This window comes from Erpetoichthys calabaricus, chromosome 11 (assembly GCF_900747795.2).
Source record: "Erpetoichthys calabaricus chromosome 11, fErpCal1.3, whole genome shotgun sequence".
NCBI classification, from domain to species: domain Eukaryota; kingdom Metazoa; phylum Chordata; class Cladistia; order Polypteriformes; family Polypteridae; genus Erpetoichthys; species Erpetoichthys calabaricus.
In genome coordinates, this window is record NC_041404.2 from 45421967 (window position 1) to 45710324 (window position 288358).

Consider the following 288358-nt stretch of genomic DNA (forward strand, 5'->3'; position numbering starts at 1 on the left):
TTCTACTTCGCGGATTTTCTTATTTCGCGGGTGGCTCTGGAACGCAACCCCCGCGATGGATGTATAAGCCGATATTCTATTTTTTTATTTTCACAACTTTTTTCCTTAGATAAGCCGCGGCTTATAGACAAGAACTTAGGGTAATTTTGCTCATTTGATTTCTTATGCAGGCTGCTTATATCTACAAATCAATGGCGCTTCAAATCACAACAAAACGCTTTTACAAAAGAACAAAAGGGATTCTTGTGCAATAAAGTGGTTTGCCTTACTAAATGGCGAGGAGGCAAAATTTATTAGCAGAAATATAAATTTAATCAGCATATAAAAAAGGTACAAATGATTGTATAGGGCTAATGTTTTTGGCCAGTTCTTTCAGTGTTAATTCCTGTAAATAGCTTTTTTATATTAAAAATAAGTCATTCTAAGCAAAAGAGAAGTATTTTCAGAAGATCGGTAAATGTGTCCTGTTCAGGTGCATTAAAGGGATGCAGGTTGTCTCCTGAATGACAGTTTTTGTTTGTCTCATGGAGTCTTTAGTACATTTTTATCTATATTTATCTTAATCTCTTTCTTAATAAACCAAAGCAAAATGTTTAATAAGAGTACAATAATCTATGCACATATATGGTACCTTATATTCGAATGCTGTCTGGTAATCCACCTTCTTAAAACTGATCAAAGAAATGTTTTCTAAGTAATTAGCACTTGGTTTTGGTGGTTTTGCTAAGTAGAAGAAAGTTTTGTCTGCTGCAAATGCAAAATAAAATGATAAAGGTTCTTACAGCAGAGAGAGATGTTGGGAGCACACGCTGATTTTACAGCACATTGCTGCACCCACCACATGACAGACCACCCGGATAGGGACCCAAGCACCACTTATAGCAGGTGATTAATAAAGTCGATAGTGCCCACAGTTTGGGTGCCATCCAGTGTAATCAATTAAATGGTACGTCTTTTAGTTTTATATAAAATTATCAATGGGGTAGTAGAGGGGGTCCACACAACAATGAAATCTGAACATTCCTCTCGTGTGCCAGACTGGACAATGGAATCTTAATCTTTGCTTGCCAATATAAGTTGTTTGTGATGCTTAATGCTAAAATCTGTCACTCCCATGACTGAGCTCAAGAACCTCTCAATTCTGCCCTGATACAGAAGTTGCCTTAAATAAACTCAAGGCCATCAAGGCCCCTCACTCTTAAAAGTGCCAGAGCGGTTTTTCAGAGCGATGCCATAGAGCAGAGGTGCCCAACTCCGATCCTGGAGGGCCACAGTGGCTATAGGTTTTCATTAATAACCATTTTCTTAATTAGTGATTAGTTTTTGCTGCTAATTAACTTCATTTAATTGATTTGTTATTCAAGACTCAGCTCTTTTAAATCAGGGGTGAGCCACGTCGGTTCTGTCTGCAGGGTTTTGTTCCCAACCAGTTGCTTCATGAGAAGTCAATTATTAATGACAATAAGTGACATTTTTCTGCTTCACTTTAGTTGTCTCGCTTGTTAAGATTGTGAACCCTTAATTGCTTATTTTGTCTTACTTAAACTGCCTCATTCACTGTTTTACTTCTTCTTCTTTTGGCTGCTCCCATTAGGGGTTGCCACAGCGGATCATCTTCTTCCATATCTTTCTGTCCTCTGCATCTTATCCTGTTACACCCATCACCTGCATGTCCTCTCTCACCACATCCATAAACCTTCTCTTAGGCCTTCCTCTTTTCCTCTTCCCTGGCATCTCTATCCTTAGTATCCTTCTCCCGGTATACCCAGCATCTCTCCTCTGCACATGTCCAAACCAACGGAATCTCGCATCTCTGACTTTGTCTCCCAACCGCCCAACTTGAGCGGACCTTCTAATGTCCTCATTTCTAATCTTATCCATCCTCGTCACACCCAATGCAAATCTTACTATCTTTAACTCTGCTACCTCCAGTGCTGTCTTCTGCTTTCTGGTCAGTGCCACCATCTCCAGCCCATATAACATAGCCGGTCTCACTGCCGTCCTGTAGACCTTCCCTTTCACTCTTGCTGATACCCGTCTGTCACAAATCACTCCTGACACTCTTCTCCACCCATTCCACCCTGCCTGCACTCTCTTTTTCACCTCTCTTCCACAATCCCCATTACTCTGTACTGTTGATCCCAAGTATTTAAACTCATCCGCCTTCGCCAACTCTACTCCTTGGCCATTCCACTGACCTCCCTCTCATTTACACGCATGTACTCTGTCTTGTTCCTACTGACCTTCATTCCTCTCCTCTCTAGAGCATATCTCCAGCTCTCCAGGGTCTCCTCAACCTGCTCCCTACTCTCGCTACAGATCACAATGTCATCAGCTAACATCATAGTCCATGGTGACTCCTGTCTAATCTCATCTGTCAACCTGTCCATCATCATTGCAAATAAGAAAGGACTCAGAGCTGATCCTTGATGTAATCCCACCTCCACGTTGAATGCATCCGTCACTCCTACCGCAGACCTCACCACAGTCACACTTCCCTCTTACATATCCTGTACAACTCTTACGTACTTCTCTGCCACTCCCAACTTCCTCATACAATACCACAGCTCCTCTCGAGGCACCCTGTCATATGCTTTCTCCAGGTCCACAAAGAAATGGCTCCTAATTAGCAATAAGATGCAAATGACAAAGGAACAAACTCTTCTCCATATGTATTCAGTATGTACTATTTGGTTTAATAAAGGAAAATGAAGAGAAAAAAATCTAAAGGACTGAAAATGACTCATCTGTTTCAGGCTTCAAATCATTTGGATGATATCCTTAGAAAGGAAATAATAAAATAGTTATGATTTAAGAATGACCTGACAAGTCAGAGTTAAAACACTAACAAGTCGTGAAATGTTATTAGCATAGATTGTTTTCAAATTAGGCAACTGGGTTAGAAACAAAAATCTGCATTTTCTGCTGCCCTCCAGGACCGATAATTATAACCTTTGCTATAGAGGAACCATTTTTTGTTCCCAAAAGAACCATATGAAGGTTCTATAAGGAGCTTTTATTTATCTAAATCGGTAACAGGTTCCATAAATAGGTGGTAACAGATTTGTGAAGCACTAATTGTCCTTGATTTTAAAAGGACTCTCGCTACATACAGTCACGCAGGCTAAGTTCAGGTTTTCTTGATCTGCCAATATCCTGTTAGGTAGTCTACTAGTCTTTAAAGATTTCTGTTTTGTTCACATATTAGACACCATTTCAAAGAATAAAAAGTTTCATATATTGAATGAATGAGATGGTTCTTTGTTAAGCAAAGTTGCTATGTAGAACCACACAACCCAGTAAAGCACCATTAAAGAACTAGGATTTTTAAGAGTGCAGGCACATCAGGGATGTGCTCTGCTTCTGATTCTTGTCTCTATGCTCTGAATCATTGTAAGCAGACCCCACCTTGTAGAGCTCCTTGTAGTAACCTGTAATTATGTTTTAGTGCCACCTTAAATGTATGAAAAGGGAACTGTGCTGTTTGTTTCCAATGCAAGTTTCTGGAAAGGATTTCCATTCATTTATGAGTTACTATTTGATGGTAGGAAGCCATATATCTTTTCTGTGGTCCATATGTCTCCTCTGAAGTCGGTCTCCTCATTGCCAACTTCATTAACAAAAAACATTTCCTGACCACAAACTGAATGAAGGAAAAGACAGGAACATCACCTCCACAGATCAGGGGTTCGTCTTTAGCCCAAGTGCCATCACTGTGAAGCCTGAACATTACTCCTGTGTCCATAGGACTTCACAAAACAGCTACTTTAATTCTAGACGCGCTGAATTCATCACCAGGAATCTTCATCTGAAATGTTGATGGCTGAAGATTTACATCTTAACTCCTGACGACTCATCAATCAAAACACAGTACTAGAGCCCACCTTTTCAACTTTACAGGGTGAAAGTGACAGTTCATTGTGCATTTCATGTTTCATGCAATGTTACTGGTAACAACAAATGAAAAAATAAACAAATACATACATAAAGTAATCAGCAACAAAAAATAGTTTGTGAAACATTTAATCATTTACTGCTCATGTACCAATGTACCACTGTGTTTTTATTTATTTTCTAGCTGTCCTACCCATCTAAGATGGGTTGAAATCAAAGCAATCGATGTAGACCTCAGCGTTAATGTTTGCAGTGCACCATGCAGTGCATTATGTCTTTGTTATATGCCTTTTGGTATGAGATTCCAAAAAGCAGTGTTAATGTTTATGATGTGCCATCTGTTGAAGTGACACGTGCAGTGCTTTTTATTACTAAAAATATCTATGGTCCAGCATCTTTTGGAATGACAGAGGCATAGCATCCGGACCAAAATATTCCTTCATAGTTGCATGATTTGCTTGCTGTAAATGGCTATGGGTGTCTGCCTGAGTGTGTCCTGTGACGGGCTGGCATCCTGTCCAGGCTTAGATGCTCCTTGTAACTCTGCAATGGAAAAGCAGATTCTCAAAATAAATGAGTGATGGTTATCTGAAAACACTCTTTATCATCAAGGGACTGCTTTTATTTAATTTTTTTTTCTCTCATTAAATTATATCCTTCAACATGTAATCATAAAGGATAGCAGTACTACAACTACTGTATACATCATTCTAAATTTCACAGTGATTGTTGTCTATTGCATTATAAGCTTTTAATGTAGTAATGGAAGCAAATGAATGTTTTCTGGAAGGTGAGTATGTAGCAAAGGAAGTTTCACTTCATGTTTTATGTTACAATTGGTTATATTTATTTTACAGTTTACCTGTTTGTTCACTCTAAGTATTGTGTGATTTTCGGTAATCCACATGTATAATGTATTGCCTCTTAACATGAAGCATTGTAACACTGCCGACTTGGGTTTCGAAAGTCCATAATGACTGCAGGTGACTGAGATATATGACCAAAATATAATCTCAAAACTTGTCAAGGTACTCATGTTAGAACATTGTGTATTAAATAAAGTTTGGTTGATTGATTCATTCAGTGATTGGTTGCCTTTTTGCCAGCTCTTCTGCATGTAAGCATTAGACGAAAATCATCACGAAAAAAAGAGAAGGGGGCACAAATATGAAGTGACTACAGGATGAAGAATGAAAACGTCCTGCAGCTGCCCAACTAAACCTTGACGATATTGTTGATCAGCGAAATTCGCCAAAGGCTTTTTCACAGCGAATTTACTGGGTTTGCTGAATGATTCATGAAGTGCTTTACCAAGACTTTATCACTATTAGCCTCACATTCAGTATTTTGGTATTTCATGGGCTTTTACAACTGTTTCACAATCTATTTTGGTGCCCAGAATAATGCAGGAAAAACACTTGAACAATACACATGACAAGGTGAGTGAACCACAGCATGTGAACACAGAAAGCCACCTCAGTGCAGCCTGTGGCAGGCTACCATTGTGGAAGAAAAATTAGACTTAGGGGTCACATAGTCGTTTAGGATAAAGTGGTTTGATATGCTTTCCATATTAAAATATGGCATACATATTAAAGAAATAGCATAAAGGATTAATAAATGTCAGAAACATGGTCAGGCATATCAGGAAACTGGACAAATGTCAAGTGAACAACAAACTGTACTGAAAAATGACAATGAGATGACTAAGATGTCAGCAAATTTCCTGTGCACAACCAGAATGGACAGTTGTTACATACACAGAAATTTCAAAGGTGGTGGCTCAACCCAAAGGGTATAAGACGAACTAGAAAATAACAAAATAGGCTTTTATTTTATACTAGCCATGTGCGGCCAACTACGTTGCGCGTGTTAAAGTTGTCTGTGAAGGGCTCCCTATTTAAACGCGGCTGCCAGTCGTGAGCTGGGCCCTTCGTCGCACAGCATTATGATTTTTTATAAGGGAAACAAAATTACAAAAGAAAACCCTTGGACATTTATTCGATAGGAACGGCCTACTCGGAATCACTGTCCGAATAGTAATTATGTGGTGGTGGAGGAGCATTTCTGCTTCTCTCCGTTCACAGTCCGTCTCGTTTTCACGACGCTGTCGTTTCCTCTCACGATTTCTTCTCAACCTTTCTCCAATCTCGCAGGTTGCTTTGTGGCAATCCAAAGAGTAAGGCAATATACATGGAACAATGGTTATAAAAGGGGGACACATAGGTATCCAGGCTCTTTAAAGCATAAATAGGGACCAAGCCACGGTACAACTGTGAGACGCTCAGCACTCGCCGGCTACAACGTAACAATAATAATTTCCGGAACATGCTGTTACATTGTCATTCATTTTACCCACTGTCTTTCTTTCATTCATATGTTACGTAGGCACGTACCTTTTATCTTCGGCAATCTCATTCTCTAACCAGGCCTCAGGAGCTAACCAGTGTAACACTGTCCACCACCCCTTTCGTTATTCCGGCACATTGTTGACATCCGTGAGTAACAACAACGTACTAAACTGGAAGGTGGTCTACGCATGCATGGAATTCGCGGACAAACAAAGATCAAGATCCAAATGAAGATTATATATAAAGATTAGTTAATTTAAAGCACAACAATTTGTTTAGTTTGAATGTCTGTGTTTTGAGGTGTGCCTGGAGTAATACAGTCTTCAGTAGTATAAACCTGGAGGAGATTCTTAATGCAATGCCTATGTTTTAGCTGTCTCTCTACTGCCATCTAGTGCTTCTTCTTCTAATTAATTCGCGGACAAACAAAGATCAAGATCCAAATGAAGATTATATATAGAGACTAGCTGTGTAAGCCTATGCTGTAAAAAGCCCAGGGTTCTAGAAACTATTGAAATCATCAGAAAAAAAATTGAAATGTAGAGATGTCAGGTAATTGAAAGGAACAACTTTGGGCATCTCTCTCCGAGGAGGTTTTGTTTTGTGGACGTACTCACATCGTTTGTACATTAGTGGTTAAGCGACTGTCTTTCTTCAGAAGTTTTGTTTTACAGACATGCTCACCTCGCTTGTGCATTAGCGGCTAATTAACTGTCTTTCTTTGGTGGTTTTGTTTTGCCGATGTGCTCACCTCATTTGCGTATTAGTGGCGGGAGGAAAAGTAAAAGGGATACCGTTTTGCCAATGTGCTCACCTCGCTTCTGTATTAGCGAGTGACTCTTTCTTCGGAGGTTTCATTTTGTTGATGTTCTAGTCTCGCTTGTGTATCCTCGGAGGCAGAGCCCTTACCCCGACTCCACCGCTCACTTCTGGGATGGGTAGACACACACACTTCCACGCATAGACATTTACTGTATATATAAGATCAATCTTTTGGGTGAAGACTAGCGAACCAACCAGAATAAAATGGATGCATTAATTGATACTGTACGTAAATTCAATTTATAAATGAAACCTCTGTCCTTTGTTTCTCCAACCATTCTGACCATGACCGCAGTGAAAGATGCTCCCTCTTCTGCTTGGTGCCAAGGAGTAATTAAATGACACAAGAACAGTTTTTTCTCCTGCCTAATTATTGACTCAAAAGGTTTTATCAGACTTGGCTTAGTAGAGGATAAATTTCTGCCTTTAATCGATACTTTTGATTTCTACCACACTGTGAGGACAGTGATTGAATGCCACAGCCTCAGCCAGGGAAATAACCGAGACTGGGATTGTGTATCTCCAATGTCCATCCCCACGCCAAATGTTTAATCCCACCTCTTTGCACAGGATGCTGTGAGGTGATTGGAATGACTATATAGATGACCAGGTCTTTGTACCAGCAAAATATGTTTGATTCTTCAAATGCACAATTTTGTAAAGTGATTGTTCTCAAAGTGAAGTAAACCTGTATTTTAATAATAATAATTTTTTACATTTATATAGCGCTTTCCTCACTACTCAATGCAATTTTATATAGTGAGTGGGGACAGAGGCATAGCTAGGGTTTTCAGCGCCCGGGGACAACTGAAGATTTCGCGCCCCCTCCTGTTTGCCAAAATGCAATGTGGAACATCAATTCCAATGCTGCACCCGGGGACAGATGACCCCCCCTTGCCCCCCCTAGCTACGCCACTGAGTGGGGAGCCACTTCAACCACCACTAATGTGTGGCATCCACATAGATGATGGGACAGCAGCCATTTTGCACCAGTATGCTCACCTCAATTAAAAGACAACATCTCATTCTTAAGAATTTAGTTCGGTTGCTTGAGTGACGGATCAGGTGATGGATTGGGAGAGCATGGTGGGGGGTGGGGGGGGGAATCATGAGGTCACTGGAAAGGGGTGTGTGGTGCTTCTGATTTCTGATATCTCTGTAAAAGGATGAGGGTCCAAGTCTTTAGAGTCCTGATGCTTCCTGTCTTGCTATATGGTTGCGAGACATTGACGCTATCCAGAGACCTGAGATGAAGACTGAACTCCTTCGGTACTGTTGTAATGTAAGATTTTGCATTTAACTTAATAAATATTTTGTATGTCTTTATTTGTAATTTAGGCAAAGCAATGTAATTTAGTGTGTTCCCACCCACGACAGAGTCACTTTGAATTTTACGACAGAGTTTTGGGGGGGGAGTGCTTGACACAGGTGTTTCTCTGCTAGAGTCTTTCAACCCCCCTGCAAGGAAGCCAGGCTGCCTAACTGGCAAACTTTAGCTCAACAAATGGTTCTGGGGGGTGGCAGGTATTCTATTTCCCCATTGGTCTGTGGTATGCTTGTTTGGAATTGGCTTGTCTCAGAGGCGTTTAAGTACTATGATGCCCTATTGGCTGTAGGGGTTGGACAGAACATCTATAAATCTGCTTGTTCAACCACATTCTCTCTCTCTTACTAACATCTGAAAGAAGCATCTCTTACTAACCTCTGATGATGAAGACAACACAATGAAGAGCACAGCTTAGCAGCCATATTTGAACAGGCTTGTGGCCTGTTCTGAAGAAAGCTGAGCACCAATGATGCCTTAACTAGAGACATTTTAAATAACTACAAGTCTGTGTGCCGCCTGAAACTGCACATCACCATTTAATCAGGTTGTATGGTTGCCAATATTCAAATGTACTTTGCATATTGTTATTATTTATGAATATTATCAATAATACATTGTTTTATGTGTAACTTAACTCCTACTTGTCTTTTTACTACACCTAATTGCCTGAGGTTATAGATATAGAAGGGAAGGTGGGGATAAGTTATATACTGTAATATCTTATACACAGTGGTAAGTCTGCAGGATTAGGCATTCTGACAAAGGCTACTTATTAATAATACAATAGGGGAAAGTAGAGCAATATATTACAATACCAAGATAAAACAGGTACTGTGTCTCTTCAGAGAATTCTTTTGTACCTCTGGTTTGATTTTGTGTTGTTCATGGAGTCCCGAATGAGGCACATTTACCTGCATTGTGAGGGAGCATCAGTTATGGCACTACGGCCATGTGGCACGATTCCTCAAGGGTAATTCAGCTCGCAGGATCCTCTTTATTGGGGACCCGGATGGCTGGACCAGGCCAAGGGGACGCCCACATAATAGCTGGCTGCAGCACATGGATGGCCATTTCTGGAGGGTAGTACTGTGTCTTCCTGTGGGGTTGCCAACTGGGATCCCGAGCTGTTTCATCATGTGGTGGGTGCAGCAACACTCTGTACCAGTGCATGCTCCCTAACCTGACCTAACCTGCTCTGATCTGATCTGATCTGCTTGAATGCTAAGTCTCTTGTAAGAATCTTTGCTTTAATTAAATTAAAGAACAGATAGTGTTAGATGAGCTTCACCATCTTTTAAAGAACGTTCACCATGATGTCACAGGTCAATTAATAGGTGTATGGTGTTGCTGATGAGAAAACAAATACACGGAAATGTAACACTGCTTTCTGATTGAAATAACGCTGAAAATAAAAACAAACTAAAGGGATTATTTTAAGACTAGTACAGCAAGATGCCCGTATAGTAAGACAGTCACAATCATAAAAAAGGTAAGTCCATCAGTTTTGATCACCTCGTGCATTTAGAAACCTCTGTTCACTGGATATGCCATCCTTTACATCCCTCTTTCTTTGTGCTTCTTTTTTGCCTTTGTTCATCATACTTTCCAGCCCTCTTGTAGACAAATGTTATCTCATGTTTCAAATGGATTCAGAAAGTATTCACAGTTTTTCACTTTCGGCACACTTATTGCATTATAGGTTTAATTTTAAATGGATAATGTATAATTTTTGTCCATCAGTCCACACCCAGTAATTCATAATGATAAGTGAAAAATGTGTTTTCATAAAGGTTTTCAGATTTTTTAAAATCAAATACTGACCCTTCTCATTTCCTTTAAGTTTTTAGACTCTTCATTCAGCACTTTGTACAATCCCCTTTGGCAGCAATTTCAGCTTTGAGTTTTCTTGGGAAAGTCTATACAATCTCTGCCCACCTGGATCTGAGCAGTTTATTTAATGAATCCTGGCACCCCCTCTTAAGATTCATCGGATTGGATGGGAAGCTGCCATGTTCAGGTCTCTCCATAGGTTTTCAATGAGGTTTAAGTCTGAGCCTTGGATGGGCTACTCCAGGACACTCAGTGACTTATCCTAAGTCCTCTCCAGCATTGTCTTGGTTGTATGATTCGGGTCGTTGTCGTGTTGATAAGATGAACTGTCACACCAGTCTGAGGTTGTATACTCTGACGCTCTGTCTGTGTTTTGCTGCATTCATCCTTCAGTCAATTCTTTGCTCCTCAAAGACTCAGCCTTTCATGGATGCCAAATCAGGAATACAATCACCTGTTGACATCACCTGTTTGAAATCACATCATTATTTAATTCTTTAATTAATTTAATTAACTCTTTCTCTCACTTTTCTATAGACCATTCACGGGAAATTCCATCTGGCTGTGATGACATCATTCCTGGTTCCGGCCCCTTTTAACGTCACTTCCGGATGAAGACTGTTCTGGTTCCTGCTCCTTTGATGTCACTTCCTATACTGACCTTTAAATCTGCCACCTTTCCTCCATCTCCTCAGTTCTGTTCTGGACTCCAATCTGTACACATCAGTACAAACCTTTAAAATATTTTGCAGCCAGGGAATAATATACGGGTGGCTGCCCCAAATCTTTCTGTGACTTCTTTGATTTTGTGACAATATAAACAAATGAAAAGAAGCTGACCAGGCAAAACATTAAATATATCGGGTTCACACTATTTGTAATGAAATAGAAGTCAAAGTAAATTTAAGAATCTGTGTTTTTTTTTTTGTTTTGTTTCTTTTAATTTGCATTTTCTGCGGTATCTGGGGTGAACGTCTGTAGGCTGGTGGCAAAGCTGTCCTCCTGGCATTGCAAGCCATCTTTTCTTCCATTTGGAAGATAGGCATCAACCCAACTGACTGGAAAACAGGATTTGTTATTCCTATCTGAAAAGGGAAGGGGGGTCGCCTGGATTGAGGCAGCTACAGGGGGATAATATTGCTCTCTGTGCCGGGTAAGGTCCTTGCTAGAGTTATCCTCAAAAGGATTCATGATCACTTGCTCACCTACCTGTGAATGGAGCAGTCTGGTTTTACGCCTAAGAAGTCTACTATCGACCGCATCCTGGCACTGTGATTCTCATGGAGCGCAAACACTAATATCGCCAGAGTTTCTTTGCAGCCTTTGTCGATTTTCATAAATCTTTCGACTCAGTTAATCGAGCTGCCCTGTGGAACTTCCTGAGACTTCGCAGGAACTCTGAAGTTGCTGGACATCATGGCTGGCCTGTACACTGGTACTGTGAGTGTTGTTCTGAGTGGAGGCAGAACCTATGTGTTTTTCCCAGTTGATTCTGGGGTTCGTCAGGGGTGTGTTTTTATTCCTACTCTGTTCAATGCTTGCATGGACTGGGTGTTGGGCAGAGTCGTGGGGTCCACTGGCTGTTGGGCAGCTGTTGATGTTGAAAGATTCACTGATCTTGACTTTGCTACGTCAATGGAGGCCCTGATCAGGGCGCTCGAGAGACTGAGTGAGGAGTCTGAGTGTCTGGGCTTCTGAGTATCCTGATAAACACCAACATCCAGGCCTTTAATGACCTCTTAGGCACAACCATTAGCAGTGTGTCTGTCTTGTCGGGAGGTTTACTTACCTCGGCAGTGACATTCATGTCTCAGGTGACTTTTCCTACATTGGGAGAGCATGGGGGGTCATGAGGTCGTTGGAAAGGGGTGTGTGAAGGTCCAAATATCTATGCAAAAGGATGAAGGTCCAAGTCATTAGAGTCCTGGTGCTTCCTTCTTGGTATATGGTTGTGAGACATGGATGGTATCCAGTGACCTGAAACAAAGACTGGATTTCTTTGGTACTGTGTCTCTCCAGAGATTCCTATGGTACTGTTGATTTGACTTTATGTCGAATGAGCACTTGCTCATGGATTCCTGAATGAGGCACATTCCCTGCATTATGAGGGAGCATCAGTTACGGCACTACGGCCATGTGGTGTGATTCCCTGAGGGTTATCCGGCTCGCAGGATCCTTAGTGTTGGGGACCCTAGTAGCTGGATCAGACCCAGGGGACACCCACGTAACACCTGGCTGTGGCAGATAAAGAGTCATTTCTGGAGGGTGGAACTGAACCGCATGCCTGCCTGGAGGGTTGCCAACCGGGATCTCGAGCTGTTTCTTCATGTGGTGGGCGCAGGAACGTGCTGAACCAGTGCATGCTCTCCCCAACCTGACCTGACCTGCATTTTCCATACTGTACCAACATTTTCTGATTTGGTGTCATAAATGATGTCCAGTCAATTCAGTTGGCCACAGGTGGATAAGTTCTAGACACATCTGAAAGATCATTAAAGCAAGCAAGATCCATCTGACCATACCTTGCAGTGTTACAGCAAAGAGTCAGAAAACTTCTAGGAATGAGAAATTTGCAGTGCTTTCTGAAAACATGTTGTCACTTTGTCATTATGGGTTGGACAAAAATGATAAATTTATCCATTGTAAGATAAATTTACAATTTTTGTGGAGACATAATGTGGTGGCCCCATATAACTGAAAACGCTGAAAACAATAAAGTATGCACCAAGTCGTTTAGATGGGACCTCAGAATTAAACTTGAGCAAGATGGCGGGTTCCAGGATTATATGGTGACTCGGCAGGAAAGAGCAGGTCCAGGAGGGTGGAATATTGAAGTAACGGTAGTCTTCAGTTCTGCAGAAGGAGGAAGAAAAAAGGCATTAGTCCACAGCTCCAACCCCTGGTTCAGTGGGTAATTACCATCACTAGAGCTCTTAAGCTGCCTCTCAGTTGCACATGTGTGACACCATTTAAATTTAAACCTACAGTGTAAGTAATAAAATATACCAAAAGTGATGAGATCTGAATAATTTAATGCATCCACTTTACACCGTATTATATTAAAATCAGATTTTTCTAAATCTGCATTGGGTTTCTTGCAATTACTTCCCTACAAATGCAAAAAACAAGTGTCACATTTGGAAAGCATTTGTGTTCATTTATCCCACTGTTCTAATGCGTGTCTTTCTTTTTCCTGTGATGGTAAGCAGGGTGTCAGCTGCATTGTGCAAACCACACTGACAGATGTTCAAGTGAATCACATCTCTGTAGACCGGCAGAAGGATTCTCTATGCATTTTTAGTGTTGTCTACCCTCTGGCACAGGCAGCCACTCTGCTGCTTTCTCATATTGCTACTAAACTGAAAAGAGTATCTTGTTTGAAAACTTGGAATTCTTCAAGATGCAAAAATGAGTGATAGCCTTGAGTTAGTATGATAGCCTTCTTGTGGCTGCAACAAAAAATCACTGGGCAACACAGAACAAAAATACAAGGCAACAAACTGGAGATGTCCAGTCCAGGAGGTCTTATTTGTAAAACGTTGTGTGAATTTGATCGTTAAAAAATATACAGTGCATCCGGAAAGTATTTACAGCGCATCACTTTTTCCACATTTTGTTATGTTACAGCCTTATTCCAAAATGGATTAAATTCATTTTTTTCAACAGAATTCTACACATAACACCCCATAATGACAACATGAAAAAAGTTTACTTGAGATTTTTGCAAATTTATTAAAAATAAAAAGATTGAGAAAGCACGTGTACATAAGTATTCACAGCCTTTGCCATGAAGCTCAAAATTGAGCTCAGGTGCATCCTGTTTCCCCTGATCATCCTTGAGATGTTTCTGCAGCTTAATTGGAGTCCAACTGTGGTAAATTCAGTTGATTGGACATGATTTGGAAAGGCACACACCTGTCTATATAAGGTCCCACAGTTGACAGTTCATGTCAGAGCACAAACCAAGCATGAAGTCAAAGGAATTGTCTGTAGACCTCTGAGACAGGATTGTCTCGATGCACAAATCTGGAGAAGGTTACAGAAAAATTTCTGCTGCTTTGAAGGTCCCAATGAGCACAGTAGCCTCCATCATCCGTAAGTGGAAGAAATTTGAAACCACCAGGACTCTTCCTAGAGCTCGCCGGCCATCTAAACTGAGCGATCGGGAGAGAAGGGCCTTAGTCAGGGAGGTGACCAAGAACCTAATGGTCACTCTGTCAGAGCTCCAGAGGTCCTCTGTGGAGAGAGAAGAACCTTCCAGAAGGACAACCATCTCTGCAGCAATCCACCAATCAGGCCTGTATGGTAGAGTGGCCAGACGGAAGCCACTCCTTAGTAAAAGGCACATGGCAGCCCGCCTGGAGTTTGCCAAAAGGCACCTGAAGGACTCTCAGACCATGAGAAAGAAAATTCTCTGGTCTGATGAGACAAAGATTGAACTCTTTGGCGTGAATGCCAGGCGTCACGTTTGGAGGAAACCAGGCACCGCTCATCACCAGGCCAATACCATCCCTACAGTGAAGCATGGTGGTGGCAGCATCATGCTGTGGGGATGTTTTTCAGCGGCAGGGACTGGGAGACTAGTCAGGATAAAGGGAAAGATGACTGCAGCAATGTACAGAGACATCCTGGATGAAAACCTGCTCCAGAGAGCTCTTGACCTCAGACTGGGGTGACGGTTCGTCTTTCAGCAGATCAACGACCCTAAGCACACAGCCAAGATATCAAAGGAGTGGCTTCAGGACAACTCTGTGAATGTCCTTGAGTGGCCCAGCCAGAGCCCAGACTTGAATCCGATTGAACATCTCTGGAGAGATCTTAAAATGGCTGTGCACCGACGCTTCCCATCCCACCTGATGGAGCTTGAGAGGTGCAGCAAAGAGGAATGGGCGAAACTGGCCAGGGATAGGTGTGCCAAGCTTGTGGCATCATATTCAAAAAGACTTGAGGCTGTAATTGCTACCAAAGGTGCATCGACAAAGTATTGAGCAAAGGCTGTGAATACTTATCCATCCATCCATTTTCCAACCCTCTGAATCCAAACACAGGGTCACGGGGGTCTGCTGGAGCCAATCCCAGCCAACACAGGGCACAAGGTAGGAACCAATCCCGGGCAGGCTGCCAACCCACCGCAGGTGAATACTTATGTACATGTGATTTCTCAGTTTTTTTATTTTTAATAAATTTGAAAAAACCTTAAGTAAACTTTTTTCATGTTGTCATTATGGGGTTTTGTGTGTAGAATTCTGAGGAAAAAACCTTTAGAAATCACATTCATCTTTTAAATGTGCAAACAAGAATGCACCTCTGACTCTGCCCAGTTGCCACACTGAAACAACCATATATGGACTATGCTAATCAACCTCATACATATGCAGTAACGATACTGCAGACCTTCATTGGCTGACAGAGATGCTCCCTTCTGACGCATTGTGCTGCGCTCCACAACTGAGTGAGCCCAGAGCATGTGCAGCATTGCAGTGCCACTCCTCTGCACTTTGGACGTCGGAAAGGTGTAAGATGCCAGCATCTAACAGAAACCCCTTAAGACACGACACTGAGTACTGTTACAGTGGATAATGCAGGCCAAATGAAAAACTGAGGGTTTAGCCAGTTATCTTTCTAACAAGAGAGCCATCACATACAGCACCATCAGCAAGTCATCTGGTATAGCTAATTTGCCTCAAAATAAAAGAAACACATTGACCCAGGCCACCAAGTAATGACATGTTTCAGTCTCACCTTTAATTGAATGTCATGGCTGACAGTTAACAAAAGCAGCTTTGCTCTCACTAGGTGCCCTTATTGCAATATGAGTGCAGTAAAGTGCTCCAATTACGTTAGGAAATCCCAATACTGTGGCAAATTGTGTTTTTATGTTGGCCTGTACACCCACATCATATGGAAACTGGATGTAGTGCCTCACTGGTCGGTTGATGGCTTCCAGTAGAGTGGGTATGATGGAGTGAAGCTTGGCCGAGATATTGCTGACTGGTTGTCCATTTCCCTGAGAAGTGACAACAGGTAGTCAATATAAATTCATGAAAAAACTGTTATGATTTATGTATGTACACCCACACTAAACAAAAACTAGATAGATAGATAGATAGATAGATAGATAGATAGATAGATAGATAGATAGATAGATAGATAGATAGATAGATAGATAGATAGATAGATAGATAGATAGATAGATAGATAGATAGATAGATAGATAGATAGATAGATACTTTATTAATCCCAAGGGGAACTTCACAAATTCACCTCGCCAACCTTTCATATTTTTGGCAAAGAGATCACAGCTACATTCTTGCCCCTGATAGCAAAACCAAAAATATTGTATGTCAAGTGGCCCTCAGATACGAAAGCTATCAATATAAATTCTTATCAATACAAATTATTACATTTTCTGTATTATTTTTTCTACTAATTTTTAAACTTTGTCCTGTTTCACTACTACGCGGGTGGGGGGACAGCTAATCTACTAATGATTGGAAGTAATTTCCGTTTTCAATCATGACTGGATAGAAAGAGTTCTAAAGGAAGAGATATTTGAAGAAGGAGGAGATATCTTAAAAGAGAATGCACACTACACTCCGTGTGAATGAGTAAGAATGTGTACAGAAGTCTACATTTCCATGGACTGCCACCTATTCCAGACTTATTAGCTGCCTTGTGCCATATTCTGCTGGAGATCACCAAAGCTGGATATGCACGTTGGAAGATGGATGGATGCAGAGCCGGCTCTAGATTTTTTTGCTGCTCTAAGCAAAAGTGAAAACATTGTTCCTGAACCACGTCGTCTTGGAGGTATTCATTATACACATTATTGCAAGACATAGAGACAGTGGGGTGTAGTAATCCTCTTTGTGGTTTTGAACGAGTCATACATGGATGTCATATCTAAGATCAGGATGTGGGTGAAGAGGCCCCCTTGGCCATTCGACCATGCGGACACTCGATCGTTTCATCAAGCATGTCTCTATTTTGCGGTTTTGACACACTGTCCCTTAGACACTCAATTGGAGCGCCCCGACGGTAGATCCAGAATCAAGGACTACTTGTATTCTGTTTTGTGTGCTGCATTTACCCAATTTTTGACACCCATTGCACATCCAACCTACCTGGAAAGGGTTTTTTTTTTGGGATGTTTTTTTTTTGTCTTCTTACAGAGTCAAGGCTGGGGAGGGATGGTCAAGAAACAGTTAAAGTTAAAGCCCATTGTGGCATTTCTTGTGTGATTTTGGGCAATACAAGAAATTGTTGTTATTGTAGATCTGCCACTGATTACAGTTGACTTAATGGTGCCCCCTTAAAACTTTACCATCTAGGTGACCACCTAGATTACTTATATGGTTGAGCCGGCGCTGGATGGATGGTTGACTCGTTTAAAGCAGCTCGGTTTGGTGATTGTTGGGGAAGGCACGATATAAAGGTTAATCAATTGACTGGAGATGATACTTTGAGGATATGGAAGGCATCTAATAATGAGCATTAAGAAGGAAGTGGTGAACTGTGCTGCCCCGTCCTTGTCGTGTCTTTGAGTATTTATGTCTGTCCCGGTGCACTCTTAAGTAGTCTGTTCAGAACAAAAGAGCCGATTCTTTCAATAATATCCAAATTGAATATCATGAAGAAACTCACTTCAGTGATCAGCTCGATTTTGGCTCTCTGACTCCTTCTGTTAAGTTTGTTTTTTTTCCTATCTAATTAAGCTGAAACTAAGTGGAACAAAGGGACTCATTGAATAACCCAAACCACAGCATTTAGGCAATCAGCAAAACAGTGCGGTGGTGCTAAAGATACAAATCTTGGCCAGTGACTTGTCAAGGGGGTCTTTGTTACTAGAGTCATTTCAGCTTCACACATTAAAACATTCAGAATTGCTTCTCAACACATCTGCTCCATGGTCCAACAGAAAATCAACACTTTGTTTTATTGTGAGCTTTTGATCCCTTAAACGATTAAATATGTACATAACAGTTCAAGTACCATATGACAATCTATGTAGCAGCTGGTCAGATGATTCAAGAAAATGTGCCTTAGCATGTCACTGGAAGAGAGGCCTGATTTGAGTGTGTCTCCCATCTGCTGACATTCGTTTCTCTCTGTAGGCATCACATCCCTTAATTGGACCAAGGAGTCGTAGTGGACTTGTAACTATTAACATCCTGTAAAAGGGTTTAGAAGGCTAACAGGATGTTAAGTTTTACAGCATGATGTGTGGAGGACAAGTCAAAGAAGGTTATCCATATTACTAACCGAGAATGGTAAACCAGATATGGACGCAGGGACCTGCCCGTGGACGCAGTAGACATAGTGCGCAGGCGCCACACAAACCCCCCTCCCCAGAGTGAAACGGGAGAAACTACGAACCGTCTGAAATTCCGCAAACCAGGCAGGCACGGTTCCAAAAAGAAACCGCTCGACTGACCGAGCTACAAACTGAAACAGGAAACACCACGGAGTCCGCAGTGGTCCACAATGCACCGCATGATAGTACGGAAGAAGCTCCATATTAACAATGGGGGGCCCCAGAGTGACACGGGCGGATGCTCCGTATTAAATGTACATCATCCTCACACATCCAAACTATACAGCATACGTGGATCACATTACAGTGATGCATTATTGACAGTACAGTAAAGATCACAGTATTGCAAACAAATGGAAATTAGTACTCGAAAAAGGGAGAATATAATCACCACGGACCAGGTGTCATTGAAACAAAAGCAGGATAAAGCGAGGTCAGAAATAAAAGACAGAGTAGAAAACAAAGTAAAACGTCATAAAGAGGTTAAAGAACGGAGCCAAACACATGGAGAGCAGGTTACAGATGATGAAAACTGGAATGCAACAGCTTCAAAAAAACCTACACATGAAACACATGCACAGCGAGATACAGAATATAAAAGCAGAAAACACGACAGTTAAACGTCCACACCACACAGTGGAGGCAGACCCGGAAGGTGCAGGTGCCTACATCGCACGTCGGAAGGCGCGGGACAGTACGAAAGGCAAAGGCGCCTACACAGCATGGTAAAACCCGACATAATACGGAAGGCGCAGGCGTCACCGCCATATTGTGAGTGGCACTACTGCGTGGTGAAGGCGCAGGCGTCACCGCCATATTGTGCATGGCACTACTGCGGAGTGAAGTTAGGATTAATGTGCTGCTTGGGATTGTACAAAACGCCGAACGCAACCCACCGTCTGAAACTGTGGAGGCAAAGCAGGCACGGGTTCAAACCGAACAAGCTCGACTGACGGATATACGCCCACAACGCGCGTTTCAAACCGCAGAAGCAGGGCAAGCACGGGTTCAAAACAATGCAAGCTCCTACAACGCGCGTCTGAAACTACTGCTGCCCAGCGGGCACAGGTTCAAAACGCCGGGGGTAGGCGAGCGAAGCGAGCAGGGGGCGGAGCCCCCTTGTGCTTTAAGATGTGCAATGCACTGGTTAGGCCACACCTGGAGTAGTGTGTCTAGTTTTGGTCTCTAGGCTACAAAAAAGACATAGAAGGACTAGACAATGTCCAGAGAAGAGCGACTAGGCTGATTCCAAGGCTGCAGGGAACAAGTTATCAATAATAATTGAAGAAGATGAACCTTTTCAGTTTAAGCAAAGTGAGATTAAGAGGTGACCTGGTTGAAGTATCTAAAATTATGAAGGGAACCAGTAACGGTGCACTGCACATTAACCTGCAGTGAATACACTTGACTTATAGTTTTCATCCTCTTTCTCTGTACGTTTAGCATTTGTTTGCTCAGAGGTTGATGTGCTTGCTCCTTCCTGAGCAGCTCTTCTTTTCTCCACCCTTGTGGCCCGCTTCTTCTCTTCTTTTGTTGGCATCTTTTTTGTGTTGCAATTACTTAGCACATTTTTGTTAAATTTTCACTTAAGCTGGCACTTAAGTGTTCAATCTGCCTCAAGAATGATTTAAGATATGAAGAGGTAGGGGAAGTGACGGCGAAGGTGGTAGCGATGATGCCCTCTATCTATCTGCCTCAAGAATGATTTGAGACATGAAGAGATAGGGGAAGTGACGGCGAAGGTGGTATGGATGAGAAAGACGCCCGTACACATGCGCCACACGGGCGCCCTGCTGCCCGCTGCCGAGAGTTGATTCTACAATAAAATAAAATAAAAATAAACAAAGTAATAAAAGTCATCACCCTGACAGCAGATAGTAGAGGTCATGTAGTATATGTGTACCAAATTGCAGGTCAATAGGTCAAACGGTTTGCGTACTACAGGTGATTTAAAATCCTTGACAGAAAAACGGACACACATAGTAAATTGTGCCCACATAGTAATGAAGCAGGACAAACTTTAAAAATTAATAAACTTTGGCTCTATATCTGATCGTGTTCAGCTCTGACGGGAAAGTGTTCCCCGTGTGGGGAGAAGAGCATGTGGCCGTGATATCTCTGGCAATCAGCAGCTACCCTCTAAAACACATGGAGCTCTGAACTCTCTCTCAAAAACGTCAAACGTTACTCCTTAACAATCTGTAGATGATAATGTCAGTTGAACAAACAGGTATCAATAGCTAAACGGAGGCAACACGTGGCGAGACGTAGACCAACTTGAACAGAGGCTGGCGCGTGATTGAGGAAGGCCCTGCCCCCTACTCTTGGCCCACAACCCTCTCTGTTGGATTTTCATAAATACATCGGTACCACAAGCAAACTATGGTACTTAGCGCTAAGAGAGAAGTTGCAAAATCAACCGGAAAGTTCAAGCAAATTATAGAAAACAACCAGATCTAAATCTGTTAAGTAATTCTCTCATGAAAAGCGGACAGACATACAGGCAGAAATCGCTTGGACCACGAAATTTTTAAAACCGTTTCTTAGCGAGCACCTATGGGCCAAGGGTAACCTACATTCCAAATTTCAAGTCCCAAGTTCTCATGGTTTGGGAGATTTTGTGATGAGTGAGTCAGTGGTATTTGGCTTTTATATATATAGATTAGTCCAGAGGATCGAGGCTTTGGCTTTAAAATGAGCTCAATGAGAACACTGGGGACACAGGTGGAGACTTGTTAAGGGTACATTTCACGTAAATGTTAGTAGTACTAGGGTGTTGTACTGTGTTAGCCATTAAAGATGTAATGATAAGTAAAGCAAAATGACACCTTTTATTGGCTAACTAAAAAGATCACTATATGCAAGCTTTTGAGGAAACTGAGGCCTGATTACATCTTGCCTGAAAAGGGGGCCTGAGTTGCCTTGAAAGTTCTTTTTAGTTGCCCAATTAAAGCTGTCATTTTGCTTGACTTCTCATTACATAAATATTAGGAAGTCTTTCATCACACACAGAGCTATAGGCACATGGAATACTGTAAGTGACAAAGTGCTGTGGTGGACAGAAGGACTCTAGGGACTTTTAAAAGTACACTTGATGTTGTTTTGGGCTAAAGCTTCTGTAATGTTTCAGTGTTCAAAATATGAAACACAGTAATGCAGATGGTCCAAGTAGAGTGTCAGTGTCAACATCCACACATCCTGTTTCAAAATCAGAACTGAGAAGTGCTGGGGTGGTGATAACACTTCAAGAGGTGTCACTGAATCACCAAACTAATTAGGAAGACAGGATTCTTTATGTGATGCTCTCTGGAATCACTGGAGGTGGTAATGGAGGAGAGAATGAAGACAAAACTGACCATTATGAACAATGCTACACATCTTCTCTTTAATATACTAGCATTAAGCTCCAGCTCCCCCGTGACCCTGCTCAAGACAGACGGATTTGAAAAATGGGAGAATGGGTAATACTTGTTCATCGATTCAATAGTCAATCTATTTTTTTTAATTACTTATTTCAGTAAGTGGCAGAATGTAGATAACAGCTGGGTGCTCTTGTCTATTCACACTTATTAATGCACTGCGCATTTTACTTTTCACAGTCAATTGCAGTGTATTCAGCTGCTAACACCATGAACATTCTCATATTACAAGGAAAATGATAACACCACTAGCTGTGCTACCCGTCTAAGATGGGTTGAAATCAAAGTAATCAACGTAGACCTCAGCATTAACATTTGTAGTGCACCTTATACCAGAATGTACTTTTCAATGCATATAGTAGTAAAAAACATTGCATATGTCATTCCAAAAAAATGGCATATTTCAAACATTTGTAGTAATAAATATATTACTGCAAATGTTTGTGATATGCCATTTGTTGGAATGATAAATGCAATGCATATGTTTTTGTTATATGCCATTTTGTATGGGATTCTTAAAAGCAGCAGTAATGTTTGCGATGTGCCATCTTTTAGAATGGACAATTCAATGCATATGTCTCTCTTCTATGCGATTTGATATGGAAATTGCAAATGAATTAGTAATGTTAATGATGTTCCATCTGTTGGAATGACAAATGCAAGGTATTTAATTACTACAAGTGGCATTTTATTACTGCAAGGCATTTTATTACATTATCTATTGGAATGGCAGAGTAATAGTAATGAGATTAATACACAGACACTTGTCCACCTTCTCATTTGGTATTGTTTTTTTTAAAACCAGTGATAATATTTGTGACGTGCCATCTATTGGAATGGAAAATGCAATGCATATGTCACTGTAATGTCACTGTTGTATGGGATTTGCAAACGAATTAGTAATGTTAATGATGTGCCATTTTATTACTACAAATTAGTACAGAGCATTTTTTTACTACATATGTTTGTGCTGCACCATCTGTTGGAATGACAGAGCGATAGTAACCATATGAATACACAGACACTAATCCACCCTCTTGTTTGGTACTGGATTTGTAAAACCAGAGTTAATGTTTGGGATGCACCATCTGTTGGAATGATAAACGTGCAATGCATTTTATTAGTACAAATGTTTATGATGTGTCATCTGTTGGAATGTTAAACAAATAGCAACCAGACAGACACACAGGTACCCAGAAAAAAGACACTTGTCCACCTTCCCACTTGGTGTTGGATTTGTTTGAACTGTGTTAATGCTTATAATGTGCAATCTGTTGGAATGGCAAATGTAATGCATTTCATTACTACAAATTTTTGTGATGCACCATCTGTTGAAATGACAGACACATGACAAAAGACAGAAACACTTGTCCACTGTCCCATTTGTACTAGATTTGTAAAAGTAGTTTTAATGCTTGTGATGCGCCACCTGCTGGAATGACAGACACATAAGAACTGGATGGACGCACAGATACACAGACACTTGTCCTTTGATTAAGGTGGGTGTTTAAAAAAAACAATGTTCAGTTTTGAATGTTTTATATTTTCTCAGGTGAGTCACCCTGAAATTCAAACTATGACCATTATACATGAATTATTTAAGAATCACAGACTTTAGCCTCTGTCACTTGTCTATCCAGGTCATGAAATTGTTCTTGAAACAGAAGAAGACGATCCAGACGTCTCTCCTCACTGAGACTAGTCTGCACTATCTGTGTGGAGTTCATTAAAAGGAAATTCACAATTTCACTTCTGTTTTCAGAGCCGGCTGGATGTGCACTTCTGCATTTCGGGCATCAAAAGGAAGTCTGCATCCACTGCAGCAAAGGAAGGGAGGGAGAGCTTAAAATAACTGGGACTTTTTTTGGAATATTCAGTGACTTTAACATCTATTAATGTTTTTTTCTTTCAAACTTTCTAATCTTTTTTTGCTCAACCTTTATGAAGAGTAAACCAATATGTGCCTTCAGCAAAATTGGTCAGAAGGACTTGAAGTTGTCCATGCCACATCAACTCACCCCATGGGTTCACCCCATATTGGAATACAAGAAGTCAGTTATGCCTTTTTACAAAACTTTGAAAAAATGAGGATCCTTAAAATACTGAAGGCATGAAGCGTGATAATGAATATTACATTTTTGAAATTTTCTTCATTACCGGTGCACCTAGACCTCTAAATGCCACATCCAGAAGTTTAAAAATGACAAACTTTAAGCAAGTGAAGTATTTTTTTAATCAATTTCAAGGTCAATGATTACATATTTGATGTTATTTTTAATTTTTGATCCTTTATTAGGGATCTAGCCCTCTATGAACCTCTAGCAGAGGGAGAAAAATAAATTTCCCTTACGATCACAGATACTTAAACTTTAAACATTTGACTTGAAGCACAATTTTTAGTATTTCAAATATTTGATGCCGCTTTTCTTATTTATTATGTACTTCAGTTCTACCTCATTTAGTAATTCTCAACTATTCTAATGAATACCAAAAACATCTATGGCTTACGCTAAGTCAAACTTTTGTTACCAACATTTCCAAACCAGTCCAGCAGCACATACAGTGCATCCAGAAGGTATTCACCGCGCATCACTTTTTCCACATTTTGTTATGTTACAGCCTTATTCCAAAATGGATTAAACTCATTTTTTTCAACAGAATTCTACACACAACACCCCATAATGACAACGTGAAAAAAGTTTACTTGAGGTTTTTGCAAATTTATTAAAAATAAAAAAATTGAGAAAGCACATGTACATAAGTATTCACAGCCTTTGTCGTGAAGCTCGAAATTGAGCTCAGGTGCGTCCTGTTTCCCCTGATCATCCTTGAGATGTTTCTGCAGCTTCATTGGAGTCCACCTGTGGTAAATTCAGTTGACTGGACATGATTTGGAAAGGCACACACCTGTCTATATAAGGTCCCACAGTTGACAGTTCATGTCAGAGCACAAACCAAGCATGAAGTCAAAGGAATTGTCTGTAGACCTCCGAGACAGGATTGTCTCGATGCACAAATCTGGAGAAGGTTACAGAAAAATTTCTGCTGCTTTGAAGGTCCCAATGAGCACAGTGGCCTCCATCATCCGTAAGTGCAAGAAGTTCGAAACCACCAGGTCTCTTCCTAGAGCTGGCCGGCCATCTAAACTGAGCGATCGGGGGAGAAGGGCCTTAGTCAGGGAGGTGACCAAGAACCCGATGGTCACTCTGTCAGAGCTCCAGAGATCCTCTGTGGAGAGAGGAGAACCTTCCAGAAGGACAACCATCTCTGCAGCAATCCACCAATCAGGCCTGTATGGTAGATTGGCCAGATGGAAGCCACTCCTTAGTAAAAGGCACATGGCAGCTCGCCTGGAGTTTGCCAAAAGGCACCTGAAGAACTCTCAGACCATGAAAAAGAAAATTCTCTGGTCTGATGAGACAATGATTGAACTCTTTGGTGTGAATGCCAGGCATCACGTTTGGAGGAAATCTGGTGAAATCCCTGCAGTGAAGCATGGTGGTGGCAGCATCATGCTGTGGGGATGTTTTTCAGCGGCAGGAACTGGGAGACTATTCAGGATAAAGGGAAAGATGACTGCAGCAATGCACAGAGACATCCTGGATGAAAACCTGCTCCAGAGCGCTCTTGACCTTAACCTTAAATTGACCTTAAATTTGATTCCTGCCTTGGTCAAAAGTATAGCTGTTTGGAACTGGCTTGTATCAGAAGCCTTTAAGTACTATGATGTCCTATTGGCTCTAGGGGTTGGACAGAACATCTATAAATTTGCTCACTCCCTCACCTCAGACTGGGGCGACGGTTCATCTTTCAGCAGGACAACGACCCTAAGCACACAGCCAAGATATCAAAGGAGTGGCTGCAGGACAACTCTGTGAATGTCCTTGAGTGGCCCAGCCAGAGCCCAGACTTGAATCCGATTGAGCATCTCTGGAGAGATCTTAAAATGGCTGTGCACCGACGCTTCCCATCCAACCTGATGGAGCTTGAGAGGTGCTGCAAAGAGGAATGGGCGAAACTGGCCAAGGATAGGTGTGCCAAGCTTGTGGCATCATATTCAACAAGACTTGAGGCTGTAATTGCTGCCAAAGGTGCATCGACAAAGTATTGAGCAAAGGCTGTGAATACTTATGTACATGGGATTTCTCAGTTTTTTTATTTTTAATAAATTTGCAAAAACCTCAAGTAAACTTTTTTCACGTTGTCATTATGGAGTGTTGTGTGCAGAATTCTGAGGAAAAAAATGAATTTAATCCATTTTGGAATAAGGCTGTAACATAACAAAATGTGGAAAAAGTGATGTGCTATGAATACTTTCTGGATGCACTGTAAGTAAAGACAGACCCAATGCAAGATTTATAAAAGAGTGACATAATGGCAGGTTTCACAATATAAAGAACTCCGCTTCCTTAAACAATAGAGGTGCTGCTGTCCCTTTTTTGCAATGGATTTCCATGTTTTTCTTGTAACGAATTGGATCCGATATGCTGAAACAGTCCAATAGCTACTGCCCACCTTAATAAACTGTTAAGATGGCTAATAAAAGGATAGGCCAAAGTCACATTCCTCTTCCAATATAATCAGATTTAAAGAGTCAAATAAATAAAAAGAAAATTACACCTAGATTGTAGATCTAGGTGTGTGCATTTCTGTATGTGTGTAAAGTGGCCAGGAAAGAAAAACCAGAGCATACAGATGAAAGGTTGGTGTTCCAGCCAGGTCATCCCTTTTAATTAGAACAAAAACAGCAGGATTTGGTGCCCCTAAGTAAGAAATCAAAGTGGCTTCCTTCTCACGATAACAGAGAAACAAAAGTGTCTGAGCTCTGACCCTCTCGACTGCCAAGTCAATATGTAATGCTACCTTCTGGGAGTAACTCCATTTTAAATTGGCTGAGCCAAAGGGGGCGGAGCCATCTTTGTGGGAGTGACGCATGATTGGCAGTCGTGCACCAGAAAAACGAGGCTGGGTCCACAGACTTTATTTTCAAATCAAAACAAAAAGAGCAAGCACATTTATTGAGATGAGATATACCACTTCACTACACACAGACTGAGCCAATGAGCAGTGACATTATCAGTTGTGCTCCATTGGTTCCCTTCTTTAGATTAGGACCAGATAGTCCTCCTTGTCAGGTCAGTCCTGCAGCTGTGGATCAGTAGCTGGAATTGGTTTGACCTGGAGGTGGGGGAGGCAGAAAAGAAAAAGCTGGCCAGGTCGAGTACTCCCCACATCCATCCTTGGCCAACGAATGTGTTGCATGGTGGGGCTGCGAAGTTGTAGTTGCCTCAGTGTTGCCGCGAACCTGACGTTGCCTTGTGGCAGACAAACAGCCCTCGACGAACGTGTCAGCTGCGTTTTTGCAAGGGGGGTGGAGAGGGGGTCTGAATGGGTCTCACAGTTTAAAGAAGAAACACGCAAAGATGAAAACAGTAGCTAACATTTTCCTCCCCAACACACAATAACCCCTGCAAGTGAGAATAGCCACGGTGTAAAAAAAATAATTTTAAATTTATGGTAAAGTACTGGCAACTGGGTTGCATAGAGAAATAACTTATCCTTAAGTATACAGGTGCATCTCAATAAATTAGAATATCAGTCGAAAAGAATTTATTTCAGTAATTCAGTTCAAAAAGTGAAACTCATATACCTGGGATCGCTTCCCGGGTCCTCCCTGTGTGGAGTTTGCACGTTCTCTCTGTGTCTGTGTGGGTTTCCTCCGGGTACTCCGGTTTCTCCCACAGTCCAAAGACATGTGTGCGTGTGTGTGTGTGTGTGTGTGAACCCTGTGGTAGGCTGGCGCCCTGCCCGGGGTTTGATTCCTGCCTTGCGCCCTGTGTTGGCTGAGATTGGCTGCAGAGGACACCTGTGACCCTGTAGTTAGGATATAGCGGGTTGGATAATGGATGGATTATTGATAATAACAGAAATGGTTTGATGGTTTAAAAAAACCCTCCCTCCACCAGGACGGAGTCTCTTTGAATTTTATGGCAGGATTTGGGGAAGTGCCTGAAACAAGTTTGGTAAATGTTTCTCTGAAGTCTCTCAACTCCCACACAAAGCCAGGCTGCCTAACTGCCAAGCTTTACCTTAATCATATGGTTTTGAGGGATGACAGGTGTTAAGATGTTCTTTGCCCCATTGGTCAAAAGTATAGCTGTTTGGAACTGGCTTGTATCAGAAGCCTTTAAGTACCATGATGTCCTATTGGCTGTAGGGGTTGGACAGAACATCTATAAATTTGCTCACTCCCTCACTCTCTTTCTCTCTCTTACCAACTGATGAAGGAGCAGCTCACACACACCATGAACTGAAAAAGACAACACAATGAAGAGCACAGCTCGGCAGCCATATTGAGACAGGCATGCGGCCTGTTCTGAAGAAAGCTGACCACCAAAAAATGAGGACTTAATTAGAAACATTTTAAATAACTAACAAGTTTGTGTGCTGCCTGAAACTACACATCACCATTTAATCAGGTTGTATGGTTGCCAATATTCAAATGTACTTTGCATATTGTTATTATTTATGAATATTATCAATAATACATTGTTTAAATTGTAACTTAACTCCTGCTTGTCTTTTACTACACCTAATTGCCTGAGGTTATGAATGTAGAAGGGAAAGTGGGGAGAAGTTATATACTATAATACCTTATAAACAGTGGTAAGTCTGGGAGATCTGACAAAGGCTACATATTAATAATACAAAAGGGGAAAGTAGAGTAAAATATTACTCTACCAAGACAAAACATTGTGTCAATTTGATATTTCAGCTTTTTCATTTTTAACACATTTGCAACAATTCCTAAAGCCCTCTTTTCATTTTATCATTTTGTGGTATTGACTGTTGGTTGATGAGGGGAAAAATTAATTGAAGTGAATTTAGCATGAGGCGGCAGCATAAAAAATTGTGAAAAAAGTGACGGGTTCTGAATACTTTCGGAAGACATTGTATGATGGTGCAAGGACAAGAAAGTTTTATCTAGTGAACTTGATAACAGTGTGGAAAGTAACTGAGCACAGGGGTATAGTAAGGGTTTATAAGTGCACAGATGTCACGGTGTGCTAAGAGCAATAGACTCAAAATGATCTTGGAAATCGTTCAGTTATCAACGGAAAAGCCGTATAAAGTAACAAAGTGAAAAGAGGCCTAACCAGTAACTATTAGGTCTTTAGGTGTTTTAGACAATCGAATAAAACAGGCAGCAATGGTGGACTAAATATGGAAGGAAAGAAATGAAAATTGTAAAGGTAACCTGGAACAATAGAATAGTACAATGAAACTAAAAACTCCTGCCATTTGGAGTGGTGAGTCTGAATATCTATCTATCTATCTATCTATCTATCTATCTATCTATCTATCTATCTATCTATCTATCTATCTATCTATCTATCTATCTATCTATCTATCTATCTATCTATCTATCTATCTATCTATCTATCTATCTATCTATCTATCTATCTATCTATCTATAAAAACATCAGGTGTGTGTCACACAGTTCACTTTGTGCTTTACACATCTTATCACCTTTAGCCCAACGGTAATCCCATTTGTAATTTATGTCCCCCTTTCTGCCGCCTCTTTGGGATTGTTGTGGATTGTTATTAACAGACTTTAACAAATCACATGAGCCACTGACACACAGCTTCACAGCCAAGAAACATTCTGCGTCAAGATCCTAAAGAGAATAAAGCCTTTTATTTTTCTGCGTTCCGTCAATAATTTCTTTCCCACATTTAGGATGCCCCAGGATTTTACTAGTCAGTTCCTTGGTTGTGTGCCTGTGTGAAGACAGCCAGGTCAAGAATCCCAGGAAAGTTAATTTCCTGGGTTAAGATCTCCTTCCCAGGAATTTGCTGGTTTGGTGTATGAATGACTGAATCGTGACAGGAAATGGATATACTGTAGATGAAGAATGTAACACATCACAGTGATTTGATTTACTTCCGCTAATGTTTAAATCAGTGAACTACAGTGGATTCAGAAAGTATTCAGACCCTTTCACTTTCTGCACCCTTTACTGTGTTGTACATTATATTTTAAATTGATAAATTTGCTGTTTTTGGCCATAAATCTACACTCAATAAACTGTAGTCATAAATTGAAATTTTGCTTTCTAAAAGGTTTGAAAATGTATTAAAAATCAAAAACTGAAATCTCTCATTCGTGTAAGTATTCAGAATCTTAATTTAGTACTTTGTAGAAGCTCCTTTGGCAACAAATACAGCTTCAAAACTTCTTGGATTTGGACAGTTTATCCCGTTCTTCTTGGCTCCATTACATTTCACGGTAAGCTGCCATCTTCAGGTCTCTCCTTGGATGTTTTATGAGGTTTAAGTCTGGCTTTGACTGGGCCACTCACGGGTAGTCAGTCTTGTCACAATGCCACTCCAGCGTTGTATTGGCTGTACGCTTTGGGTTGTTGTGGTGATGAAAGGTGATCTGTCATCCCAGTCGCAGGTCATGTGCACTCTGGAGCAGGTTACCTACAAGGACCTCTGTGTAGTTGGCTGCATTCATCTTTCCCTCAATTCAGTCAGTGATGTGCAGTGAAGTTCATGGCTGGTGACTCCTTCAGAGTGAGATTTACAAATACGTACTGTATATGAACCCCAAAGAGTAACTTATTCACTATTCAGATGGCAGCCTGCACATTAACTCCTTATTATGTTTCATATCTCATCAGCATTCTTTACACACATGCAGTAGGTAAGATACATATTTGGCTAAGTAAGAATGTATAGCGGTGAGAGAGAGCGCATTTGCTCCTCACCCTCCATGTGTTCTAAATTTGCTGTTGCAATTCCACAATTCACACTCATTCAATACAAATGAAAGTATAGAGTGGTGTACAAAAAAACAGATTTCAGTTTTGACCTTAATTAAAATAGTTAGTTGTTTTTAAAAGCTTTTCATTCTGATGCTTTAATCAACTTTAATACCGACTGTTCAACAAAATGATAACAAGAACAACAAAAGAATATTTTATTTAAGGTCAAAATTTAGCTTTTAAATATAGTTTTTTTCTTAGTCTGATCCCTTTTTTATAAAATTAAAAACCGTTTATTGTCTTACCTTTATTTGTAAATGAAGTCCATGCACCTATCCTTCTCCATGAAAATTACACTTTCTTGTATCAGTCCTCCTTATTTTCTTTTAGTTTTAAAAGTCTCAATCTTCCATTTTGGCAGTCAGTCAGAACAAAAAATAAAAATAAACGGCCCGCTGCAGTACACTTGACTTTCTGATATCACTAACTTATTGGCGCCTCTGCATAGAAGAACAACAGCAACGAGGACCTGTTGGGCTTACATGCGCCTCCTTCAGGATGGCACGGTACTGTCTGCCTCACCTTGTGCCTTTTCACTGAGCTTTTATGTCTGATCAGTAAGACTAAATATGTCACACACATTCATTAAAGATATTATCCAGACTGTGGAATGTCAGGGTGTATAATAAACGTGTCTGCAAACATTAGACAAACAAAGAGAGACAGCAACAGGCACGCGCCAATTGCATGCATCAGCCCCGTGTGTGAGGGAGAGCGCAGTCCGAGGTGAGGTGAGGCTCGTCGCTGCCGCACCTCACGTTTCTCCCATGTATTTGAACAGGAAATGCGCCAATTCAGCGATTTTGACTATAAAAATGATCAAAATTATTGGAATCATACAGAAAACAAATATATAGCACAAACCAGTAGACAAATTTATTTTATGTTATCATTATTAGTTATTTTACTTTTGATGATGACTCCTATAGCATGATTCTGCCACCACCGTGCTTCATCGTAGCGACGGTCTTAGGCAGGCAGTGATCGATACCTGGTCTTCAGCAGACATACTACTTGCAGAGTTCATTTTTTGTCTTATCAGACCACAGATTCTAATTCCTTCTGCTCTGAAAGTCCTTTAAATGCTGTTTTGCAAATTCCAAGCAGGTTGTCATATACATCTGCCTATACAGTGCTGCTGAGATGGTTGTCTTTCTGACAGGTTCTCTTATCTCAGCATAGGAATTTCCAAAGCTCTGTTACAGTGACAGTTGGGTTCTTGGTCACCTCTCTGACAATGGCCCTTCTTTCCCAGTTACTCAGTATGGCCGGATGGACAACTTTTTCTGTTACAAAATTATTGAGGTCACCCGTGCTTCCTGGGAACACCCACAGAATTTGACATAGTTTGATTTGTTTGTCCTGATCTATGCATCCTCATAATTTGTTCTCAGTGGTGTACAGAGAGTTCCTTGCATTATATGGTTTGATTTTTGTCCTGACATACTGAATTGAATTGAATTCATTACATTTTTAGAATGTTTTTCAATATACCCAAAGCACTTTACATAGTGAGTGGAGAGCCACTTCAATTACATCTAATGTTCAGCACCCACTTGTATGATGCAACGGCAGCCATTTCAGTACACTCATCACACATTAGCTATCAGGTGGTGAAGTGGTGAGAGATAGCCAGTCAGGGACAGGGGATGATTAGGGGGCCAGAATGACCAGGCCATAGTGGACAATTGAGCCTGAACATTGGGTTACACCTTTCTTTTTATGAAGGATGCCCAGGGATCTTTTTTGACCACAGAAAGTCAGGACCTTGGTTTTACATCTCATCCAAAAGACAGTGCCATTTTTACAGCACAGTGTACTCATCGCTGCACTGGGGTCCACACACACACCACAGGGTAAGCACCCCCTGCTGGCTTCTCTAACACCTCTTCCAGCGGCAACCCAAGATTTTCCAAGATGGTCTCCCGTCCACACACTGGCTGGGCCCAAACATGCTTAGCCTCAGGTGCTTGACCCCTTCTTAAGTGCATGTGGTTTCGCTGTTGCTGTGGTCAAGTTTTCTTTTTGAAGTACACACTTTTAAGTGGAAAGTAGCATACACACATTTCAGGTTTCTTTTTGTGCATATGCAAGTTTATAAATCTGACCCCTGGTCTGTCCTTTTATACTGAAGCTGGAGGTCATATGACCAGAAGAGGTGGGTCAGGTACATCCTTTCGTGGACCTCACTGGGCAGATCTTTGTCTGTGAAGTTTCCCAGCCTTTCCCTGTACAGACAGACCAGGTGCCTCTCTGTTTGTGCTCCCATGCTCACAAGGAGGTGGAACGTACCATGACAATATTTTTCTTGCAATTGAACCACAGAAGGGTCAAGTAAGAGGCAGATGATGGAACTGGAGAAGCAACCTTGGGGTTTAAAGTTTAATGTCTTATTCACTAGACCATGCTACCATGGAGGAGGTCAAACTACAGACCAAGCTCTGTGAGGCAACAACACAATGCACTGTACCCCAGTGTTTTTATACAGTGTGATATTTCCCTGGACACCACCAGTCGGAAACCACATCTTTATAAAACAAACACATTTATTAAGCACAAATAAACACAGGTTCACCGTCATAAAACACTACACACAATGCACACAGCAGTAATCACCACTATAAGGGCTTCTCTCTCTCAGTCCTTGGCCGCCTTTCTTCTCGTCCCGGGAGCTTTGTCCTACTCCTGCTCCCGACTCAAGCTGTCCGATTGTAGGAAGGCGGCCCCTTTTATTCCCGTTCAGATGTGCTCCAGGTGGCTGATGATGTCCTTCCGGCAGCACTTCCTGGTGTGGCGGAAGAGCTGCCCTTTGCACCGGAAGCACTCCGGGCGTCCCTGGCAGGTTCCTCCGCCATCTTGCAGAGTGTGGCGGAAGTAACTATTTTCGGGTTCCTTGAGGCTTAAGGCGCCCCCTGGTGGTGGCCATGGGTCCCAATGAGTTAGAAATCTTTTTCCTCTTTTCCTGTGGTCCTCTCCTAATCCAGGGTGGTTGCCCCCTTGTGGCCCTGGAAGATATACGTGCCACCTTCCGGTCCTTCCTGGCATCCCGGCCGGGTAAGGACCCCAGCAATCTGTGACAACAGCAATATTTTATTATGGTTACTGACTTCATCATTTGAGATGTTCACTTTGTTCTTTAGATACCACTCTGTTTTCTAGCACTTTTTCCAGGCACTGCACACATGCTTACAGTAGAAAAGTGTCTTTTACTAAATAAAAAAGAAATGAAACCCCTGGATCTCATCTCATCTTCCTATCTGCTTTACCTGGTAAGGGCCGTGGTGAAAAGACGCTAGAATAGCTAGATAATCTTTGCCACATGCAATACCAGAAATAATCTGATGTAATAAAGTAAAAATGAAACAAGACAGATGGATGACTCTGAGCCAGACACCTACATGCGAAGGATTTCTGAATTTTAAGAGACCACTGAAGCAGGTGGTGAGCTTCCTTAGGGTGGAGATGCACCCAGATGCAGTCTTCCTGTTGATCTGGTTGTCATGCATGAAGCATGAGGTCAGGCTGGTAAATCAGATGATCCTCAAGCCGCACGCAGAAGCTGAAGACAAGCTGGCCAAGTGCAGCGCCTGGAGGGCAAACACTGCTTTCCAGATTTTTTTTTTTTTTTTTTATACAAAACTTCTTCATCTTTCGGCTGCTCCCGTTAGGGGTCGTCACGGCAGATCATTTGTTTTGATGTCCTCCTGTCCTCTGCATCTTGCTCTGTCACACCCATCACTTACATGTCCTTCCTCGCCACATCCTCAAACCTTCTCTTAGACCTTCCCTTTTTCCTTTTACCTGGCAGCTCCATCCTTAACATCCTTCTCCCAATATACCCAGGGCACATTCAGATGGGCTGCAACCTTTCTTACTATCTCCACATCAGTACAGGTGCCCCTCAAAGCTATGGACTGCACCCCCTTCTCTATTCCCTGTACACCAATAATTGTACACTGTTAAAAAATAAAAATGTCCGGTGCGGTTCTTCAGAGTGATGCCATGGGGGAACCATTTTTGCTTTGTGAAAGATCCATCCACATGAAGATTCCAGAAAGAACCTTTATTTAGATCTGCAGCTGGCTCCATACAGTAAATGATCACAAAAAGATGGTAACAGATTTGTGAAATATCAATGGCTCATGATTTTAAGAGGACTCTTGCCGCATATAATAACACAGGCTAAGTCCAGGTTTTTCTTTACTCTGTTAGTGTCCTTCTAGGTAGCCCACCATAATATAATTACATTTTTTTGTACATATTAGGACGTTTTTCAAAGCACAAAGAGCCAACTTCATAGGAGGTAAACCCCTTCCTAGAATATAACGGTGCTTGGTCATGCAATGTCGCTACGAGGAAACCCACACAACCCAATAAAGAACCATAAAATGCCATTAAAGAACCAATCTTTTTGAGTGTAAGTCCACTGACTCTTCTGTTAAAATCATTAAGTCTGAAGATGATAGACCCATTAATTGAGTAATTACTAATGGAAATGAAGCACCATACAGAACAGAGGTGACTTGGTGCACTACCCGGTACTCGGTACCCCCAAGACGGCAGAAATGGTAATTAATTTTTGCAACCTCAATTATCTAAAAATGAATGATTCTGCAGTGAATTTGGTGGAATCTTTCACATTTTTAGATACAATTATCTTAAACACTTTCAGCTGGGACATTAACAAACCTTCCATCACTAAGAAGGGTCAGCAGCAGTTGTACTTTTTACCCCACCTAAGAAATTAAATATTTCCTAGCCCATCCTAGTCTAATTTTACAAAGCCACAACTAAAAGTGTCATCACATTCTCCATTGTTGTCTGGTTTTGTTCAGAAATGGTTAACTTCAACAATAAAATCAGTGTCTTTTCAGGTATAATTGTCTGTGCTCTTCCACGTTTTTGCAGACCTGTTTGCATCGAGCGTCACTAACCAAGTCAAAAGTGTCCCACATGTCACCCAGGTCTTCATTTGTTCTAAAAACTCTGCTTTGGTAAACGCTTTAGGTCATTTAAAACTAAGATTAAGGAACAACTAAGCAGGATCTTTCCCAAAGCAATAGTTCTCACAAACCAGTAATTCAGCTCTTCTTGCAGGTTTATTTGTGTGTTCTTTCAAGTACTGTATGATGATGTGTTTGTGAGAACACAAAGTACAGTATATATCCATGTTTGTGAGTGCATGCGTATACATACTATAGGCACACACTGCCATTTGCTCATTTTTGTCATAACTGCACTATTCTGCAACTGTTTAGAATGTATGTTGTTTAACTTTCATTATTTATGTTACTGTATTTGCATTTGATGTGTTATGCTATAAGCAGCTGTAACATCATCAAGTTAATTTCCTGTATACTAAGTACTGGCAGATAAAGTGATTCTGAGAAAATTTAATTAATCACTTCTCAAAAGCTCTGCCTGTTTAAGACTGCCTGCCTACTCCACAGCTGATAAGTGTCCATAATCTTGAGGGGTAACCCTACCATGTTGACCCCTGATTCAGGGGAATAAGAGGCAATGATGTGCAAGAAATATGAGCAGAAAAAATAGCAACAAATATCACAGAGTTCAAACAATCCAGAATCCTTAGACTACAGAGGAGAAATCCCATCATTACTAAATCTTAAGCAAAATGAACCAAAATAATTAAAACTTAAACTGAAGCTGTCTTTGCTCACTGGAGGAGATCTGTGGCCACACAAACACATCAGTTTAACCCTCCAATTATCACTGAACCCATTAATTCCAATTTAGGGTTATGATTCTCCTGTAAATCATGGAGAATCCACTGCATCCACTGAACAGGATCATCTCCAGAAAGAGGAGCAGCTTCAGCGATAGATAGATAGATAGATAGATAGATAGATAGATAGATAGATAGATAGATAGATAGATAGATAGATAGATAGATAGATAGATAGATAGATAGATAGATAGATGTGAAAGGCACTATATGATAGATAGATAGATAGATAGATAGATAGATAGATAGATAGATAGATAGATAGATAGATAGATAGATAGATAGATAGATAGATAGATAGATAGATAGATAGATAGATAGATAGATAGATAGATAGATAGATAGATGTGAAAGGCATTATATGATAGATAGATAGATAGATAGATAGATAGATAGATAGATAGATAGATAGATAGATAGATAGATAGATAGATAGATAGATAGATAGATAGATGTGAAAGGCATTATATGATAGATAGATAGATAGATAGATAGATAGATAGATAGATAGATAGATAGATAGATAGATAGATAGATAGATAGATAGATAGATAGATAGATAGATAGATAGATAGATAGATAGATAGATAGATAGATAGATAGATAGATAGAACTTGTCCTAAAGGGGAAATTGTAAAGAAGATCAAAAAATATTAAAGCAAACAACAATAAGAGCCACAGCCCCCCTCAAACACACACAACAATTTTTAAAAGAAAAAAGAAGCCTCCTGACTCGGCTAAAGATAAGAGCACAGTCTCAGTGAGTCATTATAAAGGCGTATTGTTGTTGGTATGATGCAGCCCCGGTAGCGTTTCTGTACACATTTCTGCTGTGTGATTACTGGATTGAAATTCCTCAGTGCTGCTGTGTTATACAGAGGAAGAGCAGCCTCGTCCACAATGGCTATCAGTTTTGTCTTCACTCCCTCCTGCACTACTGTGCCCGATAACTGAGCCTGCCTTTTTAATCAGCGTAATCACTATCTACATTCAGACAGTGTACAGAAGCGATCAATAAAGCAGATAGTGTGTTTTTTTAAAACACTGTTGAGGCCCCTTCTGAAGTACTCTGTGCAGTTTTGGTTTCCCTATTACAAAAAAGGCATAGCAGTGCAAGTGAATGTCCAGAAGAGAGTGACATGGCTGATTCAGGACTAAGAGGCATGAGCTACAAGGAGAGACTGAAGGAGCTGAACCTTTTCACTATAAGCAAATGGAAATTAAGAGGGGATTTGAGTGTTTATGAAGAGAATTAGTCAAGTGGATCCCAGTGTTACATAAAAATAAATTCTGCAACAAGAACACAGGGTCACAGTTGGGAAATGCTTGAGGGCAGATTTCACACAAAAGTTAGAAAGTTATTCTTCACACAAAGATCCAGATATATGTGGAATAAATTACTAAATTGTGTGCTGGAGAGCAGGACTTCAGGGACCTTCAAATCTTGACTTGATGTAATTCTGGACAATCTAGGTGAATAGGGTGGATGAGCTTGTCGGGCTGAATGGCTTGTTCTTGTCACATCTTTTTTGATGTTCTAATGTTCTACGCTGATTTGGTGGGTCTCTCTTGTTTGGCAATTTTAACCTGTCTCATGTACAGTAAGTCTGTGTGTGTGTGTGTGTCTCTGCGTGTGTGTGTGTGTGTGTGTGAAAGTGTCCTTTGATGGTCTTGGACTCCATTCAAAGATGGTCCTGGTCATGTGCCCAGTATTACCAGGATACACTCTACGACCCTCATGTCCCAGGATTATATTCAGGAGGTTTGTGAATGTTATTTGTTACTAAGCATTATGCCAATCAGGTACTCCATGTACATTGCTTTATTTATAGAGCAGCTTTCATAGTGAGTATTTTACTATTATGGGATATAAGCTCTAATGCCCCGCAGCCTATAATTGCATTAAGCGTATTGGACAATTTATTTATTTATAAAGCAGTTTAAAAACAACATCAAGGCTGAGCACAGTGCTGTATAATAAAACCCAACATATCAGACACGCAATAACCAAAGGGTAAAAGAAACATAAACACATAAGAGCTGAAGAGATTCATAATAAAAATTACACAGATAGTCAACATATCATTCTGGGTTAAAGGCCAGGGAGTAAAAGTGCGTTTTTAAATGAGATTTTAAGACAGCAATTGAAGGAGCCTGACTAACGTGCAACGGCAAATCGTTCCCGAGTTTTGGAACTGCAACTGAAAAAGCCCGATCACCTCGGAGTTTGCATCGTGTCTGAGGAACACGTAAAAGAATCTGGTCTGCTGACCTGAGAGAGCGAGACGGTACATAAGGGTGGAGCAGTTCCGACAAATAAAATGGGGCACAACCATTAAAGGATTTAAAAACAAATACAAGGACAATATTATATTACATTAGGACTAGCTGTGCAACCCACCTAAGATAGGCTGAAATCTAAGTAATCAATGTAGACCTCATGTTTTCTATTTGATGCATGTGTTGTCCATTTGGTCTGGTATAACATCATGTATCTGATCCCCCCCTCACAGTGGTCTTTTCCTCTTTGTATAGAGGTTTCCATTTTTGATGTTTCCTCGAGGTTTTGAATCTTGATGCTCCCACTGTCGCCTGGATCATGAGCTACCTGACCAACAGACAGCAGTTTGTTGGGATAAAGGATTGTGTGTCAGAAATGATGTTGTGCAGCACTGAAGCATCTCAGGGAACTGTCCTGTCTCCCTTGCTATTCGACACAACAGATATCCAGCTAAATACCAGTCCTTGACGTCTACAGAAATTTTCAGATGACTCGTCCATCCTAAGCTGTTTTATTAATGGAGACGAGACAGAGTACAGGAAGGTTGTGGAGGACTTCTCCTTGTGATGTAGGGAGAACCACATGCAACTCAACATCAGCAAGACAAAAGAGCTGGTGGTGGACTTCTGACTTTGCAAAGACCAGTCACCATCCAGAAATGGTTCAAAGCTACAAGTACCTGGGTGCTAAACAAAAAGAGCCAGAGCAGACTGTACTTCCTGAAGAGACTTCCTGAAGAGGTCTTTTGATGTGTACAGCAAGTTACTGATAATGTTCTACCAGTCTATAGCAGCCATTGTGTTGTTCTACACTGCAGTCTCCTGGGGAAGCAACTTGAGCCCAAAAGAAGCCACAATGCCTGAACAAACTTAGCACGAAAGCCTGAGATACACTGGAAGCTGTTGTGGGAAAGAGAATGATGGAAAATTGGACACCATCATGAAAAATACCATCCAGGTGGTGGTCTCATGGAACACATTCAGCCACAGGGTCATTCCACAATGCTGTGCTAAGAAGCATTGCTGGGGTTCTTTTCTGCCCACTGTTATCAGGCAATTTAATGCTTCTACTCGATGTACTTTATCTACTTATTGATTGATTGATTGATTGATTGATTGATTGATTGGCTGCATTATGTGTCCTGATGAGTCTATATCAGGGATTCCCAAACTCAATCTGAGGGACCCCCTGTGGCTGCAGGTTTTTGTTCCAACCAACTTCTGTTTTTCATTGGACTCCTGGGCTAATTAAGTGAGTCGTTATTTCCCAGTTTCTGTGTTTTTGAGTCAATATAGAAATTACAAACTAAGTTTGGTAGATTTTTATTAAAATGTAATAAGCAGTTATATGGGGAATATAAAATTTTTTTAAGTCATTAACAGCATTTTCAACCTAATTTTCATTCTGCTTTTCCAGGTGTTCTGGTTATTTAATTAATGATTTACTAATTAGCCGGTCTGACACTGAAGTCATTGCTGCTTTCGTCATCCTGGGTGTCTGCTATGCTGGTTTCACTATAAGGGTTAAATGAAGGGAGCAAGGGAGGCACAGTGGTGCAGTGGGTAGCACTACTGCGTCGCAGTTAGGAGACCTGGGTTTGCTTCCCGGGTCCTCCCTGCGTGGAGTTTGCATGTTCTCCCCGTGTCTGCGTGGGTTTCCTCCCACAGTTCAAAGACAAGCAGGTTAGGTGCATTGGCGATCCTAAATTGTTCCTAGTGTGTGCTTGATGTGTGGGTGTGTCCTGTGATGGGCTGGCACCCTGCCCGGGGTTTATTTCCTGCCTTGCGCCCTGGGATTGGCTCCAGCAGACCCCCGTGACCCTGTAGTTAGGATATAGTGGGTTGGATAATGGATGGATGAAAGGAGCAAACTACACAGAAAAAGGGGAAAATAATTGGAAAAAAACAAAAGAGAGTTATTTATTTATTTATTTATACTTAAATCACATATTTCTATATGTCTTATAAATGTAGAAACCCTACTGTTGTGTTTTTCTGAATGCAGAATAAGAGAAGAATAAAAAAGACCAGCTAATTAACATTTACACATTTACATTTACATCATTTAGCAGACGCTCTTATCCAGTGCGACTTACAACAGTGTTTGTTAGTTTTTACGCATACCCCTTGGGGTCAGAGCGCAGGGTCAGCCATTGTACAGCGCCCCCTGGAGCAATTACAGGTTAAGGGCTTTGCTCAAGGGCCCAGCAGAGTAGGATCTCTTTTGGCAGTGACGGGGATTCGAACCGGCAACCTTCGGGATACCAGCGCAGATCCTTAGCCTCAGATTAAATAATTTATTATCGATTATTATCGACCGATTGTGAATCTGTTTGGAACAACAACCTGCAGCCATAGTGGGTCCCCAGGATCGAGTTTAGGAACCACTGGTCTCTATCCTTGTTTTTATGTTTCTGCTGCTGTGTGCATCTGAATTTCCTCATGGGATTAATAAAATGTCTCTAATCTTTCGTCATTACTTGTGGAACTGAGTATGTGGTGACGATTGCTATCACATTGGCCTTCTTTAGGGACTCTAGCCTAGTCATTTGGTAGCTTTGGTTTCCCAACATGTTCCTTGATTTGTTAGGATTTTCACTCATCAATTGGCCAACACTTGAAGTTACTAGTCATTAGCATTATATCTTGAAACCTCATTCATGTGACCTGAGCGGTCTGGTATAATAAAGATGGATGTCAGGAAGTCACTAGGTTGCTTTGCTGGCATATAATGTTGGACACCAAGACTTCTTCTTCTTCTTCTTCTTCTTCTTATTATTATTATTATTTACTCTTTTATGTGTTTTGCCTATTTTTTACATGTTCTTATTATCCCTATAGCACGAGCATCCATACAGAAGCACAGATACACAGACACACTGTTAAAGCAGGCTGACACGGCAGAGGTGCCCTCAGCCCCAATGAAGGCACTCGAAGACTTCAGAACAGTCATCAGAATTAAACTTTATTATATGGCGCGCATACAGACTCACTTAAGATGGAACAATGAACCAACAACTAAAAGCAACTCTTACATATATTACAATTCTTATCATTATATAAGATATTATGCATTATCTATTAGAAATAAACTGGATGCATTAGGATTAAAAGTCAAATCGGAGGTAAAAAGCTTAGGGGTAACTGTTGATTGTAATCTGAATTTTAAATCGCATATTAATCAGATCACTAGGACAGCATTTTTTCACCTAAGAAACATAGCAAAAGTCAGACCTCTTATATCATCAAAAGATGCAGAGAAATTAGTTCACGCGTTTGTTTTCAGTCGGCTAGATTACTGTAACGCACTCCTCTCAGGACTACCCAAAAAAGACATCAATCGTTTGCAATTAGTGCAGAATGCAGCTGCTAGAATCCTAACTAGGAAAAGAAAATCCGAACACATTTCTCCAGTTTTGATGTCACTACACTGGTTACCTGTGTCATTCAGGATTGACTTTAAAATTCTGCTTATGGCTTATAAAGCTTTAAATAATCTCGCCCTGTCTTAGATATCGGAATGTCTGACACCTTATATTCCAAATCGTAACCTCAGATCCTCAACTGAGTGTCTCCTTAGAATTCCAAGAGCAAAACTTAAAAGAAGTGGTGAGGCGGCCTTCTGCTGTTATGCACCTAAAATCTGGAATAGCCTGCCAGTAGGAATTCGCCAGGCTAATACAGTGGAGCACTTCAAAAAACTGCTGAAAACACATTACTTTAACATGGCCTTCTCATAACTTCACTGTAATTTAATCCTGATACTCTGTATATCCAATTCATTATAATAAGTATTCATTCAAAGTCTGTACTAACCCAGGGGTGGGCAGATTCAGTCCTGAAGGGCCGCAGTGGCTGCAGGTTTTTGCTCCAACCCAATTGCTTAATAAGAAGCCCTTATTGCTCAAGTAACACTTCAGCTTCACTTTAGTTGTCTCGCTCGTTAAGATTTTGAACTCTTATTGCTTATTTTAATCTTAAACAGCTGTATGCTTGGTTTTTAATTGCTCCTAATTAGCAATACCATGCAAATGACAAAAGAGACCAGCATTTCTCCATTTAGCTTGTTTTCATTTACACCTGTGTGTATTTCTCATGCACTATTTGGTTTAATTAAATACTTGGAAGGAAAGTGAAGAGAAAAAAGTGAAGCACTGAGAATTACTCATCTGTTTTAGACTTCAAATCATTTGGATGATATCCTTAGAAAGGAAAATAAATGTAGGATATGAGAATGACCTGACATGGCAGAGTTAAAGCGCTAGCAAGCCATGCAATTAAATAATTGACAAGGATTGTTTTTTAATTAAGCAACTGGGTTGGAACAAAAACCTGCAACCACTGCGGCCCTCCAGGACTGAATCTGCCCACCCCTGTACTAACCCCTACTCTCTCTTCTGTTTCCTTTTCCGGTGTCCTGTTGGTGGTGGCGTGCACCACCACCATCTACCCAAAGCACCATGATGTTCCAACAATGATGGATGGATTAAAAGCCAGAAGTCTGTATGACCATCAGCATCAAGTGACTCTGTGAAAACCCGAACTACAAAGAGGACTATTTCATTTATGTTAGGTAGAATGCCCAGAGGGGACTGGGTGGTCTCGTGGCCTGGAACCCCTACAGATTTTATTTTTTTCTCCAGCCTTCTGGAGTTTTTTTTTTTGTTTTTTCTGTCCACCCTGGCCATCGGACCTTACTCCTTTTCTATGTTAACTAATGTTGTCTTATTTTAATTTCTTACTTTGTCTTTTATTTTTATTTTCTTCATTATGTAAAGCACTTTGAGCTACTTTTTGTATGAAAATGTGCTATATAAATAAATGTTGTTGTTGTTGTTATTATTCATCCTCATCTGACTCCTCGGTATTTCACTCCTAAAGTTCTGCCCCTAATTAATCTACCATTATCTCTCGGCTCAATGGGTGTCATACTCTTTGCTGTCCATCATATCTGTCTGACAGCCCTACCTGCACCCCCCTTCTTTCCAAGTGCTCATCCATTATTTACAACCCTTAGATTACACCCCCCTCCTTATCAAGGGGCCCATCTCTTCTCAAATCTCCTGCACTTCCAGACTTTAACTTGAGAGATAATGGTGGTCTGTGGCTTATACAGGGAAACAAAAAATATATAGGCATGAACTTTTTAACTCCTAGCTCTTACATCTTAATACTTAATAAAATATAGTGTCTACTTTTCTTATGTGTTTATAATACGTTTCTAATACATTGAAATTACCAATTTTAAGAATACAATTTTCTATAATGCGTGCCCTTTTCTTAAGGTGGAATGATAGTAGGGTACAGTACCTTTCTAACCTGGATGAGTACCAGCTGTATTCACGTCTGCTTTGTGAACTCTTACTTGACAGAATAGATGCTATGAAAAGAGCTTAAATACAGATTGATGCTGGAGCCTGTCCTTTGAAACTCTGAGGTAGTGAGGAGGCACAAAATAAATTTAGATGTCCACTCTGTGGGAGACTGGAGGAGAATGACAGGGACAGGGTGGTGAAAACCATTTGTAATGCGAGGGTAAAATAGAAATGTGAGAAACAGTAAGGTGTATTGTTGCACCACCTGTACCCATATGCAACTCTGCTAAAGGGTTCTGGGCCCAGCTAGACCTTTATTATAGTGCCCCTTGTCTGACTGCTTGCTTACACGCTACATCGTCATGATTTGTGAACTTGTGCCAAACACCCACAGGGCACCTTCCTCTTACGTTATCATTTTTTTTAATGTGTGTTCTCAAAAGCGTTTCTGATGGCTCATTGCCACTGTATGTGAAGAGACCACTATATCTTGTCAGTTTGCTGAACAAAAGAGAACTTCATTTAAACAAGCTTAAAAACATCTTGATCCACCATTGCCATCATGAGGTCTTTCAGGAGTGCCCTCTTCAATGCACTCATTCACGGGATTTCTTAACGCACTTGAGCCTTTAACGGGTCATATGCATTCCTCCGCATATCCAGTCAAGCCTCTTTATTTTATTGCTGGTCTTCTCTTGTGTCTGCTCTCGGTTGATGTTGTTTTTTTTTTTTTTCGTGCCTTTCAAATCTTCACTTTGACAATTTCACCATAACAGACAAGAAGCTTTTCCTTCATTCTCTCTCATTCAACTACTGAGAACTTCGCGAAGACATCTTCGACAGTTTTAAAGTAAGTACCCACCATCTTCTGTAATGCCGAGTGGCTTTTTGTGTGTGAAGAGTGTGTGTGCGCGAGGGTGCCCTGTGATGAACCGCCGCTGGATTCCGCTGTGTGCCCGATAGGCTGGGTAAGTCGGTGCCGATTACGAATGGGCAGATGTTAAGGGCGACTGACTGTTCGAATGACAGCGACTGTCACACGTGCAGTTTGTGTGTTTTCCTCAAAGCCTGCTGCAGTTCACTAGGGTGACACATTGCCAACCCTGCTGTCTCCATCAGTTTGTGCAGATGGCGTTTCCAGAAAAACGTCGGCAAATGTGGCTGCGCAAGTGTTACCTGTATTACGACTTTATAATGTCATGCCTGCCACCTGCGGAATTGGTCGCAGCGAATTAAATTCTGCCTAATTCCGCTGCGCAGTTTCCTAATTCACCGGACACATTATATGTTAAGCTATAGATCAATGTACGTTTACTTCAATTTTAAATCTATAAGAGAGCGCTGATTACAGTGCGCTGCAAGCACCCACCATACAACCCGAGTTGGGACCCGAGTGCACGGCGAGTGCATTTATTTAATATACACGGAATTAAACAGCGCAAGGTGTTACATAATATATTCACATCGCTAATCCTGGATTCATCTCCTAGATCGTCCGTGACTATGTGGAGTTTGTGGGTCCTCCCTGCTCTTCTTGCGCGTGTTTCCCTGCTTCTCCAGTTTCCTCCCACATTCTCACTTGACGAGCATCGAGACACTTGGCTACTTTCTCCGCAACTCCAGTGTTTATTCGGCTGGCTACTGGTAGGCCTATTAATTCACTTCTAGCCAGCTACACGTTCACACAACTTGTGAAAAACTTATCAGCAACACAAAATACTCGGCAACGTGTATATTAATTTGCGCAATAATAGTGATCCATTATTTGAAGAAAAAAAAATCTACTTTCAATAATTTGGAGATGTACGAATTCAAATGAGTTACATCGTGTTGGGCAGCTTTCATATTCCTATAGTTTTGTGACAATATATGATGCCTTATTCAATTGCAGTTGACCGTGTGTGTGGGAACATGGGTCAAATTAACTGGCAAAGTTGGCACACTTCCAGTGGGATTTACTGTGTTGTCTAAAGCAGGGGTCCCCAACCACCGGTCCGCGACCCACTACCGGGCCGCAGCCGTCTGACAGCCGGGCCGCGAGAGAACTGCCGGCAACGGAGACTCACTCAGACTTTTCAGAACGTTTGCCGGGCGGGCAGAGAGAGAAGAGAGACCGAGGTGACAGAGTATTACAACAAAGTATTGTTACGGTCCCGACAGTTTCCCCATATGACACAAGTCTATAGAAATCTCGTTACTACGAAGTACATTCAGCAGATGCTTTCATTACAACGAAATGACCTTGAAATGCCTGAATGAATCATCCACAGAGCAGTTAGATCTGTGGTCGCTGCTCAGTTGTACACATTTAGGCTACACAACGATCCCCAAACAGAAACATTGTAAAAAAAATTCTTTCTTCGAACTTTCCTCGTACTGTTTTTTTTTTTTTGCTGTTTTTGTTTTCTGTGGTTTTCAGTGATACCTTTTGCTTATTGCTTGTCAACATATGAAAAACATCCATTGGAATTTAACTCATTGTCACCCTCCTATAGAAACGGCAGACACGAAAAAAACGATAACAGTGTTAATGTTTGTGATGTGCAATCTGTTGGAATGGCAAATGTAAAGCATATGTCTTTGTTATATGCAAAATAAGAAGAAAAATCTCAAGTTGCAAACGTATGCGCACTGCTTAATAACTTAATAATAAAAGAAATGTTATGTAAATTGTGTATAAAATTGCCACCCCAAACCGGTCCGTGGAAAAATTTGCATCTAATAAAGTGGTCCCTGCTGTCAAAAAGGTTGGGGACCACTGGTCTAAAGGACACTATACAAGGGTTAAATGGCGTTGAGTTTCACAGTTTTGAAGAAACAGGTGCCTTTGTTAGGTCATAGTTGTGGTTTGCTCATCACAACACTGTTGTATGGGTTATAATGACTGGCAAAGCGGACATACCGCCACATCAGATGAATGGGATTTACTGTGATGATTAATAGGTACTGTACACCACGGGTGTCAAACTCCGATCCTGGAGGGCCACAGTGCCTGCGGGTTTTCATTCTAGCCATCTTCTTCATCAGTGACCAGTTTTTGCTGTTAATTAACTTCTTTTGCCTTAGTTTTAACTAGGGGGCTCTGCCCCCTGCTCGCTTCGCTCGCCAACCCCTGGTCTTGGGTAACCTGAAATAGATTTGAAAGAGATTATTTATTTCCGTCAGTTGTGGTCTTTCGTTTTGAACCCGTGCCTGCTATGCTTCCGCAGTTTCAGACGCGCGTTGTAGGCGCCTGCGTTCATTGATCTTATCCAGGTGGGCTCGTATTTGTATCGTTGAGCTGTATTGTGTTTGAATTTAGTGTAAAGCGTTCAGCGGTTTGTACAATCCCAAGCAGCACATTATTCCTAACTTCACTCTGCAGTAGTGCCACTCACACTATGGAGGTGACGCCTGCGCCTTCACTCCGCAGTAGTGCCACTCACAATATAGCGGTGATGCCTGTGCCTTTCGTACTATCATTGTGGACCTGTGGGGCCTCCGTAGCCTCTCACGTTTGAATCTGGGGTGCAGCGCAGAATCCTCTTTTTTGTGTGGTTGTGTCGTTAGTGGTAGCTATGGGCGCGTTGTTGCTTCATTTCTCATTCACGTTAGTTGAGCTCTTTTGTTCTTGGGCCGTGACTCCTTCGTTCACGGTGGATACGACTTCGCTTGCGGTTTATGAGACGCGCGCCTCATGGTCCCATCGCCATGTCCCTGCGCCCATATCCGGTTTGTTCTCGGTTAGTAATATGCATTACTTTGATTCAGGGCCCTTTAGTTGTCTCTTCTTCGTTAATCAGCAGCCAAACAATAATGAGAGACAAAACGAGCTGCCAAATGACCAGCTCACCTGTGCCCATCACACAATATCTGAAAATAAAGAAAGGTGATGGTCTTGGTAAGGGTGATCTCTCAGGTCACCAAAACATCTTGACGGTCTTCTAAGAAAAAACAGAAAAATCAACAGTTTTGGAAATGTCTGCTGTGGCAGAATGAGAGCAGCAACAAGTCATACAATTAAATAACAGGTTTAATTAACAGCAAGAATCAGCTTCTCATTAAGAAAGTGATTGGAATGAAATTGGTTGGAGTTTGAACTCCCAGTTCAGCTGGTCATCTGTTGGCTTGTTTCACATCTCATTTCTGTTTGGCAGCCATTTAATGAAGAAAGGAATAAATTCAGGGGACTTAATCCTTAAAAACAGGGCTATTAAAATGAAGGTAAAAGAAGTTAATTAGCAGTGAAAACTGGTCACTGATTAGGAAAAGGGTTAGAATGAAAACCTGCAGACACTGTGGCCCTCCAGGCCCAGAGTTCGACACGCCTGCTGTAAACGGTATGCTCCTCAGTTTTCACAGTTTTGACAAAACACAGATTACCTTTTAAAATTACAGTTGAGTTTTGCACAGTCCACTGTGGATATATGGGTCTAATTTACTGGCAACCTGGCACATTCCCATCTTAAATTAATGATTTATTATTGTGATGTTGAATGGTACAGGAAAGGTTTAAATATCATTTGTTCACCCTATTGAAAAAATTAAAACTCTCTTTAAAATTTACAGTGGAGTTTTGCCTAGTCCAATGTGTAAGCTGGCACATCCCCATTATTTAATAAGTTATTAGTGTAGTGTTGAATGGGTACCATAAAGGATGAAATGCCATTGGGCCACTGTTTTCAGAAAATGCAGATGTCTTTCTTAAATCGTCATGCATTTTGTCCAGCCCAAAACAGTTACATGTGTCAGATGGACTGGCAAATCTGGCATACTCCCACATCTAATGAATGGCATTTACTGTGGTGGGCACCACATCTGGTTAAATGGCTTTGGGCCTCCCTAATTTTCACTATTTGAGAAAATAAACATTGTTCTTTAAAATTACAGTTGAGTTTTGCCTATTCCAATGTGATATTAAATGAATGATTTATTATTGCAACATTGAATGAGCAATGTAATGAGATGTCAAGCTAATATTGCTTTGTCCTTTGTTAAATTACTATTGTGTTTCAACCAGCCCAAAATCTATTACATGGGTCATATTGAGTGGAAAAGATGGCATACTCCCATATCTAATGAACCGGAATTTATTGTGATGGTTAATGGACATTGTAAACAATTAAATGGCATTCACCCAAACCCCTTCCCGATCCAAATTTTCACAGTTTAGATAAATTACAGTCATGTTTTACTCAGCTCACTGTGGACACATAGGTCTAATGGTACATTCACGCTTTTAATTAATGGGATTTACTGGGAGGTTTAAGGGGTATTATAAAAGTGTTAAATGGTGTTGGGTCACTATAATTTTTGAGAAATACAAATGCCTTTGTTTGGATACAGTGTTACATAGGTCAGATTGACTGGCAAAGCTGGCATACTCCCATATCTAATGAATGGGATTCACAGACGCAGTAAAATGTTAAATGTCATTGGTCAACCCAAATTTCCACAATTTTGAGAAAATACAGATTTCCTTAAAAAATTACTGTTAAGTTTTGCCCAGTCCAATGTGGATCATGGGTCTAATGTGGTGGCATGCTGGCACAATCCCATATATAAGTTGTCATTGTGATGTTGAATAGGCACCATTAGGTTGAAATGCCATAAAATGCAGATGCCTTTGTTAAAGCATCATTGTGTTTGTCCATCATAAAACTGTTACTTAGATCAAATTGACTGGCAAAGTTGGCATCCTCCCATATCTAATGAATGAGATTTACTGTGATGTTTAATGTGCACTGCAGGCAGTTAAATGGCATTGGATCCCCCAGTTTTGAGAAAACACGGTTGCCTTTTTAAAATTACAGTTGCGTTTTGCTTAGCTTAGTGTGGACACATGAGTCTAATTGACTGGCAAAGCTGGCACATTCCCATTTTTAAATAATGGCATTTACTGGGATGTTAACGGGAACCGTTGGGTCACCTTAATTTTTGAGAAATACAAATGCTTTTGTTAGGTTACACTGTTAGATGGGGCAAACTGAGTGGCAAGGATGGCATACTCGCATATCTAAAGACTATAAACTTCATGTGGAAAGTGCTTTTGGGACCCAAAAACAGTTCCAATGTGACATCGCTCTTTGTTTTTAACAGTGCAGGTACAGATGCAGATGCTAATAATAAAAGTTTGTATCAACATACAGTACATATCAGAACAATACGTAAATAATACAATAACTGATACAAACACATTGCTCTCTGACTAACCAAAATAATCAGTTTAATGATGTCCTACATGACGTGGCATTTGGGGGAATGATTCTTAGAATATTTGGTATTAATCAATTAAATTAGAATGATTAAAATAAAGTAGAATTAAAATCCAAAGAAATATCATTTTTGTTATGGCAGGGTAGTAGCGTATGGTTAGCATTGCTAAATCACAAATCCTGTCAAGACCAAATAAGGATGGCTCAGTTCATATATGTACTGTATATACAGTATGTGTGTAGTACTAGGGTGTAGTACCGTGTTAGCCATATGCAAGCTTTCAAGGCACAATGTAATCAGATGTAATGTAATGCAATTATGTCTCACCTGAAGAAGGGGCCTGAGTTGCCTCAAAAGTTTGCATATTGTATTCTTTCTAGTTAGCCAATAAAAGGTGTCACTTTGCTTGATTCTCGCTACAGTTTAATAGGAAGGGACAATAGAGGGAAGTTCTGGCTGGGATGGAGGGCACTTATTCCCGGATGCAACTAACAAGGGGATGGATTATTGGAGACAACCATCCAGTATACATCAGTCCCCCGATATGTTAGCGCTCCCTAGCCAATACATCCAGCATATGCTCTCAGAGAGTGCTGGGAACTGTAGTCCTGTGGGACAACCCTGCTGGGCATCATGGGTGCCAACCAAGGGGAACTTAGAAGAAATGTATCCCTGTTTCGAGGGAATTCCACCTGACCCAGAAGTACCACCATCATGTAATGCTATGGCACCGGAAGTAGTCCTGAGTTTGAGATAAAAAGGGTCTGCCTTCAATCAGAGGGGGCGTGGGAATGAGGAGGTGTTGGATAACGTTCATTAGGAGGAGTTCATGGAGAGGACAACACAGTATTCTGTTTGTATGTATTGTGATGTACTGAATGAAAGGACAAGGAGCCTGTTGACCGTACTTTTTGTTTGAACTCATGACTGTTTTACAGAACTTGTGACATCAAGGCTCAGTCTAGAAGGGTATACAGTATATATATATATATATATATACCGGTATATATTGTGAATAAAGGTGCTATATAGTGCCCAGCCCGGCACAGACTCACACAGAGGCACATGTAAAAACACAACAACACTTTTATTTTTCTTCAGTTGGAGGGCACATCTTCCACATCAACCCTACAGCCACAACACAGTCCCAAGCACAGTAACAACCACAAATCACAACCCTTCTTCTTGCACCACCACTCCTCCCAGGCAGCCTCGTCCTCTTCCTCCCAATTCTTGCCCTGAATGGTGGTTGCCGGTCTTTTTTATAGCCCACCTGGAAGTGCTCCAGGTTCTTGATCACCTCTTCCTGATTGCACCTGGTGGGGCTGTCCAGGTGGGCTCCGGGATCCATGCAGCACCCCCTGGCAGCCACCCCAGATCCCCACAGAGTTGTGGAGAACTCCATCTCCCATGGAACCCTGCGGGCTGCCACCAAGTGTCCCAGAGGAGGTACTGAGGAGCCCATGGCTGCTCCCCCAGAACATAAGTAGAAGGGGCATCTTGGCCAGACATGGGACCCGGTCACCCACCACAATACTGTATATATATATATATATATATATATATACATATATATGTGTGTGTGTGTGTGTGTCTGTGTTTAGCATATTAGTTATTATCATATGGTATATAATACTGTATAATATATAATATGCTATTTTTGTTATATGTTATTAGTGTGTGTTTAGCATATTTTAGTGTGTATGCAGATTCAGTCAGTCATCGGCCAACCCGCTATATCCTAACACAGGGTCACAGGGGTCTGCTGGAGCCAATCCCAGCCAGCACAGGGCACAAGGCAGGAAACAAACCCCGGGCAGGGTGCCAGCCCACCACAGGACACACACACACACCAAGCACACACTAGGGACAATTTAGGATCGCCAATGCACCTAACCTGCATGTCTTTAGAGTGTGGGAGGATACCGACACAGACACGGGGAGAACATGCCAACTCCACGCAGGGAGAAGCGAACCCGGTTCTCCTTACTGCAAGGCAGCAGCGCTACCACTACGCCACTGTACTGCCCGTATTCAGATTATTAGTTATTATTATATGTTATATTATAGATAGATAGATAGATAGATAGATAGATAGATAGATAGATAGATAGATAGATAGATAGATAGATAGATAGATAGATAGATAGATAGATAGATAGATAGATAGATAGATAGATAGATAGATAGATAGATAGATAGATACTTTATTAATCCCCAAGGGGAAATTCACATACTCCAGCAGCAGCATACTGATAAAGAAACAATATTAAAGAGTGATAACAATGCAGGTATACAGACAGACAATAACTTTGATAATATTAACGTTTATCCCCCCGGGTGGAATTGAAGAGTTGCATAGTGTGGAGGAGGAACGATCTCCTCAGTCTGTCAGTGGAGCAGGACGGTGACAGCAGTCTGTCACTGAAGCTGCTCCTCTGTCTGGAGATGATCCTGTTCAGTGGATGCAGTGGATTCTCCATGATTGACAGGAGCCTGCTCAGCGCCCGTTGCTGTGCCACGGATGTCAAACTGTCCAGCTCCATGCCTACAATAGAGCCTGCCTTCCTCACCAATTTGTCCAGGCGTGAGGCGTCCTCCTTCTTAATTCTGCCTCCCCAGCACACCACCGCGTAGAAGAGGGCGCTCGCCACAACCGTCTGATAGAACATCTGCAGCATCTTATTGCAGATGTTGAAGGACGCCAGCCTTCTATGGAGGTATAACCGGCTCTGTCCTTTCTTACACAGAGCATCAGTATTGGCAGTCCAGTCCAATTTATCATTTTATATATTATGTTACTATTGTTATATGTTAATAGTGTGTGTTTTGCATATTTTAGCACCTTTACATGGTTCGTTAACACTGAGAGCACATAATGTTGAGTAATTATATTAATTAGATTTAATTAAATGCCCCTGCTGTGTCCAAGTGGGTAGCTGGTAGTGTACAAGCTGAGCGTTGCATTTTGTGCTGGTAAGTCAATAACTGTGACCAGGAGAATCATCAAAGGAAGGTGGTAATGGCGTCCCAAATTGCTTACCAAACTGTTGATTGAATCCTTTATCAGAACGCAACTGCTGTCAGGCCTCTTCCAAGAAATTAAAAGTTTCTGTTTCACACAAAATGTTCATAATCCTTAAGTGACCAGACTTGAACAGCGAGATATTCTTTGATCTACTGTAGGACAAGAAGTTAATTTTTCCCAAGATCCAGCTGCAGAGGATGACATATTAAAAACTCTTATCTGATTGTTGGTTCTCCTCTATTTGTCAACATCCCATGACCTTTTCGTTTTCAGAGGAGTGTTGCAGAGATCTGTTGATGAACTCTGGCTCAGCTACTATAACATTTATCCTGACATTTTAGCCGCTCTCTTCCTTTCTCTTGTACATTTATAAAAAAAGACTGAATTAGCGTAAGTCGCCCTAATTCAGAGTGGGTGTTGAAAAGAAATATAATGATTTACTTTATGAGGTAGAGTACATCATAAACAAGAAGAGTTGTGTCATATATTTGAAATATTATCATGTTTGACGTAAATGCTTAAAGTTTAAAAATGCTGGACTGTAATAGAAATGTATCATTTTTCACCCACTGATAGAGGTCTATGGGGAGCTAGATACCTATATTGGATTAAAAATCAAAAAATCAAATCATATTCATAATCATTAACCTTGAAATAATCTAAAATGATACCCCACATGCTTATGGTTGAAAGTTGTCATCTTTCATTTTCTGAGAGTTGCTCCTAGAGGGCTAGGACCGCCAGTAAAGAACTGAATATGAAAAATATGATATTTGTGATCAGAAATCCTGAAACAGCATAACATGACACTCCACTTGGCTATATTACCAATATCGATCTTTTCAAAGATTTATGAAAAGCAGTGACTTTGACCCCTCGACCCCTGGGGTCGGTTGATGTGGCCTGCACAACTTCATGTCCTTTTGATAATTTTTGCTGAAGACAACCTATAGGTTTAATCTTTACCATAAGGGTGTAATGACCTGCACACAATATGGCCCAAACTTGGGCTAAAAATAAGGAGTTGCTCAGTTCTAGAGTGCCATTTATAGTCAGAAACCCCAAAAAACTTGACATTGTTGCGTAACAAGACATCAGGACGAGTCAAGAGGCGACAGAACAAAAAACTGAAGTGATTTCCAAGCACTGAGAAGTAATTCTTGTAAACACAAAACTGCTTCCCCTGTCCAGGATGGATTACTGACTCGAGCTAAAACCTTTATTTAAATTAAGTGAAAATGAAAATGAATGAATGAACATTTTATGAGAGATTTATGCATATCTAAATGTAAGCTCAGTTTTTAAATATGTATACAGTGCATCCAGAAAGTATTCACAGCGCATCACTTTTTCCACATTTTGTTATGTTACAGCCTTATGCCAAAATGGATTAAATTCATTTTTTTCCACAGAATTCTGTACACAACACCCCATAATGACAACGCGAAAAAAGTTTACTTGTGGTTTTTGCAAATTTATTAAAAATAAAAAAACTGAGAAATCCCATGTCCATAAGTTTTCACTGCCTTTGCTCAATACTTTGTCGATGCACCTTTGGCAGCAGTTACAGCTTCAAGTCTTTTTGAATATGATGCCACAAGCTTGGCACACCTATCCTTGGCCAGTTTCGCCCATTCCTCTTTGCAGCACCTCTCAAGCTCCATCAGGTTGGATGGGAAGCGTCGGTGCACAGCCATTTTAAGATCTCTCCAGAGATGTTCAATCGGATTCAAGTCTGGGCTCTGGCTGGGCCACTCAAGGACATTCACAGAGTTGTCCTGAAGCCACTCCTTTCATATCTTGGCTGTGTGCTTAGGGTCGTTGTCCTGCTGAAAGATGAACCGTCGCCCCAGTATGAGGTCAAGAGCGCTCTGGAGCAGGTTTTTATCCAGGATGTCTCTGTACATTGCTGCAGTCATCTTTCCCTTTATCCTGACTAGTCTCCCAGTCCCTGCCGCTGAAAAACATCCCCACAGCATGATGCTGCCACCACCATGCTTCACTGTAGGGATGGTGCCTGGTTTCCTCCAAACGTGACGCCTGGCATTCACACCAAAGAGTTCAATCTTTGTCTCATCAGACCAGAGAATTTTCTTTCTCATGGTCTGAGAGTCCTTCAAGTGCCTTTTGTCAAACTCCAGGCGGGCTGCCATGTGCCTTTTACTAAGGAGTGGCTTCCATCTGGCCACTCTACCATACAGGCCTGATTGGTGGATTTCTGTAGAGATGATTGTCCTTCTGGAAGGTTCTCCTCTCTCCACAGAGGACCTCTGGAGCTCTGACAGAGTGACCATCAGGTTCTTGGTCACCTCCCTGACTAAGGCCCTTCTCCCCCGATTGCTCAGTTTAGATGGCCGTCCAGCTCTAGGAAGAGTCCTGGTGGTTTTGAACTTCTTCGACTTACAGATGATGGAGGCCACTGTGCTCATTGGGACCTTCAAAGCAGCAGAAATTTTTCTGTAACCTTCCCCAGATTTGTGCCTCGAGACAATCCTGTCTCGGAGGTCTACAGACAATTCATTTGACTTCATGCTTGGTTTGTGCTCTGACATGAACTGTCAACTGTGGGACCTTATATAGACAGGTGTGTGCCTTTCCAAATCATGTCCAGTCAACTGAATTTACCACAGGTGGACTCCAATGAAGCTGCAGAAACATCTCAAGGATGATCAGGGGAAACAGGATGCACCTGAGCTCAATTTTGAGCTTCATGGCAAAGGCTGTGAACACTTATGTACATGAGATTTCTCAATTTTTTTATTTTTAATAAATTTGCAAAAACCTCAAGTAAACTTTTTTCACGTTGTCATTATGGGGTGTTGAGTGTAGAATTCTGAGGAAAAAAATGAATTTAATCCATTTTGGAATAAGGCTGTAACATAACAAAATGTGGAAAAAGTGATGCACTGTGAATACTTTCTGGATGCACTGTATGTGTGAACATTTTAAATGCATATTTATATGTTGAAAACCAAGTTAAAAGACTTTTGTCTATGCATAAATATGTAAATGTGCTATAAATACTTTGATATAATTATATTTATGTGTGTACATTACATTTGTTATGTCTCCACTATATATATAAAGATTTGTGCATGTATATTTTTATGTAACACAACATTGCATTACATTGTGCCTTCTTTCACAAAGACTCTTGAAACACTCCACAAGATTGAATGTGTGTGAAAATATATAAATATATTGGCTGATATAAATTTGCAAATTAATGTTTGTGCACATGTAAATAAGTTATGCTGAAAGGGGTTGAAACCCTTTCAGTTTCATGCTATACCATAAACAGACAACCTGAAAATGTTGGCCTTCTCATTTTTCTTAGTTTAGTTTCACTTTTTTAAAAAAGAAAACTAATAAAAAAAACAACAGTAAGGAAAAAAAATGTAAGACCTAGCATTTCTGTAGAAAAAATAAAAACAATTAAAGCACTTAGTGCTTAGTTGCACAGAATGGATAACCGCCTTTAAGTTCACATTTTCAATTACTGATGAGTAGTTTCGGACAGCCCAGCATTACGTCTTGACCCGTTTCCCCATTCCCTGGGGTTTTTGGATTTTTGTTTAAGATTATTATCCAGCAGTTGGACCAACACATTCGACACATGTCCGGTTTTACGACACTTGGCCACATGTCATGTTTCAAAAATGCTTATATAGTTTTCAGATTTCACGATGTGTACAAGGCCTCAAATTGACCCCACAACATAATGGAGTCTCTACTGTGCTTGCAGTTTCAATATCGTTCTTTACTTTGAGGGTCTTGTCTGCTGGTTTCCATTTCTGCAGAGTTCCAACTCATAAACAGTTTTATATTCAGGAATTTCTCTCATTTTTTCATAATCTATGGAGTTATTTATTGCAGTTTTTAATTCAAAATAATTTACTGACCCCCGAGGGTAAATTCCCGTTTTGCATGTCAGAGCACAGGGTCAGCCATTGTACAGTTCTCCCTGGAGCAATTTTCAGGTTTCGTGCCTTGCTCAAGGGCATAACGGAGTAGGATCCCTTCTGGCAATAACCAGATTTGAACTGTCAACATTTCCAGATATGAGCTTCAGAGCCACCACTCTTTGGAGTGACAAGCATCATCTCTCACCAGTTCTCCACCATTGCAAACTTCCCAGCATTATTTTTCTCCCCGATTTGAAGCTGTACTCTCCTAACCAGTATTTAACCCCAACGGTTGACTCAAATCTCATAACAAATTAGAATCATATTTAGTCTTTGTAATCATAATCATCAACATCATCACCAGTTTAGCAGATGTTTTATGGGTTAACCCAACTTAGCTTGCTCAGATGTTTTATGGGTTAACCCAACTTAGCTTGCTCTTAAATCTCTTTCCTCCAGTTTCTGTAGTCCACGATATCCTTTAGGGTGAGACCAATTCTTTTCATATCATCTGACACCATCTCCAACCATGTTTTCTTTGGCCTTCTTCTTGTCATCGTGACCTCTTCCTCCAACTTGGTGTACCTCTTTACGCAATCATCATTACATTTACATTTATTTATTTAGCAGACACCTTTCTCCAAGATGACTTCCAACATTTATGATACATTTGGTTACATTTTTTTTTTGGCTTCCCAATTGGAGCACAGGCAGGTCAAGTGACTTGCTCATTGTCAGTAGTGGGATTTGAACCCACAACTGCAGGGTTTGAAGTCCAAAGCCTTAATCATCAAACAATGCAACCTGTCATCCTCTACTTTTCACATTTCACATTTGTTTCTCCTCATCAGAAACACCTATCACCATCACAGAAAGTCTTTCTTTTAATCTAACTTTGCCTCATGCCCCTTTTTCATCAGCCATGTCTCTCTCCCATAGCGCATACTACCATACTGCCCCTCACACAGCTTTCATTAACTTTTCCCTTCAATGCCAGAGAGACTCCTTTAGAAGTCAGAATGGGTGTCAGCTCCCTGAACTTCTTCCATGCATCTGTCAACCTGGCTATCAGTCCTGTGCTCGCATCTCTGCCTGCACTTAATGTGTCACCTAAGTAGTCAGTTGGTGATTTTTAATAAATTTGCAAAGCTTTCTGAAAACATGTTGTCATTTTGTCATTATGGGTTACTAAATGTAGATTGATGGGCAAAAATTGCAAATGTATCCATTTAAAATGAAATCTACAACACAATATCAGAGCAGGCCTGACCTCATCTTTCTGCCACCTATAAGCCTGTTCATAATAGCAGCAGCTCTCTGTCATCCAAGAGGAAGTTTTCGTAATCCATATTACTAAACGAGAATGGTAAACCGGATATGGACGCAGGGACCTGCCCATGGACGCAAAAGACATAGTGCGCAGGCGCCACACAAAGCCCCCCCCCCCCCCCGCCCCCGCCTCGCACCAGAGCAAAACGGGAGAGACTACGAACCGTCAGAGTAGGAAACAAAGTAAAAAGTCATAAAGAGGTTAAAGAACAGGGACAAACATATGGAGAGCAGGTTACAGAACAAAGCCCCCCTCCCCAGAGTAAAACGAGAGAGACTATGAACCGTCTGACATGCCGCAAGCAGGATAAAGCGAGGTCAGAAATAAAACACAGAGTAGGAAACAAAGTCAAACTTTATAAAGGGATTAAAGAACGGGGATGAACACATGGAGAGCGGGTTACAGATGATGAAAACTGGAATGCAACAGCTTCAAAAAAACTTTGGCATGAAACACATGCACACCGAGATACATAATATAAAGGCAGAAACAACGACAGTTAAACGTCCACACCACACAGCGGAGGTGCAGGCGCCTACATCGTGCGTCGGAAGGCGCGGTAAAGTACAAAAGGCAAAGGTGCCTACACAGCATGATAAAAACCGACATTACACGGAAGGCGCAGGCGTCGCCGCCATATTGTGAGTGGCACTAATGCGTGGTGAAGACGCAGGAGGAGACATAGTAAAACAAGAGGAGTCAACGCCCCGCCCCAGAGTGAAACGGGACACACTACGGAGTCTACAAAGGTTCATACATCAAACCCGAGATGGTACGGACACGCGTCTGAAACCGCGGAAGCAAAACTGTCTCGGCTCCAAAACCAAACAGCTCAACAACTAACACAGCTTCGACACCGAGCCCGCGTGGACAGATCTAATGAACGTGGACGCCTACAATGCGCGTCTCAAACTGAGTAGACAAAGCAGGCACGGATTCAACACGACACAGCTCGAGCGACCGAGATACAAACACGTGCCTGCCTGGATATAATTAATGAATGCAGGCACCTACAACGTGCGCCTGAAATGCCGCAGACCAAGCAGGCACTGCTCCAAAAAGAAACAGCTCGACTGAACGAGATACGAAGTGAAACGGGAAACACTACAGAGTCCGCAGTGCTTCACAATGCACCGCATAATAGTTCAGAAAGAGCTTCGTAGTAACAGTGGGGAGACCCAGAGTGACACGGGCGAACGCTCCGTATTAAACATACGTCATCCTCACACGTCCAAATTATACAGCATAGGTGAATCACATTACAGTGATGCATTATTAACAGTACGATAAATATCCCAGTATCGCAAACAAATGAAAATTATTACTCGAAAAAGGGAAAATATATTCACCATGGACCAGGTGTCATTGAAACAAAAGCAGAATAAAGTGAGATCAGAAATGAAAGACAGAGTAGAAAGCAAAGTAAAACATCATAAACAGGTTAAACGAGGGGGTCAAACACATGGACAGCAGGTTACAGATAATGAAGACCGGAATTCAAAAGCTTCAAAAACAAAAGCTCGACTGACCGAGATACAAACTGAAAGGGGAAGCACTACGGGGTCCGCAGTAGTCCACAATGCACCGCATAATAGTACGGACGGAGCTCCGTATTAACAGTGGGGGGGCCCAGAGTGACACGGGCGAACACTCCGTATTAAATGTGAGTCATCCTCACACGTGGCTGCCCAGCGGGCACGGGTTCAATACGGCGGGGGTAGGCGAGCGAAGCGAGCAGGGGGCGGAGCCCCCTTGTCTAATCTAATCTAATCTAATCTAATCTAATCTAATCTAACCTAATCTAATAAAGTGTGCAGAAAGTGAAGGAGACAGGATACTTCATGAACTTACCCTGCTCAGCTGCAACAATCCCAACCGACCCTTCATAAATCAGTGGGAAAGTCACGTCCTGTATTATCTAAAACTACAAAAGCTTACATTTTCTCTGCAAGAAATGGTTGCATAATTTGGCAAGAATCCATTAATGCTGTCTTTAAATAAACTTGCAGACTTCTGCTTAACTTCTGTAGTGGAACTAAAGTAACTCATATGGGGTGCTCTCTTCACATTGTTCTCTGTGTTGGGTACCTGGTGTAGGAATTTGTGTGCGAAGTGAAAAGAAGAATTGATTGATTGATTGATGTTATGCAGTCAGTTAATTAATTATCAGTATGGCTTTTGGCAATACCAGTAATCCGCCATAAAATCTGGCGAAGTGTCTGTGTATCTTTGGTGTCCATCCAATTGCTATGTCATTATCATTCCAACAGGTGGTGCAGAAAAAACATTTATAGTAATGAATTACATTGCATGTGTCAAGGACTTTGTTAAATGGTGCGACTCAAACCACCTACACTTGAACACCAGCAAAACCAAGGAGCTGGTGGTGGATTTTAGGAGGCCCAGACCCCTCCTGGACCCCGTGATCATCAGAGGTGACTGTGTGCAGAGGGTGCAGACCTATAAATACCTGGGAGTGCAGCTGGATGATAAACTGGACTGGACTGCCAATACTGATGCTCTGTGCAAGAGAGGACAGAGCCGACTATACTTCCTTAGAAGGCTGGCATCTTTCAACATCTGCAATAAGATGCTGCAGATATTCTATCAGACGGTTGTGGCGAGCGCCTTCTTCTACACGGTGGTGTGCTGGGGAGGCAGCATAAAGAAGAGGGACGCCTCACGCCTGGACAAACTGGTGAGGAAGGCAGGCTCTATTATAGGAATGGAGATGGACAGTTTGACATCTGTGGCAGAGCGACGGGCGCTCAGCAGGCTCCTATCAATTATGGAGAATCCACTGCATCCACTAAACAGTGTCATCTCCGGACAGAGGAGCAGCTTCAGCGACAGACTGCTGTCACCGTCCTGCTCCACTGACAGACTGAGGAAATCGTTCCTCCCCCAAACTATGCGACTCTTCAATTCCACCCGGGAGGGTAAACGTTAACATTATTCAAAGTTATTGTCTGTTATACTTGCATTTTTATTACTCTTTAATTTAATATTGTTTTTGTATCAGTATGCTGCTGCTGGAGTATGTGAATTTCCCCTTCTATCTATCTATCTATCTATCTATCTATCTATCTATCTATCTATCTATCTATCTATCTATCTATCTATCTATCTATCTATCTATCTATCTATCTATCCAAAAGATGGCGCCTCACAAACATTAGCATTGCTTTTACAAATGTTAGTGATGTGCCATTGTCGTGAGATGAGGCCTGTGGTGGTGCCTGTGTGGTTTTAAATAGACACAGTGTGGTTAACTTTGGAGGGCAGGTCAACATAGAGGAACGTCTTTGGGGTTTGATGAAGTGATCCGCTGATTGTGCATTCATGTGCAGATGCTCATGGTGCAACTGATTGCCTCATTAATAACCCTGGGCATCTAATTAGGAACCTATGCCCGCCAATAGTTTAAAGAGCAGAGCTCGAGCAGTAAATAGGGGAGAAAGGAGAACGATTGGGAGGACAAGTATGGAAAGTGTAACATCATGGCAAAAGAGTTAGAGTAAGTGAGAGCGGTAAAGCAGAGGAGGCGGTGTTGTCAGGCCCCTGTAGGGAGCAAAGCTGTCAGCGCTGCTAGGGGGTATCCCCACTGAATTGTTAGGTTGGAGCAGCGACTTGGATGGATCCTCCCCAGAATCCAGGGGACACTATGAGACTGTATGGGTAGATAGAGGGCCAATTAGTCACGTCTTGGCTGGGAGCTGAAGCATGATGGCGGGACAGAAATCGGGAGAAGGTGAACATAGCTGTCACTGTCGTCTCTAACTGATCGGACACACTGGGGTGAGTGGGGAGACAGAGAGGGAGACATGAAGGACTTGCAGAGAAAACAAAATGAGTCCTGTTATGAACAATGCTGCACATCCTCTTGATGACACACTAACACTGAGGACTTTTAGCCAGTGAATTATTCAGCAGATGTGTGTCAAGAAATGCTACTGGGGCTCCTGTATACCAACATCAGTACTTCTGCATAACAATTTACTGGTCTAGGACTGCCAAATCAGAAGTTTTCCATCTTTCTTCTGACACTGTCTTACTGTTTAGTCATTGTGGTGTGTGTTCAAACCATAGTGTGTATACAGTATCTCACAAAAGTGAGTACAGCCCTCACATTTTTGTAAATGTTTTATTATATCTTTTCATGGGACAACACTGAAGATGTGACACTTTGATACAATGTAAAGAAGTCTGTGTACAGCTTGTAAATTTGCTGTTCCCTCAAAATAACTAGCCATTAATGTCTAAACCGCTGGCAACAAAAGTGAGTACACCCCTAGGTGAAAAATGTCCAAATTGGGCCCAAAGTGTCAACATTTTGTGTGGCCACCATTATTTTCTAGCACTGCCTTAACTCTCTTGGGCATGGAGTTCACTAGAGCTTCACAGGTTGCCACTGGAATCCTCTTCCTCTCCTCCATGATGACATCACTGAGCTGGTGGATGTTAGAGACCTTGTACTCCACCACCTTCCGTTTGAGGATGCCCCACAGATACTCAATAGGGTTTACATTGTATCAAAGTGTCATATCTTCAGTGTTGTCCCATGAAAAGATATAATAAAATATTTACAAAAATGTGAGGGGTGTACTCACTTTTATGAGATACTGTATATATATATATATATATATATATATATATATATATATATATTATATATATATATATATATATATATATATATATATGAATATTGCGGTGGATGGCCAGCGCCCTTACCTGGCTGGGATACCTTGAGTATGGAAGGACTGGGGAAGAGTGTTTTTTGCAAAACCATTTCTGCCCCAGACCGACAGAGGGCAGCCCCCTTGTCTTGCAGAGGTTTTGATAATGGAAGCTCAACCCTGCTGGGGCCTGTGGTCAATGCCAGGGGGCACCTGAACTTTTACAGGGCCCTATTTGACAGCACATCCATAACACCAGGAAGTTTCTGCCAGAAGAAGCTCATTGGGCACCCGGACTCCTTTCGGGTGCCCTATTGAAGGAGCCAGTTAACACCACTCAAAGGATGGAATCAGAAGACAAAGCTCTTGAGGAGGAGTGGAGGTAGAAGGACTGGTGGTAAGTGGACACTGTGTTGTGCTCTGTGCCTTCTGTGCTGTAAGGCAACAATGTTAATAAACCGTGTGCTGTGTGAACTGTGTCCTGCCTGTCTGTGTCAGGGTTAGGGCGGCTGTACGCGCCCTTGGGCATCACAATATATATAAATATCATCATTTATTTATTTATGCATGTATTTATTTAAAGAGCTTCTATAAAAAGCTAAATTTCCATCTGGGGACAAATAATAAAGTTCAATTCTATAGGTAGGCCACAGTTGTAGGATTTATCATTTCCTGGACTAGGAGGCCTTGTCTTCCCCTTTCGTCTTCTTGGCCTATCTTATCAGTTTCGTCCTTTGGTACTGTTCAAGGTTAAGTCCTGCTTAGCACTTATCTCTCCTGGTCATCTTATGTCTCAATGGATCCTTGGACACCATGAAGTGTTCTTAACAAAGACATTCAGTAGACAGTCCTTAAGAAGGGATAGAGATATTCAGGATATAACCATTGGAAAATGGGCAAGTGACTATGCATCCACAACCACTGAAGAAGGGATGGAGAAGTCTTATATTAGAGCCAATGTATAATGGATTCCATGAAAAAAGTTGGATTATTGTTAAAGACACAATTATTGGGTCGTGGGTTCAGATCTGGAGTTTGTGTTTTCCTCTTCATGGGTGTTTCACCATATAGTCCAATCAATGAGAATGTTAAGTTGAGAGGTGACTTTCAAGTGGCACATTGTGAGTATGCTTGGGTGTATGTATGTGCATAAGTGTGTCTGATGAAGGACTCGGTGCCATATCCAAAGATAGTTCCTGCTTTGAATCCAGTTATGCTGGGATAGGCCTCTGGTCCCCCTACAACTCTGAATGGGATTAAGTGGATAAGATACTGGATGGATGAACAATCATTTAAAGGGCTATATACTGCAGATATTCAGGTAACAATAATTAAAAAAAATGATTAGAGGATGTTTGGAATATTATTGCCCGGAAAGGGCAGAGACAGTTATTGAAAAACAGGTGGAGACTTCGGAATAATGGCAATGGAATAGGTGTGGAGCCAGGGCCGTTTGTGGACATAGGCTGTCCAGGCAATGGACTTTACTTTTACTGGTCAGGGAGCATTACTGCCGTCCTCTGTAACGATTCCTATCTTTATTTTATTTAGCAAAATTTGTCCAGACTGGACCAGAGCACAAACAAACATTTATGTTGTTTGCCTCAGCAGCACCTGCACTGTCTGCACTATGCAGGCACAATCTGTATGCTGTTCATACACCAGTGCAGGCAGCGTGCCAGGCATCTCATGCAGCATGCGGCCTCCCTTTCTACCTGTGCACCACACAAGCAGTGAAGCAGAGTGACTTCATCTTCAACACTTAGCCGCTGCCATGACCATTAGTCAGGACTCACCCCCTGATCTTCCCACATGACATGCAGCTGCTAGATGACACACCACTAGGTTCCATTCTCCTTTTCCTCCTCTGCAAGCACAGTACCGTAGAGTGAATGATGGTGAACCCATGTGCAGTCCAGACTCCAGTGAGTGACAGTCCAGGCAGCTTCCTCCTGTCATTGTCACTGCCTGCTGGGCTTGTTCCTTGCTTCAGGAGGGACCAAGGTGAGAGAGCAAGCCTTCAGAGAAGAGGTCTTGGAGGCAGGAGCTCTGGCACTTCATTAAGAAACAGATAGAGACACTTTCCAAGAAATATGCTTACATGGTATGATTGCAGTCACTATGAAAGGCAAGGAAATGATTTTGGCAAATTTAGTAGAAAATAAAACAATCAAAATGTATTTAAGAGAAAGGACCTCAACAGTGCAACCATGAATTAAGGCAGCATTTCTCAACCTTTAAGTATTTGCAACCCGAGTTTTCATAACAGTTTTAATCGCGCCCTCCTAACGCTTTTTTGAAACCCTAATAAAATGTATTCCTATATTTTTTGCTACCTATACACTGCTACAAGTTTAAAATCTCCCTACGAATAGCGAAATTACGCCACATATGGCAACATTAACGCCCCCTTTTTTGTTACTTCGGGGGCGCGCCCCACAGTTTGAGAACCGCTGAATTAAGGGATAAAGATTTTCAGAATATGATTGTTAAGAAGTTGTAGTCTGAAAATATGCACTCTTGTAGATAATGGGTATTTGTTTTACACACACACACACACACACACAGGCCTTTTCTGCAGTGTATGACATAGTTTGTCCCAGCAGAAGTCCACATTCCAGGGCTCTTCCTTCCCCTTCTGGTGATTCTACCTCACAGCTCATATTCTCCCTCTGCTCATGACAAAGCTGTTCTGTTTTTAACCCACAGAGCATCATGTGATTGCGTTCAGATGGAAAACAACAACACACACACAGATCTACACATGCTTCTTCCTCAGTAAGCATCCAGAATATAAAAACAACAGCATTGACAACAAAAATAAGGCATTCTCAGACTGCCTTATCAGTAAAATCAAAATTGACGTCAACACACTGATCTCTTTGCATACGACTGCTGTAGAACAGTTCATTCCGTTTCCTAAAGCTTAGAGTAGAGTAGAATAGAGACACTCTGTGCAGGAATTGTGTCAGGATTCAGGAGTTTTAGGCCATCTCCAGACCAAGTGGAGCTTCACCGCTTGGATTTTCTTGTGGCTCACTAGTACCTTTATGTTTCTGGTTCTTTATACTCAATGTAAACATGTAGAGTTTGAGGATGTTTCCCAGCGCTGAGATATGGTTCGGCATAACCCTTGCAATAACAAACATTAAGATAAAAAATAGAACAGAGTTTCTGCCAACGAACATTCATGGAACCTCACTCATAGTTAATGCTTTATGATAATTGTTATTTGCGTATTTATGTTTTATTAGTCGAGTGTCTTGTATCTCAATCTGTCAGTGTGTGTGGGGGGGGGGGGGGGGCATTACCATGTGGGAGTTGTGTAAATAACTGATTTATTTGTTTACAATTAATAATTTTATTTTCAGTCATCATTCTACTTCTGTTTGTGTGACTGAACTTGTGTGGTTAGTAGGGAAGTAGTGTTTGTCACTCGTGCTCCAGATCATTTATTTATTTATTTTTTCTTTTTGCTGCCGCTCTAGGGATTGGTAGTGCCTATTAAAATCATGCTGGAAAAGGGTCTGGTAAGGAATGGTACACAATATCAAGCAAGTCACGGTTCTGACAAATGTAAGCTATGAAATATTTACTGGCAATGAACAGAAGGGAGCACTGATAACCTAAGGTGTTCTGAAGAAATTTTGAAGAAGAGGTCTGTGTCATGATATGATATTCCTTGGAATTAAAAAAAAAAAAAAAAAACAAGGCATCATTTTGGGAGTTTGGGATACCAAGGAATCAATTATTTTTAATTTAGATACATTCTTAATAATGGTTAAAAGTAAATATGTTTTGAGGTAGAGCCATTTTGTTTGTGATGTGGGCACAGAGCCGGCTGTAGCAGTTTGCTGCCCTAGGCAGAGTCGTAAATGGCTCCCTGCCACCCCCTTTGCTTTGAGAGGAATTGTCACTGCCAGACCTTTAGACAGAAACCTAAAAAAAATGAGAGAGCAGCCAGGACTGGAGAGAGTGAAATATGGAGGGGATTGGATATAAAACTGTGAATTTACAGTTTGAGAAAGCCAAAGAGGATATTTGATTACTTATAACAATGTCTGTCTCAGGAAAATAGCTGATTTAGAGTGCCATTTCAGAAAGCACATATGAACTGAACTGTATTAACAGGCACTGTTTATTTAGTTCGCATTTTATGTTTCTCTAAATGAAAAAAAATACTTGTCACACCCGGTGAAATACTCACTTAAATTGATTTTGCCTTCCGCAGCTTTCTTATTTAATCACTATTCAAAAAGATAGCTTACAATGATGGTGACAGTTTTGCTATAAACTTACCAAGGTAACTCTATAAATATTTACATGTCATTCATGGTCCTGAAATAAAATGACGATCTTAAAATTAATCCCAAAATTAAAAATAAATTAAAGTGAAATTATTAACTCTGAACATTACCCATAAGTCCTATTTACTGTTTCCTTGCTAATGTATGCAAACATTGCAGTTTACTCTTATAAATCCATGCATGAAGTCTGAGAACTTTCCCAGTGAGAGAAGGAATATGGAGAACATTTTTAGCTTGGCCAGAGCAGATAGATAGATAGATAGATAGATAGATAGATAGATAGATAGATAGATAGATAGATAGATAGATAGATAGATAGATAGATAGATAGATAGATAGATACTTTATTAATCCCAAGGGGAAATTCACATTCTCCAGCAGCAGCAAACTGATACAAAAAACAATATTAAATTAAAGATTGATAATAATGCAGGTAAAAACAGACAATAACTTTATATAATGTTAACGTTTACCCCCCCCCCCCCCCCCCCCCCCCCCCGGGGTGGAATTGAACAGTCGCATAGTTTGGGGGAGGAACGATCTTCTAAGTCTGTCAGTGGGACCAGGACGGTGACAGCAGTCTGTCGCTGAAGCTGCTCCTCTGTCTGGAGATGACACTGTTTAGTGGATGCAGTGGATTCTCCATAATTGATAGGAGCCTGCTGAGCGCCCGTCACTCTGTCACAGATGTTAAATGTCACAGATAGTGACGATATTGTAACACAAATTTTAATATAATCCAAAAATATAGTTTGAGTTAAATCAGCCATTTGTAAAGTGTTTAAGAGCTGCAATCGTGTTACTGTTTTGATTATTTCACTTTATTTTGCCTTACCTGTGTGTCCTATGTAACACAAGTTTGAAGATTATTATTATTATTATTAACCCCTAATATAAGCAGCCAAAAGAAAAAGAAGATTATTTTCATTGCTAATGCTGGATTACTATCTGTGTTGTAGCATGTGATTTTTGTCCCTTCCCAAGCTAAAACTTGAAGTAGCTCGTGAAGAAAATAAGAGGAATGAGATCATTCCATGTAAAGAGAGCCTCTGACAAGCTGTGTTTGGTGCATACTGGAATTTGAAAGACCACCCGTAAAAGACTTGTGACGGTCATCAGACATTAAGACCAAACATCACTAGCACATGAAAATAATTTAAAACAGTATATAATCAGAATTATCAAGTTAATAGGATTGAGAAAGTTGTATTGATGTATTCAGATCCAGATGTCCATAAGACACTCAGAGTCTGTATCGTTTCAAGAAATGCCACTTCCAAATTTTGCCATCTTAGAAGACTGCCCGGTTCACATAAGTGGTATGGCTGTATGGGCTCCACCATGTTGTGCATCCTATTTGGTTAATTGCTAGGCAAGATCAACTGGAAGTGTATAACATATGATACCACCAAGTCAAGGATATAAAGGTCAGTGTTGTGTTATTTCTTAGTTTGTCCAAGTTTGTGATACAAAAAAATAAATAAATAAAAGTGAAGTTATATTTCAGCCAGGGTTCCTTCATTGGCTGGGGTTCAATTTCATGCTTCATGTTCTTTATTTTAATTTTGCTTCTGTTGTTTATTTGCATTGTTCCTTGTTTTTCAATATTGCTGTGTTCCCATTGCCTTTGATATGTGCCTCGTGTTTAGTGGATGATCCCCAAGAGGCAGAGCCACCTGCCAATCACAGCCAGGAACCGCCCTCCGCCCTTTACATCTGGAGTTTCTCCCACAGTTTCTTTCAGTTCATTTTGAATGCGCTGAGGAGAGATGAGTTTACTTGTATTTATTTTTATTTCTTTGAGTTATTGGATCTCTGAATTTTTAACCTTTGGCTTTATTTTTGGCCTTGCCTTAGATGTTTGCATCGTAATCTTCTTCAACAATTGCTTTTGCTTCAGGCAATTCCTTTGGCCATCTGTGCTCTACGGAGCTTGCTTTTATTACTGAGCAGAGTGTTAAGAATAAACCATTTATTCTCTAAAGATTCTGCATGTGCCCTTATTACTTGCCATGGTTTGAAGGTGCTATCCCCCTCTAGTGGGCATTTTTGGAAGTGCTTTAGGAGCTTTTAAGAACTCTCTAGTGCTTTGGGACTTTCAGCTAATGACACAAACGTTCTCATTAGTGTTTCAATTTGATTTTTGGCAATGACTATGACTTTTGTCTTATTTTTTGGCTCTGGTCACGTGAAATTAGTTTGGATTTTTACTCCTCCACTACATTTTTTTAGTTTATGATTTTGGTTTCATGTGCTAGGCTTGTTTATCGAAGTGTTGTCTTTCTTTTGTCTCCCAATTCTATTCTTAACGAAATACTGCAGCTGACAACCTCCCCCCCCATCATGGGCCTCTGGATGTTGACGATCAAAGGGCCCCCCAACAGTCAACTACCCCACAAGGTATAGACAATGTGAAATCAGGTACAGGCATTGAATTAAGAAAAGAAATCTAAAACTTTATGTTGGGTCATGTTCATCTTTCTCTTTTGTTCATTAGTGTGTGAATCCAGCAGAGAGCGCTAGCTCCCTGGTTGGAATAAGTTCTTTTGTAATTGCAGCATGTTACATAACCCAAAACTATATAGATGTGATATTAAAAGGAGATACCCCTCCCTTAGTGATACGGCGGTAAGAAATCACATAGGAGAAATAACTTAGGTTTCTTTAATGATGGTTTACGCGGCATAACAGACGAGGAAGCCATGACAAGACCATTACCGAAGTGGGAGCTCGATGTATACAGTCTGCCATTTTCGTCACTGCGCTGGAAGGATTTTCAGGATCAGATGATATTATCTCCCATTTGTCCGTCGGCTTCAAAGGTGTGCTGGGCAATGTTCCAAGGTTTTATACCCTTTCTCCATGTGCAGGCCCCCACTTAGGTAAATCATGCCATTCCAAACAAGGAAAAGAAGATCCAATGTTATGCTGACTCTGACACACAGAAATAGTACAATGCCCATTTCGCATTTGTCCCTTTCTTCTCTTCTAATGCTTGCCTAGCAATTCTAAATGATGAGCCCCTGTGTGCTAAATCTGGCCTTGTGTTTGCTGTACATTTGAGGAAAAGAAAAGCAGATTTAAAATATTTGCACAGAGCACAGTGACATATTAAACTTATATTCTGATTACAATGTGAAAGTAACAAACTAATTGATGACTACAACATCACATCTGCAAGAAATCAACTTTCTTCTCGTAGCAGCTAATAAACATCAATTAAACATTTTTAAAATGTTACAAATTAAAAGATTTAACTTTAAAGATTTTGGCCCAAAATGATGTTAATTTGGTGCATGCCCAAACCTTATGGCCCAATGAGGTTAGAACTTGATTGCAACATTTTGGACAGTTTTAAACAAGACAGATGTGCTCGATAATTTTAAGTTGAATAATTGTATGCTTTGCACATATGAAGCTCAAGTGAATTCTGTGCATTGCTACTTTCCACTCCTTTTCTGAAATGTTGAGTGAGAGATTCCTTTCCCATTGTACTCTTGGATCTTTGAAAGGGAGGGACTGTAAAATGCTTTTATATATTACAGAAATGCTGTCTGAGTCCTCAAGACTGATCAATATTTTAGAGGTAGGTGAGAGGTAAGGAAAATTGGGCAGGTTTTGTTTAACAAAGTTTCTAATTTGGAGGTAGTGAAAGAAATGTGTTGTTGGAAAGTTACATTTGGAGTGTAATTGTTCATAGGATGCAAAAACGTTGTCTATGTACAGATTTCTAAGTGATTGAATCCTGAATGCTTTCCAGTCATTAAAAATTGCGTAAGTTTGAGAGGGTGGAAAAAGGTTGTTATCGTGCAGAGGTGCCACAGATAAAGGCTTCTCTATCTTAAAGCACTTCCTGCATTGGTTCCATATTCTTATTGAGTGAAGCACAATTGGGTTGTTAGTGCACTGGCGATAACTTGTATGTATTTGGTTACAAAGCAAGGAATATAAAGAAGTACTGCAGGATTTTATTTCTATTGTGGACCAAACCCAAATATGTTCATTTATTTGTGTCAATGTCAAGGTTTTTATAGCTTGTATATTTGCTGCCCAGTAATAAGATTGAAAGATAGGTAGAGCCATGCCACCTTCTGCCTTAGATCTTTGTAGGGTTACCCTTTGGAATGCGTGGATGTTTTGAATTCCAAATAAATGAGGTTATGATTGAATCTAATTTCTTATAAAGTGATCTATTGATGTATATTGGAATGCTTTGAAATTGAAAAAGAAGCTTAGGAAGTGTATTATTCTTGACAATGTTAATTCTTCCAGCTAAAGTGAGATGAAGGGTAAACCATCTATGCAAATCTTGCTTAAATTTTTCCATACAGTCAGCAAAATTTTGTTGATAAAGAGCTTTATGTTTACTTGTGATGTTTACCCATAGGTATTTAAACTGATCTGTGATGATAAAAGGGAAGGTTTCCAGTCTAATATTGTGTGCTTGAGAATTCACTGGAAAGAGCATGCTTTTATTCAAATTAATTCTGAGACCGGAAATCTTTTGAAATTCTGTTAGTGCTGTTAGGACTGTAGGCACAGTATTTTGTGGGTCTGATATATACAGTACCATATCATCTGCATATAGTGAAATTTTTTGTTCAAGTCCTTCTCTCATAATTCCCTTTATCTCATAAGCATTTCGATAGAGAACTGCCAGTTCCTACAATGGCGATTGCAAAAAGCAGTGGTGACAAGGGGCATCCTTGTCTAGTACCACGTTCTAGACGGAAGTAGACTAAAATAATGTTGTTAATACAAACTGAAGCTTCTGGATTAGTATACAGTAGTTTGATCCATACACAGATGTTCAGGCCAAACCCAAATATCTCCAATCTAGTGAAATGGTAGTTCAATTCAACCATATCAAATGCTTTTTCTGCATCCAACAATAATAAAACAATAATAATATCTCCAGGGCGTTATACTTTGAGGGTGAATATATGACATTAAACAGGTGTCAAAGATTCAAATTAAACTGTCTGCCTTTAATAAATTTAGTTTGGTCTTGTGATATTACTGAAGGGAGGACTTTCTTGATCCTTCTAGCTAGAACTTTGGAGAGTATCTTAACAACATTGTTCAGAAGTGAGATTGGTCTGTATGATGCACATTATAATAAGTCCTTATTTTGCTTAGGAAACATGGTAATTAATACCTGGCAAAAAGTTTGGGGTAGAATCTTATTGTCTCTAGCCTCTGTAAATGTTGCTAATAAAAGTGGAGCTAACTTAATTGAGAATTTTTTATAAAATTCGGTAGGGTAGACATCAGGACCTGCTGCTTTCCCACTCTGAAGTGAGTTTATATTATCTAGTAATTCTGATAGTGCCAGAGGTTTATCCAATTCCTCTGCACTGAGAGTATATAGTTGTGGTATCTGTAATGTATCCAAAAATGCATTAGATTGTGTCTTGTCTTCTTTAAACTGAGAAGAATATAAAGACTTATAGTAGTCTCTAAATGTTCGCATTATATTTTTATGGTCAATGATTTTGTCTCAGTCTGTGTTGGTGATTACTGGGATCACATTGCAAACTTCCTGCTTGAGGATTTGTTGAGCTAAGATCTTATTAGCTTTCTCTCCATCTTCATAGTAATGATGTCTTGATTTAAAAATGAGTGGTTCTGTTTCTTTAGTTGTCAAGTTGTCAAAAGATTGAGTTCTGTATTCAGAGCCTGTCTTTTCCTATGAAGTGCCTCATTTGGACACCTAGCATGTTCTTGATATATTCTGGTAATTTCACTGATTAGCTCTTTTACCTTCTTAGTTTCCAATTTATTTTTGTTGGAAATATATGAAATGCTGTACAGTTTTCATCTGCTAATGAAAGTGGGTTAAGACAGCAGCTGCAAGATGAGAATGTGGGGCATAGTGATTTAAACTCCATGATCAAAGGGGTGTGGTCGGAGATAACAACAGCGTCGTACTTACAACATTTAATTGTAGGCAAAAAATTGTTATTGTTATCTATAAAGAAACAATCAATTCTTGAGTAAGAGTGATGCACTGATGAGTAGAAGGAATATGCTCTTGAGATGGGGTTTAGAAATCTCCAGAGGTCTGATAAGTTTTAATCATTTACAAACTGTGTAATTGTTTTGCATTGTTAGATGTTATCACCCCTGTGGCAGGAGATCTATCTATGTTTAGATTTAAAATGCAATTAAAGTACCCAGCCATTATAATTTTATGAGTGTTCACATTGGGAATGGATGCAAATACGTTTTGGATGAAGTCCCTATCATCCACATTGGGTGCAGAGATATTTATCAAAATCACTTTACAGTTAAATAAATTACCCATGACGATCACATATCTCCATTGAGAATCAGATACTACATCAGATACTACAAATGAGATTGTTCTATGTATAATAATTCCCATACCTCTAGTTTTCTTTGTAAAACTGGAATGGAATATTTGGCTAGTCCAGTCTCTGTGCAGCCAAAACTGATCCTTGCTTAATGAGTGGGTAGACCTGTTAGGTGAGATAATACTGTCTTTCTCTTTAATTCGTGATAGAGACCTTTAACATTCCAGCTCACAAAGTTAACTGTTTGGTCACGAAGACATTGCTTCTGAACTTTTGTTGTCATTTTGTAGTTTTAATTTATGATTGTACATCATTACATAAGACAGCTTTGACCTTAATTTCCAATTTTTACAGGAGTTATTCCCATGAAGCCTATTGTTACTTTGGCACTTACAATTATAAGGATTAAAAGGATAGATTAGAAATAGCTTTCTTTCTTTCTTTCTTTTTTTCTTTCTTTCTTTCTTTCTTTCTTTCTTTCTTTCTTTCTTTCTTTCTTTCTTTTTCTTTCCACCTCACCGTCCCCCCCCCCCCCCCATTTTTCCTCCCCACGTGAAGCTAGACCACACTTCAACAAAATCTCAGTCCTCTGACATACCTAGAGACAGAGCACGTCCAAAACAAAACAAGCCCCCAAGCAGTGGTATATAAAAATTAAAATAGAGATACCAATACAGTCCAAATACTGTGAGCATAAAATATAATCTTAAACAGTCTTGAGAGAGTAAACCCAGGGAAAGATGTTAAATAGTAGCCCTGGATAAGTATAGTAAGCCCTAATACAATAAACCAAGGGTATGATGTTAAACAGTCTCCTGAAAATAAAAATACACATACATACATATACACATATAATTGTAATTAAAACATAAACAAAAAGTGGCAGAGAAGGAAATAGGATCTTCTTTACCATGCCAGGACTAGATGGACTCACAATCATATTTCAAAAAGTATCGGGATCAGTTTACTTAACTCTTTTTCTGCTTCCTTCATAGAAGTAAAAATGTAGAGCTTGTCTTTAATGTCTACTTTCAGTTTGGCAGGATACAAGAGGCTGTACCTGATCTCGGCTTTCCGTAAGTGCTGTTTAATGTTGTAAAATGCAGCAAGTTTAGCAGATGTTGAGGGTTAGAAATTAGGGAAAATTATGAACATGGTTGTTTTCAAATATAATCTCTTGTTTCTGTCTAAGAAGTAATATTTTATGTAATTTAAATTGTAATTTTTCAAAACGCACGATGAGAGTCCTAGGTTTTGAGGTATTTGATACACGTATGCGGTAAGCTTCTGCTATCTTGGTGTCTGATTTGAAGTCCTCTCCAATTATTTTAGGGAATAGTTCAGCTATGAATTTCACTGGGTTTGAACTTTCACGATTCTCAGGGAGACCTTCAGTTCTGATATGCAGTAGATGAGAGTTGTTCAGCTATTTCAATATGAGTCGTGAATGCTTGCTTAACGTCTTCAGCCGGAGCCCAAGTGCTCTAAGTTTATTCTCAGACTTGGACACATTTTTCCTGTACTTTTTCGTCAGTTTTTTCTTGCATACCTTTAAAGGTTGCCACAAAGCGATTACTTAAAACGTTTTTCCTGGTCTTTTATATGCTGAAGTAGCTTCTCGTTTGTCTTGTATATGTGCTTTATTTGTTTCCTTATATCATTTATGTCCATTTTCCTTATATCATTTATATCCTTCTTTATATTATTCTTCAGTTCCTTTATGTCCCCCTCCAAGAGCGGTAACCATTACCTTCAGCTCAGACAAATGGTTTTGGTCTTCTTCATGCTCTGCGGATGAAGTAGCAAGCCCAGTTGGAGACAGTGTTGCCAGTTTGCGAGAGTAGCTGACAACGCGGAAGGTAAGGCCATTTTCAGTTTCAATGAATCATCTGGAATCGACGAGTTCTCCTGGCCTGACTCGCTTTCACATTCGCTGTCACTTTCTCTCTTGGCTGGAGACGATGCAGCAGCGCCAGGTCCTGGAAAATCTTTGCTTTTGCCTATCTGTTCCGGGTCAGTCTCTGGCAGGCCATACCTTGAACTTAAACTTGATGCCAGTTTAGGCTTGGATGAAGCTTTAGCTGTCTTTTACATTTCTTTCTGAGCCTTTTTTCTGCCACTCATGTTTATATATGCTTGCATATAATGTAATTGAACCCCCTTGGGTTGAGTAAATACAGGATACCTCAGGAAAAAAAAGAGAGAAAAATAACACTTCCAAGTTCCACCTCAGACATCCATCTCCTGTAACGGATAAAAATCTTAGTTTGTCTATGGTTCTCTGTATAAAGAAAAACTTACTAATGTGTATGCAAAATTTACCCTTAACAAGTTTCCAAATGTGTTCCTGTGTTCTTGATGAACTCATCTTAGAGTCACAGTCTCCATCCACTGGACTAATTCCCTTCATAATGTTAAACGCTTCAGTCATGTGTTCTCTTAATTTCTCTTTACTTAAACTGAAAAGACTCAGCTCTTCATACATAAGCTAATGCCCCAAAGTGAGTAGGACACCAGGGTGTGCACCTAGATCACCCTGATGGTAAATCCGGCCATAGCTGCCACCCAGCAGAGTCAGTACAGTCTGCACTGCAATGATAAGCTGAATCATCAGGACTTTTATTTTTACTTCCTCAAAATAAGTTCAAACTCTTGTTGTGATGCTTTTGTCAGTAAATAATGAGAATGTCACCAAATGAAATTGGAAAGCTATGCTTAGGGCCTCACTCACATGGGTTTGGTGTAAACAGACCAATTTGTATTTCAATACATTGTTCTTTATCATGTAGAGTGGTGGCGTGTTGCGTGGTGGTTGGACATTCAAGTAAGAATTTCATTGTACTCTTGTACTCGTGGCAACAATCCTATCACTTCTGCCAACACTACTAGTGGTGAGAGTAGTGAAATGAGACAATGCATCTTCAATATTGGCATATGGCATTTCTCTATGTCGTATGCTAATCTTCTATATGGACGTCTCTGCATGGATACATACAGCTAGAAGGGTTTCTCCACCCTGATACAATTGACACTTGTTTATAATGAATAAAATTTGAGGACTTTCATTTAGATGTGAGGTTGAAAAACAGATGGCTAAGAAAGAAAGAAAGAAAGAAAGAAAGAAAGAAAGAAAGAAAGAAAGAAAGAAAGAAAGAAAGAAAAGGGTTAGTGTTAGGGTTAGGGTTAGGGTTAGGTTAATGGGAAAGGATCACACTCTGATTATCAATGGCCTAGAATAAAATTGCCACATTTACTCTGTGGAGTTTTCGCATTATCTCATGCATCTCTTGGTTTCCTCCAAGCAGGTCAGGTTTATTGGTTTCTCCACAATGGCCTCATTCTGATTTCACAAGCATTCAGCAGGAAGCTAAATGCATAAGTAAGTTCATTGCATTCAGTAAATAAAACATGAGATCTGTGAGAAAATTTAACTCTCCATAACAGACAAACTGGAACAAAAGGACAAGTGTGCTGATGCCGTTGTACTTCTGCTACACAGGTGTGCATCAGTCACTCTCTGCTCAGTTACTGCACGCATGTTGGCATTTCTTCTTGGTATATTTTTTAAAGACTGGAAGGGTCAAAATTATTAGTGTGGAAGAGAGTTGCATTTGGGGAGTAAGAAAATACACAATTTTAACTAGTGTACCTTGAAATCAGTCCCATTAAGACAGAAAACATGCTCCTACGAAAGACATCATGTCACCCACAGAAGGTTTACACTGCTCCATATACAGTGCCCTCCATAATTTTTGGGAGAAAGACACATTTTTCCTTGATTTACACCACTGCTTCACAATTTAAATTTACAAATCAAACATGTTGGTCACAGCATGTAGACAGCACTGCTGTCTAATGGATCTTTTCTTCTATTATATGCCTAGATGTTTTTCATGTGGAGCTTGCTCATTGTCTGTTTTAGCTTTATTCTAAGTACTCCAGTTTTTCTCTCACATTTTTGAAGACATGCATTTTAGGGCAGGCAGTGTGGTATAGTGGTTAAGGCTTTGGACTTAAAACCATGAGGTTGTGGGTTCCAGTCCCTCTACTGACACTGTGTGTCAATGAGCAAGTCACTTAACCTGCCTATGCTCCAATTGGAAAAACCAAATAAATAAAGAAAGAAATGTAACCAATTGTATCGTAAATGTTGTAAATCACCTTGAATGAAGGTGTTAGCCAAATAAGTAAATGTAAGCACATGAGTGGGCACTGCACTGGCCTGGCACACTGTCAAAAGCTCTTTCCTGCCTTATACCCCATGCTGCCTGGATAGGATCTAACCTCCTGTAACACTAAATTGGATTAAGCAGGTCTAAGAATGAGATTAAATGGAATCACATTTTCTGATCCTAACACAGCTGCCAAAGTAAAAGCTAATGAGAGATGTCAGTTAACCGGATGCAAAACTTCGGGACATGGATTGGCTAGAAGTGGGAGACCAAGCATCATTAGTCCAATTACCAGTTATTGGGGAGCCATTTTCTCAGATCTCAATGAGCATAATACAGTAGGTCTTTTAGAAAGAAGTATTTCTGGACACAAATACGTCTTGGTGATGTGTAAGAATGACACAAGATATCCAAAGGCAGTGGTGGGATCCAAACCCACACCTAGAGAAGATCATTAGATCTTCACTGGATCATTGACAAAAGTTGAAGTCATTTGTCTACATCTGAAATAGCCTACTCTCTAACACTAAACACGAAACACTAATGCTATATGTTGAGTATTGATCTATTACATGCTGTGATCTTCACAGAGTCAATGAAGGGTCTGATTGGGGTGCTTGAGAGACTGAACAAGGAGTCTGAGTGTCTGGGCTTGCGATCCAGGCCTTTAATGACCTCTTGGGCACAGCCATCAGCAGTGTGTCTGTCTGCGGAATAGAGTGTCGACCTTGTCGAGAGGTTTACTTACCTTGGCAGTCAGTAGACGGATTGGGAGAGCATGGGGGGTCATGAGATCACTGGAAAGGCGTGTGTGGCGCTCCCGATATCTATGCAAAAGGACGAAGGTCCAAGTCTTTAGAGTCCTGATGCTTCCTGTCTTGCTATATGGTTGCGTGACATGGACGCTATCCAGTGACCTGAGACAAAGACTGGACTCCTTTGGTACTATGTCTATCCTGAAAATCCTTGGGTACCGCTGGTTTGACTTTGTGTTGCTCATGGAGTCTCGAATGAGGCACATTACCTGCATTGTGAAGGAACATCAGTTACGGCACTACAGCCATGTGGCGTGTTTCCCAGAGGGTGAACCAACTCGTTAAGATCCTCATTGTTGGGGACCCGAGTGGCTGGACCAGGCCAAGAGGTCGCCCACGTAACACATGGCTGAGGCAGATAGATGGTCACGGAGGGTGGGACTGGACCACATGTCTGCCTGGGGGGTTGCAAACTGGGATCCCGAGTTGTTCCGTTGTGTAGTGGGTGCGGCAACGCACTGTACCAGTGCATGTTCCCCAACTTAACTTGACTTGAATTAATTTAATATAAAAAGTAGTTATAGCAGTCAATTTTGTGTTTAAAGAAGTATAGCCGTGGTCATATTGTTCATACAGACTATTTTTTTGCTAAATAATCTTTTGGTTAGGAACTTCTGATTTTCTAGTTTTGATTCTTATTACTGTATGTGCACTGTGTTTTGACTTCTGATTTTTGTTATATAGTTTGACTTTCAATGATTGTTTTCTTCTTTGTTTCTTTTGCTTCTGGTAATTTTGACCTTTGCAAATTCTTTTTATTAAATATTTAAATATGTGCTGTATATTCATCTCTGCTTTTTCTTGTTAAAATCTTCTTTGTAAGGTGATTCCTATCATTACTCTCAAATTCAATCATAGCACATACTGTATGGTGTCTCAATAATTAGCTTCCTTCTCATATTCATGGATCCATTAACTTGTTCCTCTTTCTCAAACAGAACCGGTTGTATTCTGTGTGTTGCAGAATGTCTGTGTGCATTTTCTTCATGATTCTGTTTGTCCAGACATGCTGTGATCTAAACTTGTCACCACACCGTGGGCCTCGTGTATAACACCATGCATGGAATTCACACTAAAACATAGCGTATGGACAAAACAATAAATATGCATATGCACAAAAAAATCAGATGCATAAAACTGTGCGTAGGCAAAGTTCTACGCACTTTCCCTTTATAAATCCCAATAAATGTGATTTTTAACACACATGCATGCGCCTATAGCTCCACCCCAACTACTCCCAGAATTCTGTGTATTTGAATATGAAAATCAATATACATAGCCTCTTCTGTTCAGTGTTTTGTCAAAAGACAATGGTAAAAGCATGTGTAAAAAAGAAGAATTTCAGTGAATATGAGATGGATGTCCTGCTCAGCGAAGTGGAGGCAAGGGAAAATGTACTGTTTGGTGGCTTAAGCAGTGGTATAAGCAATAAAAGGAAATTGATGAAGTGGCACAGCATGACGGAAGTAATCAAATCTACAAATTCAGAAAGTCGCACAGTGCCCAAAATAAAAAACAAGTGTGAATCAAGTGTAAATAATTTCCATGTTAAATAAGACAAACAAGCAGGCAGCAGATGCGGTGTTCCTGTTTTTTCTTTTTCAGACAATATTACAAAAGTTGCCTCCTGTGCCAGGGATGCGAATCCATGCAGTGATGGTTGTACTTTGGTGAGCACATCTTCAGGCCCAGGCTGCACACACACCCCTGCCTCTGAAACCGCTGGGCAACCATCTGGCCATGTGCTGATGGATTCTGTTCTGGAGTCACAAAATGAAATAGCGGGTGATGTAAGAGATGTGGAGAAAGGAATTAAAGAAAATAAATGCTGTACTATTTGATATTGACTACATATGATAAGAATTAGTTAAAAAATAATTTTTGCATATGATTACCTGTTTTTTACATTCCACTAATAACATTCAAACGAAGGTGTAATGCTGTCCGATTTGGCTGATCATTTGGTGGGCCAGGGTCAGGTTCATCATACAGCATCTCTTCAGGTTACGGACAAGCCACGATTGTGTGTCACATAATGCAGGATGCTACAATGTGACACACTTTCTGTGGACTATAGGGCATCACATTAACAGAGTGGAAGCCCTTTCTGTTTACATAAGCAAATTAATTCACTGAAGGTGCTTTTATAGCAATGTGCATGCAATCGACCACTCCGATTACATTGGGAAAAATGGACGTTGCTGTGAATTGCGCTGTGATGTTTCCCTGTTCAACCACAGTTTAAGGAAATCTTATCTATCGGGATGACAAGCGGATAATACCATTCCATACAGCTCACATGGCGTGATTCGGTGATGACTGAGAAATACCTGATCGGTCAGCAAGTTCATGTTGAAAAGCTCCTGTGGCTAAAAACCCAAGGGTGGAGAGAACTTGAAAAGGAGCAGGTACAGCACAATTCCTCAAAGTCTGCCTTTGTAAAGCTGGCGCCAGTTCAGCACACAGCTCCAAGAAGATAGCTCCTGGAAATTTAAAATGACTTACAAACCACTCATTATCATTGGACAAGAAATCTGCATGATCTCTAAATATTCACTCTTCCCTAATTCTTCTATTTGCAATGTCTTCTATCAACGCTAAAGCAGCCATGGTAGTTGGAATAGTTTGGGCATTTCAATCACAATTATATTGTTACAGATTAATTACCGTTGTACAATCAAGTGCTTTAAATTTGTAAAAGATATGCAGTTAATTTCGGTGTATATGAAAAAACCTTAAAAGAAAGGGAAACCTCACAGAAACATAGCATAGCTTTGATGCTGGGTGCCACCCATCTACGAAAATGTGCAGAAACGTGAGTACGCATGGTCTAAGGCTACGGTGAAAATATGCATAGCTTTTCACCAAGTTTAGTTTTTATACATCTCAATGTAAGAGTGGCAACGAGCATACACAACATTTTTGTGCATACACACCATTTATACATGACCCCCTTGGCATTAGTGTTCAATATTATCCTTATCTCTTTCATTATCAACTTGTCTGACCTTCTTTTTGAAGGGTTTCTACAATATTCTAGGTGATCTTCGTCATCTCTCTGTCATTATTTGTGTGCTCATTGTAAATAAGTAAATATATGGTTATATGTAGTGTTACTATTTTGTATTTATAAATCTAAATTACTGCTTTTGTTTGTCTTGTTGTTGTTCTTCTTCTTCTTCTATACCTCTGTCACATTGCTAGAAGTTGCCTCTATTGATAGGTCTCTTCAGTCTTTGACTATCCTCTTTCTCCACCACCCTCTACTCTTCTCCCTCACAGTTCCCCAAAGGTGCATCTGTCTTCCCTCAACTTTCACCCTGTGACAGATCTTCACCAAACTCTTTCAACCATCTTCCTTCATTTCTACTTACTTACATGCCCATACAATCTCCATCTAACTTTTCTAATTTTCCCAAACTTTCCCTTCTTATAACCTCAATTTCTCCTTAAGACCATTCGGCACAGCCCACCTCAGAACTTACATTTCATTTCATTCAAATTTAACAAGGTAGAGAGCTTAAATACTTTTGGTAATTTATAACCCAGAAGTGGTCATGGAAATAGAAATAATTGAGGGAATGAAGGCAGTACTGACAAAATGGCTGCAAGTTGTGTACATGATTAAAGGATGTCAATCAAAATAAAGGTCAAGATCATTTCAACAGCAATAAGAGTGGTGATATGTTCAATGCAGAGATGTGGGCATTAAAGACAAGTGCAGGAAGGGAAACTTGAAAGACTAGTCTTGAGTGTTATTTAAGAATCAACCAAACTGAAAGGAGCTGACTTTCCTGGGTCAGACATATAATCCAGCTAGAATGAGCTTGAACTGACTTAATGAAACCTTCAGAGGGATTAAACATAGAAAGATGCTGTCTCCTTCCCTGGTGTTTAATAAGCTTGAGTGAAGCCCCATAATGATGGAACCAATGGACAATATTTCTGACATTTTTATTAATCTGTAAGTTTCCAAAGTACAAATACATAGTGAACTCAATGCTGCAATTAGTGATGGAAAAAGCATCATGGAACGTGCAGATAGTAATACGGGGACAGTTGTCTAAAGATGTCCATCCTGTCCATTCCTGACAAACAGGTGAACATAATGACACTACATTAGGATCAATTAACACAGTAAGTGATTGTGAAATACTAATCCATCAAATGGATGGACACCTTCATTGGTGTGCAGATTGGTCTGCTGTTGCATAATGCATCTGGGTCTACCTGGACATCAGAGCTGTAGTCCGTAAAGTTCTACCAGAATATCGTAAACACTTTTAGTTGTACCTTCTTCCATTGACACATGAAATAAGTTACCAAGTTGTGTGGTAGACAGTAAGATTTAGGGACCTTCAAAACTTGACTTGAATTTACTTTGGAAGAAATGGGTGGAGAGGATTGGAAAGATTTGTGGGTCTGAAATGCATGTTCTTGTCAAAAATTTTCTAATGTTTTACTGTCTGATAAACAAACCAGGGTCTTCTTCTCTTGGTCTCCCACACAACTCTTTTTCTGGCTGTCCTTGTGAAGGTGTCTCAAGCGTTATGTATATTAAGAGTATTTCCTATCACTTAATCATTAATAAATTAGCCATATGGTGTTGTCTCATGGATTCAGTGTCCTGGGATCAAATCCCGCTTCTGGGTGTCCAGGTCAGGTTTGTATGGTCTCTCCTTGTATTTGTGGTGTTTACTCAGGGTGCTCTGCAGTGTTAATTTGAGATTCCAAATTGAACTGTGTGGGTGTGAGTGTGAATGACTATGGAAGTGAACCAGGTGATGGGCTGGCACTCTTCTAGGGCTACTTAGTGTCTCCTGCTGGGATGAAATGCTCCAGCTCTCTGCATCCATCAATTGGACGTAGTGGGTTTGCTAATGTTAGATTATATTATGTTGCCTTAATTAGGAATGTGTAGCTGAGTATACTGCTGAATTGGACCACCTGCTCCGAATTCTGTTACTTTGTGGTTTTAAACAAACTGGACTCAGATCTTCAACTCTAATTAGAGTGGAAGCCAGCAGTTACACTAGGAGTCTCACATACCTTAGACCCCCAATCTGAGGGATGAATTTTTGTTTGTTTTGATATGAAAACACTTATATCATCTAAGATCTGAATGTTTTAATTTGGACACCTTCTTGTTTTCATTTCAGGGACACACTTTTCTGCTGATTTCTTCATTTGAGTGTTTAAAAAAAAAACAAAAAAGAAGAAGTTGGAATGATTTTAGAAGTGAAGTGAATCTACACAGTCAACAGATCTGCAGAACTTCTGGAGAGACAGACGGTCGACTCATTTGCTCCTCGTGTATCACTTAGTGTGGTGGGGGAGCGGAGATGTATCGATGGATTTTAGTTGTTGTGTCTGTGCACTGCACCGTCCAAGGTAAGAAAAGCTTCCAGTATTTACAACTCAAAGTATTGTAAGGAAACAATATGTTCTCATCTACATTGTTCTAATGATTTATATATATATATATATATAAAGACCAATAAACTTAATTAAGTTGAATAATAATAATTATTATGAAAAAAGATTTTTCTGTGATTAAAAGTTGTAATACTACTGGTAGTACTCAATAATGTTCTAGTGTTGGTTTTTGTAACTAGACTTGAGTGTTGTTATGATTATTATTATGTGTTGTTGTTGCTAACTTCTGCAAGTGTTCGTATATTGCTAGACTGATTGTGGCTCAGTGGTTAGTGCTCTCCCCTCACATCTCTAAGGACCAATTCCTTTTCTGGTTTCCACATATAATAATAATAATAATAATAATAATAGTAGTAGTAGTAGTAGTAGTAGTAGTGACACAGCACTCAAGTCTCCTAAATTAGAACATGAGTACTAGTACTACTACTTTTACAAACAAAAACAAAAATACTCTTTCTTTGTGAGGATGATTATGATGATTATTATTATGTGTTGTTGCCTCATTGTGGTTCCACATTCTTGACTTGATATGTTATTGACTGTGGCTCAGTTGTTATTGCTGTTCCATCCATCCATCCATTTTCCAACCCGCTGAATCCGAACATAGGGTCACGGGGGTCTGCCGGAGCCAATCCCAGCCAACACAGGGCACAAGGCAGGAACCAATCCCGGGCAGGGTGCCAGCCCACCGCAGGACACACACAAACACACCCACACACCAAGCACACACTAGTGCTGTTCCCTCACAGGGAAACACATTCACACACACACGTAATGCCAAGTGAACCAACCTAACCTGCATGTCTTGGGACTGTGGGAGGAAACCGGAGCACCTGGATGAAACCCCTATAGACACAAAGAGAACATGCAAACTCCATGCAGAGAGGTCCTGGGACATGATTCCTGGTTTCCATACTGCAAAGCAGCAGCATTACCATGTGGTGAAAGGATGAGACATTAATCCTTGGAAGTGTGAGGGAAAAGCACTAACCACTGACCTAGTTTTCCATGTATCAAATCCATTATATAACTTTTCAACATCATCAATAGCAACAAATAATAATAATATAATAATAATAATAATAATGGTAATGCTACTGCTTTGCAGTATGGAAACCAGGAATCGTGTTCTCCCGTGTCTGTGTGGGTTTCCTCTGGGTGCTCCGGTTTCCTCCCACAGTTCAAAGACATTCAGGTTAGGTACATTGAAGATTCTAAATTGTCCCTAGTGTGTGCTTGGTGTGTGGGTGTGTATGCGCCCTGCCCAGGGTTTGTTTCCTGCCTTGCACCCTGTGTTGGCTAGGATTGGCTCCAGCAGACCCCCGTGACCCTGTAGTTAGGATATAGCAGGTTGGATAATGGATGGATGGATATGTAAAGAAAACAACAATACAAATTTAATGACTTGCGCATAACTTCTCTAGCTTTTATCACTGCTTATTTTTTACGTTTGGTGGTCCGTCATTTGTCCACTGTTTCTGCCGCGTCCCCATGAATCAACCAGTTCTTAGCCCACCATCATACTGGCAATGTCCGTGGTATCTTCTTTCCCACTCGTTAAAATGAAGGTGCCACAGTGGTTCTTCAGAGCAATACCATTGCAGAACTATTTTGGGGTCCCAAAATAACCATCCACATGAAAGTTCCAGAAAGAACCATTATTTATTATGATCCATAACCATACGGTAAAAAAACATGAATAGATGGAAAGAGATTTGTGAAGTACCAATGGGTCCTCATTTTAAAAGATCCCTGGCTGCATGCAGTAACACAGGCTAAGCTCAGGTTTTCTTAATTTGTTAGTGTCCAGCTATAGGTAGTCTATCATACATCAATTTTTTTTATCTCTAAATATTAGGACGTTTTTTGAAGCACAAAGAACCAACTTTATATATTAAAAGGTCCGTCCCAGAATGAAACGGTACTTTGTCAAGCATTGGATCTATGAGGATGCACCTAACCCAGTAAAGAAGCATAAAGTGCCATTAAATAATCGGTATTTTTAAGAGTGCACGTCCTAATATCCTGATGGAATCTTTCACCCTGCTCTTCACTCACCGCTCCAAGATGTTCAGAGAAAATTCCAAATGCAAACCCTTACACCGAACTAATAAGATTTTCACAATGTCTTTACAATTTGGATCTGAAACGTAGAAATCACTTCTTTGAATGCTACCCAAGCCACTCGGCCAGGCCGCTCATCTCACCATCACATTCTCAACCAAAAATCCGCTTTCTATCAGGTCTCTCTTTCAATTGATCCTCATGACAAACTCGGAGACGTACGGCACAAATACAACAGGCGCCATCCTTTGACAGGGCTTGCTTCATTAAATAAAACTTAATATGAAACGATGGTAGCAGCACGTCATCTGGATCCACCGAGTCAGGCCTGGTGAGGTTTTGGGCACAACGCTCTAGCTTTTTTTTTTTTGGCCATTCCTTCTCAACAAAATGTCAGGTTTTTGGCTCAGCTGTCCCACCCACAAAGAAAACATGGGAATTCGGTGTGTCCCGAAGAATCACAAAAAGCTCGAACTTTCAGCTCTATTCCATCCATCCATCCATTCTCCAACCCGCTGAATCCGAACACAGGGTCACGGGGGTCTGCTGGAGCCAATCCCAGCCAACACAGGGCACAAGGCAGGGAACCAATCCTGGGCAGGGTGCCAACCCACCGCAGGACACACACAAACACACCCACACACCAAGCACACACTAGGGCCAATTTAGGATCGCCAGTCCACCTAGCCTGCATGTCTTTGGATTGTGGGAGGAAACCAGAGCGCCCGGAGGAAACCCACGCAGACACGGGGAGAACATGCAAACTCCACGCAGGGAGGACCCGGGAAGCGAACCCGGGTCCCCAGGTCTCCCAACTGCGAGGCAGCAGCGCTACCCACTGCGCCACCGTGCCGCCCTCCGCTCTATTCTGACTCAAATAAATAACTGTTTTTCTTTAAATCTAAATTTTAATATCAGAAAATATTAAATCCAAACAAATTATAATTAAAATAAAATGAGATTTAAATAAAGCTATAGTGCGAAAGCAATACAAATCTATAATTGACAGCAGTAAAAAGCCAAATGAATTTCTATCTATCTATCTATCTATCTATCTATCTATCTATCTCGGCGAATTTCAACTGGTGTGCCGCACGATATTTTTAAAACAAATTAAAGATTTCTTTAAAGAAATAAGATAAACGACGCCAATTTTATACCATTTTTCATGATTTATATATCATTTTAATAATATACTATATGTGAAACATAAAGCAATTAATGTATCATTTCATGCATTTATAACCAGGTTACATGGCTCAACCTGTTAAAAATGTGTATACTAAATATAATTTGTATAATCAATTTCTATGAACATTTACTTCAATAATATTCACATTATGTTTGTGTTGCATGCAGCACCGTGCTGTGTAATTATTCCAATGATTACGTCTTATTGTCTAGCACATCTAGCCCGGCTGAATGTGATCACGCATACACACGTATAATAATAATAATAATAATAATAATAATAATAATAATATATTTTTTACATTTATATAGCGCTTTTCTCATTACTGAAAGCGCTTTGCGAAAAACACGCAGGGAGAACTCGGGACGTGAACTCGTGATCATCTGATCATCTCTCTCTCTATCTTTTATGTGATAATAATAATAATAATAAAAATATATTTTTTTACATTTATATAGCGCTTTTCTCATTACTGAAAGCGCTTTGCGAAAAGCACGCAGGGAGAACCCGGTACGTGAACCTGTGATCATCTGATCATCTCTCTCTCTATCTGTTATGTGATAGAGGAAAAATTGTTTTCTTTGTCGAATGTGGCGCCCAGAAATACATAACAATCATATATATATATATATATATATATATATATATATATATATATATATATATATATATATATATATATATATATATATAATTACATACATACAATTACATACATGTATTTTTTATTGTAACGGATGCATTTCGGTGTACATTCCATTAATCTCATTTAAAAACAAAGGCGTGTTATATTCTAAACACTTGAAAAGTTACAAGAGATCGAACTCATAAAAAGTTTCTTTGGGTGCCTGATTAATAATAATGTCAACGGTTTGAAGAGCTCTTATCACACTTCACGTAAGGAGAGATAACTTATAACCCAAATCCAAGCATAGATTTTTTTTACTTATATTTGAGGAAATACATGTCTGATAAAAATATATATATATAGTTTCGCGCGCGCGTGTGTATTTCATTTGTGTACGGAATGAACTTCTCTTTGACAGCAGCATATGCGATACTCTAAGCAATGGAGGTTATTCAGTCATAAAATAGTCTCTCTAGAAATCGTCTTTCCATTTGCTATGAAATTGATGCACAACATTCATCTCCCCAATCGGTTAATCCAGATCCCAGTAATCACTGAGCACAAGGCAAGTATAAGGCGACAGTCCATCACAGAATGAACATACAGACACCCACATTGGGGCTAATTTAGTATCACCAATCCACCAAGGCTGGTATCTTTGGACTGTAAAACCAGAACACTCGCTGCAAACCCTTTTGTGCCCGGGGAGAACATGCAAACTCCACACAGTGAGCACCCCGGACTCCTTACTGAGAGGCAACAGCGCTAGCGCAGCGCGACCCTGAAGAACATCAGTAACAACAAATAGATCGATCAAAAGCAACTAAGTTGCCAAAGCGGTTCTTGAGAGCGATGCCATAGGGGAAACATTTTTGGTCCGCAAACGAACCATCCACATAAAGGTTAAAGTAATCCACATAAAGGTTAAAGTTCTGTAATATGTCCCGTAAATAACCTTATCACAGATGTGTGAAATACCACTGAGTTTTAAAAGGGCTTTTACTGCATACAATTACAGAAGGTAAGTTCAGGTCTTCTTGGTCTATAGCCTACCACACATTCAATATTTCGGTTTTGTCTACGTATTAGACACCTTTTCAAAGCTTGAAGAGGCAGTTTCATATGCAAAGAACCCTTCACAGAATGAAACGTTACATTGTCGAGCAATGGGTCTACAAGGAGCCACACAACCCAATAAAGTACCATTAAAGAACCAGTGTATAGTCGACGAAAAGAAAAGTAACGGAAGTGGAGAGCTGGTGGTGCGTTTCAAATGTGTGCGCGCCCCCTTATTCTCATACTCTCTCCGTACTGTTCTGTGAGTTTTTACCTAAACATATGTTATTGTCGATATATTTTGCTGGTGGCTTCAGTGAAAAATGCGATAAAACAGAAAGAAATGAATTAGTAATAAGGGTCTAAAACTTGCAGATGAAGATGTGTTGGTATTCCTCTTACCAATCAATTTTCCATAAGACGCAAGTAAACATCCTTTGACTTCAGAAGTTTGCTTTAACGCGAATTACTAACCAGATTTAACCATTTTGTCACGAGATTTTTAAGTGCCTTCTTAACTGACTTGCACCTTCTTTTTTACAATGCCACCGTGTGTTCAGCATACCAGAACTGAAAGGATTTTTAAAAATCAATTTGCCGTTCTCTAATCAGACGGAATTCCGCCCCCCGAGTTGCCATTATCTCCGTTTAGTGTTGACAATGGAGCACATTGCACGGTGCTTTTTTTTTTCGTCTAGTAAACACAGGGACATTTTCAGAATTAAAATGAACGCAACAACCCCTTTAAATGTTTTTTATTAATGTCACAGTCACATGCGATGGACTTTGCTCTTTTATTATCCCATATAAGCGATAATAATATCGGAATGTTTGCCTAAATTTCACAATGCAGCACATTCATTGGACCTATAGCTGTTTTTTTAAAATTGACAGCTGCACGCTTGTAATATCAATTGAAGTAGTCAGGGCCGGATTTTCCTATAGGCTAACTAGGCTTCAGCCTAGGGCCTCAAGATCAAGAGGGGCCTACATTCAAATTGTTAGCAAAATTAAAATTACACTATTCTAAAAACAGTGAACACTAAAACACTGAACCGAAAATAAGGAGAAATTCTACGCATATGACTAATAAACAAACATAAAAATGTATTGGTTAAGATCAACGCGTATTACGTATTTTATTATCTCTCATGTAATTTACAAACTTAAAAATGGAAGGTGAAAGGGCCTCATAAGTGAAATAGCCTAGGGCCTCTTTTCATATAAATCCGGCCCTGGAAGTAGTGTTTGTGCTTTGTAAAATCAGACATTAAAGCATTGTTCCATTCTTAATGCTTAAGATATTATACTTATTTAATTATTTGATTGCAAATACTTCTTAGATAGATAGATAGATAGATGTGAAAGGCACTATATAATAGATAGATAGATAGATAGATAGATAGATAGATAGATAGATAGATAGATAGATGTGAAAGGCACTATATAATAGATAGATAGATGATTGATAGATAGATAGATGTGAAAGGCACTATATAATAGATAGATAGATGATAGATAGATAGATGTGAAAGGCACTATATAATAGATAGATAGATAGATAGATGTGAAAGGCACCATATAATAGATAGATAGATAGATAGATGTGAAAGGCACCATATAATAGATAGATAGATGATAGATAGATAGATAGATAGATGTGAAAGGCACCATATAATAGATAGATAGATGTGAAAGGCACTATATAATAGATAGATAGATAGATGTGAAAGGCACCATATAATAGATAGATAGATAGATGTGAAAGGCACCATATAATAGATAGATAGATAGATAGATAGATAGATAGATAGATAGATAGATAGATAGATAGATAGATGTGAAAGGCACTATATAATAGATAGATAGATAGATGTGAAAGGCACTATATAATAGATAGATAGATGTGAAAGGCACTATATAATAGATAGATAGATGTGAAAGGCACTATATAATAGATAGATAGATAGATAGATGTGAAAGGCACCATATAATAGATAGATAGATAGATAGATGTGAAAGGCACTATATAATAGATAGATAGATAGATGTGAAAGGCACTATATAATCGATAGATAGATAGATAGATAGATAGATAGATAGATAGATAGATGTGAAAGGCACCATATAATAGATAGATGTGAAAGGCACTATATAATAGATAGATAGATAGATAGATGTGAAAGGCACTATATAATAGATAGATAGATAGATGTGAAAGGCACTATATAATAGATAGATAGATAGATAGATGTGAAAGGCACCATATAATAGATAGATAGATAGATGTGAAAGGCACTATATAATAGATAGATAGATAGATGTGAAAGGCACTATATAATAGATAGATAGATAGATAGATAGATGTGAAAGGCACTATATAATAGATAGATAGATAGATAGATAGATGTGAAAGGCACTATATAATAGATAGATTGATGTGAAAGGCACTATATAATAGATAGATAGATAGGTTGCATGTTATATTAACTATCTTCACTGTCACAGAAGGTCGTAATGTGTTGCAAAAGAAAAACGGTGGCATATGATTGAAATGCACAAATTACAATCTTAATGTGGAATGAGTATCTCAAATGTCCGAAATTAGTGTGGATGTAATGAAAATGCCTAAATAATTCAACTTGATTAAATTTAAATTTGGGAAATAAACATGCAAAATATGCAGTGTGAGGCATTTTATTTTAAAAACTCAACACTCAGGTAGCAGGAACCCGTGATCCGAAGACTGACAGCCAACATATCAGAAAACTAACAAGCCAGGCAATCTAGAAAGAAAGGTCTTTATGTACTTGTAAAATCCTTTATCACGCCTGTGATTGAACCCGGAATTCTACATTAAGCTGAAAAGAATGCGTCAATTCATGACAGACGTGCAAGGCATGACAGATGTTATGCTTATGACTGACTGAGAAGTGAATGAGTGAAAGAAACAATACAGAAATAGAGCTAAATGTTACAGTTGTTTTTAGAGATAATTTCACATACACAAACATCACTCTATACATATGTTTAAATAAATAAATAAATATATAAATATATATACAGTATATATATACACGGTATGTACGGATGTGTGTGTGTGTGTACAACTCTTTTCCAGTGTAAGTCTTTCCCCTTCTTGAGTGCGTTCATGTAGCACCTGCATGTCATACTCTTTCATTATTTTTACGAGGGGCCTTTGTCACCTCCTGTTTGGTTTTACACTTGCCGTCTCAGAAGGTGACAGTTTCAGTGAGGCTCTTCATGCGTCTCACACTCGCACTTCTGACCAATCTGATATCACAGAGAGACTGGACACAGAGGCCTTACCATTTTGTTATGTAGTAGACAGATATACATTAGTGAATTCAAAAAGTATTCAGACCTCTTTACTTTCTGCACACTTTATTGTGTTTCCCCGTCCATTTAGACTCAACAAATATTAATGCCAAATGAAACCTTGTTTTCAGAAAGGTCTGCAAATTCATTAAAAATCAAGGACTGTTCAGGGGTGGGGTTTGATTTGTTTCGAACCTTTTTCTTTTTTTTCTTTTTGTAAAACTCGAGTTATGTGTATGGAGTGTTATTTGATTTTAATAAATTCAATAAAATAAAAAATAAATGAAAAACTGAAAATTCTCATATTAAGTGTTCAGACAGGTGGAGTGGTGGCTCTGAGGCTAGGGATCTGCACTGGCAATCGGAAGGTTGCCGGTTCGAATCCCGTAAATGTCAAAAAGAGACTGTGCTCTGTTGGGCCCTTAAGCAAGGCCCTTAACCTGTAGTTGCTGAGCACTTTGAGTAGTGAGAAAAGCACTATATAAATGCAAAGAATTATTATTATTAATTCAGTAATTATTAGAACTCCCTTTGAATTCCTGCTTTGAGTCTTTGTGAGTAAGCCTCTACAAGTTTTGCACACATGGATTTGTCCAGTCTGTTCCATTCTTCCTGACAGCTCCTCTCAAGCTCCGTTAGACTGGATGGGAAGCGTCTGTAAACTGCCATCCTCAGGTCTCTCCACAGATGTTCCATGAGGTGTAAGTCTGGACTTTGTCTGAGCCACTCAAGGACACACAGAGACTTGTTTCGAATCCACTCCAGCATTGTCACTTTGTGTCACTGTTGTGCAGAAAGGTGAAGCATTGCCACTGTCTTTGGTGCCAGGCACCCTGGAACAGGTTTTCTTCAAAGATCTCTCTGTGTTTAGCTGAATTTATCCTTCCCTCAATTCCGACTAGTCTCCCTGCCCCTGTTCCTGAGAAGCACCACCATAGCACAATGCTGACACTACTATGCTTCACTGTAGGGATGGTATTAGACAGGCGAGGAGCAATGCATGGCCTTTGAAAGTTATACGACTCGGATTTCTGCCCGAAGTGTTCAATTTTTGTCTCATCAGACTAGAGAGACTTTTCCCTCATGCTCTCAGAGGCCTTTAAATGTCATTTGATAAACTCCAAGCAGGCGGTCAAATGCCTTTTGTCCAAAAGTGGCTTCTTTCTGGCCACTCTGCCATCAAACACCTGTTGGATGCAGTGCTGCTGATCAGTGCTGCTGAGGTGGTCATCCTTCCAACAGGTTCTCCCATCTCAGAGGACTTCCAGAGCTCTGTTAGAGTGGCCTTTGGGTTCATGGTCACCTCCCTAGATCCTTAATTCCTTAGGAACAACTCTAGGAAGAATCCATCCATCCATCCATCCATTCTCCAAACCGCTGAATCCAAACACCGGGTCACGGGGGTCCGCTGGAGCCAATCCCAGCCAACACAGGGCACAAGGCAGGAACCAATCCCAGGCAGGGTGCCAACCCACTGCAGGACACACACAAACACACCCACACACCAAGCACACACTAGGGCCAATTTAGAATCACCAATCCACCTAACCTGCATGTCTTTGGACTGTGGGAGGAAACCGGAGCGCCCGGAGGAAACCCACGCAGACACGGGGAGAACATGCAAACTCCATGCAGGGAGGACCCGGGAAGCGAACCCGGGTCCCCAGATCTCCCAACTGCGAGGCAGCAGCGCTACCCGCTGCGCCACCGTGCCGCCCAGCAGGATATCATTTGCGTTTATCTACAGCAAAGGCATTTACAATAATCTGCAATCCAGCACAACCCCAACCCCTCCTCAAATCCTCTTGATTATAAGCCTATCCAAACTGACTTAAATAAAAATATCTATCTATTAAAATAAAAAAATCCTGGGACGAGACTTTTTAGCCTGGGATGAGACGTGACTTTTTCAGAGAGATAATTGCATGTCCCGCAAGAGATTTAATCACACCTGGGACTGGAAATAAAAGACAAAGAGTAGATGACAAAGTAGAACGTCGTAAAGAATTCAAAAACGTTGGTGCGGTACACATGCAGAGCAGGTTAGAGATGATGAAAGCACTAAAATTTGAGAGTCTCAAAAAATTGATAGTAAAGATCGCATTAATGCAAACAAACAGAAATTATTACTCGGTGAAATAACGAAACAACGAAAAGAGATCAAATATATTGTTCGGATTTAAACTTTAAGTTGGGAAACTTGTAGATCGTCTAATTCGTGTTGCCATCAGGGGAAAGTAGTGTTTCTTCCGAATGAAGAGGCGTATCCATGAGAATTAAAAAATTTGTTGTTTGGTAAAAATGAAATCGTGAAGTTGCTGCTGCAGGCCTTTTGGGGTTGACGAGAGAAGCAAGCAGGGGGTGAAGCCCCCCAGTTTATTTAAAAGAAAAATATTGTGGAGGAATATTTTGCCATTGCATTGTTATTGTACCTAGTTACATGATACATCATTTGATGTGTCTACTTGGACACATCAACGGTAATAGAATCTGGCGTCATTGGGTGTTTCGGGTCTTTCAAACTATCCTACACTCTCTCCCAGGCCACCCAAAGGGGGCTGATCAGGCCTTAGCTTGTGTCCAAGTGGCTTACTACAACCCCATGGTTCTCCTCTCCAGGAGGCTTTTTCTGCAGCCTCCAAGTTATTCCTGATGGCTCTTTCCCTGCTTGCCCCGATGATGCCAAGGGTTCTGTAGGCCTTCCTCAAGGATTACTCTACAAACCCCCTTCACCCCACCATTACAGGCAAGCACCATGTTCTCCTCGTTCTTAATAATAATAATAATTCTTTGCATTTATATAGCACTTTTTTCACGACTCAAAGCTTTCAGCAATTGCAGGGGCCCAACAGAGCAGAGTCCCTTTTTGGCATTTATGGGATTAAAATCGGCAACCTTCTGATTGCCAGTGCAGATCCCCAGCCTCAGAGCCACCACTCCGCCTTGTGTGCACTGTTCAGCCAATGAAATCCATTTCATGAAGCTCCTTAAGGACACTTCTTGTGCTGATATTGCTTCCACAGGCAGCTTGGGACTCTTGTTGTGACTTTTCTGTCGGAGGATGAGAGATTTTTACATTCTATGTGCTTCAGCACTCGCCGGCTTCGCTCTGTGAGTTTCAGTGGTCTACCATTTTGTGCCTGAGCTGTTGTTGCTCCTCCATGCTTCCACTTCACAATAATTTCACTTACAGTTGAATGGGGCAGACCGAGCAGAGCAGAAATTTGACTACGGGCAAAGGTGGCATCCTTTGAGTCAGAGTCACTGAGCTCTTTTGTACGACCCATTCTGTTAGTTAATGGAGATTGCATGGCTGTATGCTTCATACACACATGTTAACAATGAAACCCCTAAACTGTGTCATTTGCAGGGGTGGCCACATAATTTTGACCATACAGTGTATCCATCGATCCATTATCCAACCCGCTGAATCCGAACACGGGGGGTCTGCTGGACCCAATCCCAGCCAACACAGGGCACAAGACAGGAACCAATCCCGGGCAGGGTGTCAACCCACCGCAGCCATACAGTGTATGTGATGTCAATATATTTGTGTGTCTAGCGGGGGGTTTTGAGCCCTCAACACCCTTAGTCCAGTAGTGGTCTTATTCTGGACTTGAATATACAACATATACATTATTTATATGAGAATGTATCTTAGGATGTGACAGAATGTTGTTAAGTAGACTTTTCTTTTTTGACATCAGGCTAGAGCCCGGAGTGAATGCCATTCCCCCTGCTAGTTCCACCACAATTTATAGGAAAGTATATGAGTGCAGTGGAGGTCTCGGGGTTGGGTTTTTAATTTGACTAAAGGTAAAAATATTCAACATGAGCAAAGTTAAGAAAAGTATTGCACATTGTAGAATGCCATTTAAAAACGATCTTAATGTAAATGTGCTTATCCAGATGAACTTTTATTCTAACACGATTTAGAAATAACAAGTGTATAGAGTAATTGTTTCAATATTTCTGACAGACTAAATTAACTCATTTGTGTCACAGCTGGAAAATGAACCTGCACCCTAAAATCTACTCTCTCTATATAAAATCCTAAGTCTAAAGGTGCAACGATTTTATGTGACGTCTTTATGTCATGTTTTTTGTCACTCTTTAAATCGGGCTTATTTTAAAACCTTCATACATATATATGTTTGGTATCATTCTTTTCAGAATTTATCGAACTTTAATGTGAAGTTGTTAGATTTCAAAGATTCTTATTCCGTTTTTAAATTATAAACTAAAAAATATCAAGAACTCACGTCCCACGAGATGAGACTCCGTGCCAAAAGATTTAACCACGCCTGGGGCCAGAAATAAAATATTAAGATTAGGACAGCTGCAATACAGGCTTTTAAATGTTCGAAGTGCCATGTGAGATGCAGCTCACGCGACACGGCAGCAGCAGCTGACCGAGCAAAGAGGAGGTAAAAAAATAAAACTGTATTTGTTTCCCATTGTATCACCGTTTAAGAGGGGGTTTCAGAGGAGCGATCGCGTCTCCTTGGGGTGCGTTCAGCCCCCGTCTTCACAACATGAGTGGCAGAGATGCGAAGTGGCTGGCGCACAGTGCAGACCAGGGGGGTTGGCGAGCAAAGCAAGCAGGGGGCGAACACCCTAGTAATTCTACTTTTCTCTAAGGCCCTGGACATACTATTACGTTTTCATTTAAAAACACAGATTTTAGTCTCCGTTTTCACCTTTCGTTCACACAACCTCCTGAAAACCTTATACTGCCTTACACTTCATATCAAAGGTTTATGCCTTCAATTATTTTTATACTTAAGGACATGACAAACTCTGACAGACTCAGAGAATCAAATCTGTTAAATCTGAGCAGAGGAGACTGTGTGGGGTCCCAATCCAAGTCTTTAAAATCCTCCAAGGCATTGATAAAGGAGGTCCAGCAGAAGTTTTTCAACTAAATGGTGAATCAGGTCCTCAGGAAATTAAGGGGAAGTGCATTTAAGGCTGAAGCCACAAAGCACTTCTTTGCGCAAAGAGTTGTGGTAACCTGGAATAAACTACCGAGACATGAAGTTGAAACAGAAAACTTGAAAACCTTTAAGAATTGTCTTGATGAGATATTGGGACAGTTTAGTTATGAGCTAAACAAAAGAGTTTGATGTACTGAATGGTCTCCTCTCATTTCTCAAATTTCTTGTGTTTCTTATGTTGTTTTTTGTTTGCTTTATAAGCATATGATCTTTAATTATTGAGAATGTGGTGGGTCTTCCTTCTGCCAGTGAAAGGTTTATGTCTGTGAGAAGAAATATCAGAGAATCAGAAAGGAGCAGATGACCACTGGAGCTCCTTCAACACACCAGCAGTGTGTGAAGTTGCACATTCGCAGGACTAGAAATCAGTAAGGAGGAAAGTTAAAAAACAAGAAAAGAAACGCGAGTTTCGTGACAAGACTTCAGCAAAAACAGAAATGCGGGATGCCTGTCTGACGTAATTTCAGAGATTACCAGCTCAAAAAGGATGTCTTGCATAAAGCGCTTGAGCAACCACGGGTTTGCTGGCTCGTAGAGAACACAAGTTGACTTTAGAGGTGCTTTATTGAGTACTGTCATTTACCCAATTTATCACAATTAGTGCTGGTGTGGCATAATGGTTAGCATTATGTGATTGACGCCCAGCTCAGTCCCTTGTGGTGGTGTCACACTCTGTTCCACAAGCATATTAACCCAGCATATGCTCTTAAAGAGGTTATGACCCTCACATTTCTGATAAGTAGATACCAGTGTAATGAAATGAAGGGACCCCGCAGCACACACAAATCTGTCCAGATGTGGAAAACATATTGGTACCCTTACAGTTAATTGAAAACGTACTGCATGCCTCCTGAAAAGTGATGGAGCAAAAAGCAATTGTCCCCTGTATACCTGCATACCTTTGATATGTCAACAAGTAAAGTAAAGCAAGTGTGATAAGAGATCAAGTGTTGCTTATCCTGCAAAGATATTCTAAAATGGCCTGGACACATTTATTGGTACCCCTAGAAAAGATCTTAAATAATTGGATTTGAGTAATTTTTCACACCAGCTGTTTTCTTTAATTAGTATCACATATATCTCCAATTGTGCAATCAATCATTCAGCCAATTGAAATGGAGAAAAGTCGTCACTCTGCTAGTTTGGTATCATCATGTGTCCCACCATGAACATGGACCATAGAAAACAAAGGAGAGACTTGTCTGATGAGATCAGAAAGGAAATTCTAGACAAGCATGTTAAAGGCAAAGGCTACAAGAACATCTCCAAGCAGCTTGATATTCCCGTGACAACAACTGAAAATGCTATCAAGATGTTTAAAGTCCACGGGACTGTAGCCAACCTCCCTGGACGCAGCCACAAAAGGATAATCAACACCAGAATGGGCAGGAGGATAGCGAGAATGGTAGACAAAAACCCAAGGACGACTTCCAAAGAGATACAACTCCAGCTGAACTCTAAGGTTTAAGGTCCATAAGTGTCTGATCGCACCATCCTCCACTTTTTTTGTTTCAACTGAATTTTATTAAAGTGTAGGCAAACCAATTATACAGAGGAAAACAACATTGTAACATTACATATTAGATAATCACACAACAATAAGCTTATCTCTGTTTATCAGAGTTACCCAAAATGTTAAATAAAGGGAAAGTTACATAGAACAGTGAACTAAAAGAGAAAACTCTTCATTAATAGTAACATATACAGTGTGAATGAATGAGTCTCAACACACAAAAAAGGTTTGGGACAGCCACCCTTATATTCTCCCTCACTGCAATAGGGTATTCAAATAAACATTGAAGTGCTCTGTTTGAGTTCCAAGACTGAACCGCTGAAATGTTGCAAACATGGCGGCTTTAAAGGCCAAGCCTGGAAGTGATATCAAGGAACCAGAAGTGATGTCATTCTGGGCACCAGAACTGTTAAATCAGGTAGGTTTTCCCGTATTTGGCCTGCAGAGATAACAGAAGTAGATTTAGTGCACCCTGCTACCCCCTGGCCTGGTGGGTAATTACCTCCACTTGGTCCGCTCAGCTTCCTCCTAATTGTACGTGTGTGACAACAGTTATAGTAATGAAGGAACAAAAAAAATAAAAACCACTGAATACTTGTTAATGAGTGAAATCATAGAGTTTATTACAATCCCTTGAGCAAGTGATTAAAGTAACATCTTTATTTATTATATGGGCCTTTATACCAATATAACCAAGCCTTTTCATATTCTAGAGAAGATATCATTTTAAATTGCAATCATTTTTTCAAAAGAGGCACAGAGGTCTATTTCTTCCAAGATGATAGAAAATTTGAACGCAATAGATGATTTCCAATGTCGAGCTATAACCAATGTGAAAGTCCAGCCCCGGACACAGACAGGCACACACCGATAGTTGCATAAAGCACACATCTACTGTATATATATATAAAATTCTTTTCACGTTTGAAACGGAAATGACGTATGACCACGCGATATGGAAATTACGTAAAAGTGGTAAACACAAACACGCCGATCTATCCCATACAAGTGCGCCTCGCGTCGCCCTCTCCCAGCCCTCCTCTCTGGACTCCAGCGCTGAGCCGTCCGCCGCCAGGCGCGTTCTCACAGAGAAAACCGTCACATTGTAACTTTTTTTTTAATTTGCAGTACTTGATAGTAGAAGAGATGAACTAAACAGTTTTGCGTCTTTCTACTTTTTAACTGCGCCGAGCTGTAAACAATGTGAAGATGAGACCGCCTTCAGCGGTGAGGGGTCGTAAGAACAAAGTGGACGCTAGCAGGCGCAGAATGTCGGGCTTTTCCTCCGGGTCAACAGCTTCGCAGTTTCAGGCAGCGTCCTCTCTTCTTGCACTGTTCCTCACACTTCAAATGCCCCATCGGCTCCTGGGAGAGTGGAAATCTTTGCGAATAAGTGTAATTGGCGCTGTCGAAGCGGGACTCTCTTGGTAAATTGCAGTGCAGGGCTACTTACTGCCCCTTAAGATGAATTCGGGTCACTAAAACCCTGCAACATTCAAGGTTGCTTTTATGATGAATTCTTTTAAGAAAATGGAGGGTTTACATCTAAAAAGATGTACCGACCTCTTCATGTTAAGTATTGGACTTGGGAATTGTTTGGACCTTCTGCCCGTTAAACACGGAAAGGCAGCATCCACATTTCTCAGAATAATTTTTCTCTTAAATCACAGGCACACAGTGCAAGATTGTCAAGCAGGTACTTTGCCCAAAACCACTACAGTAGTACTCAATGTATCTTTACTTCTTAAATGTTAATGTTTGACTGTTTAATAATTTATACGCTTCTTATATCTTCTTCAAATTCTTTTATCAAAATGTTTTACTACTTAATAATTAATATTTATATAATTTCTACGTTATTGTGAATGATCTTTATTTGTTCAAAAATAACATTGGTAATTAACAAACTTATTTTATAAATACTACATTATAGGTTTATTATAAATAATGTCCACAGCACACAGTGCCCTTGCACCAATCACCCACTTCTTTAAGTTTTCACTGCCTCTCTGCCGAGCTCTCTCTTCTTCCTCCCGACTGCAGCTTACGAATGGAGGAAGGCGGCCACTTTTAAGTCCACCCGGACGTCCTCCAGGTGCCTCTTGATGAGCTTCCTGTGGCACTTCCTGGTGTGGCGGAAGTGCCACACGAGCACCTGGAAGCACTCTGGATGTCCCTGGTTTTCCTTCCACCAGCACCTCCGGGTGCTGGCAGAAGTGCTGACGTCCAGGGCTTCATAGTCATCTGGGCACCCCCTGGCAGTGAGCACGGGCCCCTATAGGGTTGAGCTTCCATGCTGTGTTCCCGTGGCCACCATACCAACCAGGGTGACTGCCCTCTCATGGTCTGGAGGAGGCATAGTCCCTCTTCCGGTCCTTTCAGGCGTTCCGGCTGGGTACTGCCCCCAGCTGCCCGCCACAGCAGTCTTGCTGCAAATTGTAAAATAAAAGTGCGACATTTTGGTTGATAGTTGTCTATCTCCAATCCAAGGAAAGCCAACTGAGGAGTTAAATTATTATTCAATTTTAACAAGTATGAGATACATTTCTGAACTGCCAGCCAATAATGAGTAATTGACTTACAGGACCAGCATATACTGTATGTATAAGAGTACCATTTTTGCCACACTGTCTCCAACATAAAAGGGGAACAACCTGAATAAGCTTTAGCTGATTTCACAGAAGTGAGAGGCCATCTATAAATTATCTTCAAGCTAAGCTCTGTATGTTTAACGCCATATGTAGATTTGCACCATCCTGCACTTTTTGAAGTGACCGTCAGCTCAATGGAAGAAGACCCAGGAGGACTCCTACTGTTGAGAGAAACATAAATAAGCCCAACTGGAATTTACTAAAATGCATATTGACAAGCCATAATGTCTCTGGGAGAAGGTCCTTTGCACAGATGAGACAAAACTGGAGATATCTGGAAAATCACATCAGCTCTATGTCTACAGACGAGAAAATGAAGCTTTCAAACAAAAGAACACCATACCCCCTGTGAAACATGGAGGAGGCTTGGTTATGTTTTGGGGCTGCTTTGCTGTGTCTTGAGTCTGTGCAGGGAACAGTGAAATCTCAAGACTATCGACATTGTGGAGCAAAACATATTCCCCAGGGTCAGAAAGCTCTGTCTCAGTCGCAGGCCATGGACCCTCCAACAGAATAATGAGTCAAAACACACAACTAATAGCAGCCAAGAATGGCTAAGAACAAAAACATCGGTCTATTCTGAAGTGGTCTTCTATGAGCCCTGATTTGAATCCTATCGGACATGTACGGAAACATGCAGTCTGGAGAAGATCCCCTTCAAGCCTGACACAGCTGGAGCAGTTTGCTCAAGACGAGTGAGCCAAACAACCTGTGGACAGGTGCAGAAGTCTCATGGAGGGCTCCAGCAATTCCTTCTTTTCAGTGATTACCTGTAAAGGCTGTACAACATGCCATTTCTATTTGTATTATTATTTGAAGTATTCTTCTAAATCAAAACCGTACAGCAAAGTCTGATTTTTGTTAGGTATGGAATAAACAATGATGGGTGCCAAATACTTTTGTCAGTTTCAAGCTATTTCAGAGACATTTGTGGAGGGGTACCAACACCTTTGTTCACATCTGTATGTAAACAAGGACAAAAAACAATTTCAAAAATATACATAGTTAGGACCACCAGGGGGCACACCAGCCACTCTACCCGACACAGACAGGCATGGACACAAGTACAGATGCAACACACCCTCATTTTCTTTTTGATGTGGGACAGCTTCCCCCTGCTTCCCACCCTTACAGCACAGCTCTTCACTACAGAACCCCAGGTTCTTTACACACCTCCACTCCTCCTCTGCAAGCTTCGTCCTCTTCCTCTGGCCTCTGGAGTAGTGGCTGCTGACCCCTTTTATAAGGCACCCAGAAGTACTCCAGGTGCTTGTTGACCTGCTTCCGGAACCACTTCCGGTAGTGGTGGAAGTGTTGCAACAGAGGGCTCCAACCAAGTCCAAATGCCCCAGCAGGATGAAGCTTCCAAGCTCCAAACTCGTGGTCATACAGTAAGCCAGGGTGGCTGCCCTCTAGTGTCCCGGGGAATGTAATGCCCAAAACATAGCCTCCTCTGGTCCTTCGGAAACAGGGGCATCCCAGCCGGGCAAGGATTCCGGCCATCCATCACAATAAAAAAGTCATATAGGTATGTGTACAGTATATATTGACAGAAGCCCCAGGTCACTTTCAGAAGATATTTCTGTCCAAGTTGAAATTCAAAGCAGAAATATGAACGCTGATAAGAAGTTGAGTTGTGTTTGTCTGTGATTGTTAGTCTGGGATATGGCAATATCCATCCATCCATTTTCCAACCCGCTGAATCCGAACACAGGGTCACGGGGGTCTGCTGGACCCAATCCCAGCCAACACAGGGCACAAGGCAGGAAGCAATCCCGGGCAGGGTGCCAACCCACAGCAGGACACACACAAACACACCCACACACCAAGCACACACTAGGGCCAATATGGCAATATTCTTAACAAAATTATTCAGTGCCCAAAATGTTAACATGTTTCAAGGAATCAGTCCTCTTCTTCTGCACATTACTGTTTTACAAAATAACAAAGAAATAAAGAAAAAGTCAACACAATGCCTATTGAGTAAATCTTGAAATCTTAAGGCCATACTTTCAAAAGTGTCCCACTTCAGTTTACCATCAAAACTCTGACTAGAAACAAAAGGGGCCTTAAAGAATTTTTATAAAAATGTTCATTTTTAACACAAATACTGAGTAGCACAAGAAGCTCCATGGAGCACAAAAAGGAATTACCTGTGAAGATAAGGCAATACAGAATCCAAAATGAAGTCACAAAACAGAGCACAGGTTCAAAAATCCTGTAATCACTAAAGGTACAAAGCACATCAAAACTAATTAAAACTTCACTCCCGAGCACCTTTGAAATGAACCGTCGGGAATTATGGATGACCCCTCCGGATTATTGCTGGTGATCGGCAAGTAGTTCTGCCTCTTGGGGGACCACCTATAAAACACAGGGGACATAACCAAGAAATTGAAATGTAGGTAAATGAAAAAAATAGAAAACACATAATAATCACAAGCAATTTTAATGTAAAGAAAAGAATCGAAAATGAAAAAAAGGGGGTAAAACAAATATTTGATCTCCAGTCAGAGAAGGAACCCTGGATGAAACCTAACAGTTTGGCCAGTAAGTGACATATAACCAAAGCGGTGTTTTTATGTGTGTCATGTGGACAACTTAATGTTTGTTAGCGCAGGTGACTGTGAGTCCCTTCCTAGGGAATCTTAGCTGGAAAATGAAGGCGGTTGGCACCACTCGAGACTTTCTGGTTGAGATCGCTCTGTGTGTGTGGGGGGGGGGGGGGGGGGGGGGGTTCGGAGTAGATGAACTTATTAAATTTTTTCTGGTAAGTCTTACAAACTTCACAATCATACACTGTCTATAAGGATCTATTAATAGTGTTAGTAGTGGGTGCTATCCTCACAGGTGGCGCAGTGGTAGTGCTGCTGCTTTGCAGTAAGGAGACTGTGGAAGATTGTGGGTTCGCTTTCCGGTTCCTCCCTGTGTGGAGAGCGCTTTGAGTACTGAGAAAAGCGCTATATAAATGTAATGAATTGTTATTGCTATTGTTACAGATGTGATAATTGAATTTTTTGTAATAATTATCTCTAAGGGACAGATGGTTGCTTTAATTTTATTAACACTTACTGTAACTGTATACTAAAAGTAGCTCTTTGAGTTGATTTTGTATTAGTTTCAAAATTATTCTGTTTACCTTATGACATTTTTAATTTCACTTTTAACTTTTGCTCCCTTTGACTCACAGGGTCTACTGAAAGACCGAAATAGAAAGATATAAACTGATTTTTTTCTTATATGCACTACAAAGTTGCTCTTTTTCCTATTGCTTGCAGTTGCTACTCAACAAGCCAGAAGTTTACAGATTACATACATTTTACACCTTTCGAAGTTATTTGGCCAGCATCAAAATTACTTGTCTGAAATAATATTTTTAAGTTTTAAAATCCTGCCACCCTGAGAAGGACTGTCCAAAGTCTGTTTCTGCCTTGTGCCCTATTCTCTCTGGAATAAGTTCCAGTCCCACCGAGACCCTTGTCTGGAGTAAGCGGGTTAGAAAAATGATATGACATGACGATCCTGTTTCCAAAAAAGTTGGGACGCTGTGTAAAATGTATATAAAAACAGATTGTAATGATTTGCAAATCTTTTATTGAAAATGGAAGAAACGCAATATATCAATGATATATCGAATGTAGAAGCTGAGAAATTTTATTGTTTTATGAAAAATATATGCTCATTTTGAATTTGATGTAATCAACACTTTTCAAAAAAGAGGTGAAACAAAAAACTGGAAACATTGTGTAATGCAAAATAAACAAAAAAAAAAAACAGTTGGTGGAACATCTGACAGCTGACAAGGTTAATCAGCAACAGGTCAGTCACATGATTGGGTTTAAAAAGAGCCTCTCAGAGAGGCGGAGTCTCTCAGAAGTAAAGATGGGGAGGGCCTCACTGCGAGGGCAAATAGGGCAGCAATTTAAGAAAATCACTCCTCAATGTAAAATTGCAAAGGATTTTGGGAATTTCATCATCTACAATACAGAATATCATTGAAAGATTCGAAAAATGCAGAGAAAGCTCTGTACACAAGGGACAAGGCTGAAAATCAATACTAGGTGGCCGTGATCTTCTTTGGGTTTTGTGGGGAAGGTTGAAATAGTGATTGAATAGAAAAAACTTAGGATCTAACCCAGGTAATAACTCTAATTGGAATATTAATACAAAAATATAATAATAATTGCATTTTTACTCTAAGTGCTTATACAGATGGGTACCACTTCAACCACAATCAATGTGTAGCACCTACCTACACGATGCAATGGCAGCCATTTTTGTGCCGGTACACTCACCGCACATTAGCTATTAAGTGGTTAAGGGGTGAGAGATAGTTAGCCAATTAGAAACAGGGAATGATTAGGGGCCCAGAATGGACAGGGCCAAAATGGTCAATATGGCTAAGGACATCAAGATATAACTTTATTCTTTTCAAAAGATGCCCATGGATCTTTAATGACATTGGAAAGTCAGGACCTTTGTTTTATGTCTCAATGGAAGGGCAGCGCCATTTTTACACCACAGTGTCCCCATCACTTCACTGGGACCCACATTCAGACCACAGGATAAGCTCCCTCTGCTTGCCTCACCAACACCTCTTCCAGCAGCATCCCAAGCCTTTCCTAGATAGTCTCCCATTGAAGTAATGGCTGGGCCTACACATCCTTAGCTGCAGGTGGATGACCTGTTCTGAAGTGCACGTGGTGGGGTATATATGAAATAATAATGATAATTCTTTACATTTTTATAGTGTTTTTTTCTCACTACTCAAAGTGTTTCATCCATAGTGAGTGGGGTGCCAGTTCCACCTGTCAGTCACCAATGTGCATCATCCACTTGGATGATGTGATGGCAGCCATTTTTGTGCTAGTATGCTCACCACATATCAGCTGCCAGGTGGTGAAGTGGTGAGTGATAGCTATCCAGTTCGAGACAGGGGATGATTAGGGGGCCAGTATTATGTAGGCCATAGAGGGCAATTTAGCCTGAACATCAGAATACCCCCAACTCTTTACAAAGGATACTCAGAGATCTTTTATGACCACAGAGTTTTACGTCTCATCTGATATGCTTTAAATGCAATCAGCAATACACTCATGTTGTCCTTTTATCTCAGTGTGATCCATATCATCATTTTCAGCCTCATTACCTGCATTAATAGTCTGACCAAATATGAAAAAGCTCCATCAGATTATCGAACATGCAGCCAAAGATACTGGGGCTTGAGGAGATGATGGGGTAAGTGTGTGTCAGAGGACAAATCAGCTGAACTTGACTTCACTAAATCAGGGAGGAGAGTCGCTTTAAAGGCCCGCACAAATTGCTCCAGAAATTCCTTTCTTCCCAGTGCCATATTAATAAATGATATTGGAAATAAGAAAAATTCTAAAAGTGCAGACTTTTTCACATATATCACGTAACGATTTTAAGTAAACTTTTAAACTGCTAGAAGTAGGTAACAAATAATTTTGTTCAAATGATGCTAATATTTTAGAACTTCTACAAGGGGGCTCCGCCCCCTGCTCGCTTCGCTTGCCTACCCCCGGTGTTGGGTAACCTAAAATACATTGATGAATGTCTGAGATATATCGAATTGTAAAGGTGTAGATGACGAACAAAGGAAGTAAAAATACGCGAAAGCAGTATGGGCCATTGCCAGCTGGTGGCCTGATATTTACCCCGGTAGATGTAAAAGCAAATGAACTATTGTAGGATCTAATGCAGTCCATAATGTTTTTACTTTCGGGTACATTGTTAGTTAGAAACATCCGTAGATATTAAGGATATTCATCTAAAGGAGACAGTCTAACCTGACCCCTTTGACAACAACGTGTAAACTCATTAGTTGTATTGCCAGTTGTTTCTTCAGGGAAGTTAAGAGAATGACAATGATAGCAAATGATATTCATTAATCCTAATGAATGTTCATTAATAGTGGACGCACTTAAAACCAAAAAGCCCTCAACCTGGGTGGGACGCTACAATACTTTTGAATTTTACTGCTTCCATATTCTGTACCTTTGTCTGCATGTGTATTGCGCCATCGTTTGTTTGAGCCTTTCGAATTCCACTGTTTTCATAATCTCTTATCTGCCTTTTTTTCTCTCCAATGCCTTTGGATCTCTATTCTCCGTATTGTCCTTATACGCTTTCTATGCGCTGAGAGCACATGATTTGTGTGTACTATGTGCTTTTACATGATTAATTTTTTTTTTGATCGGTGTGCTCTTATATATTTCATACTATCTTTATGGACCTTTGCGGACTCCGTAGTGTCTTAAACCGTGCCTGCTTTGCTTCCGCAGTTTCTGACGCTTGTTGTAGGCCCCTGCGTTCATTGATCTTATCCAGGTGGGCTCGTGTGTGTATCGTTGAGCTGTATTGTGTTTGAATTTGGTGTAAAGCGTTCAGCGGTTTGTACAATCCCAAGCAGCACATTATTCCTAACCTCACTCCGCAGTAGTGCCACTCACAATATGGCGGTTCTTTTATTTGCTATTTCCGTTAGTTGAGCTGTACGCGCCTGCGCAGTATGTCTCATGGTCCCATCGCCATGTACCTGTGTCCATGCCATCCGGTTTACCATTCTCGGTTAGTAATATGGATGTAAGTTTTAATGTTGTCTCTATTTCATTTCATTTCTTAGTGTTATTAGATGCAATTGAGAAGGCAGATTTCAAGGCTTCTTGTGTAAACATGGCTTAATCAAAAGACAGGGGAACCAAGAAATTCTCTGCAGTACATTTTAAAATGGCATCCAACTTGTCTTTCTATTGATGTGGTTTCATTTACGATAAGCTTACCTCTATCTTCCATCCATCCATCCATTATCCAACCTGTTATATCCTAACTACAGGGTCACGGGGGTCTGCTGGAGCCATTCCCAGCCAACACAGGGTGCAAGGCAGGAAACAAACCCCGGGCAGGGTGCCAGCCCACCGCAGGGCACACACACACACACACACACCAAGTACACACTAGGGACAATTTAGAATTGTCAATGCACCTAACCTGCATGTCTTTGGACTGTGGGAGGAAACCCACGCAGACACGGAGAGAACATGCAAACTCCATGCAGGAAGGACCCGGGAAGCAAACCCGGGTCTCCTAACTGCGAGGCAGCAGCGCTACCCACTGCGCCACCATGCCGTCCTACCTCTAACTTGTGTACCCGAAATACCTCTCTATTGACCCCAAGAGAGTTGGTCTTATTTTTAATGATACCCTGTTCTTCCTTTCAGAGCTGGATTAACCATAACGCAAAATAAGCACATGCTTAGGGTATTAAGGGAATGTGTGGGGCACCACAGACATTTTCCATTGCTAGATTTAACATGGACTGTATGGTGCAAGACTGCAAATGGTGCAGGTGAACCAGGTTCCACAAAAAGGGGCTCCCACATTAAACGAAAAAAATGAGATCATGTACTGTATACAATAATAGAAATAATAATAAAATAGTAGAGGTTAATGATATATATTAATCTTGCGAATACAGCAAAATTCAAATCTGGTAAGTGCCACACAGTCCACTGCGATGCTTACATGATCGTTCTTGTCTTGGTCATGTTGGATGTCTCGTTCCATTGTGCAAAGAGATTGAGTGCAGCTCATATACAGTATATGGGGGCACCAAAATCTTTTAAGTGCTTAGGGCACCTAAAGTTCTTAATCTGTCCCTGCTTGCTTTGACTATTCAGACAGTTTTGTAACAGTTGTAAGGGTTGCACTGTAAAGTGAGAGTCCTTAGAAATATTATTGCACAACGTTGTAACTGCAGCACAAATTCCGGTCAGTCACCCCTTTTGTTATGGCAAGCAAAATGCTTTCATAGACCTGATTATCGTCTTGTGATTGTTACTGAAGAGGGTCGCTGTGAAAATCTGAACGAACATGCCCTGTCAAGGGGTCACAAAAAAGTAAAAAGCAGAAATGAAAGACTAACGAGGAAATCAAGAACAAAGTCCTCTTGCATCCTAATTTAGCTGTGACTTCACAATATGTTTCCTGGCAACTTGGGTGACCCCTGTGTTGGAAAACTCTCTTCTGCACTGCTCGTGGTTTTCAATTCCCCTTCTTCTTAATCTTAGAATGTGTTTCAAAAAAATCCAAACCCTTGGGATTTATAAAGTATCTATCTATCTAATCTATCTAATCTATCATCTATCTATCTATCTATCTATCTATCTATCTATCTATCTATCTATCTATCTATCTATCTATCTATCTATCTATCTATCTATCTATCTATCTATCTATCTATCTATCTATAATAAATGAATAAATAAATAAAGTTGTGTACTGTAGTTTAACTACGCTTGAGTTACCAGTGATTGTTACAAAACTCTAAGGTGGTTAATAGATGACAGTTTGGTCCATCTTGTTTGTTAGCTGACAGTTAAATGATCTGAGTAGTTCATCCACATGTTTTTCAGTAACACCATGCCTGTACTTTTAATTCAGACTCTAAACATCTGGAGACAAAGTAGTATAACGTTGTTTCACTTCCTCTTAGGTTTCTCTACTGCTTTTAAGTGTGTGTTTCACTATTTAGCTTGAAACACTGTACTCAATTTGCTTTTTTTGGCTAAAACCTTTGAGGATTTTGTACACCTGAAAAAAAAAAAAGTTGACATCAACACTTCTCTGATTGAAACTCATCTAACTTGCATTGTGAGGGACCATCACATGTGGTGCGATTCCCCAAGGGTGATCCGGCTTGCTGGATCCTCATTGTTGAGGACTCAAGCAGCTGGACCAGGCCAATGGGACGCCCATGTAACATCTGGCTGTGCATTTAGATGGTCATTTCTGGCGGGAGGGGATACTGGACCACATGTCTACCTTTGCCAACCAGGATCCCAAGCTGTTTCATCATGTGGGGGATGTGGCAACGCACTGTACCAGTACATGATCCTCAACCTGACATGACCTGACCTGACCTGACCTGACCTGTCATTGTCAGTTATGTTTTTTGTTCTATCAGGTGCACCAACATCTTCTTGTCTTTACTTGCATAACAGTTGTGAGATGTGCATTGATTCACTGTATTGTGAATGCCTATAAAGGTACAGTGTGACCACAAGAGGGCACCACTGAGCCCCAAACTTCAGAAACAATATCACCCAACACAGTCTCAGGTTCAGATAAGCAAATATCCATCCATCCATCCATTATCCAACCCGCTATATCCAAACTACAGGGTCACGGGGGTCTGCTGGAGCAAATCCCAGCCAACACAGGGCGCCCAGGCAGGGCGCTAGCCCACCGCAGGGCGCACACACACACACTCAGGACAATTTAGTATCCTAACCTGCATGTCTTTGGACTGTAGGAGGAACCCGGAGCACCCGGTGGAAACCCACGCAGATACAGGGAGAACATGAAAACTCCACGTAGGGAGGACCCGGGAAGCAAACCCAGGTCTCCTTACTGCGAGGCAGCAGCACTACCACTGCGCCACCGTGCTGCCATAAGCAAATATGCTGCTCAAGAAATGAAGGGAACACTTAATCATCACAGTCTAACTCCAAGTCAATGAAGCTTCAGGGATGTCAGTATGTCCAGTTAGGAAGCAGAAATGATTGTGAATAAACTTCACCTGCTTTGGTGCAAATGAAAGGGACAACAGGTGCACTGAAGAGGCAACAGCAAGACAACCCCCAAAAAAGGGAATGGTGGCCACAGACAGTTGCCTTCTCCTTATCCTTCCTGACTGATTCTTCTCGAATTTTTCATTTTGCTGGTGTCCTTGTCACTACTGGTAGCATGAGGTGGCGGCACCTGCTGCCGAGTCAGGTTGCACAGGTGGTCCACCTTCTCCAGGACAGCAAATCCATACATGCTGTCACAAAAAGATCTCAAAAGCATGGCAGGTAAACCATCACAGATATCCACATTGATCATGATCCAGACAGTTTATGCTATAATAAAAGAAATTGTTGGATATCATTTAATTAAAACTTTGTATTTGTGTAAGGTAATTGAGTTGGTGATACGTTTATGAGGTACACTATAAATATTTTTCCTTGGTTTTATGTTTCTACTTAGATGTTAAAGTTGTAGCCATGCCAAGGCATTTGTAACAAGCTAAGATGTCTTGCTAAAATAATTAACATTGTACTAAGATTAAGTAACATTGTGAAAATGCTGATGCACTAAATCTAAAGTTTGCCACCCCATGACAGTCTTCAAGGCTTCTAAAGAGCACAGATGACTCAAAATGGAAACTTTTGATTTAAATGGGTTTGGCTTTTCTACTGAAGATTTGAAACCAGACAAGAAATTTCTCCAAATGACCTTCATTCCCTTGATGAAGTGTGAGTATCGTTGTGTCATGATTTAGAGAACCTGCACACATTTCCATCACGTGAAACCATAGGAATGAAAAATCCAAAAAGAGATTGATCCTTAATATCTTTTTTATTTTTCTTACACAACAATGAAATCAGAAATAAATAAAATGGAGACATTTTCTTTTGGGCTCTGCATCAGTCTGTCGTGGTGAAAAAGGAGCTGAGCCGTAAGGCGAAGCTCTCAATTTACCAGTCGATCTATGTTCCTACCCTCACCTATGGTCATGAGCTATGGGTAGTGACCGAAAGAACGAGATCGCGAATACAAGCAGCTGAAATGAGTTTCCTCCGCAGGGTGTCTGGGCTCTCCCTTAAAGATAGGGTGAGAAGCTCAGTCATCCGGGAGGGGCTCAGAGTAGAGCCGCTGCTCCTCCGCATCGAGAGGAGTCAGATGAGGTGGCTCGGGCATCTGATCAGGATGCCTCCTGGACGCCTCCCTGGTGAGGTGTTCCGGGCATGTCTAACCGGGAGGAGGCCCCGGGGAAGACCCAGGACACGCTGGAGGGACTATGTCTCCCGGCTGACCTGGGATCGCCTCGGGATTCTCCCGGAAGAGCTAGAAGAAGTGGCCGGGGAGAGGGAAGTCTGGGCATCTCTGCTCAAGCTGCTACCCCCATGACCCGACCTCGGATAAGCGGAAGAGAATGGATGGATGGATGGACATTTTCTTTTGTCTCATGCTTCGCACAAGGTTTTCTCACAAGAGTCTGCTCTTGGGTTTCAGAAGAGATCTCAGCCAAGTCCCACAATGTGCTCAGATTCTCAAAGCAACTTGAAAGTTTTTGCATTGTGTGCTCTGTAATATAAGGTGAAACGTATAGTCAATTGTTTATGGTAATAAAAACTGTAACTGTTGCTTCTGAATAATACTTTTAGTTGTTCTAATTTATATTGCTGTGCTCCAATTAGATCATACAACATTGCTGAAGTCAAGGCAGGCAGAGTGGCGAACTGTTTTAAGAGTTTGGATATCAATCCACAATTGAGGTTTTGAGTTCAAATCCCACTACTGACACCATATGATCACAAAAAATTCATTTCATGTGCCTGTGCTCTAGTTGGATAAATAAAAGAAATGTAACCAATCATAGCTCAAATGTTGGAAGTCACCTTAGATATAGGCATCAATCCAATAATAAGTAAAAAATATAAAGTCTTGAAAGAGATTAAAATAAGAGTAGTATGGGATCCCACAAAATATAACCCAATTCTCTACTTAGACTCTTTTTACTTCAGTTGTATCTCATGTCTCCTTTTTGTGTCTAAAGCTATTTTCCCCTAAGGAATTTCAGGAGAATCATCTGTGACAAAATTGATTCTTAAAAGAAACAAAAAATCTCATGAGCCATCAGAGATCAATCGTTGAGCAGTAAAATATTCCTGTGGGAACACCCAACCTACCTAGAAGGGGGTCTTTCTCTCTTTCTGTGAATTGCGTTTCCCAGGATTTCTTCCATTTTCTTTTCTGTACAAGGGAGTGTAGCTGTATTTGTCGAAAATTACCAAAGTTCTGCAGCTTTTGGTTTGCTTCATAGAATGATTCAGTCAATAGCGTGACGTGTGTTCAAATAATTCCACAGGCTATATATCTTCATTTTTAAAGTTTTAATAAAGGTTCAAAGCAAAACAGTTTTCACAATAGACAAATAATTAATATTAAAGAAAGGGAAAGATCTTGTTTAAGAAAAGTACTGTTCAAGGCTTATATATCTTGTTTCATTCTTTAAGTTTGATCATACTTGAGGCACATTAAGCAAGCTAAGCACGCTAAGCATGGTCAGATGTGCAAATATATCTGATAGTCCATGCTAGCAATAAGACTGTTTCCTAACTGGCTTAATTAACACTCTGTTTTTCAGATGCAGTTAAGAAAGTTCTATCTCATGTTAACTGACAGACTAAAAGACTATGTTATATTCTAGGTAGCTTTATGAAAGTGGTATTCTTTAGAAATTGAACAAACATGAATTTGCAGCATGGTGGCGCAATGGTAGCGCTGCTGCCTCGCAGTAAGGAGACCTGGGTTCGCTTCCCGGGTCCTCTCTGCGTGGAGTTTACATGTTCTACTCATGTCTATGGGGGTTTCCTCCCACAGTCCAAAGACATGCAGGTTAGGTGCATTGGCGATCCTAAATTGTCATGAGTGTGTGTGTGCCCTGTGGTGGGCTGGCACCATGCCCGGGGTTTGTTCCTGCTTTTTGCCCTGTGCTGGCTGGGACTGGCTCCAGCAGACCCCCGTGACCCTATGTTAGGATATAGCGGGATTGGATACTGACTGACTGACTTACATGAATTTAACATAAAATTTCTCTTACAAGGACGTTTTTCCATTCTTCTTAGGGACAACAGGGCCACTGAGGCATTCCTTGTGTGATTTTGGTCTATACAAGAAAAAAAAATTTTATTATTATATATAAGGTGATTCTTCAAGAGTATGCCTTGAAGCCATCAGCTGAAGATAAACAGCAAATGCAATAATCCAGTGATACCAGTCTACAAGCAAAGCGAAAACAGATGAAAATGAAAATAGGTTCAATGTTTTGGAAAGCACAGATCTCCATTGTATAGAAGTGTAGTGGTCTGCGACTTCTGAAATGTGGCGGAAACAGACAGACAAGTCACTCTTCCCCTCTTAGCCACATCTTCCGCATGTGCTTCCCTTAAAGGTGGTGCCTCATTAAACCTCAGCTTAATCATCACACTGATGGCAATAAAGGCAGGTTACGTCTTTGATTTACAAAGGGGAGAAATAAACCAAAGCAAATGAAGAATTACAGAAAAATACCGATTGCCATGATTGTGCTAGTGCATCTGCATCCCTGGGCCTCAAATGACTGAGCACAATATGATAATATTAACTGTACGCAATTAGCTTTTGGTACAAATTTGTTATATTGTAGGATTTTACTTATATTTGTCAACCCCTGTTATTATGTTAAACATTTTCAGTGTTTCATGTTTTATACCATTTGCTAGTTATTTAAATTACATTAAACGAGACAAAGAGCCCGTTTCGACAACGTAAGATGAAATGGGCACGAGTGGAATAGTAATAAGTGTAAGCACCACAAACCTGATATAGGTGTATTGAATGAATGCGTAATTGAATCAGAATGCGTAATTAGGCCTCGAGCTGTAGTCAAAATGGCCTTTCAGGCCTCTAGAGCTTTAATCGAAGTCGCCTTTCTCTTTGAATTTTTGCGGCCGTAAATCCACCGCCTGCCGCGATGTTGGGGTTGGATGTCAGTCAAAGTCGCCTTTCTGTTTGAATTTTCGCGGCCGTTAATCCACTGCCTGCCGCGATGTCGGTCTCGTAAGGTTTTTCGGCCAGCTGCGCAGAAGGCGACTGCGCATTCGGCTTCGGACGGACGTGAGTGAGTGAGTGAGTGAGTGAGTGAGTGAGTGAGTGAGTGAGTGAGTGAGTGAGTGAGTGAGTGAGTGAGTGAGTGAGTGAGTGAGTGAGTGAGTGAGTGAGTGAGAAGGCTGGCGAATTATGTATTAAGATGTTTGCCTATATATTAGTGCATAGTCTATGAGAGGTTCTTATAACCCCCACAAGCTAAATTGAATTGGTATATTCTAACTATTTCTCGTCTCTCTGACTACAGATTAGTCGCAGTTAGTGACCTGCCTAAGGCATGGAGGGCACACGGTTTCAAACCATGCCTTAACATCCTCAGCTGTATGTGCAGAGCCATACATTTGGAACGTACTGAATGTGAAGTAAAGCATCTTTAAGTATAGAAAGAACTGAAATTTTACAAGAAAAGCTAAGTTTAGGGAAGGGACATTTTTTCCATTTTTATTATTGCCTTTTATTCTACATGTGTAACAATCCTTTTCTTTATTCTTGTGTGGACTGTTTGCTTTAAATTTTCACTAAATCTTTTAAAACGAACCTTTGGACTGAAAGATTTCTTTTGGCACGCCTTTGAGCCATGCTTGATTCTGCCTTACCTACCAGCAGCTACAATGCCCGTTCTTCCGGTTGTACTTTCGTTTCATGGTGTTCCTTTCTGCAGTTGCACAAAGTGTATAATCCACTACACCGGTGGAATTATTTTTTATGTCAGTCATTCGCATCACCACGGAGAAGTACAAGTGATTTTTTAAAAATCGTCAGTAGGCTTTGTGTTCTAGGAACCAAGTTACCTGAACTTTTCTATAACATTTCAGTAATTATTTACCACTCTGATCTTTCTGATCATGAAATAGGTCATTACGATAGCAATTAATGAGAAGAATTCATAATTCATTGCAGAATTACGGTATTAGAGGTTTGCGGTAGAGTGCCTCTTTTTCTTGCACGATTTGGCTCAAAAATGAATCGGCACATCGTCATCTCATAACAGGCTTAAGTTTCGAGTTTGGTATTTTTCCATCTAGCCATTTTAACTCTGGACTGTCCTTAAGAAACTGTGACACACACACCCATCATTAAAATATCAATGTTTTCAGTATCAGGGGACCATAAAACGTCGAGATCTGTCAAAAACTTTTCACGAATCTAAAGCATTCGCTATCCCCCCATAGACGATAGGTTATGGTGGGGGAGGGTGCAAAGAATATAACATGCTGCTTATTTTTCACATGAAGATATATTAACATGCATCGTCATGCACATCAGTGTGGTGTTTTCTCCAGTACACTGAAAGTGACCTCTGCCAACCCTCACCACAATCCTAGCTAAATGTTAATCCTAGCTGAGGATATGCACAGTTTCATTTTTTTTTTGTTTTACTTGAGATTTTTATTTAAATACTAGATGACAGGCAGATATTTGTTTAATTAATATATGAACACACTTGTTTACTCCTTGAATGAATTTTGCTGGAAGTGAAACATCATTTACCAAACATCACATTTGTTTCACAAATTGTTTAATGAAGTGAAGTACTGATTGATGGAATTCTGCTGAGGTGGCCTTTCTTCCGACAGGTTGTCCCATCTCAGCAAGAGACTTCTGAAGCTCTGTTACAGGACCATTGGGTTCTCGATTACTTCCCTGACCAAGACCCTTCTTGCCCCGTTGCTCAGTATGGCCAGGTGGACAACTTTAGGAAGAGTCCTAGTGGTTCCAATCTTTTTTTCCATTTCACAATTCTTGAGGCCACTGGGAATACTCAAAGTTTTAGAAATGGTTTTATCCCCTTGACTCAAACTGTGCCTCACCACAGTTAGAGAGCAGAGAGTTCCTTGGACTTCATGGATGGGTCCTGACATGCAGTGTGAATTGTGGAGCATTCCATACACAGGTACATGCTGCGCCTTTCCAATGAATTCAGTTTGCCACAGGTGGGCATCAGACAAGTTCTCGACACATCTTGAAGAGAATTAAAACTGGGAGGAGGCACTTGGAGTAGCACAGTAAAGGGTTTGAAAACTTTTATGAAAAGTAGAGTTTAGGTTTTGCTTTTTAGTACATTTGCAAACCTTTCAGAAAACATGTTTTCACTTTGTAATTATAAGATACTGAGTATAGATTGATGGGCAAAAATGGCGGATATTTCTAATTACAATTAAATATACAACACAATCAAGTACGCAGAAAGTGAAGAAGTCTGAACACATTTTGAATCCACTTTTAATTATTTATTTATTGGTTGATGTTTTTCACTAGATCTGTTTGAGAGTGACAAGTGAGCTTTTAGTTCTGTTGGAGTAGACAGAGAGATTCCTGATACATAGGAAAGGAAAGGCAGCTAAAAAGTAGTGAATCATCCTGTGGACTGTGGAAACTTACTGGCATAGTAATACACTTAAAGTAAACAACTTATCTCATGATCCAGACGGTTATGTTTTTAATTTTTATTTCTTCCGCCAGCTGTCTCATGTGCCTTGAGTGCACCATAGAGTGTTCCGGTGTTCTTCTTCTGGAACACAGTTGGAAATTTGTTCAGGGAGATGTTTGTACAAACATTCCAACGCTTCTTTTTCACACAGAGAACCACAGACACAGGCAGCACGGTGGCACAGTGGTAGCGCTGCTAACTGGCAGTTAGGAGACTCGGGTTCGCTTCCTGGGTCCTCCCTGCGTAGAGTTTGCATGGTTTCCCTGTGTCTGCGTGGGTTTCCTTCCATAGTCCAAAGACACGCAGGTTAGGTGCATTGGCGATCCTAAATTGTCCCTAGTATGTGCTTGGTGTGTGTATGTGTGTGTGCCCTGTGGTGGGCTGGCACCCTGTACTGGCTGGGATTAGCTCCAGCAGACCCCCGTGACTCTGTGTTAGGATATAGCAGGTTGGAAAATGACTGACTGACTGAACCACAGACACAGTAAGGGACAATAGAACTTTAGGGACTTTCACAACTCAGTGAGCTTGTTGAGATGAATGGCCTGTTGTCTTCCAAATTGCAATATTCTAATGTTCCGATATTCACTATTATCTCATCTGAAGTCAGATGTCATTGTATTAAGATAAAATATCCATCCATCCATTTTTAATTCTTGCAATGTCTTCAAATGGTGACTCAATGCTGTTTCTTATGGGTCTTTTTTCACCCAATTCTGACATGCCCTAGACATCTTATTTTTCATCCTAAACATATATTTATTTAATTGATTATCTTAATCTTTAGTACTAGTGTTCCCACAGTAAGTTTTAGAACTGTAAAGGACAGCCGGGTTCCATGCCCGGAAGGGACGCCTCTGCTACATCTGTTCCGGGGGAGCAGCCAAGGACTGTTCAATACCTCCCCCGGGACGCTTGGTGGCAGCCTCCCTGGCAGCCAATGATTCCCCAACCCGGCGCATGGCTCCATAGGAGATGGAGTCCTCCACAGCCTGGTTGGGGGCTCGGATGGCCACCAGGGGGAGCTGCGTGGAGTCAGCAGCCTGGCTGGTCATACCTTCAGCCCCACCCGGAAGGGCAATTAGGACCAGGTGGCCAAGCACCTGAACCGCTTCCGGGTGGGATATAAAAAGGGCCAGCCACCACCACTCAGAGAGCCAGAATCGGGAGGAAGAAGTTGCCTGGGAGGAGTGGTGGTGCTGAGGTGGAGAGAAGAAGTGTGGTTTGTGTGTTATTTAAGTGCTTGTGGGACTGTGTTGGGCCTGTGGGACACGGGGAAGGCGTGCCCCACGGCTGAAGAAAAATAAAAGAAACTGTTTGTGTTACACGTGCCTCTGCCTCAGTCTGTGCTGGGTCGGGCGCTATATAGCGTCTATATTACAGAACAAATGATGTTTAAATTGTTTTTAATGGTTTGTAAATAAAAAGTACCCCATATGGAGAGTAACATCCCGTAAAATAGGGGTCTCCAACTCTGGTCTTGAAGCACTGCTGAGACTGCAGGTTTTTATTCTAACTCTTATTTACAGGTGACCAGTTTTTGCTGCTAATTAACTCTTTTGTTTTAATATTAATTTACTTGCTATTTAAGACCTTGACCCCGTAATTATTTCTTTTTTTTTTCTTTTCCTAACGGGAGCAGCCGAAAGAAGAAGAACAGCCAAACAATAATAAGATTATTAGTCATACAATATCTAAAAGGGAAGAAAGCTGAAGGCCTCAGTAATGTTGACCTGCTCAAGTCCACAAAATATTTTGATGGTCCCCTTAGAAACAATAAAACCAACAATTTTGTAAATGTCTGTGGTGGCAGAATGAGAGCAGCAATAGGCCTTAGAATTAAATAATGGCTTTAATTAACAATAAGAAGTGGCTTCAAATTAAAAAAAACTGGTTGGAGTAAAAATGGCTGGAGTTTGAGACCCGACTTAGCTGGTCACCTCTTGGCTCTCTTCACATTTCATTTCTATTTGGGTGTCATTTAAGGAACAAATAAAGAAATTCAGTGTGATGACTGAATCTTTAACAAACAAGTCAATTAAAATGAAAGAAACTAAAGTTAATTAGCAAGAAAGAATGTACCACTAATTAAGAAAAGGGTTAGAATGAAAACCTCCAGCCACAGTACTGCTCTAGGACTGGAGTTGAGACCCATGCACTAAAGTATATGATGGGACAAAACTGAAGAACATCGCAGTGTTCAAAATATGTAGCCACTGTACAAAATTTGACATTTGGAAACTTTTTGCCCTTAATAAAAGGATATAGTAAGTGTTTGTGAGTCTTTCTGTGTGTCTCTCTGTATCTGTCATTCCAAAAGATGATGAATCACAAATATTCTTAGCAATACAATGCTTTGCATCAGGTGGTGCTTCACAAACATTAACGACATTAACATTTACAAATCCTATATGCTTTTATGAATTCCATGCTAAATGGCATATAACAGAGACCAATCCAATTTGTCATTTCAACAGATGGCGCATCACAAACATTAACAGCATTAGCATTTATAAATCCTATATCAAATGGCATGTAAGAGACCTATGCTTTGCATGATGCACTGCAAATGTTAATTCTGAGGTGTATGTTGATTCCTTAGATTTCAACCCTTTTTAGATGTTTGAGACACTTTATTAAAATCATTTATATTTCTGAGTTGAAAGTTTTTATGGGTTGTGTACAAATAAACTCTACTAATTGGAGTGGAAAATCCATTAAAGTCAATGGTGGATTGAAATGGACATAAAAGACATGACAACATTTTTTGAAGCTGTACAAATTATGGGATTTTCTACTTTTTCTGTTTGCTAATTAATAAAAATGTAAGAAAGACACAGATGAAATTTAGGGTGATTTTTACTGATTTGAAACCCCAAATTGGGTCAAAGCAGTGTTAGGGATAAGCTGAAAATGAGCCCTGACAATATAAAATGTGTTGTAGTGTAAATATTGCAAATAACCTTTTAATTTCTTAAAAGTAACAAAAATGTTTTGTGTTTAATAATGCAATACTAAATAGATAGATAGATAGATAGATAGATAGATAGATAGATAGATAGATAGATAGATAGATAGATAGATAGATAGATAGATAGATAGGAAAGGCACTATATAATAGATAGATAGATAGGAAAGGCACTATATAACAGACAGACAGACAGACAGACAGACAGACAGACAGACAGACAGACAGACAGATAGATAGATAGATAGATAGATAGATAGATAGATAGATAGATAGATAGATAGATAGATAGATAGATAGGAAAGGCACTATATAATAGATAGATAGATAGATAGATAGATAGATAGATAGATAGATAGATAGATAGATAGATAGATAGATAGATAGATAGATAGATAATACTTTATATATGTGCATAATTTTTATGTTCATCCTAAATCATCATCTATATTATTCACATTTACAAAAAAAAAAAGTGAAAATTATTTACTTCAAAATACTAACCAGGATGCACATCTTGATAATATATATATATATATATATATATATATATATATATATATATATATATATATATATATATATATATATATAAAATACATATATAATTTATATAATATATATATTATTTTTTTTTTATTCAAGGTTTGAACGTGCCAGTAATTGAGCCATCAAGCTCAGATATCACAGTAGATGTTCATGGAGAACTGAAGCTCTCATGCAAAGGAGATGACAATGTTATCTGGGTACCAAAGTCTAGAAGATTCAAGAAGTTTGTCAGGAAAGAAGGAAAATCCAGTGTCTTCCAAATTCAGGCAGCGGTGGAAATGACTGGCACATATACATGCACATACGAGGGTGCAAAAGACCTCAATGCATCCATATATGTTTATGTTAAAGGTAATTTCTTCTCAGTGTATCTAAGCACAGAAAAATAAGTTCTGCTTGCTGCGTACTTTTACTGTTGCATCTTTTCATTATAACATTAATTTATCATCATTTTAGTTATTTTGATTAATTAACAATTCTTTATTCATCATCATCATTATGTCATCTTTCTCTCTTTTTCTCTCACAGATCCAACTCAGTTCTTTTACATTGACACCTATGCTTACCATAAACTAGAGCAAGAAGGTGCCAGTGTCCTTTTGCCTTGCATCCTGACTGATCCCAGCATTGTGGACGTCTCCCTCAAAATGGCAAATGGGAGCGAGCCTCCCAGAGGAATGAATTACACCTTTGATTCGAAACGTGGCATAACAATCCAAAATGCTCAGCCTCATTTCAGTGGTGATTATGTTTGCTACGGCAGAAAGGGTGAAGACTGGAAGTACTCCAGAGCATTTTCCTTTAATATCTATCCTAGTAAGTTTGCACTTGTATCTTGCATTTTTATTTGAAACAAATACGCATTTGAAAAAAGAAAAAAAGCCTAATGGTAAATTTGCTTTCAGAACTGCGCCATCCACCGTATGTTTCCCTGGAGAGAACTACACATGTCCGAATAGTCGGAGAGTCTTTTAATATCAGCTGCACCACATTTAACCTCAATTTCAACTACAATGTTACATGGAAGTATCCAGCAAGCAAGGTGGGTCTCCTTTTTGTATTTGGAGAGTTTGTCTTTTCTGGTCAATAACACAAAGTTACCTACTGTACCTTCTTCCATTAACTCGTTTATCCATTTCTGTACTGCCTGCACTGGGCGGTAGCAGTTTTAAATGAAAAGGGAACAAACTACCGAGCCATGTAGCTGAAACAGAAACAACAACCCATAACAAGTATCTGGATGAGATATTGGGACAACAAAGCTAAACAAACGAGCTTAATGGATTGAATGGTCACTTCTCATTTGTTAAGTTTCTTATGTTTTTAAGTCACAGAGCCAAAATAACAAGCCATAGTTTGAAACCATGAAGGTGTGAAATAAATAAATAAATAGAGTTCAAGACTGGAAATTAAAGATCAAAGTTAGGGTACAGAGCAGAATTTCACATAAAAAGGGGACATGTATTCAAAGCGGGCAAGTCACAGAACAGAAGAAGACTTTGTAATTAATATATACTATGAAGGAACGTTCAAAAAGTTTCTGCACTTTTTTTAACTTTTGTGGCCCACCCAGGCTGGCACTGCCAGCTTAACCTGACACAGACAAGCATGGGACACAAGTGCAAGGCACACACTGGTTTCTTATTTTCTTTTTCCTTGTGGGAGACATCTTTCCCATTTCCCACAGACACAACACAGTCCAAAGCACAAGCACTGCAAAAACACAATATTCTCTTCCTTCTTTTTATCTTCTCCTTTCCACTAGTCTGTTCAAGCTTCGTTGACCTCCTCCTCCCGACTCTGGCTCCTTGAGTAGTGGCTACTGGCTCCTTTTATAAAGCACCTGTAAGTGCTCCAGGTGCTTGATGATGTAATTCTGGCAGCACTTCCGGGTGTGGCGGAAGAATTGCCCAAAAGGGCTCAGCAGCTCCTGCTGCAGTACCCCCTGGCGGCGCCTGCAGATCCCAACAGGGCAGCACCACACTCCTACTCCCATGAAGCCCTGCAGAAGTCTGAGGCACCACTGAAACCCTGGGGGGTTGCCATCTATCGTCCCAGGGGAGGTAACGCTCTGGCCACGCTTGCTCCCCCGGTCCTCCTAGCGTAAAGGCGTCCCGGCTGCACACTACACTCTATTTATTTAGAATTTCCAAAACAAATTACATCACTTTACTATGTAGTGACCTTCCTTTGCGATGCAATTTTCCCAGCATTGTACCAACTTTTTAATACCCAATTACTACTCTTCCCACCTTTGTCGTTTCCAACGAAAATACGAAAGTGCGGAAACTTTTTGAGCGTTCCTCGTTAAAAGACAGAGTTTTCTTAAGAGGAATCTGAACTCTCAGATAGTCTGGGAATGCACAGGCTGACCCTTATACAGTTGCATTAATTTTGTCACACTCCTGATCATCTTGCCTAGTAACTGCAAAACAACCATTCAACAAAAATGATGGTGCCCATAAAAAAACAATATAGTGCTGCAGGAGAACATAATTTCAATATCATTAAAACACTTTGACATTTAAATATATGAGGTTGAGTGAAATGAAAACCGTTAATCTGTGACAGAAATTTGAAACACCATGCCATTATCATGTATTTTGGCAAGAGCAGGTGCGAGCACATCGCAGACGAGCTACATAACATCACAATAGCAGTACAATGAGGGCTGCTCCACTGTAAACATGCACCAGAGAGGAGCAACATTCTGTCAAATGCTTTTTGAGCAGTGACGGGGTTAAACCTATCGAAATTCATCGGCAAATGAAGGTTCAATAACAACAACAACATTTATTTCTATAGCACATTTTCATACAAATGAAGTAGCTCAAAGTGCTGTACATGATGAAGAAAGAAAAAAAAGACAAAATAAATAAGAAAATAAAATTAATGAACACTAATTAACATAGAATAAAAGTAACGTCCGATGTGCCAGGGAGGACAGAAAAAACAAAATCTGCAGGGGTTCTGAGGCCACGAGACCACCCAGCCCCCTCTAGGCATTCTACCTAACATCAATTATCTCAGTCAGTCCTCATTGTATTCAGGGTTCTCATGGAAGAACTTGGTGATGATGGTCATGTGGACTTCTGGCCTTTAATCCATCAATGTAGGGACATCACGGTGCTTTGATTAGGTGGTGGTGGCGCTGATCGCCACCACAGAAAAACAGAAAAAGAACAGAAGAGAAAGTAGGGGTTAGGACAGATTTCGGAGCCACCATGAACGATAATGATAATTAATTGAATATACAAAGCATACAGAGCATTAAACTAAAATGACGCTATGACAAAGCCATGTTAAAGTAATATGTTTTTAGCAGTTTTTTAAAGTGCTCCACTGTATTAGCCTGGTGAATTCCTATTAGTAAGCTATTCCAGATTTTAGGTGCATAACAGAAGAAGGCCGCCTCACCACTTCTTTTAGGTTTAGCTTTTGGAATTCTAAGCAGACACTCATTTGAAGATCTAAGGTTATGATTTAGATAGACAGACAGACAGACAGACAGGCACTATATAATAGATAGATAGATAGATGTGAAAGGCACCATATGATAGATAGATAGATAGATAGATAGATAGATAGATAGATAGATAGATAGATAGATAGATAGATAGATAGATAGATAGATAGATAGATAGATAGATAGATAGATAGATAGATAGATAGATGTGAAAGGCACCATATGATAGATAGATAGATAGATAGATACTTACTTTATTAATCCCAAGGGGAAATTCACATAATCCAGCAGCAGCAAACTGATAAAGAAACTAAGTACCGTGATGTCCTTACATTGATGGATTAAAGGCCAGAAGTCCACATGACCATCATCACCAAGTTCTTCCATGTGAACCCTGAATACCATGAGGACTGACTGAGGTCATTTATGTTAGGTAGAATGCCTAGAGGGGGCTGGGTGGTCTCGTGGCCTCAGAGCCCCTGCAGATTTTATTTTTTTTCTCTAGCCGTCTGGATTTTTTTTTGTTTTTTCTTTCCTCCCTGGCCATCAGACCTTACTTTTATTCTATGTTAATTAGTGTTCATTAATTTTATTTTCTTATTTATTTTGTCTTTTTTCTCTTTCTTCATCATGTACAGCACTTTGAGCTACTTCATTTGTATGAAATTGTGCTATAGAAATAAATGTTGTTGTTGTTACTGAACCTTCATTTGCCGATGAATTTCGATAGGTTTAACCCCATCACTGCTCAAAAAGCATTTGACAGAATGATACTCCTCTCTGGTGCATGTTTACAGTGGAGCAGCCCTCATTGTACTGCTATTGTGATGTTATGTAGCTCGTCTGCGATGCGCTCGCACCTTACTCTTGCCAAAATACATGACAATGGCATGGTATTTCAAATTTCTGTCACAGATTAACGGTTTTCATTTCACTCAACCTCATAAGGTGAAAGACATTCTGAAACATAGTACGGTGAGGCATATCTGTTACTCCAGCAAGTGTATGAATGGTGTAGGAAGTTCTGAAACAGCAAAAGTATTGTGACATGCCCAGAAATAGATTTATGTAAAATGCTTCAAAATGACAAAAGCAACAATAAAAAGAATAAACATACTGTAGAACCTGGCTGGAGTGTAACATTTGCTGGTTCAGTGTCCTCACTACTAGCTCAGTTTGACCCTAAGCACATCACTTGAGTCTCCAAGGTTTATACTATTGAAATATGAAACAATTGTTCAATTCTGTGTGTGTGAGGAGCCTTAAGATAGTTTTCACCAAATTGAATTTAGAATTCATTCTTTAGTGGAGTGTTTGTCCAGTTTCTCCCACACAGAATGCAGTGTTGGGACATTTCATACACAGAATTAGGTAGACCGCAGCAGATGATCTGCAGGAAAATGCAATGTTTATGCAATGTTCGTGTCGGCAGTGTGGTGTAACTACATGATCTGCATTATAAACATGAGCACACATGAGATGTGCCATTTGTCTTTTAGTTCACTCAGGGAGCTTCGAACAGTTAGCTGGTGCAGGTTTGGTGGTTGTCTCTATGCCAGGAGGGGAAGTTCTGGGAATACATCTTGCGGCGTGTCATCATTATTTAGTATTGTATGAAGTGCTTTTATAATTTTTCAGAATGCTTCAAGACATGGGTTGTAGGTGACAACAAGGGGAATGCAGTTCTGGTTGTCTTTGTTTTTATATTCCAGGAGGTTGTCTCTGGGTATGGCAGTAGCTCCTCTTATTTGAGTGTCTGTTGTTTTGGGCGTATATCCTTCTCTAATGAAATCTTGTTTAAGCTCCTGTAGTTGTCTGTCAGATATGAGCAAATATGATTGTTAATGTGTTGCTTGGCTGAAAATGATGGAGTGCCTTAAATGCTTGGGGTTGAAGCTATCACTTCTCTGGTATGTCCATCTATCTGTTGGTTTGTGAAAAACGGAGGTCACAAGGATGTTCTCTTTCAGGCGAACAGTGTTGTCAAGGAAGCTGGACGCTTCACCTTTATGTTGGGGTGGAAATAATTATATTCGTTATAAAAATGGAGGAGGTCCTTCTCACTGGCAGTCTCTGTGTCTGTTTGTGTCCGAGCATCTTTCACAATATGTTAATAAGCTTAGTAACATAATTTAAGCTTTTCTAGGATTAGAACATTAAAAAATTTAGATGAGAATGGGCCATAGCATTCTAACAATGCTATCCAGTCTTATCCAATTCATTTTTGCAAACAACATCAAGTCGAGTTTTGAAGGTCCCAAAAGTCCTACTGTCTACCAGACTACTTGTTCACTTATTCCATGTGTCTGTGGTCCGATGTGTAAAGAAAACTTTGTAATGTTTGTGCAAAATTTACTCTTAACAAGTTTCCAACTGTGTGCCCATATTTTTGCTGAACTCATTTTAAAGTCACCGTCTCGATTCACTGGACTAATTCCCTTCATAATTTTAAACACTTCAATCATGTCCGTTAAATAAAAAAAGAACCTTCAGGGGCTGAAATGTGTTTCATAGACACTTTCATGAGAAAACAAATGTTCACTCGGGTGTTCTCTGGGCACTCCTGTTTCACCACAGATCCTAAAAATGTAGAATTAACTGGTGAAAACTGAACATTAGGCCATTCAACAATTGTGAGGAGAACAGGCCATTCAACCCAACAAGCTCATTCATCCTGTTCACCAAGATTGTTCAGCACAATATCAAGTCAAGATGTTCAGGTCGCTAAAGTGCAGGTCATCAAAGACTTTCTAAGCACAGACAGACAGACAGACAGACAGACAGACAGACAGACAGACAGACAGACAGACAGACAGACAGACAGACAGACAGACAGATACTTTATTAATCCCAAGGGGAAATTCACATACTCCAGCAGCACCTTACTGATACAAAAAACAATATTAAATTAAAGATTGATAATAATGCAGGTAAAAACAGACAATAACTTTATATAATGTTAACGTTTACCCCCCCGGGTGGAATTGAAGAATCGCATAGTTTGGGGGAGGAACGATCTCCTCAGTCTGTCAGTGGAGCAGGACAGTGACAGCAGTCTGTCGCTGAAGCTGCTCCTCTGTCTGGAGATGATACTGTTTAGTGGATGCAGTGGATTTTCCATGATTGACAGGAGCCTGCTGAGCGCCCGTCGCTCTGCCACAGATGTCAAACTGTCCTGCTCCATGCCAACAATAGAGCCTGCCTTCCTCACCAGTTTGTCCAGGCATGAGGCGTCCTTCTTCTTAATGCTGCCTCCCCAGCACACCACCGCGTAGAAGAGGGCGCTCGCCACAACCATCTGATAGGACATCTGCAGCATCTTATTGCAGATGTTCAAGGATGCCAGCCTTCTAAGGAAGTATAGCCGGCTCTGTCCTTTCTTACACAGAGCATCAGTATTGGCAGTCCAGTCTAATTTATCATCTAGCTGTACTCCCAGGTATTTATAGGTCTGCACCATCTGCACACAGTCACCTCTGATGATCACGGGGTCCATGAGGGGTCTGGGCCTCCTAAAATCCACCACCAGCTCCTTGGTTTTGCTGGTGTTCAGGTGTAGGTGGTTTGAGTCGCACCATTTAACAAAGTCATTGATTAGGTCCCTATACTCCTCCTCCTGCCCACTCCTGATGCAGCCCACGATAGCAGTGTCATCAGCGAACGTTTGAATGTGGCAGGACTCCGAGTTGTGTTGGAAGTCCGATGTATATAGGCTGAACAGGATCGGAGAAAGTATAGTCCCCTGTGGCGCTCCTGTGTTGCTGACCACAATGTCAGACGTGCAGTTCCCAAGACGCACATACTGAGGTATGTCTTTAAGATAGTCCACGATCCATGCCACCAGGTATGAATCTACTCCCATCTCTGTCAGCTTGTCCCTAAGGAGCAGAGGTTGGATTATGTTGAAGGCGCTAGAGAAGTCTAGAAACATAATTCTTACAGCACCACTGTCTCTGTCCAAGTGAGAGAGGGATCGATGTAGCATATAGATGATGGCATCCTCCGCTCCCACCTTCTCCTGATATGCAAACTGCAGAGGGTCGAGGGCGTGGCGGACCTGTGGCCTCACGTGGTGAAGCAGCAGCCGCTCCATGGTCTTCATCACATGTGATGTCAGAGCAACAGGCCAGAAGTCATTCAGCTCACTAGGACGTGATACCTTTGGGACTGGGGTGATGAAAGATGTTTTCCAAAGCCTCGGGACTCTCCCCTGTTCCACGCTCAGGTTGAAGATGCACTCTAGAGGACCCCCCAGCTCTGATGCACAGACCTTCAGCAGTTGCGGCGATACTCCATCTGGACCCGCTGCTTTGCTGGCACGAAGTCTCCTCAGCTCTCTGCTCACCTGCGCTGTTGTAATTGTGGGTGGGGATGTCTCTCCTATGCTGGTATCAGCAGAAGGATGTGTGGAGAGTGCAGTACTCCGAGATGAGAGTGAGAGTGGGTTAGGGTGGTCAAACCTGTTAAAGAAGTTGTTCATTTGGTTTGCTCTCTTCACGTCTCTCTCGATGGTGGTACCCTGCTTCGAGCTGCAGCCAGTGATGATCTTCATCCCATCCCACACTTCCTTCATGCTGTTATTCTGCAACTTCTGCTCCAGCTTTCTCCTGTACTGCTCCTTCGCCGCCCTGAGCTGGAATCCGAGTTCCTTCTGCACGCACTTGAGCTCATGCTGATCACCGTCTTTAAAAGCCCTTTTCTTCTGGTTCAAAAGGCCCTTGATGTCACTTGTAATCCATGGCTTGTTGTTAGCATAGCAGCGTACAGTTCTTACTGGAACTACAATGTCCATACAGACGTTGATGTAGTCGGTAGTGCAGTCAACAACTTCCTCAATGTTCTCACTATGTGATCCCTGCAGGATATCCCAGTATGTAGTTCCAAAACATTCTCTCAGAGCATTCTCAGCCTCCTTTAGACAGACAGACAGACAGACAGACAGACAGACAGACAGACAGACAGACAGACAGACATTATACACAATATCACACACAATGGCTGGCCCTGTGCTTTGACCTCCAAAAGTCATGTGAAAAGACATTTTCCCCTCAGGGAATAATAAAGTATATCAAATCAAATGAAATCAACTCAATATGTTTTTTCTGACTTGGCAGTCCCAGTAAGGCACTATAAAATGTATTCTTGTTGGCATAAAGGAGACCCAGCCACATTTCTTGACACACTTCTACTGAATAATTTGTTCAATGAAAATGGTCAGTGTTACTGTGTCACACAGAGGATCTACAGCATGGTTCATAATGGCACTTGGTTTTGTTTTAATTGTTTTCTTCTCTACTACCTCCAGGTGGTCCAGAGTGCATCTCGTAACTAAGCCTGCCCTTTTGATTAGCTCACTGATTCGGTGGGCATCTCTTGTTAAGTGACGTTAACAGCCCAGCACCAACCTGTCATTAATGTGGACCCCCAAGTACTTGTAGGAGTACACCACCTACATCCTACATCCACATCCACTTCTTGACCAAACATAGACTCTTTGGTATGACAAAAGTCAATAAGCAGTTCCTTGGTTTTTCTGATGTTAAGCTGCAGACAATTCTGTTTGTACCAAGAAAACAAAACTTCACCACCTGACTCCTCTCCTCTATCTCATCCCCCTTATCAATACACCCCATAAGTGCAGAGTCATCTGAGAATGTCTACAAGTGACAAGGCCTGGTGTTATATTTGTAGTCAGAGGTGTACAGAGTGAAGAGAAAAGGAGACATCACTCTTTCTTGTGGGTCTCTTTGTTGTTCACTTTCGCATTGTAGATAGACTCCTTGAGTCTCACAAACTGCAGTCTGCCTGATGCTCACCTTTTAACAGGGATGACTGGATGCTACTGAAGGATGTTCATAATGAATGCCAAGTGCACACACTAAGCACTTTGGAGCACTTCTGAAACTTAGGAACATGAAACGCATAACAAACAGAAATGGCCACTGTTCTTTTTCTTTCTAGAAGCTGAGTATGAATTGTTACATTTTGCTCAGCCTAATTCAGGCTTCTTAGAATGCCAATGTCTAACTCTAAAATGTAAACAATCCATTCTACAGACCTTTCTAGTTGACGAAGAATCGAAATTTAAGGACACCCACCTGTTTATCAAAAGCAGACTGAGTATCCCGTCAGTAACAATGGAAGACACTGGAAATATCACCTGCATCGGGAAAAACGAGGCCGGCGTCAACAGCACCAGCACATTCCTGCAAGTGGTTGGTAAGAAAGCTCAAAATGGCAATCTAATCTCTTTTAGAAAATCTTCAAAGAGTTAGCACCACATAATATTTTTAAGTAGTGTTTTTGAAGAAAATTATGGATGAAGAGCTGTTCATGACTGATGAAAGGATGAAGTAAAATTACCTTCTGAGTTAAAATAAAGTAAAAGCAGATGTAATTAGAAAAGTTTAGTGTGTTTAATTAATAAGAATATAGCAATCCATTCACTGAACTCACAGCATTCAGCTTCATGGATGCTGGTGGAGAAGATACTATCCATAGACAACAAGCTTTAAGACAATTACTAAATTGTGACATATTTATCTTTTCTTTCAGATTATTTATTTATTTATTTTTGGTTTAGTCACTTATTAAAACTATATTACATTAAGATGTCCATAGGAAAAAATCATTTTAAGGGACAGTATAGTCAGATTTTTCAAAAAACTATCCATCCCTGTATTTTTATTACCTGTACACGTTTTGCTCATTTCACATGTTCTTTCATTTTGTTTTTTTTTTTTTTTAGTTTATTTTTTATTTTATGGTAAACATAAAAAATCTGTTCAGTATTTTTGGTAGCACTCCCTATAATGCATCTGTCATGAACTAGGAGTTAAAAAATACGCAAGTCTTAAAAGAACTTCAGAAAATGCACACTAGAGGAAGGGTTTCCTGTCAGACCCCTGATAGATACAGGGACAAACACAGAATCTTTGTAAAATAAATAAGATTTATTTTTTCACAAAAAAATGTTCTGTAATCCTGTGGAGCTCCGAAGAAGCACAAAAAGAGTAAAGGAGTTGCCTGAAACAATAAGGGAAACCCAACCAAGCACAATCTCAATGCAGAATCCAAGTATGAAGTCAAAAACAGAGCAGAAGGTCAAAAAATCCAGAAATGCAATAAATCGCAGAATAACGATAAACACAAATAAACTCACAGGCTCCTTAGTGCATTCACAACGAACCACTAAGAACTGTGGGAGACCCTTCAGATATATAGGGCAGGGGGCAGTTCCAGGCAGTGATTGACATGGTAGCCCCGCCTCTTAGGATACCACCCACAAAACATCATGAGAGTGAACAGCTGAACTGCAGCTCTACCAGCACTTTGATCAACTCTGTACTTCACCTGATAACAGAGGTGTAATTCAGAGTTAAGCTGACACCTCTGCAGAGACTCCTTCAGATGAAAAGCTGCACAAAAGGACATTCATTTTAGGCTTGTAACGAAAAATTGAGCTCTGTGATGAACACAATCAAGCACCAAAAATCAGGCATTAACCTCGATCCAGTCACCGGAGGATATACTTTCCTACCAAAACTGCATTCAACTCTTCTGTCTTCTTTTCGGAGAGCTGATCAATTGTCTTTGAACCAAAAGCCACCTACTGTCTTAAGTGCAAAAAGCTCACTAACTTTCTTTGGCCCTGAAACTACTCTTCATACAGCCTTGGAACTGGAATACCCTGAACTAGCTTTAATATCCACTCTTCTCACCTAAACGCTGTGCCACTGACAGAGCCAAGTCTGAAAAGACTGAGAAGCAGCCATTATGTTAAAAAGGTAGACTCAGAACCTACAGTCTTACACTGGAAAAAACCTAACAGAGAACTGAACAAAGCAATTCAACCCCACACCATGGACAAATGACCACGTAGCAAAAACCAAGAGCGAAAGAAGAGTCCTCCACTTGAACCTGGAGCATAAACATGCACCTCCACACAGCATTGAAGGCTTGGTATTGTAAAACTGTTTATCTGTCACCAGAAAAAATTAGAACTCTAATCAGTCAGTAAACAGCCAGCTTCTTCTGTTTTATGTTTGTCTGTCTTGTCTGTCTTGCCTGTCTGTGTCTTCTAAGCTATGGGATCACGTTTTTTATTGATAAAATGAAAAAGGAATACAGCAAAAGGAAACCAACAATAATAACTGATTTTTGGGGTATGTAAGGACAATAACTAACCCCATCCCTGACACCCACCTGATCTATCCCACCTCAGATAGCTACAGAAACACAATAAGGGAGAGAAAACAAGAGTAAACCTTGTGTTTATCAATACACTTCATTATTCTGTTTCTTATGAGTGCGCTTCAGTTGCTTTGATACACTTCGGAAAGAAAAGGAAAATAACGTGGGGGCCTTACCAAATGAATTTAATCAATTACTGGCAAAACTGATAATATGCTAATCTGCTGTAGCAACTCCTAATGGGAGCAGCCGAAAGAAGAAGAAGAAGAAGAAGAAGAAGAAGAAGAAGAAGAAGAAGAAGAAGAAGAAGTGGCAAAACTGATAATCAATTAACTGATTAATTAACATCAATCGATTCTTTTTATTTTTCTCCATACATATTCCCCACGTGGGGTGGTCTTTCCATGTCATCAATTCTGAATTTGGTTAGACATTTCTATAAAAAAAAATATTTTTCTACCTCCAGAGCTAGTAAACTTTTTTCTGGTACCACATCCCTATTGTTGGATGGCATGTTTTCATTTTTCTTCCAATTAATATTGTAATCTAGCACAGTGGTAGTGCTGCTGCTTTGCAGTAAGGAGACTGTGGAAGATTGTGGGTTCGCTTCCTGGTTCCTCCCTGTGTGGATAGCGCTTTGAGTACTGAGAAAAGCGCTTTATAAATATAATGAATTATTTTTTTTTTTTAATCTACTATGGGTTGGAAAATGGATGGATGGATATAATAAAATGCTAATTTGTGTGCATATGTGTGTGTGTGTCCACTCCCTCAGTGCAATCTGATTGGTCAGTTTAGCTTTTGGTGTGATTGGTTAGTTTGGCATTAGCAATGAGGTCAAGTGTAAGTGTAAGACACACGAAGAGAAGTAAACTCGTAGGAGGCACCCTGAGAGTCGTCTTCAAACATTGCGAAAGTATAAAAGTGGACAGAAAGGGGCTTGAAAGAGAAGACGAAAGGAGAAGTTCAGACACATGAGGATATGGCAGAAAGCCGTTTAAGGTATACGTAGAGCAAGAGTTAGCAAGTATTCTATGTAACGTGGCTAAGTGTTGTTTCAAAACTATTGCTCTATAATCATCAATGTGTGGAATGTTGATCGGACAGCATATACTTTTATGCCATATTATCCATATTATATTATTATCATACATGGTTTTGTGCATCACCAAAAGTTTCATATTGCCAGGATCAAGATGCACTTGAGTATATCTTTATGCTGTTTTTTTTTTTAGAAATTTAGAAAGTGTATGTTTCTCTTTTCATTCACTTTGTTTCCATTTTGACGTTTGCAGCTACATGTTGTCAAAACACATTGAATTTTGCTTGTTTGAATATTTTGACTTATATTATTTGTGCTGTTATTGACTTTTTGTTCTTTTTCACAACATCATTTTGTTTGTTTGTTTCCAATGCATTGTGTTACATGCATGCAGCCATGTTCTGTACAACAGTGACATCCATTGCTAGGCATTTGGGTCTCCACCAAGACAAGGAATTAAATGACATATGATGAAAGAAAATGCAAGACACGATAATGAATTGGGGCAAGTGCCTGCTAATTGACTTTTTTTTGTTATTTGCTACAGAGAAAGCCTACCTCAACTTTTTCAACCCCCAGAACACCACTTATGAGGTTCGAGAAGGAGACAATTTAGAGCTGAAGGTTCTTTATGAGGCATATCCACCAGTCCACAAAACCAAATGGGACACACCCAGCTCACACAATGATTCAGCTCACAAGGAAGTCTTTCACAGTTTTAATAACAGGTAATTCATCTATTGGCAGCAATGATGGGATTATGTTTTTTCCACAATGGAGTCTAGTATATTTAGATCTTTACCTGCTGCATTTACTTGTCCTCAAAAATTAATGAAGGGCATGACTTTCTGTCTAGTTCAAATGACCTTCCCCTTGCACTAATAACTTGCTCTCACAGCTTCTAACTTCCATAGTGAGTCACTGGGCATTGGCAGATGCATGGTTCATAGCAATTTCCTATAGGAGTGAGACTGCTGACCTCTCACCACCCTGATAATGGTATTTAATACATGATGATTCAGCACGAAATGCACAACACCCTCCAGGGTTCAAAATAACAACATCCACCTCGCCTTCAAGTTCAGGTCACATGGCAGATTTGTGAATTCATTTATTACAGCACCACCCATCGCCCTTTTCCAGATTACAGGAGTAAAGAGTGGCAAGTCGCCCAGCAGAACAAAAATAAGCTTTATCAGGCAAAACAGTGGAAGGTTAAATGCAAGAATGAAATGCAAACAATCTGTGGTGCCTTGTGGTGCTCCAGTGTTGCTCACATCCATATCATAAACCTCACAGATGGTGGTCTACTGGACAGAGAGCTCATAATTCATGACACCATAGGTGCATTCACCTGCGTATCTCTGAGCTTAACACTTAACAGAAATGGATGGGTGGTAATGAAAACACTGAAGTAATTAAAAGACATCATCCTCGCAGTGCTGCCAGCTTTGTCCTGGAGAGAGTAAGCCTCATGTAGGGGTATGGGAAGAAAATTAGAAACATTACACTAGAACTCAAAAACTGAAGGGACTTCCCAAAACACGTGTGAAAGGTAGGTGGAATATTTAAGGAACAGCAATGACAGCATGGCTCAGAGAACAGACCTATGGTATAACACCTACGTGGAGTAATATGCACTCAATGGAAAAATTTAAATTAGGTCAGTTGATAATTAGAGGTTTTTAGGAGCCAAAGAAATAGAGTTCATACAAATGGGATTGGAATCAGTGAAATTTATACTTGAAGGTTTAATTTCCTTTCTTTTGCTGTGTTTTGTTTTAACATAGATATGAAACCACCCTTTCCCTAAGCAGAATAAAACCAACAGAAAAAGGTCAATACACATTCTTTGCAAGTAATGAAAAAGTCTGCTCATCTGTGAACTTCCATATTGAGCTATACCGTAAGTGAAATACCAGTCTGAATGCCTTAATGAGACAGGTTGGATTTGTTTATGTTAATAAATGAAATTGCTCAGTTTCTCTGCCTTTTTAATTAAATATGTGTGGTTTTAGATGTTGAGGTTGTATCTTCTTATATAATACGCTACCGTGGCTGTCCGTTTGTCTGACCAGGACTTTAAATCACCTGTAGCTCCAAACCGTTTGACCTATTGACCTGAAATTTGGTACACATATACTACGTGACCTCTACTGTCTGCTTTCGGGTTGTGTGTGTCTGTCTGTCCGACCCAGAAGTGCGAGGCTACAGCAATGATAGACAATGGGAAAAAATGAAACCACTGACTCTGCATTTCAATTTTTTTTTCTGACGATTTCAATAGTTTCTAGGTGCCAGGGCTTTTTACAGCACAGGCTTACACAGCTAGTTATCTAATAATTCACTGTTAATGTTACAAAGTTGTAAATAATGCTACTTATAAGTAGTCAGCAAAGAGTGGTGGCTCTGAGGCTAGGGATCTGCACTGGCAATCGGAAGGTTGCCAGTTTGAATCCCGTAAAATGCCAAAAAGGGACTCTGCTCGGCCCTTAACCTGCAATTGCTAAGCGCTTTGAGTAGTGAGGAAAGTGCTATATAAATGCAAACAATTAATATTATTAAAATTAAGTGTAATTGAATTAACTCTTTGAGGGCTGAATATTTTTTCCAAACAACAGTTTCTGAAAAGCAATGGTTTCACACAGAAATCAACATAAAACATCTGTTGCTGCATGCTGTGGCTGCTAGTTTGTCAAGAATGTGTGGCAGACTTGCTGCCATGCTGTCTTTGCGTAGCTGGGGCAGTAGCAGCAGCGGTCACGGTCGCAGTGCATTGCAATCTGGTTTCTACCTCTTATCATTGTTGAGTGGCAGACCTCCTGGTGAACATTGCTGTAGGTGTGTCAGCTACATGAACCTGTTCAGCATCACAATTAGCTGGGGACCAGTCAGCTGGAGCTGGAACCTCACATTCATTTTCCATCACTTGTATCAAAATCGTAGTCCGACAAGTCATAGTCCAGTTCAGAGATAATAGGCAAAACTTCATCCACTGAGCATTTTGCTTTACCCATTCGCTTTGATCTCTTGCCATTATGTCAGTGCCATTTTTGCTTTTGTTTGCGCCTTACTACTCACACGAGCGCAGGAAATCTCGGTCAAACCAATGAAACTAACTTTCCTTCTAGCAACGAGACTCCAACTAAAATATAACGGTTTGGTTTTGTCGCAGTTTACAGTTGATTACCACCTCCTTTTGACAAAAGTCGACATCAGCCCTGATAGAGTTAAAATTGAAGTTGAATTGTGGGTCGAGAGTGCCTGAAAATGTCAGATGAATTGTTGTAAGGACATTCAAGCAATCAGGCTCTTTCATGTGGCTGTTTAGAGTCACAGTGGCTGCTGGTGTAGCTATCAGCCAAGCTTCTGAACATCTCTTTCATTTGAACTAATTTTTTCATCCAGCTGGTTGTCTTCATGACAGCATATGATGTTGTCTTTTGATTATTATTTGAGTTCTTGGTAATAATAAGAGAAGCAGCCACTAGTCATTCCACATACAGTTTTGCATGTAATTTCACAATCACGAAAAGCGAAGCTCACTAGAAAGAGATTTTGGAGATTTTATCGAGGGTGAAAAATAACACTTATATAACCCATTATAGGCTGGAACAGGTCAACAACTATCGCCATATTTTCCTTACAAATAAGACTCATCACAATTGTATATTCTACCTTGTGTGTCTTGCCTTTTTTATTTGTTTTTTGGTTGTTTGGACATTGTGGTTACAAAAGTTACTGGCGATTACAGGACCAAAATAAGCATTTCATCACTGCGTAAAGTCAAGTGAGAGTGGCACCCCAGACACATGCAAGAATTTGTAGTTAAAGTGAAGTATGTCTGTTTACAACTGCATTAACACGCATCAAAATTGTATGTCACTTTGACCACATTTAAAAAACAAAGGAGAATGAGCTGGTGATGGAACACGTAGATCACTTAGGTCAGAAACAGACAGTGATCACATTTAACACAATTGGAAATGGAAATGCATTTCCTATCTGCATACAATAATCAGGGGAGTGGAGAAGACAAAGAATGTCATTGGGCACATTACGTGACTTCTAGTCATAGGGCAGCGGTTCTCAAACTGTGGGGCGCGCCCATGTTGCCATATGTGGCGTAATTTCGCTATTCGTAGGGAAATTTTAAACTTGTAGCGGTGTATCGGCAGCAAAAAATATAGGAATAAATTTTATTAGGGTTTCAAAAAAACATTAGGGGTTAGTGATTAAAACTGTTATGAAAACTTGGGTCGCAAATACTTAAAGGTTGAGAAACGCTGTCACAGGGCATCTCAGACTTGCCAACTGGTGTTTCTCACCTTACCGCAAGACCATGTCTATTTACATGACTAAAAATTGCTGGGCAGGTCAAATATAGTGACTGCATGATGACTTAGTCATGTTTGTCCCTTTTTTCTAACAGTCAATAGCAGGCTTCCTGATGGAGCTGTTGTTGTACGAAGGGCTAAAAGGTATGTCAAGTTTAGCCGTAATGTCTGCCCTCGTTATTCTATTCTGTCACGGTACGTCAAACATGACACATCAGTCAGATGAGCCACTCTTCTGTTTGTAAGATCCAAAGTACTCTTGTTCTTTATTCCTCATAACTGCATTATATGCATTGTACTTCCAGATAAGCACTGTGATGGTTGATTATTACTGATAAATATGATTCTCACAAATTGATCATATTGAATGACTTCTGTCCTTGTTAACTGTTAGTTTTTGCCTTTAGCACTCTAAGAAAGCATTTCAATTAAAGCCTCCTGCTCTGTGACCCAGGACAAGGTTAAGTATTGATAAAGTGGACCAGTACAATCTAGTGTTACAGAATCCTGACTCCAAGGGTCTTGTTTATCAGTAACTAGCAAGGACATGAGAAATTAAACTAATCACGTATTTCTGTAATTGGCAAGTATATTTAAGAAGTGTTACCACCATCTCTAAGTCAGTCATCTCTTTCCTTGTATTGAGTGACTCCACATACGTGTCAGTAAAGGTGTTCTTCCCATCCTGGACTGGCTTTGTGCTTGTCAACTCTCACACGCATAGATCCTGTCTTTATGACTAATGGCAAAATGAAGTCTGCCTGATTTTGTCGGGGCAAATTGCAAGCTAGATTAAGTGAGTTACTAGGTATGTCATTCTATACAACTGTTAATAACAGGAGCTCAAATCTGACTCTCTTGGATTATAGAAATGAAAGCTATGACTGGAAAAGTCGTCTAATGTGACATGGCCTTTAAGCTTTAAGCCTTTAAGGGTGGCCTGCCCAGACACCTGTCCAGCTTTATAAAAGTGATGAGAGTGGCATGAGATTGTTCCCTAACCACAACCCTAACCTTAACTGTTACATTTTTTCCATCACAAATACTAAAGTTCTTTATGGTAGTGTGGCATATTTCCCTCTTCTCACTTTCTTGTTGGGTGATTAAGAACAATCAATTTCCATTCTAACTACAATTTTAGTAGCAGTTGTGCACTGTGCTGTGCAGATAAAAGTGAGCTGACAATATGGACGGTTTTTAATGGTGGGAGTAAATGTAATCCAGCTAAATTATATTTAGATACAATGTATACAATCTGTATCAGCAGTTTAAGTAAAAGAAGATTAAGAGGAGACAAGCGTTTAAAATTATGAAGGGTATTAGTACAGTGGATCGAGATTTTTACATTAAAATTAGTTTATCAAGAACATAGGGGACATATATGAAAACTTGTTAAGAGTAAGTTTCACATAAACATTAGGAAGATTTTCTTCACACAGAGAACCACAGACACTTGGAATAAGTTATCAAGTAGTATGGTAATGTCACGGATAAAACTTTCCTCCATCTACAAAAAAGGCAGTCATGGAGCTCAGATGGGAATACAAAACATTTTATTATTTGCACAGAGTTATGCACAGATGTCCCAGTCCATGGAGTGATAAATCAATTGAACAATTCATCTGCTTTTATACTTTTTCAAATTACTGTTACCTCATCTAATACATACACATAACAACCTCTTCCAATCATCTAAAGCCACCAGTAATTTCTGACACATGTCTATTCTTTCATTATTCTGAACACCGCTTTGCTAAGATGGGTGTTTAGCAGATTGTCCTACTGCACCACTTCATAGTAGAGGTGTATGGACTTTCTCAAAAGTGTATCCCCGCTTTCAGGAGGGTTGTTTGTTACTTGTTTACCTCATTCTAACCTTGGGAAATTATATTAGTAGCTTCTTTAAGATGAGGCAGATGTTACGCTTCCAGCATTAAGTTACATTTAGTAAACCCTTGGTTACATTCAGTCCTTTTCCTCATGCTTAATAACTTTAATAGATTTGATGTTATTTTGGAAGAATTAAGTGTATAAGATTGCCGAGCTTTGTTGAGCTGAATGGTCTTGTTCTTGTCTACATTTTTCTTAAAAACACATTTTGAAGGGGATCTTTGAGGAAACTAATGGTCATCGCAGACAGTATGTAATATTTTTTTGAAATTTAATGAAGTGAGATGTTTTAAAATGGTTCAAGGTCCAGATCCAGCCTATGAGCCATGAGCTTGACACCCTTGATCTTGCTGGTTGAATTTCTCACAGAAGAATGTTGCTCCAAGTCCATACTTTGACAGACATCATCTGTACAGCATGTGAGAGTGCAAATGGAGAATAGTAAGCAACACAAACTCCAATTAAAAGTGAAATTTAAATTAAATGGACAGCTGAGTGAGGATGTACAGTTATATTTAAAAGCTCAAAGTTTTAAAATTTAGAGCAGATTGGGTAGATAGATAGATAGATAGATAGATAGATAGATAGATAGATAGATAGATAGATAGATAGATAGATAGATAGATAGATAGATAGATAGATAGATAGATAGATAGATAGATAGATAGATAGATAGATAGATAGATAGATAGATAGATAGATAGGTGTCATGCAAAGGAGTGATGTAAGGGAATCGTGCCGACGCTTAAATCACTTCAAGGCCTTGTCAGTATTTCTGCTTTCTGCTGTGGTTCATGGCAAGGAGAGGTCACTTACCTGAAGGTGGACATAGTGTCTAGTAAAGTAGGATAAATGAATAAATAAAAATGTTCAGTATATAATAGTGAGTGACCACCCACAAGAATGAATAACAGGGGTTTAAAAGCCCAAATCTAAGCCAGCTCTATTTAACAGCAACTTTTGTGAAAAGAACAATGCAAACTATCATGGACGTCTTTCAAGTTCTTACTTATTTGACTTCAGTGCTCTTTAATTGTAGCCTTTAGACTTAACCTTATTCCAAAATGTGACTTTTTTGTCTGTCTGCTTTTTGCTAGAAAAACCCACTGTGTCCCTGACTACCGTCAACAGTAGCATTCTTGTCTGCAAAGCATCTGGCTATCCAGCTCCCAACATTAAGTGGTTCATATGCTCCAGTGAGGAGGAAAGGTAAACATCTACAAGGATATCTGTTAGTCAAGCTATTGGCTGCAAAGGTCTCCCCAGAGCTGCAGTGGATTCAGAAAGTATTCCAAACCCTTCACTTTTCCACACACTTTATTGTATTGTATATGTAATTGTTAATTGATAATTTGCTATTTTCAACCACTAATTTACACTCTGTAACCCATAATGACCAGATGAAAACATATTTACAGAAAGGTATGCAAATTTATTAAAAATCAAAAATTGAAATCCATCCTTCATATAATCAATCAGGACCTCTGCTGTTGCACTCCAAATTGTGGCCAGGTGCATCCTGTTTTAACTCTCCTCAAGATGTGTCGAGAACTTGGTTGGAATCCCCCTGAGGCAAATGAATTGATTGGACATCAGTTAGAAAGGCACAAGTGTATCTGTGTATATAACATCCCACAATTCACACTGTCAGGACAAAAACCAAGCCATAAAGTCCAAGGAACTCTCTGTTGACCTCTACAATGAAATTGTGGTGAGGCATAGATCAGGCAAGATGATAAGACAATTTCTAAAGTCCCCATAAACACAGTGCCCTCAGTTGTGAAATAGAAGAGGTGTGGAACCATCGGGACTCTTCCTAGAGTTGGCTGTCTGGCCAAACAGAGTAATCGGACAAGAAGGTCCTTGGAGGTAACCAAGAAACCAATGATCCATTTAACAGAGCATCAGAAGTTCTCTGCTAAGATCTAAAACCATCTCATCAGCACTCCATCAATCAAGCATTTATGGTAGAGTGACAAGATGGAAGCCATTCTTGATTAAAAGGAATATGACAGTCTGTTTGTACTCTGACAGGATGAAGAAAAAGATTTTCTGGTCTGATGAAATAAAATTAGGCAGAACTCCAAGTATATTGTCTCACAAATACAAGACATTGCTCATCACTTGCCTAATACCATTCCTGTGATAAAGCATGGTGGTGGCAGCATCATGCTACGGGGGCACTCCTCAACTATAGGGACATTCAGTCTGATCAAAACTGATGGAAGGACGGATGCAGCCAAATACAGAGAGGACCTTAAACAAAACCTGCTCTAAAATGAACGCCACCTCAGACTGGGCATGATTCAGCTTTCAGCACAAAAATGACTTAAAGCGTACAGCTAAGACAACACTGGAGTGGCCTAAGGATGACTGTCCTTAAGTAACCCAACCAAAGCCCAGACTTAAACCCCATAAAACATCTATGACGAGATCTTAAGATGGCAGTTTACAGACACTTCCTGGTTAATCTAATGGAGCTTGAGAGGAAGAGTGGAATAAACTGCCCAAATCCTGGTGGACAAACTTTGTAGAGACTTACTCAGGCTGTAATTGCTAAAAAAAGGGACTTCCACAAAGTACTGAATTAAGGGTCAGTATACTTCTATGAATGATAGATTTCAGTTTTTATTTTTAATCAATTTGAAAACCTTTCTGAAAACATGTTTTCACTTTTTCATTATGGATTATTGAGTGTAGGTTGATGGGCAAAATTGACAATATGTATCCATTTAGAATTAAATGTACAACACAATTAAGTGTGCAGAAATTAAAGGATATATTCTGAATCCACTGTATTTTTGTTATTTAGCTGCACACAGAAAGCACATTTAATACCAAATAAATCCTAACTCAAGTGTCGAGGAAAGAAGCATGCAATTAGTCATCCAAAAAATGCCATTATATTGACTTCTGTCAAGAGGACTGACTCCAAATGTCCTCAATCAATGGCCAATGAATGTTCATGGGAATCTCAACCTCTTGAAATGTCTGGGCTTGATCAAAGGAGTTCACATTCAGTTTTTGAGGGTCCGGTAACTTTGTTCCAACCAAACTCTTTTATTTATAAGCCAATCTTTGTCCATCACAGAACTTAATCTTTTGGCAATACGCAATCCAGTTGGTGGAGTCCAAAAACAGAACAAGGGTTCAAAATCCCAGTACAATAAATCAAAGCAAAACAAAGCAAAAGACACTCAAACTCACCAATGCCACAAGCGCATCCAATGAACTGCAAGGGACTACAGGTTTTCTCCAGCCCTTAAAGCTTCCTTGATGGTGATGTTCAGGTGGTCCCATCTTTTGGGGACCACCTACAGAACACTTTATAAATAACTAAAATAACATGGTGATGTAATAAGATGCACAAAATAATATAAATGATTAACCACAGTAACACTATTACCATATACAAAAGAATCAAAAATGGACAAAAAGACATGAAAAGGAAAATTGAACCCAGACTTAAATATAACACATACGCACTTAGTTATGGCCAAACTTGTCAGTTATTTAGACTGGGGACTTTATGAGTAGCCTGGAAATGATATCTGCATCCTGCAGATCAATACAAAGACAAAACATTTTGGTTTTATGTCTTTTCAACAGAGAGAACATACAAACTCCAGATACCTACATTGTTGTTATAATACATTTCTGTAGGTGGACTGACTTTTTATCAAGGCTCTTTCCTACCTTGCCCCCAGTACTCGTAGAATTGGATCAAGCCCACGTAAAACCTAAATAGGATTTTGTAGGTCTGAGAATATTGTGTTATATAATACTTTTTCTTCTTTTGTTTTCACAGATGCACACAGAATACCACTGATATCTCCGAACAACTTTCAGCAGTTGTGTATGTTTCTGAAAAACTCCTGTATGAAAACGTTGATGTAGAGAGTACAGTGATAATGCCAGAATTTAATAAAAGGAAAACCATGGAGTGTTTTGCATCCAATCTCGCTGGAGAAGGTTATGCCACCCACCTGACACCGTTAACATGTAAATTGGCTGTTTAATCTTATTTAATATTATGATTATTTTAGTTTTTATTATTGTTGTTATGGAACAGTGAGAAAGAAAGAGCTGAATTCTGAAGATCTAATTAGGTCCTCACAGAGTCTCCTCTGTTCAAGACTGCAGAGGTTTACTTCCCTTAGCCTGTTAAACCAAGCCTTTAAATTCAGGATGTGGGCATGGGGGGGTCAAATAATTCGACCTTTTTGTCACATGTGAACACCCCCCCACCCCACTACCAATATATATTTTATTAATCATGAGAATATAAACTTAATCCCAATGCAATATCTACTGCAATACAGAGTTCATAATAAAATACTCCCATGATATTGTACATTCTCAGAACAACAGGCAACGTAAGAAAAAAAGTAATATTATTTTAGGAAAATACGTGGAAAAATGTGAAAAGGATTAGCTTAAAATAAATAAAACACAAAATTCCTGTTAAAAAAATGTATTCATTCTTCACTTTTTCATATATTGGACTCAGCAAGTATTCAGACCCTTTCACTTTCTGAACAAATTATTGTGTTGCAGATTTCATTTTCAATTGATTAATTTGTTATTTTTGCCAATCAATCTATACTTAATAAACCATAATGTCAAAGAAATAACATGTCTACAGAAAGGTTTTAAAATTTATTAAAATCAAAAACTGAAATCTCTCCTTCATAGAAGTATTCAGATTCTTTGATGTGGCATTCCAAATTGAGATCATTTGCCTCCTGTTTGCTTTAATTCCCTATGAGATGTGTTTAGAACTTCACTGGAGTCCACCAGTGCCAAACTGAATTGATTGGACGTTGTTTAGAAAGTCACACATGTATCTGTGTATGTGATGTCCCACAATTCATAATGAATATTGGGGCAAAAACCAAACCATGAAGTCCAATTAACTCTTTGTATACCTCCATGATCAAATTGTGGTAAAGCAAACATCAGGGCAAACATTTCTAAAGCTTCAAGTGTTCCTAGGAGCGCAGTGGCCTCAATAATTCTGAAACACAAAAAATTTGGGACCATTAGGATTCTTCTTAGAGTTTCCCATCAGGCAGAACTGAGCAAACTATCAAGAATGAACTTGGTCGAGAAGGTGACCAAGAACCCAAAGGCTGGTCCCCAAGACACCAATGAAGAGGATGATCTTGGTGGTTCAATGCACAGTAGCATTGACATGGTGAAGGAAATAGTCGCTCTGTTTCCACTTGAGGTGACCTCTCTTGAGATTTTGGAAAAGTTCAGCCAAACATTTCTTTCTGTAAACATATAGTATGAAACATTGAAAAACATTTCATGGACAGTTCTCTGAGTTGGTGCTTGGTTGCCAAGATGAGCTTCCAGAAGAGCTCTGGCACCAATTAACCATGATAAAAATGTGGTACAGCATGAGCAGCTGTTTATTTCTACCTACATTTCTTGTCTCCATGATGACCAACGGACCCAAACATTTCAATAATTTTTTTTGTGAATATTTCAATAAAATTCCCTAAAAAAGTCATCCATAGGGAACAAGTTCAAAAGTCTATGTGAATGAACTTTTGGATTTCCCCTTCTCCTTGTAATACAATGTAAAATTAGGTTTTTTGGTCATTGTCACCAGATAGACAGACACATTTTTAGATTCTGGTGGGTTCCCTTTAAGGTAAATGAATTGCTAGAAAGTAAAGAAGATGGAAGAGTTAGCCAGGGGTTGGGGATGTTCCTTGGAATTATTGACTTCCCAGTTATGAAGGAAACAGACAGATTTGTGAGTACCCTGCAGACTTCTACAACACTTTCTAATGATTTCCCTATTAAAGTGTTGTGGCTTGATGGACCCCATCTCAAAGCTAACAAGACCATGGCAGGAACCATCTTAAATGGTATTGTGATTCACAGTAGGCACATTTACAACACGCTTTCACACTCACACATATTGAACCAATTTAGGGTGGTCAATTAGCTTAACTCACATGTCTTTGAGAGTACACTGGAGTAGGAAACAAGAACTTACATAAGCATGGGAGAATATGTAAACTCTCTCCCTCTGTGTCTCTTCCAAACTGCAAAATCCCTCACTGAGGAGGGATCTGCCACATGAGGTCTCCTTCCCCATTTATTTCCATCTGCTGAAACTTCTGCTGTGAGATGGAGTGCCTTCAGATTTTGGTTTACTGTATCTATCCATCTTTTCTTCTGCCGGCCACAACTTCAGTGTCCAGATACTTCGGCCTTCATAATCATTTTGACAAAGTCATTTCCCTCTTTCCTCTTTCATTTCTGCAAATGACCAAACTGACTCATACAGTATGTGCTTCATGCAGCTCGTCAACACCAATGGTGCCACAAACTTCTAGAATCTTCTAGAATCGATCTCAGCATCCTTATTTGAGTTCTTACCAAGAGTGGCCCCTCTTTTCTTCTCAGCGTCCATGTTTCTGCTCCGTAATACAACACAAGTCTAGTCATTGTTTTGTAAACCTACTGTTTAACTCTAACTGGCATTTTCTTTTCACGCAGAACTCCAGTCAGATCTTTCCACTTCTGCCAAGCAGCATTAAACCCACGTCTTACATCCACCTCATATTCTCCTTTTGCACTAATCACTGATCCTTGATATTTAACTGTTGTTTCCTGCATATTTCCTCTGCAGTCAGTGATGGTTAGGGGCTCCTCTATTTTTGAACACACCATTACATCAGACGTTCTGACATTTTTTCTTAAGTCCTTTACTTTCTAATGCCTTTTGCCATTGGTTTCTTATAGTTTAGTGCCTTCTGCTACGATCAGATCATCAGCATATATTTGTTCCATGGAATCTCTCTTCAGACAAATTCCCTGACTGCATACATGGCAATGATGACTAAATCATCAGATTTAGGAGACCAGACCCGTAATGTACACCATCCCAGATTTCAAAGGTTGTCGTTTCTCCGTTTTCACTTCTACCTGTTGTTTTAGCTCTTTCATAAATGGATTTGACCTCACAAATTATTATGTAAACTCCCCACAAACAAAGAATCAAAGCCAGGTACGTCGAGCTGTAAGAAATAATGTCCTATTTTTGAATTTAAGCAAATTATTTAGCTTTTCATTGAGATGATTTCATTATTAAACACTACCTTTAATATGTTACAGTGAGAAATATCAGCATTAAGAATGAACTCTTTACGCCAAGCATCTCGGCTTCAGTGTCCGTGGCGGCTGTGTTTTTCATCCTGCTGCTCTTCCTTCTGTACAAGTACAAAAAGGTAAGACTTGATATATTTGATTTCATGACACCCCCCCCCCCCCCCTTCACACTGCCCATCAGTATACCCCAAAATAAGTGTGATCTGAATTCATCTGCATTGTGCCCCCTGCCCCATCTACCCAAATAAGACAAAACAGTATCTGAGCTGGTAAAATTTCTGAGCAGGACTGGGCCACTAGACTAGTGAGAATCTGTTATTTTGGTTATAGAAGTAAATTAAATTTTAGAAAATAGCTGGGTGGGAGTTGTTGATTTTCTGTCTTCCTCACAATACTCAACTACTAATGCTGCCACCAGAAATCTGATGTTTGTAGTTATTTTGGTCACCATCAATTACAAGTTCTGCAGCACTGGAGCTTCTCCTACCATTTTGTTATGGAGAGAATGTTGTTTTAATTTCTTCCATGGGAAATTGTAGCATCCTTTTTTTCCCGAAGCTAATGGACAAAAAGACTGTGGATGACACCTTGGTGTCATATATACATAACACCATGAGATTCATACTGAAATGTCTCTCATAGGCTAGTGGCAACAGTAGAATGCCAACAGTCAACAATGAATCAAAAACAGCATCAGACATCAGAAACAAGAAATGTCCATTTACTTAGTTGTCACAATGAATGCTGATTGGGTAGAAGTTGTGGTCACTCAGGGGTGTCACTAAGTCCCATACTCCCAGACACAACTATTCAAAGACAGTTCCGAGTTTAAATAAAATATGCTTATTTAACAAAAGCACATTTTCATAATAACACAACACAACTCCTGCCCTTTCTCGTTTCTCCTTTATTATTCCCAGGTGAATCTTGCCCGACTCCACTCCTGACACTGACTCACCTTTTTCTCCCAGATTGCTTCTGACACATCAGCACTCTTACCAGAAAGCACTTCCCCTGACATGGGAGTCTACCCCCAGCAGCTCCCTCTAGTGGCACCAGAGCTCCCCATCAGGGCTGCCCACTACAACTAAAACTCCCGTGCAATCCTGTGGGCTTCCAAATAGGAGCTATACCAAAGGGATGCTGCTACCTAGTGTATTGGGGGAACACATGGCTACAGTATAACAGGTAGTCTCCTTCTGTACTTCCACTACAACAGTCTACCTGGCTGGGAAATGTACCACTAACCAACTCAGTATAGATGTCCATCTGTCTGCAACCTCCGTTACACCTTATAACCTTAAAATAAAAACTGACCCAGAATCATGTGATGCAAGTAGTCCTGAATGGAGGAGAGAGAAATGTAGGATGTCTGAGGTCTTCATTGATACCATCAGTCTTTCCCAGTTATTGTGTGTCAGTTACATTCTGAATCAACTTTACCACCCTTTGTGCTACTGAGGTGAGTCGGTGCCTAAACAGGATGTAATGCAGCCAAGTGAGGATGGATTCTATCATATACCTGTAGAAGGTGGTTAGCATAGATAGATAGATAGATAGATAGATAGATAGATAGATAGATAGATAGATAGATAGATAGATAGATAGATAGATAGATAGATAGATAGATAGATAGATAGATAGATAGATAGATAGATAGATAGATAGATAGATAGATACAGATGGAGATGTCTGGACTTTCTGAAGGATTCTGGGGAAGTAAAGGAGTTGGCGAGCCTTCTTGATCATGAGTGTGCCGTCTACATTTCAGGATGTCAGTAATGAGGTCTCAAAATTGAACAAATTTAAAGCTGATGACCTTTAAAAGTATGGCTCCTACTTGGTTCTGTGGTCATTAAGGGTGTGATTGTTGTCCTGGCACCAATGTGTCAGAAGGCAAATGTCTGGTGTCCTGGCATGCCTAACCTCTTCTTTATAAACTGTCTCATCTTTGTTGGTAATTGAGAACATGATGGCGGTAACATCAACAAACTTACTGACACAGTTGAGGGTATGGTGGGCCACACAGCTGTAGCATATGTGTACAATGAGAATAGCATTGGGGTCTCCACAGTACCCTGGTAGGCTACCTGCATAGAGGATCAGTGTTGGGGGGACATGATGTTCCCAATCTACACATGTTGGGGTCCACAAGTTATGAAATCTACCGCAAAATCCATTTACAGAGTTTGGTACTAAGGGGAAACAAGTTCATTCGTTAACGAGGCCCACTTTACAAAATGTGTCCTCCTTTATACGATCTTCACATCGAAATTCTTTCTGAACTATGCTTTCCAGCTTACCTTTTTCCTTGATTTACAGAAGCCCAAGTATGAAATTCGCTGGAAGATCATCGAAGCAACTGACGGGAATAACTACACCTTTATTGATCCATGTCAATTGCCATACAGTGAGAAATGGGAGTTTCCTCGTGACAAACTGCGCCTAGGTAGGACCCATAATGTGAAATCCACAATGCTGTTCTGCCATCTACCTAAGGGCAACCAGAAATGAGTATACCCTTCATTTTTGTAATGTTAAAATTTATAAATATTTAACAAGCCTTTTGTAATAGTAAAGAGACTTTAGCCATACAGTGTGAATTGCAGAGAAGCAGCACAGGTTCTGAGAAGGTAGTGGATCTCCCTAGTGGCTACAGTACTGAATAGTGAACCACACGGCTGTCTCTTCTTTCCAAGAATAGTACAACATGAGCATTGAATCATGAAGAGTACACTGAATATCTGTTCAGAAAGTAGAACCCCCTTATTCATGGGTGATGTGTTCCAAGACCTACTGCAGATGTCTGAAACCGTGAATAGTAGCAAGCCCCATATACTGTATAACTCATTTTTTGTTTATGCTGTAAGAACAAAAACCAGAAAGCTGATGATGTTTGGGACACCAAAGTGATCCCCATATACTTGCAAGATCTCAAAGCAGAATGAAAAACAGAAAATAAATGTGAATAGTCTTCTTCAGACACGAATTGAGAATTGACTGACTTAAGACGGTGGGGGAACTAGTTTTAAGGGCTGGAAAGCAGGAGAAAAGCGGGTTTAGGTGGTCTGATAGATAGATAGATAGATAGATAGATAGATAGATAGATAGATAGATAGATAGATAGATAGATAGATAGATAGATAGATAGATAGATAGATAGATAGATAGATAGATAGATAGATAGATAGATAGATAGATAGATACTTTATTAATCCCAGGGGGAAATTCACATATTCCAGCAGCAAAATATATTAAATTAAAGAGTGATAAAAAATTCATGTAAAAAAAACAGACAATAACTTGAATAATGTTCAACGTTTACCCCCTCTGGTGGAATTGAAGAGTCGCATAGTTTGGGGGAAGAATGATCTTCTCAGTCTGTCAGTGGAGCAGGACAGTAACAGCAGTCTGTCGCTGAAACTGCTCCTCTGTCTGGAGATTATCCTGTTTAGTAGATGCAGTGGATTCTCCATAATTGATAGGAGCCTGCTGAGCGCCCTTCGCTCTGCCACAGATGTTAAACTGTCCAGCTCTATGCCAACAATAGAGCCTGCCTTCCTCACCAGTTTGTCCAGGCGTGAGGCATCCTTCTTCTTAATGCTGCCTCCCCAGCACACCACTGCGTAGAAGAGGGCACTCGCCACAACCATCTGATAGAACATCTGCAGCATCTTACTGCAGATGTTGAAGGATGCCAGTCTTCTAAGGAAGTACAGGCGGCTCTGTCCTTTCTTGCACAGAGAATCAGTATTGGCAGTCCAGTCTTAATTTATCGTCCAGCTGCACTCCTAGGTATTTATAGGTCTGCACCCTCTGCACACAGTCACCTCTGATGATCACGGGGTCCATGAGGGGCCTGGGTCTCCTAAAATCCACCACCAGTTCCTTGGTTTTGCTGGTGTTCAGTTGTAGGTGGTTTAAGTGGCACCATTTAACAAAGTCCTTGATGAGGTTTCTATACTCCTCCTCCTGCCCACTCCTGATGCAGCCCACGATAGCAGTGTCATCAGCAAACTTTTGCACGTGGCAGGACTCCGAGTTATATTGGAAGTCCGATGTATATAGGCTGAATAGGACCGGAGAAAGTACAGTCCCCTGCGGCGCTCCTGTGTTGCTGACCACAATGTCAGATCTGCAATTCCCGAGACGCACATACTGAGGTCTGTTTGTAAGATAGTCCACGATCCATGCCACCAGGTATGAATCTACTCCCATCTCTGTCAGCTTGTCCCTAAGGAGCAGAGGTTGGATGGTGTTGAAGGCGCTAGAGAAGTCTAGAAACATAATTCTTACAGCGCTACTGCCTCTGTCCAAGTGGGAGAGGGATCGATGTAGCATATAGATGATGGCATCTTCTGCTCCCACTTTCTCCTGGTATGCGAACTGCAGAGGGTCGAGGGCGTGTTGGACCTGTGGCCTCAGGTGGTGAAGCAGCAGCCGCTCCATGGTCTTCATCACATGTGATGTTAGAGCGACAGGCCGGAAGTCATTCAGCTCACCAGGACGTGATACCTTTGGGACTGGGGTGATGCAAGATGTTTTCCAAAGCCTCGGGACTTTCCCCTGTTCCAGGCTCAGGTTGAAGATGCGCTGTAGAGGACCCCTCAGCTCTGATGCACAGACCTTCAGCAGTCGTGGCGATACTCCATCTGGACCTGCTGCTTTGCTGGCACGAAGTTTCCTCAGCTCTCTGCTCACTTGAAACTGAACGTGACGTCATTGGAGTGGGTTTGTCAATCATCCTTTCAGTAGAGAGGGAATATTACAGGTATTAAGTGACAGCACCAACCCCTGATTCGGAGTGTATTTACAGTCAGCCAAGCCCTAAAGTTGTCCCCTTATCGCACGTGTGTGACAACATACATACCAATGATAAAGTTTAATTGATTAAATTACACACAATAAAGCATTGTCTAAATAAAATAATAATAAAATACATTATACAATATTATTCTTGCATATTCATTCTCTTTCTCTCTCTCTCTCAAATGAACAAGATTCTAACATTTTAGCCTAACGCTCAAAGGATGATGGAGCAATGAAAAATATCTTGTACACACACATTATTCATACACATTTTCACATTACATTTTTACATTTGTATCTTTAAAAATATCTTAGCCTATTTTGGGTACTCATTGGCTTCTCCACTGTTCGTTATTTTCATTGTTGGGAAGCATTTCACAGTTTCTCTTAGGCTAGGTTTATACTTCATGCAATGTGACACGTGCTCCAGCGGATGCTACTGCTACGCAAGCGTTGTACTGTTTATACTTCCGTGCATACTTTACATAAATCTGGAAGATTCCACCAGGTGGCAGTGTGAGATATTATCACGGTGAGAACAGGTTCAGCTTCGATGTATTGTGAATTGCCTGAAACACCCATTAAATTCCAAGGACACCTTGCTGCAATATCTCTGAAAAGGATGGACGTTTAATGATTACATCCATCTATCCAGGGATGCGCCCATTCCAGCTAGCATTGGGCATGAGGCAGAAACAATCCCTGGACGGGGCATCAGCTCATCGCAAGGTGAACACAAGCACTCACATACACTAGCGTTATTTTAGCAGCACCAAATCTGCATATCTTTGGAAGGAAACCGGAGCACACTGACATGTAAACTCCAGGCAGGAAATACCAGTGACGTGACTCCCTGCGAGGCAGCAGTGCTACCACTCTGCCACCGTGCCGCCCCCACATGTGTAATTATTATCAGTTTTCATTATTTAAATGAAGTGATTTGTCTGTAAAATGTAACATACATACTTTAATGCATTTCATCATGAAAGTGATATCAAGTATAAATCTAAGGATTCTAAATGTGCAGAGTGTAATGTGTTCTGTGTGGCGATTGCTGCTTGCTGCTGCTGTCAGTTCAGGAGGAAGCCCCAGAAGCACGTAGCGATTAACAACTGGGTCGGTTTTAAGATGAAGTTTACAACGGTCTACTTTAATGATAAAGTAAACTATAAGGTTAAAGTGGACATTTCAAAATTTAAGCTGAAATTTCCACTTTATTCACAAAATAGACCTTTTCACCGTGTCCTTATTGTTTTCTCTATGGCTGAAATACGCTGCCCGTACATTCTGATACTGTTGTTAAGGTGCAAAAAAAAAAGACAGCACAGAAGATGGTATGTGAGACTTTTAAAATGTATCGTGTGATTATGTTGGGGAATATAAAAGTACCACAAATACATTTGTATGTTGGCATTTTGGTTCACCACATCGAACCATTCATGAAACATCGAAGCACACACATCGATCCCAGAGGATCCTCAAAGTGGCTTTCTGTCACATGTAGATAGTAAACAGAGACTCTGACATCATATTCCGACTTTTATCACACTGCGCCCCCTGACTTTTTGCTGGGACTGCAACTCACACTCACATCGCAGACGTGCTCAGAGGACTCCAATGAATACTGGGAACACGTGGCAGCCATGCTGCATGTGCGTATACATTCTGAGCGTGAATGCATACGCACATGCTTTGAAGAACTGCCTGCATCACTGCACGTACATTGCCCCATTATTCACCATAATTAAGGGTTACTTTTTGCAACAATACTGCAATAACGCAGTAACCAATGCAGACAACGAGAACACTGCTAGATAAAGGCTGCTTTATGTACTTAAAGAGTCAGAACCGTAAAAATGATGTCAGACACATAGGCACAATGGTGTGTGCAGGGTTTTACTGGCACTGTACACAGAATTTATCAATTGTTTATTTCTGGAATTTTCCATTCCATATTTTCAGGCCATGATGAACCACTAATAATTGAAAACACAGAAACCGAATCTGCGGATTAGAGGGTTTGACTGTATATGTAGTAAGGGCAAAGTAAAAATGAATACACTCAGGGATGAAGAACCATGAACAATACTGGTTTGCTCTATACTGTATGCTGAAAGTTTGCTGGAGCTCATGCAGAAGTCTTTATATTTTTAAAATGCTCTTTTGGTGAGCACGGTAGCAAAGCTCCAAACTTTAGAAATAAGAACTTTTGTTGTGTAATGGTTTTAATAGTAACGTTCTTATTTTATACAGAGCATTTTACACTATAGCCTTGCACCGTCTCATCAGCTGTTCCTCTTTACTGAACATGGAAGTAGGGCACAGAATACCTCCAGAAAGGAGAGGTCAATCCTGGTAGGAGGCAAGTGGATCATGAGAGCAGGCCTTAAGTTTCAGTTGACGTTCTCAACTGAGATCACCACAACGGTATTACACCCAGACATCTTCCCGTGGTCCAGCTTTCTCAAGACAGTAGGTAATGACAGTGCTTATGGTCCCATGGGAGGAAGAAATGGGAGTGACTTTTGAAGGAAGGAAAGATAAATATATAAAGCTGACAGTGAAATGCAGAGAAGCAGGGAGGAAGGCAAACATCTATCTTGTCGGTTTGCAGAGGCTTCCTCAGAATCTCCACCCAGAGGCTGCTGAAATTCCTGGGAGTTAATGGACTAAGGTTAAGGCAGGCAATCAGGGAGTTAGTAGAAGAGACGGAACAAGGGAGCTTCTGGCTCTGGGTAAGATGGAGGGACAAGGTGTGGAAAAAAGTGACACTTTCATTATGTTTTATTAAAGTCCACTATTTCCAGTTCTGATTTTCAGGGGCCACATCCTATTTTGCAACTATGAGTATCAATTTGCAGCACTGGTCAATCCATTAGGTGACGTAGGTTGCTGGTTAGGGTGTCATCGGCCGAAGGGCGCCTTTTATGAAGGTTAAGGGATGCACATTCTGCACACCGAAGGGTGCTGTTTATGAAACTCAAGCGTTGTGTACTCCAGAATCCCCCCAAACCTCCACTCCAAAGTTGCGTTATAGACACTATAGGGTGCAGTTTTGATATTTCAAGGGACGCACACACCAGACACAAAACGGGGACCTTGGGTTCCCTGCCAGTAGCTGGCATTTTTAAGACATCTCTTATTGTGAATTTCCCATTGGGATTAATAAAGTATCTATCTATCTATCTATCTATCTATCTATCTATCTATCTATCTATCTATCTATCTATCTATCTATCTATATTTCTATCTATCTATCTATCTATCTATTTCATTATGCACTGGCAGAATCATTAATACTGTATATTATATAATGCCTTCCACTGTGGAAAAATAAATTTTACAGCTGTTTTAAAACAGTCCTTCCTTTTGTCATACAGAGCCCTCCTCAGTGACCGTCATCACAAAGCTTCTTCCAAAATCAACAGATAGCTTGTGCTACAAGGAAAAATCAACTAAATCAAGCAAATCTTCTTGTTCTTATAAATGTCATATTTTAGCACCTTTCTTAAAAGCAGTTTATGTCAAAACACTATTAGAAAATCAAACAAGTGCATTGAATATTCATTTAATTGTCAAGTCCTGGTATTTCTTATAATTTTAAACTTTTTTTTCTTCCTTACAGGTAAAATTCTTGGTGCAGGTGCATTTGGAAAAGTAGTTGAAGCAACTGCCTTTGGCCTGGGGCAAAACGAATCTGTAAAAGTGGCTGTTAAAATGCTTAAACGTGAGTCCTTTGACTTTTTATGACTTCTGTTTTTTCTTCGTTTTCTGCGTGATCCATCCAATTTGTAAACCTGTATACCCTAAGCAGAGTTGTGGAGAAACTGAAGCCTACACCAACAAAGCACTGGGTACAACACAAGAACAAAACTTTGACAGGGTGCTAACTTATTGCAGGGTGAACACACACAAATACAGCAGGGGTCAATTTGACATCACCAGTCCACATAACCTATACGTCTTTGGACTGCATGGGAGGAAACCGGAGCCCCCAGATTAACCTCATACAGACATGGAGAAAACATGCAAACTCCACATAATGAGCACCCGGTACATGATGGCCGGTGTCTCCCTGTTGTGAGATAACAGCGCTACCACGGAGTAGCCAAACTGCTGCCCTGTATGTGATCTCAAAGCTTTTTATCATTGTTATTCATTTTAGCAGTGCTGGTCCTGCTCCGCAATCCTCCTCTTTCTTACTTTTAGTTTTTTCTTAACCTCTAATCTCTCCTTTTTCTTCTCATTTTCTCCACCCAGTTTCATCGTGCAGACTTACTTTATAGCACCACTTGGGTGTAGGCATTACAATTACCTGTTCCAAGGTGTGAATGAAGGACTTGAATTGAACTTCTCACATTTGCATTTGAATGCGCCATCAGTCAAGCACCTATGCCCGCATGCAACCTGCACAGGCTCCCAACAGGACTCCCAAATATTTGAAATGTACAGTGCCATGAAACTCTCTCATCACAGCCCTTATTCTAATGCTTTCATCATCCAACAGTGCTCATAGGCAAGCATGTGTCTGTGCAGACAGGAGCCAAATGTCGAGTAGGAGGAGCAATGTTGAGTGGGAGAGGACATACTTGAAGGGTAGGATAAAGCTTTCAAAATAAAAGTTTGTCACACATGAAGTTGTCATGAATACTCTGAAGTTTTCACAGCTTATGCTACATTTAATAGGGAAAATATACTATTTAAATATCCATCCATCCATCCATTTTCCAACCCGCTGAATCCGAACACAGGGTCACGGGGGTCTGCTGGAGCCAATCCCAGCCAACACAGGGCACAAGGCAGGAACCAATCCTGGGCAGGGTGCCAACCCACCGCAGTACTATTTAAATATACAATTTAAAAAGAATTGACAGGATACACTGCAAGAACAGTTAAACCATATTCCTAAAACACAGACCTAGACCAACAATAGCCAACCTAACGGCATGTTGATTTCAAGCTGTCATTTTTTAAACTTCATTTCATGCTGAGAGTTTTTTTCAATCTCCATTACATGCTGCCATCAACTTTAAATGATGATTTCGAGTCCGTGCTCTAGTGTCATGTCCATACACTTAGATTTTATTCTTAAATTCATGCCATCAAAAGCCCAAATAACAGTCTGGCACACAGCAGTAGCAGCTATCTGCCATTCAAGAGTACGGGGTTCTCTTCCCGATCCATCACTTTTCAGTTTTCATTTCACATTCTGTATTTTTAATTTCGCTTTCAGGACGTCACATTTTCCTCATTCTAAGCTCTCAACATTTAGTGTTCATTTCATGCCTTCACTGTCTCTTCATTTTATCTTCTCACTTTCTATTCTTCATTTCACTCTTGGCCTTTTTAATCTTCATTTCAGGCCGTCACTGATCACGCCTAAAGAGAATGCAGTGACATTCGCTTTCCTATTCTTATTGCTTGCTGTTTGGCTTGCTTCATCTACCCATTAATAGTATCGTTTATGTCTCCATAAATGTTTATGTCATATTATTGGAATATTGAGTAGTCCTGATATGTATGAGTAAGCTACATCCCAGTAAACTACTCTGGCTTTCAGCTTAATGATGCAATGCACTTAGCAGACAGTCAGGGCCGGATTTATATGAAAAGAGGCCCTAGGCTATTCCACTTATGAGGCCCTTTCACCTTCCATTTTTAAGTTTGTAAATTACATGAGAGATAATAAAATACATCATTACTGTGATTAACCAATACATTTTTATGTTTGTTTATTAGTCATATGCGTAGAATTTCTCCTTATTTTCATTTCAGTGTTTTAGTGTTCACTGTTTTTAGAATAGTGTAATTTTAATTTTGCTAACAATTTGAATGTAGGCCCCTCTTGATCTTGAGGCCCTAGGCTGAAGCCTAGTTAGCCTATAGGAAAATCCGGCCCTGCAGACAGTTCTTCGGATTCGAAGGGCCATCCTTTCCATTAAAGGGGAACAGAACTTAAACACTTCAATGATTTGCACCGTTAGCCTAAGCTACCATGTGGCCAAAAGATCTGGTGTGTCATTCTACTTTTTACACTTGAATCAATAGATCATACAAGAGTAAACGCAAAAAAAAAACACGATAAATGTGTTTATTTATTTTAGGATATTCTTTGCACAGACAAAACCTGGGCTGGGATTTCAAGCCAGAAGTTTGGTCTTGCAGAATGACGAGATTTCCTATTAACTTCACATCATGACCAATCAGATGTTAACAGGCCATATGCAGGCCCTCCTACTCGACAATATAGTTCCTCCCACTCAATATTACTCCTCCTACTCAACATTTGGCTCCTGGCTGCAGTGATACCCTTCTCCTCATAGGGGCAGAGAAAGAGTGCAGCCTGACATTACACAAACGGAAGTCCGCTGAAGCTGCAACCATCCACTTGGTGGCTTCTATTGCTCCCCAGATGAGCTTCTTTGTGTCTTTGTAACCTGAAGGTCGCAGGTTTCACATCTCAAGAGTGGTGAGTGTCCTGGCAGCTGCCATAGAGTGAATTCCTGGACTGAAACAAAAGTGTAACTAAAATTTCATTAGATACATTTAAAGGAATAAAGTAACCCATTAGGTGTATTATATCAGTGATAAAAAAGGGTGAAAATTGCAAAAGGAATTTAAAAATTATCTGTAGCAGTCAAATCCAGAATATATTGAACTCTGATGCAATGCAGGTTGTGCTGTTGTAATCTCGGTGGGCAGCTCTGCCATTAACTCTCCATGAAATGCCTGTGGTGCAATAAAATAGACACCAAATGAGCTGTCACTTCCTTAGTGGGCTCGTCTCTCACATAGTCGAGGGTTTTTGCCCTAGCTAGCTGGCATGTGCCAAATCAGGTGATGTTTCACATGATTGCCAAGCAGGCCAAGTATTATCTGCTCAAAGTACATAACACTGTCATTGTGGACTTGCTTGCTGCTTTTAAAGGACTTTAAAGACTTCCGAATTTCAGGATTGCTGATCAGGTCTGTCACGTCAGTTTCTTAATACGTACTCTATCCTATGCTATTCATTTAAACATTCAGTGAGCTCAGAAGGTGTTCAGACCCCTTCACCTTCTGCACTCTTTATTGTGTTGTAGATTTAATGTTAAGTGAATAAATTTGCCATTTTTGCCCATCAAACTACACTTAATAACCTAAGTGAAAGCATTTCTTTCTGAAAGGTTTGCAAATGTATTCATACAATTTATTCATACAAGTATTGGGACCCATTGCTGTGGCACTCTGCAAGAGAACATTATCCTTAAAATTGCCTTTCTGTTAAGCTAGGACATAATGACATTTTTTACCACCACATTTAAATTAGAAAATGAGATCATATATCACATTTAACTTTATATTTTGTTCTCTGATAACAGTTTACATATAAAAAAATATATTTCTTTTAACCAGATATTACCCATGACTCTTAATGGTTAGCTATTTGGGAACTTTACATAATACGTAATAGCAGATGTGTGTTTCCAGACAATACCATTTATCTGTATGCTGATTGGTGTGTTTGAAATGATTCATAGTAATTACAGTATATGTAAATGAACCTAGCTGTTAGGTTTTTTCAGTCTGCCATGCTTCATTAAAAGAGAGTATATGGGAGTCTACCTTTAGGTGTAAATAAAGGACATCCATGTATGTAATGAAGGCTCAAGACTCTTCTTTATTTACTAAGTATTTTCTACAGTGTACTCCAAACTGTGGTCTGGTGCATTGTGTATTTTTCTTTGAGATGTGTCTAGAACTTGATTGGGGTCCATCTCGCCACATGCCTGTGTATATGAGGATTCGCAAATGATAGTCAGGACAAAAACCAAGTCATGAAGTTCAAGGAACTCTCTGTAGACCTCTGTGATAAAATTGTGTTGAGGCATAGATCATGACAAAGGTATTAAACCATTTCTAAAGATTTGAGTGTTACCAGGAGCACAGTGGCCTCAATAATTGTGAAATGGAAGACGTTTAGAAACACTAGGACTCTTTCCAGCGTTGGCTATCCAGCCAAACTAAGAGAACAGTCAAGAAGGGTCTTGGCCAAGGAAATGACCAATAACCCAATGGTCACACAGCTTCAGAAGTCTTCTGCCAAGATGAGAGAACCTGTCAGAAGGACACAGATTTCAGCAGGACTCCATCAATTAGGCATTTATGGTAGAGTGGTTAGATGGAAACCATTCTTGAGGATAAGGCACATGACAGCCCTCTTGGAATTTGCCAAATGACATTTAAAGGAATCTGAGAGCTGGAGGAAAAAGATTCTTCTGGATTAACTCGTTTGGGCAGAACTCCAAGTACTATGTTTAGCGAAGACCTGTCATTGTTCATCACATGCCTAATAACATTTCTGTGGTGATGCATGGTGGAGGCACCATCATGCTGTGGGGGTGTTTCTCAGCGGCAGGGACAGAAAGACTAATCAGAATGGAGGGAAGGATGAGAGAAGCCAAATACAGAGAGGTTCTTGAAAAAAAAAACCTGCTCCAAAGTGCACATGACTTGCGACTAAGGTGACAATTCACTTTTCAACATGACAATGATCCAAAGCATACTGGAATGGATTCAGAACAAGTCTCTGACTGTCCTTGGCCCAACCAAAGCTTAGACTTAAACTCCATAGAACATCTGTGAAAAGACGTGAATATGGTAGTTTACAGATACTTCCCATCCAGTCTATTGGAGCTTGAAGGGATCTGACAGGAAGAATTGGATAAACCACCCAAATCCAGGTGTGCAAAAGTCCTTTCACAAAGTCTTTCACCACACCATGTTTTATATGAAGAGGAGGCAAAAATATCTTTGTTGAGTTAGCAGATGGTTTGTGGGCCACTCTTTTCTGCCCTTATGAAGCGGGAATTTTCTCTACTCTCATCCATCCATCCATCCATTTTCCAACCCGCTGAATCCGAACACAGGGTCACGGGGGTCTGCTGTGGCCAATCCCAGCCAACACAGGCAGGAACCAATCCTGGGCAGGGTGCCAACCCACCGCAGGACACACACAAACACACCCACACACCAAGCACACACTAGGGCCAATTTAGATTCGCCAATCCACCTAACCTGCATGTCTTTGGACTGTGGGAGGAAACCGGAGCGCCCGGAGGAAACCCACGCAGACACGGGGAGAACATGCAAACTCCACGCAGGGAGTAGTATGGCTGTCCAGTTTATAGCACTTGGTCTATCAAAGCTGTATTCCATTGCCACTACTTTTAGTACATCACTAATTTTCCAGTGTAATTTGAGACAACAATTAGAAAAACAAGTGATTGCAGTAAAATGTTACCTTGATAAGAAACTTTAAAGGTGATTTTTTGTGATCAGAAGGCCAAAATCTGTAAGATATACCTAAAAATGTTCAGGAAGAAAAATGTTCATTGTTCAGTGAAACTGATAGATGGATGTTTGCCCCGTTTTCCTCCCACATCTCAAAGACATGTGTTTTAGGTTAACTGTCAAGTTAAACTGGCCTGGTATAAATGTGTGAGGCCTGCCTTGCACCAGTGATGCTGGGATAGGCCTCATCTCCATATGACGTCATTCTTATAAGATAAATTGTCTATATATGCTATTACAAATATGAGAGGGGGTCACTAACAGGAGCTCACTTCCTTACAATACTTTTCCTCACATTCAGCGTCCAGCATATGCTTATTTTCATTTTCCATTCAAGGCACTCCTCTTTCTTGAAATATATGAGACGCATTATTAAGTTTGTTTCTTTACTTTTCGACTCTTTCCAGCGACAGCTCATTCGGATGAGAAGGAGGCTCTGATGTCAGAACTGAAGATCTTGAGTCACTTGGGACACCACAAGAACATTGTGAATCTGCTAGGAGCCTGCACCCATGGAGGTCAGTGTTTCCATTTGAACTTCTACTCTTTGTACATGACACATAGTTTTGTTGCCTGTTAGCGATAGAATCTATATTTTTCTTTCATTTGTGCTGCTTGTGCTCCTAGTTGGTCCACATGGCAGCCACCTGGTTAACATTGCTGCCTAACAGCGCCAGGGGTCTGGTTTTGGGTCTGCTCACTGTCTACGTGGAATTTGTATTTTCTTCTTCATGACCTTGTGGGGTGTTTCTGGGAACACCAGTTTCTTCCCACATCTTAAAGATGAGCAGGACAGCTTTAGTCACGAGTCAAAATTGAAATGGCCTGGCATCCCATGTTGAGTTGATTTGAAGTGTGACAATCAGTGTATAAATGTTCACTGTCTGGCACCCAGAGGTTTAAAAACAGGTACAAAACTAATTAATTTTGACAATTTTGACTCTCAAGGTTAAGGTTCAAGGTTCCAGGTTTTAATTTAGTCATGTGTACATAATAGAACATAAAATTTGTCTTATATGTTGTATCCGATTAAAGACAGAAATAAAACAAACAAATAGGAACAAGACAGGTTAAAATGAGCAGAGAAATTCTAAAATATTGACATCATTTGAAGCACAGTTTATTCGCTAAATAAACTGTAGCAGCTTGAAAAGTGCAAATGTACCAAAAACTGGTTACATAAGAAAAACAAAACACTTTATAATCTCATGGCTGCAGTCAGGTCCCATGTGGTGGGATGCAGCAACGCACTGTGTCAGCACAACCTCCTCATCCTCCTCCTCCTCCGACATTCCTCCTTAAAAAGATGTTTGACAATAGGAAGAAAGGAATTTCTGGAACGGTTTGAGTGGGTTTTTAAAGCGACTCTCCTTCCTGATTTACTGAAGTTAAGTTCTGTATGTAAAGGGTGTTCATCATCAGTTGCGATGGTTTTCAATTTTTTTCGACATTGCCCCCTGACACACACTTCCCAGTTCATCTACGTCAGCCCTAATAACTTTAGTTGCATGTTTGTTAATCTGCTGGAGCTTATTATGTTTACTTTGTCAGTCCATTAAACCAGGCAATTAAGCTGAAAACGATGAAAGACTGGATCACACGGCTATAAAAGGTCAACATGGGGTCCTTTTCCACATTAAACAGTTTGAGTTTATGGAGGAGAAATTATCACTGATTGCATTTAGAGTACAGTATATGCTTTTAGTATTAAAATTCAAATAAAAATAATTAAGTGTTTAGATTCAGTCAGTATTTCTACCTCCTCCCCAGAACAGTGATGCGTGAACATGCAGATATCTGCTTCTTAAAGTTAAATATCATTTCTTTGTTGTTTTTTGATATTCGGAGTAAGATGGTTCATTTTACACCAATTTACTAAATAATCAACTTGATTTAAGTCATTTAAGCAATTTAAGATTTACTTAATAGATTTCATCCTTCTCAGATATACACACTCTCCTATTAAAACAAAACTGAGTGCCATTATCAACAATGCTGCACATCCTCTCCATTACACACTAACACTGAGGACTTTCAGTCATTGAATTACTTAGCAGAAGTATGTCAAGAAACACAACTTGGGTTCCTTTATACCAGCAGCGATACACCTGTATAGTGCCTCACTGGGACTGGGACTGTCAAAAGAGAAGTGTTCCTTCTTTTTAATTTTCTTCCTTTTTTGTCATTCTGGTGTGTGTTCAGATCATTGTGTTTGTGTCATAAACAGTTTGGGCATCAAAGTGACCCCGTTTAATGTCCAAAAAAGAAAGAAAGAAAGAAAGGCTTTGGCAAAAAGTAGTACTGTAATGGTAGCCAAGTTGATATGAAATGTGGCAGCTCATAGTAGACATCTGTCCGTCATGAACTCCAGGTCAAAATGTTGTCTTCCTTACAGGTCAGGTGGTTTTTAAAGAGGTAGAAGCGGAAGAAGTGGGATAGTGAGTACAAATGACATCAGAGTCTCTTAGATAAGTCTGCACTGACTCTAGGCCAAATCATAGGGTTAAAGCAGGTGTTACATTCAAACTCTTCCCCAAATTTTTAACCAACTCGTACCCACAAGGCAAACCCTAAGCTTGTGTATCTATCTATCTATCTATCTATCTATCTATCTATCTATCTATCTATCTATCTATCTATCTATCTATCTATCTATCTATCTATCTATTATATAGTGCCTTACTATCTACCTATCTATAAAAAGAAGGTACAGAGCTTATCTGCCTTTGATTATCATAGCAAATGTAAGATTGCTGATGAATAAAATGGATGAGCTCTCAGCAATGATCAGGAGCCAAGGTGAATACAAACTCAGCAACCTTATGGGCTTAGAGTGGGTTATGCGGTTGCCCTGAAAGAATTTAAAATCATGAGGTTGGACAGAAGCAGGTCCAAAAGCAGCAAGAAGAAAGGAAGCAGGCTAGCCATTTTTCTGAATGAGAAATGGTGCTACCCCAGACACATTACTATTAAGGCGAAGTTATGCGACCTGAATATTGAGCTACTTCCAGTGGGCTTACGACCTAATTGTATGCCGAGAGAGTTTTCACATGCCATTTTGCTAGCAGCTTACATCCCCCACTTGTCAGGTGCGATTGCAACAGACACAGTATATTCTGTAATTAACAAACGTACTACTGATAATCCAAATGCTTTCATTACAATTTTTGAGGACTTTAGCCATGATTCACTTTCCTCTCATCAATTTTTACCAGTTTGTGGACTGTGAAACTAGAGAAAAATGGACCCTGGACTTATTGAACGTAAATATTATAGGCACATAACTCAGTTGCTTTACCACATTTAGGCCGATTGTACCATAATTTGGTACAGCTGATACCTGCATATAAACCCATTGTCCAGCAGCTGCCATCCCCCACCAGGACCATGCAGGAATGGACAGTGGAGGCAGAGGAGGCTCAGAAGGATAACTTTGAAAATACTGACTGAATATTTTCTACTGGACCATGCAGCAAGGTGACTCAGTGTTAGGCATTGCAGCCTTTTTTTGCCCTGGATGTTCCATTCCCCACTGAATATCTCCAATGTAAAAAAATATTTTTTTCTCAAAGTTGTAATTTTCTGCCAGAAAGTCTCATGATAATGTTGGGTTGGTCTTCTTTGCTGAGGAGCTAAGCTATGGCTGCCCACAACTATGGACTCGACTATTGCCAGTGTGAAAATGAGCTTGTGGAACTCTGAATCTGTCTTCAGAGATCTGATAATGTTTGTTACTGAATTCTCACAACGTCTAATGATAGAATACATTTTGCTATGTGAGCTGTAGTTTTCCATGTAAATTTTTTGCTTCTTTCTTGTATCATTTTCATTGTATTCTTGTTTTCCTTATAAACAACCTAATGAAACTGCACAGTGTGACAGCTAATTTATAAAGCAAGAGGCTCCAACACTGTGGTTTTAGATTTTGATTCCAGCCTGCTCCTTAATTAGAAATCATGTATTGCTAGTAATGAAAAATACTTTTTTGTCTCCATTTCTCTTCATCTCTTCTTCAAAAATGGAATTTGTAATTTTTTTCTTATATTCCAAAAAGAGTAAATTCAGAGTCTTTAATCGGCTAACCAACACCACCACCAACATTTATTTGCTTACCACATTTCATACATGCCAAAAAAATAAAAAAAGTAGAAATAGATAAGAATAAGAATGAGGAAATGACATGCCAAAAATAGTAGAAAAAGAACTAATTAATATACAATTACATAACACAGATAAACAAATAATAGAAAATGTGGAGTCCTTATAAATGGATTTGTTTTTAAGTCTCTAATAATAAGTCCAGTGCTATGGTCAGATGGTAGGTGAGGACAGAATAAATAAATAAATAAATAAATAAATAAATAAATAAATCTCTCTATTATAATAAAAAAATCCTGGGACGAGACAAGACTTTTTAGCCTGGGATGAGAAGAGACTTTTTCAGAGCAAAACAAGACTTTGTGGCAAGAAATTTAACCACTCCCGGGGCCGGAAATAAAAGACAAAGAGTAGATGACAAAGTAGAACGTCATAAAGAATTCAAAAGCGTTGGCGTGATTCGCACGCAGAGCAGGTTAGAGATAATGAAAGTAGGAAAATTCATAAGTCTCAAAAAAATGATAGTAAAGATCGCATTAGTGCAAACAAACAGAAATTATTACTTGGTGAAATAACGGAACAGCTAAAAGAGATCAAATTTATTGTTTGGATTTAAACTTTAAGTTGTAGATAGTCTATTCCGTGTTGCCACCAGGAACAAGTAGCGTTTCTTCCCAATGAAGAGGCGTATCTGCAAGAATTAAAAAAATTGTTGTTTGGTGAAAGTGAAATCTACATACGCGAGCGGCAGGGAGTCCCGAACAAGATTCTGTACAAATAAAAAACATAAACCAAAACAAAATCTACTGTGGCTCCAAGGCCAAAAGACCACCCACCCCTCACTTGATATTCTACCTAACATAAATGTACTTAAGCTGTTCCTTATTATTTTTTGTAAGTTTTGACCTGGAGGATTTGATGCCTGCGATGGGTTGGCACCCTGTCCGGGATTGGTTCCTGCCTTGTGCCCTGTGTTGGCTGGGATTGGCTCCAGCAGACCCCCATGACCCTGTGTTCGGATTCAGCGGGTTGGAAAATGGATGGATGGATGGATTTGATGCAGTGGGTCTCCTCGACAGGTGGAGGGTCTGTCCACTTATGCTCCATCATCACAAGCAGCTGTATAGGATTTTGATCAGGTGGTGGTAGCGATGATGGTGCAACAACTCCACCACAGAAAAATAGAAAAGGATGCAGAGTAAAGTAAAGATTAGTAATGATTTCAAATCCATGAAATATATGATATTTTTAGGCATATATAAACAATTAGAAGCAGAACTAAAAGAACTAAAATCTTGCTATGAGAAAACAAAAAACAGTCAAAACAAGTTGTTTGAAAATAGTGAAGCACAGTGAAGTACTAATTTGCTTCGGCTTACAAAACATTTTAATGAAGTCTTAAGAAAAAGAAACTTAACAGTAACTAAAATGTTTTGATTGGCATAATGAGCTCTAGTATACTGTATATTTATATGACATGACATATTACAGATTGAATTGGCTTCGAATTAAGAAAATTGATAGATTAAAAACCTGCAATTATCTATAAGCTGAATGTAGCCATACCACACAAATCTAAAATCTGTCACTTGCAGTTACTATGCCAGTAGTAAGCAAGCAGGTAGTGAACCTGGGGCACATTGGAGCCACCTGAGAAGCCATTTTGCAGACTGGTTAGGGTGTGCACTGTCATTTGCTTACAGCATCAGCTCCATTCCTGGTCACATGGCACTGATGAATAGTTAAACTGTCCTTATGAAAGATGGCAATGTGTGGAAGCTAATAGCCCAACTTTCTGTGTTCTAACTGGACTTATCCCTGTGTTCTAGTATAGATCCTGCAGCAAAGCAAAGCTGTTAAACAAATGAGCTAACTGTTCCACATATGAAAATTCATATTTGTTTCTTTTTTATACTCACTAATTTACACCATAATGTTATGTTTATTTAATTAACTGAAAGTTTCATCTAAATCAACTTACAAATAACATGGAGATAGTTCAGATAGTTTTTGTATTTTTAAAATGTGATTGGAAGATGACATGATGCGTTTAGATGACATAAGTAGTCGGTGATAGGAACTGTACTGGCTCCATTTTAATTTGCACATTAAATCCTGGGCTACTCAATGCAAACCACACCTTCAGAATTATTAAATTTATATGTTAATACTGCTTCCTTTGTCTTTTTTGTTTGTAGGTCCGGTGCTTGTCATTACTGAATACTGCAGCTATGGTGACCTGTTAAACTTCCTCAGGCAAAAATCTGAAAATTTCCTTACTTGCATCAGAAATGGGATAGTGATGCAGGAAAACAATGACTATCAGAACCTGACAATTGATAAGAAATATCTACGAAGGTAAAAAGATAACACAATAGACCTGTATATATATCACAGCATCCACGATTGAATAAAATAGATAAAACACAGGAATCAAGCAAACAAGCAAAACTCCATATTTAGATATTCCCTGAAGACCCTACTCAATCCAGGCCTGTAGGTCCCTTCTCAAGAAACAAGTGTTCTAACAGAAACCAGAACATAAATGGGAAACAGAATAATACAGCCATAGAAATCTAATGCTCCTTCTGACTATTTTACTCTACTGCTCCTATCCATTTCACACATACTGTTTGAAGGAAAAGACGCATATACAAGAATGATTTGAGGCTGGCCCATGACCCCATATAATGAAAAGAAATCAAAAAAGAAATGATCTCTTTACAAAGATGATAAATTGAGACGGGTATCCAATGTAGAACAAAGTCAAACATGGCCGACTTTCCGGTCATATAGGATCCAGGCAAGAAGGGTTAGGGAGGGCGGACAAAGGGAGTGATGTCAGCAATGGAATGGCTGTCAATGTTCCATTCTGTAGAGAGAGGAAGAGAGAATGCATTAGCACACAGCGCCAACCCCTTGTTCAGTGGGCAATTACTATTACCAGAGTCTTTTAGCTGCTTCCCAAAAGCATGCAGAGACACGTCTAACTCTGAGTCAATAAAACTGTTTTTTATTAGTCCTTTAGATGTTCCATTTTTGTTAGCAGTCAGTTAGCCAATGGCACTGAAATATCAAAACTGAATATTCACATTTAAAGCAGAAGAACCCACGTCTGGAATTAAAAAAAAAAAAAATTCTACCAGTTGGCGACAGTTCACACTGCACCAAGTATAGAGTGCCAACCATCTACGTAAATAGCTGAATTGTAAGATAAGAGTCAGCAGTGGAATTATTATCTTGAGGTTATGCATGAAACTTCTTGACCCCCAGGCCCATACCTTCTATCCTGAAGGTTACACTGAGAATCAAACACCAGTACTGGAGCCATTGCTGATTCTTCTAACAACACCTGTATCTATTTACAGTGACAGTGGGGTTTCGAGCTCTTGTTCAGTTGGCTACCAGGAAATGAAGCCTGTTAATTCAGCAAACAACTCAGCCCAAGGTAAAATATTCACCATTTTTTTTCCTATAAACAGTACTATGCCTTTACTGTAGCCTCCCGCTTAAGTACGCACCCGTTTAAGTACGCATTCCGGTTAAGTACGCATATTTTTCCCTAAAATTCTGGGTTCAAGATTTAATAGTTAAACATGTCATGAATCGTCATTTGGTGAAGGTTTTGAAGTTTCTTGCGTTTGGCTTTGAGGGAGACAGTCCGGATCTTGCTCTGAAATGATTCAAACGATTTCTTAAGATCATCGAATGTATCATCAGCTTCAATTTGAACTTCAGAGCAGAGCAGCTGATCCTCGATAACACGCTATGGCCCTCTTACTGGTAGCAGACGTTTTGCTTAGCTTCGAGATGATTTTGCAGCATTGAGACTCATTGAGACGCTTGCCGTTTGGTTTCTTTGACATCGTAGCGAAATGCAAGCTATTTGGGAGTGGCGGCTAAGTACGCGCAAACTTCGCAGGTTCAAGTTGCGTTTTGGGAGTGGCCAACCTAAAGTACGCACCTACCGGCTAAGTACGCACAAACTTCGCAGGTTCAAGTTGCGTTTCGGAGTGGCCAACCTAAAGTACGCACCTATCGGTTAAGTACGCACAAACTTCGCAGGTTCAAGTTGCATACTTAAGTGGGAGACTACTGTATGATTAGATTACTTATTTCATATGGTACATTTTTAAATTCAGACTGTACACTCCCCTCTAGTAATTATAAAGTCTTATAGACTGAGCCAATATTAATTTTATTTGGGCCAGTATAGGAGTCAACTGGGAACCTGGATAAACCTATATTTTATGTTTGAGCTATATAAAAAACTTGGTAGCCGAGAGCCATAGTAGAGTTTACATTGTGCTGCTGCTATTTATTTAATGGGTGGAGTGGTGGCTCTGAGGCTAGGGATCTGCACTGGCAATAAGAAGGTTGCTGGTTCAAATCCCGTAAACACCAGAAGTGACTCTACTCCTTTGGGCCCTTGACCTGCAATTGCTCTGTCCTGGGTATGACGTTAATCTGCATCCAGCCCTGCATGTAGACCCTCCAATCTGAAGGGAAAAATCTTGGGGTTGGTGGCAGAATTGGCACTCTAGCTACCATAAAAATCCCCACACTGTTCCATTCCACCTGAACTAGCGTGGTGCTGAGGTGTCACCCACTGCATGCACTCGGGTCCTAATCTTGGATCCTGAGTTGGTATGACAATGCGCTCTATCAGCTTGTGCTTCTAACCTATTTATTTATTTATTAAAATCCCATCCTGTACAAATAATGAGGGTCATTTTCATTTTTCCATCCTCATTTAGATTTAGCTCTCTTCAAGCACTCTAGTTTTATTAAAATGCTATTGTGATGTGCTCTTATTGTGAATTCTTTTTCAGGGTCCACATGTGATTATATTGAAGATGATTGCTGGCCACTGGACATGGATGATTTGCTGAGATTTGCCTATCAGGTGGCACAGGGAATGCATTTTCTTGCGTCAAGAAATGTAAGAGAAATTCAAAAGATTGCAAAGCGTAAAAAGCATAAGAATATTAGAAACTCAGGTGTAAGACAAGTGTAAAGTTCAAGAGTTTTATATATGATATGTATTCTCACTTCTTATTTTTGGACATTATACCAATGTCCACCACAATCCACAGGGCCAATTTCAAGGAAACATTCATGCCATTCAAAGCATGGACTGTATAGAAACCACCAGAAAAGTTGAAGCTCTTATCTTTCATCTAACCAAAACTGTTTAATGCCTCCTTAGGACAAATTAGCACAATAGAACATAAGAACAATCTAGTCAAGAACGGATCATTCAGCTCCACAAAGCTCACCAGTCCTATCCATTTATTTTTTTCCAAAATAGCAAGTTTAGTATTGAAGGTCCCTAAAGTCCTACAGTTCACAACACTACTCGGTCACTTATTCCATGTGTCTGTGGTTCTCTGCGTGAAGAAAAATTTCCTAAATGTTTTTGTGAAATTTACCCTTAACAAGTTTTCAACTGTGTCCTCGAGTTCTCGATGAACTCATTTTAAAGTCACAGTCTCGATCCACTGGACTAATTCCCTACATAATTTTAAACACTTCAGTCATGTCTCTTCTTAATCTTCATTTCCCTAAAATTTAAAGTCTCAGCTCTTTTAATCTTTCTTCATAACTCATCCCCTGTAGCCCTGGAATCAGCCTAGTTGCTCTTCTCTTGACTTTTTCTAGTACTGCTATGTCTTTTTTGTAGACCAAAACTGCACACAGTGCTCCAGATGAGGCCTCACCAGTGTGTAATAAAACTTGAGCAGAACCTCCTGTGACTTGTACTCACACATCATGCTATATAACCTGGCATTCTGGCAGTTGATAGTGTCGAGTCCACCATGACTCCTAAATCCTTCTCATCAGGTGTACTTTCAATTTTCAGACATCCCATTGTGTATTCAAACCAAACTCCACTCCAAAAATTCTTTCATAAGAGAATGATTGAGAAATATTTTAAAAATTCACTTAAATTATATTGTACAAATACAACCACACAACCATCATAAGTGATGAGTACAATCAAGAAGGGTTTAATTCACCTTTCATCATTGTTTTACTTGGGATCTGTCCTGTAGGTATGAAGGCTTTAAGGTAAATGAAGCCAAAAGTTAGGGGGAGGCATGTGTTGATTATTGTCCTTTCTTCTAGGATTAGTGCCTATTGAAAGAGACCCTGGTTGTCCTTACAAGTTTATCACCCTTGATCAAGGCTTCTTTTGCAGCCGGTAAAGATGTGCCTTAGTGTTGTAGGTGTCTGGCAGATGTGGCCATCTGGATCATTCCCAACCTACACTTTGGCCAGCATGGCCGTTCTTAGCAGTTTGGGGGCCCTACACGTTTCAGAAATGTGCAGGCCCCGGATGGGGGGGGGGGTTCTGGGCGGTAGGAGCTCCCCCGGAGCTCAAGAGGGTGTTCTAATAAAACGTCTGGAAAAGGCCTTAGATGACCAGTAAGCCTACATGTACGCTTGTGTGTATGCAGAGTGGTAAAATATTGATTTTGTTCTGGATCTGGTAAAGGCCGGTAATATAGGGATATTTCATGATTTTATGGGGATCTCTCTGAATGAATCCAAAACAAATCTCTAAAATTAACGCTTGCTATAGTGCATTTGGCAAAGTTACACTGGCATGACAATATTATTAGGGATTTAGGTGAAGATTTCAATTTGGACATTATTCCTACACAGTACCGATCGAGTAGATAGATAGATAGATAGATAGATAGATAGATAGATAGATAGATAGATAGATAGATAGATAGATAGATAGATAGATAGATAGATAGATAGATCTTTATTGTCATTGTCACTTTTACAAAGGAACAACGAAATTGAAGGTGCAATCAACTCAGTGTGAGGAATAAGGGTTAAAATGACAAAAAGACAGAATATAATAACAAACCGAATAGTAATAAATATACAAATTGCACTTGTTGACCTAAGGTATATATTGCACATTGGAAGAATAATATAGAGCAGTTTTATTTTGAGTTCAGGGCCATGATTGCTTTCGGATAAAAGCTGTTTTTAAGGCGGTTTGTCCTAGTTTTCATAGCTCTGTATCTCTTGCCCGATGGCAAAAGCTGGAAGAGGCAATGACCGGGATGTGATGAGTCCTGCGAAATGTCTATTGCTTTTTTGCGGCTTCGGGAGGTGTAGATTTGTTCCAGAGTGGGGAGGGTACAACCAATTGTTCTCTCCGCTATCCTGATGACCCTGTGTAGCGCTTTCTTTTCTGAGGAAGTGCAACTGCCGTACCACACACACAGTCCGTACGTGAGCACACTCTCAATGGAACAATGATAAAAAGCAAGGAGCAGATTTTTTGGGAGGTGGTTCTTTCTGAGAATTCTCAGAAAATACAGTCTCTGCTGTGCCTTCTTTAGCAGCTCCTTGGTGTTGGCACTCCAGGTCAGGTCATCCTCCAGCTCCATACCCAGAAACCTGAACACCGGGACCCTCTCCACACATGCCCCACCAATGGTGAGTGGCTGGATGTCAGTTTTGTTTTTCCTAAAGTCAATAACAAGCTCCTTTGTTTTTTTGTTGTTGAGGAGCAGGTTATTGACTGTGCACCACTCTGACAGTCGCTCCACCTCGTCCCTGTATGCTAGCTCACCCTCCTTGCCCGACATGAGTCCGACCACCGTCGTGTCATCCGCAAACTTTATAATCTTGTTGCTATGGTGAGTGGGGACACAGTCATATGTGTAGAGGGTGTAGAGGAGCGGGCTGAGCACACAACCCTGCGGCGTCCCGGTGTTGAGGCTGAGAGCAGTGGATGTGTGGAGACCCAGCCTGACCCTCTGGGAGCGACCCGACAGGAAGTCCAGTATCCAACTGCAGGTGAGTGATGGAAGTCCCAGATCTGCCAGTTTGGACACCAGTCGTTGTGGGAGGATGGTGTTAAACGCCGAGCTGAAGTCTACAAAGAGCAGTCTGGCGTAACTCCCCTGCTGCTCCAGGTGGGTCAGGGCAGCATGAAGGGCTGTGGCCACAGCATCCTCCGTGGATCTCTTTGCTTTGTAAGCAAACTGAAATGGGTCCAGGTCTGCTGGCAGGCAGGCGATGATATGACTCCGCACCAGTTTCTCAAAGCACTTCATGATGACAGATGTGAGTGCCACTGGGCGGAAATCATTCAGACTGTTCATGTTGGATTTTTTTGGCAGCGGAACAATGATTGAGGACTTGAGGCAGGATGGGACAGTGGCCTGGGACAGGGACTGGTTGAAAATCCTGGTGAAGATTCCGGCCAGTTGATCTGCACAGTCTTTCAGCACCCGTCCAGCCACACCGTCGGGTCCTGCAGCCTTCCTCGGGTTCACTTTCCTCATCACCCGCCTCGCCTCACACACTTCCACTGTGAGTAAATTGCTGTTGTGAACAGGCTGTTGTGATGGAGCTGCTGTTGGTGTCGCCTCAAAGCGGGCAAAGAAGATGTTCAGCTCCTCTGCCAGAGAAGCGTCTCCCTCAGCAGCCAAGGAGTTGCTGGATTTGTAGCCGGTGATGTGCTGGACACCCTGCCACACCTGCCTGGTGTTGTTACTCCTCAGATGATCTTCTATCCTCCTTCTGTATGCTGCCTTGGCCTCTCGGATGCCTCTCTTCAGGTTCGCTCTGGCTACACTGTAAAGAGCCCCATCCCCAGACCTGAAAGCAGTATTCCTAGCTTTCAGCAGACTCTGGACATCCCTCGTCATCCAGGGCTTCCTGTTAGGATAAATCCTTATGCGTCTGTCCCTGGTGACGTTGTCCGTGCAGAACCTGATGTAATCCAGGACTGCAGTAGTGTGGTACTCCAAGTCTTGGTGATAGAAAACCTCCCAATCGGTTCTCTGGAAGCAGTCCTGCAACTGTTGGGAGGCTTCCTCGGGCCATATGGTAACAGTCCTGGTCATAATGGGAGCTTGTTTCCTGAGGGGAGTATATGCAGGGATTAGAAGCAGAGATGTATGATCAGACTGGCCAAGGTGTGCTAGGGGTTTAGCCCTATAGGCCTGTCTGATGTTTGTGTACAACTTGTCCAGTGTTTTTACTCCCCTGGTTGCACACTTTATGTGTTGATGGAATTGAGGGAGAACTGCTTTCAGATCTACATGATTAAAGTCCCCAGAAATGATGTGAACAGCCTCAGGATACTTGCTCTGTTTACTGCTGATGGTGTCATGCAAAAGCCCCAGAGCCGAGTTAGCATTAGCATCAGGTGCTATGTACACAGCAGTTAGCAGTATAGCATTGAATTCACGGGGGAGGTATATGGGTCTGCATTTAATTGTCATAAACTCCACGTCTGGAGAGCAGTGTCTGGTGACTATGGTGGAATTTGTGCACCAGCTATTGTTCACATAAATGCACAGCCCCCCTCCTCTCTTCTTACCGGATTGCTCTGTCCTGTCTTGCCGGTGTGCTGTGTGGCCTGCTATCTCGATCGCCGTGTCAGGTATGAGTGGATTAAGCCATGTCTCCGTGATCAGCAATATGCAGCAGTCCCTGATGATCTTTTCCGTTGCAATCCGCAGCTGCCACTCGTCCAGTTTGTTTGCCAGCGACCTCACATTTGAGGAGAAAATGCTTGGAAGCGGTGGTTTGTGTGGCTGCTTCCTTAGCCTCACTAGCACGCCGCCTCGGCACCCCCTCTTTTGTTTACGTTCTTTGCGCCGCCGCCGGCTCCTCGAAGCTGGGATTGTAATCCACGGAGAGCCCGGTGTTCGTGCGATGTCGTCCGGAATGTTGTGGACGCGGAGAAACTCGGAGGTCGAGCAACTCTCGCTCCGTAAACCGATAGATAAAATATCCTGCCGGCTATACGTGTATTTATCCAGGCAGGGTGGAAAAAACACAATCTGAGTCGGAGAGCACACAGCCGCAGCGTCTAAGCGCGCCGCCATTGGTAAATAACGGGAGTAACTCAGTAAGTAAATGTACATTTTATCTCAGTTCATCCGTGTTGACTACGTTGACCAGAATAGACACATACGGAATGGATAACTAAACTGTAAGCGGTAAACTGTTCCTGTAAACAGAAAATCAAAATAGCCTACCAGTACCAAGTATTTACAGGAACTAACAACCAAAGACCAAACCAAGTTTGGTAGGGATTAGCTAATACCGGACCCTGGAGGAACGAGGATTAGGATGTAGGGCCTATGTGATATATTAGCGTTATGTTTAACTAATAATCCAAATAATAATATATGATAGTCTCAAAATGCACCATCCGCCACCGATCCATGTTGTGCAATGGTTTATCCAGACTGAGCGATCGCTATTTATACATTCCCAGTTCCACGGCCACACCCCCGATTCCCTGCCTGCTGCCCCCTGCTCCTACGCTTCCCCTCCGAATTTGACTCAGAACAATAAAATTTAGGATGAGGAGGGTATCGTGATATATGATGTGAGGGACTGGCACAGGCGACTACAGTGCCAGGGGCATGACAGGGGCCCAAGGCCCACAGCCTGACAACAAAAAAAAAATTGTAAGTTGGGGCCGGGTCAGGTCCCTACGCGGATGCATAGTTCGCGTATGCCTAAGAATGTCCCTGTGGCCAAAGTGCCTTCGAGTTTTCACTTAGCATATTAGAGAGCATCAAAGGCTCACTGGAGGGTGGTAGTGTGGCCAGCTGAACAGAGAGAGGAAGTGAGTGAGGAGAGTACTGAATTACTACAGCCCTTTGTTTATTGTATTATTCTGTTCACCATCTCCCACTTACACCCTTCCTGCCCTTATTTTATTTTAAATAAACCCTTTGGAAGATTTAGGTGTTTAGGATAAGAAGCTTTATTGGGCTGAATGACTTGATCTTGTCAAATTTTTTCTACTGTTCAAATATTCTTTATTTTGGATAATTTTTGCATTTGGAGTTTTGTGTTCTAGGTGAAGGTGGAACACAGTGTTATAACATATATAATATACTAAAGGTATTAAAATAAACATAATAGAACAATATAATTGTTATGCTAAAATCACTAGCAAGAGTTTTTTAAGCTATACTGAGAAAAAAGTCATAGACAAAAGCAAAAATTAAGGTAAAAACCTAGAGAAAGCTGTACTAATACTAAAACCAAAATGTACTCAAAAATCAAAATGAGAGTCAAAAACCAGTAAGGACTTTCACAAATGAGGGAAACTCTTGAAAAGAAATGAACAGCAAAGTTCTTGATTCCATCAATAATCCAATAAGGAAGTGATCTCTAGGATGACCTTTTATACCTGCTGTGTCATTAGTCAAATTTCATGCCCCTAGCATCATGGGAGCTACCATAGAAACTGGAAGACAAAATGGTGGCAATTGAGAACACAAAAAGTGGTGTCAGAAATCACCCAAAATATTTTACAAAAGTAAGCAATACATTAAAAAACTAATGAAAGAATCAAACTGTATAGCCAAAAAAGTGGTATATCTTGAGAGGGGACAAAGTAAAACATGCAAAAATTAAATAAATATACCTAACAATAATAAAGTGTACATACACAAATACAATGATCTACAAAGTTGCAGTAAGATAGATAGATAGATAGATAGATAGATAGATAGATAGATAGATAGATAGATAGATAGATAGATAGATAGATAGATAGATAGATAGATAGATAGATAGATAGATAGATAATTTCTGCCAAAGGGGAAATTAAAACTTTATAAAGGTACAAGAAACATAAATATTTAACAAGCTACAACCCAGAACCCCCCAAACACATACAAGAACGTCTGGCTTTGTTAATAGGTTAGTTACTGCCATCTGAGAACAGGCTTGTAGGTGACAGCAGGTCCAGCTTGTTGTGTCCACAAATGGGACAAATGAATATGTTGACAGAAGTTTATTTTCCAAAGTTCCCCTGGTAGAAGTCACTTGCATTCAAGGGTCAGAATGATTCATCATTAGAGTACATTAACAAGGATTATGTAACTTATCTCCTGTTTTGTCTTAGTAGAGTTCTCTCTTACTCTACTTTCCCCTTTTGTATTATTAATGTGTAGCCTTCGTCAGAATGCCTCAAATCCCATAGACTTGCCACTGTTTTTAAGGTATTGTAGTAAATAACTTCTCCCCACCTTCCCTTCTACATTTATAACCTCAGGCAATTAGGTGTAGTAAAAGACAAGACAAGGAGTTAAGTTACACTTTAAATAATGTATTATTGATAATTTTCATAGATAATAACAATAAGCAAAGTACAGGTGAATACTGGCAACCTTACAACCTGATAAATGCTTATATGTAGTTTCAGGCGTCACACAGATGTGTTTGTTATTTAAAATGTTTTTAGTTAAGGCATCATTTTTAGTCAGCTTTCTTCAGAACAGGCCACTTGCCTGTCTCAGTATGGCTGCTGAGCTGTGCTCTTCATTGTGTTGTCCTTTTCAGTTCATGGTGTGTCAGGTGCTCCTTCATCAGATGGTGTGTGTGAGAGAGAGAGAGAGGGGGGGGGGGGGGGGGGGGGGGGGGGGCGGGGTAGAAGCAAACAAATTCTCTGTCCAAACCCTACAGCCATTAGGGCATCTTAGTACTTAATTTCTTCTGATTTAAAATCAAAGAGGCAAATTTAGACCAATAGAATTCTGGTGCGACACAATGGTTTCACACCTGCCCCCAATACCATTTGTTAAGCTGATGCTTGCCAGCTAGGTAATTTGGCTTTCCTCTGGGGGTTGATTGAGAGAGTTCTGCAGAGAAACTGGTTTAAGGCATTTCCCCCCAACCCCTGTCATAAAATTACAAAGACTCAGTCCTAAAGGGGGGATATCAAACCATTGCTGCTCTTATCAATGATTTAACACTAATATTACATTGCTTTGTCTAAGTTACAAATAAAGACATACAAAATATTTATCAACATATACAAAATTTCACACCACAACATCTCCCTAGGCAGTAAATGGGATGAATTGACATATTTCAATATCTAGATTACACATTTTACATTTTACTTCTAATTCTTTTGTACCATTGCTCTTTCACATAGATGCCCAGTGCATCACCTGCTTGACTGATCATATTAGATCAAAAACCCATGCAGCATTAAAATAGCACCTGGAATAAAAAGTTTAAACTGGTTCTCCGCCTAAACTTGACATGAGATGTGGCAGGTCATATAACCTATTTAAAAGTGATCAAACATGTTTTATTATATGGCGACAGGTCAGATCTGAAACCTTTTCTCGTTACTTTTATTCTCACTCTGGATCTTTACACTTTCCTTCCTCGGGTGAGCTACCCCTCTGGTAAGGTATAACAAGGCTCCTTAAGTGGCACTGATTGCAGTGCTGCCAGCTGAATATGGGCATATTAATATATCACACTTTATCTTCCCTACAATCTCTTATATTCTCAGATGCTGTTGATATACGGCAGTCTACAAATACTTTTCGCTTACCTTTTGAACTCTCTCAATTTTGCAATTTATCCGAAAGACAATTAAGATGAGCCGACTTTTGGGTTTGCGATGAGATCAGCATATCTTTCATTTAAAAATCCGTTCAAAACTGTATAGTGGCCAGTCAGATGACAGATCACATTTAATATTATTATTCATAATTAAGTTTTGTTAAAAAAATGCTGATTAAAAAGAGAAAGAAGGAGAAAAAGACAGAGAACTTCTGTTAAAGGCTTCCACCTGCATGATGCCCAGAATTATGAACTTTTTTTATTTTTTGTTCTGGATGAGGGTGGTACACAGTGTTGCTGCATCAAATAAAGTATAATAGTATAATAACCTATAATGTTACAGTATGATACAATAGCATAATAGTAATAATAATAATAATAATAAAGTGCAGTGCAGCGGTGCCAGGGTTCCATACAGTATGACTTAAAGCAATGGCACTACACAGTGCAGTTGTTATGGCTGAGAGTCCCAAAACCACTTCCAAAAATGCCTACTAGAGGGGGAAATCCCATCAAAAACCCCAGCTAGATGCAAAAAGGGCCACATTAAATCTTTATAAAATAAAAACTGTATTAACACAAAAATGCTCTGTAAGTACATAAATCTCTGTATAGCACACAAGGCAAAAAGGAGTTGCCAGTAAAGGCAATCCAAGGCGAACAAGTCCCTAGACAATCCAATGGTAAAGTCAAAAAGACAGAGCAAAATGGTTAAAAAATATCCAGAAATATCAAAAAGCATGAGCACAGAAAAACACAAGTAAACTCACCGGCTCCCTAGTGCATTAAAAATGAACCCCAAGGAACTGCTAGAGACCCTCTGGATCTATAGGGTGGGAAGTTCCTGGCAGTGATTGGCAGGTGGCCCCGCCTCTTGGGAAAACCACCCACAAATCATAAGGCACAAAACAAAGACAGCTTATGCACAAAGAAACCTAACACTACCCCAAATTAATATAACACATAAGAAATATGCAATCTCTAACATAACTTGCAATATTAACATAAACAAAAGAATGAAACATTAACAAAGAAGACAAAGACAAAAATCTGAACCCCAGCCAGGGGATGAACCCCGGCTGAAATATAACAGCAATAGTACGAGTGTGAACACAAACATATGGCAGTTTCAATAAAAGGACACTGTGTAAAGAGGAACTACAATAAGCAGAAGGTCCTGAAATATTAGTTTCTTCTTTCAAAATGAAGAAATATGCATTGCATAATTTTCACATCTTGAGAAAAACTACAAGGAAGCACAAACTAACAATGTTCACACTTATTGAAAAATACGCTAAATGGAAAAGGATGTCTAATATCAAAGAAAAGTTCACATTTACTTATTTGACTGATACCTTTATCCAAGGCGATTTACAACTTTTATGATACAATGAGTTACATTTCTTTTGGGTTTTCAGTTGGAGCACAGGCAGGTCAAGTGATTTGCATACAGTCACACAGTATCAGTAGTGGGATTTGAAGCCACAACCTTCAGGTTTGAAGTCCAAAGCCATAACCACTACACCACACTGCCTGCCTCAAACTGGTCAGACACATCCAGTGATTAAATGTTATGTAATATTTTTAAATTGATACTACTAAATTATTCCAAGGTAAAGAAAGGTTTGTCTTCTTCATTCATTCTTGGACTATTGTGACTGACGGCTCTGAATCACATGAACACTTGAACTGTGGTTTAGTCCTTAGCCAATAGGAAGTCATGCTGCAATCAACAAAAAATAAGATATGTAAAAGTGGAAGAAAATGTCCACTACATCAACAAAAAGGGAAGGAACCAGGGACATGCAATTTGAGCAAACAATGTTAGTTTATTATTATTATTATAGCAAGATAATCGACTCATTTGAACTCAGTGTCATAAGGTGGCCGGAACCAAGGCACGTCATAGAATGTAGGGAGTACAGGGCATTGTCATTCCTTCATAAATGTTGTCATTCTTGTCATTCCTTCTTCAAAATATTTGCAGGAACTTCTCAAACTAATGATATGAAGCCATATTTCAAAATGTGCAATCTACTTGAAAGGTTTTGAAGGAATGACAATAGTGCACTGCTAGGCCTCCAGTCCTGAGCACTTCTCTCTCCTGACTATTCTTCATACCTCTAATTCAATAGGAGAAAACAATCTGCCACCATTTCTTACACATCTACAGATCAGTGCTTATATCAAAGTATACACATACTCACCACAACACCAGCACAAAATCTTCCTTCTCAGCTCCTTTGTTGTTTATCACCAAAGTCTGGTCTCACTTTCTCCAGTCATTTTAGACACCAGTCGTCCAACTTCAAGTTCATTGACCATAGGACTAGAAAAGGCTTTTAAACCCAAGTCCAAGACCACTTCTGGACTTACTTTCAGTCTCCTTGTAGGGACACTCAGGTTACTGACCAGGTTACTTCATTTAGACCAGGTACACTGGACTAAAGCTCCACCTAGCAGCTTCTGGTGTGCCTGGTATTATGCACAATTAGAACTGGCGAAAACATCCTATAAGCCTGAATTAATAGAGCAAGGCATAGATAAACTAGCATACTTCTTAGAGGAGAAGACTCTGGATCACCAGTAAACAATCAGAAGTCTAAAACACTCAAAGGCTACCAATCTTTCAACAAAACCAAAATAACAACCAAAAAACAAACAGAAAGGTCAAAACCAGACAAGAACCTTAGAATGTTCTGTTGATTATTTTTAAAGTTCAGATACTCCTCAATGCAAATGATCATTAGAGCATTAGAAAATTGGGATGAGAACAGGCTGTGCAGCCCAACAAGCTCATCCATCCTATTCACCAAGACTGTCCAAATTAGTCGAGATTTAAAGGTTCCTGAAGTCCTGATTTCCACCATCTTACAGTATATTTATATTATCTTCTATATCATGGTGACTATGATACAACAGGGTCACACTGCACACCTATCACATTCCTAGCAATAACCCAGAATCTAAAAGAACAAACCCAAATAATGAACCAAAACACTACAGGATAGCACCCTTGGAACGCAGGCAAACTCAAAATAATGTCACAAAGTGATAACGTGTTTAAAAAAAAAAATTAATAGCATTCATAAACAAAAGTACATAATCAAAGAGATGATCCTGACTCCTTTAACTCCAGACTTGAAGTTGTTCTTAAAGGACAGCAACACCACAGAGATCCCCTTAGCTGCCTATTTATGAGGGATGATAAGGTCCTCCAAGAATAGATTTAGCACCAAGCACCACTCTGAGTCTTGAGAGACCATTATGTTTGCTCCCAGGTTGCTTCTCAGTCCTGACCCTTTCAATGTTCTGCTGATACTTGCTTTACCATCTCTGGCCAGTCCCTCCATCACAGTGTATATACAATATCTTAATATAGGACTAATTCCATGTGTATTAATGGCCGCACAGAATCACAAAGTGGTACCAAGAGCACATGGCAAACATTTCATTGACACAAACATTTGGCCTAACAAAATGCACCAGACCACAGTTCAAGGCCTGCCATTACCGAGAGTCTTTATACTGTAGGAGTCATTAGACATTTGCAACACAAAGGCTACCATGGTAAAAGTCCTATAACTACAATTGACATAACGCTCCAGTAACAGTATAATGTGACCATAAGGGAGCACAGCAGTGCCCCACACCCTAAGCCACAACTACACAACACTGTCCCGGGTTCAAAAACAAGGTGTTTTTTGCAAGACAATACCTTGACAGGTTTCCATTTCCCTCTTTTCAAGGGCAGCACAATATAAAATAATAGGTTTTCCTTCTCCTTCCACACTTCCCACATAGTCGTATCCACCTCCTCCCGGCTCTGACTACTCATGTAGCAGGAAACAAGGCTTCTTTCACTTCTGGTGCCCCAGCATTGCACACTGGGAACACTTCTGAGTCAGGTAGAAGCTGCTCAAAGAGGATTTAACAGTCCCCTGCAGTTTCTCCTGCTGCATCACCCAAGAACCCTGACAGGGTTGCCACATGGGACTACAATTCCCAGTCTGCTCTGTGGCTATCACTATAGCTGTCCCACCAGTGGGTTGCTGCCATTTTGTGTATGAGAGAAAACCACGACCCTGTGAAGAAAACACCCTCTGTCCTTCTGGGAAAGGCACCCAGACCCATCCAGGTTGGAATGTCGGACCATCCCAAGTCCTTCCATTTGGGCCTCCCTTCTTGGCAGAGAACTGATTTCCATCCTGATCTGGATGCCAGTCTGTACAGCACGGCACTCACAATACCGACATATTATATCTTTCAATCACACATTGTACAAATGAACTAGCAAATCTGAGGAACTTAGCTCAGAACGTTTGAGTGTAGATAATGTGAGTAGGTGTCATAAACCTCTAAATATAAGAATTTTTAGCCACGATAATGACAAACTGACCGCTGCTGTATTTTTTTTCCACAGTGCATCCACCGAGATGTTGCTGCCAGAAATGTGTTGCTCACAGAGGGACATGTGGCCAAAATCTGTGACTTTGGCTTGGCCAGGGACATTATGCATGATGCAAACTATGTGGTGAAAGGAAACGTAAGTGACTTGGTCGATAGGCATTTTAAGATTTATGTAATTTCAGGAAAGGCTTCATCATCACCAGATCAACTAGTTTGGGGAATGAAGGCCTAGCGGGTTGCTGTTAGTAAATGACTTCACCTTGAGATCTTGTCCTACCTTTAATCATTTGATAGCTCACACTTTCACTTGGTCATCTGCCCTCTATTTACCATCTAAAAAATTGCCTTAATAAAAATAAAGAATATCTAATAATATATCTCTTTACAGGTGAGTGATCAGTAGCTATGAGTGAAAAAATTTGTGTGAATTTGAGTATTTCATGAAACTCTACGTATTGCCTTCCAAAAAATTCTCAAAATAAATTGTGTTATGTGTTCCATGAAATTTTGTGCTATTCACACAAAAAGAGTGCTTTGTGTTCCTGCATGGAAGTGTTTTCATGTATTAATCCCTCTCTATCAAATATTTCAATAATCACCAGGCTCATTTCCTGTCATGTGTAGACATTTTATGGAGCCATCAGAAGCATGTTGTCATTGTTCTACTAGTTCAGTTTTAGCAATCAACACAAATGTGCACATTCTCAAATAGGATAAGATATTTTATGCAGATATTTAAAAAGTCTTATATACAGTATACTGACAGAGCATCTTTGTTTTGTTCTTAGGCCAGATTGCCTGTCAAGTGGATGTCCCCTGAGAGCATCTTTGACTGTGTGTACACTGTGCAGAGTGACGTCTGGTCCTATGGTATCCTTCTGTGGGAAATCTTTTCTTTGGGTAAGGCTGTGCTTTTCAGGTTATACATACACACACACAAACACAAAACTGATTCACGTGCTAGGTGTTCAAGGGGGGGACAAAATCTCAAGTGTTTGCTGTAACGTTAAAAGCATTTTGATAAAAACAGGCCATTCAACCCAACAACGCTTGCCATGCTTTCCCTTTTATTCCTCCAAAATAACATCAAGTCGAATTCTGATTGTCCCTACAGTCCTACTTTCTACCACACAACCTGGTCATTTATGTCAAATGTCAATGGTTCTCTTTTTTTATCCATCCATTCCTCTTCCACTTATCCGAGATCGGGTCGCGGGGGCAGCAGCTTGAGCAGAGATGCCCAGACTTCCCTCTCCCCAGCCACTTCTACTAACTCTTCCGGGGGAATTCCAAGGCGTTCCCAGGCCAGCCGAGAGACATAGTCCCTCCAGCGTGTCCTGGGTCTTCCCTGGGGCCTCCTCTCAGTTAGACGTGCCTAGAACACCTCACCAGGGAGGCGTCCAGGAGGCAACCTGATCATATGCCCGAGCCAACTCATCTGACTCCTCTCGATGCAGAGGAGCAGCGGCTCTACTCTGACCGAGCTTCTCACCCTATCTTTAAGGGAAAGCCCAGACACCCAGCGGAGGAAACTCATTTCAGCCGCTTGTATTCGCGATCTCATTCTTTCGGTCACAGCCCACAGCTCATGACCATAGGTGAGGGAAGGAATATAGATTGACTGGTAAATTGAGAGCTTTGCCTTTCGGCTCAGCTTCTTTTTCACCACGACATCACTGGTGACAATGCACCGATCCGCCTGTCGATCTCCCGCTCTATTCTTCCCTCACTCGTGAACAAGACCCCGAGATACTTGAACTCCTCCACTTGGGGCAGGATCTCACTGCCAATCCTGAGAGGGCACTCCACTCTTTTCCAGCTGAGGACCATGGTCTTGGATTTGGAGGTGCTGACTCCCATCCCAGCTGTTTCACACTCGACTGCAACACGATCCAGAGAGAGCTGAAGATCACGGCCTGATGAAGCAAGCAGGACAACATCATCTGCAAAAAACAGTGACCCAATCCTGAGCCCACCAAACCAGACCCCCTCAGTGCCCTGGCTGTGCAAAGAAATTCTGTCCATAAAAGTTATGAACAGAATCAGTGACAAAGGGCAGCCCTGACGGAGTCCAACTCTCACTGAAAATGGGTTGGACTTACTGCTGCCAATGCGGACCAAGCTCTGACACCGGTTGTACAGGGACCGAACAGCCCTTATCTGGGAGTCTTGTACTCCATACTCCCGGAGTGCCCTCCACAGGATTCCCCAAGGGACATGGTCGAACGCCTTTTCGAAGTCCACAAAACACATGTAGACTGGTTGGGCAAACTCCCATGCACCCTCCAGGACTCTGCCAAGGGCATAGAGCTGGTCCACTGTTTCGCGACTAGAACGAAAACCACACTGTTCCTCCTGAATCTGAGGTTCGACTATTTGACGGACCCTCCTCTCCAGGACCCCCAAATAGACTTTTCTAGGGAGGCTAAGGAGTGTGATCCCTCTGTAGTTGGAACACACCCTCCAGTCCCCCTTCTTAAAGAGGGGGACCACCACCTTGGTCTGCCAATCCAGAGGCACTGTCCCCAGTGTCCATACAATACTGCAGAGGCATGTCAACCAGGACAGTTCTACAACATCCAGAGCCTTGAGGAACTCCGGGCGTATCTCATCCACCCCCGGAGCCCTGCCACCAAGGAGTTTTTTGACCACCTCGGTGACCTCGGACTCAGAGATGGGAGAGCCCACCTCTGAGTCCCCAGGCTCTGCTTCCTCATTGGAAGACATGTTAGTGGGATTGAGGAGGTCTTCGAAGTACTCCCCCCACTGACCCACAACGTTCCAAGTCGAGGTCAGCAGCACACCATCCCCACCATATACAGTGTTGACACTGCACTTCTTTCCCCTCCTGAGACACAGGATGGTGGACCAGAATCTCCTCGAAGCCGTCTGGAAGTCGTTCTCGTTTGGCCATGCCAAACTCCTCCCACGCCCGAGTTTTTGCCTGAGTTTTTTTATTTTTAATAAATTTGTAAAATTTTGTTTTTGCTTTTTCATTCTTGGGTAGTGAATGGTCCTTGAGGAGGGAAAGCAATGAACTAAAATTATTTCATCACAAGGCTACAAAAGAGCAAAATGTATAAAATGTGAAGGGGCCTGAATACATGATGAATGCAACACAGGTTGGAGTCTAGAATTTGAAATGACTAATCACACAATTTAAAACAATTAAGGATCTAGAACTTTAGAAAGCCTAGCCAAGTCTTGTGTTTCCTGTCATTTCCCTGCCTCAATAACTAGCATTCAGCAGTTGGCAGGAACACAACACGGGTGCGACAGAGCTACCCCCATGACTCAAAACTGTGTGTCTTTACAGGAAAGAGCCCCTACCCCAACATGCTGGTAGACTCAAAATTTTACAAGATGGTTAAAGATGGATACCAGATGGAGAGACCTGACTTCGCACCACCAGAAATGTAAGTTTTGGTAAGGAAGCATGGAGCACAGGCTGTGAACTTCATCAAATTGTCCACTATGTGCTCCTTTGGGTCAAATGTCTATCTATCTATCTATCTATCTATCTATCTATCTATCTATCTATCTATCTATCTATCTATCTATCTATCTATCTATCTATCTATCTATCTATCTATCTATCTATCTATCTATCTATCGGTCGACCTGTGTTTACAAAGTCTTTGATAACCTAATATTGTATGTTACAATATGAATGAATTCTATTAATTTTACAAACTCGCCTTTCCAATTTTGAGTAGCAGAACATAGCCCTTCAAATTGCATCCATCCACCCTAGAAAACCGTGTTCTTCTATGTAGGATCATGTGCAGATGAAAGCTTTAGTGGTAGCATTGGACATGAGATGGGATCCAGCCATGGATGAAATTCCACTTTATGAGTTGTCTATTCTTTTATACTCCTTCCAGACCTAGAAGTTGAAGCAGAGCAGCTTCCTTTATATCAAACCTGGGAGTATTTCCTGTGCTATCACATTGCACGCAGAAAGCACTTCTGGTTCTGGAGGAACCTCCCTGTGATAGGAGAGCCTGTCTCCAGCAGCTCCCACTAGCAGCACCCGAGGACCCCAACAGGGCTGCCCACCAATACTATAACTCCCAAGTAGCCCTACCCATGTCTGAAAAGAATGCACACCATGGAATATCACCACCCAGTGAACGGGGAAAGTATGTGACCTTAGGAAGCAGTCTCCCCTGCCCATCCAGTAAATACCAGGAAAGGTACCACTGACCATCCTGGTCAGGATACCTGTCCACCCACATCCTTCTATTAAAAAGCCTTGCGACCAGGTAAGGAACCATCCATCCTAAGTGGGATGCCAGCCAACCCATGTTGTCTGCTACACTAGCAGGGACTGGCTCCCCTAAAAGGATTTCACACTAAATACCCTGATAAAGGCCAGGAGCCAGTTCCTGCCAGAATCAAAGATGACAGTCTTATCCCAATTTGCTACCTCTGAAAGCATTCAATCTGAAGAGGCACAGCTCTTTATATTACCGAACCTTTAAAAATTCATGACTTGGGTTAGGATTCTATAGAACCTGGATAAGTATCTCAATCCCTTATCCTCAAGCAGCTCCAGCCTTCTGGTGGTTGCTGGTGTCAGCAAACATCAAGGCAGTTTCAGTGAGTTAAGACCCAAACTTTACTTCAATCTAAACTTACATTTGTTTGCAGAAGAATCAGGCATATCAAATGTTATATAAAATGAAAGGTGAAAAAATGTTACCTAAATGGTTTAAATCAGAGTCACACAGCAAACTGTATGCCAGGTTGCTTAATTAATTTTTGGCTGCCATGGTATTTGCCTTTTTAGGCCAGGCATGATGCTTTGTTCTCTCTTCTCTTCTTGTGATGTCCCTCTCTCTATGCCAGTTGTGATGTCTCTGCACAATATTTTTCAAAGTCTTTCCTTTATAGAATGCCTTGGTGGCTGATCATGCAAAAGTTAGTTGGCATCAGCCGAAATCAGAAAACTGATGACCTCTAATGGTCTTGTTACTTGTCAGTGAAGCTACTTTTAACTACATTTGATAGCGTGTTGACAGAATAGTCCCAAGCACCTATTTCACATGTTGTTGCAAGCAAACATGCTCTAGTTATTTAATCTGAGCTTAAACATAAATTATCTAAAATTTTAATGTTAACAATTTGTTTTAAAAATGTGCATATCCCCCAGTATTCTATCCAATATTCATTATTTTCATAAGGTTATCACAGGTTGTATGGGTTACAGATTCACAATAAAGGTGGAAAAGGTTCTGATATGATTGATCTTGGTTTCATTTTTTACATCACAAAAACCAGCCACACAATCTTGTGTAGGCTTATTGAATCCCATGTATATTTGTTTAAATGAACAGAGCGATCTATAAACTCTGAGTAAAATGTAATATGAATCATGCTTACACAAGACATGTCTAACACAGTGATTCTTAAACTGTGGGTCACAAACCAAACTGAGTTGGGGAACTATTTGTGATGGGTCTCCACACGATTGTCTATTTACACTTTCTGTTCTAAGAGCCCAAATCCAGTTGTTGTTCAACAACCTCCCTCCATCACTCCTTGCAGTTTACTTTAGACGTCTAAACTCGGGGATAACCGTATGTGTGCAACTAGCGGTGGACACATTATCTTTAGGGATAATGGTAAAGGAGTTAAGGAGAACATTCTTTGGGTGATTTTCTGCTCGAAAGGTTGAGAGAATAATTAAAGACTATTTAGAGGACCAAAAGATGGATTGTAGTCAAAGCCTGAAACGGGTCAATGAAAAAAGGATGTTGATTTTAATAGCAACAACAAACAGAAACCAAAATCAAAAGGGAAAGCTAAACTACAAGCTCTTTGTTTGTATCCGTAATTATGACTATATGTCAAACTGATATCTAAAGTGTCACACTAATAATGTCACATACAACATCTTCTGAAACCACGACTCCCCAACAACCAGGAGCAGCAACCTAACAGCAGGGCTAATGTCCAGATATGTTCCTGGGAATTGTTTTTATGTGTCTTCTTCAGTTTGAAGGTTGGCAACTATGGCTTTCCACTCTCCTTATCTTCTGCCTTTCATTTTGTTTCACCCCATTTTTTCAATGCTGACTATTGTTTTTGTATCATCATCCTACCATCTTCTTTGATTCTGGTTCTATAATGATTAACTACAGACAGTAATAAAAAAATGAGTATTGACCAGAAGATATGGAGTCATAGAATGGGCCAAAGTCAAAACTGTTAGTCAAATAGAACTTTTGTCAAAGCCAATGATGCAATCAAAAATTCAGGATCAAAAAATAGAGCCCGAAAATAAAGTAAGTTTTTCAGATGCTGTCTTAGAGAAAGAAGTACATCAGGCTCAAGTACCCTGGAACAGCTGAGGACAACCTTTAACCCATCACCAGGTTGGCATCACAAATGAGAGCACTCTGTGTGGGAGTACTATGGGGACATTTATAGCAACAGCTTCAAATGATGCTGCCCCTCACGGTATGCATGCGACTAGCGGTGGACATGTTATCTTCAGGGATAATGGTAAAGGAGTTAAGGAGAAATGGATCTGCCAGTGTGTTGGTAGGAATATTCTTTGTAAAATGAAGAACAAGTAGTTTCCATATATCTTGATTAATTTCAGGGGCTGTGTAGGCCATGTTTGCAGATGTCCAGCCATGGTGATGTTTATCTCTGTAGAGCACAATGGAAAAATGGAGCTGTTTAAAAACACAAGTCAATCTGAGGCTAACACATGTCCCTATGCAGAAATTCCCAAGGTGAAGTCAAAAAACAGAGAACAGAGGTCAAAGATCCATAGAAATCAAAAGAGCATAAGCACAGAAAAAAAACCACAAGTTCTCTCCAACACTCCTCAGCGCATTGAAAAATGAACCACCAGGAGCTATGAGAGACCCTCTAATTTATAGGGTGGAGGGCAGTTCCTGGCAGTGATTGGCAGGTGGCTCTGCTCCCTGGGGTAACATCCACATAAACAAATGGAACATAGACAAGGTATTAAAACTTAAACACAAGCAATGACAAATAAACACAAATACACAAAGATAACATAAAACATGAATTTGAACCCTAACCAGGGGGAGGAACCATGAATGAGTCATGACAGGTCCGATGGTAAGTCCATCTGTTTCACACTGTGCATTTACAAACCTCTAGTCACTGGATATGTTAGCCTTTCCATCCTTCTTTCTTTGTGTGTATTGTTGCCCTTTTTTATCAGACATTCTAGCCCTGTCAGACATTTTTCTTTGAAGTTCTTGTTGTCTTTGATCACTGGAAATTGTAGCCTTTACAGTCCTCTTTCTTTGTGGTTCTTTTTGCCTTTGTAGATCAGAAATTGTTGCTCTCTTGTGGACTCTGGACAATATTATGTCCAGGCATGGACACTGGACACCTGATGTTTTATCACTTTATATATTGAGAAATATTTGCTTTGCACTTTTCTATTTTAGTAATATCCATCCATCCATTTTCCAACCCGCTGAATCCGAACACAGGGTCACGGGGTCATGTAAGAAATATGCTTGAATGTAATAAAAACATTTACTGCCATTGTTATTTATCTGTGCATGGCTCTGTTCTCATTAAGTTAATAATCCTCTGCTTGAATCATAGTATGGTACTGATTTGCTGATTTGGATCCTTAGATTAAAAAGTTTAAGATCCCCTTGGTCTAACAGATAAATAAAGGTCCAACTAAATGTCTGGAGTGGCAATCTGGTTCATCTGCATCTCTTTATAATGTGGTGTAACACTCCCAGCACATGGCTCACAAATAATCTTTGCTTATGGCAATATATAAGATTCACACTGGCCACTTTCTGTTTAGGTATTCTATCATGAAAATGTGCTGGGACCTGGAGCCAACAAAACGGCCGACCTTTAGTAAAATTGGACAGCTTATCGAGAGACTACTGGGAGAGGAGACTGAGCAGGTAAGAGGAGAAACTTTATTTTTACAATTCGCTTCCACCATTTGTGCATCTTTTAGAATGAGAGCTTGAGTAAGTTAGATGCAGTGATGTGGACCACAGCATCATAAATTAGAGGACATTGAAAACTGCTGCTTGGAATGTTCTTTGTTTCTGTAAATTCCTACTTTTGAACATTATACTCATTGACAGGGTCCAAGCTGTGCGCCACATGCTGGACTAGACCTTTGCAAAAACAATTAGCTGCCGCTGTTGTCTACACAAGGATGGTGGAGCGATGCCATAGATACTGGTTCTGCCTAATAGATCCAGGGTCCTAATTTTTACATCTAGTTGTTTGGTCTGTGTGAAGTTTACATGTTTTTCTCTTCTGTACATTAACTACTCTCTTGGGGGCTCTGCTTTACCACCACTATCCCTAAAGAAGGGTTTGCCATGTTAATCAGTAGTTCCAATTTGACCTTATGTGTGTCAGACTCAGACAGACTCTGGGCACCTGGAATTAAAAGTGTTTGACAATGTTTTCTTGTTTTCAGAGTGTCTAGTATTTCAGGGGCAACAAATGCCATCTAGGGATGTATTCAGTCTTGGGGTGAAGAACAAGCTGTCCAGTGTCTCCCAGTCTTCCAAAGGACAGCAGGGATGCAGTGCCGTCTTACCAGCATCATAGGCCCCTGGGCAAAGCAGTGCACTGGAACTCCTGTTTTGATAACTAAACAGAAACATACTTAGGCATCAGAAACATCGTGGGTCCCTATGCTCCTGGAGCACCCGGCCAGTGCCCATTGTGCCCATACATAAAGACAACCCTGCAGGGATGGCAGCCACCATAACTATCAGTAGTCTAAGTATGTCTGTGTTTCAGCAATAACTGAATTACAGTATTCTTCATGGGCTTGGAGATGAGGATGGTAGGTCTTTCAGAGAAAATAACCATGGTGTTTTATTATATACAGTATATGCTACCTCATCAATAAAATTTTTCACAATAAAGTGGCTGTGCCTTTGGAACTATACATTCTTTGGGTATTTTTCTTCCCAAAAATAATGAAAGAATGATTAAAGAATATTTAGAGGACCAGGAGATACCTGAAATGGGTCAATACCAAAAGGATGTTTATTCTAATAGCAAAGCCAAACAGAAACCGAAGTCAATAGGGAAAGCTATAAACTGTAAGCTCTTTATTTGTATCCTAAACTACGACTATCTGTCACACTGATATGTAAAGTGTCACACTACTTATGTCACCCCAGTAACGGCGCATCGTGCAGTGAATACACTTGACTTGAGCATTTATCGTTTTCATCCTCTTTCTCTGTATGTTTAGCATTTGTTTGCTCAGAGGTTGATGTGCTTGCTGCTTCCTGAGCAGCACTTCTGTACTCCTCCCTAGCGATCCGCTTCTTCTCTTCTTTCATTAGCATCTTTTCGCATTAAAACTGATTAAGTCAATGATTGTGTTGCAATTACTTAATATGTTTTCTTGAATTTTTCACTTAAGCTGGCACTTAAGTCTTCAATCTGCCTCAAGCATGATTTAAGATATGAAGAGGTAGAGGAAGTGACGGCGAAGGTGGTAGGGATGAGAACGGCGCCCATACACATGCACCGCATGGCCACCCTGCTGGCAGCTGCCAAGAGTTGATTCCACAATAAAATAAAAATAAAAAGAGGAATAACCTTGGAGGTCAATCATCACCCCGAAAGCAGATAGCAGACATCACGTAGTATATGCGTACCAAATCTCAGGTCAATAGGTCAAACGGTTTGTGAGCTACATGTGATTTAAAATCCCAGACAGACAAATGGACAGCCACAGTAGCGTATTATATAAGAAGGTACAGCATCATCTGAAACCACAACCCTCCAACAACCAGGAGCAGCAACCTAACAGCAGAGCTAATATCCAGAAATATTCCTGGGAATTGTTTTTTAGATAGATAGATAGATAGATACTTTATTAATCCCAAGGGGAAATTCACATACTCCAGCAGCAGCATAATGGTACAAAAAAAAAAAAACAATATTAAATTAAAGATTGATAATAATGTAGGTAAAAACAGACAATAACTATGTATAATGTTAACATTTACCTTACCCTCGCCCCGGGTGGAAGTGAAGGGTCGCATAGTTTGGGGGAGGAACGATCTTCTCAGTCTATCAATGGAGCAGGACGGTGACAGCAGTCTGTCGCTGAAGCTGCTCTTCTGTCTGGAGATGATCCTGTTCAGTGGATGCAGTGGATTCTCCATAATTGATAGAAGCCTGCTGAGCGCCCGTCACTCTGCCACAGATGTCAAACTGTCCAGTTCCATGCCAACAATAGAGCCTGCCTTCCTCACCAGTTTGTCCAGGCGTGTGGCGTCTTTCTTCTTAATGCTGCCTCCCCAGCACACCACCGCGTAGAAGGGGGCGCTCGCCACAACCGTCTGATAGAACATCTGCAGCATCTTATTGCAGATGTTGAAGGACGCCAGCCTTCTTAGGAAGTATAACCAGCTCTGTCCTTTCTTACACAGAGCATCAGTATTGGCAGTCCAGTATAATTTATCATCCAGCTGCACTCCCAGGTATTTAGGTCTGCACCCTCAGCACACAGTCACCTCTGATGATCATGGGGTCCATGAGGGGTCTGGGCCTCCTAAAATCCACCACCAGCTCCTTGGTTTTGCTGGTGTTCAGTTGTAGGTGGTTTGAGTCGCACCATTTAACAAAGTCATTGATTAGGTCCCTATACTCCTCCTCCTGCCCAATCCTGATGCAGCCCACAATAGCAGTGTCATCAGCGAACTTTTGCACGTGGCAGGACTCCGAGTTGTATTGGAAGTCCGATGTATATAGGCTGAAAAGGACCGGAGAAAGTACAGTCCCCTGTGGCGTTCTTGTGTTGCTGACCACAATGTTTTTATGTGCCTTCTTCAATTTGAAGGTTGGCAGCTATGGCTTCCCACTCTACTTACCTTCTGCCTTTTGTTTTGTTTCACCCCATTTTTTCAATGCTGACTATTGTTTTGTATCATCATCCTACCATCTTCTTTGTTTCTGGTTCTATACTGACTCACTAGAGACAGTAATAAAAAAATGAGAATTGACCAGAAGATATGGAGTCATGGAATGGGCCAAAGTCAAAACTGTGGGTCAAACAGAACGTTCATCAAAGCCAGTGACACAATCAAAAATTCAGGATCAAAAAATAGAGCAACTGAATCATTAGTCCAAAAATAAAGTAAATAAAGTTTTTTCAGTTGCTGTCTTAGAGAAGTACATCAGCCTCAAGTACCCTGGAACAGCTGAGGACAACCTTTAACCCATCGCCCAGATGGCATCACAAATGAGAGCACTCTGGGAGGGAGTACTATGGAGATATTTATAGCTACAGCTTCAAATGATGCTGCCCCTCACAATAACATGTTAAACAGAATTGCAAACTTTTTCATGAAGGAAGATACAGCAAAACAGACTTTTATTTCAAGTTCCCTGTGTGTTCAAACCCTATATTCCTTATATAATTAACTAGAAATTCAATCAGAAGCTGTACAAAAAATGTATGAATTCCAAAGATCATAGCAGGTCCCACCTATTCTTATTCTATTACCAACTGAGCCCCCTGTTTCCTCACGTTCACAGCAACTCCACCTTTACCTGGATAGTCTGTGTCATTCATTACCTCTAAAGGTCATCCACTTGCCACCATTGCCACTTTGATGTTCTTCTCTTTGCCTGATGCTGTCCCCTAGCAGGTGGCTGATTGTCTTTCAAACAACCTCTGACTTTTCCAGCATGTTTGATCCTTTGAGATTGTAATCACACCTGCGTAGCTTGTTATGTCTTAGAGACTCCTCCAAGTCAAAAGTAGGAATCAAGGAAGGGTTTCTTTAGTATAAAAAACTCTTAAACTCACACCTACATTTTGATTGAAAAATTGATCTCACTCATAATGTATTCATTATGACATATGGGTATGCATCTCTATTGTGAATTCACGGTCATTTTCTTTAGAAGCTTAGTCAGTTAACCCACCCTGGCCTGCAATTTAGGAAGCAGTTGGTGTGCAGAATGCCCTCCACTACTCAGTCGGGTTGGTTTATGTTGCACTGGCTTTTTGGGGTAGCCATCTGAAACCTCATCCTTGTCATTCAGCAGAATTCATTCAATTTAAGAGTTAGTCACATACCCGAGGTCGTAGGTGGAAATTAAGGGGAAGAGTATTTAGGATTGAAACCAGGAAGCACTACTTTACATACTGTAAAGAGATCTGGAAATCTGAAACAAACTAGAGAAACATTGACAATCTTTGAGAAGTATCTGGATGAGATTATGGGAAAGCTTAGCTATTAGCTTAACAAATTAGCTTGATGGATTGAGTGGTCTTCTCTTGTTTATCAAATTTTTTATGTTCTAACTTATGAAATGTTATTATTGTTATTGCAGATGAACGGAAATGTCCATAAACCAGCAATGGAGGAAAACCTTGGTCTTGGTGGAGATCCTGAGTGCTGTGAGGAGTCTTGTGAGCTAGTAGAAGAGACACAGCCACTCACGAAGACTAATAATTATCAGTTCTGTTAAGCTGCATTTATTCTGGACACACTGTGGAGGGGCTGGGGTGGTGAGCAGGACTCTGTTTCAGTATCAGTCATTTCAAATGCTCTTTGTGCTAAGAGACACCAGCCCAGCAGTCAAAGATACACTGCCATGCCTTAAATGATAATTTATTACTGTAGCATTCTGTTAATGACCAACAGGTCAGTTTCAGTTGAGTTTTCAAGTCTTCTAACTAATCATTTATCACTCAACACCAGCAACACATTTTAAGTTGAATCAACTGAAATGATTATTTTTGCTCACATATTTTCCTTGCTTCTGTCATTTAAGCAACTTTTTGGTTGGCTGCTTTAGTAACTGATCGATTGTCTGATCTTGTTAATGTTGGTTCCAGTGTCCAAAAAACAGAACTGGAGGCTTCAACAAACTTGCTTTAAACAATCTGAATTTAATTAATTTTCAGAAGTATTTTTAGGAAAAACATTTACATTGTGTTTCTTATTACTGTCCGTATACACTAATGGTGGATTAATAATTACCTGCTTACTACACAGCAAATCGGCGATATTATGATGTATTTACCACATTACTCAATCAACAGTACTGGTAGGTACACACGAGTCATTTTTATTATATACCTGAGTGTGTACTTTCTCCTACCACTGCCAAGATAAACAGTAAGAATACCATAATAGTAGACATTTATGTACATTGTTGTTAAGCAAGTAAGTAATCATAGTGGACGTACACAGAAATAAGAGATACATAATGTAAACTTATGTTTTTGCTTTTCTTTTAAGATCCTTGTTTTCACCAAATGTTCCTTGATATTTCTGGGAAAATGTGAAGAGCCATGTTGTAAAACTAACCATAAAGTAAAATTCTGGTCTCAGACAGTTGGGATGCTAGACTGCGGACTACTGTATACAAAGATGAAGTGAGAATCAAGCAGCATACTTCATCTGCGTATCTTAGTGCCTACCCTGAGATCAACTGACTGGTTTCTATTAACGTTCTGACTTTTCTCCCAAAATGATGAGCATTTCAATTCACTGTACTGATCTGATTCTATCGAGCGTCCCATTTAAGTGATTTGATTCTTTTGATTCATTTGATTCGTTTACAGTCTGGGAAGTCCACAAGTTGGTTAATATATAATTTAATAATTAATTAATTAAGTTAAGTATTCATAAATATATAACTATTTATATATAATTAATTAAATATCTAGTATGAAAATTCTGTTTCCATACACAAAGCATGGTAACACATGTAAGATGCATAATTTAAAATAAGACGTTTTTGTTACAGAATCACAAGTGAGCGACAATTGTGCAGTGATTTGTTTGTGAACCAAATGAATGGGAATTGTAAGACTATTTTTCGGGTAGTGACTCATTCAGGAATCAAATGAATGAGAATCATTAGATGGATTCTTGGCTAGTGACTCATTCTTGAATCATGTGAATAAAAATCATTAGATTGATTCTCGGCTAGTGATTAATTCATGAACCAAATGAACGAGAATCACTAGGCTGATTTTCGTGTAGTAACTTGCTCGGGAATCAAATGAAGAAAACTTGTCAGTCTGATTTTCGTGTAGTAACTCATTCATGAACCAAAAGAAGGAGAATCGTTAAACTGATTCTTGGGTACTGACTCGTTCACGAATCAAATAAGTCAAGACTAATGATTCAGGCGGTTCATGTGCTTTAAACATCGACTGACAATATTCACGCTGGAAGACATTGATCAATTTGTCCATGACTTCGTTCATATGATTCACTAAAAATAGTCGTTCAAAAAGAAAGAATCGTTTGTGAAATCCCCAATACTAGGAGAAGGCTCTCAGTGATGTTGTGACCAAAACAAAGCTTTTTAAATTTTTTTCCTTTCAACTAACACATAAAAAAGAAAAATAGACAACTAATTCTAGTGTGATGTTCTATCATTTAATTACACCCCGTTACTTAGCTGTGCTCATTTCATTTCTAATGTTTTAGTGCAATTCCATGTTTTGGAAAGCTCATGTACTGTAGGCATACATGAGCTTTTTTTGTTGTTACTCGACTATGAAATCATTTGTATGTTTGCTTTGTGACCGATGTTCTCCTTCTATTTCACAATTCCCGCTCTTACCTGATGGTATACTGAAGCTGCTTGCTCATGACCATGTCTTTTAAGAAACCCTCATTAGAGATTCATCTAAAATTGAACACTGTAGAAGAATTTACAACTCCATCATGTGTGCCTAAGAACCTGTTGGTAGTGATAACACCAGGGGCTCAATTGAGAGTGCAAGCTATTACTCCAGAGAAATGATCACATGTCTAGAGAGACAAGATAGTCATGATAAGTCTATCTGTGGCCCGATGGCAAGACTAAATCAATTATTTTGTGTCTTTCTGTGTATACAGATGTTATTTGTTGACTTAGTGGTTGAGTGCTTTGTTGATTTTTTTTTCTTTAATGGTGGTTCAGATGAAAAAAATCAAAGATTAAGCTGAAATTTATAAATTAATTGCAACTTTTTTCATTTTTAATAAAAGACAACGTCTTCCACCTAAATAAATATTTTTTTTTTTTGTTATTCAGGGTTAGAGTAGGGGATGATGCCTTAGAGGCATGCTCTGGCACACTTAGCCTAAATCAATAAAATTAGTTTTATAGAAGGACTTAAACCAGCCCGGCTGTCTCTCTAAAGTAAATAAATAAATTTTTTTTTTTTTAATATTTTCTTTATAATGTGCCTAACACCATTATATTATAAATCATCTATACTCTTAAAAGAAGGGTAAAATAAGTAGGGCTCTAAAAACAGACTTTCCCCCTCCCACTCGCCCTAAAAAGATTTAAAAGATATAAAAAATCATTTTTGATTAAATGCACCATTAAAGAGATAAAAAATAATTAAATACATAAATAAATCAGTAAATAAGTGATCTTTATCCATCCATCCATTATCCAACCCAGTATATCCTGGAGCCAATCCCAGCCAACACAGGGTGCAAGGTCTTTATATTCATTTATATTCCCAATTAAATTAGGGTTAAAAAGTGGAATAAATAATTAAGATTAGGAACTAAAAAACTAGAAATGACATACACAGACTTAACAGAAGGGACCCATTAATAGTGATTTTAAGGTAAAGGGTAGGGGTGAGGGGTAGACCTTTATTATTCTTTTTGAAGAAGACTGATTTTAAGATTAGGGACCTTATAGAGGGTCTTGTTAGGTTAGGGTTAGATAGGTGAGTGTAAGAACAGTCCGCAGTTAATAACACTAAATTATAATGCAGGATATCCATTCCATTGTTAAACTTCAAACTAAAATTTGGTATTGATTTCTTTTTTTTTAATTAAAGGCTGACACCTTTACTCAAGGTGACTTACCAGTGTAGAAACTCATAAGTCTTTACGGGTATTTTTGTACATTTGGAGCAAAGGCAGGTTACACAGATATGAAAAGGTAAGAACTGGAATGGAAACCATGAGGTTTAAAAGACCAGTGTCTCCCCTTCAAGTCTTACCTTAGTGGCTTTTTTGAGGCTTTGAACCACAAATCACAAGGTTCCAGTTTCATCTCCAAGCCTTGATTCCCTGTGTGGCTCTGAATTAGCCATTTCTCCTGCGTGCACTCACAGTTAACAAACAATTGAGCTGAATACATAAATTATTCTGAGAGTTCCCTATGGACGCTCCTCTGTCATATAACCAATTAAACTACTGGACCTAAGAACAACCAATGCTCACAGTATAAATATTTTGAAACAGTTGTCTCCTTATGTCCCCCACCGCCATTAACTCTGATAGGTAAACTGAATTTTTTGCTTCTCAAATTTGTGACTGAACTTCAAAAACCAATGCTACTTCGTTTAATGTCACCTACCCCACTGCCAGCCAGTGCAGAAGATGATTTGGATAGTTTGGTTTTTGAGGAGGTTAGTTGGAGTGTCAGGCTGTCAGAGATCTTTTGAACTCTCTACTCGAAATCCAAGAGAGCTTGATGTTCGAGTCCATAAAGGTACAAGACAATGCAGAGAGGATATATAGGAGTCATCCTTTCTTTTAAAGGTGTCATTAAAAGCATTAATACTTGAAGTATTTGAACTGAATGCACTTAGGACTGTAATTGTTTAAATAATTTTAAAAATGAATTATGTAGCAATAGAAAACAGCCACACCAGCTGACAAACACTGCCATGATAAGCATAAATAAGGATCATCTTTTGTGATGCTGTTATGCTTTTATTAAATGAACCTTCCCTTAATAAAATACTTTGTATACTGTATGTTCAGCATGCAGCTCTTAGTAAACCACAGCCTTCCATTTGTCTTCCATGTTACACCTGCTCTATAAAAGTATTATATACATAATAATATGTTTCACTGACATGGATGAGGCTTGAGGCTTTGTTAGGCTGCTGTCAATGAAGCAAACACCTTGATCTTTTACCAAATCATTTTATACTAAGTAACAATAACATTTGAAATTACTAAATCAAATGTGTTCTGCTTCTTTTCAACTGGTCACAAATGTGAAATGCTTCAACGTGTAAGTCAACAGGCAGGAAGGACTTTTTACAACAAAGATAACGGGTGCTTAAGACATTTGGCTTAAATGGCGGCGTCCTGAAATTCAGAGCGTCCTACTTAAACATATTTTTAATTGCATCAAATCTACTTTACGGAAATGTACTGTACAATTCAGCATCTCTACTGCCAAAGATTTTATAGATGATTTATAAACTCTTTTTTTTTACTCATAATGTGTTGTCAATCTAAGCTATAGATTTAATGGTTTCAGACCAGAGACCTTATCGTGTAAAGTGGGAACTTAATATTTGTGTTTATAATATCTATCAATTTAATGTTTGCTTAAATATATCTTACTTTTTTTTTAATAATCAGAAAACCGTTTTTAAAAGATACATTTTAATGATTTAATATTTGTATGAATATTTCTTTCTTTCTTTCTTTGTAATGCTACATTTATAGAGATGAGTATATTAGCCTCTGTCTCAGATTAGCGAGAGTATATCATTCCTGCAAGCAAACTATGATTCTTAGCATGATGAGAGAAGTCGCAAAATCTACCGGAATGTTCAAATAAATTATAGAAAAAAACCCAATCTAAATCTGTTAAGCAGTTCTCTCGTTCGCTAACTAAGCAGATGGTAAGGAAGACCCTGAGGTTGGTGTGTGAGTGAGGAGGTGCCCACCCGGCTCCCCTCAGCTCGCTGTGTGTCTCTTGGATTTGCACAAATAAATTGGTACAGCAAGCAAACTATGATACATAATGCAATGAGAAAAGTCACGAAATCAAAATGGAATGTTCAAGCAAATTATAGAAAAAAATGTGATCTAAATCCTTTAAGTAGTTCTCTCATGAAAAACAGACAGACAGACAGACAAACATTGGACTTTATACATATATTATATATATATATATATATATATATATATATATATATGTATATGTATATTATATATATATATATATAATATATATATATATATATATATATATATATATATGTATATATGTATGTTACGGCCAAAACCCGAAGTTCAGCCAGTTCCCGAATTGACCGGCCATTTCGCATTTTGGCCGTGAGGTGTGGCCAAAGTCTGAAGTACTAGAAATGACCGGCATATATGCTACTTTGGCCAGCCATTTCGCGAAGTGGCGAGAACTCCCTGGTCAAAATCCGATGTGCTGATGTAAGACTGTCCGCTCAAGGTGCGAAGATGCTTAAAAATTTTCAGATGCAGATTCAGAAGTGAGTTTTCTATTCTGCACGAGAAACTGCTCAAGGCGGGTCTTGTTCTACAAAGCGGACGCCACTTCAGACGGCCTTCCCCTCGCCCAAACACTAACCTTAAGGTCAATAAAATAGGTCCCTGATGTTAAGTCACTACTTTATTGCTAAAATGATAACAGAAATGTGAAATCTACTTGTATACCTGATCTTAATTATTGTGAAACAACCAAGTGGCGTCCGCTTTCTGAACATGAGCCGCCAAGGCTACACTCAACGCAATTGCACTACTAAGTGCGCAACAAATCACTGCTCATGCCTTTTTCCTTCCGACTTTGGCCGATCGCCCCATGCCATTTCACAAACTGGCTGGCCAAATCCCGAAATCGAGGAAAAGATCGGACATTGGCCGGTCAATTTACAGCGACATTGGCCATTTCACGATTTGGCCGAACATTTCCCGCTTTGGCCAATTTCGGGTTTTGGCCGTAACATATGTATATACAAGGTGAGACACAAAAAAAACGGATTGGTAAAAAAATATATATTTTTTGATGAATTACAGCATTCTAAACATTGTCACCGTCTATATACTCCCCCTCCTGATCTCTACACTGCTCCATACGTACCTTCCATTGATTGAAACAGTGCTGGAAGTCTTCTTCCTTGAGGCTCTTCAACAGGCTTGCCGTTTCTATCTTCGCTTAATCCATTAAAGAAAAATGTGTTCCCTTCAGGTCACTTTTGATTTTTCAGGAACAAGTAAAAATCACGGGGAGCTAAATCGGATGAATAGGAAGGATGATCGAGGACAGGAATGTTCTTGTCAGTTAACAACTGCTTTACGGAAAAAGCATTGTGCACGGGAGCGTTGTCTTGTCTTGTCTCGCTGTTCGCTTTTTTCACCTCACATTGTCACAGCAACTCGTGTAGTGATTCTTGTGCAAATACTGACTGGGATATTCACAGGATATACCTAGCCAGCCAGCGGTTTGAGAGGGCATGTAGTAGGGAATATAGTTCTATGATTCACGTCCAGCCGACCTCCAGATGGTTTTCCAGGAAAGCCTCAAGCTCAGACCGGTTATTTTTGTGTCTCATCTCGTATATATATATATATATAATTCACTAAGCCGCCAGCAAGCAAGACACCCATGGAGCATGCAGGATGGAGCCACGCCCACCAACTCTAAGACCATTGGATACGACTACAACTCGCAGAGCCACGCCCATCAACTCGGACGCAGCAACTCACAAAACAGGGCGTCATTCGCATTCATCACCATCGCAAACTGTTTTACACACCATGGTCTTAGAGTTGGTAGGCGGGTCTCCGTGAGTTGCTCTTGCAAGCGGGCATATGACCAGGCAGTGTGTATGCTTCGAGAACGAGGGTGGACATGGCAGGACCATCTAAGAAGAGGCATGTTTGTTGCGGATGTGAATTGCTGTATGCAGCATGTAAAACAGTTTGCGAGACGTATCCCATGGTCTTAGAGTTGGTCGGTGGGTCTCCGTGAGTTGCTCTTGCGACCGGGCACATAACCAGGCAGTGTGTATGCTTCGATGTGAATTGCTGTATGCAGCGTGTAAAGCAGTTTGCGAGGGGTATCCCATGGTCTTACAGTTGGTGGGTGGGTCTCTGTGAGTTGCTCTTGCGAGCGGGCACATGACCAGGCAGTGTGTATACTTAGAGTGCGAGGGTGGACGCAACAGGACCATCTAAGAAAAATCATGTTTGTCGTGGATGTGAATCGCTGTATGCAGCGTGTAAAACAGTTTGTTTGTCGCGGATGTGAATCGCTGAATGAGCATGCGACGGTGGTCCTCCAATTGTCAGTCATGGACAATTGTATGTTGCACTCTCCAGAGTTCTATCTTTTCATTCACCTACAGTCGTATCCTCAAACCCACCCTATTTGGACAACTGTGTCTTTCAGGAAGTGTTCACCCATCAATACATAATTATGTGGCGTATGCTACGCCGCGGGTTGGCTACACAAATGTGATTCAAAAAGTAAAGTCAGTCTATAGCAAACTCTTAATGGTGATCATACCTACTACACTATTTCCTGCCAGTCACTAGAAATAATTTTTACATTTTCAGGTTGTTCATCCACTTCGACACATTTACATTTCACCCACAGGAAAATACTTCTCACCAAGAGTTGAGTTCTTGGCTGCAGTTATGCCCTGGGTTTAACTGTATACCACAGGAACAGCCAGAATACTCTTAAGAATCATCACAGGCAAAAATCCCCAACTTAAGGCAAATCCAAAGAATCAGCAGGGCCCATTAAAACAAAAATGAAACAGAAACTGAAGGAGACATCAAGTTATACTCAACTGACTGAAAAGCAAACCAACTAAAAGAGAACTCTGAAGAAAAATTGCAAAATGACCATCCAAGAAGCCTAATCTATTCTGAGGCAGTTCCATTTCAGCTTGAGATGGTATAAAAATTGTCGTGGTCCAGCAGCACACTAATTTTTGTCAATTTAATAGGAAATAGCATACCATTAGCTTGTTAGCATTGCCAGTCCACCTAATGTGCACGTCTGTGGAGTGTAACCAGAGTCCCTGGAGGAAACCCACAAAGACACAGGCAGAACATACAACCTCCAGCCAGGAAGGACCTATAAACCCTGGTCTCCTTACTGCAGGGCAGCAGCACTACCACTGTGCCATCATAATAGGAAATAATTAGCCTTTACGTTTTGAATTAGATAGATAGATAGATAGATAGATAGATAGATAGATAGATAGATAGATAGATAGATAGATAGATAGATAGATAGATAGATAGATAATTCATTTTCATTCATGTTCTCAAGTTCAGGATCAAAGGATTAATTTCTTTTTCATTATTTTATTTTCATTTCAACACAGTATAGTTCAGATATGGTATCAGCCTTTAATACTGCAGTCTAGCAGCCCTAAATGCGTCAATCTGCGACTTTTCGGCCGCTTATTTCCTGCATTATGCGCAGTGCGCTTTGTTTAAGTGCGTAAAGGCTACAGCTACAGGTGACACAGGGGTGCAAACCCTACAGCACTGGATTTATCTGCTGTGAATCTTTCTCGGCTGAATTTTTCATAATTAAGCTTGTGTAATTAAGGCACTGTTTTATAAAATGTTTTATTTTTCTAAGGATTTCAGCATTTTGAGAATAAATTAGTGTATTACTTAATTAGGATATTGTTAAGAGAAAATAATGACTAACCACATTGAATTGTATGTTTTTAACTTACCTGCATTGAACACTTAATAAACTAACTTTAAAAGTCATTGTCTGCATTTTTACTGAGGTGTTGTTTTCTTTTTGTCACATACAATTCTCTGTTGTGTAAGATTTTCCACATATACTTACTCTGCAAGTCTGCCATAGGGTCTCATCCCTTATGTCTTATATCTCCTTATGACATTCTTAGCCAGCAGACTTACCACCTACACTTCAGAACAGGAATATGTCCTAAACAAAATAAGGACGTATTACAATGTGCATCATGCAGACCAATTTCACTTCTGAATAATGATGTTAAGATACTCTCCAAAGTCCAAGCTGGAAGGATGGAGAAAGTGCTGCCTTCAGTAATATCACAAGATCAAACAGGATTTATTAAAGGCCAACACTTAGCGTCCAATCTTCGATGCCTGTTTAATATAATATATTCACCTGCAAAGTCAAACATCCCAGAGATATTATTATCCTTGGATGCAGAAAAAGCATTTGATATGAATGAATGGAACTACCTTTTCACTACATTGGAGAAATTTGGGTTTGGCCCGAACATTTGTGCGTGGATCAAACTACTTTATACCAATCCAGAAGCTTCAGTTTGTATTAACATTAATTCAGACTACTTTAAACTAGAATGTGGTACCAGACAAGGACCACTACTTTTTGTAATCGCCATTGAGCCACTGGCAGTTCACTGTAGAAATGCTATTGAATTTTATATGGGATTATCAGAAAAGAACAGAAAATTTCTCTATATGCAGATGATATGGTACTGTAAATATCAGATCCACAAAATACTATGCCTGCAGTCCTAACAGCACTAGCAGAATTTCAAAAGATTCTGGTCTCAGAATTAATTTGAATAAAAGTGTGCTGTTTCCAGTGAATTATCAAGCACACAATATTAGATTGGACACCTTCCCTTTAATCATTGCAGTTCAGTTCAAATATCTAGGGGTAAACATCACAAGTAAACATAAAATTATTTATCAACAAAATTTCACTGTCTGTATGGAACAAATTAAGCAAGACTTTCATAGATTTTTAACCCTTCATCTCTCTTTGGCTGGAAGAATTAACATTGTTAAGATGAATATCCTCCCTAAGCTTCTCTCCTTATTTCAAAACATTCCAATATAAATCATTTTTTAAGAAATTAGATTCAACCATAACCTCATTTATTTTGGATTCAAAACACCCACGTATACAAAGGCAGAAGGTGGCATGGCTTTATCTAACTTTCAGTTTTACTACTGGGCAGCAAACATACAAACTATAAAAACCTGGACATGGACACAAATAGATGAACATATACAGGCTTGATCTGTAATAGAAATAAAATCCTGCAGTTCTTCTTTACATTCCTTGCTTTGTGCCCCAATAAATGCAAGTTATTGCCAATATACTAACAACCCAATTATGCTTCACTCACTCAGAATATGGAACCAATGTAGGAAACATTTTAAAACAGAGAATCTTTTATTGGAGGCACCTCTGCATGAGAACCACCTTTTTCCACCCTTGCAAACATATGCAGTTTTTAATGTCTGGAAAACATTTGGGATTAAATCACTTAGAGATCTGTATATGGACAATGTCTTTGCATCCTACAAAACAATTACATTCCAGATTTAACTTTCCGGGTGGCATGGTGGCGCAGTGGGTAGCGCTGCTGCCTCGCAGTTAGGAGACCTGGGTTCGCTTCCCGGGTCCTCCCTGCTTGGAGTTTGTATGTTCTCCCTGTGTCTACGTGGGTTTCCTCCGGGTGCTCCGGTTTCCTCCCAAAGTCCAAAGACATGCAGGTTAGGCGGATTGGCGATTCTAAATTGGCCTTGGTGTGTTTGTGTTTGTCCTGTGGTGGGTTGGCACCCTGCCCAGGATTGGTTCCTGACTTGTGCCCTGTGTTGGCTGGGATTGGCTCCAGCAGACCCCTGAGACCCTGTGTTCGGATTCAGCGGGTTGGAAAATGGATGGATGGATTTAACTTTCCAGCAACACATTTCTTTCACTACCTTCAAATCAGAATCTTTGTTAAACAGAACCTGACCAATTTTCCTCACCTCCCACCCCCCTCTATGCTGGAAAAAATATTGCTCAGTTTCGAGGACTTAGACAGCATTTCTGCAATATATAAAATTATTTTACAGTCCCTCCCTATCAAAGATCCAAGAGGACAGTGGGAAAGGATCTCCCACTCAACACTCAGAAAAGGAGTGGAAACTAGCAATGCAGAGAATTCACTCGAGCTCCATATGTACAAAGCATATAATTATTCAAACTCAAAATTACATATCAAGCACATCCGTCTCGTTTAAAATTGTTCCAAAATGTTTCCAGGGTAAGACCCAACCTGTGAACGTTGCAATCAAGTTCCAGCCTCGCTTGGTCACATTTTGGGGCCTGCACCAAATTAACATCATTCTGGACCAAAATCTTTAATGCCTTTCAGACAGCCTTGGGGTCACAATCCCTCCTAACCCATTAACAGTTGTGTTTGGGATGTACTTCTAGGATGGCTTAAAGTGGGAGAAGGACAAGCAAACTGGGATCGTCTTTACTACACTATTGGCACGCAGACTTTTCTTGCTAAACTGAAAGAATCCTAACTCTCCTCTTTTAAGTCAGTGGGTAACCGATGTTTTATACTATTTGAAATTGGAAAAAATATAATTCTCACTTAGAAGATCTGTGCATAAATTTTTCAAAACCTGGCAGGCTGTAATCAATAACATTTTAGAATAAGCCTTTAAAGCTCTGAGGAAGCAGATTCTCTCCCCCTTTTTTCCTATTTCTTCTCCATTTATCTTTATTCACTTATTAATTCATCTATTTACTTATTTTTACTAGCTTTTATTCTGCTGCCCATACTCTCTTTCTCAGGGGTGGGGGTTAATTTGTGTTTAATCCTATTTTTATAAAATTGAACTATTTGTATGGAATGTTGTGTGATTTCAATAACATAATAAAAAAAAGAACAGGTATGCATGTTTGGACCTGGCCAGTACTTGGATTGGAGAACATCTAGGAAAAGCCATCTGGAAGAGATGTTGGTGAGGCCATCAAGTGGTTCTGTGTATGGATTTCAATGCCACACTGCTGTAACTGGGGATACTGTGCTGATGAAAAACTGAGGTCCTGACTCTCTGTGGTCACAAAAAATCCATAGGCATCTTTCAAAAAGAGTAAGGTGTTTCACAATGTCTTGGCTAAATTACCCACCATGGCCTGGTCATTCTGAACCCCTAATCGTCCCCTGTCTCTAATTGGCTAACTATCTCTGTCACCCCTTCACCACCTAATAGCTAATATGTGGTGAGCACACTCACATAAGAATGGCTGCGGTCACATCATCCAGGTGGATGCTGTATACTGGTGGTCGTTTAGGGGGTTCTCCACCATTTTGAGCATCTAGAAAAGCACAATATAAATGTAACTGACTAAATGACATGCCCAAACCACCTCAACTAACTCTTATCAATCAGGAAATGTAGCAACTCTACCCTGAGGTTCTTCTCCAAATCACAGAGTGCCAGCCCAGTGGCCTTGCCGCTTGTATTCGTTATGTCATTCTTTAGATCATCTCCCACAGTGCATTACCACAGGTGAAGACAAGGATGTTGATCTGCCCTGTCATGCATGTGCACCAGAGAACCCCCTCACAGGCTTGGACAAAATATGCGATAACCCACCATGGCGACAGGGGGCGCTGCCACTGATACTCTCTTCTTCTTCTCTCCCCGCAGCTCCAAGAAACCCGCCCAATGATGACACTTAGCCCCACCCCTTCTGGGACTCACCAATATAAGAACTCCAGCCACCCAGAGAGGAGTCAGCATTTGACCCGCGAGTGGACTGTAATAGTAACTCTTTTAGGGCGGATGCCCACTTTTGTCACACAAGGGGTTGAGTGCAGATGTCACCGGGGTAAAGGGGTGTAATCACCTATAAATGGTCACAAAATTCAGCGTTACATTTTAGTTTGATTCTCTTTGCTAGAAGGAAAGTTAGATTTGTTGGTTTGACTGAGATCCCCTGTGCTCAGGTGAGAAGTAACAATCAAACAGCAGAAAAAGCATCGCCATCTGCCAAAAGAGTGAAGCAAATGCTGGATGTAGCCCTTATGAAGCTCCAGATTGGTGAGTTGTTTTCTGTTTTTTTGGACATTTTTGTTTGAATTTCTTGAAGTTACTAAACGGGATGACACGTTTGGCAAACCAAATATTTTCCTGTTGTCCATCCTGCCTTGCCACACCCAGCCATAGTCCATAAACTGAGAAGTTTGTTTTTAGACTTAGAAAATTAAAAACTCTAATCTGTCTGTTGTGACACATCAGTCACTTAATGTCCACAATGAAGTGAAATAGGAGACCCGACGGACTGAAATCACCTGACACTAATTACTATCAGTCACCTGACTCTAATTACTATAAGTCACGTGCCCTTCCTGTGCTGCGGGGGGGAAAAAAATTTAGTTGCACAGTTTTATGCTCTTATTTCTCTTAAAACACCTTATATCTGATGTGTTATTGAAGGATTTTATACTTACATGGATATAAACTATGCAAAACAAACTGCTGGTTCTTTATTTTTGTATTGTCTCAGTATATTTTTATTCCTATTGTTTTTAATAAACTGCACAAGTAGCAAAAAAATGCTCACAGAGGAAAAGAACAGAAGTGTATGTGAAGTTCAACTTGGGGAACTTCTGTTTATCCACTTACTGGGGAAGTTGCTCAATCCCCTGCGTCATTTAAAAAGAACAAATTGCGGCCTCTCAAAACCACAAGCACCAGGTTTGTTTTTTGCTCCAATAGAACGCTGTGCCTGCATTCTTCCTCACATTAAGGCTGAAATCTGAAATGCTCACTACTGACCTTGCAATGAATGCCAGCAAGTAGGTCCCATCATGTGGCTTAGGAGGAAACTACAGTATCTCTGTCACCCCTTCACCACCTAATAGCTAATATGTGGTGAGTGTACTGGCGTAAGAATGGCTGCCATCACATCATCCAGGTGGAAGTTGCACATTGGTACACACCATTCTAAACAGTTAGAGCCCAGGAGTGACAAGACGAGCCAATAATATTGCACTGAAAACCGAGAAGGGGGGCAAAGAGACAAGACAGGAAATTTTGCCTTTACTAAATATGTGTGTGACGCACCAGGGTTCAGATTTATTAAATTTGATGCAAAAAGAAGCTTGAAATGTGTGAACGCAACTTACAAACACATAAAAGCGAACATGTTTCAGTTGTTTGTTCCAGATTCCCACAACTCTTTATGTAAAGAAGTGCATCCTGACTTCAGACATAAACGCACTTCTCCTTAATTTCCATTGATGGCCTTGAGTATCTGATTCACCCTTAAACAGAAAGAATGTTGCTGGATCTACTTTATCAATGCCTTTGAGGATTTTAAAGATCTGGCTCTGGAAGTTCCAGAGCTATCCAAGGACCTAAGGGTGTATGGTGGGGACCAAGCACCAGCAGGATAATAAAGGGAGGCAGATAAGAGAGGTGCTGATGTAAAAATGAATAAGTTAAATTATTGTCCAATAAATAATTTTTAAAAAGTACTCAAAAGCAATAAATAAATGTTCAAGGAAAAAGTAGCACAATAAACAAATGCACAAATTCAACGCATTCCAATATTGCAACAAACCTGTAATCATAGTGTGCATTAAGAATTTTAAAGAATAATAATATTTTAACAGGCACTAACAGAATCATAACCCTAACCCTAACCCTAACCATAACCCTGATCAATGAAATCAGGATCGTATTCATTGGACACCGGACACAGCATATCAGATTCAAGATCTCTGGAGGGAGCAGTTAAACTGTTTGACGGGCCAAGCAGAACTTGTCTGGCCCGGGAGGTAAACATCTATAATCTTTCAAACATCTTTAAACTGTCGGAGCCGGAGATCTCCTTGCTGCAGAAGGGCCTGACCTTCATTCCAACTCCGTCTGAGGTGGACATGGGGGAAGTGAGAAGGGATATATACAATTATCACAGAAAATTACAGGTATTGGATTATTTTGATTACTCATCTCATTTACACCCACAGTTTCAATTTAAGGAACCCTCGACTTGGATCCCGGCTAGCTCAGATATCAGAAAACCTATCCAGAGACTCATTAATAAAAATATTCAATCATTGAATCATTTAAAGATACAGGGAAATGGACAGGATAATTTAACAGTTAGTGAGAGAGAGGTTTTAATAAATCTTAAAAAGAATAAGGATATAGTCATTAAACCAGCAGATAAGGGATCAGTATTAGTCATCATGGATACCAATCAGTACATCATAGAGGCAGAACGACAACTTTTAAATAAACAACATTACTTACCACTTAAAACCTCCTTACAGGAGAAAACCAGAACCCAGATTAAAACAATTATTAATAAAATATTTCAATTAGGCTATATAGACTATAAACAGAAAACATACTTATTAGGACCAACTACTCCCAGTACCCGTAAGTTTTATCTTTCACCTAAAATTCATAAGTCCCCAGAAACATGGCCAGTACCCTTTCAGATACCAGCAGGTAGGCCTATTGTATCAGATTGTAACTCAGAATCCTATAGAATAGCAGAATATATAGATTATTTCCTCAATCCATTATCACAATTACATAATAGTTATATTAAGGATACTTATCATTTCTTACAAATAATTAAAAATCTCAAAGTTCCTTCTCACTCCCTTATGTTCACCATGGACGTAGAGTCACTGTATACAAACATCGATACGACTATGGGCTTGAAGGCGGTGGCCCGACTGTTGGCGGATAATCCGGCTCCGGATAGGCCGGATCAGGCTATCTTGGATCTCCTTAGCATCAGTCTTTTGAGTAACGATTTCGTCTTTAACGAAAGATTTTATCTCCAGGTGCACGGGACCGCCATGGGAAAAAAATTTGCTCCTGCATACGCCAATATTTATATGGCTTGGTGGGAGCAAACAGCGTTTCGTAAGTGCCCCAGGCTTCCATTCAGATATTTCAGATACCTGGATGATATCTTTGGCATCTGGACCTTCCCTGCAAAAGATTTTGATCAGTTTGTCAGGATTTTAAATTCACACCATCGTTCAATTAGATTAGTACCGACAGTAAGTGAGACTTCTTTAAACTTCTTAGACACCGAAATTTATTTTGATATGGAATCATCAACAATTAAAACATTAAAATCCTGTATCTATTTTAAACCTACAGATACTCACGCTTTATTATACAGAACTAGTTTTGTACATTTAGGAGTATAATCAAATCTCAATTAATACGATTTTACAGGATCAATACTGATCAATTGGATGCAGAAAAAGCTACACACTTACTTTTTCAGACCCTTCGTAAAAGAGGGTATACACGTCGTTTTCTTCGGGAGGTCCGGGCGGAGGTCAAAACAACTGTCTCCAGGTATCTGACATGCAGGGGAGGAGCATTGAACGCTAAAACGGGTATTCCACAACTTCCTCCACTGAATGATTGGGACATCTCCAGGCTGGCAGATGCCTTATCAGTTTATTCGAATTCCTCTTCAAATATTTCAGTGTATTTTGATTCTGATTCTTTCTCTTTCAAGTCTCCCGTAGTGGATAATCCCTTCAATTCTACAGTCACTTCTTTGGATCAATCATTGAATATTTTAGGGATTACTGACTTACAGTATCTTCCAGTCTGGGAGGCGGAATTCAGGTCATATCACAATATCTCTGAAATAGATACAACAGACCCTCTTACAGACAAAATAACAGATTATTTCTATAAATCTCAACAAGTTAAAAATTCATTTACCAGCTCTTACTTACCTTCCTTTTTACTTACATTTCAGGATTCTTCTTCCGCTACCTCTTCATTCTTCTCCTTTTTCCGCTCTTCTATCCCGGTCCGGGTATGGAATCTGCAATGGGCATCCTGTGGGCAAGACATCAAAGATGAAAAACTTTTATCTGACCATGACCCTAAAAGCCCAGTGTGGGGCAACCCGAAGGGTGAGAAATTCTCTCTCTCCGGACTAATAGACCAACTAGCCCCCCCAAACCCTTATCTTAACTATGGGGGGAATTGGGGCCCTCAGGTTAAGGACTTTGACCCTAGGAGCCGCGGGGACCAACCCGGCCCCCCTGGACTTAACTTTAATTTTGATTTTAAGGGGGGTTCCGAGGCTAATAATCTTGGCCCCGCGGCCCTTGGGGATCAACTTGTCCACTACTGCCCTAACCTTAAAAACTTAGGGGTGGGGGGCCCGGATGCTAGGACTCCCATCCCGCGGGAAACTAGGGCTCCACCAACCCTCCCCTTCCCTAACCCTAAAAACTTAGGGGTGGGGGGCCCTGATGTTAAGACCCTCACCCCTGGAAAAATGGGGGACTCACTAACCCTCCCCTGCCCTAACCCTAAAAACTTAGGGGTGGGGGGCCCTGATGTTAAGACCCCCACCCTTTGGGCAACTATGGATCTTCCAACCCTCCCTTGCCCTAACCCTAAAAACTTAGGGGTGGGGGGCCCTGATGTTAAGACTCCCGCCCCTGGGGAAACTAGGGCTCCACTAACCCTCCCTTGCCCTAACCCTAAAAACTTAGGGGTGGGGGGCCCTGATGTTAAGACTCCCACCCTTTGGGCAACTATGGATCTTCCAACCCTCCCCTGCCCTAACCTTAAAAACCTGGGGGTGGGGGGCCCTGATGTTAGGACTCCCACCCCTCGGGCAGCTAGGGATCTACCAACCCTCCCCGGCCCTAACCCTAAAAACATGGGGGTAGGGGACTCTGGGGTTAGGACCCCTACCCCTGGGAAACTGGGGAGCCCACCAACTTCCCCCTGCCCTAACTTTAAAAACTTGGGGGTGGGGGGCCCGGAGGGTAATGATGTAGGAATTGGGGCAATTGGGGTATCCCAGGTTGCAGGGCGGGGGGAGGGTGTTGAGGGGTCCCCGGGTCGGTTTATGGTGGAGGGGGAGGGGGATCAGATACGGGTCGAGGGTTCGCAGGTGGAGCATACATCAAATATGGATCCCAGTTACAAAATCCCGGTCGTTATTACATTTTCACACTATGCTAGGACAGTTATGGGTGTCCTGCGTTCAAACTTTGTGGGGACGCAGGGCACCCATTTACCATTAAAACAATTTCAAATCATTGCCGCGTATAGAAGGAATAAAAATTTAAGGGACATCTTGGTACATGCAAGGTGTCCTAACAAAAAACAAAAAAATAAAACTGCTTGGAAAATCCCCTTTGCCAGGAAGAAAAATATTTACAATAGACTGGCAAAGGTGGATAAACCAATTCTTCAAACATTTCATCTTAACTACAGAAATTGTGTGTATGGGATCCAGTGCTCCACCTGCGGATTAATCTATATTGGGGAGACCAAGAATGCTCTGAGGGACCGTTTTGTACAGCACCTCAGACTCATCGACAACCAAAAGAAACAGATGGTGTTGTACTCCCACTTCGGGATGGAAGGTCATAAACCAGTGATGTTTGGCTTGGAGCAGCAGGGGAACTGGAACAAGACAAGACGGTTGAGGGCGGAACAAAAATGGATGGAGGCTTTGAATACCTGGGTCCCAATGGGGTTAAATGAAAAATGAGTTTTATTTATTTATTTAATTATGTAATTACATATTTATTTATATATTTATTTAATTATTTATTAATGAATAGGGGTAATCAGATATTTATTTATTTATTGACTTAGATATGTTTTTTAGGTATTTATTATGATAGGGATAGATTTTTTTTTTTTAAATCCTCTTTTTTGGGGGGAATTTTTAAGGGGATGTTTAGTTTAAAAGGTTTTTAAAGGGTGGGGATTTTTTATAAAATTATATATTTTTTAATAATAATAATTTGGGGGTGGGTAAAAAATATTGTAGATTAAAATTAGGGGATAAAAGGTTTTGTTAGTGTATTAGATTATTAATTTTTAAATATGTAAAGTTTTTTTATTCAAAATAAAGGATTTTTGAATCTATTTTATTTTATTTATTTATTTATTTATTTATTTATGTATTTATTTATCCAGTTTTATTTTCTAGTAGGGGGTAGATTAAAACAATTAAAAAATTAAATAATTTTTAATATCAAGAATCGTTGTACCTGGGTGTGCCGTAATGGCCATATCCCCTACCCTAAGCCTAACCCTGATCAATCACCGAGTGTAAGTGGGGACAAAGGACTTATCAACGGACAGAGCTCTGAGGGGAAGCTGTCATCCAAACTAAGGGTACCTAACCCTGAATTAACTAACCTCTATAACCCTCTTGTTTTCCCTTATGAGAGTGCAAAATTAATTTTTCCCTTGGGCCCCATGGATTCCTTTTTATTTTTTCTTAAATTCTGTTTTATTTTTTTTTTATTTTTTGATGTTTGTTCTGTGATTCAGATTTTTTTTTCTTGTCTCTTGCATTGTACAATATAATACAGGTTCAAAATAAACAATTGAAATATTACCTTTTTATTTTACTTTTAAGCTGCTTCAACTACTTAAATTGCACATTTAAAATCCAATGCAAGTGGAAAACAATTAGTTCTGAAACTTCCAATTATCCCAAATAGTTCACAGAAAGTTTTAACATATATGTTTCATACATTAAAATTTGTTAAAGTGCTTTATCTAAAGTCCTTTGTTAAGGTGAAACTGCAAGAACATAAAATTTCTTATTTTGCATATTTCTGCCATCTTAGAAACATGTCTTCACTGAAATGCATGGCAGTAAAGTACTGGATTTGCAGTTTTATGGTAATGCACCAGCATGTTTACAATATTTCATTCAAAACCGATGGAGAGTCTTCATTTTCTGAAGTGGAATACGTATTTGATTCGGTTGAAACAGCTGCAAATTCATTTACAACTCCAATCATAAGCTCCTAGTTCACTTGTGGCTATGGTTTGACAGACTGCAGAATTTGCTTGACTCTTATTTTTGAGATCTGCCAGAGACTTAAGATGGTCAATATCTGTGACCTTGCTGGTCCACTGAATGATGTGTTGATAAGCTTTGCAGAATACTGGTGGTACTCCTACATTAAATCAAATAGCTTCCCACCATGAATCTTTGAGTATGCGGCACAACAACAACATTTATTTAAATAGCACACTTTCATTCAAATGGTGTAGCTCAACATGCTCTACAAAATGAAACAAAAGGAAGTTAATATAAACATACACAAATAAGAGTAGGCAATAATATTAAATAGTATGTAACAAAGATAAAGGTACGGTCAAACGATCAGTAGGACAGAAAAAAACAAAAAAAAACTCCAGTAAGGTTGGAGAAAAAAGCAAAATCTGCAAGGGTTCCAAGGCCAAAAGACCACCCAGCTCCCAATGGGCATTCTATCTGTAGCCCAGGTAGACATTTGCAATAATAAGTGATTGATGTAAATAAGTTACTGATGTAAAAATGTGAAATGTTTGTGTTTTAAACTGTTAATTTTAGAGTAGTAGTTATTTTATGTGGTTATGCAGACTTTTATTTTGATAACCGGATGTTGTAAAACAACGGAAGTGGGTGGAAGAACGGGCTGTGGGAAAAAACGGGCGAGAGAGAAAAGAGCGTGACGCCGAGATGGTGTAGCGAAAAGTTTGGGAGGCAAATTGCAAATTATCAGCAAGATAATTTACAGGAGTACGAACTGCTGATATAGACTGAGAATTGCAATTAGATGTTCGCAGTGTCTATCCGGTGAAGAACCACTCGTTAATTCAGTGAGGGAAAGTAGTAGCGTGAACTGACAGAGGCAGCAGCTAACTCAGCTCAACAAGCCTCTTATGGACGATTGCTTATTTGGAGATGGAGACGCTTTAGGATTCGCTCAGCAGCGGTTCCCGGCTCATGGACAGAGACAGAGGGGTTAGGAGGATTTTATACTGATACCACAATTGTAAAGTAAGGTACCACTTTCATTTTATTTGTTGCTCCTGGATGAGTGAATCGACCGCTAAGTTTTTGGTCTCAACGCTCACAAGTACCAAATCAGGCCTGCAACATTTTGTTTTAATACAAGTTTGACAAGACTGAAAGTGTTTTTATTTTATTATAACGGTGTAATATAATTTATGATTATTTGTTTGGGTAAAAGAGAATTCCTGATTATTTCCAGTTCTATTAATTGTGTTTTGTTGGTTTATAATTAAATGGGGAGTTTATCATTTTTTTTATAACCCAGTTTCTTGATGTTTTATTATACTTTTATGTGTAGCATAAACTATTGATTTGGGAACAAATGTTAACAGATAACTACCTTTATTTATTTGTTATTACCTGACCAGTGTATTGCTAGACTTAAGTAATAAGGTTTTATTCATAGTGACCCGAGACTCGAAATAATAAAGTAATTAGCGTTATAGTAAATTAGGCATTGGAGAAAGAACTCAGGGCCCCTTTCTACACACAGTTATAGTAGACGGGCTACATACCTAACACAGATTTTCTAAATCGGTCCTCATAGTTTTTAGGTTTCACATGGAAGAAATTGATGATGATGGTCATGTGGACTCCTGTCATCAGAGTCCTTTAAATATTCATGATTAGAGATGACCATCTACAAGTCTGTTTGGGGGAAAGGATGCACTGAACCATACCTCCTGTTCAGGGAAACATACTGATAAACAGTCCCTTGTGCTGGCCCGTCAGGTCCTCTCCCGAATGTCTTCACCTTATTCACCAGAAAAGGAAAATAATTTGTCCAATGCAGGTTGAATAGCTTTCCCTCTTACCTTTTTCTTTTATGGCTTCTCCTTTTGGTCTGGTGCTATTCTTCTTCACCTTTCTCCCACCACACATTTACATAAGGTTGGCTAGCCTTACACATTCAGCCATTCCAACCCTAACAGGAATGGGGAGAGGTGCAAACTATACTACTATACTGGCGTCCTTCAACATCTGCAATAACATGCTGCAGATGTTCTATCAGACGGTTGTGGTAAGTGCCCTCTTCTACGTGGTGGTGTGCTGGGGAGGCAGCATAAAGAAGAAGGATGCCTCACACCTGGACAAACTGGTGAGGAAGGCAGGCTCTATTGTTGGCATGGAGCTGGACAGTTTGACATCCGTGGCGGAGCTACGGGCACTGAGCAGGCTTCTGTCAATCATGGAGAATCCACTGCATCCACTGAACAGTATCATCTCCAGACAGAAGAGCAGCTTCAGCGACAGACTGCTGTCACCGTCCTGCTCCACTGACAGACTGAGGAGATCGTTCCTCCCCCACACTATGCGACTCTTCAATACCACCCGGGGGGGGGGGGTAAACATTAACATTATACAAAGTTATTGTCTGTTTTACCTGCATTGTTATCACTCTTTAATTTAATATTGTTTTTTATCAGTATGCTGCTGCTGGAGTATGTGAATTTCCCCTTGGAATTAATAAAGTATCTATCTATCTATCTATCTATCTATCTATCTATCTATCTATCTATCTATCTATCTATCTATCTATCTATCTAACATAGATAACATATCTAACATAGTGACACCCACACATATCCAAGACACCATTACAAGGTCCCACAATTCACAAAGCATATTGAGACAAAAACCAAACCATGAAGTCCAAGAAACTCTCTGTAGACCTCCATGATCAGATTGTGGTGTGGCACAGATCATGACAAGGGGATAAAACCATTTCTAAATATTCAAGTGTTCCAAGGAGCACAGAAGCCTCAATATTGTAAAACAGAAGAAGTGTGAAACCACCAGGACTCTTTCTTAGAGTGGGTTGTCAGACCAAACTGAGTAACCAGGTAAGAAGGACCTTGTTCAGTGAGTTGAACAAGAACCCAGTAGTCACTTTAACAGAGCATCAAAAGTCCTCTGCTGAGATAGAAGAACCTGTAGGAAGGACAACCATCTCAGCAGCACTCCACCAATCAGGCATTTATGGTAAACGAAAGCCACTCTTGAATAAAAGGGTAATGATAGAATTTAAAGGACTCTGAAAGCATGAGGAAAAAACTTCTCTGGTCTGATGAAGCAAAAATGGAATTATCTGGGCAACTATACCTGATGAAGAGCAGACGCTGCTCATCACCTGCCTAAAACCATTCCTGCGGTGAAGTATGGTACTGGCAGCATCATGCTGTTGGAGTTCTCCTCAGTGGCAGGCACAAAAGACGGGTCAGAAATGAGGGAATGATTAATAATGAAGATCTGGTGAACTTTAATGATGGCTCCTTCTGACCCTGTGGTTATAACATTTTGTGAGCGAAGGATGAATGCAGACAAATGCACAGAGGTCCGTGAAGAAAACCTGCTCCAACGTGCATGCAACCAAACTGGCAGATGGTTCCATTTTCAGAATGACAATGACCTGAACCAAACAGCCAAGACAATACTGGAATGACAGGTCTCTGAGTGGCCAGGCCAAAGCCAGGACTTAAACTCCATAGATCTGAAAGACCTGAAGATGGCAGTTTACAGGTGTTTCCCATCCAATCTAATAGAGCTTGTGAGGACCTGCTGGGAAAAATGGCTTAAACAACCCAAATCCAGGCATGCCAAGCTTGCACGGGCTAACCTAAAAAGACTCAAAGCTGGAACTGCTGCACAGAGGGGCTCCTACAAAGTATTGAATTAAAGATCTGAATACTTACTGTATATGAATGAGAGATTTCAGTTTTTGACTTTTAATAAATTTGCAGACCTTTCTAAAAACATGTTTTCACTTTGTAATTATGGGCTATTACATATAGATTGATTGGCACACATGGCAAATTTAGGCATTTAAAATCCAATGTACAACACAATAAAGTGTGCAGAAAGTTAAGGGGTCTGAATATGTTATGAATCTGCTGTAGGTTGATGTGATATACTGGGGTTTTTATTGATCTATCTGAGAAAGAAAGTGGCCTCAGAAAATACATCTTCATTGTTGCTGTCATCTTGATTGTTCTTTATCAACATAAAAGTAAATAAAGTGATAGGTGACTCACCCTGGTTTATCCATATCCTCCTAACTATTTAGTTTCTCTCCAGCATTTATGATCCTTCGTTGTGTCACTTTTCAGGCTCTGTCTGTCCTGATCACAAGGCAATGCTGCCTCATAGTGGCCATTAAAGAGCTTACAGAAGTAATTCTCTCGATTAGACTGTGGCTCTTTGTGCCCTCACACATGATGGACTTACTACCACCTAGAGGCTTCAAATAAATTCTGATACTAATATAAAATGTAAATTGTTTTACTTTGTCCTGTGCTAGAAAATATATAATTTACAAAGAATGTGTATCTGACACATTCCCAAGCAGCCTCTTACTTATTTATCATATATGCAATACAGAATTTGTATTTATATATCACATGGCATTTTTGTGTCTTATTTGCATTTGCATTTATTTGCTTCGCAGACGCTTTTCACCCAAAGTCACTTACCAAAGAGGCTAACATAAGCAAGTAAACATCAGACTCAGGGACTGTTTGGGAACAAGTGTGACAGGACAAGGTTGTAAAATTGATCATTACCTTTGAAGAATGCAGAAGAATAGTTACAAAAACTTATCAAAGCCATCACCAATTACAATTGTAGATGGATTTAAAGGATAAGAAGTCTTCAAACGCTTCAAATACACGGAGGAAGTCCGCAGTTCAAGTGGAGGTGGGCAGCTTATTGCACCACCACTGTTGTTTGAGTCAGTGTCCTCCACCTGACTGAGGCTCGCATTCATGCTTTAGGTCAGCGTTTCTCAACCTTTAAGTATTTGCAACCTGAGTTTTCATAACAGTTTTAATCGCGCCCCCTAACGTTTTTTTGAAAGGAGCCCACTAATACCAATTTGTTCTTTTTTAATTAATGATATATCATAGATGCATATTTTATTATACCTACTTAACTTTTATTGACATTTATCTAACTTTATATTTATTTTTCTAGTATCAGTGTGTAGTTTAAGTTAATTTGTTTTGGTTTCAATAGATGTATTTTTCATATTTTCGATTCTTGTTTTCTTTATTTCACATCTTCGCGCCCCCCTTTTTATTACTTCGCACCCCCCTAGGGGGGCCCGCCCCAAAGATTGAGAACCACTGCTTTAGGTCATCATTTATGTTAGGTAGAATGCCCAGTGGGGCTGGGTGGTCTCGTGGCCTCGGAACCCCTGCAGAGTTTGTTTTCTTTTTATTTCTCCAGCTCTCTGGAGTTTTTTTTTTTGTCCTTCCAGTCATCAGAGCTTCCTTTATTCTTTGTTAGTTAGTATTCATCCATCCATCCATTTTCCAACCCGCTGAGTCCGAACACAGGGTCACGGGGGTCTGCTGGAGCCAATCCCAGCCACCACAGGGCACAAGGCAGGAACCAATCCTGGGCAGGGTGCCAACCCACCGTAGGACACACACAAACACACCCACACACCAAGCACACACTAGGGCCAATGTAGAATCGCCAATCCACCTAACCTGCATGTCTTTGGACTGTGGGAGGAAACCGGAGTACCCGGAGGAAACCCACACAGACACGGGGAGAACATGCAAACTCCACGCAGGGAGGACCCGGGAAGCGAACCTAGGTCCCCAGATCTCCCAACTGCGAGGCAGCAGCACTACCCACTGCGCCACCGTGCCGCCCGTTAGTTAGTATTGCCAAATCTTATTTTTATATTTTTCTGTTTTCTTTTTTCATCGTGTAAAGCACTTGAGCTACATCATTTGTATGAAAACGTGCTATAGAAATAAATGTTGGTGTTGTTGTTTTGTTAATTTTCTTTTCTTTTTTTTTAAGTTTCTTTTATTTATGTTATTGTTACATGTGTTGAGTATTTGCATTTTTCTTCCATCATTGTATGTTAGCTGCCTGGGTTATATTCTGTGTGCTTTGTGGGTGGTTCCCCAAGAGGTGGGGCCACCTGCCAATCATTGCCAGGAATTGCCCTCCACCCTGTAAATCTAGAGGGTCTCCCATAATTCCTAGCGGTTAATTTTGAAAGCACTCTTGGAGTTTGGTGAGTTCTTGTGTTTTTGCTGTGCTTGTGCTTTTTGATTTCTTTGGACTTTTGACCTCTGTGCTCTGTTTATTGAATATGCTTCTGGATTACTGTATTGGCACTGTGTTCACCATGCATTGACATACTGTATGTTTCTAGGCAACTCTATCTTCACTTTGTGCTCTACAGAGCTTCTCTGTGCGACAGAGCATTTTTGTAAAGAATAAAACCTTTCCATTATTTTTATAAAGTTTGCCCGTTTATCTAGCCAAGTGCTTTCACGGCTTTTTGGGACTTATGTGTCTTGGGAGTCCTAGTCTTAATAATCACTTATTACCTCTTAAACCACCACAACAAGCTAAAGAGTTGGTTCCCAATGCAATTTGCGAGCACCCTGCAGCCGAGTATATTCGGCGATGTACATTTGTTGAACGCCGCAACCGTCTATAGTCACTTCCCAGTGCAATTTGCCAGCACGCCACAGCTGATCAGTCCATGCCATACATTCATTGAGCAGCCACTTTATGACCACTGGCGCCCCCTAGTGAATCAGCATCACTGTTCCTGGGATTCAGCTGCTGCACTAGACTAGCCTGCCAGCATCAACGTTGGCCTCTGTGGTCTTGCGTGCAGCCAGTTCAAGCGCAGTTGGCTCAGTGATTTACTGAATTTCATCAATGGCGTCAGTTGCACCTTATACTTATAATCATAGATTATTGCAGTATTTTTTTAATAGTTTTTATAGTTCATTGGCAGGGTGTAAAATGATCAGTGTTGCAATAATTGTGATGCTCTTTGCATGAAAGAATATGTGTTCTATTAAAATTTCACTTTTTCTTGGTGAATTGTGACGTTTCCTTAAAAAGTGCAGCAAAAAAGTATTTGGCATCCGGGGGTGCATTAACCCCCCAAGTATGTGGCAGTTTAAGGGTTAAAAATTTCTTTTCCATTCAGCCTTTTTGAAAATTCAACTCCTTTACAATAGTTAACATTATGTCAAATACCAGCTTGACTCCTTCATTCGAGTTGAATAACTTTCCCTTTTTCCTTTTTCTTTTATGGTGTCTGCTTCTCCTTCTCCACCTCTCTTCCGTCACACATTTACGTAAAGTTCGCTCCTCCCCGTACAATTTGTTTGGCCTTCCAAACCAAGTGCTCGGCCGGCCTTACACATTCAGCCATTCCAACCCTAACAGGAATGGGGAAAGGTGCAAAATGCCTGTGACACTAACACATATCCAAGACACCGTTACAAGGTCCCACAATTCACAAAGTATATTGAGACAAAAACCAAACCATGAAGTTCAAGAAACTCTCTGTAGACCTCCATGATCAGATTGTGTTGAGGCACACTTCAGGACAAGGGGATAAAACCATTTCTAAAGCTTCAAGTGTTCCCAGGAGCACAGCAGCCTCAATATTGTGAAACGGAAGAAGTGTGAAACCACCAGGACTCTTTCTTAGAGTTGGTTGTCAGACAAAACTGAGTAACCAGGTAAGAAGGACCTTGTTCATTGAGTTGACCGAGAACCCAATAGTCACTTTAACAGAGCATCAGAAGTCCTCTGCTGATATGGAAGATCCTGTGGGAATGACAACCATCTCAATGGTACAATCAAGTCACAAACCCTGAAGTACTTCCAGGCTAAAGAACAAACCTGAGTTTTCTATCTGACCCGGAAGTGCAGATGAGTAACGTGATCGGAAGGACAGAAACACTTCCAGGTCAAAGACTATTTAAAGGACTGGTGGGAACCCAGCAGGCGTGCCAGAGTCAGGTGGAGGTGGAAAAAGCTTGCTGGGAGGTGTGGAGGAGAAAGAGTATTTTGTTTATTATTGTATTTAGTGAATTATGTGCCTGTTATTGTGGCTAAGGTGCTTAGGAAGCATTGTTTACTAAGAAAGACTGAATAAAAAATCATTTTAGTGTTTTTACCTAGTGTCTATCTGTTGGGTTTAAAGGGGAAACAGTGCCACCTACCGTCTTATAATAGTGACATGTTTGGACACTTATTTGTGCTAATAAATAACTTTACTCTGATTACAAAACCGATAGTCCTTGCTTCTGAATAATACTTCTAGTTTCTCTAATTTACTATACTGTGCAGAAGAGAAAGTGCGTTGCTGCACCCACCACACGGCAAACCACCCAGATTGAGATTCTGCCACCAACCCCCAAGTTATCCCTATAAATTGGAGGACCTGCTTACTGGGCTGGATGAAGATTAACGTCATACCCAAGATGGAGCAACTGCAGGTTAAGGGCCTTGCTCAGAAGTCTCTTCTGTCATGTATGGGATTCAAACTGGCAACGTTCCGTTTGCTGGCACAGATCTCTAGCCTCAGAGCCACCACTGTGTAGGCATAGTGGTTAAGACTTTGGACTTGTAAACCCTGAAGGTTGTGGGTTCAAATCCCACTACTGACACCACTGTGTGACAGTGAGTAAGTCACTTCACCTGCCTGTGCTCCAATTGAAAAACTAAAGAAATGTAACCAATTGCAGCTCAAATGTTGGAAGTCACCTTGCATGCAGGCAAAAGTCCAATATAAAAATATCAAAACAAAAAAGACTGAAAAACCTAAGCTGGTCTTCAAACCACATTCTCCGTTTTGACTCCTTTTCCCTCAGTTGTAGCTCAAGTCTCCTTTTTCTGCGCCACCACCACCTAATCAAAGCACCATGTTGTCCCTACATTGATTGATTAAAGGCCAGACGTCCACATGACCGTCATCATCAAGTTCTTCCATGAGAACCCTGGGTGGTCTCGTGGCCTCAGAACCCCTGCAGATTTTATTTTTTCTCTCCAGCCATCTGGAGTTTTTTTTTGTTTTTTTTGTCCTCCCTGGCCATCGGATCTTACTTTCATTCTATGTTAATTAGTTTTCTCTTATTTTAATTCTTCTTTTGTCTTTTTTTCTCTTTCTTCATCATGTAAAGCACTTTGAGCTACATTATTTGTATGAAAATGTGCTATAGAAATAAATGTTGTTGTTGTTGTTGTTTTTGTTTGAATTTATGTCTCCTAAGGAGTTTTAGGAGAAACATACAGTGCATCCGGAAAGTATTCACAGCGCATCACTTTTTCCACATTTTGTTATGTTACAGCCTTATTCCAAAATGGATTAAATTCATTTTTTTCCTCAGAATTCTACACACAACACCCCATAATGACAACGTGAAAAAATTTACTTGAGGTATTTGCAAATTTATTAAAAATAAAAACATTGAGAAAGCACATGTACATAAGTATTCACAGCCTTTGCCATGAAGCTCAAAATTGAGCTCAGGTGCATCCTGCTTCCCCTGATCATCCTTGAGATGTTTCTGCAGCTTAATTGGAGTCCACCTGTGGTAAATTCAGTTGACTGGACATGATTTGGAAAGGCACACACCTGTCTATAGAAGGTCCCACAGTTGACAGTTCATGTCAGAGCACAAACCAAGCATGAAGTCAAAGGAATTGTCTGTAGGCCTCCGAGACAGGATTGTCTCGAGGCACAAATCTGGGGAAGGTTACAGAAAAATATCTGCTGCTTTGAAGGTCCCAATGAGCACAGTGGCCTCCATCATCCGTAAGTGGAAGAAGTTCGAAACCACCAGGACTCTTCCTAGAGATGGCCGGCCATCTAAACTAAGTGATCGGGGGAGAAGGGCCTTAGTCAGGGAGGTGACCAAGAACCCGATGGTCACTCTGTCAGAGCTCCAGAGGTCCTCTGTGGAGAGAGGAGAACCTTCCAGAAGGACAACCATTTCTGCAGCAATCCACCAATCAGGCCTGTATGGTAGAGTGGCCAGATGGAAGCCACACCTTAGCAAAAGGCACGTGATAGCCCGCCTGGAGTTTGCCAAAATGCACCTGAAGGACTCTCAGACCATGAGAAAGAAAATTCTCTGGTGTGATGAGACAAAGATTGAACTCTTTGGTGTGAATGCCAGGCGTCACGTTTGGAGGAAACCAGGCACCGTTCATCACCAGGCCAATACCATCCCTACAGTGAAGCATGATGGTGGCAGCATCTTGCTGTGGGGATGTTTTTCAGCGGCAGGGACAGGGAGACTAGTCAGGATAAAGGGAAAGATGACTGCAGCAATGTACAGAGACATCCTGGATGAAAACCTGCTCCAGAGTGCTCTTGACCTCAGACTGGGGCGACGGTTCATCTTTCAGCAGGACAACGACCCTAAGCACACAGCCAAGATATCAAAGGAGTGGCTTCAGGACGACTCTGTGAATGTCCTTGAGTGGCCCAGCCAGAGTCCAGACTTGAATCCGATTGAACATCTCTGGAGAGATCTTAAAATGGCTGTGCACCGACGCTTCCCATCCAACCTGATGGAGCTTGAGAGGTGCTGCAAAGAGGAATGGGCGAAACTGGCCAAGGATAGGTGTGCCAAGCTTGTGCCATCATATTCAAAAAGACTTGAGGCTGTAATTGCTGCCAAAGGTGCATCGACAAAATATTGAGCAAAGGCAGTGAATACTTATGTACATGGGATTTCTCAGTTTTTTTATTTTTAATAAATTTACAAAAACCTCAAGTAAACTTTTTTCACGTTGTCATTATGGGGTGTTGTGTGCAGAATTCTGAGGAAAAAAATGAATTTAATCCATATTGAAATAAGGCTGTAACATAACAAAATGTGGAAAAAGTGATGCGCTGTGAATACTTTCCGGATGCACTGAATGGCAAAGTTAACTCTTACATGAAACATAAATGATAATCTCTTTAAGGTCTCACAAGCCATCAGAGATCAGCACAGTAAAAGCAGTAAAAGTTTTCTTATTAGCTGAAATAATTTTTCCAAATGTTAGCAGGAATTAGAGACGTTCACAAGTAACAGAGTAAATCTAATTTATTTTCATTCACTTTTTCTTTCCCTGGTTTACTTAATGCATTCTACGCCTGCTTTGCTCATAATAACAAATGGCCAGCTTTTTGATTTCCTGCAGCACTACAGGACTCACTCTTTTGTTTCTGTAGATGACTTAAGGAGGAAATAAGTTAACATCCAGATGGAATTTCAGGGTGTGTTTGAACAAAATATCATAACCAATTAGCAAATATTTTAAGTGACCTCTTTAATATTTTGCTGAGATAATTTGTTGTCTCTGCCTACTTGAAAAGGGCAACAATTATCCTTATGTCTAAGAAAACAACAGTGTCTGCTTAGAATTCCAAAAGCTAAACTTAAAAGAAGTGCTGAGGTGGCCATCTGCTGTTATGCACCTAAAATCTGGAACAGCAGACCGATAGAAATTCACCAGGCTAATTAAAACTGCTAAAAACGTATTTTAACATGGCTTTCTCATAGCTTTATTTTAGTTTAACCCTGATAGTCTGTTTATGCATTAAATTATCATTATCACTCTTGGTGGCTCTGCAATCTGTACTAACCCCTTCTTTCTCTGCTGTTCTTTTTCCAGTTTTCTGTGGTGGAGATCTGCGCCTCCACTACCTGATCAGGGCACCGTGATGTCCCTACATTGATGGATTGAAGGCCAGAGGTCCACATGACCGTCACCATCAAGTCCTTCCATGTGAACCCTGAATACCACGAGGACTGATTGAGGTCATTGATGTCAGGTAGAATGCCTAGAGGGGGCTGGGTGGTCTCGTGGCCTTGGAACCCCTGCAGATTTTGGTTTTTTTTTCCAGCAGTCTGGAGTTTATTTTTTTTTTGTTTTTTCTCTCCTCCCTGGCCATTAGACCTTACTTTTACTCTATGTTAATTAGTGTTCCCTAATTTTATTTTTATATTTTGTTTTTTTTTCTCTTTCTTAATCCTGTAAAGCACTTTGAGCTACATCTTTTGTATGAAAATGTGCTATGTTGTTGTTGTTGGACAGTCTCAATGACTGCACACCAGCAGCACTTGCTGCAATCATGATGAAGTGCTTTGAGAGGCTGCTACTGAGAATCATTAAACAGAATATTCCAAATAATCCTACTCACCGTCAGTTTCCATATTGTCATAACTGCACCACAGAGGACACCATCTTGGGAAATACATGAATGATAAAAGCAGTTATGTCAGAGTCCTGTTTTATAGACTGTATCGCTCAGCATTCAACATTGTTGTGCCATCAAAACTGACCACCAGACTCTGCAATCTAGGATTTAGCTCCACCCTTTTGCAACTGGAGTTTGGACTTCCTGACCAAAAGGCCTGAGCCTATGTGGAATGGTCACATCACATTCTCCACAGTGACCCTCAACACAGGCATTTCACTGGGGGTTTGTGCTGAGCCCCCTTCTCTCCTCCGTGTGGTGTGGCCAAACACAACTCCAGTTCCATCGTTACATTTGCTGATGACACCATAGGCCTGCTCACCAACAATGATGAGAGAGAGTTGGCAGAAAAGAGATCTACCTGTTGACTCAATGGCGCCAGGGCAACAATCTCTCTTTTAACGTCAACCAAAACAAGGAGCTAGTCATTGACTTCAAGAAACACAAGGCAGATCACACACTTCCGTCTTCTGTGCATACAGTAAGGTCCATAAATATTTGGACAGAGACAACTTTTTTCTAATTTTGGTTCTGTACATTACCACAATGAATTTTAAATGAAACAACTCAGATGCAGTTGAAGTGCAGACTTTCAGCTTTAATTCAGTGGGGTGAGGCAACTAAAGTGTTTTTTAACACAATCCCTTCATTTCAGGGGCTCAAAAGTAATTGGACAAATTAAATAACTGGAAATAAAATGTTCATTTCTAATATTTGGTTGAAAGCCCTTTGCTGGCAATGACAGCCTGAATTCTTGAACTCCTGGACATCACCAGATGTTGGGTTTCCTCCTTTTTAATGCTCTGCCAGGCCTTTACTGCAGCGGCTTTCAGTTGCTGTTTGTTTGTGGGCCTTTCTGTCTGAAGTTTAGTCTTCAACAAGTGAAATGCCTGCTCAATTGGGTTAAGATCAGGTGACTGACTTGGCCATTCAAGAATTGTCCACTTCTTTGCTTTAATAAACTCCTGGGTTGCTTTGGCTGTATGTTTTGGGTCATTGTCCATCTGTATCATGAAACGCTGCCCAATCAATTTGACTGCATTTAGCTGGATTTGAGCAGACAGCATGTCTCTGAACACCTCAGAATTCATTCGGCTGCTTCTCTCCTGCGTCACATCATCAATAAACACGAGTGTCCCAGTGCCACTGGCAGCCATGCACACCCAAGCCATCACACTGCCTCCACCGTGTTTTACAGGTGATGTGGTATGCTTTGGATAATGAGCTGTTCCACGCCTTCTCCATACCTTTTTCTTGCCATCATTCTGGTAGAGGTTGATCTTGGTTTCATCTGTCCAAAGAATGTTTTTCCAGAACTGTGCTGACTTTTTTAGATGTTCTTTAGCAAAGTCCAATCTAGCCTTTCTATTCTTGAGGCTTATGAGTGGCTTGCACCTTGCAGTGCACCCTCTGTATTTACTTTCATGCAGTCTTCTCTTTATGGTAGACTTGGATATCGATACGCCTACCCCCTGGAGAGTGTTGCTCACTTGGTTGGCTGTTGTGAAGGGGTTTTCCTTCACCATGGAAATGATTCTGTGATCATCCACCACTGTTGTCTTCCGTGGACGTCCAGGTCTTTCTGCGTTGCTGAGTTCACCAGTGCTTGCTTTCTTTCTCAGGATGGACCAAACTGTAGATTTTGCCACTCGTAATATTGTAGCAATTTCTCAGATGAGTTATTTCTGTTTTCACAGCTTAAGGATGGCTTCTTTCACCTGCATGGAGAGCTCCTTTGACCGCATGTTGTCTGTTCACAGCAAAATCTTCCACATACAAGCACCACACCTCAAATAAACTCCAGGCCTTTTATCTGCTTAATTGATAAGGGCATAACGACGAACTTGCCCACACCTGCCCATGAAATAGCCTTTGAGTCAATTGTCCAATTACTTTTGAGCCCCTGAAATGAAGGGATTGTGTTCAAAAAATGCTTTAGTTGCCTCACATTTTTATGCAATCGTTTTGTTCACCCCACTGAATTAAAGCTGAAAGTCTGCACTTCAAATGCATCGGAGTTGTTTCATTTAAAATTCATTGTGGTAATGTACAGAACCAAAATTACAAAAAAGTTGTCTCTGTCCAAATATTTATGGACATAACTGTATATTGGAGTGGATTCAGTTTTTAGGATGAGCAGGTATACATTTCATGGAGTTAGCATCACTGATCAGCTTGAGTGGGCATACTATGTTTGACCTCTTGGCCAGAAGGCTCACCAGCACCTCTACTCCCTCAAATTTCTGAGCGTACCTTGCATTTCTCCCCCTGCTCTCATGATCTTCTACAGGTGCACAGAGGAGTCCATCCTCACTGCCTGCTTCTCAACCTGGTAGAGCACTCTGCTCCGATCAAGAGGATAAAGCACTGCAGATGGCGACACAGAATGCTAACCAAGAAGACTCCAGGCTGTACTGATGGCCAAAGGAGCATCAACGAAGTACTGGGTAAAGGGTCTAAATACTTGCAAGTCAGTCATTTTCTAACCCCTATAGTTCCTGAATAGGGTTACTGGTAGTGCAGGATATACGTATAAGCTACACAAGCTATAGCTTAGGGCCCCCGCCTTCTTGGGGGCCCCCAAAACAAATTGTCCAAGTGAGCAACTGTCATATATACTTAAATATACTACAGCATTATTTTTCCCAAGGGAGTGCTGGAACCTATTCCAGCTAGCACAGGGCACAAGGCTGGAACAAACCTTGAACATGGCACCAGTCCATCACAAGGTGAACACACACAACAACACCAACTACCCACAAGGGCCAATTTAGGATTGGCAATTCACCCCCCACAGTCTTTGGACTGTGGTAGGAAACCCACAGAGAGAATATGCAGACCTCATGCAGGAGCAGCACATGGTTCAGCGAACCCTGGTCTTCTTACAGTGAGGCAGTAGCACTTCCATTGTGCAACCCTGAATATTTCACTGACTTGAATATTTCAGGTTTTTTTTTATTATTAATCAGTTTTGAAAAATTCCTAAAATCCTGTTTTCGCTTTGTCATTTTGGAGTACTGAGTGTTGTTTCTTGAGGAGGGAAAAAAATGAACTTAAACACTTTTTATCCCTGTACGAAAGAGACTTGCAAGTAAAGAGTCACTCGCTGCACTCAGGTGTAAGGAGAGGGGTGGATACGGAAACGCACGATCAGCGCATGCGCCCAACATCTCTCTCTCTCTCTCTCTCTCTCTTTCTCTCTCTCTCTCCAAATAACAACAAATTTGAACTTGAAGTAATGCAGCTAAACAAACAAAATAACGGTTAAGTGTCAAAGGATTATTGTTATCTCCCACCTTTCATTTACTCATCTCATTTAACCTCAGAACAGCGGCGTAGCTAGGGGCGGGCGGAGGGGGCGGTCCGACCCTGGCGTCACATTTTTGGGGGCGATATTATTGGGCAAAAGGCTCAGTACAATTCGTGTGTAAGCAGCAGGGTTCGGAAAAATATCACTCATGAATGAAAAAAGTAAATTTCTCAGATTTTTATCCACAAATGCTTCAAAAATATTTTTCACACTGTCCTTCTATGACGGCATCAGACACTGTAGTTGAAATTTCTAAGGTAATTGCAAAAATAAACATAAACATGACACTGATGAAATTTTTTTGGAAGATTAACAACTAATTTACAATTTATAATTTCGTTTCGTTATCAGTCCAAATGCGTTCTTGCTCGGCACAGAAAACATCCCCACCTATCTCTTGTACACTACTGGTTCTGGTTTTCGCAGCGTAATTATATTAAACTAATAATTAGAACACGGCTTATCAGTGCGTCTATACTATACTATTGTCTAGATGATGCTTATGAATAATTATATGTGAAAAATTATTGCTGATTCTCTACATATGAATAAATCTATGCAAAATGTATCTTAATTTTTCTCTATGCATCGTTTTAATTTTCTATTTAAATAGGTTAGCATATTCAGATATGTTGGAGGGCGGCAAATTGAAGCACCGCCCCGAGTGGCACGAACTCGAGCTACGCCACTGCCACAGACACCTTGAGCCTAACCCAGCAGCATCAGGCTAAAGCCTGGGACGCTAGTTTACCATACGCACGCTCATTCATATCTGATCAATTATCCTTAACTCAGATGTCTATTGTATGGGGAAAATAAAGAAAACAATCATTTAAAAAAAAAATCTCCTGGAGTCACAGTGGTTGCCCTTTTCATGAAAAAGCCAAATGCGCGCTTTGCAGCCCTTTGCGGATTCTCGCTTTTAACTTTTCCATTAATTGACAAAACTTTTTTTTTTTTATGAATGAAAAGCGGATGAGAAAGCGTGCGGCTAATCACCAGCCTGTCAAATGTTGATGTGGATTACACAAGAGGAAACAGTAAAGCAATAATTGCTCTAAAATGTTAATGCTTGTTGGCACTTGCTAGAAATGTTTGCGGTTTAATGAACAGATCTTGCACACTTTATGACACTGTATTATTGCCCACTAGGTGGGGCTGTTGTTTCTATTTCTTGAAGAGGTAGCGACTTTCCATCATTTTCTTCAGGCTCTCCAGCGCCTCTACCGGCAAGAGTTCATCCCGTCTGTCGCATTTCACTAAACTCAATTCAGTATTTGTAGTTTAAATGAGTCCAAGAGTAAACATTGAGTCATCAGTCGACCTAATACCTCATCGTTAAGCTGTAAAAATATGCAATCAATTAACATTTATTTTAATAGCGCCTTTTTGTGGAGAATATCAGTTTGAGATGACTTAGGCAGAGTTCCAGGGATGATGATATACACAATGAATCCCACCTAACTGGGAAAGCAGTTGCCAAGAAATACAAGACATATTCTTATTAAAGATTAATACTTTTGAAGTAAGACCGATTTTACACTTTTAAAAAAGTGACAATTGAGAAATGTGGGTAGGCTTAAAGCATTCCAAATTTAAGCAAAGCACATATACTATACACGTTGTCTCACATAGAAAAACAGAGGAATGTAATGATGATTATCACCTTAATTTTATGGATGCCTTTATCTAAGGTGACAAGATGGAGATACACTACAACTGTTTCCATATTTTTTTACAAGAGTTTATGAAAGGTGCGATTCAAAATCCGATCATCACCTACTTAGTTCCCATACCTCTGTGTTATTCCAAAAGAGTCAATTCATGAGCCAGTATTTATAACATTGAAACACATTACAAATACATTGTACATTTAAGGCACCATGGCATGATGTTGGCAGTGAAGGGTGCTATTTTCACTAGTAATTTACCATATGATTTTGTGCCAGTCAATCTATAAGTGAGTGTTCATGCTATAGAAATGTTGAAATATCTGTTCAAAGTTGTAATCAGCTGATATTTGCCGTGAAATGCACTATAAAAAGTTACCTGCTCATCAGTTCATTTCTCCTTCTTTGTTTATTTAATGTATGGTCCGGATTCAACAACTTCATCTTCCAGTGTTGATAATAATGACAAAAACAAAAGTGTGGCTCCTTTCTAGTGCCTTGGGGTGATATAAATTATGAAAGGGACTCCATAAAATCACAAAATTGCAGGGTCATTTTTTACCACTAGTGTGCCACGTCAATATGAGCGATTTATCTCACCAATCAATTTCAAATATAGAAACAATTTGACAGACTTTAATTTTTGTCATATGAGACCAGAGAGTCCTTTAAATGCCATCATATCTGTTTTACTCGAGTGACTTCCTTCTTGACCCTCTACCATAAACACGTGACTGGTGGACTGTCGCTGAGATCCTTCAAAAAGTTCTCCCATCTTAGCAGATGACTTCCAAAACTCTGTTAGAGTGACGATTGGGTTCTAGGTCACCTCCCTGACTAAGGCCCTTCTTGCCTGGTGTCATGCATGCACGTCTGTGGATGACCCTCTGGACTCATCCGAGGGACATCATACCACCACAGGCCATGAGGGGGCACTTGCTCTAAACATCTCCTCTTTTGTTTCCTCTGCAGTGCAGAGAAGATGCCCAGTGAGGGTGACTGACTCCGCCCCTTCCAGTCCCCCACCTATAAAGTCTACAGCTACTAGAAGGAGGCGTTCAGTTTGGAACAGAATGCATCACAGGATAGAGCTCCTTCCACCATGACCAGAACCAACAATAAACATCAGATGGCGTTCTTGTTTTTGATTATTCTTTTTGAATCATGTATTGGCATGCATAGCGGCCCTGTCTGTTATTTTGTGGACTTAATTAAATGGGGACGACCAGGTTGGCACCCCAACATTTATCCCTGGAGCTTGCAGTGCTTTCCTTGACCTCACTGATTACTCACTTTGGCCAGACAGCCAAATCTAGAAGGAGTTCCGGTGGTTCCAAACTTTTTTCATTTTACAATACTGAGACCATCATGACCCCGGGAACGTTCAAAGTTTTAGAAGTAGTTTTATCCCTTTGCCCTGATCGATGCCTCACCACAGTTTGATCACAGAGGTCGACGGAGAGTTCCTTGGACTTCATGGATTAGGTTTATTTTTAGACAGTGTGAATTGTTGGAGATGTACCCCCTATTCTTATATCTAAAGGACTCTCTCTAAAGTTAATGAAAGCTGTAGGACTATGGAGTGCTATGCTGTTATGAAGTAGGATGGGTACATGGACCAAAGCTGAAAAGAACAGAGATGAGAATGAGTAGATGAATGAGTGTAGACCACCTTACATACCCAGGTGGGTGCCTTTCTCAACAGTTAATTCAGTTGTCCACAGTTGGACTCCAGACAAGTTGTAGAAACATCCATCCATCCATCCATTGTCCAACCCGCTGAATCCGAACACAGGGTCACGGGGGTCTGCTGGAGCCAATCCCAGCCAACACAGGGCACAAGGCAGGAACCAATCCCGGGCAGGGTGCCAACCCACCACAGGACACACACAAACACACCAAGCACACACCAGGGACAATTTAGAATCACCAATCCACCTAACCTGCATGTCTTTGGACTGTGGGAGGAAACCGGAGCGCCCAGAGGAAACCCACGCAGACACGGGGAGAACATGCAAACTCCACGCAGGGAGGACCCGGGAAGCGAACCCAGGTCCCAGGTCTCCCAAATGCGAGGCAGCAGTGCTACCCACTGCGCCACCGTGCCGCCCCTGTAGAAACATCTCAAGGGAAATTAAAGCCCCCGAGCACAATTTGGAGTGCCACAGCAGAGGGTCTAAATACTTACAGGAGTCAGCGATTTCCATTTTCGATCTTTAATAAATTTGTCATCCTTTCTGTGAACAGGTTGTAGCAGTGCTACCACTGGATGGACTCCATTTCCCAGTGTTTACAATAGGGCATCAATGCATTCCTAGATACTTTCCTTATTTGAAATGCGTATGAACTGTTCAACAGAAGCTCTTTTTTGATCTCTCTGAATTGGATCACATGATAAGCTTTTGATTAAGACCAAGATCACTGTTGCAGTCCCATTGTAGCAGTGCTACTGCTGGAAGGAATCCCTTTCCCAGCAGCCCTAAAGGGTATTGCCCTCATTGAATGTCTGAAACATGTGCAGGGGTTGCTGGGAACAAGAAGGGCCAGCAGGAAACTTGAAAAGGGGGCCGGTGAAGCAGCAAGAGCTGGTTTGTGTTTCTGTGTATCCCATGTATCCTGTCCAGCGTAACCACTGTGAAGTCATTTACACCCTGGATCATTTCTTGAAAGGATGAATGGACTGTCTCATGCCTGCCTGTCGTGTGAATAATGGTGGATTAGTCGTCGTGCATCCAGTGCTCTTACAAATCTCACCCTTCGCCACTTGGGACTAATTAATTTCTTATAGAAGCTGTTCTCAGGATCGTCATCTTTCCTCCATACCACTTCATCTGTTTCTGATGCATTGGAACTGTGATAAGGACATTGTCGTTAGCGTTTATTGTCAGGATTAATTGTTGTGTGTAATATTTGTATCGCTGAAGGAGAAGGGGGATGTTGTCTGATTTTGTTGTTGATAGTTGACTTTTCACTTAATATATTTCAGACATTTGTTTAATTCGTGTCTCTGTCCATAAGTGTGTGCGGGTCGGGCCAAGGCTGGGTGTGTTCCTGGAATCCCCACCAAAAAAAAATAAATAAATCACCATCCTATTGACGGTGTGAATCTGAGCAGCAGTGGACCGCTACAAGGTTTTCACTTTGTCATTATGGGTTATTGAGTGTAGATTAATGGACAAATGCATCTGATTGAAATTAAACCAACAACACAAGAAAGTGTGCAGAAAGTGATGGGGGTCTGAAAACTTTCTGAATCCACTGGATGTGATGCAAAGCTTATTGAATAAACAGACCAGAGTGACCTGTTGAGCACTGATTGAAATTCACGGCTGCCAATATCCTCCCTCCTCCTGGGAAAGGGTTTTTCATTTCCAAGCATTGGATTAAATCATCCCTCTTAACCACAAAGTCTCTTTTAAGAAATTTCACGGAAAGCAAGATGTGTGCTCCAGGTCCTCAGCTGCAGCTGAGCCTTTTCAAACCGGGTATTGTCTCAGCCAAAAGTAAAAGAAAAATAAAATAGGATGAATGACTTAACAAAAAAGTCACCGGGGTCAGGTTATGAAAAAGAGTTCACCGTGGCAGCCCACACAGGGGGAGTTCACTGGAAATGTGGACACAGCAAGGTGGGGCGACTACCGGCTGCGATAAGTTCTGGCCAACTGGTTAACAGAGACCTGGGGTTTGTGTTTGCTGCAGGAAATCAATTGAGCTTCTTGTCATTTACATGAATTGCATTTAATTCATAACACATTTTATAAAATGCTTTTCTTATTTAATATTTATTTAATTTAATATATATATATATATATAAGTCTTGCCCTTTCCTATTTCTAATGGTGATGGACAGGTTGACATATGAGATTATTCAAAAGTTCCCACGGACTGATGTTTGCTGATGACATTGTGATCTGTAGCGATAGTAGTGAGCAGGTTGAGGAGACCCTGGAGAATTGGAGATATGCTCTAGAGAGGAGAGGAATGAAAGGTCAGTAGGACCACCAACACAGAATACATGTGAATACATGTGTGAATGAGAGTGAGGTCAGAGGAATGGTGAAGATGCAAGGAGTAGAGTTGGCGAAGGTGGATGAGTTTAAATACTTGGGATCAACAGTACAGAGTAATGGGATTGTGGAAGAGAGGTGAAAAAGAGAGTGCAGGCAGGGTGGAGTGGGTGGAGAAGAGTGTCAGGAGTGATTTGTGACAGACGGGTATCAGCAAGAGTGAAAGGGAAGGTCTACAGGATGGTAGTGAGACCAATTATGTTATATGGGCTGGAACTGACCAGAAAGCAGGAGACAGAGCTGGAGGTAGCAGAGTTAAAGATGCTAAGATTTGCACTGGGGGTGACGAGGATGGACAGAATTAGAAATGAGGACATTAGAGGGTCAGCTCAACTTAGACAGTTCAGAGACACAGTCTAAGAGGCGAGATTGCGTTGGTTTGGACATGTGCAGAGGAGAGATGCTGAGTATATTGGGAGAAGGGTGCTAAGGATAGAGCTACCAGGCAAGGGGACAAGAGGAAGGCCTAAGAGAAAGTTTATGGATGTGGTGAGAGAGGACATGCAGGTGATGGGTGTGACAGAGCAAGATGCAGAGGACAGAAAGATATGGAAAAAGGTGATCCGCTGTGGCAACCCCTAATGGGAGCAGCTAAAAGAAGAAGAAGAAGAATATTTTATCAGGCCCGGCCTTAGGCATAGGCGAAGTAGGCGACCGCCTAGGGCCCCGGATCGACGGCGGCCAGGCCCCCGGCCCGCCCCTCCCCTCGCAATGCATTCCAAAAGTTTCAAATATCCCAAAAAATAAAAAAGGACAAAAAAACTAAAAAAAGAAAAAATACAAAAAAACTAAGCTGGGCTTAGCTACATACCGCCACGTGGTGCCCAGTGGAAACAGTTCAAACTGGCTAAATTGTAGCAGCTAACTACTCCGGGCAAAAAAGGGACACAGGGTGATGACCTCGTAACGTTACAAGAAAACGTCTCCTTGGTCTAATTTTCACGCATTTCGCAGAGCTTCCAGGGGGGCTCCACCCCCCTCAGGGGGCCCCTGGACCCCCCTTTCACCTAGGGCCCCATAATACCTAAGACCGGGCCTGATTTTATAAAATGCTCAGACAGACTGGGTGAATTGGCAAACCTAAATTGGCCCTAGTGTGTGGTTGGCACTGATGTGTGTGTGGGTGTGTATGCATGTTCACCTTGCAATGAACTGATGCCCTGTTCAGGGTTTTTTCCCTGCCCTGCGCCCTATGCTAGTTGGGACAGGTTAAACATTTGGAGACTCTGTGGTGAAATGCTGTGGGAGCAATGACTGGCTACAGACTATGCAAACTTTGTACGCTTTCCTCATGTCTGCATGCACTTTTCTCAGAGTACTCTGGTCTCCTCCATCAAACGTTAAAGACTTTTATCTTGTGTTAATTGGCATTTTTAAATGTGCCCCATTTGGATGAGGGTGCATTTCAAAGGACTGAAGTCCCATCTAGTTTTGGCTCCTGCTCTTCACTTTGCAATGCTAAAACTGGAATAAGAGAGTTTAGGACATGGATTAACACACGGATACTGACAACAAGGGGACAAGGGAAATGAAAAAGGGGAAAGGAAAAAGAGAGAGAACAATGTCACACCATGAACTATTAAATCAAGGATCGAAGAATTTGGAGCTCTGAGACATCACACTTAAGAGTGCCAACAAACAAAGTGTGAAATGTGTGACAAAGCCAGAAGTGCAGTCAACAGGTAAACTCTTTGGTGTTGGGATAGAGACCTGTGTGACTGTGACAAAGGACCACCAGATCAAAGAAGAGGTAGTGAGAATCCAGAATTTGGGGGTAATCAGTGATATTAGAACATTAGAACAATTTAGACAAGAACAGACCATTAAGCAAGCAAAACTCACCAGTCCTGTTCTAGCCAGGGTTTCGTCCTTGGTATAAGCAGTGGATTCAACAAGTCTTCAGACCCCTTGACTTTCTACACACTTTAATGTGTTTTAAATTTCATTTTAAATGAATAAATTTGCCTTTTTGCCAATCGATCTACACTCCAAAACTCATGATGTTACAGTAAAAACACGTTTTCAGAAAGGTTTGCAAATGTATTATACATCAAAAACTGAAATCTCTCCTTCACAGAAGTATTCAGAAGCTTAATTCGGTACTTTGGCAGCAACTCAACCTTTAAGTCTTTTTGGGTAAGTCTATGCAAGCTTTGCACACCTGGATTTTGGCAGTTTATCCCATTCACCCTGGCTCTGTTAGATTTGAAAACTGCCATTTAAAGGATTCTCCTCAGATGTTCTATTCAGGTTTATGCCTAGACTTTGGCTGGGCCACTCTAGGAAGGTCATACATGTGTCCCAAAGACATTCCAGCATTGTATTGGCTGTATGCTTCTGGTCATTCTCATGCTAAAAGGTGAACTATCACCCCAGTCCAAGGTAGTGTGCACTCTGGAGCAGAAGTTCTTCAAGGACTTTTCTTTTTTTAGCTCCCTTCATCCTTCCCTAAATTCTAACCAGTGTCCTTGTCCCTGCCATTGTGAAGCACCCTTACAGCTTCACCACAGGGATGGCATTAGGCAGGTGATAAGCAATGCCTGGTCTTTGTCAGACATAGTGTTTGAAGTTCAGCCCAAAGTCTTCTCATCAGACAAAAATGCTCTCAGAGTCCTTTAAATGTCATCAGGTCTATTTTACTCAAGTGGCTTCTGTCTAGCCACTCCACCATAAACACCTGACTGATGAAATGTTGCCAAGATGGTTGTCCTTCCAAGAAGTTTTCCTATCTCAACAGAGGACTTCTGAAACTTTGTTAAAGTGATAATTGGGTTCTTGGTCACCTCTCTGACCAAGGCCCTTATTGCCCGGTTGTTGAGTTGACTGGACGGCCAAGTCCAGGAAACATCCTGGAGGATCCAAACTTCTTCCATTTCACAATTATTGATGGCACTGTGGTCCTGGAAACACTCAAAGCTTTAAAAATGGTTTAATACCCTTAACCTAATCTATGCCTCACCTGTAGAACAAGTTCCTCAGATTTCATGGTTTGGTTTTTGTCCTAGGAACTGGGACATCTTAAAGTATGCGTACAATGGGCCCTGGCTGGGCACCCAAGGAGCATAGGGACCCACAATGTTTCTGATGTCTATGTTTCTGTTTTGCTATCAAAACAGGGGCCCCGGTCAACTACTTTTCCCAGGGACCTATGTTGATGGTAAGATGGCCCTGTCTGGGAACTGTCCCCCATTCTCATTTCTAAAGGAGTCTCTCTGGCGTTGAAGCATAAACTTAATATAAGGTATGGTATAAACTATGGGAGAAAGGTGAGGCTGACAAAGATGGAACATGGAGCAAAGCTAAAAAGAATAAAGATGAGAATGAACAGATGAATGTGTTGAGTGTCGCACAGTGAGAAGAAGAAAAATGCTGAGCTAAGTGAGAGGCCTGATGTGATAAGAGGAGAACCAGACAAACGCGGTTTGGGCACGTGGAGCTAAAGGCAGGAGATGATTGGGTGATGAGGTGCACAAGGATAGAGCCAAGAGGGAGGCCAAGAAAGATGTAGCTGGAGTTTGTGTCAGAGAATGTGAAAAAAATACATCTCACCCCAAGGGTGCCTAGGAAGATGGAAAGATAATGTCTGAGTATTAACACCTCCATATATCTCACCTCAAGGATGCTCAGGAAGATCCTAAGGTAATGTTTGAGTATTACCACAACAACAATATTTATTTATATATATACTAGGGGGCTTTGCCCCCTGCTCATTTTGCTCGTCCATTCCCTCCCACCCTGGGGCATGCTACGCACCAGCCACTTCGTGTCTCTGCCTCTCGCACTGTGAAGAGGGGGGCTGTACGCACCCTAAGGAGATGCGGTCGGATCAGCTGCTGTCCTGCTGCTGCTGAGCTGCGTGGTCTACTTGTCGCGCTGCGCATTGATCATTTAAAAGCCTGTACAGCAGCTGTCCTTTTGTCTCACTGCCTTGTCTCGCGGGATGTTAAAGTGTCTCTCACGGGACATTAAAGTGTCTCCGAGAAAATCGCGTATTGTCTCCTTCCAAAATTTTTTTTCATAATAGAGAGATATATATTTATTTATATAGCACATTTTCATACAAATGATGTAGCTCAAAGTGTTTTACAGGATGAAGAAATAGAAAACAGACAAAATATAAAAAATAAAGTGAGGCAATACTAATTAACAGTAAGGTCCAATGGCCAAGGAGGACAGAAAAAACAAAAAAAAAAAAAAACCTCCAGACAGCTGGAGGAAAAAAAATTAAATCTGCAGGGGTTCCAGTCCACGAGACCACCCAGCCCCCTCTAGGCATTCTACCAAACATAAATGACCTCAATCAGTCCTCATGGTATTCAGGCTTCACATGGATGATGGTCATGTGGACTCTGTAGGGACATCACGGTGCTTATTAGACACCTCTATTAGCAAAACGTGCATAAAATACAAAAGAACAGTGATGATAATTGGGATTTTGAGAAGATTAAAGAAGGAGTATGGCATATATTGTGAAAGACTGGAAGAAGGGACAATGATACAGGAAAAAAACATGGGCCAGAAAGGATGTAGTCACAGACAAGTTCACAATTGAGGTTATTATTGCATGTACGATAATTAATAACAATAATTCTTTATACAGGGAGATTCACTCGAAAGAGGCCCCAATATTCTGTAATAATGTTCGCTAGGATGAAGCAATCTGAACAAAACAACGTGCAATGTGCTTCTCAGTATATGGAACTTCGAACAAGCCGGGATGCCCCTGCTTCGGAGCGATGAGGTAGGTGCCAGATAGACGTCACAATGTTTAAACTCCTTTGGCAACTTCTGGGTGCATACCACCTGTACCCCTTCACTCAGTCATTCGACTTCTCATCAGGATGGTGGTGTACAGTATTGAGCAGCACATCTTCATGGTGAAAACCTATTGGGTCACCAATTCATTTAAGCGATGTCAGAATCAGAATCAACTGAATGATCGTGAGTTAACAGAAGGTTACTTCCAGCAAAGTGGAGCACATCGGCAAGGAGCATGGCAGAGTCCTTCTTCAGCAACAGGGTAATTTCAAAGGGGCTTTGGACACCACAGTCGCCGGATCTGACACCACCAGACTTCTTCCTTTGGGGTCTGCTTAAAGGAAAAGTTTATTGGAACAAGCCTCGCAATGTGAAATTGCTGCCTCAGCCGCACCCCCCCTCCCGAGATGCTTGCCGATATATTCAGGAACATGGAGCGCCGCATCAAAAATGTCTCTCGCAAAAAACGGAAATCACTTCCAGCATCACATGTAATGCAATCGATTACACGTATGTCAAGGTGTGTAGCGTATTTTTTTTTGGTTCAGATTGTTTCAACCTAACAGGAGTTACAACAGAATATTCGGGGCCTCTTTTGAGTGAATCTCCTTGTATTTATATAGCATTTATATAGTGCTTTCTCACTATTCAAAGCTCTTTTCATATTGAGTGGGGAGCCACTTATTGTATACCATCACTAATGTGTAAAATCCACCTGGATGATAGATAGATAGATAGATAGATAGATAGATAGATAGATAGATAGATAGATAGATAGATAGATAGATAGATAGATAGATAGATAGATAGATAGATAGATAGATAGATAGATAGATAGATAGATAGATAGATAGATAGATATTTTGCATCAGTATGTTCACCACACATTAGCTGTTAGGTGGTGAAGTGGTAAGGGAGATATCCAATTAGAGGCAGGGGATGATTAGGGAGCCAGACCAACTAGGCCATTGTGGGCAATTTAGCCTGTACATCAGGATACACCCCGCTTTTTACAAAGGATACCCAGGGATCTTTAATGAACACAGGCTGTCAAGACCTCGATTTTATGTCTCATCTGAAGGACATCTCCATTTTTACAGCACAGTGTCCCCTGTCACTGCACTGGGATCCAAACACAAACCACAGGGTAAGCTCCCCCTGCTGGCCTCACCAACACCTTACCCAGCAGCAACTCCAAGTACTGGCCAAGCCCAAACATGCTTAGCTTCAGGTGGGCGACCTCTTCTGAAGTGCATGTGGTATGGCATGACAGGAGAAAATCTATGAAAACCGGAGACAGTAAAGCTAATAAATGGGTGGAAAAATATTACAAAAGGGCATACAGTTTGCAAAAGTATGGGAAATTACAACTGAACAGTAACAATCAACCAGTATGCCACTATGCCACCCTATTTATTGACATTTCTTTCAGTATAACAGAACAGATGCTGCTAACCTCACTAATCCAAAGTCTTGGGTCTCCATCCCATTTCCCATTCCTATCTGTGAGGAGTTGTCCACGCCTTCCATTGTAAAGACGTGTGTGTGTCAGTTTATCTGTTAACTCTGTATGGACAGTGAGTGTGAATGTCTGGGTGTGTGTGATCAGATCCAGAGTTGGACTGGTTGCATCCCTTTTGTCCAGTGCTGGGAAAGATGTGCACCCTGGGAGTCTGAAGTGGATTAAAGAAGTTAGGGAATATTATGTTATGTTAGATATGTAGAGTACTGCATCCCCAGGGGTCTTCCATATGTTTCCCACAGAAGGTCTGTTTTTCCAAACAATACTCCGGCTGCAACATTTCTTTTTTCATTGCAAAACAAAATGCTAAAAATACTCACCACAGGGCATGAAATAGCATAGTCAAGTGCTGATCATTTATCTACCAATGCAGATGGCTCTGCAGTCCCCGTACAGCCAGCTACATGTCATTCCTGTCACTTTACTCATTTCTTATCAGAGGAGAGACAGAAGGGCACACTTTTCTGCTACATCATGTTCCCTTTAAGTCACACAGATAAAGGAGTTCCTCAGCACAAATAGAAAGAGGACAACTCCGAGCTAGTGGAGCTCTCTTCCATTAGTGTTATGTTATATCAATACAATACACAGTCGTATGTTTGTGATGTGAATGATACTCAGGATGAGCTCAGACCTTGCGAGGGGCTCTTCTGAAGCCACCTGGTGTAAGAAATGATATACCTGAAGTCATGTTAAGACAAATGAAAGGCACGTTGCTACTATTCTTATTTAATGAGTAATATTGCTGCTGAAAAAGCAATCTCACATTGTGATGCTACCAACACCATGCTTCACCATTGGAGTGGTATTGTGCAACTGATGAGCAATGCCTGGTTTCCTCCAGATGTGATACTTAACAATTGAGGCCAAACAGTTCAATCTTGATTTCATCAGATCAGAAAATGTCATGTCTCATATCTGAGCGTCCTTTTTGCCAACTCCAAGATGACTTTTATGTGTCATCTGGCCACTCTGCTATAAACCTCAGATTCGTGGAGGGATACAGTGGTGGTTGTACTTCTGGAATTTTCTCCCATTACCACACAGGTTCTCTGAAGCACAAGCCAGAATGCCCATTGGGTTCTCAGTCACTTCTCTTACCAAGGCCCTTCCTCCAAAATTTGCTCAGTTAGGCCAGAAAACCAGCTCTAGAAACAGTTGTTCTTGTTCCTAGCATAATCTATTTAAGAACTGGGTATGAAACAACAGGCTTCACATGCCTGGATTTGGGGATTTTCGGCCATTCTTTGTTGCAGATCCTCTCAAGCTCTGTCAGGTTGGATGGTGAGAGTCAGTGGACAACTGCTTTCAGGTTTCTCCAGAGTGGTTCAATTGAATTCAAGTCTGGGCTCTGGCTGAATACTCAAGGACATTCATAGAGTTATCAAGCCACTCATGTGTTGTCTTTGCTTTGTGCTTAAGGTCTTTGTCTTGTTGGAAGGTAAACCTTTGTCCTAGTCTGAGGCCCAGAGCTCTCTGTAGCAGGTTTTTGTTAAGGTTACCCATTCAGCTTCCCTTTGATCATGTCTACTCTCCCTGTCCCTGTTGTAACTTCCATGCTTCACTGTTGGAATAGTATTCCACAGAAGATAAGTGGTGCCTGCTTTCCAGACATGACATTAAGTTTAGTTTCATCAGACACTTGTTTCTCGCAGTCTGAGTCTTTTAGGTAGGTGCCTACTTGCCAACTCTAAGAAGGATTCCATGTAAGATTTACAGCAAAGAGGCTTCAGTTTGGCCATTCTGTCAAAGAGTTCCGATCGGTGAATTGTTGCAGTTGTGGTTGTCCTTCTGGATGTTTCTCCTACCTCCACACAAGTTCTCTGGAGCTCAGTCAGAGTGACCATTAGGTTCTTGGTCACCTCTCTTACCATATCTCTCCTCTCCCTGTTTCTCAGTTTGTAGTCAGATGTAGAAGTCATGGCTCTGTTAAGCCTCTTGCATTCAAGAATTATGGAGGTCACCGTGCTCTTGGGAATTATTTGTAGCCTTCTCCAGATCTGTACCTCGAAATATTCCTGTCTTGAAGATCTGCGGGCAGTTCCTTTGTTCAGCTGTGGGTACTTCTGTAGACAGCTAGGTGCCATTCCAATTCAGTACAATCAACTGAAATGACCACAAGTGAACTCCAAACAAGGTGTTACAAAAATCTTAATGATGATCAATGGAATGGGATGCACCCGAGACAAATTTTAAGTGTTATAGCAAATAGTTTGAATACTCACGGAAGTTTTTATTTTTAAGAAATTTGCAAAAAACTTTAATATCTTGTTTTCACTTTGTCATTCTGGCATATTGAGTGTTATTTGATGAAGGAAAAAAAAATTAATTTCATTGATTTTAATAAAAGGCTGCAACATACAACAGGCTTGGTCAATCTTGGGGGTCAGGCTGGAGGAAGTGGTGGAACAGACGGCCACTCAGTAAGCTACTTATGACACTGAATGATGACACTCAGTCCCTGTATGAAGTTTTCATTAAACAGAGTGAGACAACTGCTCCAAGGTGCGCTATGTCGGATCACTTCTACCCTCAGCCATCAGGCTCTACGAGTCACCCAACAGCCTACATGGTCTTGGACCTGTGCACTGAAATTTAATGAGCTGGTCTAGCAGACATCTTAACAGACAAGGACGCTACATAATAATACACTGTGCCAATACCTGACATCCGGTACTGTGAATTTTTAACTGATAAGTATGTGCAATTGTAATCACTTTACTCTGACTAAATACCTACACTGTTAATTTACTTACAGATAATTCTTATTATATGTGTATTTGTATCTTGTTTCCATACTTAAGCATGGAATGTCTTATATGTATATTTATACCTTTTTGTGTGCTGCTGTAACCCTGCAGTTTCATTTGGAGTTAATAAAGTTTCTATCTATCTATCTATCTATCTATCTATCTATCTATCTATCTATCTATCTATCTATCTATCTATCTATCTATCTATCTATCTATCTATCTATCTATCTATCTATCTATCTATCTATCTATCATATAGTGCCTTTCATATCTATCTATCTATCTATCTATCTATCTATCTATCTATCTATCTATCTATCTATCTATCTATCATATAGTGCCTTTCATATCTATCTATCTATCTATCTATCTATCTATCTATCTATCTATCTATCTATCTATCTATCTATCTATCTATCTATCTATCTATCTATCTATCTATATATTTTACCTTATTTCAGCTCAGTTCCGCCACATTTAGAACTGATCATTATTTTACAAAAGTGACAGCCATGAGAAGATACAAGCGGCGAGTAACACAGAGCAATTTACAGAACCCCCCTTGGGTAAAACAGGTGAGTAAAAGAAAGGTCTGCGTCTCACTCTTGAGATAAAAGAGAGTACTGATAGGCGCACTAAGCCGGGTTGAAAGAGGCAGCGCGGACGCGCATGCGCAGAAGTGGACGCTTTTTTCCTCCCAGTGTGAATGCGACTGGGTGCACGCACAGGAGCGCACGTCTCGCTTGTTCTCCTGCATCTTCATTGAGTAGCAGGAAGTGTGAGTGAGGGAATGAGAGTGCAGAGGCAACACACACGCAACCATGAGTGAGTAACAGTAAAATGTATGTGGGATTGTTCACACACTGGTCTCGAAGACAGCAACGAGAGACTCCCCACTGGTGGGCGTTTCCTTAATGTTTGCTCTGCCATCTGAAAAGCGCCAAGAGAATGTAAGACATATCATGGTGAAGTGATTGACACAGATCAACAGAACGAGAGGTCACTCTTGCAGAATGTAATGAAAATCAATTCATCCTGCAAAACGCCAAGTTTAATTCTTGCATTCGTTTCCTTCAATTTTATGTTCATACTCAGCCTGCCAGTTCACATAACCTGCAGTCGTAGTGTACAACAACAACAACAACATTTATTTATATAGCACATTTTCATACAATAAGTAGCTCAAAGTACTTTACTTAATGAAGAAAAGAAAAATAAAAGACAAAATAAGAAATTAAAATAAGACAACATTAGTTAACATAGAAAAAGAGTAAGGTCCGATGGCCAGGGTGGACAGAAAAAACAAAAAAAAAAACTCCAGAAAGCTGGAGAAAAAAATAAAATCTGTAGGAGTTCCAGGCCACGAGACCGCCCAGTCCCCTCTGGGCATTCTACCTAACATAAATGAAATAGTTCTCTTTGTAGTTAGGGTTCTCATGGAAGGACTTGATGATGATGGTCATACAGACTTCTGGCTTTTAATCCATTCATCATTTTTGGAACATCATGGTGCTTTGGGTAAAGGACACCGGAAAAGGAAACAGAAGAAAGAGTAGGGGTTAGTACAGATTTTGAATGAATAGTTATTATAATGAAGTGGATATACAGAGTATCAGGATTAAATTACAGTGAAGTTATGAGAAGGCCATGTTAAAGTAATGTGTTTTCAGCAGTTTTTTAAAGTGCTCCACTGTATTAGCCTGGCGAATTCCTACTGGCAGGCTATTCCAGATTTTAGGTGCATAACAGCAGAAGGCTGCCTCACCACTTCTTTTAAGTTTTGCTCTTGGAATTCTAAGGAGACACTCAGTTGAGGATCTGAGGTTACGATTTGGAATATAAGGTGTCAGACATTCCGATATATAAGATAGGGTGAGATTATTTAAGGCTTTATAAACCATAAGCAGAATTTTAAGGTCAATCCTGAATGACACAGGTAACCAGTGTAGTGACATCAAAACTGGAGAGATGTGCTCGGATTTTATTTTCCTTGTTAGGATTCTAGCAGCTGCATTCTGCACTAATTGCAAACGATTTATGTCATTTTTTGGTTATTCCTGAGAGGAGTGCGTTACAGTAATCTAGTTGACTGAAAACAAACGCGTGAACTAATTTCTCCGCATCTTTCAATGATATAAGAGGTCTAACCTTTGCTATGTTTCTTAAGTGAAAAAATGCTGTCCTAGTGATCTGATTAATATGCAATTTAAAATTTAGATTACAGTCAACAGTTACCCCTAAGCTTTTTACCTCCATTTTGACTTTTAATCCTAATGCATCCAGTTTATTTCTAATAGCCTCATTGTATCCATTATTGCCAATCACTAAGATTTCGGCTTTCTCTTTATTTAATTTGAGAAAGTTACTATTCATCCATTCTGAGATACAAGTTAGACATTGTGTTAGTGAATCAAGAGATTCGGGGTCATCAGGTGCTATTGATAAATACAGCTGTGTGTCATCAGCATAGCTGTGGTAGCTCACGTTGTGCCCTGAGATAATCTGACCTAACAGAAGCATGTAGATTGAGAAGAGCAGCAGACCCAGGGTAGAGCCTTGTGGAACACCATATAGGATATCATGTGTCTTTGAATTATAATTACCACAACTAACAAAGAATTTTCTCCCTGCCAGGTAGAAACCAATTTAAGACACTGCCAGAGAGGCCCACCCATTGACTAAGGCGAATTCTAAGAATATTGTGATCAGTGGTGTCAAATGCGGCACTCAGATCTAAGAGGATGAGAACAGATAAATGGCCTCTGTCTGCATTTACCCGCAAGTCATTTACTACTTTAACGAGTGCAGTTTCTGTGCTGTGATTTGTTCTAAAACCTGACTGAAATTTATTAAGCATAGTATGTTTATTGAGGTGCTCATTTAACTGCATAATGACTGCCTTCTCTAGAATTTTACTTAAGAAAGGCAGGTTAGAGATGGGTCTATAATTTTCAAGAGCAGAGGGGTCGAGATTATTTTTCTTAATTAGGGGTTTAACTACAGCAGTCTTAAGACAGTCTGGGAAGACCCCCGTATCTAATGACGAATTTACTATGTCAAGAATATTATCAATTAGCACGCCCGATACTTCTTTGAAAAAATTTGTTGGTATTGGGTCAAGGGCGCAGGTGGAGGGTTTCATTTGAAAAATTATTTTATGTAAATGAGGTAAATCTATCCTAGTGAAAGAGTTTAGTTTGTTTATAATGGAATACTGGGGTTTAGGAGGATTCTTAGTGTTGGGGAGATATACTATGTTATTTCTAATATCATTAATTTTTTGATTGAAAAATACAGCAATAGCCTCACAGGTTTTACTGGAAGTACTTAGGAGGCATTCCTTTGAGTTACCTGGGTTTAACAGACGATCAATTGTCGAAAATAAGACTCTGGGATTACTAGCATTGTTATTTATAATCTTAGAGAAATATCAGCGTAGTAGTAGCGTTATTAGTAGTGTAATAACATTGAACAATGAAGATTTTGTTTCCTGAACCCTTTTGGGTGTATCTTATTAATTCTGGGCTGCTGATCACATACCTTTTTTGTGGTTTCCACTCATGTTATAAGTATACAGTGGATTCAGAGAGTATTCAGACCCTTTTACTTTCCTAACACTTTATTCTGTTACACATTTAATTTTAAGTGCCATTGATTACACATTACTCTACACTCAATAATCCATAAGGACAAAGTGAAAACATGTTTTCCAGTAACATTTGTAAATTTATTAAAAACTAGTCTTCCTGCGACTCCGCCCATGAAGTAGTGAAACAGGAAGGCGAGGAGGGCCCTGCCCAGCTCCCTACTCCTGACGTCATGTTTCCCCCTCCCCTCGACCCGCAACTTGTGTCTCGGATTAGCGCGAATATACATATCGCTGCTGTAAGCTAACTATGATTCTTAGCGCGATGAAAGGTTGCAAAATCAACTGGAATGTTCAAGCAAATTATCTACATCTAAATCTAAACTGATCAAAACCCATTAAGCAGTTCTCTCGTTCTCTAGTTAAGCTGTGATAAGGAACACCCCGAAGCTGCTGCATGAGTGAGGAGGGTCCCGTCCCCTCCCCTCGGCCCGCTGAGTGTCTCTTGGATTGCCATAAAAAAATTAGTACGCAAGTGAACTATGATACTTAGCGCGATGAGAGAAGTCGCAAAATCAACCGGAATGTTCAAGCAAATTATAGAAAAAAAGTGATCTAAATCTGTTAAGTAGTTCTCTCGTGAAAAGCGGACAGACAGACAGACAGATGTTGGATTTTATATAGAGAGAGATTATAAACTGAAATCCCACAATCCTATAATTATTCAGACCTTTTTCTGTGGCACTCCAAATTGTTGCTCATGTGCCTCCAGTTTTATTTAATTGTCCTTGAGATGCGCCCAGAACGTGACTGGAGCCCTCCTGTGGCAAATTGAATGGATTTGTCATTTTAAAAGGCACACGTGTATCTGTGTCTATCAGGTACTACAATTCACTTTGCAAGTCAGGATAAAAACCAGACCATAAAGTTCATAGTCTCTGTAGACCAATGCAAGGGAATAAAACAATTTCTAAAGCTTTGAATGCTCCCAGGAGCACAATTACCTCAATAATTGTGAAACAGAAGAAGTTTGGAACCATCAGGACTCTTCATAGAGTTGGGTGTCCAGTCGAACCGTGTAACTTTGTAATAAGGGTCTTGATCAGTGAGGTGTCCAAGAACTCAATGGTCACTCTAACAGAGCTTCAGAAGAACATTGCTGAAATGGGCGAACCTGTTGGAAGTATGACCATTTCAGCAGAACTCCATCAATCTGGTGTTGATGATAGATTGGCTAGATGGTAGACAGTCTTGACTAAAAGGCATATGACAGCCTGCTTGTACTCTGAGAGAATGAGGAAAAAGATTCTTGAACTCTTTGGCTGAACTCCAAGCACAATGTCTGGTGAAGACCAGGTACTGCTCATCACCTGCCTAATTCCATACTTCGGGTGAAGAATGATGGTGGCAGGAGAAAACAATGGGGTTGCTTCTCAGTAGCAGGAACAGGGAGATGCAGGCAAATACAGAGAGGTTGTTGAAGAAACCTGCTCCAAAATGCACACTACCTCATACTACCATGACAGTTCACCTTTCAGCACAATAATGACCTGAAACATACAGCAAAGACAAGAATGGAGTGGCTTTGGGACAAGTCTCTGACAGACCTTGAGGGGTACAACCAATGCCCAGACTGAAACCCCATAGAACATATGCTGAGAAACATAAAGATGGCAGTTTGCTGATACTTACCTTCAAATCTAAAGCTTCTTGAGAAGATCTATTAGGAAAAATGGAATAAACTGACCAACTCCAGGTCTGCAAAGCTGGAATTGCTGCCAAAGGAGTTCCTACAAAGTACTGAATGAAGGGTCTGAATGCTTCTGTGAATGAGAGATTTCAGTGTTTGCTTTTAAATAAGTTTGTCAACCATTCTAAAAACAAATTTTCACTTTGTCATTATGGGTTATAAATTGTAGATAGGCAAAAAATAGCAAATTTATCCTTTAAAAATTAAATCTACAACTTAATAAGGTGTGTAGAAAGAGAAGGGGTTTGAATACTTTTTGAACTCTCTGCACATATGTGGTAAAACATATGAAAATGGAAGATCTGAGATGATCTAACAGTGGTGGCACTGCCACTAGGACTGCAGATCGGATATCCCAAGTGCTGTTGTTTCATTAATGAATGGGGCAGCCATGTTAAAGAGTCTCATTATTTTAAAAAGAACTGGCCAGTCCAGAGCGGATAAGTGTGACCTGCCATATACCACATGTCGACAGAGAAAATATATTTTGGCCTCCCCTTCTTTGGACTGATGAAAGATTTTTTGAAACCAATACTCAAGAAATGATGAGCAATTCAATATTTGAGACAGATGTTTCCATGAATAACTGATGTCAAAAGGAAGGCATCTTTGATGGTCCACAGATCAGACACATCGTCATCGACAAGCCATTTGAAGATCTACTACTGGGGTTGGAGGAAATCGCATGGAAGACATTCAAGGATGTTGTTGAGAATTTTCTTGGCCATACTGAGCACCAAACTGTGTCCCGTTGGTTAACAACATGCTTCAAGCATACAACACCATGAAGTGCAACATGTCGCTAAAGATTCATATTCTCCATTCACACTTGGGTTTCTTGCATGCTAATCTTGATGAACACGAGGAAAGGTCTCACGGGAACATCGTGATGATGGAAAAGCTGCACCGGGACAAGTCGAATCCATCCATGGTGGCTGATTACTGCTGGACACTGAAACAAGAAGCTTCCGACACAAAAATCAGCAGCAAAACATGTTCAGCTCCATTACACTAATGCAATGTTTCAACATCATTAAGCGATTAAACATAATTTCCAGAAAATTTAGTTTCATGTTTCTCCAAATTCCTATGTAATTCAGTCAATCTGAAATTATATTTGGGTGGCGCAGTGGAAGCGCCACAGCCCCACACTAAGGAGACCAGGGTTTGTGTACCGTGTCCTCCCTGCATGGAGTCTACAAGTTCTTCCCATGTCTGTGTGGGTTTCCTCCCACAGTCCAAAGCTATGCAGGTTTAGGTGGATTGGCAACGCCAAACTGGCCCAACTGTGTAGTTGGTGTGTGTGTGTGTATGTGTTTGTATGTTTGCCTTGCAATGGACTGGCTCCAGCACTCCCCGTGACCTTATAAAGGTTCTAAATGGATTAGAAAATGACTGACTGATGTTATATTTGTGTTTATCTCTTCTTCTTCTTTCGGCTGCTCCCATTAGGGTTCGCCACAGCGGATCATCTTCTTCCATATCTTTTAGTCCTCTGCATCTTGTTCTGTTACACCCATCATCTTCATGTACTCTCTCACCACATCGATAAACCTTCTCTTAGTCCTTCCTCTTGTCATCTTCACTGGCAGCTCTATCCTTAAAATCCTTCTCCCAATATACTCAGCATCTCTCCTTTACACATGTCCAAACCAATGCAATCTCGCCCTCTAATGTCCTCATTTCTAATCCTATCCATCCTTGTCACACCCAATACAAATCTTAGCACCTTTAACTCTACTACCTCCAGCTCTGTCTCCTGCTTTCTGGTCAGTGCCACCGTATCCAACCCATATAACATAGCTGGTCTCACTACCATCCTGTAGACTTTCCCTTTCACTCTTGCTGATACCCGTCTGTCACAAATCAGTCCTGACACTTTTCTCTACCCATTCCACCCTGCCTGCACTCTTTCACCTCTCTTCCACAGTCCCCATTACTCTGTACTGTTGATCCCAAGTATTTAAACTCATCCACCTTCGCTAACTCTACTCCCTTCATCCTCACCATTCCACTGACCTCCCTCTCATTTACACACATGTATTCTGTCTTGTTCCTACTGACCTTCATTCCTCTCCTCTCTAGAGCATATCTCCACCTCTCCAGGGTCACCGCAACCTGCTCCCTAATATTGCTACAAATCACAATGTCATCAGCAAACTTCATAGTCCATGGGGACTCCTGTCTAATCTTGTCTGTCAACCTGTCCATCACCATAGCAAATAAGAAAGGGCTCAGAGCCGATCCCTGATGTAATCCCACCTTCATGTTAAATGCATCCGTCACTCCTACAGCAGACCTCGCCTTTCACACTTCCCTCGTACATATCCTGTACAACTCTTACGTACTTCTCTGCCACTCCCGACTTCCTCATACAATACCACAACTCCTCTCGAGGCACCCTGTCATATGCTTTATCCAGATCCACAAAGACGCAATGCAACTCCTTCTGGCCTTCTCTATACTTCTCCATCAACACCCTCAGAGCAAACATCGCATCTGTGGTGCTCTTTCTTGGCATGAAACCATACTGATGCTCACTAATCATCACCTCACTTCTTAACCTAGCTTCCACTACTCTTTCCCATAACTTCATGCTGTGGCTCATCAATTTTATCCCCCTCTAGTTACTACAGTTCTGCACATCCCCCTTATTCTTAAATATCGGCAACAGTACACTCCTTCTCCACTCCTCAGGCATCCTCTCACTTTCCAATATTCCATTAAACAATCTGGTTAAAAACTCCACTGCCATCTTTCCTAAACACCTCCATGCTTCCACAGGTATGTCATCTGGACCAACAGCCTTTCAATTCTACATCCTCTTCATAGCTGTCCTTACTTCCTCCTTGCTAATCCATTGCATTTCCTGATTCACTATCTCCACATCATCTATCCTCTTCTCTCTCTCTCGTTCTCTTCATTCATCAGCCTCTCAAAGTACTCTTTCCATCTGCTAAACACACTCTCCTCACTTGTGAGTATGTTTCCATCATTATCCTTTATTACCCTAACCTGCTGCACATCTTTCCCAGCTCAGTCCCTCCATCTAGCCAGTCGATACAGGTCCTTTTCTCCCTCCTTAGTGCCCAACCTCTCATACAACTCATCATACCCCTTTTCTTTAGTCTTTGCCACCTCTCTCTTCACTTTGCGCCTTATCTCTTTGTACTCTTGTCTACTTTCTGCATCTCTCTGACTATCCCACTTCTTCTTTGCCATCCTCTTCCTCTGTATACTCTCCTGTACTTCCCCATTCCACCACCAGATTTCCTTTTCCTCCTTCCTCTGCCCAGATATCATGCCAAGTATCCTTCTTTCTGTCACCATTACTTCTGCTGTAGTTTCCCAACTGTCTGGTAATTCTTCACTACCACCCAGTGCCTATCTCACCTTCTCCCTAAACTCAACCTTGCAGTCTTCCTTTTTCAACTTCCATCATTTGATCATTGGCTCTGCCCTCACTCTCTTCCTCTTCTTGATCTCTAACGTCATCCTACAGACCACCATCCTATGCTGCTTAACTACACTTTCCCCTGCCACCACTTTGCAGTCTTCAATCTTCTTCAAATTGACTCTTCTGCATAGGATGTAATCTACCTGTGTGCATCTTCCTCCACTCTTGTACGTAACCCTATGTTCCTCCCTCTTCTTAAAATATGTATTCACCACAGCCATGTCCATCCTTTTGGCAAAATCCACTCTTCTCTGACCTTCTTCATTCCTCTCCTTGACACCATACCTACCCATCACCTCCTCATCTCCTCTGCTCCCTTCACCAACACGTCCATTGAAATCCACTCCAATCATTACTTTCTGTCCCTTGGGTACACTGTACATCACTTCATCCAACTCACTCCAAAAATCTTTTTTCTCCTACCTCGCACGCCCAACTTGCGGGGCATATGCACTAACAACATTCATCATCACATCTCAATTTCCAGCTTCATAATCATTACTCTGCCTGACACTCTTTTCACCTCCAAAACACTGCTTGACAAGCTGTTCCTTCAGAATAACCCCTACTCCATTTCTCGTCCTATCCACACCATGATAGAACAATTTGAGTCCACCTCCAATCCATCTGGCCTTACTCCCCTTCCATTTAGTCTCTTGCACGCACAATATATCAGCCTTCCTTCTCTCCATCATATCTGCTAACTCTCTCCCCTTACCAATCATACTGCCAACATTCAAAGTTCCTACCCTCAGTTCCACTCCTGTCCTCCTGCATCCGGACACGTCTCCCCCTCTTCTTCTCCTTCTTCTTCTTCGGCCAACAATAGCCCAATTTCCGGCAGCACCCTGTTGGCTAACAGTTCTGGTGGTGGTCATTGTTAACCCGGGGCTGATCCGGTATGGAAATTTGTATTGTTATCCGCATATTGATTTGGCAAAATTTTACACCGGATGCCCTTCCTGACGTAACCCTTCCCATTTATCCAGGCTTGGGACCAGCACGAAGAAACACACTGGTTTGTGGATCCCCTGTGGCTGGGTTTAAAGCTGTCTATCATAATTACCAAAATTTTTTCAGGAAGCAAAACATTTGAAAAATATGTCCAGTGTAATAGGTAAAGGTTATTTCCACACTGAAAAAAAATAGAAAAGAATTCTGAAACTCATTATAGCTTTTGGCTCTTTAGGATAGATAGCTGCCATTTTATTAATTTATCTTTCTTTTTTTCTTTTTGCAGATGCATGCTAGTGCAAGTCTTCCATGACTCCATCAGTTCATAATATAAAATTCCCAAGCCTGCGTAACTGAGTTCTGAGTCATAGGGGGTCCATGACAGCATCATTAGACACAAGGCAGGAGATAGTCATGGACGGGGCTCACTTACATTCCCACCCCGGGCAATTAGTAGAGTAGACAATCCACCTAAGCAGCACATGTTTGGGATGTGGGAGGAAACCCAGTGAGCTAGAAGGGCAGCAGCACACAGCAAAGGGACGAACATACAACTCCTATTGCACAATTAAAGCATGCGATGATACTACTACTACTACTAACAATAATAATAATAAAAGAAACTGAGAAGATCAGTAAATACAAGGATTTGGAAATCGAGATTAGCAGGATGTGGAACTGTAAAACTAGAACTGTGCCAGTTATAGTTGGAGCATTAGGTACATTAAAGAAAGATCATGATGAAAACTTGAAGATGCTCCCAGGCCATCCATCAGCTAGTGAAGTGCAAAAGATCGCACTTATGGGCACTGCACACATCCTTAGAAAGGTGTTAGGGTAAATCACTTTGTCCTCTAGTTGTAACCTGGATTTACAAGCTAGAACCACAAAGACATCATGCGAGAAGAAACATACACTGAATAATAATAATAATAATAATAATAATAATAATAATAATAATAATAATAATAATAATAATAATAATGATGATCCTGGGTATCAAAGTGCTGTTACTCTTTATTACCTGATATAGCCAAAGTATTACTTGTGACTTGTAATGCAACAGCAAAAAACTACTACTACTACTACAACTAATAATAATAATAATAATAGTAATAATAATAATAACAATAACAATAACAAAAACTGAGAAGATCAGTAAATACAAGGATTTGGAAATTGAGATTAGCAGGATGTGGAACTGTAAAACGAGAACTGTGCCAGTTATAGTTGGAGCATTAGGTACATTAAAGAAAGATCATGATGAAAACTTGAAGATGCTCCCAGGCCATCCATCAGCTAGTGAAGTGCAAAAGATCACACTTACAGTATGAGCACTGCACACATCCTTAGAAAGGTGTTAGGGTAAATCACTTTGGCTTCTTGTTGTAGGCAGGATTTACCAGCTAAAACCGCAAAGACATCATTCGAGAGGAAACATACACTGAATAATAATAATAATAATAATAATAATAATAATAATAATAATAATACATTTTATTTCAAGGCACCTTTCTAAACATCCAAGAACAATGTACAAACAATAAAATCTTAAAACCAACAATAAGTGAACATGCATGTAAACATACACATATACATACAGGTATATCTATGGAACTAAAAATAAATAAAGCAAATAAGAACACAGCCTAAGGTCATGTAGTGTAAGCTCATCTAAATAGGTGAGTATTTGAAATGGGTAGTGAATCTGTGTCGCAAATTTTTTGTGGTAGAGAGTTCCAGAGATGAGGAGCAGTACAACTAAATGCCCCAGAACCCATGGTGATCAGGCGTGCAGGGGGGATGATGATGAGCTGACCAGATGTGAAGGACCAAAGAGTGCAGTTGGATTTATAGAAATGTATGAGATCAGAGAGATATAATGGAGCAAGGTTATGGAGTGCTTTGAAGGTAAGTAAAAGAATTTTAAAATCAATGCAAAATTTTACAGGAAGCCAATGAAGGTGATTAAGAGATGGAGTGATGCGTTGTATGGAAGAGTTCTGAGTTATAATGTGAGAACAAGCTGGATTTTATGAAGAAGCTTACTTATGCAGGAGACCAAAGAGAAGAGAATTACAATAATCAATGCGGGGAGGGACCAATGCGTGAGTAAGGATAGCGGTGCTGTTTAGTGTGAGGGAGGGTCACAGGATGCTGGCTCTGTGAGGCACAAGTACTAGCCACAAGATTAGCACTAACTTACAATATTTATTTTAATAAAATGCTATTTAAAGTACTATTTTATAAAGCTCTTTGCAGTCATTTGTGCTCTGAATGCACTAAGCTTGAATGAATTGTTATTTCTACCGTTTCTTTGTATTAAATGCATTAAATAAACTATACACTGTTTTTATATGCCAGATCATGACAGAACTATGTAAATTACAAAGTGACTGCATTAGCACTCTCCATGAAGTTACTATATAAACTTTTTAAGTAACCACTTTAATAGAAATCTCCTCACTCTGCCTGTTCATCCTCCTTCCCCATCACAGGCCTCATGATCTCTAAACTATGTTCACAATTTTAAAGACTAAAGGGACTTATGCTGTAATGGTACCAATTTAGCATTTGAAGAGGCAGCACTAACTCAGGGTTAGTGATGCAGTGTTTCTCGGCACATGTCCATCACGACTGGGGAGTATTTCTGAGATAGCTTCCATCTCTGATGATTTCTCTCTGTAACATTGATAATCTTTACATCGCATATTCACGTTTGCATACAGTGGATGCACAAAGCTTTCAAGTCTCTTGTTTTTCTGCACACTTTACTGCATTGTAGATCTAAGTTTAAATGGAAGCATTTTCAATTTTTGCCCCTCAGTCTACACTCAGTAACCCATAATGGCAATTTAAAAACTTGTTTTCAGAAAGGTCTGCAAATTTGTTTAAAATTAAAAAAGTAAAAGATCTCATTCAAAGAAGTACTCAGACTCTTAATTCAGTACTTTGTAGAAGCCCTTTCGGCAGCAATTGCAGTTTCAAGTCTTCTAGAGTATGTCTCTTTAAGCTTTGCACCCCTGGATTGGGGCAGTTGATCCCATTCTTCCTGGCAGAGCCTCACAAGCTCTGTTAGTCTGGATAGGAAAAGTCTGTAAACTACCATCTTGAGGTCTCTCCACAGATGGGTTTTCAGTGTGGACTTTGGCTGGGCCACTCGTGGACACTCCGAGTCCCAAAGCCACTTCAGCATTGTCTTGGCTGTATGCTTTCGGTCACTCTCTTGCTGAAAGGTGAACTGTCAACTGTGGATTGGTATATAAATAACAAGCTGGTTCAATCTGCAGATGACATCAAGCTAGATGGCTTGTAAGACATGGACAGCATACAGGCCTGGGCAGATTTGTGCAAATGAAATGTAATGTCAGTAAATATAAAGTATTACATGTAAGAAATAAAAATGTTAGGTCTGAATACACAATGGGAGGCCTGAAAATTAAAAGTACATCATTTAGGGCTCAAAGTGGACTTGACACTATCAAATGACAGGCAGTGTTCAGAAGCCACCAAGAAGGCTAACAGAATGTGAAGTTATATAGCACCCTGATGTGTGAAGTACAAGTCCAAGGAGGTTCTGCTCAAACTTTACAACATACTGGTTGGACCACCTCTGGAGTACTGTGTGCAGGTTTGGTCTCCACATTGCAAACAAATGCAATGGAAAAAGTCCAGAGTAGAGCAACTATGATGATTTCAGGTGTGCAGGAGATGAGTTATGAGGAAAGATTAAAAGCCTTAACAGTTTAAGCAAAAGAAACTTAAGAGGAGACCTGACTGAAGTGTTTAAAATTATGAAGGGAATTAGTCCAGTGGGGGCAGCACGGTGGCACAGTGGGTAGCACTGCTGCCTCGCAGTTGGGAGACCTGGGGACCTGGGTTTGCTTCCCGGGTCCTCCCAGCGTGGTGTTTGCATGTTCTCCCCATGTCTGTGTGTGTTTGCTCCGGGCACTCCGGTTTCCTCCCACAGTCCAAAGACATGCAGGTTAGGTGGATTGGCGATTCTAAATTGGCCCTAATGTGTGCTTGGTGTGTGGGTGTGTTTGTGTGTGTCCTGCGGTGGGTTGGCACCCTGCCAGGGATTGGTTCCTGCCTTGTGCCCTGTGTTGGCTAGGATTGGCTCCAGCAGACCCCCGTGACCCTGTGTTCGGATTCAGCGGGTTGGAAAATGGATGGATGGATGGATTAGTCCAGTGGATTGAGATGGTGACTTTAAAACAAGTTCATTGAGAACACGGGGACACACAAACATCAGGAAGTTTTTGTTTACACAGAGAAACACAGACACATGGAATAAGTGACCAAGTAGTATGGTAGACAGTAGGACTTCAGGGGCCACCACAACTCGACTTGATGTTATTTTGAAAGGATTAAGTGGAAAGAACTAGCAAGCTTTGTTGGGTTGAATGGCCTGTTCATATCTAGATTGTTCTAACTTTCTAATGTTGTAACTTAGTATGAGGTCATGTGTACTCTGAAGCAGGTTTTTGTCCAGGACCTCTCTGTATTTTCCTACATTCATCCTTCCTTCAATTCTGATCAGTCTCCCTGTCCCTGCACCCCCAGATCATGATGCTACCACTACCATACTTCACCATAAGAATGACATTAAACAGGTCTTCACCAAACATAGTGGTTGGAGTTCTGTCCAGACGATTAAATGTGTGTCTCCTCAGATCAGAGAATCTTTTTCCTCATGCTCTCACAGTCCAAGTGGGCTGTCATATGCCTTTTACTCAAGACTGGCTACCATCTAACTAATCTTTGTCTCTCCTCAGATCAGAGAATCATTCTCATTATGCCCTCAGAGTCCAGGCAGGCTGTCATATACCTTTTAGTCAAGATTGGCTTCTGTCTATCCAGTCTGCTATTAATGTCTGATTTATAGAATGCTGCTGAGAGGACATCTGAAACTCTGCTAATGTAACAAATGTTTTCTTGGTCACCAGACGGCCAACTCTAGGAAGAGCCTTGGTGGTTCCAAACTTTTTCCATTTCACAATTATTGAGGCCACTGGGAACACTCAAAACTTTAGAAATGGTTTTGTCCCCTGGCCCTGATCTGCGCCTCTCTGCCATTTGATCACAGAGAGTTCCTTGAACTTCATGTCTTGGTTTTTGTCCTGACATGCAATGTTATTTGTAGGACTTTATTTACACAGGCTTGTGCCTTTCTAAACAATTCAGTTGGGCACTGGTGGACTCCGATCCAATCCTGGACACGTCTCAAGGAAAATTAAAACAAAGAAGATCACCTGAGCACAATTTGGTGTGAAACAGCAAAGGGTCCAAATGCTTATATGAATGAGAGATTTCCATTTTTGATTTTGAAGAAATTTGTAGACTTATCTGGAAACATGTTTTCACTTTGTCATTTTAATTGAGTGTCAATACTTAATCCTTTCGGCTGCTCCTGTTAGGGGTTGCCACAGCGGATCAGTCAGTCAGTCATTTTACAACCCACTATATCCTAACACAGGGTCACGGGGGGTCTGCTGGAGCCAATCCCAGCCAGCACAGGGTGCAAGGCAGAAACAAATCCCAGGCAGGGCGCCAGCCCACCGCAGGGCACACACACACACACACACACCAGGGACAATTTAGGATCGCCAATGCACCTAACCTGCATGTCTTTGGAATGTGGGAGGAAACTGGAGCACCCAGAGGAAACCCACGCAGACATGGGGAGAACATGCAAACGCCACCATGCCACCCACAGCGGATCATCTTCTTCCATATCTTCCTGTCCTTGTCATCTTGTTCTGTCACACCCATCACCTACATAACCTCTCTCAACCACATTCATAAACCTCCTCTTAGGCCTTCTTATTTTCCTCTTGTCTGGCAGCTCTATCCTTAACATCCTTCTCCCAATATACCCAGCATCTCTCCTCTGCACATGTCCAAACCAATGCAATCTCAGCAGAAATGAAGAGAGTATTTCCAACAGGGACATTTCTAAGTTATATAATAGTTCACAAAAAGTTTTGAGGTTGGTCTTAGGGACTGTAAGGTCTCCCAACCGTCCAACTTGAGCTGACCCTCTAATGTACTCATTTCTAATCCTATCCATCCTGTCGATTGATGGGCAAAAATGGCAAATTATTTTATTTAAAATTAAATTAACAACATAATAAAGTGTGCAGAAAGTGAATGGTCTCAATATTTGGTGAATCCACAGTTTAAAGTAGACACTGAATGATACAGTATATAATACAGTATATGGCACATAATTTGTGTATAACATGTTGAAATTATTTTTGCTATGAAAAGCACTATATATATTAAAGACAGGTTATTCTTTTACTATATTGGTCTCACCAGCCTTGTGAATTTACTGTGGTGCCTACTAAAGTAATCTTTTTATAGTCAGACATGATTCCGCTTGTATAGCTAATTTCATTTTATAGTGTCTTACTCCAATGAGCTTTAGCTCAAATTCATTTCTCACGTTCACAGGCATGTGAAGTGACCTGCTCAGGGTCACACAGTGAATCAGTAACCTTGCATTTGTAGTCTTTTGCCGTAGCCAGTAGGTCTCACTGCTCGTAAGCGGCTCTAGTGCCAGATGTGTTTTAGTTTCACTAGCAAAACAGAAAGTGATTTACAAGACCTCAACATCTGAGAGCCAAAACTAAAAGAAAGAAACATATCTTGTCTAAACTTCCTCCTCAGCCAGCAGTTAAATTAATTCCACATAATACAGCGGCCTCATTTCAAGAAAGAAAGCCATCTCATGAACGAATACTGTGATTACACAAAGTGCCAACTCTACAAGCTCACACATGTTTGCTTTCTTTTTTTGGAAGCTCCTTTCCTTCAAAATATTTTCAGATTGCTTTTTTAATATGCTGTTTTTTTTTTTTTTTCTTAAGTTTCTTCCAAGTCACTTCTGTCAGGAATTTGCTTGGGAAAGTGCCTAGATTCAGTCCTGTTTGCCTCCAACTCTGGATACTCAGACACATTCTGCACTGTAGGATTTGGCAGTTGGCTGCTATCAGCAGAAGGGAATTTTTTTCAAAAACATATAAACAGGTCAGCTTAGAAACGCATCTGTCAATATTTGTACTGAAGTGGACCAAGGGAACCAAAGATGGAAATTCCAAAAGCAACCAGGAATGAAATGTGTTTGTTTCTTTCTATCTTATACCCGTTTGGTGTCAAAGGCCAGAGGAGACTATGAGAAAGGACAGCGAGTGTCACAAGACAAGGCTGAAAATGGACTGCTGCCTCGAATATGGGATCATTTAGCAGACAATCCACCTTAATGAAAAGGTACATGTCTGTGTGTTCTGTAGGTCCATCCAGTTGGTTTGTCTCTTTCATTCCAACAGATGGCATTTTGTAAATATTTGTAGTAATAAAATGCATTGTATTTTTAATTCCAAAAAGTGGTACATCACAAACATTTGCATTAGCAAAATATGTTGCATTTTTCATTCCAGCAGATGGTGCATCACACACATTTACAGTAATAAAATGCAATGTATTTGGAATTCCAAAAGATGTGGCATCACAGACATCTGCAGTAATAAAATGCACTGCATTTTTCATTCCAACAGATGGCGTGGAGGAGTTTGAAACCTTTCTGAAGGCACTGTACTTTTACTATTCAGCACAGTGGTTAGTGTTTGTTTCACAGATCTAACATCTCAGATTTAAATTCCATCACTGCCATTCCAAACTGGCCCTTTGAATGAGTGTCCATGATCTGGTCTTGTAATGGACCGACACCATATCCAGGGCCGGGTCCTATTTTGAGCCCAGCGCTTTCATATTAGGTTCCAAGATCCCCCAACCCTGAATTAGATCAATAGGGTTTGAGAATGTTATTTTATGCATTGCCTGGGAGTGTCACAATTTGCTTGTTTACAGCTGTTGTATTTTATGGAGTTTTCATTGAATGGGAATTAAAGGGAAAGACAAGTGAAGTTCTCTGCAGGTGCACCCCTGTGTGTGTGTTTGCACTATTTCCTATTGCCTTTTCTATTTTCTGATTTCCTTCTGCAAACTACATTCAGTAGGTGATAGATGCCAAATCATTATTGCAACATGTGACAGTAAACTACAAGTGCAAGAATCCATGGCATGTGTCCAATCTTCCACAGTAAAGTGCAGCCGCAGGCCTCCTCACTATAGTAACCTTTGTGCGTCATTACCTTTACTAAGCAAGGAGTTACACATTAATGTTTATATTTTAGCAGACACTTCCACATCCAAAGAATCTTACACATGACCATTGCACATTATGGCTGTTTAAAGAGCATAGGAACAAGCAAGTAATGCTCATAACGACATTGTGACTGTTAATGCTTTGGACTTCAAACCCTGATGTTGTGGGGTGAAATCCCGCTACTGCTACTGCGAGACCGCAAGCAAGTCACTTGATCTGTCCGCCATTAATGGTCATCCTTCCAACAGGCTCTCCCATCTCAGCAGAAGACTTCTGAAGCTCTGTTAGAGAGGCCATTGGTAGGGCTGCCAACTCTCTTTCTCTGGAAATGAGGACATTTGGGTCGTAAAATGGGGACTTTTGAGGACGCCTTTCCCTATTATGCCATAATACGCCTTTATACTATCTTATGTTTTTTTAAAATGCTATAAACCTTTAGTAACAGTTTATCACTATAATTATGAAATGATGGACACAATCACAGTCACTGACAAACTAATAACCCATTAATTATTTTGAATATAGATAGATAGATAGATAGATAGATAGATAGATAGATAGATAGATAGATAGATAGATAGATAGATAGATAGATAGATAGATAGATAGATACTTTATTAATCCCGATGGGAAATTCACATATGTCAAGCCTGTTAAATTAACAGACTTCATTCCTTCTATTCTTATCGGGATAGCTTAACTATCGTAAACCTTGTCACGCACAAGCGCATAGGGTGCCGCTTAATGACCCAACAAGCAACGTAGCATATCGTACCAGGGGACAACGGCGGGGTACTAACCTCTCTTTCTTTATTTCCACAGAAAGAATGAAGCACCACCGCCTTGAATTCACCCGGACTCGCTAACAGAACCCAGCCACTTCTGGGTCCCTTCCTTCCCTCTTGTCCCCTTTTGATGACATCATGACTGTTTACTATAATAGAAACACCTCCCTGCGGGAATTTCAACCGGGGGACCAAGTGATGGTACTCATGCTCACTTCCCATTCAAAACTACTGGCCCATTGGCAGGGCCTTTACGAGGTTAAAGAGAGAAAAGGGCTCATCGACTATTTAGTGAAACAACCGAATCGTTGACCGAGCGAGAGGGTATATCACATTAACTTGCTGAAACTGTGGAGAGATAGGGAAGACCACCCTCTCACCGGCCAAACCCTCTACCTTTTCTCGAAAAAATCAGACCTTAACCATGGCCACAATTTGACTCCCCACCAGCGACAGGAGCTGTAAAGTGCGATCCTGTGTATCCCTGAAGTGGTCAGTGAGGCACCAGGCCGCACATCACTGATTGAGCACGACATCGTGATGGGATGTTGGACATTATTGAAGAGAGTCACAGCCCGTGGTCGAGTCCCATCGTCCTCGTTTCTAAGCCAGATGGCTCTTGGAGATTTTGTAATGAGTTTCGGTGTCTCAATCAAGTCTTCAAATTTGATGCCTACCCAATGCCCCGTGTGGACGAGCTCCTTGAGTGACTGGGGACGACACGTTATGTGACTACTCTTGATATGACTAAGGGATACTGGGAAATTCCCTTAACGGTATCCGCAAGAGAAAAGACAGCATTCAGTACCCCTAGCGGACACTGGCAATACAAGGTTCTCCCATTTGGACTGCACGGAGCACCAGCAACCTTTCAGCGTATGGTAGATAGAGTGTTAAAGCCCCACCAGTAGTACTGTGCCGCCTACCTCAATGACGCGGTCATTATTCCGGCACCTGGGAGGAGCATGTATTGCAGGTTTATGCCGTTCTCCTAGCGCTAGCAAAAGTGGGGCTCCGTATCAATCCCTGGAAATGTTTTTTTGGATAGAACGAGGCCAGATATTTAGGCCACCTGGTGGGAAACGGGTAGGGGTTTGACTGGTGAAACCACAGTGTTCAAAAATCAAAGTCATCCTTGAATGGCCCCATCTGATAACCAAGAGGCAAGTGCAAGCTGTTTTAGGATTAGTGAGTTACTACCTCCGGTTTGTACCTCGGTTTTCCGAGAGAGCCGCACCCATGACGAATCTAACAAAGAAAAGGGCCCCTCTTCATTGATATGGGATGACTTGACGTAACTGGTATTCAGTGACTTAAAGATGGCCCTAACAACAGTACCAATTTTGAGAACACCTTACTTCTCCCTTCCTTTTCTTCTCCAGACCGATGCTTCGGACACAGGTCTAGGCGGCATGCTGAGCCAAAGCATCGATGGTGTCAAACACCCCATGATTTACCTGAGCCAGAAACTGCTGGACCGTGAGACAAGGTATGCAGCAGTGGAGCGGGAAGCTTTGGCCATCAAGTGGGCGGTAACTCACCTGTGGTATTACCTGTTGGGTTGAGAGTTCACCCTGGTGACAGACCATGCCGCCCTCCAGTGGATGGCTGTTCACAAGGAGTCAAACCCTCGATTCACCAGGTGGTTTTTGGACCTGCAGCTGTATAAGTTCACTATCACTTATTGCCGTGGTAACCTACAGGCTAATGCTGATGCTTTCTTCCAGGTTCACAACCTCTCGGTTCAGGCCAAATGACTCAACAAGGGTCATGTCACACACGAGCGCATAGGGTTCCGCTTAAAGACCCAACAAGCAACGTAGCATATCGTACCAGGGGACAACGGTGGGGTACTAACCTTTCTTTCTTTATTTCCGCAGAAAGAGCGAAGCACCACCGCTGTGAATTCACCCGGACTCGCTAAGAGAACCCAGCCACTTCCGGGTCCCTTCCTTCCCTCTTGTCCCCTTCTGATGACGTCATTACTCCCATCCACCACCTTGGTTCCTTCCCAGCATTCTGTCTGCCTGTTTCCGGTCCCACCCCATAAATTGTCCGCCTTCACTACCATCTTTGTCTGACCATAATTACTTTACAGTATAAGGGGCCGGAAACCCCAAACCTTTATGCTTGTTTTGTGTTCTTTTTACAACCTGTAAAAAATTATATACATGGTAAATTCACTTCAGGTAAAATAAAAATAATTTTACTCTTTTCAGTTTAGTTTATTTGCATTTATGTGCTATTTTTCTCAGTAAATCTGATAGAATCTGATAAATTTGTAGTCTGTGAACTTGCACTTTGTTTTCGGCATAATGGGTATTCCTGAATTTATGTAAATGAAAGAACTATGAAAATATTATTCAATTATTTGAAGAAGTGACTTATTACTTGATCAACTGATAACTAAAAATATATTGCATTTAAATGATAGAATAAATGTGTGATTTTGTTAATTAACTGAAACTTTAATAGTTGATTCGTTCATTTACAATTATAAATCCATTTTGGAACAACGGGTGGTAATAACAATATTTTCCATTAAAATATTACAAAAGCAGTACTTACTTGCACTTAAATATGACGGACTGTACCTGGATGTATGAAATTTCTTCTTTAACCAAGCTGCTGAATGAAGAACCAAAAATAAGATCTTGCTACCACGACATGAAAATGTAATTTCAATTTTGAATAAATTCACTTAGTTACAGTGAATTAGGATTAGAAATAATTAAGGAAAGGAACAAGATTATAATGAAGTGTCTACCCACCAAGAAGATAAAGCTGAATTCAAAAGATGAAGTGAAAAAGCCAAGTTGGACAGACAAAAGCCAGGAACTCGAAAGGTTGTTTCTATTCTCGTCAATATGTTTACTACCAGAATGGAAGTGAAGATTCTGGGAAAAAAGTGTGCACACTACTTCTGCAAATGCTGGTTGATGTACGGCTTTCAAATTTTTCCAATGATAAGGATAAGGAGATTTTTAGATTTTAGGAGCCAAAATTCCAGACTTTTTCAAAATTTTATAAATTCTTCCTGGACAGTCCATGGCATGTAAAAAATGAGGATGGCTGGCAGGCCCTAACCATTGGGTTCTTGGTCACCTCCAAGACCAAGGCCTTTCTTGCCCGGTTACTCAGTTTGGCCAACTCTAGGAAGAGTCCAGGTGGTTTCAGACTTCTTGCATTTCATAATTATTGAGGTCACTGTACACCTGGAATCATTCAAAGCTTCATAGATGGTTTTATCCCCTCGCCTTGATCTATGCATCACCACAATTTGATTGTGGATGACTACAGAAAGTTCTAATTTGCATTTCCTCCCTCATTGTATATTAGATTTACCCGAGAAATCTCATTAAGCAACCTGACGTGGTGGTGCGTGTCTGTAATCCTGGCTTCTCGGGAGGCTGAGGTTGAAGGATCGCTTGAGCTCAGGAGCCATGGGTGGCAGTAGCCTGTGTCGATTGGGTGTCCAAACTAAGTTCGGCATCGATATAGAATTGCGCTGGGCTGGCGCCCTGCCCAGGATTTGATCCTGCCTTGCACCTTGTGTTGGCTGGGATTGGCTCCAGCAGACCCCCGTGACCCTGTGTTAGAATTTAGCGGGTTGGATAATGACTGACTGACTGACTGATCTCACTAAGCAAACATTGGTCCATGTTTGTCCTTGTTTGGACAAAACTTAATTCATTTTCATCAGGCTTGATTTAATTCTCAGGAGTGTGTGTGCTGGAGACTTATTTTACTAATATTATGTTGTGGTGGTCCAAGAAACCTTACCTGGGCATCATTTTGACACCATAACTTAGAACAACCCTCACTGAAAGGAAACACATGCTGTTTTCATCCGTCCAGGATGTTCATGTCTGAATGTGTTAAAAAATAGATCCACACCATAATTAAGTCTTTCTTTATCCATAAAAGATCTCAGATTTTTTACATCTACTGACGCTTTTTAATCTGAACAACATCTGAGCCTTAATCAGCACATCTAACCTGAACTGCCATTACGGTGCAGTATACGGCCACGGAGTTCTCAGGACATGCCAGGTGCACACTATATGCTTGTAGATACACGACTTCTGAAAGGAACTGTCAAAAGTAGCTGATGCATAACACGATTACAGGGAATTTAGTCCTGCTTAATTTATACTTCTCTCAAAAGTTACACTTTTCAATAAAAATACCAATTGTCAAGAAATTCGTTTCACATTTTGTATCCCCACCTATTTCATTCTGCCATCACACACTGTTAAAAACGAAGGTGCCAGAGTGGTTCTTCAGAGTGATTCCATAGGGGAAACACTTTAGGTTCCCAAAAGACCCATCCAGATGAAGATCCTAGAAAGAATTATTTATTTAGATCCATTACAGACACCATACAGTAAATAAGCATAAATAGATGGTTACAGATTTGTGAAAAACCAATGGGTTTATGATTTTAAAAGAACTCTCACCATGTACATACAATAACACAGGCTAAGTCCACCTTTTCTTTAAGCACGTTGAGCATGGAAAAGGTGCTATATAAATAAAATGTATTATTGCTATTATTAATATTTTATTATGATTCTTAATCTGTCCGTGTCCTACTAGATTTTAGCTATACTATACATATTAGGATTTTTTTACAGAGTAATGGGGATTGTGAAAGAGAGGTTAAGAAGACACTGCAGGCAGGGTGGAATGGGTGGAGAAGAGTGTCAGGAGTGATTTGTGACAGACGGGTATCAGCAAGAGTGAAAGGGAAGGTCTACAGGACGGTAGTGAGACCAGCTATGTTATATGGGTTGGAGACGGTGGCACTGACCAGAAAGCAGGAGGCAGAGCTGGGGGTGGCAGAGTTAGAGATGCTAATATTTGCATTGGGTGTGACGAGGATGGACAGGATTAGAAATGAGGACATTAGAGGGTCAACTCAGGTTGGATGGTTGGGAGACAAAGTCAGAGAGGCGAGATTGTGTTGGTTTGGACATGTGCAGAGGAGAGAAGCTGGGTATATTGGGAGAAGGGTGTTAAGGATAGAGCTGCCAGGGAAGAGGAAAAGAGGAAGACCTAAGAAAAGGTTTATGGATGTGGTGAGGGAGGACATGCAGGTGATGGGTGTTAAAGAACAAGATGACGAGGACAGAAAGATATGGAAGAAGATGATCCACGGTGGCAACCACTAATAGGAGCAGCTGAAAGAAGAAGAAGAATACATATTAGGATGTTTTTCAAAGCACAATGCCAGTGCCTTCCATAATGTTTGGAACAAAGACATATTATTGCTTTATTTATTATACAGATGGCCCAGTGGTAGCCTTGCAGTAAGGAGTCTGTGTCCAGGTCTTCCCTGTGTGGATTTTGCAAAGCGCTTTGTGTAGTGATAAACAGTAAATATGAAGAATACTTATTATTATTACCCCTCTGGTCCACAGTTTAAAATTAAAAATCAAACAATTCAGACATGATTAAAGTACACAATGCAGACTTTCATTTAAGGCAGACAGGTTCCAGCTCCAACCCTGGAAGGCTGCAGTGGCTGCAAGATGTCCTTCCTGCCTGTTTCTTAATCAGTAACCAATTTCTGTTGTTAACTGACTTCTTTTTCCCTACATTTGAATTGCCTTTGTTATTTAACAATTTTCTGAAATGCTTCTTTTTTCCTTAAATGGCAGCCAAATAAAAATGAGATGTGAAGTGAGCCAAAAGATAATCTGCTAAATTGGGGGCCTCAAACTTCAAACATTTTCTTAACTAGAAGGTGAGCCTTATTGTTAATTTAACTAGAGGGCTTTGCTCCCTGCTCATTTCACTTGGCAACCCCCCAGCATGTGTTACGCGATCACCACTTCGCGTATCTGACGCTCGCATATGTGGATTTCACTTTCATCCATCCATCCATTTTCCAACCCGCTGAATCCAAACACAGGGTCACGGGGGTCTGCTGGAGCCAATCCCAGCCAACACAGGGCACAAGGCAGGAAACAATCCTGGGCAGGGTGCCAACCCACCGCAGGACACACACAAACACACCCAAACAACAAATCTTTTAATTCTCGCGGATATGTCTTTCATTGGGAAGAAACACTACTTTTCCCTGATGGCAACACGAATTAGACAATCTACAACTCTCTGGCTTGACGTTTAAATCTGAACAATATATTGATCTCTTTTCACTGTTCTGTTATTTCACTGAGTAATAATTTCCGTTTATGCTAATGCGATCTTTACTATCTTTTTTTTGAGACTTACGAATTTTATTATTTTCATTGTCTCTAATCTGCTCTGCATGTGTACCGTGCCAATGTTTTTGAATTCTTTATAATATTCTACTTTGTCATCTACTCTTTGTCTTTTACTTCCGGCCCCAAGTATGGTTAAATCTCTTGGCACAAAGTTTTGTCTCGCGGGGCTTGAAAGTATCTCTCTGAAAATGTCAGGTTTCATCTCAGGCTAAAAAGTCTTGTCTCATCCCAGGATTTAATTTTATAATAGAGAGACTTGTTATTTAATTCCATGGCTTGTTGGTGCTCTCATTTTGCCACAACAGAAAGCACCATGAAAATGTTTTGTGGACCTGAGCAGATCAACATTACTGAGACCTTCACCTTTCTATATTTTGACGAGTTATGTGATGGACACAGGTTAGCCACTCATGTGTTGACTCGCTTTGTATCGGTTTATTGTTTGGCTTATAATTAAAGAATAAAAGAAACAATTAAGGGGTCTTAATCTTAAATAGCAAGTCAGCTAAAATGAAGAGAAAATTAATTCATTAGCAGCAAAAACAGGTAATTAATTAAGAAAAGGGTTAGAATGAAAACAAGCAATTAATGAATGAATTGCAATGCATTAATTCATAAAGGAATTAATGAATTAACAAGCAGCCGCTGCGACCCTCTAGGGTAATTGCATACATTTTACTCACACCATGTAGAAAAACAACAAAACAACTATTTATTTCCTGTATAATCCAGAATCATACAAGGAGTACTGCAATGGGCTTGAATAGGCCCTGATTTATTGACATTCCCCTAGCATTATTCCCTTAGAAGACAAGAAAAAAACTCCCAAAAAATACCCTTGTAAGGAGAAAAAATGTAAGTGATCATGGAAAAGGCGATTCAGAGACCTCTTTCCAGGGAGGTTTCCATGGATGCCAAAAAAGGGGTAAATACAATACACAAAACTGAACACAAGTAATCCTCTTCACAGAACTACAATAGATGGCCAGTCTACCATGGCTACCTCAAGAATACAATACCGGTAGTACTGTACAATAGTACAACAGTACATTACTCACTAAATACACAACTATCACAGGTTACAGATTTGTTCAGAGTTATGGAGACCTCGATCAACTAGCTAACTCCCCCCTACTGGCCATTCAATAGCTGAGTCACTGCTGGGCTGGCCCATCAGATGAAACGTCCCTTCCACCTAATGACTCTGTGCTCCTTTATCGGTGATGACTTTTCCATAGGCAGTGTCACCAAGTACAATATGTGAGTCCCTAGAAGAGAACAAGAATAGGTGAGCGTTAGTAACAGTTTATAAATGTTGTATTATTTACATTTTAGTACTGATGAATAACAACAGAGATGTAGTATGTACAGTTATTCAGCAGGTCTAGTCAGGGTATGTTAAACTGAAGTTGTGAATCTTCAGCTGGGATTTAAAAGCTAAGACTGAAAGGGCATCTGTTATAGTAGCAGGCAAACCATTCCATAGCTTCAGGGCCCTGTAACTAAAAGCTCAACCTCTCACTGTTATTTTATTAATCCTTAAAATCATAAGGAGGCCGACATCTTGAGATCTTAATGTGTGCTGTGGTTTGTAATTAATGATAACTTCAGTTAAGTAAGCAGGGCCTTGGCCATTTAAGGTTTTTTAAGTTAAAAGGAGGATTTTGAAATGTGCCCTAAACTTAACCAGGAGCCAGTGTAAGGACTTGAGAACTGGGGTTATGTGTTCATACTTGCTTATTCTTGTAATAATTCTTGCAGCAGCATTTCGAATTAACTGAAAGCTATATCAAGAACAATTTCAAAAGCCAGTGAACACTGCATTGCAGTAGTCAATCCTACTAGAAATCCTGCATATGTAGAAAATGTCTTAGTCTTCCAATATTTTTAAGATGGAAAAAAATAGTTTTGGACAGTTCTGTAACGTGTGCTTTAAATGACACGCTAGTGTCAAAGATAAGGCCTAGATTGCGGGCTAATTCGGTAAAACTAATGATTATTCCAGTTGAGTTAAATAATTAAAAAATAATGTGGCAGTCACAATCATTCCCTCCAATAATTAACTTCTCTGTTTTATCTGTGTTCAAAGACAAGTAGTTCTCATCCATCCACTCCTTTAACTCACTAACACATCCAGTTTAAGATAGCATCAGAGAAACGTAATCTGGTCTAAAAAAAAGGTATAACTGGGTGTCATCTGTGTACAAGTGAAAATTAATGTTATGTTTTCTAATGATCGATCCCAGTAGAAGCATATAAAGTGAAAAAAGCAAAGGTTCCAGCACTGTGCCCCACGGGACACCATATTTAACTTCTGAGTATAATGATGGAGTACTGTCAGCACATTTCTGTATGTACTGGAATCAGTTTGATAAATAAGAAATAAACCAGGGAAGGATTGACAAACATGTCAGTTTCCAGCCTGTGTAGTAAAATAGAGTGGTCAATGGTGTCAAACATTGTGCTTAAATCTAACAACATAATTACAGTGGAATTTCCTTCAACAGAGGATATCAGAATGTTGTTTACAACACACGATAGTGTTGTTTCTGTACTATGAGCGGTGCGGAAGCCCGACTGGAATTTCTCAAATAAACTGTGATGTAGAAAAATCAAACAATTCAGATTAAAGTACATAGTGCAGACTTTCATTTAAGGGTATTTGCATACAATTGTGGTCACACCATGTGGAAATGACAATTTTTGTACAAAGACTACATGAAGAATGCTAATAAAAACAAAAATAAATGATCTGTAAATTCACTTGGACATTTATTCAAACAAAAACAGTATAAATACAGGGTATTTCATGTTTTAATTCATCAGCTAAATTTTATTTTACGTTTATTCTGAAAATGTTGCCTATAACGGTTGATAACAGTGTAGTTTAGGACAAAAAACGATGTGACAAGATAAATTATCAAGGTGATATGAAACAGGTGAGGCCATCATATCTTAGTATACTGTATTAGAAGCCTCCAAAACAAAGCCCAGACCTTCAAGAGTGAGGATGGATCGAAGCTCGCCAATGTGCCAACAAATGCATCAGTTGAATAATTCAGCATTTTGAGAACAATATTGCCCAAAAACTAATCAGTAAGATTTTGGACATTTCACCCTCTACGGTGCACAATTTAATTAAAAGATTCAAGAAATCCATTCAAATCTTGGTGCATAAAGGGCAATGTCAAAAAACACTTCTGAATCCGTGTGACATTTGATTGAGGGAAGATTTCTGGGGAGAAGATCAAAAGGAAAGAAATGGATGACAATGTCAGACAATGTTCAGAAAGAACGAGAGCAGCTGAAGACAGAGGAAAGCGGAGATGAGAATTGTGCCTCAGACCTATCTAAAGATAGAACACTTGATGAAGATGAGGAACAAGAAAAAGTCTCTGATAATGAAATTCCAACTCAGCCTATTACTTCTTTGGAGTATCTTACTGTAACATTTCAAGGATTTCCTCCTGATTGAAGTCTTTGTTTTACCAAGTTCTGCTGTTTGATTTTATCAGAGTTCCGTACAGCCTTGAGCTTACTGATGTTACTAGTTATAATGCTAATTTTTGGATTTGTTCTGTTCTGAATGGAAGAGGGCTGATTTAAATGGCAAAGGAACAGGAGATGAAGTGTTGCCAAAATAATCAAGCAACTTTAAGATCAAAATGCACTGTCATCAAAAATGAAAAAAACAAAACCAAAATCAAATCAAAAGTCATAGCTAAAGTTCTTTTACCAGGAAAAACAAAACAAAAAAAAATCCACATGTAAAGTATCAAGGAAGCTGTCCGCAATCTTGGATACCAGGAAATGTGTCATGCTGGTCTTTATTCCATTCCACTGGGGACATTATATGTTATGACCTGCCAGCACCACTCCACAACTTTGTGGAACCAACTGCTAAACAAAATGGTGGTAACTGACACTAAACAAAATGGCATAGGAAAGTACTGTAAATAAATGTAAAACTGTATCCTCCACTATCTCATGCCTTCCGGTTTCCTTCCAGATTTCAATTCAAATCAGTTTATTTATAGATTGCAGTTACTGGATCGCACAAAGCAAACTGTTTTCTGTTTGGTTATGCAATTGAGCCCTGCTGAGTAACCAGTAAATGTGCTTCTTGCCTTACACTTAGTGCTGATGTAACAATAATAACAAGGATAGTTTTACTTTAATAAGATAATTATTGTGTTAGGTTACTCGTTACTTTAAGAAGCCATCCATCTATGTAACGTGTATTACTGTTAATGCGTTACATTGTTGCTTTCGAGATTGCACTGCTGAGTTTAGAATTGTATGTTCAGCTCATCGACTTAAATGAGCTATTTATCAAATACTGAGACAGATTATTTCAGCCAGGAGAAGGAATAATGCAATCGTCAGAACATATGCCTCTAGAAATGTATTTTGTGGAAGCTGCTGAAAGCGAGTGCAAAGCAAATACATGCGCAGGCTGACAGAGTACAACAGACATGCGCACACTACAAAAACCTTAACAGTAATCCAAGGGTTACAGTGCATTACCTCACCCACCACATGACAAAACACCTTGGGATCCCGGTTTGCAACACTTCAGACAGACACGTGTTTCAGTCCCATCCTCCAAAAATGACCATCTATCTGCGATCAACCAGGCATTACATGGGCATCCCCTTGACCTGATCCAGTCACTTGGATCCTCAGCAAAGAGGATCCTGAGAGCTGGATTGTCCTCGGGCAATCGCGCTATGTGGCCGCGCTGCTTCAACTGACACTCCCCCACAATGCAGGTAATGTGCCTCATTCGGATCTCCATGAACAACTGCTTGTTCAACACGAAGTCCTGGGTATGAAATTAATTTGAATCTGGCCCTGCAAGTGGTCCTCCAACTTGCAGAGAAAACTTGAGGATTCGTGGAAGGATTGGCACCCCAGCCACCACAAGACCCCTTTCTGCTCTCTGTGGGAGTAGATCTACTGCAGCCACCCATTCGCATTATGAAGGGGTTGGGGGAAAGTCCTCGGGAGCCTCATCCCTAGAAGAGTCGAAACCGCTGGAGAGCCAATGGGATCAGGCGTGTTGGGAATAAGAACTTACGTGGTGCTGAGGTATCGCCTACTGCACGGCAGCATTCGGGTCCCATTTTGAGGTGGCCAATCCAGGTAGGTGCGTGGAACATCATGTCTCTACATGGCCACATAATCGAATTATCCGCAGAGAAATCTACCTCTGTTAATCAGGAGGCTAATAACCTGATTTCTCTAACTGGTATAAGAGTTTACATGGCAGTTTAGAAATCAGGTTTCTGTGAATAATTGAAGCACATGTAAACGCAATAACTGAGTGAGTGAGTTGGTCAGTCAATTGCGTTATATATATTTAGATTGTTTTAGAAATTACAGCTGCTCGTATTGATTTCTCTTCTCGCTTATTTCACTTATTAAAAAATGTTTAAATTTGTTCTAAATGGAATGTGTGGTGCTATGTCCGAACAGGTCAGGGTTCAGTAGGTGCTGACAAGATGAGGATTTTATTCTCTTTTTGATGTTGTACCTTTTTGTTTGGTTGATTGTCCTTTATTTTCTCTTTCTCTTAAAACACTAATAAAACTTGCTTAAAAAATAACAAGGAAGTTATTATCAAAACAGAAATTATGGTAATTTGGTTTTGAAAAATCCCAAAATGGATATGAACACATCACAAAACATAGGAGCAACGTCATTAGAAATTAAAATCAAACCTGCTTCATAACTGCTTTAGTTAGATAGATAGATAGATAGATAGATAGATAGATAGATAGATAGATAGATAGATAGATAGATAGATAGATAGATAGATAGATAGATAGATAGATAGTTGACTGCATTTCTGAGATTGACTTCTGGCCCTTGATTAATTTTTTTTAACCTTTTGCAACTCTTTATTTATCCTTTATTTTCCTGTTCATGGACATAATGTACATCTAATCTCTGCTACAGATGAGAATTTCGAAAGCATTAATTTGGAAATGTTAGATTACTTCATGCTTTAATTGTTGTAGTCTTTGACTAGAAGTGATTGATATTTTTAAAAATGACCTCCAACTCCCACATCCTGGGATTCTTCTACTCTTACAACATCTGAGCTGGTTACCAATTATAATATTTTACTGGCCATGACCTTAAGTTCGAGGCTCCCATTAACTCTCAGATAGTTACGGTTGTATCTCTCCCTGTAGGTCTCCAAACTTCACTCAGTTAAATCTCATGGCCCCTTGATTAGAGCATCCAAGCATTAAAACGGCCTTTGAGGAACATCCTGTGGCTTGTACCATATAGTACATGCTTAACAAAAGCATCACCGGCCCCCTAGAACTTACAAAATGTACAGAATAGAAGAGAATTGAACTTTATTATCAGGCATTGTAGGTGCTAGGCCTTACTTTTGGTGTTATATTCATACACTTAACAGAAGTAAATACAGTTAACGCATGATGCTGCCATCACCATATTTCACCATAGTATGGTGTTTCTTGAGGCATGGGCAGTGTTAGTTTTACACCACATGTACCTCTTTGTAGTCTGGCCAAAAAGTTCAATTTTGGTCTCATCTGACCATAAAACTTTCTCTCACATCTTAACTGGGTCATTCTTGAGCTTTGTAGCAAATTCCATAATTGCTTTTATGTGGACCTTCTTAAAGAATGGCTTCTCTCTTGCTACCCTCCCGTAGAGGCCTATTTTATGGTGAGCTCTTGAAATTGAGGACCCCTGCACCTTCACTCCAGTTTCAGACAAAGGGCATTGAAGACTTCTGAAAGTGACGCTTGAATATTTTGTAGCCTCTCTCACCAGTTGACGTCTTGCTCTGATGTGTAATTTTGAGGAATGGCCTGTTCTAGTAAGAGTCAGGGTGCTGTGCTGTGATGAACCTTCCACTTTCCGATGGTGAATCCAGCAGTGCTTAAAGGGACATTCACATTTTTTGTAGCCATTTCCTGCATTGTGCATTTCAATGACTGTTTCTCAGATCATTAGAATGTTCCTTGGTCTTCATTTTTGTAAACAAAGTACCTGTCCACAGGTCTCCCCAATCACAACATTACAATTCTTCCTTCCTTCCTTACTTCCTTCCTTCCTTTTCTAAACCCTCTTTAATTACTTCAGGTGAGTGTTGTCTTCCTCCTCCCAACACTGACTCTCTGAGCCAAGTGCAGGGCTCTCTCTTTTTTAACTCCATACCCAGGAGTACTTCTGTTGTTTAATCAGTTGCCTCTGGGAACCATTTCCGGGTCAGGCTGGACTACAGCAATCCTTATATGGCCAATGTCCGACAGCTCCTTCTGGCGGCCCCCACAGAACCTAACAGGGCAGGCCCATGGGACCACAACTTCCATGCTGCCTTGTAGGCCTCCATAATAAGGTTCACCAGACGAAATGCTGCCACCCAGTATACAGCTGGGGTGCTCTGCCCATAACAGGCAATCACCCACTTTGCTGTCCTTCATGGTTCATCACTCAGTGCCTATTAGGATGCCAGCCCCACTGTAGCCCCTGCCATGTCCTTCCACATCCAGGTCCTGGCATGAAAAGGAGATACTGTCATTCCCTCCCTGACCTTCTGTTATCAAGGCCTCCTGGCCAGGTATGGGAATGGGGTCCACACCGGCTGGGATGCCAGTTCATCCCTCACAGCCTTTACATCTTAAAAATAATTTTGAGATCAGGAAGAAACAGAGACTGTGTTTAACCAGAGTGTGTGCAGTAGGAAAGAAACTCTTTTTGTGTCTGGTAGTTCTTGCTTTAAGTGACTATTAATGTTTCTACCATGGCAAACAAAAATGGTTAAAATTTGAAGTGGACAAATGGGTTGGTTTTCTTTCACATCCCAAAGATCTGCATAGGAAGCTAGAATTAAGTGAGTTTGATGTTCAAATGCATTCTGCCAAGAGTAGGTTGGTGACTAGCAAACAATGCTGTTGAGATTGGCTATAGCTCAAAAACAACCCACAATGGGAAACACTGGGTTATAAGATAGATGGAAAGATGGATAGGATCTGAAAATGGAAAAACCTAAATTTGTATGTTCTGTTATGAACATACCCGTCAAAGATTATTTCCTCTGGTTGCTATTTGTGCTGACTTACCATTTCCCTTGTTCAGGTTTGTTCTCCTCTGAGTTCTCCAGTTTTCCACTAACAGTCAAGGATGTGCTTGTTTGATTAACTATTAACGTTAAGTTAGCTCACCAGGCCGTGAGAGTTGTTTGAGTGTCTTACTACCAGTTTGCTCTATGTGGGGTGCTTGTTCTGCTTCTCCTTGTGCCCTCATGGGTTCATCCCAGAAAGCTAGGTATCACTCCTACTTCCTAAAGATATAAAGTTCTAAATCAGCCCTGTGTGTGTTAATTTACCCTGGTATCTTTTCCAGAGTTGGTTCCTGCCTTGTCTCTAGGGCTACAAGATAGTCCCAGGCCCCCAAACACTAAAATGTTGTATACAAATATAGGTGGGTGAATGGAAGAGAACTCTACTTCTTTTTCCATTCCAGAACTAAAATTATTTCAGATGAAGGTTGTTGTTTTAAATATGAAATTGTCATTGTTTAATGTCTGTACTCCCCTCAGCATTAGTTAAAATGTTACCTTTAACATCACCTTCTGTTACCAATTATTCTATTATCAAACTATGAAATTTCTAAAGGGATTAATAATTATATAAAGAGTGTCTCCTCCCTGGATCCCATGCTTGCTTCACTTGTTAAAAGAATGCCTTCTAGTTATTCATTCCATCATTTATAATGTTACAAGCAAATCCTTTGTGAAACTTCATTATTCAATCCTGTTTTATAGACACCAGGACTTGACCCTGATTCACTATCTGAGTACAGACCCATTTTCTTAATTCCATTTCAACTTTAAAGTCTTTGAACATGTTATTTCACATCAGGTAAGTAATCATCTATCCAAATAATCTGATCCACCCGGTCTACTTCAGGTGTCCGTGGATTGTTGTGAGAAAGGGATAATAACCAGGGGACTATAAACCAATGTGTCCTGCATTGGTTCCATATTTTAAACAATTGGTGGACACCCGGATTACTGATAAATTGTTGATAGTTAATATTGGCTGAAGCACAGAGAAGGGCATACAAGGAAGATTTAGAACAGAATTTCTTTTCCATTTCAATCCAGACTGATGTGAATTCGTTAATTTGGCAAACAACCCATCACAGATGGATCTGTTCAAACCAAGGTCTCAGAGGTTCATCACCAGGCTGATATACACAATGATATTAAAGCAGAGCTATAGTCAGTGGAAAAGCCTCCTGGCATGGGTATTTTCTGTTCCAGATGTCACAGAGCACTGTGAAGGGAGAGGCAGATAGCATCATTCACCAATCTGTTGCACCATTATGCAAACTGTACTGGATCCGGGGTGATAGAGATGTTGTGGTTAATCTGGATCATGACCCATTTTGCAAATATAACTAGATATTAGTAGAACCTTTTGAGGTTTTTATATTGGGGGTTGTGAGAAAATAGAAATACCTTAAAATGGTAAGTAGGGGGCACACAACAAATAAGTCCACCAGAGAGCTTGCCAGTTGATTGAAAGAATGTTTGGCAAAAACACAGTAATAAATGGGCCATTTAACTTTGTACTTTTCAATAGCCTAATCAGCCACTTAGTGCATTCTGTGCCATTATCTCAGACATTTTACTGCTCTTGTGTGTGTTTAACCCTTGTGGAGTGCATAGTAAAAGTCTGTGTTGTCTGGTTGCTTGCCTAGGGAGCTCTGTGTTACCTAAGAACGTTATCTTAGTTACTTCTGCTATAGTGCATACAGAGGGGCCAACAGCATGAAACGTTTGTTTGCCTGCTTGATAATTGTAGCATTTCAGTTAAAATGAGTGAAGCTAAGAGACCAAAACTTATTACCACAAGGAATGAGAGCACAATTATTGTTTTATTCTTCCCCATTCAAAGTGGGCGTCCACTCTGCATGCAAAAGCATCTAGTCAAGAATGGGGAACACAGAACAACATTTCAAAAGTACACACAATACAGCCATTCATTTTGAACCACGTTCTGGTTAAGCATAAAATGTCATTCACCAATATATAGATCAAAAAAGAAATGTTGGCTGGAGCTGCTAGGAGACTGTTTGGCGATTTCCAAACCAAAAGTGAAATTGCAACTGCTGTCAATGATTTTCATTTGTCAAGGAATACTGTAATAAGGTGATGTAGAGCTGTGGTGAAAAGATCTCGAAGATCAGCTATAACGGACAAACTGTAACATGCAAGTATTTTTCCTCAAAAATTTGGTGAATCCAGCAAGAGCAAATGCATTAATTCTTTTGTGCAAACAAAGTATAGAGTGAAACTTTCTCAGATTGTATTTATTGTCAATGTACAATTCACCAACATGCTTTGTGTGGAAAGATGAACAACGTAAAGACCTCTGTTGTGAAAGATCTTCATGAAAGGGTCAATAATGTACTCCACACAAGAAGAAATTAAGGGGAAATGCATCTAGGACTGAATCTAGGAAGCACTGCTTTACACAAAGAGTTGTTGGAATCTGGAACAAACTACCAATGTATATAGTTAAAGTAGAAACCGTGACAGCTAGATAGATAGATAGATAGATAGATAGATAGATAGATAGATAGATAGATAGATAGATAGATAGATAGATAGATAGATAGATAGATAGATAGATAGATAGATAGATAGATAGATAGATAGATAGGTGCTTCAGAACATGTCATGTGCCTGAAGCTAAGTATGGTCAAGTCCTGCCAGTTCTTGTATGAAATACCATCTACAGCGTGAAAAGCTTGGGCTGCTGCTGGAAGACATGTGGCCCAGTGGTCTATGCGTGGATCCCAATGCCCCAGTGCAGTGACAGGGACACTGGATTAGATGTAAAATTTTGGTCCAGATTCTCTGGAGCCATTAAAGATCTCTCACCACCTGCCTCCAGTCTGTCAGGTTGGACAAGCACACATCCTCCATCTGCACCCTAAACACTGGTCTGCCACACCCATGACTGTCAACCCATCTACGAATCAAGCACTATTGTTAAATTTGCGGACGATACGACTGTTATTGGGCGCATATCAAACAATAATGATGCTGCATTTAAGGAGGAGGTTCAGAACCTGACAGAATGGTGTGATGTCAACAACTTGGAGTTAAATACCAAAAAATCGAGAGTGGTCTTCCGTAGACTTTTTCTCATATACTCAGATATGGGGATTGATATTTGAAGAGTAAACTGCAAGACAATGATTTTTATATTATTTACATTAAAGAACCATCAACAACATATTAAATCAAATTAATAATAAATTGAACAATTATTATACAAGTAAAGTTGAATAAATTGGACTCTGTAGCTGCATGAATAAAAAAAAACAAAATCGAGTATGTATTCTGGTAAAGTACCACTTCTGGTTAGTGGAAATAGCCTAAAAGTTGATAGAAATCTACGGGATAGAAATCAGGGAAGTCTAAAATCTCGAAATCGAATTTTTAGATGATTCCAATACTTTCCTTATACGTTGTATACGAGAAAGTCAGGGAGGTGTAAAATGTCGAGATTCATCAAAATCTAGAAATCAAATATTTGGATGATTCTAATACTTTCCCTATACTTCGTATACGAGAATGAAATAAAGACCAAGAAGTCTCTGTGGATTTTAGAACAACTAAAGAGACCACTTACAGTCCAGTAACTATTAAAGCAGAGGCTGTGGAGAGAGTCTCCAGCTTCAACTTTCTAGGAGTCACCATCACAGAGGACCTCTCCTGGGCTGACAACACTTCAGTGGTAGTAGGCAAAGCACAACACCTCCTCTACCATCTGCGAAGGCTAAGGAGAGCTAACCTCCCACACAAGCTGTTGGTCAACTTTTATAGATGCATCATAGAGAGCATTTTGACTAAATGCATGACATCTTGCTATAACAACTGCACCAAAGCCCCTGAAAAAGCCCTGCAGCAGGTCATAAAAACAGAACAGGATATTATTGACACTGAACCACCATCACTTAAACATCTACACAAGATTCGCTGTGTGAGAAGGGCTATAAATATCATCAAGGACATAGCTCACTGGACGTAACTTGTTTAAGCTTCTCCCATCAGACAGGCGCTTCAGATCAATCCACATATTTACAAATAGACTAAACATAGCTTCTTCCCAATTGTTATAAACTTGTTGAACTCTGATATCTCCTCAGTCTGAGATCATTTTTGACTAAACATTTTGTCACACACGTGCACATTTGAGACAGCTAAAGGGTTCGAAAAAGGGTAATTCAATGCTGGTCCAGGGGATGGCAGAGTGCACTGATCCTTTCTCTTTTTCTTCTGCAAACCAACTACAGGAAATTTTGCATGGGCCTGACAACATCTATTCCGGTTCCAGTCCTAATTACATCATTTCCGTTTCTGGTACAGATGACATCACTTCTCCTATCTGCCTTTAAAAATGCAATTTTGTCTGTTACAAATCAGTTAAGTAGTGGACTCAGCTCTGTAAAGATATACAGTACACACCTAAAATTCGCGGGGGTTATTTTCCTAGAGCACCCTCGAATTGTGAAAAACTGCAAATTTTGGATGTGGTTAAAAAAAATGCCTATTTCTATAGTTTAAACCGTAAATATGCCCCCAAAACACTTGAATTTAATTTCAAACTCAGCTTAATACATTACCTAAAAATAAAGAATGTAAAGGTAAACCTGTATACTGTACTTCTATGTCTCCCGCAGTGGTAGAATGTAAAATACTGATGTACCGCTATATGTACTGTAATTCATGCAAGTGCATTTTCATTGCCAGAATGCCTTAGAAGGTGCAGGGTCTTAAGGCGCCATCTTGGGGCTTTAACTCTTAAACTTCCACATACTTGGGGTTTAATGCATCCCTGGACGCCAAATACTTTTTTGCTGCACTTTAAGTAAACATCACAATTTACAAAGAAAAAGTGAAATTTTAATGGAGCACTTTTTTTTCATGCAAAGAGCATCACAATTACTGCAACACTGATCATTTTACACACTGCGCTTGAACTGGCTGCACTCAAGCACACAGAGGTAAGCACTGACGCTGGCAGGCTAGCCTAGTGCAGCGGCTCAGACCCAGAGTCAGTGAGGCTGCAATGCTGCCGGGTGTCACGCTTGGGTCACAGAATTGCACAGAAACACAAGAGACTGTAGAGACAAGAACTTTATTCAAACACTTCAAACAAACATGTCTCTTTCACAAGTTAAACGAGAACAGTATGCAGTTAGTTCTCAATTAAAGAATAGACAAACATCATAGGGGAGCACAACAGGAGTAGGACCCCCAACAGGAGCAGACGATGTCTGGGGCAGGAGAGAGAAACAAAGCAATCAGCCAAAAAGGACAGGTGCTGTTCATGCTTTTAAGTATGTGTAGCATATCACGCGACAGAGCCACTGCAAGTAAGCCCAGCAAGTAAGGGAGCAATGTGAAGGTAGTCTGTCAGCGTTTTATAAGAGAAGGTTTTTTGAGGAGTGTCTGTGTCTTCTAGGGGTATGTTCAGCCCCCCCTGCTCACAAGGGGCTGGCAGTGGTCATGAGCTGGCTGCTCTATGAATGTATGGCACTGACTGATCAGATCCTGCGTGCTCGCAAATGGCACTGGGAAACAACTATAGCTGGTTGTGGTGGTTTAAGGGTTAAGAGGAACAAAATGGAAAACACAAGAGCAATCAGCTGGAGATGCATCACAGTCAATCAGCAGCAAGGAGAAATGAATAACGCTGTAGCAATCCGGTGCTGCTAAGATTCACACCATCGAGAAGACAGCAATTTATTTATTTTTATGGTGGAGATTCCAGGGACACACCCATCCTTGGCCCAAACCGCATGGACTCACAAACAGAGACAAAAACAAAGCAAACCGGTAATCAAAGAGCAAATAAAGAATGTAACGAAAACAAATGAAATAAATGAAGACAACGATACCACCCCTGTTCCACTTATGGCGATCACACATTAAATACAACAAAGCACAAACAAAACACACACAGTAAATCATGAAAAACGTTCATGAAAAACGGCAACGGGTGAAATGTAATGATGAAAATAGGTAGTCCAGAGATCCGCACGTTGAAAGGGAATGTAAAGATAGTCCTACTGCTAGTTTCTGAAATGGTGAAGACAGGTGGACGGGTTCAGGAGCGCTCCTTTCTTTGTTGGATGGCCATGAATCCACTTACAGTCCTCATGTACAGAGGCAAATGGCAGACAATCCATACGCCAAAAACGAAACGATCCAAGACAAAACGAATAAGTATAGGTAACCCAACAGAAGGCAGACAGACAGGAACTTGAAACACAAATTACAAAAACTTTTTTTTTTGGTTTTGGTCACCGGCCCCCTTTGTAAAAGCCAAGCTGACATCCTTTGACCCCAACAGCCCCAGCACCCTCAACAGAAGACCATTCAGAGCCACTGCAGGGACTGCTGGGAGTTGCAGTTTCAAATTCTATTGGCTACTTTCAGCATCCCAAGCCACATTTTCCTCTACAGTTGCTTCCTGTTCTCTTTACAGTATTTCCATGAAAAAAAGCCATAAAAATATGCGGAGGATATTTGCGGTTTCTGCTAATATTAGATAGGTTATAAGGAAAAATCCGCGAATGAGTGAGGCCGCAAACTCTAAACCGCGACTTTGCGGGGTCTACTGTACTATTGATTTTTCTTTGCTTTTTCAGCCAAATCTTCACATATACGGGTTAGCTACCCCAAACCTTTTTGTTGTGTCCTTCACATAATTTCACAATGTTCAATGAGTTATGTTGTAATGTGTAATATACTGCTTACTAACATGTGCAGTAATAATCAATACTGCTATACATTTATGCATTAATAATCCATCCTGGTTACTTGAACATTTAACATTGTATATGGCATCTTGCTAATATTTTTAATTTAATTTGTATGATTACTCTTTTTTTAGTTCTTATTTGTGCTTATTTATTGTATTGTTATCTCACAGAATTATCTACTTTTTGGATTTTAAATGCACCTTGGGGTTGTCATAAAAGTAATTTTGTTGTGTTATAAAATGACAATAAAGTGCTTGAACTTGAATGGGTCTCTCTAATGATCCCCTTTGTTCTCTTTGCTCTTCTAAATCCCCAGGTCATTTTTACATGTGGACTGGGAATGTTCTAAAATTTCGGCCTTTTGGCAAGCTGTCGTAATTTCTTTCTTCTGTCCTCTATTATAATATCTTATTTACTCCTCAGGTTTTCCTTCTTTTGGATCTTTTGACTTTTTCTCTTTCCTTTTTGCAGCAGAGATTGTTCTGTTTGGGCATATTTGCTATAAAATAAGTTGTAGCTTAAACCTGGAAACCTCCTGACTCTCTGTCCTATAACTTCTGGAAATCTTCTTTCGCATCCTAATGTTTCTCGAGCTATCTGTTGTTGGAATTAATTGAGCTACTGGTTCAGATATTGCTAAGTGACAATCATATAACAGCTTATTTGGACTTACCTGTATAGGAACTTTACTTAATGACCACTTAGGTTTTCATGTGAGCAGCTGTGCCTTTTATAGCGTTGGTGAGACTGCAGTTAATTCCATTTGCACATGTGCTCCTCAAGAGGACTGGAGAAAGAGGAGAAGGATGTTTTCTGGGCACAAATGGATGAAGATCTTAGGGTGGTACAAGAGGGAGAAAAGGTGACCATTGGTGGTGATCTAAATGGTAGGAGAAAGAGAAGAGAGATAATAGAGGGGGTACACGAAGGGTCGAGTGTAGGGGAGAGAGATGGTGAAGAGGAGAGGATAACAGATTTTGCCATTTTGGTAATAGTTAACACATTGTTTTGAAAAGAAAGTAAATTGGCTTGTGACTTACAGCAGAGGAGGAAGGGGAAAGCCAGATCAACCTTCTAATATGTAGATGATCTAACTTGAAAGAGATAAAGGGTTGTAAGTTTTACAGTGCTGCATAAAGTGTTGGTGATGAACTGGGAGACCAGAATCAGTAGGAGAATTAAACCAGACCAAGCAGCATTGAAGATAAAAGTGGTGGAGATTAAAAGAGGAAGGGTTTAAGAAAAGGTATAGGGAGAAAGTTTGAAATGAAGTGCAGTCATTTGAGACTGTGGAGGAATGGTGGCAGAAGAAAAGCAAATTTGTATTAAGACAAGGTAAAGAGGTGTTGCGTAAGATGACAGGAAGGAGCCCATCTGGGGACACATTGACATAGTGGAGGAATGGAGAGGTGGAGGATGTCACAAAGGGTAAGAAGGAGGCAAATAAGACATGGTTCCAATCAGGGAAGAAGGAGGACAGAGAAATGTATAGGCATACAAACAAGGAGGCAAACAGGGCAAAGAGAAGGCAACGAGGGCAGTGACAAGAGCCCAGGCACAAGGCTTTGGAGGGGGTGTATGAAAAACTGGACACAAAGGAGGGGAAGAGAATAATTTTTAAATAGTGAAGGTTAGGAGCAAGGCTGCAAAGGATTTTAGTCAGATTAAGCACATGAAAGATGAGCAAGGTGTGGTCTTAAGTGTGAAAGATAGGATCAAGAATAGATGGAAGAGGTTCTTTCAAAATGTGTTGAATGGAGAAATTCAAGGGTAGTATTTGATGATGGAGCCCCAGATGAAGAGCTAGTACCAAGAATAAGGAGGAAGGAACTAAAGGAGGCACTGAAAAGAATGAAAATGGAAAGGCAACAGGGCCAGATGAAATTCCAACAGAAGTGTGGAAGAGTTTAGGAGAAGCAGGAGAAGATGTGTTGTGGGATCTAAAACAGAAGATCTATGAACAGGAGAGAATGCCAGGGGAATGGAGGAACAGTGTGATTGTATCCATTTATAAGGAAACTATAGAGGGATAAAGCTAATGTCACATACAATCAAAGTCTGGGAAGGTGTTAAACATGGAATGCTTAGGGAAGAGACCACCATAAGGGAGGAGCAGTTTGGATGGCCAAATACTCCATTCCAGCTTTACAAAGAAAACTAGAGGTGTGGGAATTCTTATACATAGAACAGTCTCATTTGTAGTATCAGATGTAATATCTGATCCTGAAGGGAGATATGTGATTGTCATGGGTAATTTATTTAACTGTAAAGTGATTTTGATAAATGTTTGTGCACCCAATGTGGATGATAGGGATTTCATGCAAAATGTATTTGCATCCATTCCCAATGTGAACACTCATAAAATTTTAATGGCTGGGGACTTTAATTGTGTTTTAAATCCAGACCTAGATAGGTCTCCTGTCACAGGGTGATGACATCTAACACTGCAAAGACAATTACACAGTTTGTAACTGATCACAACTTATCAGACCCCTGGAAATTTCTAAACCTAAACTCAAGAACATATTCCTTCTACCCACCAGTGCATCATTGCTACTCAAGAATTGATTATTTATTTGT

At 40.5% G+C, this 288358-nt stretch overlaps 1 protein-coding gene across 1 annotated transcript; it reads left to right on the forward strand.

Annotated features, from left to right (window-relative positions):
- The first annotated feature begins 44853 nt into the window (after positions 1–44853).
- Positions 44854–201113, forward strand: csf1ra (colony stimulating factor 1 receptor, a). The gene is made up of 22 exons (XM_028813046.2): positions 44854–44982; positions 84040–84271; positions 121517–121771; positions 121949–122236; positions 122326–122462; positions 130943–131105; positions 134669–134849; positions 135912–136027; positions 141446–141557; positions 144157–144350; positions 147486–147598; positions 149802–149928; positions 155914–156015; positions 162029–162139; positions 167918–168077; positions 169088–169167; positions 170552–170661; positions 183517–183639; positions 184292–184403; positions 186820–186919; positions 191320–191425; positions 195855–201113. The coding sequence occupies exons 2-22, from the start codon at positions 84223–84225 to the stop codon at positions 195990–195992; spliced, it is 2877 nt and encodes a 958-aa protein (XP_028668879.2). The 5' UTR covers positions 44854–44982; positions 84040–84222; the 3' UTR covers positions 195993–201113.
- The last annotated feature ends 87245 nt before the right edge of the window (positions 201114–288358 follow it).

Excerpts from the sequence above, each read along its gene's own strand:
- csf1ra (XM_028813046.2), top strand. The coding sequence starts at position 84,223 with ATGTATCGATGGATTTTAGTTGTTGTGTCTGTGCACTGCACCGTCCAA. Across the intron at positions 169,168-170,551 it reads AGCAAACAACTCAGCCCAAG|GGTCCACATGTGATTATATT; the intron begins GTAAAATATTCA and ends ATTCTTTTTCAG. Across the intron at positions 186,920-191,319 it reads GACTTCGCACCACCAGAAAT|GTATTCTATCATGAAAATGT; the intron begins GTAAGTTTTGGT and ends CTTTCTGTTTAG.